The 288358-nt window shown below is 43.0% G+C and overlaps 12 protein-coding genes and 2 long non-coding RNA genes across 19 annotated transcripts in view; 9 read left to right on the top strand and 5 right to left on the bottom strand.

Annotated features, from left to right (window-relative positions):
- The first annotated feature begins 464 nt into the window (after positions 1-464).
- On the top strand, positions 465-3082 carry hamp (hepcidin antimicrobial peptide). The gene is made up of 2 exons (XM_088998828.1): positions 465-703; positions 2656-3082. Exons 1-2 carry the CDS (start codon positions 617-619, stop codon positions 2833-2835), a joined length of 267 nt encoding a protein of 88 aa, XP_088854954.1. The 5' UTR covers positions 465-616; the 3' UTR covers positions 2836-3082.
- Positions 3083-9613: 6531 nt separating this feature from the next.
- iglon5 (IgLON family member 5) lies at positions 9614-86573 on the top strand. Its single transcript, XM_088999527.1, has 8 exons — positions 9614-10018; positions 67867-67945; positions 72009-72241; positions 75206-75325; positions 82179-82310; positions 82402-82522; positions 84350-84501; positions 86134-86573. The coding sequence occupies exons 1-8, from the start codon at positions 9943-9945 to the stop codon at positions 86235-86237; spliced, it is 1017 nt and encodes a 338-aa protein (XP_088855653.1). The 5' UTR covers positions 9614-9942; the 3' UTR covers positions 86238-86573.
- Positions 86574-98964: 12391 nt separating this feature from the next.
- On the bottom strand, positions 98965-100029 carry LOC148897248 (free fatty acid receptor 2-like). The gene has a single exon (XM_088998703.1). It carries the CDS (start codon positions 99982-99984, stop codon positions 98980-98982), a length of 1005 nt encoding a protein of 334 aa, XP_088854829.1. The 5' UTR covers positions 99985-100029; the 3' UTR covers positions 98965-98979.
- A 5587-nt stretch (positions 100030-105616) lies between these two features.
- On the bottom strand, positions 105617-121009 carry LOC148897249 (uncharacterized). The gene is made up of 9 exons (XM_088999209.1): positions 120883-121009; positions 113302-113407; positions 113099-113159; positions 110504-110839; positions 109703-109966; positions 108937-109224; positions 107623-107736; positions 107389-107450; positions 105617-107297 (listed from the first exon to the last, which is right to left on the bottom strand). Exons 2-9 carry the CDS (start codon positions 113341-113343, stop codon positions 105948-105950), a joined length of 2517 nt encoding a protein of 838 aa, XP_088855335.1. The 5' UTR covers positions 113344-113407; positions 120883-121009; the 3' UTR covers positions 105617-105947.
- On the top strand, positions 117876-123066 carry LOC148897250 (uncharacterized). Its single transcript, XM_088999210.1, has 6 exons — positions 117876-118034; positions 118208-118285; positions 119681-120043; positions 120906-121145; positions 122598-122697; positions 122788-123066. Exons 2-6 carry the CDS (start codon positions 118216-118218, stop codon positions 122846-122848), a joined length of 834 nt encoding a protein of 277 aa, XP_088855336.1. The 5' UTR covers positions 117876-118034; positions 118208-118215; the 3' UTR covers positions 122849-123066.
- A 6078-nt stretch (positions 123067-129144) lies between these two features.
- Positions 129145-145861, bottom strand: ago3a (argonaute RISC catalytic component 3a). Of its 2 annotated transcripts, none has more exons than XM_088997915.1 (18): positions 145160-145861; positions 141335-141506; positions 141146-141266; positions 140461-140669; positions 137887-138023; positions 137342-137476; positions 136764-136851; positions 135553-135700; positions 135353-135472; positions 135146-135268; positions 134411-134544; positions 134149-134333; positions 133916-134075; positions 133169-133454; positions 132667-132801; positions 131670-131771; positions 131012-131211; positions 129145-130471 (listed from the first exon to the last, which is right to left on the bottom strand). In XM_088997915.1, the coding sequence occupies exons 1-18, from the start codon at positions 145176-145178 to the stop codon at positions 130363-130365; spliced, it is 2583 nt and encodes an 860-aa protein (XP_088854041.1). In that variant the 5' UTR covers positions 145179-145861; the 3' UTR covers positions 129145-130362. The 2 variants fall into 2 exon arrangements, with proteins under 2 accessions (XP_088854041.1, XP_088854040.1); XM_088997914.1 differs by having other exon boundaries at positions 135125-135268.
- A 3556-nt stretch (positions 145862-149417) lies between these two features.
- On the bottom strand, positions 149418-165628 carry ago1 (argonaute RISC component 1). Of its 2 annotated transcripts, none has more exons than XM_088998491.1 (19): positions 165231-165628; positions 162025-162211; positions 160882-161002; positions 160302-160483; positions 159699-159835; positions 159497-159631; positions 159325-159412; positions 158960-159107; positions 158776-158895; positions 158165-158287; positions 157951-158084; positions 156838-157022; positions 156605-156764; positions 155799-155889; positions 154290-154484; positions 154054-154188; positions 153249-153350; positions 152247-152446; positions 149418-151687 (listed from the first exon to the last, which is right to left on the bottom strand). In XM_088998491.1, exons 1-19 carry the CDS (start codon positions 165253-165255, stop codon positions 151579-151581), a joined length of 2577 nt encoding a protein of 858 aa, XP_088854617.1. In that variant the 5' UTR covers positions 165256-165628; the 3' UTR covers positions 149418-151578. The 2 variants fall into 2 exon arrangements, with proteins under 2 accessions (XP_088854617.1, XP_088854616.1); XM_088998490.1 differs by having other exon boundaries at positions 159325-159436.
- A 1357-nt stretch (positions 165629-166985) lies between these two features.
- dhdds (dehydrodolichyl diphosphate synthase) lies at positions 166986-172726 on the top strand. Its single transcript, XM_088998503.1, has 9 exons — positions 166986-167032; positions 167365-167436; positions 168392-168508; positions 168580-168722; positions 168859-168975; positions 169647-169748; positions 170701-170815; positions 170887-170994; positions 171966-172726. The coding sequence occupies exons 2-9, from the start codon at positions 167374-167376 to the stop codon at positions 172203-172205; spliced, it is 1005 nt and encodes a 334-aa protein (XP_088854629.1). The 5' UTR covers positions 166986-167032; positions 167365-167373; the 3' UTR covers positions 172206-172726.
- Positions 172727-173146: 420 nt separating this feature from the next.
- LOC148897254 (uncharacterized) lies at positions 173147-177574 on the top strand. The gene is made up of 6 exons (XR_016115421.1): positions 173147-173359; positions 174774-174791; positions 174878-174904; positions 175317-175364; positions 175452-175505; positions 176996-177574. It is a non-coding gene; the product is annotated as an uncharacterized LOC148897254 (long non-coding RNA).
- A 4996-nt stretch (positions 177575-182570) lies between these two features.
- On the top strand, positions 182571-185889 carry LOC148897255 (uncharacterized). Its single transcript, XR_016115305.1, has 3 exons — positions 182571-182810; positions 184725-184860; positions 185447-185889. It is a non-coding gene; the product is annotated as an uncharacterized LOC148897255 (long non-coding RNA).
- A 393-nt stretch (positions 185890-186282) lies between these two features.
- Positions 186283-196153, top strand: LOC148897256 (uncharacterized protein C1orf232). Of its 3 annotated transcripts, none has more exons than XM_088998842.1 (5): positions 186283-186522; positions 192907-193438; positions 194308-194388; positions 194462-194559; positions 195336-196153. In XM_088998842.1, the coding sequence occupies exons 2-5, from the start codon at positions 193355-193357 to the stop codon at positions 195718-195720; spliced, it is 648 nt and encodes a 215-aa protein (XP_088854968.1). In that variant the 5' UTR covers positions 186283-186522; positions 192907-193354; the 3' UTR covers positions 195721-196153. The 3 variants fall into 3 exon arrangements, with proteins under 3 accessions (XP_088854968.1, XP_088854969.1, XP_088854967.1); XM_088998843.1 differs by having other exon boundaries at positions 193232-193438; XM_088998841.1 differs by lacking the exon at positions 186283-186522 and adding an exon at positions 186935-187587.
- A 5494-nt stretch (positions 196154-201647) lies between these two features.
- On the bottom strand, positions 201648-211098 carry fam110d (family with sequence similarity 110 member D). Its single transcript, XM_088999451.1, has 2 exons — positions 210809-211098; positions 201648-205561 (listed from the first exon to the last, which is right to left on the bottom strand). The coding sequence occupies exon 2, from the start codon at positions 205239-205241 to the stop codon at positions 203898-203900; it is 1344 nt and encodes a 447-aa protein (XP_088855577.1). The 5' UTR covers positions 205242-205561; positions 210809-211098; the 3' UTR covers positions 201648-203897.
- Positions 211099-225931: 14833 nt separating this feature from the next.
- On the top strand, positions 225932-250465 carry slc9a1a (solute carrier family 9 member A1a). 2 transcript variants are annotated; one of them, XM_088998150.1, is made up of 13 exons: positions 225932-227149; positions 237304-237776; positions 238578-238828; positions 241167-241384; positions 243332-243534; positions 244042-244131; positions 245697-245767; positions 245849-246025; positions 246754-246880; positions 246955-247056; positions 247715-247796; positions 248435-248491; positions 249358-250465. In XM_088998150.1, exons 1-13 carry the CDS (start codon positions 226858-226860, stop codon positions 249669-249671), a joined length of 2457 nt encoding a protein of 818 aa, XP_088854276.1. In that variant the 5' UTR covers positions 225932-226857; the 3' UTR covers positions 249672-250465. The 2 variants fall into 2 exon arrangements, with proteins under 2 accessions (XP_088854276.1, XP_088854277.1); XM_088998151.1 differs by lacking the exon at positions 248435-248491 and having other exon boundaries at positions 225942-227149.
- Positions 250466-253129: 2664 nt separating this feature from the next.
- LOC148897259 (mannosyl-oligosaccharide 1,2-alpha-mannosidase IA) overlaps positions 253130-288358 on the top strand; it is a 45821-nt gene continuing 10592 nt past the window's right edge. The window contains exons 1-4 of the mRNA XM_088998179.1: positions 253130-254490; positions 278501-278597; positions 280458-280573; positions 281522-281602. Coding sequence (XP_088854305.1) covers positions 253954-254490; positions 278501-278597; positions 280458-280573; positions 281522-281602 — 831 coding nt within the window. The 5' untranslated portion in view covers positions 253130-253953. The remainder of the gene's footprint in view (positions 254491-278500; positions 278598-280457; positions 280574-281521; positions 281603-288358) is intronic.

Here is a 288358-nt window from a genome sequence, read left to right on the forward strand (position 1 = left end):
GATTATTCTCATTTTAATGGCTTCCTATGGGAAATTAGTGTTTGGGATACACACTTTTCGCCTTACACACTCTGTCTGTGAACCAATTAAGTTCGGAAGCCAAGGTATCACTGTATTTGTAATTTTTTTCATAATCAGGTCAAAGGTCAACTGAAGCCAAACGATTTCAGGGCACAATCGACCAAGCAACCATTGACTTTCCATTCACACCAAAATTGAAACCCTGAACCTCAAAATCGTGAGGCGGACATGCTAACATGCTAAGATGCTAACCACTTGTACCCCCCCCCCTTTCCCGTCTACTTTCAGCTTTTCCTGTAGAAGCAAAGAGGTCAGAACTTCCCCATGTGGAGGTTAGATAACTCTTGCCGAGAAAGAGGCCAGTCAGGCCACCCGGTGGGGGGGCGGTGAGGCCACCTCCGACACCTCCCCATATGTATAAATAGCGGTCAGCGTGCACTCACAGCGGCACAGCGAGGCAGCAAGCGTCGTGCCATCATCAGCGGACAGTTGTGGTCGAGACTCCATGACAGAGACGACCGTCGGCTTCTTGAGGATTTTCTGCGCCGTTTAAAAAAAACAAACAAAACAAGAAAGCGAGCGACCTCGTCCCAAAATGAAGGCATTCAGCATTGCAGTTGCAGTGACACTCGTGCTCGCCTTTATTTGCGCCTCGGAGAGCTCGGCGCTCCCCTTCGACCAGGTATGACGATCCACTTTTTTAACCCGCCGTTCTTGACTGACGGATTTTTCCAGGAATGTCGAATATGCATAAAAACGTGGCGTGAACGCAGAGGGGGGGGGGGGGGAATCGTCCTTGTCTGTTCTCGTTTCACGAGTGCGTCATGAATGCGGCTCTCCAAAATTCCAGATGACAAAGCATCAAAAAAAGGCGTAAAAGCAGGTGTGTCCAAAGTGCGGCCCGGGGGCCAAATGCGGCGCATGGTCAATTGTCATTTGGCCCGCAGCTGAGGTCATAAAATCAATAATGACTGGCCTGCATGTTGGATGAAGACGTTGGGCATTAGCGTTGTTAGCTGAGTGTGCTAAGTGCTGCCATCTACAGGAACAGCAAATTAGAAAAAAGGGTCATTTGACTGAATGAGTACGCCAATTTTTCTTTTTATTTCACATTGAAAATGATTTCTAAATTTTGATTTTGACATTTTGGCGATTTTCACGACTTGGCAATTTTCACATTTTAAAAGAATTATCTAAAAAGGGGATTTTCTATTTCTTTTTTTTATTCTAAAATGGTTATTTTAAAAACTTTCTTAAATTGTCTAAAATTGTGATTTTCTACATTTTAAAACAATTTCTAAAATGACGATTTTCACATTTTGGCAATGCTCACATTTTTTTTTACATTTTACAAATTAAAGCAAATTTTTTACATTTCTAATTAAAAAAAATCTAAAATGGCGACTTTCCCCCAAAAAATTAAATTGTATAAAATGTTGATTTTTATACATTTTAAAACAATTTCTAAAATGGCGATTTTCACTTTTTGACAATTTTCACATTTTTAAAAATTGTATACAATTGTATACAACTTATTCTTAAATGGCAATTTTCCAAAGAAAATACATTGTATAAAATGGTGATTATACGTTTTAAAACATTTTCTAAAATGGCAATTTTAACATTTTGACAATTTTCACATTTAAAGAAAAAAAAATTATAAAACGACAATTTTCTAATTAAAAAAACAATTCTAAAATGGTGATTTTCAAAAAATATTACATTGTATAAAATGGTGATTTTTATACATTTTAAAACATTTTCTAAAATGGCGATTTGAAAATTTTTAAAAAAATTTATAAAATGGCAATTTTCTAATTAAAACAAAATTGGCGATTTTCAAAAATAAAATAATTTTCTAAAATGGCGAAAATCAACAAAATTACTTCTGTTCAAGTGTTACAAAAACGTGTTGAAAAAAAGTGACCTAAAAAGAAAATTAAATTTCAATTTTCAATGTCCATTCAATGTTATTTCAAAGTCAAGACCCGGGGGCCAAATCTGGCCCACCACATCATTTCATTCGGTCCGCAAAAGTGAATCAAACTTGGGAAATTCCATCATGCTTGCTAACGTTCAAACGAAAATGTCAAATTGTCCCAAATAAACCACAATAAGTCATTTGCTGACATTCCTCAATTTATTCGGGTTTTGTTTTTTCATGCTTGGGTGCCGATAAAGCGCTGGTCAGCGCTCTGGCAATTTTTTTCCCTTCCACGAGCAGGAAGCATTTCCCTTTTGTCCATGTTAGCGCTTTGTTACAGCTTCAGCTGTTGTTAAAGCGTTATAGCTCTGGCTGGCTAGCTAGATCGAGCTAGCCAGCTATCTATTCACTATCGAGCTGGCTGGCTATCTAGATAGGTATCTGTTGGCTATCGATTGAATAGCTAGCTAGATAGCTTTCTATCTGAGTTACTTCCATGTTGAGTGTATGCTGGCCCGTGTGACTGCCGCTGCCTACCCACAGAAAGGCGCTCATGAATGAAATTATTATTATTATTATTGAAAGCAATATGGATGTACAGTATGTATGTATGTATGTATGGCCACATCCAAGATGGCGACTCCTCGCAAGACTTTCACGCCCAACACTTCCAAAATGTTTTCTAACGGCCATATTGTTTATGTTGACAGGCGCAACCGCAAACGGAGGAGGCGAAAGGCGCTGCCGCTCCGGTTGCGGGACTACCGGACGTGGAACTTTGGACGCCGTATCACGCGCGACACAAGCGGCAAAGCAACCTGTCGCTGTGCCGCTGGTGCTGCAACTGTTGCCGTTCGTACAAGGGCTGCGGCTTCTGTTGCAAGTACTGAAAAGTCAAGAAGGAAGCCCCTCCCACCCAACATACGAGCACCCTAATTTATTCCTCACTGAGCTGGTTCCCAATTTTAATTTTGGTCACACGTGATCAACAAACCGGCGTCCAATGTGGCCTGGTGGTATTTATTGTCATTTTTGGAAGAGTCTCAACTGTTTAGTCAACTTTTTTTTATTTTTAATCCCAACTTGTATTGTGAATTGTTAAATAAATACATCCATTCGAATGGATTTGCTTCTTTATGTATATCCTTGAGAAGGTTTCTTCAGTCGTCATCTGTACTTCTTTGAAGGTGTCGGACGTTTCGCTTCTTATCCAAGAGGCTTCGTCAGAAAACTAACATTTGCTGGTAGTTTTGGCCCTATATATTTATCCCAGTGCCAGACACTGCTATGATAGGTCAGGTTGGGGGAGCAGAGGACTACTCCCTGCGGCTATACTCATTACTTCTATTGTCCTGCCTGAGTATAGGGTCTACGACTGGCCTGATTGCCCCATTTGCTCTAGTATCGACTCAAGCCGGAACAAAGCGCTAACATGGAAAAAAAGAGAAATGGTACCCCCTTGTGGAAAAGAAAAAAACATAGCCAGATGCCATGGCCAGCGCTTTATCGGCACCCAAGCATGAAAAAAAAGAAAAAAAAACGAACAAATTTGGGATTTTTTTTCTTTCGCTCTTTGGCTCAACTTTCTTTCATCGCATTAGCTTTTTTGTCTTTTCTCTTAACTTTATTCTTATTTTTTTCATCTCCTCATTTCTTTTTATGTATCTCGCTAACTCGCTATATATCTATCTATCGAGCTAGCTATCTGGCTAGCTACCTAGCTAGCTATTTGCTATCTATTAGATATCTAGCTGGATAGCTAGCCATCTAGCTGTCTGCCTATCTAAGCTATCTATTAGCTGTATAGCTATCTGGCTTTCTATCTATTAGCTAGCTAAACTTCCTATCTATTTGAGTTACTTCCGGGTTAAGTGAACACTGGCACGTGTGGCTGCCGCTGCTCACCCATAGAAAAACGTATCCTGTGACTGTAAAGTGACCTTGAGAATTTTGAAAGGCGCTTAGAAATAAAATGTATTATTATTATTATTATTATTATTATTATATTTTCATTTCCTGAATAAATTTGTGAATAGCAGTGAATGAGTTAAAAGCACTAAAATGGGAATAATAAAGTATAATGGCAAATTAGATCTACAAAAAAACCCACCAAACAGTCCAGATGTTTTATCGATCCAAAGCGGACGTATTGATTGACAGGTTCAAAGTTCAGCGCCACAACGGTTGAGCGAGCGCATGTCGCTAATGCAGCGCGGCTGCGTTTGAGCCACACGTTGTTGTGAAAGCGCTTCAATAAGTCACTCACATCACCCCAACCCCCTCCTTCACCCGCAGGGGAAGAAAATTTTCCACGTGTGGCACCGGAATGAAATGCGGGACGGACATTTTGCTGATGAAAGAACGCACAACAATGACATGGAACTGACTCTTGTGAACTGAAAAACATTGGCAGAAGTCTGACCAGCGCTTTATTAGCACCCAAGTAATTATTCCTCGCTATTTGCTATCTATTAGCTATGTGGCTAGCTATCCACTGTCTAGCTGACTGGCTATCTAACTGGCTGGCTGTCTAGCCAGATATCTGTTGGCTATCGATTGGCAAGCTAGCTAGCTTTCTATCTATTTCAGTTACTTCCAGGTTGAGTGAACGTTGGGGCGTGTGGCTGCCGCTGCTCACCCACAGAAAAAACTGATCCTGTGACTGAAAAGGGACCCTGAGAGTTTTGAAAGGCATTTATAAATGAAATGTATTATTATTATTATTATTATTATTATTATTATGATCAAGCATTTGTCCAATTAAGACCAGAAAAAAATACAAATAACTCAAATCTCGTAAGCTAAAAAAAATCAAAAACTATTCTTGTATAACAGAACCCGAGAACAAACCCAACGTCATTCCCGTTTCCAAGGAAACGACAACGGAATGGTCGCTCCGTGTCGATATTCGCCGGCGGACGACTTCCTGATGGTGTTGGACAAAAACTTTCTTGCCATTAGCGAGGACGACGGGCGCCATGGCGACTTAATGGGCCTTGACCGTCCGTCCGTCTCTCTCTTCTTTTTAGCACGCTAACCCGGTGGCACTTTCATTGCAGGGATCCGCACCAGCAACCCCCCAACTCGCCTCTCTTCATTTCACGCCCTTCACTTCGCCAAAAAAAGACAAAAATTGCTCATCTTCCCGCTTTTAAGCCACCCGAGTGTCCTTTTTGTCTCTTTTCTTTTGACAATGTCAATATTTAATTAAAAAAACATACAATATTCTTCAAAAGGTGTACAACTGACTATCTGTTAGCTATCTATTGGCTATCTACTAGGTAGTTGGCTAGCTTTCTATCTATTTGAGTTACTTCCGGGTTGAGTGAACGCTGGCGCGTGTGGCTGCCGCTGCTCACCCACGGAAAAACTCATCCTGTGACTGTAAAGTGACCTTGAGAGTTTTAAATTAGATAGCTAGCCACCTAGATAGCTATATAGCTAATAGAAAGCTAAATAGACCGAAAACCACCTAGCCAGTTAGTCGATATGAGTCGCAGCTGTAACTGCAGTCAAGATTGTATCATCATCAAACAGTTATGAAGGCTTTGGATTGATTCAGACATAGCACTACTGAAGGCCTAGCTGTCAAATTCATGGCTGGCTACGGTGCCCACCAGCAAAATAAAAAGGGGGAGGGGCTTGATTTGAAAGAAACCGGATTTGACAATGGCACCAATTTAAAAATGTGAACATGTGAATGATCAACTTCCTGTTTGAGCGATGGTGGGCGGGGCTTCCCGCAGCACACCTGCGACCAGTTGCAATCGGGAACTTTCAAGATGGCAGAATTTAGCTGTGATGCTCTTTGCTCGCCATTTTAATATGCAAAGGAGCTCTTTCTTCATTTATTATTTATTATTTTTACATTTTTGATTGATCGTGATGGATTGCTTCCCATGCGCCTGTCGTATTTTTGGCTCAGGTTTGTTGTATTTTATCTCCGTCCGTGTTTTTTTGTTTGATACGTTTGCCTTTGATTGTCGTTATTTTTGGAGCGTTTGTTTTATCCTCCCTGGCCTCACATCGACGACTTCTCTTTCTCCAATCCTTAACTTTCGTCAAATCTCTTTTTTTGGTAATCTTTATTCATATTTGCTACTTTCACATTGTGGGTGCGCTTGTTTTTAGTGTTCGAACACCCAATGGAGTCTTTTCATGGGACGTGATTGTCAAGCAGCCTTTTTTTCGCCCCCCCCTGACCTATCAAAATGCGTATGCTGACACTGTTAATTTCCCCTTTGACCTTTTACAGGCCCCGCCCCCGCATGTGCCTTCAACGGGCCAAACGTCGTCATTGCAACAGCTGGAGCACATTCAACAGGTGAGGGGGAGGGGCTTGCGGGGTGTTGGTGGGCGGGGTTAATGACCACGTGACTGGTCTCCAGACTCAGACTGGGAATTTGGATATTGTGGGTGGAGCTTCTCAACTATATGTTAATTCCTATTCCAGCGATTGCGCAATCATACCCTGTCCTTTCAAAATAAGACAAAAGAGGGCCACAAATGTTTTGTGAAATGGCAAAAAAAACACACCCGGCCGAGAAAGCATTCCGTGCGATCTTCACGTTAGCATCAGGTTGCTAAGTCGTGGTTAGGGTTAGCCTAATGCACAGGTGTCCAATTACCAATATGTTATTTAATGTATTAAAAATATTATTTAACATAAAAATATATTCTTCATATATAAAAAATTACAGTAATCATGATATGAAGAAAATATTAAAATAAATTGATAAAAGTACATTATGAGAATGTATTCCTAATTTTACAAGAAAGTTATTTTTGAATAATGGTGCAATCCGTCGGGTTCATGAAAATAATTCCACATTTCAGAATTCATGTTGCGCAATATTTAAAAATAGGTCTTTACAAGTAATCTAAAAAATATCTTCATGTTTTTTACGTTTTTTTCCCACTTTTTGTGTAATTTTTTTTCAACATAATACCACACCAACTGCTGGTGTCCAACTTGCGGCCCGGGGGCCAAATCTGGCCCGCTACATCATTTTATTCGGCCCACAAATGCAAATCAAATGTGTGAAATTTCATGATGCTTTCTAACGTCCGAACCAAGATTTCAAATTTTCACATGCAAACCACAATAACAGTCATTATTTTTTACATCAATCTTGAAAATTATTTTATTCATTGACTCCTTCACTGCCATTCACAAATGTTTCCGGGAATTGAAAATCTGACGTAGAGCGCCATTCTCCAATTTATTCGTTTTTTTTTTACTTACGAGGGTGACGATAAAGTGCTGGCCATGGCCTCTGGCAATGCTTTTTTCCCCTTCCCCTTTAATGACTCTAAAAATGGCATCCTGAATCTTTTTTCAACTATTTTTGAAGTAGAATATACATCCAAGTTGAATTTGTCTCTCTGTTGGCACAATAATAATAATGCTAATGAGCACATGCTAATCCCTTTCATTAGCATCTCTCGAGATCCTCAACAGGCCACAACCACCGCCCCGCCGCCGCAAAAAAAGAAAATAAAGGTCCCAAATGTGCATTGTGGCGTCTAAAGAAGGAGATAAAAGATGCTTTGAGTAGCGCAGTTCCGAGGCGGCGGAGGTGGCGGCCTCCATTGTTTAGGCAACACAAGCAATTTTCTCTGTCGCCGTGTCGTCTTTGTGCTCTTTAGACGACGCGTCCTGATAGGCACTGGATTAGCAAGCGCGCGAGCTTACATGCTACGGACACGTCGCCGCCGCCAACGTGTTTCTTTTGTCCTCACGTGGCAACATGATGTGCCGCCGTGTACCCTCAAAGAAGCTTTCGAACACCAGAATGTGATTTTGGCGCACCAAAAACATTCGTGTGATTCAATCGACCCCAACGCTGTTGCGTATATTTTACTTACAAATTGTTTGCAGCTAGTTTGGGGTTGCAGTCGCTTGCATTATTATTATTATTATTATTATTATTATTATTATTATTATTATAGTAGTAGTAGTAGTATCATTTGCTAATTCTTTGCTATCTATTCGCTTTGACTGGCTAGCTAGCTAGCTATCTAGCTGGCTGGCTAGCAAGCGATCTGGTTGGCTATCTAGCTAGCTATCTATTCACTATCTATCTGGCTGGCTATCTAGCTAGCTATCTGTTGGCTATCAATTGGCTACCTAGCTCGATAGCTTTCTATCTATTTGAATTATTTCCGGGTCGAGTGAACGCTGGCGCGTGTGGCTGCCGTTGCTCACCCACAGAAAAACAGACCCCGTGACTGTAAAGTGACCTTTTTCAGCCTGTCTTGCATGTTTTTTGGAACGTGGGAGGAAACCGGAATACCTGCATAAAACCCACATGGGCCCGGGTCTTGAACTCGCGACCTATGCACTGTCAAGTCAGCATGCTAACCACTCGACTAGCGGGCCGCCGATGCATGTTTCGTTCATTTGAAAAAGATGCTCAATACAGCTTCCATAATTCCTCATTGATCGACGAGCGGCTAAAGTACGTCGCGGCGAGCGTCGGCAATGCGTGCGACAGCACTCCCGGATAATAAGCAAGCCTCCAAGTTTCGCCCACGACAGAAAAGTTCTGCTTCTTCACGGCTCGTTTGCCAACAGATCGATGGCGCGCGTGCATGATAAATTGCGCCGGGACGCCTAGCGACGTGCTATCATTAAGATTTTTTTTTTTTTTTTTAATTAGTCGACCGGGGGGGGGGGGTGATGGGTGAGGGGGAGGGGCTTCCATCATCGCTACCCGCTGATTATTTGTGGGCCATCTTCTGGAAATTCAACCTGGAGGCAGATGAGGATTTTGATTTAAGTATTTATTTATTTTGGGCCAGTGAGCCATTTGTCGCGGCTTGGAATTGAAGCGGATTGACGTGGGACAGCAGATGGGAGACAATCTCTTTTCATCAATGGACGCTAAAACATCCTGTTTACATTCAAAATGACTTCTTTCTTCTTGGGCTTTTGTATTTGTTGGCCAAATTCTTTTGTCGGAGTTTGTGAAGCTACAAGACAAAAGGAATTGATGATGATAATAATAATAATAAGTATAACACAACTACAGGAAGGCAAACAGTTGAGTGTTGATCTTTGCAGAGGATAAAGAAAACGCACCTTTGACTACTGATATGATACTGTTTGTTGATACTGTTTTGAAACTGTACATGTTGTTCGAAGTGTGTGTGTGTATATATATATATATATATATATATATATATATACACATTTGTGTGTGTGTGCGTGTATGTGTGTATATGTAAATGTGTATGTATGTGTGTATATATATATATATATATATATACATATATATATGTATATGTGTGTATATACACATGTGTGTGTGTATGCGTGTAAATGTGTATGTATGTGTGTATATGTATGTATGTGTGTATATATATATGTGTATACATATGTGTATACACGTACGTGCATTTTTTTGCCTGAAATATAAGGAAGTAAGGCGTCCATTGTTTACTTTGGGCTTCGTCAGAAAGCGAGCCCACCTGAGCCCACCTGAATCCCCCTTCCCCGCCTCCCCTTGTGATGTGTTAGTACCGCAGCGCCCCTCGCTCGCCCATCAATCACACGGCATTAGCCCCCCTCTCCGGACCCGCGCACGCCCCCGATTGGCCAGTCGGGCTCCTCCTCTACCATCTCCAAGCCCCACCCCCTCACCCCCCCATTGGACGAGCCCCGCCGCTCGAGACGCCGATGCTCCCGGTAGCGCGCTTGCCCGCCTGGCTCTTCTGCGGGGGTTTTGAGGGGACGAGGCGCTGCATACCAACGCACACGAGGACTCGCCAGCCGCGTTCCGACACGCTAACTTTGGTCCACGGAGAATCCTCCAGGCGTCCCCCCTCCGCCCTACCGACTCCCTTTGTGGAATATTTTTTTCCTTGTTTCCATTTTTTTCCACCTTCCCTCTCGGCTGACGTTTTTCAAGGGTGATAAACCGCCAGCGGAGTCCCTGAAGACGCTGGACTCGTCACGCCATCACCTCGCGGAACGGAGCGCATCGGTGAAAAGGATGGCAACTCCCGTCATGGGCTGCCCTCTCCTGAGGAACGCCTTGCCCGCTTTCCTTCTGGTCCTCTTCTGCAAAGGTAACTTGATGCGTTTTTCCGCGCGGGTGTGTGCGTAATTCGTCCGCGAGGAACACGAAGACGGAGTGCGACGCGCGGCGCATGCTAAGATGTTTCCTCGGAACCGAAATAACAGAGCGTGGAGGGGCGTGCGGGGGGGGGGCGTTTTTGGCAACGTGACGGGAATGAGCGCCCATCTTGATGTGCGCCGTGTAGTCGTCAAGGTGGACTTGACGCCATCACCTCTGAATCAACAAGGTCAACCGGGACAAAGGGTGACGACGTGTGCTGATAAAAGTGGACGCTTGAGGTCAAAGTTGATGAAACGATTGGGGGTGAAGGGGAGCGTAGATGATGCCCCCTGCAGAGGATGTTATTCCCTAACCCTAAACCCTAAACTCTAAACCCTAACCCCTAACCACTAAACCCTAAACACATTAACCCTAACATCAATCTTAACCCTAACCCTAAGACTAAACCTTAGCCTTAAACCCTAATCCTAATCCTAATCCTAACCCTCACTTCCCAAACCTTAGCATTAACCCTAACATCAAGCTTAACCCTAACTGCTAACACTAAATCCTATTCCTAAACCCAAACCCTAAACCCTAACAAACTTTCCAAAAGATTCAAAAACTTTCCAAACCTTAGCATTGACCTTAACATCAACCTTAACCCGAACTACTAACACCAACCGCTATTCCTAAACCCTAACCCTAAACCCTAACCCCGAACCCTAATCCTCACCCTAATCCTAACAAACTTTCCAAAACTTTCTAACGTTCCAAATGATTCAAAAACTTTCCAAACCTTAGCATTAACCCTAAAATAAACCTTAATACTACCTGCTAACATGAACCCGTATTCCTAAACCCTAAACCCTTCTCCCATAACCCTAAACCCTAACCCTAAACCCTAACCCCGAACCCTAATCCGAACCCTAATCCTAACAAACTTTCCAAAACTTTCTAACGTTCCAAAAGATTCAAAAACTTTCCAAACCTTAGCATTAACCCTAAAATAAACCTTAATACTACCTGCTAACATGAACCCCTATTCCTAAACCCTTCTCCCATAACCCTAAACCCTAACCCTAAACCCTAACCCCGATTCAAAAACTTTCCAAACCTTAGCATTAACCCTAAAATAAACCTTAATACTACCTGCTAACATGAACCCCTATTCCTAAACCCTTCTCCCATAACCCTAACCCTAATCTCTAACCCCTAACCCTAAACTCTAAACCTAAACCCTAAAAAACTTTCCAAAACTTTCCAAAAGATTCAAAAACTTTCCAAACCTTAGCATTAACCTTAACATCAACCTTAACCCTAACCCCTAAACCCTAACCCCTATTCCTAAACCCTAAGCCAACGAAGGAAGCTGAATAGTTGGTCTTGTTTTGCAGTAAAAGGACCCGAAAGGGTCAACTAGTGGTTTCAATAGCTTTCAAATTGGTTTGATGGTGGTTACGTTTGGAGTTTTGCCGGCTTGTAATTCTCTTGATTCTGCAGCAGCTGTCACTCAAATGTGTTTCCGAAGTGGCCATCTGGCAAACAAAGCCCAAAAAATCCCTTTGGAATGCATTTGGGCAGCGTTTGTGTTCCGCACGTTCCTGCGACGGCGCATCGCGGTTGTCTAGCGCGCCGCGGCGAGTGTCTTGCGCATCCTGATTAGCGTCTCGCGTGTTTGAGCTCATTCCGGCGACTACTTATTGTATTATTCTGGCGATGCTCTTGTTCCAGAGGCATTCTTGGTACTGGCGAGTGTGTTCCGGTTGAGGTCCGGCACATTATGGGTGCCGTTGAGGTCGGACCAGTTGCGGTCAAGTCCAGTTTTGTGCTTGTTTTGATCGTGTGTCTAGCAGTGTCTGATGAGTACAAAATCACATTCTGATTGATGTTCGGGGCTAGCTTATTGCGCTAACGGTCTGTTACGTTGTAATAACTAGTGGATTTTAGCGACCGGAGTGCCTACCGTATTAAAAAGCGCCGTATCAGCACACTTGATATCTCAAAGGACAGTAATGCGCCTCGCCTGGACCGCTAGTTGGGACCAAATATTTTGAGTTTTTTTATACCTCAGTTTCCAACAGAAAATCGGTTTTCGACCAAATATTTCACGTTTTTTTATGCCTCGGTTTACAGTCAAAAATCAGTTTTTGACAAAATATTTTGAGTTTTTTTATGCCTCGGTTTACAACCGAAAATCTGTTTTTGACCAAAAACCACGTTTTTTTATGCCTGTGTTTACTACTGAAAATCGGTTTGCAACCAAATATTTTGTGTTTTTTATGCCTCGGTTTACAACTGAAAATCGGTTTTAGACCAAACTGAGCGCACCTGAATGCAGCACTCGACTCCCCTCCACTTCCTTGTATGTCATTTCGTGGTATCGCCTCTCATTGTGATTGACGCATTGGTCCGGTTGAATAAAGGTTTTTTTTTTTTAAATATTAAAAATCAGACATGTTTGGCTGAGATCTCCGCATATCGAACGTTGTCCTCATGTCGCCTTCCATTGTGAGCAGGGTTTGTTCATATTGTTCAATCACGATTAAAAAAAAGACATTGATGACATCGATTTTAATGGCAAATATTTCAGTTTGCGACCAGCTTTCTGGAACGGATTATGGTTGAAAACCCCAGTTTTGACTGTAACTGTCTACCATGTGCATCAAAAAATTCAATAAATAAAAGAACAATGCTAACATCAATGCAAAGTGCTTTAGCATCGCCTCCTAACATGCTTAGCGATCAATAAAGTTGAGAATCCATTAAAGGCCTTCTTCCATCCGATGGGGTGTCCCCACGTTTATTAGTTTTGCAAGACGTAGTCGGCACGCTGAGTAATTATCCTCACGCCCCCGCCACGCAATCCGACTTGACGCGCGCGCCGCTAAAAACGGCACGCAAACAACACACCTGCCGCAATTAGTTCCACCTCCGCCCGCTGGGAAATCAGCCATATAAATAAATTACCCTGACCCTTAATAACAGTAATTGATGCGTCGGTGCAATAAGACGGCGGGGGTTAACAACCTGCAGTAGGGACCCCCGCCTCTTGGGGGCAGGAGTGAGTGGGAGGGGCTGCCGTCATGCGCTTGAAACTATGGCATCAGTCATGCTTGACGGCGAGCAGACGGATGGCGCTGCAGGATGCTTGAAAATATCACCCACTCGGTGGGCGTGGCTGCACATATATACACAAACACACACACACACACAGACGCATGCACAATTTTGGCGGTCGTACTTTTTTTTTGATTTTTTTTTTTTTATGTAGATAATCGCCATTTCATATATTTACGAAATCAGCATTTTGAAAATCGCAATGTCATTTTTTTTTGAAATTTCAAAAATCAGCATTTTTTAAAATTATTTTTTTGGGAGGGAAACATTTTTACATTTTAGAATGTAAAAAAAAAATTATCGCTGTTTTAGATTTTTTTTTAAATGTAGAAAATCGCCATTTTAGAAAATGTTACAAAATGTTGAAAATTGCCATTTTAGAAACATTTTTAAAATGTGAAAATTGGCATTTTAGAATAAAAAAAATAGAAAAGCACCATTTTGGAAAATTAAAAAAAATCGCTATTTTAGAACATTTTGAACAAACTCAGTCCAATGACTATTTCTGATTTGCTGTTCACAATTGAGCCTGTAGATGGCAACACTTAGCACGCAGAGCTAACAGCTTTTCAGCTTTCTTTTTTTTTTAGCGTCACGGTTGGAGGTTGAGCCCGCCTCCAGTGTGCATTTTAGAAAATTGTAGATCATCACCATTTTAGACTTGTTTAACAATTTTGAAAATCACCATTTTAGATTTTTTTATTTGAAAATTTTGCAATTTCAAAAATTCTTAAAACAAATTGAAAATCTGTATTTTAGAATTTTTTTTAAATACCCTTTTATAAAATTGTTAAACATTTTGAAAATCACCATTTGATAATTTTTTTAAATGGAAAATTTTGCAATGTCATTTTTTTAAAAAAAATTGAAAATCTGAATTGACAAAAATGTAGATAATCACCAATTTAGACTTTTTTTAAACAATTTTGAAAAACACCATTTTATAAAAGTGTTAAACATTTTTAAAATCACCATTTTCCAATTAAAAAAAAAAAAGGAAATTTCGCAATTTCAAAAATTGAAAATTGAAAATCTGTATTTTAGAAAAATTATTTTGGAAAATTAAAAAAAAAGGAAATTCACCATTTTAGAAATGTTTTTAATTTAGAAAATCGGCTTTTGTAGAAAATCTTTTAAAATGTAGATAATCGCCATTTCATATACTGTATATTTAAACAGTGTACAAAATCGCAATTCTTGAAAAATGTTAGAAATTTTGAAAATCGCAATTTTTAATTTTTGTTTTTGCAATTATAAAATTGGAAATTTTAGAATGCTTAAAAAATGTTGAAAATCACTATTTTAGAATTATTTTTTTTAATGTAGAATATCGCCATTTTAGAAACTGTTACAAAATATCAAAAATTGCAATTTTAGAAACATTTTTAAAATGTTTTTGGAATAAAAAAAAATTGAAAAACAACATTTTGGAAAAAAAAAAAAAAATGAAAATTGAGCCTGTAGATGGCAGCACTTAGCATACAGAGCTAACAGCTCTTCAGCCTTCATTTTTTTAGCGCGCCACCATTCCCAGTCAAGAGCAGAAAGGGTTGGAGATTAAGCCCGCCTCCAAGTGTGCTCAACATGCCACTACGACACCCCCCATAGCGCCACCCCGCTTCCTCCCACCCCCCCGGGTGTTGCTTTTCAGTCCCATTTCTTTGGCTTTCTATGCTGCAGTGCTTCAGACATCTGCTGATTCCCGTCTCCTTTGGGAAGGAGGGCTGTAAAAAAAATACAAAATAAAAATCCTGCCGCGTTTTGACCTAAAATTCAAATCCACGGGGAGCCTTGATGGAAAAAAAAAATGATAAGAAAGCTCATTTATCACGTTGACAGTTTGACAAGGCGATGTGGCGTGGCGTGGCTGTCCTGGCACGCCTTTCCGAAGCCAATGTGGCCATCGGGCGACATTTCTCCATTTTCAAGCGCTGATTGCGATGAAATGAGTCGGCATGTTACTCAAAGAAAACAAGTCGGCACATTTTTTTTATTTGGATCAGGAAAATGGAATGCTTTCACGTCTTATGAATATTGAGCCAAGACTTTTCGTCGCCCCTGATCAGCGATCATTGTTTTTTTTTGGCCCTTGGTGTCTACATTTTTTTTAACCATATTCTATTTTTTTCCCAAAATGGCGATTTTTTTTTTTTTTACATTTTAAAACAAATTCTTAAGTGGCTGGTGATTTTCTACATCTTTATAGTCTAAAATGGCGATTTTGTATTGTTGAACTGCTTAATACATTGCGTTAGCCGTTGATGTCATGTAGCGCTAGCACATTCTGGCTATCAGCTTTTAGATAAATGTCTCTCGCTAATGGCTCAAATTAGGGGAAAATGCTTAAGAGTTAGCCAACAAGGCTAAAACCGGAATTCTTTTAGCCTTGTTTGCTAACTCTTTAGCACGTTTGGCTAATTTTCCGGCCACCAATAACTCTGCAATAAAAAACTTATGTGACGTTAGCGTCCTTCCCGCCCAGCGCGCCGACCGACAGGCACGGTTGAGTCGGCGCGAAAAGTACACGGCGCCACGTCCCGCATCTTTTCCTCGCCGTTAGCGTCATAAACGACCGTGGAAGCCGTCACTCGTTTGCTGTTCTAATTACCGTTGTAGTATAGCGAGTGCGGCGTAATGGAACGCCAAGGACCGTTATGACGGCTAAATTGCTAATAGCTCGTCTTGCGCCGCTAAAAAAAACAACAACAAAAAAGCCTGAATGCGAAATCAATTTGAAGCCTAGCGTGTAGCATCTAAACATGTCAGCGCCGCTATGAATAGCTCTCATCCAATCGCAATTATGAAAGGCCAGGCGGCCATGATACTCCGCTAACACCTTTTTTTTGTTGTCGATGACGGCGAGAGGAAAGCAATGGAGATCCTCGGGGAGCCGCCGGGGATGAGGGTCCCGCTTCCCTCGCTGTACTCATTACCAGCCGACACGGAAGTCGCCGGCAAAATCAATGGCGGAGGCTTAGGTGCTAATGCGGGCCGTGCCGTCGCTTTTGTGTTCTGGGGCGGCGTTTTTCCATCTTTTATCTCAGAGTGAGCCTCTTTGCACTTGTGAGTGCTGCCGCGATGACTCACTTTGTTTTAGTTGGCCTGTGAAAGCCAGAGTGCTTATTGACTAGCGCGCGATGCTAACTGTCGAATTCAATGTGGGCGCCGGCTAGCATAATGCGGGATCTCGAAAGGATTACGCTCATTCTTCAAGATCGGGAGTGTCCAAACATTTTGGCGAATTTGGTGTGTTAAAAATGGAAGAGGGCGGGGGGGGGGGGTTACCTTGGCGGACATTTTGTATTCAACATTGGCGGACATTTTGTACACACATAACAGTAATTTATTGAGCCATTCTGTGTTTCACATTTGCTGACTTATTGCTAACTGGCTGGCTAGCTAGCTATCTGGCCGGCTATCTATTAGTTATATAGCTAGCTGTCCAGCCGGCTATCTATTAGCTATCTATTAGCTAGCTAGCGTTCTATGTATTTGTGTTACTTCTGGGTTGTGTGAAAGCTGGCGCGTATGGCTGCCGCTTCTCACCCACAGAAAAACTGGTCCTGTGACTGAAAAGTGACCTTGAGAGTTTTGAAAGGCGCTTAGAAATGTATTATTATTATTATTATTATTATTATTATCACATATTACATATATATATATATATATGGCCGAAACTACCAGTAAGACTTTAGTTCTCTGAAGAAGCCTCTTGGATAACGTCAGACACCTTCAAAGAAGTCCAGATGACGGCTGAAGAAACCTTTTCATCGATGGACCGCATACACAGACGTATATGATAATTTTTTTTTTTAGCTTTAGCATTAGTTCATCTTGTATTTTATGACATGGCAGCCCCAACAATAATCTTCTGACATTGTTTTTATTTTTTGTCAGTCCCGCACTCCTTATCGCCGAGTACCCTCAACAGCTAACAGGAAATCGGGGAAAAAAACGTGCATGGGATTCTTACAGGCGCGATGGTGAAGTGTCAAAGAGTGCCTGAGCCTCTTCATAGCATGTTTGCTCGTTAGCGAGGCATACGGCGTCTGGCTTCTGCTCCGCCCTTTTGCTCTCCATCCATCAAACGGCGAGGCGTCCGTTCCCTTAGCGCGCTCTAATTGTCTCGCGCGGAAAAGACCAAATAGTTTTGTGGAAGCCATTTTGAAAAGGAATGGACTCGACCGTGCGCGGAATGCTACAAACAATTAGCCGAATGGACAAGAAAAGTCAACAAAAATGCGCCGGACAGTTTCCGGAATGCAAAAATGTGTTCCAGAATGTTGGACACGTGATCCTCAATCATCAATCCATTCACATTTTCCAGAAAGAGAAAGATGTATATTGGTTTTTTTTTTTTTATTTTACAACCAAGTATTTATGTACTGATCAGGAATATACATCGAGGACCCGCACCATCACTGGTTCCCCAAAATAAAGAAATACTTAAAGGACAACCGACGTCTCCAGACAAGTTGTGTCCACCATTTGTAAAATGGCTTCAAATGACTTCTACTTAGCGTATTTTAATAAGATTTCACCGCATATAGCTAGATTTTAAGTTTTAAGACTCGTGCTGAATATTCAGGAAGTCTTGTTTTTGAGTTGGTGACAAATCCGTACGTGACGTCACTAAAGGAACGCCCCCTGACCGAAATTGTTTGGTTTGCTGTATTGTTTGGTCTGAAAACCTTGTGTTGCACCCAAAAGCCGCCAGAAGAGGGTGTCCAAGCTCCATATAAGGAATTTATCAGCCTGTGGAAACGGAGGTGGCCACAGGAGGTCGCCATTTTGTGCCCCCCCCAATGTTGCCTCAAAATGGCACGGAATAAATTATTTCATCGATTGCAAACATGCATGCTTTCCTCTTCAGAACTATTTGAATCATATTCATAACTGGAGGTGTAACAAGAAAGCATATTCCCCGAATCTGAAGCCATTGTTTTGATTCTCCAGCAATGCAAGACGTATTGGCGTGACGTCACGAATTGTGGGCGGGGCTTTCTGGCCACTTCCGGTTTCAAATTGAAGTACTTTTAAGACACCTTAAGTCATTTTTCTTGGTGTTTTGCATTTGACTCAAAATATCAGCCTGCGTGTTTTGGCTATTTTAGATGCTATAAAACGTTTTTCTGATGTCAGTTAAGAAACAAAAAAGTGACGTCTGTTGTCCTTTAAATAATAAATCCGTATATCCATATTTTGTTCATGTTTCACTCCTGTCGAGTTGAGTGAAGTGCGCACGTGAACTGCGTGGGTTGCGTAACTTCTGAGAAGAAGGTTAAGAACGTCTGCTCCAGATCATTCCGGGAACTTGGCAGCGAGCGCCGCAGCCTCCTAGCATGTTTGCTATGCGGCGCTCGTTAAAGCGCCGTCGCCACCCGCTCGCAATTACGCCGCCGTCTTCCCCTTCGCGCTCACAACGACGAGCGTGCGCAACACAATTACTCTTCCCCCTTTCCTTCCTTCTTTCTGGGTGACGTCTCTCTTGGCTTTGCCAGAAGCTGTTGAAATATGTATCGATCTGTTTTCACGGCCTTTTTTTTCTTCATTTTCCCCGATGCCTCGCTGGAGTCAAGGCGGATTGAAAAAAAATGACATTAGCACGTGTTGCGCTAGCTACTCCCCCCCCCCCCCCACTCCCCATCCATACTGTGAAGACAAGAGATGTCAAGCGGGTTTTTGTCATTGTCACCCACAAAATGTTGAGTTTTAGAACGACATAAAATGCATTCAATGCAGCATAAGAAACCTTAGACTCTCTTTTTTTAATTAAAAAAAAAGTTAATTCCTAAATGATATGGATCTGGAGTCATTTGATCTTGAAATGAGGGCGGCTGTCCAAAATACAATGCAATACATCCATATTGGTTTATACACAATTTAATAACAGCTGAAGCTGGAACAAAGCGCTAACATGGAAAAAAAAGGAAAATACTGCCCCCTTGTGGAAGAGAAAAAACATAGCCAGAGGTCTGGCCAGCGCTTTATCGGCATCCTAGCATGAAAAACCAAAACCGGAACAAATCCGGGAATGGCGCTCTACGTCATATTTCATATTTTCCATATTTCTGGCTAGTTAGATGTATAGAGGGATAGTTTATCTCGCATAGCTAGATAGCTAGTTAGCAAGATATTAGCATATTTGACAATAAAGCTGACTTTGACTTGAAGATTGCTTATCTCCATAGCTAGCTACTTAGTAAGACAGTTTATCTCATTAGCTATCTTATCTCGGTTATTTGCAAATTTCCCAAATGTGGCACGAATAAAGGTTTTCTGATTTCTGATTTCTGTAAATGATGATTTTGGGATTGTTGTCAAATTCATGATTCATCTACACTAACGCGGCTATGAATTTTGTTTCTTTTTCTGTAAGCTTTAGCATTATGTCAGCTTTTATTTTATGACTATTTTTTTTATTCCCTGTCAATGGAGTGGACACATTTTTGCACAAAATGAGTGATTTCAAACAAAGCAAAACAAAACACTCACCTCACATCCAGATTGTGAAACGATTGCGCTAGCTTGCGCGAGTTGTTTTAATTGGCTTTGAGAGCAAACTCGCGCCGTGCTATTGTTTGGCTCGCTTTTCGCTAATTAGATCCCGGGTCGGATAGCGCGGGAAAAAAACCCACACATCGCTCTTTCCAGTGATTTCAATTCTATTAGCGCTTTGACGCCAATCGCTACAAGTACAAAAAAAGCATCAGTTTGCACGCTGGATACGTTTTAGCGATGACGCTAAATAAAAGGCTTTAGCCCGGCGTCCTAGCAAAGCAACGCAAAGCGGCGCGGCGTCCGCCCCGCCCTCATCCGGGAGGATGCGTCCGTATGACCTTTTATTGGGCCTTCAGCGCCGTTGAGGAATAATGAAGGTGTCAGCTCGGGGCAATTAGCTGCTTAATGTCAGGGAAAAGCTACGCTAGTACGCCCTCTTTTCGCTGACGGTTCAATAATGTACGTCGCAAGGCCCAAAAAAACACGATTGACTTTGAATTTGGTTATGTAAAGTACGATGGCGCGCGAAGGTCTTCGGGACGTAACTTGTCGTGGATTAGCCTTTGCAAAAGGTCCAGAAACACGAGAATAACTTTTGTGCTATTAGCATGAACATTTGCACCGCGCAGTGGAGCATTTGTAACTTTAGCAGCGTTGATTTTACAAGACAGGAACATTAGCAGCGGTAAAATTAGCGGCAATTAAGATGAGTGCCATTGTCACATGTTTAGCCCCAATTAGCTAAATGAACAATAGAAGCTTTAGCGCCAACATTAGCCGCACCGGTTCATTGCAAAAGGACCAGAAACACGAGAATAACTTTTGTGCTATTAGCATGAACATTTGCACCCAGCAGAGTAGCATTTGTAAATTTAGCGTTGATTTTAAGACACAGGAATATTAGCAGCTGTAAAATTAGCCGCAATTCAAATGAGTATCATTTTCACATTTTTAGCCTTGATTAGCTCAACGGACAGTAGAAGCTTTAGCAGCAAGGACACTATTTGCTATCCATTTACTATCTAGTTTCTATCTATTAGCTAGCTACCTGGCTCGCTATCTATTTGCTATCCATTTTCTATCTAGCTAGCTACATAGCTGGCTATCCATTTGCTCTCCATTTGCTATCTATTAGCTGTCTGGCTAGGTAGCTATGTAGCTGGCTATTTATTAGCTTTATGACTGTCTAGCTGGCTATCTATTCGCTATCTCCGAAAATCTTATCCTACGACTGTAAAGTGACCTTGAGAGTTTTGAAAGGCGCTTATAAATGAAATGGATTATTAATAATAATAATAATAATAATATCTGTTAGCTAGCTAGCTAGCCTTCTATCTATTTGAGTTACTTCCAGGTTGAGTGAACGTTGGCGCATGTGGCTGCTGCTGCTCACCCGCAGAAAATCCGATCCTGTAACTGTAAAGTGACCTTGAGGGTTTTGAAAGGTTCTTGTAAATGAAATGTATTATTATTATTATTATTATTATTATATAATACATTTCATTACAAAGCTAGCTAGCTAATAATTAGACAATAAATAGCCAGCTAGACAGCTAGCTATATAACTAATAGATAGCTAGCTAGCCAGACAGTTAGCTATAAGTCAACAAAGGTGAAACACAGAATGTTGTGTATGTACAAACTCGGAATAACTCGAGAAAAAAAAAACTCGCTAGCTAGTTAATAGATAGCCAACAGATAGCCAGCCGGCTAATAACTAGCTAATAGATAGCCAGCCAACTAAATGCGGGTTGTCAGATGAGCGAGGAGGCGGTGTGGGCGCCACCCCTGCATTGTTTACCTCATCGAGCTGGCCGACGGCCATTTTAACTCGCCACCCCCCACCCCCACTTTCCCTCCTCCCGCCTGTGACAAGCATAATCACAATTGATCTGTATTCCGATGGGAGGTTTGGGGGGTGGGGGGGGGGGGGGTCGTAGGGGGGCGCGGCTCAATCAGACGTGACAAATGCGGGTAGACAATGCAGGTGTTTTCTTCATCAGGCCGACGGCGGCCATCTTGGCTTCAATCCATCACAATCAGGACGTATCGACGCACGCGACGGACTTTCCATGAAAGCTTCTTTTGCCACCTCTTTTCTTATCGCCGTCCAAGATAAAAGTTTGACCCCCCCCCCCCCTCACTTCACAAAAATAGAAAAGCCATTTTGTCGGCGCCATTGATTTGACACTGCCGATGATTGGAGTTATTTTATTGAGCGACAAGGTTGGTTTGAAAATGTCACCTTTGCTCTACAGTCCATTATTGACACTCCGGACCAATAGGGGGCGACGTGTTTATCCGCACTTTCCAACTCACTGTAACGAAAACTTGGCGGTCCGCCATTGTGGCTTTAATCTCATACCATTCCAAATGATTCTAATATTTATAATATGATAATATAATTATAATTAATATTATATTAAATACTAATTATAATACGGTATAAGAAATTATAATATAATAAAAGAAGATAATCAATAGATAAATAAATAAATACGTAGATACACAAATACATAAATCAATAAACAAATAAATACACGAATAAATGAATAAGCAAGCGAATACATGTATAAATAGATACATACATAAATACAGAGGTACATAATTACACAAATACATAAATGCATAAAAAACACAAATACATAATTACACAAATCAAGAAACAAATAAACGAATGAATAAGCTAGCAAATAAATAAATACATAAATAAATACAAAAATACATCAATGCATGAATACACAAATACATAAATACACAAATCAAAGAAATAAACACACAAACAAATCATTCAATCAATAAAATAATCCATCAATCAATAAAATCAATCAAATTAACAAATGAATGTATAAATACATAAATGAATGAACAAATACATTCATAAATAAATACAAAGATATGTAAATACAAAAATGCATACATAAATAAATGAATAAATAAATAAATAAATAAATACAAAAATACATCAATGCATGAATACACAAATACATAAATACACAAATCAATAAGCAAATAAACACACAAACAAATCATTCAATCAATCAAACAATCAATCAATCAATAAAATTAACAAATGAACAAATGAATGAATGAATAAATACATGTATAAATGAACAAATACATTCATAAATAAATACAAAGATACATAAATACAAAAATGCATATTAAATAAATAACTACATAAATAAATAAATAAATACATGATGATTCTCATTAAAACTTCTTGACAGTCAGCCATTTTGAGCAAATATTTATTTTGCATATTTGCTAATTTGCTTATTCGCTTATGTACTTATTGACTTCTTTACTTCTTTACTTATGAAAGAAGGTCTAATCAGCAAATGGAAAAAAATTGGTGCGGATTTGTGGCATGGCCGTGCCAGCCGAAGATGGCGTCGGCAAGCGCGCGCCATACGGCGGAAGGGCGCCGCCTGCGCCGCCAAGCGCCACTTGCTTGGTTTATTTATTAGCTGTGCCATATTGATTTCACGCCTGCGCTCCCTCACCCGCGATAATCCATTCTCCTCCGCCGCGACAAGGAATCAATCAATACAAGAGATGAACAAGTGATCGAGTCCATATTTGACTTTTGCGCAATTCCAAACGCTCGGGGGGTTGGATCACCGCTCGCCTTTTGGGTGACGTCATCAGCCTCCGGTAGCAAATCCAGCACCTTGCGGTCATTGAGTGTCGTCAAAAACGTTAGCGCCTCACTCGTTGATGCTAACGTAAAAAAAAAACACAAAAACATGTTACTGTTTGCTACCAAAAAATAGCAAGTAGCTAATGTTAATGTCATTAGCTAATTATCTGGTTGTATGTTTTGTTAAGTCTGTTGATTACTACTTTTTGCTACCAAAAAATAGCAAGTAGCTAATGCTAATGTCGTTAGCTAATTATCTGGTTGTACATTTTTTTCATAAGTCTGTTGATTTTAAATTGTATTGCCATTCTGATTCTGATTCTGATTCTGATTGACTGTAGCCAAAAAGGTTAGCGCCACACTAGTTGATGCTAATGTAAAAAAATTGTGTTTGCTACCCAAAAATAGCAAGTAGCTAATGCTAATGTTGTTCGATAATTATATGGTCGTATATATTTTTTAAAGTCTGTTGATTAAATAAAGTGATATGGTGGGCCAGATTTGACTTTTGCACCTGTAATGTAAGGGATTAGCCAGATAGCTGAATAGAAAGAGGGCTAGCTACCTCGCCTGCTAGCTAGCTCTATAGAGGAGCATGCAATTTCAAAAGTTTGACTTGCTTTGGCGGGCCGAATAATATGAAATGGCGGCTTGGATTTGCCCTCGATGGTTTTATGTTACTGTTGTGTTTATTATTTTGCTTTATGTGAAGAATTAGCATATATTATTGTATTGTATCGAGTCAGGATGGCGGCGCACTTAACGGACACCATTTTCTTTCAGGAAATCCTATGAGTCGGCATGCAGGTGTTAGCTTTTAAGCTACACCTCCACGGAGAAGGAATCGCTACACACTTAAAAACAAAAATGCTCCTTATGGGGATGTTTTATCGGCGATAAAAACCAGGCTCTGAAATCTTCGCTCCACTTTTCGTCACACTACCGCCAAATGCAATCACGTCCGTTAGCATTGATTAGCCTCAACGCCAACTCAAACCGACCCCAGCGTTCCCGAGGGACTCCCGCCCCTCACGCGCATGAAATCCCGGCGATGCTAAAAATGACACCCGTCAACGTAGCGGCGTAACCGCTAGCGCGCTGCCTCATTTCCTTTCGTAGCCAAACGGAGGCGTGTTTACGCGTCGCCATGTTGGTTTGTGTTGTGTGATGATTGACGGAGGAGCGTTGCGATGAGATGAAATCGTGGCTGGGTAAACTTCTGTCGGTTTACGTATTAGCTTGCTACGCGCTTCCCAAAGGCCCCATTTGCTCAAACGACCTTGAGAAAATTAGCTCTGACAAATCATTCTTGATGTTCGTTTTATCTGGAGACTATTAGCTAGCTTTCTATCTTTTTGAGTTATTCCGGGTTGAGTGAACGCTGGCGCGTGTGGCTGCCGCTGCTCACCCACAGAAAAAAACCGACTGTATCTCTTAGCTATATAGCTATATAGCTATTAGCTATCTATTCGCTATCTATTAGCTAGGTATTCGCTCTTTATTCGCTATGTATTAGCTATGTATTCGCTAGGTATTAGCTTTCTATTCATTAGCTAATAGCAAACTATCTATTTTCTCAGGATCTATTGTCACAGGAATAAATATGAATTCAAGTTGGAACATTTCCATCACTGTAAATATTAATTTAATATAAATAAATACAGTCAACCGGCCCGTCATCGCCTGTCCATCAACACCAAATAAAGCATCAAAAACATGGCGTCCGTCCGCCATCGCAAGAATAAAAACACGACATTGAAATGCCAAGTGTCCATTAGATGAAAAATACAAAATACAAAATGGAGAACACTTTGAAGCTGTCCATCATCGAAATGCGAAAGAATCATAAATCAAAGAAAAAAAAAAGCCATCTGTCAATCATAGCTCAAATGAAGAAAAAAAAATGGCCGCCGTATTGCGTCATCACCGAAGGGGTCGCTGTGAAAGGTCGTCTGGTGGTGATAACACGTCAACCACGGCCCAATTCTATCACGCGTGTCAAAGTGAGACCAAAAAAGAAAGAAAAAAAAAAAACAAGATGGAAGGCGAGACGTTGAAAATGGCGGCGGCGAAGGCGGCCATTTTCTTTCCTCCCTCATTCTGTTCGCCGACGTGTTCTAGCTTAGCGCGCACGTGTCGTACGATGCCTTTTTGTGGAGCGTCTGCGGTCGCGCACGTGACCGATGAAACCCCCCCCCCGTCTGGGGTATCTGCTATCTGATCGCTCCGATTGATCGCTGCAAGGAGAACGTGACATTCGCGAGCTTGGGCGTCAAAGGCGCCCGATCACTTTGCAAACCGGGACGGTAATTAAGTCCATCCCATTCAAGTCAGATACAACCTATTGAACTCATTCACTGCCATTCCCACATTTATTCGGGAATTGAAAATATGACGTAGAGCACCATTCCCAAATGTGTTCGTTTTTTTTTTTTTTTTTCCCCATGCTTGGGTGCGATCAAGCGCTGGCCATGGCCTCTTGCAATGTTTTTTTTTCTCACAAGGGATCAGCATTTGCCTTTTTTTCTATGTTAGCGCTTTGTTCCAGCTTCAGCTGTTGTTAAAGCGCTATATCAACCCCTCTCTCCCAGCAAATTGGCGTTTTCGTGTTTATTATGTTTGTCCAAGTCATTCTAAGTGCTTTGCACGTGTCATTTCATCTGTGCTGTATGTCATGCATATTAGCCTAGTTGACAATTAGATAAATCAATAAATCAATCAATCAATAAATAAATCAATAATAATACATTTCATTCATAAGTGCCTTTCAAAACTTTTTTGATAATAATAATAATAATAATAATCACGATGATAATAATAATAATAATAATAATAATAATAATAATAATAATACCTTTCATTTATAAGTGCCTTTCAAAACTTTTTTTAGATAATAATAATAATAATAATAATAATAAATTTCATTCATAAGCGCTTTACAAAACTCTGAAGGTTTTCTTTCTTTCTGCGGGTGAGCAGCGGCAGCCACACGCGCCAGCGTTTTCTCAACCCGTGCATTCCAAATTCATGGAATGCGGGAGGCTTTTTTTCGGACTCTACCGTCCGTCTCTTTGTTGGTTTTGCCGTGGCATCGTACCCCGACATTCGTTCATCATCAGGCTCCGCCCAAGGAAACCCAACGTGGTCATCACCCTAATTGCAAATTGGAATCCATATTTGTCCCTGACCCGAAACTCGCTGGAGGGTGAAACCGTTTGATGGCTACGTTCGCCGACGTCCATTTTTGGACATCGGCGCTAATCTGCTTTTGACTGCCGAAGGAGACCTCGACGTTTTTCTTTGTTCGTCTTTTTGGCAAGCAAAGCAAAGTCACCCACAGGCGGTCCGGTGACGCACAAAGTCCAGATGGCCCGCCGCCCGACCGCTAGCCAGAGAAAACTCACCGAGGATATTCGCAGATGCTATTAATAACTCGACAGGCGCTACCACGAAGGGGAAGGGAGGAGTGATGAAGGTTTATTGAGGTACTTGAGGTACTTTATCTGTCATTTTGGCTCGGCAAGAAGCACCCGGATTGTGTTAAGCCGCAGCATTTTGGGATGTACGCGTATCGCACAGCAATCCGTTGCAGCTTTAGCGGTTGTTAAAGGACTAGCTAAACCAATATGGATGTTTTGCATTGTGTTTTGGACATCTGCCCCCATTTCGAGCTCAGATAACTCCAGACCCATACCACTTAGGAATTAACTCTTTTTTTCTGATGAAAGAAGAGCGCCTATGGTTTCTAATGCTTTATTCAATGTTTATGTAGTCCTAAAAGTCAATATTCTGTGGGTGCGGGAATTCGAGTGACAGTGACAAAAACCCTGGCACTCTAGTGGACACATTTTTTTGCACATCGTCTTCCAGGCAATGAGTTAATGGCTAGCAAACAAAAACTGACAGTCAAACGTCAGTTTTTGAACGTCTTCGTTTTCCGACCCCCAAACTGAGCGAACCTGAATGCACCACTAATGAATGTCTCTTTTTTAAATACAGTAAAGTCTCGTTATATCGATATCGGTTATATCGATAGTACCGCTTATTACGATACTATTTCTATGAACGCAAGGAGAAAATTTACACGCCGCAGGATCAGATATATCGATAGTCCGGTTATAGCGATATAATTTTCCCACTCCCGAGAATATCCATATAACGAGACTTCACTGTATGTTGAATTTGTCAAAATATATATATAAAATATATTAAAAAAGATGTATATAAAATATAAAAATATATAAAAAGTATAAATATATTAAAAACTATATCTCTCTGATTTATTGATTGATTGATTCATTGATATTGATTAGGAGTGGGATTTTACTTTGATTTGATTTTAATTAGATTTTAATTGGATTGGATTTTGATTGGATTTTGATTGGATTTTGATTTGATTTTAATTTGATTTGATTTGATTTTGATTTTGATTTGATTCGATTCGATTTTGATTTGATTAGAATTGGATTTGATTTGAATTTGATTTGAATTGAATTTTATATTGATTTGAATTTGATTTGATTTGAAATTGACTTGATTTGAATTTGATATTGATTGGATTTGGATTTGATTTGGATTTGGATTAGGATTGGATTTGAATTGGATATTTATTTTATGTTATTTTATTTTTATTTTATGTTATTTGATTTTTATGTTATTTGATTTTTATTTTATTTTATTTCCACTTGATGAATATTTGAACAAGCTTGGCTTGTCGTAGTGAAGAAGCGTCAATATCGAGTCGTCTGCATTCCGATGGAAATGGGCTTAGCGGGCAAAACTATTGAGTGGAAAAAAAAAAAAAAAAACCAAATGGAGTTTGATTTCCACCCAAAACAATTTTTTGTCTCAGCAAATCCAAGTCAGCAAGTTTTTTGCGCGTGCTTTTGTGTCCGTGTTTTGTCTGCTCATGATGCAAGCGGCGTCCGTGCGCCTCGAGCCGTTCACCCAACAGGCAAAATTCAACCTTTGACACATCAAAGACCGTCATGGCTACAAACGCTCGCCATTTTGTGTTATTTGATTCCCGTTGGCTTTTCCTGATTGGCTAACGCGCCGCCTCTAATTCAGGCAGAATAATACTACCCTTCCTTTGAACGTTTAGCGGCCTTAGCTCGTAAAAGCGCCGACCAATCTGCTCCAATTTGTTTTCTTTTTTTGGCTAACAACCGTGACCCCCTAACAATTCGACAGCCATTTTATGATTGATTATTGTCACTATTTTTTTTTTTTCTGCGCATGAGGGCCTCTGATCGAGTGAGTACGTTTTAGTCAAACGCCATCTGGTCCTTTGGTTTTCAGCAAACAGGCTGCCGGCCGGGTGGCAGCTGAATGGTCATTTTCCTCCACACACACATTAAAAAAAAAACGAAAGGCGGTCTCTGACGTTTCATCTTGACATTCGCAGCGACTTCCACACACGTTGGATTTCTTTTGGCGAGATGAACAATCTTCCGTCACGCCTGCCAGCTGTCTTGTTTGCCTTCCTTGCAGCCGTCGTCTCGCAAACTCAACCTGGAATAACTCAAATAAATAGTAGCTAGCTAGCTAACAGATAACTAATAGATATCTAGCTCGCTAGTAAATAAAGAGTTAATAGATAGCCAGATAGCCAACAGCTAGCCAGTTTACAGCCAGTCAGCTAGACAGCTAATAGCTAGCTAGATAGCTAGCTAATGGATAACAAATAAATACTTGATAGCTAGCCAGATAGCCGCCAACTTGACAGTTTACAGCCAGTCAACAAGAGAGCTAATAGCTAGCAAGCTAGCTATCTATCTAGCTAACGGATAACAAATAAATAGTTGATAGCTAGCCAGATAGCCAACAGCTAGCCAGCTAGACAGTTTACAGTCAGTCAGCTAGACAGCTAATAGCTATTTTATGTTATTTTATTGTATTTTATTGTATTTTATTGTATTTTTATTGTATTTTATTGTACTTTAAACTGCATAATGGACGATTGGAAAAAAAAGAAAGAAAAAAATCCCCCCAGCAAATATTCGTATTTGGTTCCCGACCTCACTGAGCGTCGCGCGTCCGTGAGCCTTCGCGCCATTAAATCTTCAAAGCCATTTCTCCATTCAAGGCCTTCAAACGATGCTTGTGTCGTTCATTCCGCCGGTGACCCCGCCGGGCGAATTTCCTGAAATAACCGTCGATCCGGCCAGGCGTCATTAAAACCCGCCAGCGAGTGGCGGCGGCGGCGGCGAGCCACAAATGTGAAAGGACATCCGCTTGACGCCAAATGATCCCCATCGCGCTCGCCAGGGGAATGCAAATGGCCCGTCGCCGCATCGGATGAACCCGCCAACCTCCCGTGGCGGGAGATACGGCCGCTTGTTGGCTATGCCGTAGGCTATCCATTAGCTAGCTAGCTAGTAGCTGTCGAGCTGACTGGCTGTAAACTGTCGAGCTGGCTGGCTTTAGGCTATCTGGCTAGCTATCAACTATTAATTTGCTATCCATTAGCTGTCTAGCAGACTGGCTGTAAACTGTCTAGCTGGCTAGCTGTTGGCTATCTGGCTATCTATCAACTATTTATTTGTTATCCATTAGCTAGCTTGCTATTAGCTGTCTAGCTGGCTAGCTGTTGGCTATCTGGCTATCTATCAACTATTTATTTGTTATCCATTAGCTAGCTTGCTATTAGCTGTCTAGCTGGCTAGCTGTTGGCTATCTGGCTAGCTATCAACTATTTATTTGTTATCCATTAGCTAGCTTGCTATTAGCTGTCTAGCTGGCTAGCTGTTGGTTATCTGGCTAGCTATCAACTATTTATTTGCTAAACCTTAGCTAGCTAGCTAGCTCTTAGCTGTCTAGCTGATCGAATCGAAAAGAAAAACTTGCTTTGTGGTTCACTTTCGCGCAGCCGTCCACTCATTGGCGACCAATCCGAGCTATCGTCCGCCGACGCCGCTCAAAGTTGCCTTTGTAGAAGTTTAAAGCGTGCGGAGGAGTGCGACGCATACATTAAAAAAAAGTCAAGTTTGCGCTGCGTTAAATTCAAGGGCAGAAGCAGGAGAAATAAAACGCCATGTAGCCAATTTGAAGTATTTTCAGCGAGGGGGGGGAATCTCCACTAGTATGATTTAAACGACAAGTCGAGAGTCGTGAAAGTACATTTGTGCATTGGCGCCAAGGACGAGCTAACAAGTGTGAAATGCCGTCAATTCGCGACGGGCACAAATCCTCCAACCGGACGACGGTACTTCGGGATCATGGCGAGATGTACTCGGTTCACGTTTTTATGAAAGATCAAGTCATGAAAATTCATCGCTTCGAAGTCAATAGAGTCGAACTTGGGTTTTGAACGTCTCGGTTCTTGAACAATTCGGGTTTTTTTTATGTCTTGGTTTACAACCAAAAATGGGTTGTCGATCAAACTGAGCGCACCTGAATGCAACACTCGACTCCACTCCGCTTCCTTATATGTAACTTCTTTATATGTCACTTCCTGATATGTCACTTCCTGATATGTCACTTCCTTATATATAACTTCCTTATACGTCATTTCCTTCGAAGTCGGTCACTTCCTTAAACGCCACTTCCTTATAAATCACTTCCTTAAATGCCACTTCCTGATACGTCATTTCCTTATACTGTACGCCACATCCTTATAAGTCACTTGCTTACACACCACTTCCTTTTACGTCAATTCCTTTAAGTCACTTCCTGATATGTCACTTCCTTATACGTCACCTCTCCAAGGTCATTTCCTGATATGCCACTTCCTTATACGTCATTTCCTTAGATGTCACTTCCTGGTGTCACGTCTCATTGTATTATTGAATACAATATTTTTTACTAAGAAGCAGACGTGTTTGCCAGAGATCTCCGTAAATCGGACGTTATCTTCGTGTAGCGTCCCATCGTGAGTCGATGTTTGTATTGTTCAATATCAATTTTAAAATAGCAGCCATTGATTAGATTGATTATCGTGGAAAATATTTCGGTTTTCGACCAAATTGGTTTTCGAACAGTTTCTGGAACGGATTATGGTCAAAAACTCAGCATTGACTGCAATGTCAAACATTTCAGGTTATCGTAGTAGTCTTCGTAATGTTCATGAAACAGAAGTGACAAACTCTAGTCCAGCGACCATTCCTAGAATTAAATTCAATGGCAAATTTGCTTTGGAGAATGGCGTCATTCCTACAGCTTTGCGGAATTTTTCTTGGCATTTCTTCTTGAGCCTCTTATCTTCTTTTTTCTTCTTTTTTATGTATTTGATTGATTGGACATTTTATGACAGGAACGCGGTGAAGCCGCCCGGCGTTGTCGGCTGGACAGACAAACGTAAATCTTGCAGTGGTGCTCGCTCAGCTAACCCCGCTCATAACGCTGTCTTGTAAATGTCGGAAACGTCGCTCGGTGTTAAGGGGGTAACGGGGGCCGTAAAAAGAACAAAAAAAAAAAAAAAAACGCGTCTTTATGAGCACGTTTGGCTAAGATGAGCCCATTTATGAACCAATACCAAGATACACCAAGATATGTATATATATATATATATATATATATATATATATATATCCGAATAAAAAATTATTGGACAGATAAAAAATAAATAAATAAATAATTGATATAGATAAATATAAATAAAAATAAATAAATGCAGAGACAAATAAATACATGGACCAAAAAATAAATAAATTAATTAATACATAAATACTGTGTATAAATAAATAAGAATACATAATGCATAGATAATTAAGTAAATGGACCAAGATAAATAAATAAACAGAGAAATATAAATACATAAATAAATAAACACTGTGTATCAATAAAAATAAATAAATGCATAGATAAAAAAATAAAAATAAAAATCAATAAATGCATAGATAAATAAATAAATGGACCTAAATAAATAAACAGACAAATATAAATACATGAATAAATAAATACTGTGTAAAAATAAATAAAAATACAAATAAATAAATGCATAGATAAATAAATACAAAAATAACAAATGCATAGATAAATAAGGACCAAAATAACTAAATAAACAGACAAAAATAAATAAATAAATAAATAAATACATACCACGTTTGGCTAAAATTAGCCCGTTTATGAACGCATACCAAGCTCCAGCTTATGATTGGACTGACTGCCCCCCCCCCCTCCCTCAACACACCAAATGGCGGCATCATCATGCACACATGACATCGTGATTCTTCACTCATCCCTCGGTCGTTTCTCCAAATACAAATCCCCTTCATGGAGGTTCCGAAAGGCCAAGCCCCTCCCCCCCCATTAACCCCCCTACAACAAAAAAAGGCTACCATTAACCCCCTCTACAACAAAAAATCAATACCCTTAGCATTGTTGTCCACCTCTTGCTTTTATTGTCGTCGCCGGCCAGCCCTTTCCAATTTTCCGAAATATCCGCTTCATCCTTAATCTGGCGTCCATTTCAATTTCGCCCTGTCCTCCATTGACGCGGCTGCACATTTACAAAAGGACAACGTCTCTTTCTGTTGCCCCCCCCCACTCCCAACCAGCCGCTGTTTGGAGCAGCACATCATATCAGAGGCTCAGTCACAGGGGATTAGCCACAGACTTGATCAGAGACTCTGCGGCGGCGACCAAGGTTGGATGTGCCACCTGAAGATTTTACCCCAGCCGCTTCGTAACAACCCCGCGGGGGATTTTGAGCGTGACGTGACGTCTGTGTTTGGGTGACGGGGAGGGGGGGGGGGGGGCAAGGCCACTCAGCTCATTTCAAAATACACATACACACGCACGCACACGCACACACACACATACACAGACACATACACACGCACACACACGCACACACACACACACACATATAAAATAAAGGTGCAAATTGTCCCAGTCATAAGTTTGATTTTATTTATTTATTTATTTATTTGTTTATTTATTTATGTTTTTTAGTATTTATATTTATTTTTATTTATATGTATTTTTTATTGATGTATTTTTTTGTTGTCTATTCATGTATTTATCTATTCATTTATTTACGTATATTTGTTTTCATTTGTGTATTTATGTATTTATTTATTTATGTCATGTATTTTATTTATTTATGTATTTCTTTATTTTTAGTATTTATGTTTATTTTTATTTCTTTTTTTATTGGTCTATTTATGTATTTATCTCGTCATTTATTTACATATTTGTTTTCATTTGTGTATTTATGTTATGTTCTGTATTTTATTTATTTATGTATTTATTTATTTTTAGTATTGATATTTAATTTTATTATTATATATTTTTATTGATGTATTTATTCATTTTGTATTTATCTATTCATTTATTTACATATATTTGTTTTCATTTGTGTATTTATTTAATCATTTATTTATTTGTATTATATATTTTATTTATTTATGTATTTCTTTATTTTTAGTATTTATATTTATTTTGATTTCTTTTTTATTGATCTATTTATTTTTTATTTGTCTATTTATGGATTTATCTATTAATTTATTTATGTATATTTGTTTTCATTTTTTTATTTATTTATTCCTTTATTTATTCATTTATTTATTTATGTATTTTATTTATTTATTTATTTTACAGTGGTTCTTTGTTTATTGATTTGCTATTATTAAAATTATATATATATATATATATATACAATTCTGATACATATATATATACACACATATATTGATACCTCAGTTTACGAACGTTTCACTTTACGAACATTAAATTCGCGAGAATATAATCTTGGCATACAAACTAAGTTTCGGCAAACGAACCAAACCACACAGCGCCACGGTGGCTGACGGACTAGTTTACTTTGAGTGCAGATGTTTTTTGTTATCGAGTGGAGTACTTTTGTTATTCTGGGACCGAAAAAGACTCCACCACAGGCTAGTGTTCAGCCGTTACTGTTCAGGTGGGGCCGTGCGCTTTGAAAGAAAAGATCAAATTGCAAGGGGTTATCTGCTTGCGGCTACACTTTTCTTCTTCTTCTTCTTCTTGTTATTATTTCGAAGACGTCCCGCCGCCGCCAATATCCTTCCCCCCCCAGGAATGAGCTTGAGTTTGATGAGTCTCCGTCCCATGCCAATTACCTGATGGCATCATCCTTAATTACTCACTGACCCCCCCCTGAGGTGACGCATTAATCACGTCGAGTGGTAAAAATAGTCTTCCCCAATCAATGAATTAGCTTAGCGCAAACGCGCCGCAAGGACGAAACAAAAAAAAAATAATATTGTCAAGGTTAACACATAAACAAGGCAAGGTCTTTTTTCTTTTTATAACAACCCTCCAGTTGTGTGCCATTTAATTATACAGTTGCGCTTCCCCCCCCCCCCCCCTCCCCTCGTAACTACCTCGGTCCGACTCTTTGTAAAGGAAACCGCTCAAATATTGACAGCCTCGGGAACATCGACAATGTTTTCCTTTGCTGCGCGAGCCTTCGTCTACACTACAAATTGAAAAAAAAAAATATTTACGAGTGGATGTGACGAAAGGCAACACAAATTTGGATTTGCTTCAACCGCTAAGCCGCGTTAGCCTTCGGCAAAGTGGAAAACGTTGGTAGAATAACAACAATCAACAACTGCTCTTCCTACATTGCCCCAAGGGTGTCCCCCAAGGTTCCTTGCTAGGTCCTCTACTATTCACTCTCTACCTTCCCATTATTTGGTCTCCAGTTCCATTGCTAGGCTACATTGACTCAAACAATCCACTCCACCCTTTCTAATTGCATCTCGGATATCAAATCCTGGATGTTAAAGCGTGTCGCGGTTTGGAATTGAAGCGGATTGACGTGAGACAGGAGAGTTGAGACCAGATAACAGCAAAATAAATAAACAAAGAACGACTGTAAATAAATAAATAAATAAATAAATAAATAAATAAATAAAAATAGGTAAATACATAGGCAAATAACAAATATAAATAGGTAAATTAATTAATAGATAAAAAACAAATAGACAACGAAATAAATAAATAAATAAACAAATAATAATGTATTAATTTTATTACTATGTATTTATTTATTATTATTTATGTATTTAATTATTTTTCTAATTATTATTGTTTATGTATTTATTTTATTACGTATTATTATTATTATTATTATTATTGTTATTGTTATTGTTACTATTATTAGCATAGGTTTGGTCACGCCCCCTTTAAAATTCCGAACCCGTAGCTGAAAAAAAAGGCCGTCATTGGGTCATTTTCAGCTAGGATGAGAAAGTCAAAGCGCTAAATATTAGCGTTTCCGTGGCTAGCGTTCACGGAGTGGGCAGCCGTACCACTTTTTACCCGCCCGCCCGCCCGTCATTGGGGTCCTCGCTCGCCTGTTTTCTTCATCCATTGAAATGTGGCGCGCACGGAGCATGGGCAATATGTCCGACAATCCGAGAAGCTAAGAAAGGCGGCGGCGAGCTAATGAGGCCGACGGTGATTCCGGGGGCGTCGCGCGCAAGGCGTGAAGGTCGCGACATGACAACAGGGGGAAGCGCTAGTGCTCTCTCGCCCTCTCGCCACTCGACTCCACTTGGCCTGTTCGCTGATTAATTAGCCTCATCGGGCTAATTGAAAGTCACCCGCCGCCACCGGAGGCTACATTAGCGTCGCCATCACGCTAGCCGCGTGTGGCGGCGGCGTCACTTGAACAATTGTAAATGTTTGGTGAAAAACGTTCATGAACAAAAAAAAACATTTTGGGTACCAATTAACGAGATGTTCGGAATGAGGTGAACAGTGTAAAACGAGGAAAGGATCAATATTTAACATTATTAATTGAAACTGATTTACATGGTGAACAGATCCTTCTTACAGTCAAACATTCCTTTTTGAACGTCTCGCTTATACACCAATTCGTTTTACAACACATTTTTTTAATATTAATAATAATCCATTTCATTTCTTAGCGCCTTTCAAAACTCTCACAGGTTAAGTTTTTCTGTGGGCGGGCAGCGGCAGCCACACGTGCCAGCGTTCACTCAACTTGAAAATAGATAGAAAGCTAGCTAGCTAGCTAATAGCTAGCTATCTAATATGTTTCCGGGCTCAAATAGGTAGCTAATAACTAGCTAGCTAGCTAGATAGATAGATAGATAGATAGATAGATAGATAGATAGATAGATAGATAGCTAATAGATAGCCATATAGCTAATAGCTTCTTCTTTTCCTTTTCCACAGCAAATCAGTGTCCTCCACCTTGAGAGGTTTGATCCGCATGTTTGTTTTGCTCTAGCTTTTACGTCGGATGCCCTTCCTGACACAACCCTCTGTATTTATCCGGGCTTGGGACCGGCACAAGAAGACATATGTGCCTTTGTGGCGGAAGGAGGATTGAGGGGGGAGGGGGGACGTCACGCTAATGACATGGGACGTTTGATGGAAGGAGTGAAACATGTCCATGCACACCCACATGAACAATACAAGCACTCGGGGCATTTATCGGCCAAATGAGAGGGAGCGGCGATAGCTTGCCCCCCCTTGCCCCCAGTGGCGACGCCCAACAGCCACCATTAAAGTCACTGATCTATGACCTCGGCGCCACTTTGCCGCTAATGCCGTACTAAGAATACCCACATGCACCACGGCGTTTATTTCTTTTTAATGTGGTTTATCGTGTCAGTTTGCATTAGCGTCACCAGCGACAGGCACAGGGGCTCGTTTGCGATTTTCGCTTCCGGGTTGTCGACCAATCACGGGGCACTGAAACGACTGTCAGGAGAGACGAGACAATTCGAAAATATTTAATAAGAATTCATGGACAAAATATCATTAACATCAGTCAGTTATTTAGATATTTTTAGGCCAGCGGAAAAGGCTTTGCAGGCCTTGGAGGTAATATAAAGGAAAGGTGAAAAGACGCCAAATTTAACACAGTATTATTGAGGGGGCGGAGTCAAAACACAGCGTACACAAAGCCGTTTTGAGCCTACAACAGTATTAATCAGAAAAATGTAGGAATATTTTGATCTGACAAAACAAATATTTCATCCAGCATCTTTTCGTTCTAACATTCCGTTAGCAATCATCCCATTGGGGAAGATATATCTAAGATCTCGCCATAGTTTGTGATCGAACAATCTTAGATCGATTATCTTTGTCTTCCTGCTCATTAATGGCGATGGCTGGAAAGTTTCCTCACGCAAGACTACCGAAAAAGCAGCATACTATCATCGTCGTGATTATTTCTCGCTGTGTTCAGGTATGTGGCGCTCTAGCACTTGATTTATTGTGTGTCGTTAAATCGCGGTCGTTGTTTTGAGCGTAAGAGCAAAGACGATGCCAATATTTTATCGGTTTTATGGTCAATTGAACGTGTGCGCATGCGCGATTCCAGCTCGTTAATCGAGTGGAGTTCGGCGTGCCCCCCTGACCCCCCCACTACACTTTGGTCATTTATTAAGGTTGATAACGATGTGTAATAATCTTTTGAGTGAAATTTAAGGACTATTCGAAGGAGATGGGAGGGGTTTTTTTTGTGATGGTTGTTGGAGAGTGCTCCATAAATAACATTGAGTGAGAAACTGTGTAAGGCGAAGTGTGTCTTACAAACATTCATTTCCAATAGGCAACCATTAAAAATGAGAATAATCCGTTTCTACTACACAAAATCGACCTTATTTTATATATAATAAATATGCTATTGTATTGTAATTAAAGAAATAAACCTTAGTGTATAATAAAGTAGTTTTATTTACTTTTGTGATGGTCGTTGATGTAGTTGCCTCTTGATGATATCCGAGTGAAGTTGCCCTGCTTTCTCTGCGATAATACCCTCACTCACACTGTCCCCTGCTAGCTGCTTTTCGGTAATCCAAATCAACAGAAGTCTTTCAACCTCTTCTATCCCCTGAGACCGTTTCTTAGACAACACAGAAACACCCTTAGCTACACGTAGCAATGGTCGACTTAGCATACTGGTAGTGGGATGCTAAGTCACACAAATGCACATCTCGTTGGTGTTTTTTGATGAGCTCCTAATTTTCTTTCGTGTCGTCTTCGGCTGAACATTAACATGTGGTGGGATTTTTCGGTCCCAAAAAAGCAAAAGTATCCACATGACGTGAGGACTGCTAGAATGTGTCCTTTTTTTCGGTCAGGGGCGTTCCTTCAGTGACGTCACGTGAGAACTCGTCACCAACTCAAAAACAAGACTTCCGGAATATTCAGCGCGAGTCTTAAAAGATAAAATCTAGCGAGATGCGGTGGAATCTTTGTCAAATACGCTCAGCAGAAGTCATTTGAAGCCATTTTACAAATTATGGACACAACTTGTCCGGAGACGTCGGTTGTCCTTTAATGTTCGTAAGGCAAAAAGTTTGTTAGCTAAAGCGTTCGTAAACCGATGTATCATTGTAGTGTCCATTTTGGAAGTGGCTTCGGTTGTTGAGCAGACAACGTTGAACGTTAAAACAAAAATGACTGCAAAAAAAAAAAATGTATCATTTGATTTCATGCATAGGGCGGAGATTTCATTTTGGCAATGGACTATAAATAGTTGACATGCAAGTCATGTCTGCTCAAGAAGCGGCACGCGTTCACCGTCGAGATGATTTCTCCCTGTTTTCATTCCAACGTCAAGTCGGAAGGCTTGCATATTTTCGGAATGTGTCATTGAGTGTGTTGGAACATTCCCCGATGGAGTTATTTACCATTTTGTTACGCACGCAAAGTGAAAAACGCGGAGCAAAGGTCGAAAATGCCGCTGCTCGTAATGATCAATTTTCCGTTGCCATCCACGCGCCGCCATGGATTCCGGTGTGGAGATTGACATCCTCGCTCGTACGCCGGGAAAAAAATATAAAATAAATCAGCATTATCCATAAATGCGCTTGGGAGAAGGGCCCTGGATTCCAAAGTCTATTCATTTCACAACAACAAGCTCTTATTTATTAGTCCCGCGCGACATTTGGAAGATTGAATGCTTTACTTCCTAATTCGCTGCTTCCGTTTCCTCGGCGACGTAATCCAACCGGGGCTGGCGTACGCTAGTTTTCCGTACGACTATGACTCGCCAAAACTTTGAACAAATATTAATAAATCTCGTGAAAAGGTGTGCAGGCGTGATCGTAATATCCCCACAAAAGAATTGAGCGGGTCAATTAGAGCTTGCCAAATTTCGCTATCTATTAGCTAGATAGCTAGCCATCTATTTGAGTCAGGAAACATATTAGCTATCTAGCTAGCTATCCAATAGCTAGGTGGCTACATAGCTAGCTATCTATTTGAGTCAGGAAACATATTAGCTATCTAGCTATCTATTCGTTGTATATCTAGCTAGCTAGCGATTTCAGTCAGGAGACATATGAGCTATCTAGCTTGCTATCTATTAGCTAGATAGCGAGCTACATAGCTAGCTATTTGAGTCAGGAAACATATTTGCTATCTATCTAGCTATCCAATAGCTAGGTAACTACATAGCTAGCTATCTATTTGAGTCAGGAAACATATTAGCTATCTAGCTAGCTATCCAATAGCTACGTAGCTACATAGCTAGCTAGCTATTTGAGTCAGGAAACATATTAGCTATCTTTCTAGCTAGCTAGCTATCTGTCTAGTTAGCAATCTATTAGCTATATAGCTATCTAGCTATTTGAGTCAGCAAACATTTTAGCTATCTAGCTTTTAGCTGTCTAGATATTTATTCGCTAGCTAGCTTTCTATCTTTTTGAGTTATTCCAGAGTTGAGTGAACGCTGGCGTGTGTGGCTGCCACTGCTCACCCACAGAAAAACTGATCCAGTGACTGTAAAGTGACCTTGAGAGTTTTGAAAGGCGCTTAGAAATCAAATGTATTATTATTATTATTATTCAACTATCTAGCTGGCTATCTCACTCGCTATCTATTAGCGATGTGGTTATCTAGCTGGCTGGTTAGCTATCTGTTGCCTATCGATTGGCTAGCTAACTAGCTTTCTATCTATTTGAGTTATTTCGGTTTGAGTGAACGTTTTTATTGGTGTTTAGCATTTGACTAGAAATCATCCTGCGTGTTTTGGCTCTTTGAGATGCCATCAAACGTTTTTGTGATCTGAGTTAGGAAACCAAAAAAATGGTGTCGGTTGTCCTTTAAGTGCAGTCAGCTCGGGATAAATCGTGATTAATGAGCGCGCGACGTCCGTCACGTTCTGTCTTTCGGGCGGCCGGGGGCAATCAGTGAAGGCGTGGCGCGGGTTAAACGCGGCGTGGAATCTATCTGGCGCATCACCGGCAGCCACACACTGATACAGATTAAAGCAGCCATGCTCTCTTTATCCCCCCGCGTGCGGGTGTGCGTTTGGGGGGTGGGGTGGGGTAATCAGGGAGGGGATTTTGTGAATCGGAGCGACTTGATGTCGCCGTATTTGTGATTTCCCAAGGGGGCTGCCTCCATCGCTCTTCCTCTTCTTGGGATTCCAGCACATATTTGATATCAAGGAGCTGGAAAGAAAGAAAGGAAGGAAAAAAAGTGGCATAGATTGAAAGAAGGAAAAAGAAGACTGCAAGTTTCCATGACGATGACGAAGAATCTGAAATAAGATGACGGCAATGTTGCACAAGAGAAAAGTTTCACTGGGCTGAAGCAGCAAAGCCCAATACTGGACTCTCTCTCTCTCTCTCTCTCTCTCTCTCTCTCTCTCTCTCTCTCTCTCTCTCTCTCTCTCTCTCTCTCTCTCTCTCTCTCTCTCTCTCTCTCTCTCTCTCTCTCTCTCTCTCTCTCTCTGTCTCTCTCTGTCTCTCTCTCTCTCTCTCTCTCTCTCTCTCTCTCTCTCTCTCTCTCTCTCTCTCTCTCTCCCTCCCTCCCTCCCTCCCTCTCTCTCTCTCTCTCTCTCTCTCTCTCTCTCTCTCTCTCTCTCTCTCCATCTTTTTTCTGTCTCATTATCACTCTCTCTTTTCTCTTTCTCTCTCATTCTCTCTCTCTTCTCTCTCTCTTCTTTTCTATCTCTTCTTTTTTCTCTCTTATTTTCTTTTTTTTTCACTATCTCTCTCTCCCCCTCTTTCTTTTCTCTCTCTCTTTCACTCCTCTCTTTTCTCTCTCTCTCTCTTTTTCTCCCTCTTTTTCACTCTCTCTTTTTCATTCTCTCTTTCTCTCTTTACTCTCTCTGTTTCTATCCTTTTCACTCTCTCTCCTTCTCTCACTCTTTTCTCTCTCTCTCTCTCTCTCTCTCTCTCTCTCTCTCTCTCTCTCTCTCTCTCTCTCTCTCTCTCTCTCTCTCGCTCTCTCTCTCTCTCTTTCTCCCCCGCTCGCTCTCGAAACTCCCTTGGTTTCGCTCGCTCTCTCGGGCGCTTTCCTCTGGAGCTTTTTCTAGCCAGCTGTGTGATGAGCTGGCGGGGAGGTTGGTGATAAGCGGCGGTCAGCTGCTCTCCAGATGGCGACACCGTGAGCGGCGGCAGCTGCATGCCGAGGGGGGGGGTGCCAGTTAGCGAGCCAGCGTGGGTGGTCGGCGTGCCGCGAGTGTGCTGATGGCGGCCATCTTGCCTGTCAAGGCTTAAAAAGCGGCAACTTGTGGGATGTGTGACATCATGGCGACCGCGCGAGTTGCATTTCGGCGGGGTTGTGAGCAACACTTTATCATTTACAGTGATACCTTGGCTTACGAACTTAATTGGTTGCCAGACAGAGTGTGTAAGGCAAAAAGTGTGTATCCCAAAAAATAATTTCCCATAGGAAACCATTAAAATGAGAATAATCCGTTCCCAGGTTCCCATAAAACATCATTTTCTAATTTTCTAAGCCTTAAAACTACACAAAATATACCTTATTTTATGGATAATAAATGTGCTATGGTATTATAATGAAAAAAATAAACTACTGTATAGTATAGTAGTAGTAGTAGTAGTAGTTGAAACAAGTCCAAATGTCACTGTTTTCTATCCATTTTCTCACACTCTCTCTGTCGTCTGCCTGTCTCTAATGTTTAAACCACCTCCGCTCACTGCTTCTTTCTTGACCAATCAAGTGGCTTCAACCGAAGACTGGCGGCGGGGAATAGAGGACAAAAACAAGCCGGCTGCCATTTTCTTGTTAGGAGAAAGGGCTCGTTCGCGAACGACACATCACTCATTATGACAGCTCCGTGTGTATCCCGAAAAATAGTTGGTATGCCAAGGTGAAATTTTCGTAAATGTAACGTTCGTCATCTGAAAAGTTCGTAAGCCGAGGCGTTCGTGAACCGAGGTAGCACTGTATAATCCTTTCAGCCAAATCCAAAGATGAATGCTTGGCTCACTGGGTCTCACGTCGAGGTGATTGATTGTGTGCGTTCGCCTTTCAAAAAGGAGAGTTTAGTTGCTTTTGTTGTTGTTGTTTTTTTCCATACGCGAAAAAATCAGGATTACGACGAATGACGTCAATTGTGCCCGTTTCGTTCTTCTTTCCGCTGCCAAATAAATGCACCTCCATCAAGTGGTCGCAACGAGGGATGAGAAAACGGTAGCGCGCATGTTGGACAACCCGCCGCGCATGCTGATCAGCGGCTCGTTCAATTAGCGCGGCTTGAAGCGGCGCTCGATGTTGATGACCTCGGACAGGCCGGCGAGTCCCATCTTTCCCCGCTGATTAAAAGTCAGATGATGGACAAACGCCGACGCTCGCTACCGATGGCTTTTTTTTCCTCATTTCGAAGGACGTGCGAGGGCGACGGCGGGTGCTAATTGTGGTTCAATGAGAACACAAAATGGCGGACGCTGATTGTGTTTCAATGTAAACACAAGATGGCGGATGGCAATTGTGTTTCAATGTAAGCCAAAAATAGTGGACGCTAATTGTGTTTCAATGTAAACACAAAATGGCGGATGCTAGTTGTGTGTCAATGTCAACAAAAGATGGTGGACACTGATTGTGTTTCAATGTAAATACAAGATGGCGGATGCTAATATTGTTTCAATATAAACACAAGATGGTGCACGCTAATTGTGTTTCAATGTAAACACAAGATGGCGGACGCTGATTGTGTGTCAATGTAAACACAAGATGGCGGACGCTGATTGCCTTTCAATGTAAAGACAAAATGGCAGATGCTAATTGTGAGTCAACTTAAACATAAGATGGCAGACGCTGATTGTGTTTCAATGTAAACACAAAATGGCGGATGCTAGTTGTGTGTCAATGTCAACAAAAGATGGTGGACACTGATTGTGTTGCAATGTAAACACAAAATGGCGGACACTGATTGTGTTTCAATGTAAATACAAGATGGCGGATGCTAATATTGTTTCAATATAAACACAAGATGGTGCACGCTAATTGTGTTTCAATGTAAACACAAGATGGCGGACGCTAATATTGTTTCAATATAAACACAAGATGGTGCACGCTAATTGCCTTTCAATGTAAAGACAAAATGGCAGACGCTAATTGTGAGTCAACTTAAACATAAGATGGCAGACGCTGATTGTGTTTCAATGTAAACAGAAAATGGCGGACGCGAGCCGTGTCAGCGACTCATCTACAAGGGGAGATCTTGCACTTAACCTCGATCAATGCACTTTTTTTTGCCCATCTTTGACAGCGTCCACCATCTTGATTTTTTTTTTCTCCTATATCTCCGAGTCTATGTTGCTAATCACTCACTCCGACGTTTGTTATGCATGAATCCGTCACAATTTTTTTTGTTCGGCACGCTTGCGCCTAGATGTCAAAATGAAGGCCCAAACATCAGTCACCGCCGTCCACGTCGCTTTCAAAGTAAAATTCGGCCTTCGCGTCAACGAAGCAATGGATTCTCGCCATCTTGGGATGAGACGTCAGACGTTAGCATAGCGCTAAAGCCCCTCCCTCATGGCCCTCCCTTCTACCCTGTCTTTTTCCCTCTATTGATCCAATCACCTCATCGGGCATGTTTTACTTCAAGATACACACACACACACACACACACACACACACACACACACACACACACACACACACACACACACACACACACACACACACACGTTAGCACTTTGTTCAATGCAGCGGCGTCATTGATCGAGTTCGCCTTCCCCTTCGTTGTGCTCCATTCGGCCCTCAATCCATTTCGTTCCACCCCGCCGCCATCGCTGCAGAGAGCATCGTCGTCCGCCCCACCCAACCACCCACCCCACCATGCGGGTGGGCCACAACAACCCTCCCGCATGCCCTACTGTCCAGACGTGGCGGTGCCAGACTGCGATGATTGGTCCCTGCTCTCAGGTTGGGGGAAGCAGAGGACTACTCCCTGCAGCTACACTGATTACTTCTATTGTCCTGCCTGAGTATGGGGTCTACAACTGGCCTGATTACCCCGAAACTACCAGAAAAATATTTTAGTTCGCTGACGAAGCCTCTTGGATAAGAAGCGAAACATCCGACACCTTCAAAGAAGTACAGATGACGACTGAAGAAATCTTTTCATCGATGGACCGTCACAAAGGTAAATAAAACGACTTTATTATACAGTACGGTTTATTTCTTTAATTACAATACAATAGCATGTTTATTATACATCAAATTTGCAAACATTTGTGTCGTTTTAAGGCTTATTTAGTAGAAAATTCTGTTTTCTGGGGACCTGGGAACAGATTATTCTCATTTTAATGGTTTCCTATGGGAAATTAATATTTGGAATACACACTTTTTGCCTTACACGTACTTTCTGGGAACCAATTAAGTTCGTAAACTGAGGTCTTCACGTGCATTCATCTCTCATCGGTGAGGGATGAGTGTCAAGACGATGGGGCTGAATATGAGCAATCACCCTTGACTCCCATGGCGGCCCCTCTGCAGGACGTTGGCAACAGGCGCCTTCATCACTGGGGAAACGGGACCCCCCCCCGATCTGACATCTTGACGTCTACTCAAGCCAAACACCCCCCCCCCCTCCACAAGAGGCCGCACATAATTCCTATAACTTTTTTTTCCCTACAAATGTCAATGCCAGAAAATAGAGCTTGTTGCCATGGAAACACCCTTGTATAGGAAAGGATTGAGAGAGCAAGGGTGGGGGTGGAGTGGAAGTAGGAGGAGGGGGGGGGGGGGGGGAAAAAAAATCACTGCCGCATCGCTTGAATTGGATAAGTGTGAGTGAGAGTGGATTTTATTTTATTTGTTTAATTCTGATGGAGACCTCATGAATATGTGTCAGGGGAGGGGCCACAAAGCAAAAGTAGCCAAATGGCCATTATTTCCAAATCCTGGCATTTCAATGTGTCATACTCATCCAATTGTACGGGAGGGGTGGGGGTCCGGATGTTTGATAGCTGATGTGGCTTCAAACCAGGACGGCTCGTTTCAAAGTCCAAAATCTTTTTAACGCCACGCCGTGGCTATCGCGCTAGCTATCTGTTGGCTATTTATTAGCTATCTACTAGCTGGCTAAATAGCTTCCTATCTATTAACTTCCGGTTTGAGTGAACACTGGCGCGTGTGGCTGCCGCTGCTCACCCACAGAAAAGCTTATCCTGTGACTGTAAAGTGACCTTGAGAGTTTTGAAAGGCGCTTATAAATCAAATTTATTATTATTATTATTATTATTATTGTTATTATTATTATTGCACCGGAGTAGAAGCGGCTCAATTCCAAAGCGCATAAAAGAGTACAGTGATACCTCAGCTCACGAACTTAATTGGTTCCCAGAAAGTGTGTGTGAGGCAAAAATTTGTATGCCAAATATTAATTTCGCACAAGAAAGCATTAAAATGAGAATAATCCGTTCCCAGGTCCCCATAAAACGTCATTTTCTACTAAATAAGCCTTAAAACTACACAAAATACAGTGATACCTCAGCTCACAAACTTAATTGGTTGCCAGAAAGTGCGCAAGGCAAAAAGTTTGTCTGCCAAATATTAATTTCCCATAAGAAACCATTAAAATGAGAATAATCTGTTCCCATTTTTGGTCTCATATGAAAATCCCCCATTTTTTTCGGCATCTGGGCGTCCATAACCATGGCATGCACTCATCCTAAAGTCGAATTGATCCCGGAGAGAGCTCATCCGCGGCATCTGCGAGCGAGCCCCAGGCCATTTTCACACCTTCCCGCAACACTTCATGACTATATTAACGCACTTTCTCATGGGGAAGCCTGTCTTGGCAATTTCTCTCGGTGCTACCAGGAGGGGGAGGGGACAAAGTTAGCGCTGCAAATAATAATAATAACAATACATTTTTTATAAGCGCCTTTCAAAACTTTCGAAGACACTTTACAGTCACAAAATATTTTTTTCTGCAGGTGAGCAGCGGCAGCCACACACGTCAGCGTTCACTCAATCCGGAAGTAACAATGTAAAAAAAAACTAAATAAGCTAGCTAGCTAATAATAATAATAATAATAATAATAATAATAATAATAATAATAATAACAATAATAATACATTTAATTTCTCAGAGGCTTTCAAAACTGTCAAGGTCACTTTACAGTCACGGGATGTTTTTTTTCTGTGGGTGAGCAAAGGCAGCTACATCGCCAGCAGTAACTCAAATAGATAGCAAGCTAGCTAGCAAATAGATAGCCAATAGCTAGTGAATAATAATAATAATAATAATAATACATTTCATTTCTACGCGCCTTTCAAAACCCTCAAGGACACTTTACAGTCACAGGATATATTATCTGCAGGTGAGCAGCGGCAGCCACATGCAGTACCTATAAAACCTATAAATATATACATAAATATATATAAATAAAACAAATACATACATAAATACATATATAAATACATAAATAAATACATAAATATATATAAATAGCTAATAGATGGCTAGCTAGAAAGCTAGCCAGCTGTATGGCTAATAGATATACAGATACATAGTTTGCTAGCCAGCTAGAAATCTAGCCAGCCAGCTACATAGCTAGCCAGCCTGCTAGCTATCTAGCCAGCCTGCTAGCTATCTAGCCAGCTATATAGCTAGCCAACCAGCTAATAAATAGCAAATAGCTAGCTATCTTTTAGTCCTTTTCATCCAAATGTTAATCAATTCACACGTGTACACTTCCTGTCAGGTTTCCATTCGTGGCTGTTTCCATCGCCTTCTGCGTCAAAGAGGCAGGTCAACAAATTTGCAAAATCCACTTCAATTCCAAGCAGCGACATGGCCGCATCCACATGGGCGCACTGCGCTGACGCTCTTTTCTCCTCAAGCAATGCATCCATTGGCACATTAGTAGAAATTCTGCAATTTATTTTGTCTCCGATCGGATTCCGTCAATGTGTTTTTCTTCCTTCCTTTTTAACCCCGCCCCTTTTGACCTTTTCACCTCTATTGCCTTTTCTAGTTCATCTTTCTTTTTTCTTCTTTTCCCACGCTCGTTTACCTTTTTCACCAAGTTAGCCATGTGGCCCCGCCTTTGGTCTTCCCGCTTGAATGAACACATCGGATGAGACATTTCTTCGCTTTACACACTTTTTTTTATTTTTTTTTGCGAGGCACGCACAGTCGAGCGTCGAAAGGTCATCAATTGCGAGCGGTCGCCAGCGCCGAGCAATATTTACACCTTGGGTAAAAAAATAAAACCACGGCCGCCCGGGTCGCTGCTACCAATGATTTTTCTCATTGATTAATCCTCGCAAACCCAAATGGAATAACGGCTCATTCCGTCGGGATTTCAACGCCATCGTTGCCGCCTCCATTTTCGTCTTTCTTTCCGCGCTTGCTCCGTTGCATCCAATATTATTGATTATTTGGGCAACTGATTATTATGGTAGATGAGGGTTTTTGTCATTGTCACTCAAATTCCAGGACCCAAAGATGATAATAATAATAATAATACATTTGATTTGTAAGCGCCTTTCTAAACTCTCAAGGTCACTTTACAGTCACAGGGTCAGTCTTTCTATGGGTGAGCAGCGGCAGCCACACGCGCCAGCGTTCACTCAACCCGGAAGTAACTCAAATAGATAGCAAGCTAGCTAGCTAATAGATAGTGAATAGTGAGCTAGCTAATAAGCTAATAGATAGCAAAGCTAGGTAGCCAGCTAGATAACTAGTTAGCAAATAGATATCAAATAGATAGCTAGCAAGGTAGTTAGCTAGATAATAATAATAATAATAAATCATTTCATTTCGAAGCGCCTTTCAAAACTCTTAAGGTGACTTTACAGACACAGGATCAGTTTTTCTCTGGGTGAGCAGCGGCAGGCACACGCACCAGCGTTCACTCAACCCGGAAGTAATTCAAATAGATAGCAAGCTAGCTAGCTAATAGATAGCGAATAGCTAGCTAGAAAGCTAATAGATAGAATATGGATAGCAAATAGATAGCTAGCTAGGTCGCCAGCTAGATAACTAGTTAGTGAATATATATCAAATAGATAGTTAGCAAGGTAGCCACCTAGGTAGCTAGCTAGATAGCCCCCTATTTTCTAAAATGGCGATTTTCTGTTTTTTTTTCTAAAATGGCGACAGTCAACAAGATTTCTGTTACTAGAAGATTTCTGTTTAAAAAAAGTGAAGTGAATATTCAATTTAAATTTTCAATGTTTATTAATGCTGGCGCGTGTGGCTGCCGCTGCTCACCCACAGAAAAAAAAACGAATCCTGTGAGCGTAAAGTGACCTAGAGAGTTTTGAAAGGCGCTTACAAATTAAATGTATGAAATGATGATGATGATGATGATTATTATCTAGCTAGCTATCTAGCTGTCTACCTTGCTAGCTATTTATTCTATATCTATTTTGCTAACTAGTTATCCAGCTGGCTACCTAGCAAGCTATCTATTTGCTATCTATATGCTATCTATATGCTATCTATTAGCTAGCTAGCTAGCTATCTTTTTTGAGTTATTCCGGGTTGAGTGAACGCTGGCGCGTGTGGCTGCCGCTGCTCACCCACGGAAAAAAACATACCTTGACTGTAAAGTGACCTTGAGAGTTTTGAAAGGTGCTTATAAATTAAATGTTTTATTATTAGCTAGATAGATAGCTATTATCTATATAGCTAGCTATTTCAGTCAGAAAACATAGTCGTTATCTTGCTAGCTAGCTATCGATTAGCTATCTATTAGCTAGCTATCGTCTATCGCCAACAGTGATGTTTATTATTCTCAACCATGACATGCTTTCCTCTTTGGCCAAATTGATCGTTGATATTTTCCCCGGTGCTCTGTAGCCGCCGCTAACCCGCCAGGGCCGGTTTTCGCGTGGCCCCCATTTGGTCTCTAATTAAAAAGTTGTCTGATATGAAGACCGGTCGCCCGGTTTCGCTCCTCCGGAGCCGTTTGGAGGGAGTTCATTAAACTGAGGTGTGTCGTTCATCGTCTACGCCTCGCGCCCACTAATGGCAATCCTCCGCCATTAGTCTTCCCCGCATTGTGGAACAAGCCGAGAGGTTGAGGACAAGTTGTCGCCATGTTTTTCCTTTCTTTCTTTCTTTCTTTCTTTAATATAAATGTGCCTTGAAAGGTTGTGCGCTGTTGAGATTGCGCCGCAACTTCCATTGTTTGGCTCTGAGGGTGGCGGCCTGGCGAGGCAATCCGTCCTGCGCTTTCCTTCCACTCGCCGTCTTCATGAAATAAGAAGCGCGGTCGCCCGGGCGGCACCGAGGACGAGTTCCACATGCGTCTCCTGGTGTCTTCAAATTAGATCACCTCCCCCTTTATTTCTCCATCGGGCGCCTGTAATCCTCGGACTTGTTTATAGCCTCGTTCGCGGTAGCCGGTTGTGGTTAGCGCTGGACGCGACGTCCACATTTTGCCGGTCAGAGGTCCATTAAAGGACAACCGACACCATTTTTCTTGCTTCCAAACTGACATCAGAAAAACGTTTTATAGCATCTGAAATAGCCAAAACACACAGGCTAGTATTTTTAGTCAAATGCAAAACACTAGTTTAACCAGCCACGAACTAGCTAACAGAGCTAACCAGCCACAAACTCGCTAGCATAGCTAATCAGCCATTTACTAGCCAGAATAATTAACCAGTTGTGAAGTAGCTAGAAGAGCTAACAGTTCCGAACTAGCTAGCAGTGCTAACAGTCACAAACTAGCTAGCAGAACGAATCAGTCACAAACTAGCTAGCAAAGCTAACCAGCCACAAACTAGATACCAGAGTTAACCAGCCTCAAACTAGCCAGCAAAGCAAACCAGCCACGAACTAGCTAGCAAAGCTAATCAGCCACAAACTAGCCGGCAGAGCTAATCAGCCATGAACTGACTCCAGCCGCAAACTAACAAGCAGAGCTAATTAGCCACAAACTAGCTAGCAAAGCTAACCAGCCACAAAATAGATACCAGAGCTAACCAGCCGCAAACTAGCTAGCAGAGCTAACCAGCCATGAACTAGCTAGCAAAGCAAACCAGCCATGAACTAGCTAGCAGATCTAACCATCCACGAACTAGCTAGTAAATCTAACCAGCCTGGAACTAGCTAGCAGAGCTAGTTCGAGCACCCACCAATTAGCTAGCATGGCAAAACAATGGGAGTTTGCTGTTCTAATACAATGGGAGTCATTCGTATGTGAGTATGCTAGCCCCCAGCGGAAGCCCACCCATTCCCGATTTATTTTCGATTCATTCCCGCTAAATTACGAAGTATTCTGCGCCGCCATTGAGCTTGTTCATGTTATCCGAGCAGGCGTTCCGGAGGACTTTTCGAGTGTGTGTCCCCCCATCCCCCACCCCCAACTCCCATCATCCTCCGCCGCTTTGAGCGAGTGCGCAAATGGGCAGCCGACCAGCACCCCCTTGTCCCCCGAGCCCGCCCCATGTCTTATTCATGAATTTTGCAGGGGGCGACGGGGCAATCGGTTGGAGCGATGCCCCTCGTTGCACGCGATGTCACAAACACACCACAGACTCTTACTTACCCGGGGGGGGGGGGGGGGGGGGGGTCATCATGGCCGCCAGATATCTGCTTGAACTAGCCCCTCCCATTTTATAGTGGACTGAAAGGCATTTTTTTGTTGTTCGATCGGACACTGTGGACGAAGGCTCGAACCCGGAAAGAGTGTCTTTACTGCCGGCAGGAGACGTAGCCATTCATGACAGACGCCTGAATTCTGTAGCCCTCTGCCAAGCTATTTACTGAGATATATGCAAATTAAAGTGATACATGAGTAAAAGATAGTTTTCTTGATTAGAATAGCACACCTCTTGAGTAGTAGTAGTAGCACGAACAGCTGTAAGCAATGACACATTGTCTTTTCCATGAACTGATACATTTGTAAGCTGGCTAATGAGCTCTTCCTGTGAAAGAATTTCAAGTCGTAAATTGCTTCGGTGATAAAGGAGTTTGCAAAGTCCTTGCCAACTTCTTATTCGCCCTCAACTCCACAATGCCCCGCCCCCCATAAAGTTGATACAGACGAGCAGCAGTCGTGAATCTTTTTTTTTAATCGTACGCTATGGACGATGACAAAACTATGTTGGTGTTTTCTTCTCAAGTAGAAACGCAATCTTGCCTTGAGCGAGGCGATATCTGAGAATCCCGTCGCGGCGAAAGTGCGCCATTGATCTTTGGTTTCATGAAGACGTTTCCCAGGAAACAATGACATCTCCAGTCCGACATTCGGGATAAAATGTCTTCCTTTTTGCGGAAAGTCAATAACGTCATAAAGTTGTCTCGGCTTTGTGTAAAGGTCGGGTCATTCCGCCAGGCCAGACAAAGGTGTTGACTGGCCAAACGACGCAGGCCTGTTCCCCAAATGTCGCAGTACAGCGATACCTCAGCTTACCAACTTAATTGGTTCCCAGAAAGTGTGTGTAAGGTGAAAGGTTTGTCTTCCAAACATTAATTTCCCATAGGAAGCCATTAAAATGAGAATAATTCGTTCCCAGATCCTCATAAAACATCATTTTCTACTAAATAAGCCTTAAAACTACACAAAATACACCTTAATTTCTGTATAATAAATGTGCTATTGTATTGTAATTAAAGAAATAAACTGTAATAATAATAATAATAATAATAATAATAAAATAATAATAATAATAATTAATAATCATCATCACAATAATACATTTCATTTATCTGCGCCTTTCAAAACTCTCAAGGTCACTTTACAGTCACAAGATTAAGTTTTTCTGTGGGTGAGCAGCGGCAGCCACACACGCCAGCGTTCACTAAACCCGCAATAACTCAAAAAGATAGAAAGCTAGCTACGTAGCTAGCTAGCTAATAGATATATAGACATCTCATAGCAAGCTAGCTAGCTAAATAGCTCATATGTTTCCTAACTCAAATAGATAGCTAGCTAGGTATATAGCTAATTGATAGCTACCTAGATAGATAGCTAATTTGTTTTATTGATCTTTGTGAAGGTCGTTGATGATATCCGAGTGTAGTTGCTGTGCTTTCTGGGCGATAATACCCTCACTCACACTGTCCCCTGCTAGCTGCTTTTCGTTCATCCAAATCAACAGATTTTTTTCAAGCTCTTCTATTGCCTGAGACCTTTGCTTAGACAACATAGAAACACCCTTAGCAACACGTAGCAATGGTCGACTTAGCGTACTGGTAGAGGGACGCTAAGTCACACATACGCACACCATGTTGGTGTTTTTTGATGATCTCCTTCTTCTGCTCCTCCCTAATTTTCTTTTGTGTCCTCTCTGGCTAAACACTAGCCTGTGGTGAGGTCTTTTTCGGTCCCATAATAGCAAGAGTACTCCACTTGATAACAAAACGTGTCTGCACTTAGAGATAGGGTGTGTGGGAAAAGTAGTCTGGCAGCCACGGTGGCGCTGTTCGGCCATGTGGATTGGTGTTCTTCCGCCGGAAACTAGTCTGGCAGCCATAGTGGCGCTCCGTGTGTTTCCCGAAAAATAGTTGGTATGCCAAGATTATATTCTCACGAATTTAATGTTCGTAAAGCGAAAAGTTTGTAAGCCAAGGTATTACGAATTGGCCCCAAAACCCTCCTTCTGTATCACCGGCGACCTCGATTGGACGCTCCGATGAACTGGCAGATGACTAGTCGCTTTCTCCTTGAAACGTTCTCCTTGTCGCTAACGATTAGCCTCTGCCGTCGCCATTTTTTTTTCATCTTCTGAGGATCTCGCCGGCTTCTTTGACAATCAAGCCATTCATTAATTTTTTACAATACGCCCGCCATCGACCCCCCCTGGCGACGTCCAATCTCTCGTTGTCTCCTGAGGGGTCTTAACTGACGACGGTGGGCGGATAATTATCGCCTGATGAAAAGTTAATTACAAGCCTGAACAGAAACAACTTTGCCCTCCAAGTGGGAGGTAAAAACCACTCACACCAGTTTGACTTGACCCCGCCCCCCTCTCACTGACCCCTCCCCCAATTGGACCTATTTAAAGCCTGATTGGAATCCCCCCCCCCCCAATACGGGCGCCATTTTAAGATTGGATTTGTCCAAAGGTGAGGTCGAAGTGCGATGGCGAGCGGAGCGGAACGGATTACAACGATCGTTTCTAAAGCCCGAAAGAACCAGCGGCGAAATGGATAAAAGTGTCACCTAGATAGCGGCGGCGGTGGCGTGGCGGCGCCGTTAAGGAGATGGAACGAACGCGCCGGCCCAATTGAAGCGGCGAGGGGCCGTGGCAGATGCGCGCTTGCTGGCGTCAATCAATTATTCACGGAATGCAGATTAGCAGCTGTGGCGGCTACAAAAAGATGAAGGCGATTCCCCCCCACCCCCCTCACCTGCTTTGCGGCACGAAAAAAAAATAAAAAAAAGATGGCCGACAGTGACGAGCGCTAAATTGCATCGGGAAAATGAACGTTGCGTCCGACTTGTTTTGTGCTTTGTTTATAGCTTCAACGGAGGGGAGGGGCGCAAGGGTTAGCCGAGAGCGCCGCAACGCGCCCTTATCGCGACGCAAAGCAATAACGGATGATCATTAGCCGCCCGCTAGATGGATGACTGCAGCGGCACGTCGCCGCCAGGCGTTCGCTTGTCTTGGTGTCACACATTCAATCATTTTTTGTTACACCCGGAAGGCTCAAAATAAGCAGCGAACGTTAGCAGCTAGCTAAATGCGCGTCGAAAGCGATGCTACACGGTTTTGCTGGATGGCTAACTAGCTATCTCGGTAGCTATCTATTAGCTAGCTAGCTGGCTGGCTATTTAGCTTGGTATCTGTTGGCTAGCGATTGGTTAGCTAGCTAGCTTTCTATCTGTTTGAGTTACTTCCGGGTTGAGTGAACGCTGGTGCGTGTGGCTGCCGCTGCTCACCCACAGAAAGTTATTCTGTGACTGTAAAGTGACCTTGAGAGTTTTGAAAGGCGCTTATAAATGAAATGATTATTATTATTATTATTACTATTATTATTTTATTAATTTTATTTTTGTATTATTATTATTATTTTTATTATATTTTTTTAATTATTTTTTTAATTATTATTATTATTATCATCATTTGCTCGCTATTTGCTATCTATTAGCTATCTGGCTAGCTAGTTATCTATCCACTATCTAGTTGACCGGCTATCTAACTGGCTGGCTATCTAGCCATGTATCTGTTGGCTATCGATTGGCTAGCTAGCTAGCTAGCTTTCTATCTATTTGAGTTACTTCCGGGTTGAGTGAACGCTGCCGCTGCTCACCCACAGAAAAAAGTATCCTGTGACTGTAAAGTGACCTTGAGAGTTTTGAAAGGCGCTTAGAAATGAAATTATGATGATTATTATTATGATCGATTATCGCACGCTGTCCAACGACGAGTGACATGTGGATGACAGTCACGACGTTTAAAAGTCAAATAAAAACCAGAGAAGAAGCTCAATTAACATTTCAATGCGCTTCGTGCGACGTCTCCGCTAGAATAAGCGACGCTAATGCCGGCCGCGCTCAATCAAAGACAGAAAAAAGAAAAAAAAACGGATTAAAAAGAAGAACAAAAATCAATGTGCTTCATCACGGGGATAAAAAAATGCGCCAGAAGCATCCTTGTAGGCGATGAATGACGACAGCGTCGTTAGGTGACGGATTTGAAGCGCCTATTAATGACTCCTTTTTGCAAAATGTCAGAAAGACGATGCCAAATAGCAATCGCGCTACGGTGACGGCTTCAAATCGATTGGCCGGCGCAGAAAAAAATATATAATAATAATAATAATAATGAGGAGTTATTTTTCTGTGGGCGAGCAGCGGCAGCCACACGCCAGCGTTCACTCAACCCGGAACTCAATAGACAGAAAGCTAGCTAGGCAGCTAGTAGATAGCTAATAGATAGCCAACAACCCGGAATAACTCAAATAGAGAGAAAAGCTAGCTAGCCAGCTAATGGTTAACTGCGCCCCACTTTGGTTGAGCCGTTCCTTGGGTGGCCAAGGCGGAGCAGCACAAGAGTCATTAACTGCAGGAAACATATTAGCTAGCTGGCTAGCTAGCTATTAGCTAGCTAGCTGGCTAGCTATCAGCTATCTAGCTGGCTAGCTATTACCTATTTGGCTCGCTATTTGAGTCAGGAAACATATTATCTCTCTCGCTAGCAACCTACCCAATAGCTATCTAGTTATCTATTACCTAGCTTGCTAGCTTTCAATAAATTTGAGTTACTTCCGGGTTGAGTGAATGCTGGCGCATGTGGCTGCCGCTGCTCACCCACAGAAAAACTTTATCCTGTGACTGTAAAGTGACCTTGAGAGTTTTGAAAGGCGCTGATAAATGAAATGCATTATCATTATTATAATAGCCAGTTAATAGATCGATAGCTAGATAGCTACATAGCTAGCTAGATAACAAGCTAGATAACTATAATAATAATGATAATGAACAATACATATTTTAATCACCTTTCAAAGCTCTTAACAACTTTACAGTCACAGACAAGCATAGGTACTATAATAAATAAAATATAATCACAAAATAGAATACTAATAGCTAGCTAGCTAGATAGCTAATTAGCTGATACACTGAATGTCACTAATTAAATAAATACACAGAATTGAGTAGCATATTTCCATCTTTACACGTAAGAATGACATATTTCATGATAATGTTTTGAAGTACTCTATAAATACAGTTCAGTTGAGTTGAGAGTGTAGCGCATTTAGCAATTAGCGACATTAGCACGTTAAAAGTGTTTGTTTTATTGTGTTTGAAGTACAGAAGAATCTTGGACGAGGCTATTTAACGAATTATGTCAGTATTTAGACAGTGTCATACAGATGAAGTAGTCGAAGTTAGAGACCGGGGAGCTCGATGCGGTGGGGTGAAAGTTACCGCCCCCTTGCAGTCAATGAACTCCCACCAGCACGTCAACTCGGGTCAACGCAATTAACCTAAAGACAGGTGCTCGGCGCGCCGCAGCTCATCGTCGAGGTTCGCGTAATACGGCGTGATGCGCTATCGTGTCAGCGCGGTAAAACCTCGCTGTATTGCATAAATCATTCAGTGAAACCTCGGGCTACGCCATCCGTAATTCAACATCGGGTGAAATTATGCGAGCTACGCTAGGTACAGAAGCTTTCTTTCTCCAAATTGGAGAGCACCATTTTTCCACTGAAAACTGGTATTTATTTATGTTGTAGGAACAGTGCACATGCATCAACACAAAGGCATCGGTGTCAGAGATGTTTGTTGGGACACTGTGAACAACAACCTCTGCCAAGCTATTTATTAAGAGTACAGTGATACCTCAGCTTACGAACTTAATTAATTCCCAGAAAGTGTGTATAAGGCGAAAAGTTAGTCTGCCAAACATGTATTTCCCTAAAGAAACCATTAAAATGAGAATAATCCGTTCCCAGGTCCCCATAAAACTTAATTTTCTACTAAATAAGCGTTAAAACTACGCAAAATAGACCTTATTTTATGTTTAATAAATGTGCTACTGGATTGTAATGAAAAAAATAAACTGTACTGTATAATAATAATTTTCTTTGTGATAATACCCTTACTCACACTGTCCCCTGCAAACTTCTTTTCATTCATCCAAGTCAACAGATGTTTTTCAACCTCTTCTATTGCCCGAGACCGTTGCTTAGACAACACAGAAACACCCTTAGCCACACGTAACAATGGTCAACTTAGCATAAGCCACCGTGGTGCCGCGCCGTCTGGTTCGTCCGCTCAAAAGTAGTTCGTCAGCTAAGATTATATGCTGGCAAATGTAATGTTCGAAAAAAGCGAAAAATTTGTGATCTAAAATGTTCGTTAGCTGAGGTATCACTGTACCACACTCTTGGACATCTCAAGCACCAACAGCTCTAAACCAACAGAACATAGACATTTTAATGGGTTGTAGTTTCCAAGAAGCGATAGATTTGTAACCTGGCTCAAGAGCTATTCCTGTGAAGGAGTTGAGCAAATTCCCTCCATGAAAATGAAAGTTTAACAGGCTGTGTCTGTTCACCTCAGATTGACCACAGATTTTCCGTGCTTGCATTGTGGGCCTTGTGTTCAGCCAACTAAGCACACAACAGCATGAAACTTTTAAAATACGATAACTTCTATGATGTCTATTCTCTATCAGCCGGACTTAGCATAAATGCTAGTATTCGGCCGTGGTCACGTTGCCGTTGAAAGAAGTCAGGTTCTTTTAAAAAAAATACATTGTGGCGACTTTTATTAGCTATCGATTTATCTAGCTATCTATTAATTATCTGTAAGCGAGCTAATCTCACTATCTAGCTGGCTAGCTAGCTACATATCTATTTGATATCTATTAGCTAACTAGTTATCTCGCTGACTACCTAACTAGCTATCTATTTACTATCTATATGCTATCTATTAGCTATCTAGCTGGCTATCTATTAGCTATCTAGCTGTGAATTAGCTAGCTAGCTCGCTAGCTATTAGCTATCTGGCTTTCTAACTGGCTAGCTATTAGCTATCTAACTGGCTGTTAGCCAGCTAGCTGACTTTCTATCTATTTGAGTTATTCCAGGTTGAGTGAACGCTGGCGCATGTGGCTGCCGCTGCTCACCCACAGAAAAACTCTATCCTGTGACTGTAAAGTGACCTTGAAAGTTTTGAAAGGCGCTTATAAATGAGATGTATTCTTATTATTATTTAAAGTGTGTGAGAGAAAATGCTTCCTAATGGAATTTTCCATTCAAAGCTCTCCGCGCTTACGTCGAAGTAGCGAAGGAGGAATGATTCCAACAATGAGGCCCCGCCTCCTCCCCATCCCCCATTTTGTATTTTTTATTTAGCCCGCCCGTCCAAGGTGAAGGATCAACTTTGAGGGCCTCCCTCCCGCTTTTTGCCGCCACCAAACAAGCTTTTGCCATCAGGCGAAGAGCCAGCGAGTGAAGCGATGACGGCGGATATAAAAAAAAGTCGCAGCGACTCCGCCGGCTTCGGGTGATCTCACGCGGAAGCCATTACGCGGGTGAAGGTGAGGCCGCTTTATATTTTCGCTTCGGAGGGCGACAAGACAGTCGCTGCGCATTTTATCCGAGGAGACATGCCAAGTGTTCGGTTTACAGAAAATGGCTGTCGCCCGCCAGAGCCATTTGCAGCCATTTTTTTATTTTGTTTGGGGTGAGAAACAAACAAAACGTTCTCAAAATAGCTCCGAAATGCTCCACGGTGGCTGGTGGACTAGTTTTCCACGCCCACTTTCTTTGAGTGCAGACGTGGTTTGTTATCGAGTGGAGTACTTTTGCTATTATGGCAGTGAAAAAGACCCCACCACAGGCGAGTGTTAAACCAAAGTGGACACAAAAGAAAAGAAGAAGAAGGAGATCATCGAAAAACACTAACGAGGTGTGCGTCTGTGTGACTTAGCGTCCCAGTACCAGAATGCTAAGTCGACCATTGCTACGTGGGGCTAAGGGTGTTTCCGTGTTGTCTAACCAACGGCCTCAGGCAATAGAAAAGGTTGAAAAACTTCTGTTGATTTGGTTTCACGAAAAGCAGCTAGCAGGAGACAGTGTGAGTTAGGGTATTATCACCGAGAAAGCACGGCAACTTCCCTCGGATATCAACAAGAGGCAACTACATCAATGACTATCACAAAGGTCAATAAAACCACTTTATTAGATAGTACAGTTTATTTTTTTTATTACAATCCAATAGCGCATTTATGATACATAAAATAAGGTATATTTTGTGTAATTTTAAGGCTTATTTAGTAGGAAAATGATGTTTTATGGGGACTTGGGAACGGATTATTCTCATTTTAATGGTTTCCTATGGGAAATTAATGTTTGAAATACACACTTTCTCCCCAAATTCTGCTCCGTTTTCTGCTGTCGGGACAAATCCTCCCACCCTCCGACATAATCTGCCGGGATGTGTGACGAGAACAATCAGCCATCAGATGAAAACTGAATTTGACCCCCCATCTCCAACCCCGAAATGGTGGAGTTGCACATCCAACAGGAAGCTCTTGTTGCTTTCTCCGCCTGTTTTTGCCAAAAAATCAAGCGCCATCTGTTTGCCACTCAAGCAGCCGTCCCCGCACCCCCCTGGAGTTCGGACTCCCCCAGACCGTCTGTCAAGCTCCTTCTCACCGACCACCCCCTCGCCCTCCCGCCAAGCGTCATGGCGGCGCCGATCGCCTCGTTGGGGGCCGCCAGGCGACACGGATGATGCGGCTTTGTGGAACCGCTGCTCGGATCAGCCGCTGAATTAGCGGATGCACCGGATGAGGGCGAGCAGGCCGAAAGGAAGCTGCGAGAGATTCCAGGAAAAGGAGGCCGCCGTTGAAAAAGATCAATCTGTGGAGGCTCTCAGTCCATCGAGGAAAAGGTTTCTTCAGCCATCATCTGGACTACTTTGAAGGTGTCTGACGTTTCGCTTCTCATCCGAGAAGCTTCGTCAACAAACTAAAGTTGTGCTGGTAACCGCACCAAGGACCTCTGCTATTATAGCTCCCTGCTGTAATCTATTAGCTAGCTAGCATTCCATTAGCTAGCCAGCTAGCTTTCTATCTATTTGAATTACTTCCGGTTTGAGTGAACGCTGGCGTGTGTGGCTGCCACTGCTCACCCACAGAAAAACGTATCCTGTGACTGTAAAGTGACCTTGAGAGTTTTGAAAGAAATGAAACATATTATTACTATCATTATAACGAGGTTGAAAATTATCAGCGCTGCAGACATTGGCAACCAATCCCCCATCACCCCCCCCAAAAATTGTCAATAAAGTTTTGGCTCTCCGTGTAGAAATAGAAAATCTAGAGCGAATTTTCCCACATAAGTGCGCGGTGAGTTAATATATATATATATATATATATATATATATATATATATATATATATATATATATATATATATATATATATATATATATATAATATTTTTTTGCCCCTCCCCCAACCCGCCGTACACGAAGGAGCATTAATCCATCCCAAACAGCTCCGAGGAGACGGCTCGCTAATAATTTACGCTGACTTAAGAATCTGTTTGTGTCGGCGACGAGCCGGTGAAAGATTAATAACTGCCATAATAAGAACGCCGAACGTCCCCGGGAAATAAAGAGCGCAAGAGGAGAAAAAAAAATAATAATACCCCCGATGCGTCGGGATCAATAAAAAAGGCAAATTAGCCGTTAGCGATGTCGTTCAATTACAGGCCCCGTCGCCGCTTGATTGGTCAGCGGGATAGGTACGGAAAAATGACGGGCGGGTAAGCCGTCCAATAAAATCATACAAGTGTCCCCATTTCAACTGGCGGGCGGCCATTTGCAATTGATTGTTTTCGCGATGTACAAAATGGCTGACATTGAAGCATCATTAAAGTACGTTGATCTTTTCCAAACTCATAAATCGGTCATCATGTTTGATTAATAAAATAGAGATTAAAAATAGAGATTAAAATATAGATATATCCAATCAAAGCTGGGGTTTTTGAACGTCTCGGTTATTAACCAATTCGATTTTTGACCAATTTGTTATTATTTTTTTATTTTATGCCTCGGTTTATTAATAATAATAATACATTTCATTTATCAGCGCCTTTCAAAACTCTCAAGGTCACTTTACAGTCACAGAATTACGTTTTTCTGTGGGTGAGCAGCGGCAGCCACTCGCGCTAGCGTTCACTCAACCCGGAATCACTCAAAAAGATAAAAAGCTCGCTAGCTAGCTAAGAGATAGCTAGACAGCTAATAGATAGCTAGCTAGCTATCTTGATAGCTAACATGTTTCCTGACTCAAATAGCTAGCTAGCTAGTTATAGACCAAATAGATAGCTAAATAGATAGATGGATACACCCAAAACAAAAAAGAATCTGGCTATTTTCCAGTGTATAAGGCGCACCCAAAAGCCTTGATTTTCTTGTCCTTGTGGCTTATACAATGGTGCGCCTTGTATGGGAAGTCATATTGAGCCACAACAGGCGCCCAATTGCTCGTCCGCTCTTGTTTTCCCGTTGTGAAAATTGTAATTACACAAGCGCCCTCGCAACAAAAGCCTTTTCCTGCGTGTGCTAGCGACAACAGCGGCTAATTGCCCTCCTTTCACTCACAACACTCCACATCTATTTTGTTTTCCAACAAACAACAACTTGATTGTTCAGCGTGAAAGGAATCCTCCCCGATGGAGAATTAATTGGCCGGCGTTTGCCCGGCAAAGGCTCTCGAGAATTTGCCGAAAGACGTCGATGGACGCCATCTTGCCGCAAACATCTGTTTGCGCTAGTTAGCGCCTCATTTCCGTCAGACAATGGCAGCTGCCGTCATCCAATCGCGACGGCAAAAAAAATGGTTGACTTCCATTCTTGCGTGATGTCACCAACACCCCCCCGCCCCGCCGCACCCTCCGCCATGTCTTATTGGATGGACCTCCTTAGCCCCGCCTCCCCTTGCTATAATGCTACCTAGCTAGCTATTTGCTATCTATTAGCTATCTGGCTAGCTATGTGGCTATCCCGCTAGCTAGCTATCTAGCTATCCATTAGCTGTCTGGATATCTGGCTCGATATCTATTAGCTATGTATTAGCTAGCTTTCTATCTATTTGAGTTACTTCCGGGTTGAGCGAACGCCGGCGCATTTGAGCTAAATTTGTTTAGTGAGCTATTTTTACAGAAGTATGTGATATGTGGCGCAGATCATGTCGCAAAAGAAACGGCTAGTTTTGTTGAATGAGTCACGCGCCGCAACAGATGATACGCTAGCTCCCAATGCTATCAAATCCATGTTCTGCGTTAGCTTGGCTAGTTCTGTCGAACGAGTCACGCGCTGCAACCGATGCTATGCTAGCTCCCAATGCTATCAAATCCATGTACTTCGTTAGCTTGGCTAGTTCTGTCGAACGAGTCACGCACCGCAACTGACGATACGCTAGCTCTGTCGCTGTCGTCATGATGTGCAATTTTTGGACATTTTCTGTGTTCCTCCATCTTGTCGCTCTCTTTCCACCCCCCCTACCCCCTCCCTCACCCAACACGTCAATCAAATCAACCAACATGTCCTCAAATGCTCCGGTTTAGTGATGCGCTAATATGCTATGCTAACATTGCAACCACATATTTCCTTTTTTCCCATTTTAGTGCTTTTTTTCCAGCTTCAGCTGTTGTTAAAGTGCTATATAAACCCATCGCATTGTATTTTGTAGAGCCGCCCCCATTTCAATATCATATAACTCCACATATCATTTAGGAATTTCCTGAAAAGTACAACTTACATTAACTCATTCACTGCCATTCACAAATTTATTTGGGGATTGAAAATATGACGTAGAGCGCCATTCCCGAAATTGTTTGGGTTTTGTTTTTTCTTGCTTGGGTGTCGATAAAGCGATGGCCAGACCTCTGGCAATGTTTTTCCCTTGCTGTCTCCCCCTCCTTCACCCAAAACCTCATTCAAATCGACAAACGTGTCTTCAAATGCTCTGGTTTGGTTGATGTGCTAATATGCTATGCTAACCACATATTTTCCCCTCCACTGTTGTTATTTTGAAAGAGGGGTTTTGGACGGGCAGGCCCACGGGCTACTCGTGTGGTCCTCGGAGAGGACTTTGTACCCGCAGGCCTCCTGTTGGTGACCCCCAAGAGGACAATATCACAACAAAAAACGAAGACATCTGAAAAATGTCCTCCCGGGTACATTTGTCGTCCACCTGAAAGGAAATTTGACGCCTGTCAGATTTTGAAAGAGTTGTTTGGATTCTGTCTGCCGGATGGGGGGTGGACTTCCCCCCCCCGTCCCCCCCGTCTCCCCCAACCACTTCTTTGAAGGGGACACTCATGCGTCTTGTTTGTGTCATCATCCGTGAGGCCATTCAAATGCGGGTGACGGTCGTTGGACTTGGACACTTCAAAATGTCCCTCACCCCCTCACCCACTCCCTCACCCAGTCCCTCACCCACTCCCTCACCCACTCCCTCACCCCCCCTCCGTGAGGGGTCTCGGTGCCTCCGAACAAAAACACAAGTGAATCAGTCTCTATTGATTTTCTGCATACCCAATCGGGACGCTTTCAAAGCCAGCGTTCTTTGGGCCGCTTAACCAGGGGAACCAGGGAAACCGGAGAACCGGTTCTTGCCTGCTTTCAGAGAACTCATTTCAATGACATGCGGCGGAGTCTCGGGGAAGGATCTTCACTAGGTTCACTTTTTTTTTTTTTTTGCCGCTCATGGCATCGTTCGACGTTTCCCACTCATCCCTCTTCACGGTGTAATCAATAGGCCGCTGCAGATTGCAGTTGTCAATGCAGTACAGTGATACTTCAGTTTACGAACTTAATTGGTTCCCAGAAATGGTGTAAGGCGAAAAGTTTGTCTTCCAAACATTCCAACAAGCTAAGCCAATTGTGCATTCCAAGGAAGTCATCTTCTTCTATTCTTCGGTGCGCGTGTCCGATTGTCAAGGGCCATGCAAAAAAAAAAAAAAAAAAAAAAAAAAGACGACGAGGCGCACGAAGGAAGACGCCGGCGCTAAAGTCGTACGGCTCAATAGCGGCGCCGCTCGCCAGCGTCTCGCCGGCAGCGGCTGCAATTACAAACACAGCACGTGTAAAAGTCAAGTGAATACAAATCACGTCATAGACACCCGGGCTTCTGCGCCGCTAACACGCACGCGTTTGCTAGCGGAAGCTATTACGTCTGCTCGTGAAGGCGCTCTGTCAAACACACAGAAAAATAGATTAGCCTCCGACGTGTCGTACAAAAGCTCGTGTAATCCCCAATGTCCTTTAAACGTCGCTTTCGCAAAGAATGACCTAGCCGCAGATGTCGCACCAAGCTAGCAGGTCATAGCAAGGACAAGTGCAGTGATACCTCGGCTTACAAATGTCTTGGTTTACGAACGTTTCCTTTTACGAATGTTACATTCCCGAGAATTTAGTCTTGGCATACAAACTATTTTTCGGGATACACACGGAGCGCCACAATGACTAATGTGCCGTTCGCGAACGAGCCCGTTCTCCTCACGAGGAAATGGCAGCCGAGTATTTTTTGGTTTTTCCCCGCCCCCGGTCTTCGATAAAGGTGCATATGATTGGTCAAGAATCCAACAGTGAGGAGGCGTTACAGAAACACAGAGCTGCAAATTAAAATAGAGATGCAGACGACAGAGAGAGAGTGAGAAGATGGATAGAAAACAGTGAATTTTGGACTCGTTTCAACTTTATTGATAGTTCAAAGGCAGAGTGTAGAGTGTAGGTTCCAGAAATTTAAGCGTCGTACAGGGATTCATAGTGTCATTCGTCGTCATGGTGAGCCAGCCAGTTCTGACGATGAAGCTGCCAAAGCTTACAAGGAATCATTCCTCAAGAGGGCCTCTCCATTCCATCAAGCCATCAACGACCTTCACAAAGGTCAATAAAACCACTTTATTATAAGGTACGTACAGTTTATTTCTTTAATTATAATACCATAGCACATTTATTATACGTAAAATAAGGCACATTTTGTCTAGTTGTAAGGCTTAGAAAATTAGAAAGTAGAAATTTGTTTTATGTGGACCTGGGAATGGATTATTCTCATTTTAATGGTTTCCTATGGGAAATTAATTTTTGGGATACACACTTTCCGCCTTATACACTCTGTCTGGGAACCAATTAAGTTCGTAAGCCAAGGTATCACTGTATTTTGTGTAGTCTCAAGGCTTATTTAGTAGAACATTATGTTTAATGGGGACCTGGGAACGGATTATTCTCATTTTTATGATTTCCTATGGGAAATTAATGTTTGGAATACACACTTTTCGCCATACACACACTTTCTGGGAACCAATAAATTTCATAAGCCAAGGTATCGCTGTATTCTTTTAGTTCCTGGGATTCAAGTGACAATGACAAAAACCCTGGCACTGGAGGGAACACATTTTTGTGCATGTCTGGCAGTGAATGAGTTAAAGAATTAACGAATCAATTCCAGAATTGTTTGCCATCGTGCAACATTGTGTAGCAACGAGCATCCTCGGTGATGTTCAAAAACACCATCTTTTCATATTCTTTATTGTGTTTTTGGTGGCAACCAATTGGCATGCATGGCCCCCCGCCGGCCTTGTAGAGTCATTGGCCCCTTTTTTTCCCCCCATGTATCGCCTCTCCTTTTTCCACACCCCGCTTTTATTTGGGTTAATTCTATTCGCTTCCAGAGCTTGCGGGGCTCCGATACGCCTCTGACACGCTTGGAGAGATAGCCGACATTCCAAGACGGCAAAGAGCGCCGGGGCTTTTCCCTGTCGCCGCCGACACACACACGCACGCACACATTCCTGTTTCAATGGTTTTGTGGGATCCGGATAACTCCAGATAAGGAGTGAGGACCACCGTTGCTGCTAAGTTTTAGAGAGGAACTAGTGTGTGTGAGTAAAAAATGTGTGTATCCAAGTGAAATGAAAATACACACCAAAAAATCATTTTGGGTGAATTTGTGAGGACCTCACTGAAACTTTAACAGATGCATATATAGACCCTCTAGAAGCCTTTCGAATAAAAAAAACCGTGAGGACCGGACAAAAGGTCCTCACTTGTCAAAAATGTCCTCACTACGGAGGGTATAAAATGTTAGCGGTCCTCACAAGACTATAATACAAACACACACACACACACACACACACACACACACACACACACACACACACACACACACACACACACACACACACACACACACACACACACACACACACACACACACACACACACACACACACACACACACACACACACACACACACACACACACACACGCACTCTTTGACTGAATGAGTGACACGCGCGTAGCGAGGTGACATGTTAGCGATGTGCTATTCCCCATTTCCCTCCTCAATTGCTATTTTCACAGCTCGGTTGGCAACCGGCGCGCCAAAACCTGCAAGGCGCTTCCACAACACAACAACCAGGTCAACACACACACACACACACACACACACACACACAATGTGATGCATGTTTGTCACGTTCAACTCGGTGAACCAAAGCAGCAAGGAGGAGTCTCCTTTGCAGTCGCTTTGTATTGAATCTTTATTGGCCAAGTAAAGAGCGCTGCACTAGTATCATCACTAGTATCATCATGTATCTAGTATCATCAAAAAAATGCAAAGAGGCACTATACAGTTCTATTTGGGTGACTGTATAGAGGGTTAATGGCGAATGGGGGAAGAAACTGTTGAAATGTCTGCTGGATTTGGAGAGTCGCTGGAAAAGGTGGTGGGCAGGGTGCAGAGGGTCTGGCGTTGGTTAATGGGCAGGCGCAAAGTACTAGGCCTTCGGTCTTGATTTGTAGTCCTCCCAAGATGGAGGAAAATAAGTTTTTTTTTTTTCTTCACCCAAGTGTCCGGCACAAATCATATTTCCTGTTTAACAAATGGCTCGCTGGATGTGTCAGTGCTTCTTCTTGTCCAATTGTGTATGTGTGTGTGTGTGTGTGGGGGGGGGGGCTTCTGTTACCATCCCTTCATTTCACGGTCCAGCACCTCGGCGTCAATCCCTTTCCTTGGGCTCATTCTCAGCACTGTTCAAGGAACATCTACATGCAAAAAAAGCTCTGCGGGATGAGGGGGGGGGACGACGACTCCGGCGGAAGGTCGCCGGTGACATTGTGACTTTTTTTGCAGTTGTTGTTCGGCACCTTCATGACTGCGTACGTCGTGCATTAATAAGTGAGCAAAATGGTAGCAAAGAAGTTCATTTGAGGAAACGCTGATGTGACATTTTTTTTTTTTTTGGGGGGGGGGGCTGTTCGTTGACATGACAACCGTGGTCTGAAGGTGACCAAAAATTCGTGTCATTAATAAAAATGTTCATATTTTGCAGCACTGCAAATAAATGTTCGTATGTACCGTTGTTTGTAACTTGAATGTTCGTAAGTAGGGGAGCGTCTGTATAAACCAATATGTCCTTGAGAGCTTTGAAAGGTGCTTAAAATGTAATCTATTATTATTATTCGCTGTCTATAAGAAATCTATTAGCTAACTGGCTGGCTACATAACTATCTGGCTGGCTAGCTATTAGCTATATATCTAGTTTTCTAGCTGTCGAGCTGGCTATTTGCTATGTATTAGCTGTCTATTAGCTATCTATTAGCTAACTGGCTGGCTAGCTTCTTCTTCTTCTTCTTCTTCTTCTTCTTCTTCTTCTTCTTCTTCTTCTTCTTCTTCTTCTTCTTATTATTATTATTATTATTATTATTATTATTATTATTATTATGGCAAAAAATGACTTTGACACCCCTGCTGTAAAACAAGCATTCGGTTGACCTTTGTGTAGCATTTCCTGACACTGCCTCCTAGTGTTCTGGCATGTAAACTACACGTTTTTAAAATGGCTTCCATGTCGTTCCCTTTTATCTTTCGCTGGCTCGTCGCTCACGTGAGCATCTGTCTTCCCATCTGTTTCGGATCTTTGAATTCTCAGCGGAATTTCCTGTCTGTTGTGTGTATTTTGCAGGCGCCGCCGTGCGTGACGCCGAATTTGGACAACTGCCGGACAACATTACCGTGCTCCAAGGCCAGAGCGTCACTTTGAGGTGAGTCTTCAACCCATGCACCATTGGAAAAAATGTCTTTATTTATTGTACAGTACAGTTTATTTCTTTAACTATAATACAATAGCACATTTATTCGATATATAATATGGTATATTTTGTGTAGTTTTGAGCCTTATTTAGTATAAAATTATGTTTTATGGGGACCCGGGAACGGATTATTATCATTTTAATAGTTTCCTATGGGAAATGTATTTTTGGGATACACACTTTTCGCTTTACACACTCTGTCTGGGAACCAATTCAGTTCGTAAACTGAAACTAACTAACTAACTAAACTGAAAATTGCTACTTCTGAAGCACTGGTGTCAAAGATGAGGCCCGGGTGCCAAATCTGGCCCGCCACATCAATTAATTCGGCCCACCAAAAGCAAATCAAACATGTGAAATTCCACGCACATCTATCAAGCTAGCGTTAGCTATTTATGGAGCCATTAACATATATTCAATACAAAATATAGCACGGAAGCAACTTACAAACAAATTCACCTTACGAACGACTGTTCATAAGGGGAGCGTCTGTATATAAATCAAGATGCATATTGCAAATTTCCCCATTGTGAGACTATTAAAGGCAATCGGATTCTGATATATATATATATATATATATATATATATATATATATATATATATATATATATATATATATATATATATATATTATAATAATAATAATAATAATAATAATAATAATAATAATACATTTGATATCTAAGCGCCTTTCAAAACTCTCAAGGACACTTTACAGTCACATGATCAGTCTTTTTCTGTGGGTATGCAGCGGCAGTCACGCGCCAGCGTTCACTCAACCCAGAAGTAAATCAAATAGAAAGAAAGCTAGCTAGCTAGCTAATAGATACAGTAGTAATAATAATACATTTGATTTCTAAACGCCTTTCAAAACTCTCAAGGACACTTTACACTCACAGGGTCATTTTTTTCTGTGGGTGAGCAGCGGCAGCCACACGCGCCGGCGTTCACACAGCCATTATTTTGCACATTGTCTGCCAGTCAATGAGTTAATGGCTTTAGTTTTCACCTTGAGGTCTTCTCGTTTGTTATTTGGATTGACTTTTTTTTTTTTCTTTCCGCATGAAATTAGAGTGCGGACGATGAGGAAATGATTGTTGTTGTCAAACGATTCCCCGTGTCGCATTTCTCATCAGGCCTTTTACGACTTGACGAGCGGCAACAAAAGGGGCCTATTTTCCTCATCAAAAGTATGCGCGTCCACGCCGGACAGCCCGCGGCCCACAAACAAAATACAAAAGCGCTTTATAAATAAACTTCCACTTGAATGTAAATCATTTTTTTTCCCTCCCAAGTGGCTCCAAGTACTTCTTTTTTTATTTTTATTTGTATTTTTTTTTTCCTATTGTGCTCCAGACGATTGGTTTTGATGCGGGCCATTAATAGCAAGCCACATTTGATGTTATTACGCTTCTCATTTCCTGTGGGTTGCGATTGCTGCAGCAGCAGAAGACGTGATCAAGTTTCAAATTCGGACACAGATTTTCTCGGGTTTTTTTTTTAGGGCGGAATTAATCGCAATCTAAACCGTGTCTGTACATCCGCTCGACAAACTGCCATTCACAAATTTATTCGGGAATTGAAAATATGACGGAGAGCGCCATTCCCCCAAAAAAATTCTTACTCGGGTGCAGATAAAGCGCTGGCCATGGCCTCTGGCAATGTTTTTTCTCTTCCGCAAGGGGGCAGCATTTTCCTTTTTATCCGTGTTGGTGCTTTGGTGTTGTTAAAGCGCTATAGCAACCAATATCTAATTGTATTTTGGACAGCTACCCTCATTTCAAGCTCAGATAACTCCAGACCCATATCATTTAGGAATTAAACCTGAGAGATACAATTTAATAATCATCAATTTCATTTATAAGTGCCTTTTAAAACTCTCAAGGTCACTTTACAGTCACAGGATCAGTTTTTCTGTGGGTGAGTAGCGGCAGCCACACGTGCCAGCGTTCACTCACCCGGAAGTAACTCAAAAAGATAGAAAGCTAGCTAGCTAGCTAATAGAATGCTAGATAGCTAATATGTTTTCTGACTCAATTAGCTACATTATATTACATTAACTCATTCACAAATTCATTCAAGAATTGCAAATATGACAGAGGGTGCCATTCCCAAATATGTTCAGATTCTTCTTTTCATGCTTGGATGCCGATATAGCGCTGGCCAGACCTCTGGCAAAGTTTGGAATTGATACGGAAGGACTTCTTTAATGGCTCCCAAACATTTCTGCTTTCCTCTTCAAAACTGTTTGAATCATATTCAGAACTCGATGAGTAACAAGAAAGCATCCCCCAATCTGAACACTTTGAAGCCATTGTTTGGATTCTGGAGCAAGGCAGTTTGTGAAGGAGTGTCCTGGCGTGACGTCACAAACAAGGGGGCGGGACTTTCTGAAACTCACCATTTCCGAGGTCATTTTGAAGCAGTTTTGGGACACTCGAAGTCATTTTTATTGCTGTTTTGCATTTGGCTAAAAATATCAGCCTGCGTGTTTTGGCTATTTTAGATGCTATCAAACGTTTTTCGCATGTCAGTTAAAAAAAAAAAAAAAATGGTGTCGGTTGTCCTTTAATGGGAGGCAAGGACGACGGTCGCTGAACCAAATGAACAAAGTCGAAATCCGCTACACTCGACGTCTCGCTTTGGCGTTGGCGTCGTGCTAAAATCGTTTTAATGCATGGAAGCTTACTCAGCGCCGTTGTACGAGGTGGATTGAAAAAGGACGCTCGTGAAGAAACGGGCACAGGCGGCACAAAGCTTTGCCCTCATGGAAATGATGTACTATTCACGGAACATTTTTTTAGATTCTTTATTTTTTTTTTTTTTGTAAATCAACCAGAACACTTGGGAGGAGGTTTTTTTTTTTGACACGAAAACACTCAAGGCGGGTGGGTGCACTCGACGTGCGTCAGTGTCATCATTGTCGCTTTGTAGCGGGCGGACGCCAACGCAAAGAAGAAGAAGAAGAAGAGCTCAAGGCCGACAGGAAGCGGAGTGAATTCCTGTGTTGATTTAACAACGAGCGCAAGAGAGCGAAAAGCCAAAGCTTGACAAGACAGAAAAAAAAAATAACGCGGGTGGCAAGAAGGCGGCCAAGGGCAGGCCGCAAACGACACACAGCAGGAAGCTGCTAGCTTAGCTAACAAAGCGAGGGGAAAAGTGAAAAAAAAAAAAAACAAAAATGTCGCAGGGAAGCAACGTGACAATCAAACACTAAAACGTAACCAGTAATATATTAAAATAATAATAATAATAATACATTTCATCGATAAGCGCGTTTTAAAACTCAACTCAAATAGATAGAAAGCTAACTAGCTAGCTAATAGATAGCTAATAATAATAATAATAATAATAATAATCAATTTTAGTCCTAAGCTCCTTTCAAAACTCTCAAGGATAGACAGCTAGATAGCTAATAGATAGGTAACTATATCGCTAATAGCTAGCTAGCTAACTAGCTAATAGATAACTAATAATAACAATAATAATAATAATAATAATACATTTTCTTCCTAAGCGCATTTCAAAACTCTCAAGGATAGATAGGTAATAGATGGATAGTCAGATAGCTATCTAATAGCTACTTAGCTAGCTAATAGATAGCTAATAATAATAATACATTTTCTTCCTAAGTGCCTTTCGAAACTCTCAAGGATAGATAGGTAATAGATGGATAGTTAGATAGCTATCTAATAGCTAGCTAGCTAATAGACAGCTAATAATAATAATAATACATTTTCTTTCTAAGCGCCTTTAAAAACTCTCAAGGATAAGTAGCTAATAGATAGCTATATAGATAGCTAGCTAGGTAGCTATGTCGCTAATAGCTAGCGAGTTGGATAGCGAGCTAAGTAGTTAGATAGCCAGCTAGATAGCAAATAGATACAGCGCTTTAACAAAGGTTGAAGCTGTAACAAAGCGCTAACATGGACAAAAGGCAAATGCCGCCCCCTGTTGGAACGAGAGAGGTCTGACCAGCGCTTGATGGACTTTTTCTCTTCTTCTTGCTGTCAGGTGTCGTATCAACGAGGAGGTGACCCACAAGGCCTGGCTGAACCGCTCCAACATTTTGTTCACGGGGACGGACAAGTGGTCGCTGGACAAGCGAGTGACGCTGGTCAACAGCAACAGCAGCGACTTCTCGGTCCACATCGACAAGGTGCAAGTGAGCGACGAGGGGCCCTACACTTGCACCTTCCAGGCCAACAACAAGCCGCGCGTCGCCCATGTCTACCTCATCGTGCAAGGTCACTAGCCACATTTACTACTTTTACATTCATTCGTCTATCTATCTATCTCGTTCTATCTATCTATCTATCTATCTATCTGTCTATCTATCTATCTATCTATCTATCTAGCTATCTATCTATCTATCTATCTATCTATCTATCTGTCTGTCTGTCTGTCTGTCTGTCTGTCTGAAGCATATTTGATCAGTTAATAATAATAATAATAATAATAATGCTTTGCTGCTGTGAAATGTAAATTTCTCCACTGCGAAACTAATAAAGGCAAATCCAATCGAATCAAATAATTATAATGTGATGTAATGTAATGTAATATGTATGTATAGTATAGTATAGTATAGTATACATAATATGTATGTATAATAGAATAGAATAGAATAACAACTTAATAATACAATTAATTTATTAATAATCAATAAAAAATAATACATTAAATAGAACCGGCGCACTTGTGTGTTGACTAATAGTAATGATTTGTGCAAAATGATGATGGATTTCCGAAATAGCGCCATGAGTCTGCGATTTTCATAACATTTGGTCTATTTTTTTTGTTTGCCAATTTACCCGTTGAACCCGCAAAAAAAAAAGATGGCTGCATCCACCTGACGGTCTTCTTTGCTCACAATCCGCCAAATGACTTAATGACGCGTTCCGTTCGTTGGCCGCCATCGAGGTTCGCCACGCCGGAAACAATCGCTACTTTTCATGGGTGACTTTTGGTATGACATGGCGCCGATCGTCAATTTCCCCCCGAGGGGCGAAAAGTCCCGACTTGATTCCAAAGATAAACGGGAGGCAAAAAGCGCAGGTGGCGCCTGAAAAAAGTCTGCGGATGACAGCATTTTATTATTTATTTTTTTTCCCGCCGAATCCGTCGCCTTGTTTGTCTTGATTTGCGAAAGTCTGACAGATCGGACGCCGGCCGACAGCCGCGCGGAGGCTCGACTGCATCTGCTCGGGGAAAATGTCGGAAAAACGTGTCGCGGAAGGCGCGCTGATTGCTGATTAGCGGCGGGAAAACAAGACGGGTTGTCGTTGAAAGCGCTAGCTCCTCCGAACTTCGACCGGAAAGTCTTTGTAGAGCAAAAATAAACGAGATTTCCCATCCCGTTGGCGTATCAATTTGGTGATCAAGAGGCACCCTGGAGGAAAGACTATTTTCCAACTTGTGAAAATCCATCTTCGTCTATCAAGCTAGCTAGTGAGTGAACTAGCTAGCTCTCTTTCTACTCAGCTAGGTGGCTAAATCTGGCCCGCAACATCATTTTATTCGGCCCGCCAAAGTAAATCAAACTTGTTAAATTCCATGCTCATCTATCGAGCGAGCTTGCTAGCGATCGAGCTTATTAGTGAGTGAGCTAGCTTGCTGTCTTTTTATTCAGCTTTATTAGCTGGCTAATCCTTTACATCGCAGGTGTCAAAGTCAAGACCTGGAGGCTAAATCTGGCCCTCCACATCATTTTATTCTCACCGCGAAAGCCGATCAAACTTGTGAGGTTCCATGCTCATCTATCGAGCTAGCAAGTGAGCTAACTCGCTCGCTTTCTATTCAGCCAGCTGGCTAATCCTTTACATGACAGGTGTCAAAGTCAAGGCCCGGGGGCCAGTTTTGGGCCACCACATAATTTTATTCGTCCCGTGAAAGCAAGTCAAACTTGCGAAATTACATGTTCATCTATCGAACGATCTAATAAGTGAACTAGCGAGCTCTCATTCTATTCAGCTAGCTGGCTAATCCTTTACATCAAATCTGGCCCACCACATCATTTTATTTGGCCCACAAAAGCCAATCGAACATTTGAAATTCCATGTTCATCTATCGAGCTAGCTAGCGAGTAAGCTAGATTGCTCTTGAGAGTTTGGGCGCTTATAAATGAAATGTATTATTATTCTGCAGCTAACTTGCCCTGGGTTTACGAAATGCTCGACTCCGAATCTGCTTGCTGTCAAAATCAAACGATTCCGTCGAATGCATCTGTTGTCTTTGAAAATCAAACAGGATAGATTCTTCTCCTAACAGCCTGCCCCCCCTTGCCCCTCCCAACATGGCCGTCAAAGAACAAGATGCCTTTTGTGGCTGACAGGTGGCAAAGAGCTGCCGACTGTCGCTCGTTTTGCCAAGCAAACAAACAAACTTGTCTGCAGGGTCCAAATCTTGGCATGGCACACCACAGCCGTACGCCATACGTCCACACCCGCATATTTAGATTGATGGGGTTTTTTTTTTTTTCCTAGCGCACCGCCGGCGCCATCGGCTAACCGGCAAGTGAAATGAGTGGCACGGCGGAGCCAAGCTCATTAAAAACAATGATAATGGCGGCGTTTAAATTCGAGGGCCGTCTCGTTATCAATTTAAGTATGAGCCAGAGTGCCGAGTGTTCGGCGCTCTTTTATCGGGGTTTGTTGTTGCCCGGCCGGCGGATCAAGAGGAAATTGGCACTTTTTGATCAATTCTTCTGAGTAAAAAAATTAAAAAATATTAGCATGCAGCGCTCGACACGGAATCCATCGCATCCGTTTCGATTGGATTGGATGTACCTTTATTCGTCTCGCAGTGGACAAATTGACATTTCACAGCAGCAAAGTTATAAAAGGAAGAGGAAAGGAAAGGAGGAAGTAGAAAAACAAAACACAGGAGCTGCTGTAAAGGTAGCAACTCTCACAGCGCCATCTTGAAGTCAATTTTTTTTTAAAAAACTCAATCAAAAATAACAATGACAACACAAAGATACACAGAGTCATTTATTCTTCAGCACTTGCTGTGCCCTCTTTGTGACATGAAGCAGTTGGATGTGGAGAAATGTACATTTCACAGTATTACTAAAGTGTTCTTTAATTTCAATGTTCAATGTCAATGCAATTTTGATCTTGATATTTTCAATGAAACAAAAGGCAAATGGTCAACGTTTGTGACCTAAAAGCTAAAATATTTATTTGTTGTTGTTGCTGTTGTTTTGTTTTCAGTACCGGCCAGAATCGTCAACATCTCCACGGACGTGATTGTGAATGAGGGCGAGAACGTCAACCTTTTCTGTCTGGCTGTTGGTCGCCCTGAGCCCATCGTCACATGGAAGGACCAGAAATGTGCGTAGATGTCATTTTTTTTAACTCATTCACTGCCATTCACTAATTTTTTGGGGAATATAAAATATGACGTCGAGCGCCACTCCTGAAAAGAAAAAAAAAATCATCCTTGGGTGCCGATACAGTTCTGGCCAGACCTCTGGCAAAGTTTTTCCCTTCCAAAAGGGGGAAACTTTTCCCCCTTTTTTCCATGTTAGCGCTTTGTTCCAGTTTCAGTTGTTGTGTAAGCGCTATATTAGCCAATATCTATTTGTATTTTGGACAGTCGCCCCCATTTCAAGCTCATATAACTCCAGATTTATATAACTTGGGAATTAACTCTGAGAGGTACAACTTACATTAACTCATTCACTGCCATTCACCAATTGATTCGGGAATTTAAAATAGGATGTAGAGCGCCATTCCCATATTTGTTCAGGTTTTGTTTTTTTCATGCTTGGGTGCTGATAAAGCGCTGGCCGTTGCCTCTAGAAATGTTTTTTTTTTTCATTCCACAAGGGGGCAGCATTTCCCTTTTTTTCCATGTTATTGCTTTGTTCCAGCTTCAGCTGTTGATGAAGCGCTATATCAACCAATATATATGTATTGCATTGCATTTTGGACATCTGCCCTCATTTCAAGCTAGATAACTCCAGACCCATATCATTTAGGAATTAACTCTTTTAATCTGATGAAAGACATCTATCGAGCTAGCACTAGCTAGCTATGGCACCTTAAACATTTATTCAATACAAAATCTAGCACTGAAGCAATTTATGAACAAATTCACCTTACGACGAAATTCACCTTACGACTGTTCGTAAGATGAATTTGTTTGTACGTTTGGGAGCGTCTGTCTATAAATCAAGATGCAAATTGAAAATTTCCCCATCGTGGGACGATTATAGGCTTTCTAATTCTGATTCTGAATTTGTATGTATTGTATTGTATTTTGTACAGCCGCCCTCATTTCAAGCTCATATAACTCCAGACCCATATAACTTAGGAATTAACTCTTTTTTGCTGATGAAAGAAGAGAGTCTAAGGTTTCTTCCGCTGCATTTAGTGTTTATGTAGTCCTAAAACTCAATCTTCTATGGGTCCTGCAATTCGAGTGACAATGACAATAACCCTGGCACTGGAATGCACACATGGCCTAGCAGTCAATGAGTTAACAGCAATTTGTGTGTGAAGGCTTGATTAGCATTGCGGTCTTCAACCTTCCAAATCCACTGTGCTGTATTTTGCCCACATCCTGGTGTTTTGTCCCAAATAAGCGGCCATTAGCCGCGATTATCCCCGCAGCGCCACCCGTAATCATCGGCATCTGTTTTCATCAGGGGGTCCCGCGTCGAACGGCGCGGCGCTGCTAAATGACGCTAACCGACACTTTTGGAACTTGACGGGCGGCTATTTTTAGTGACCGCCGCCCACCTGCGCGAGTCAGGGTTGTCAGCGCGTTGTGTCCTGATAAATGGACCCTGATTAGATTTGATCAGGACTGAATGTCGTTGCTCTTTACGTCAGTCGTTACAGGAGTAGGTCCATCCATGAAAAGGTTTCTTCAGCCGTCATCTGGACTTCTTTCAAGCTTTCGGACGATTCACTTCTTATCCAAGAGGCTTCGTCAGAAAACTAAAATTTGTCCTTTACTTATTTTTTTAACCACTTTGATGACACTGGCGACATCTTTTGAATACTGGTGTCAAAATCAAGGCACGGGGGCCAAATCTGGCCCACCACACCATATAATAATAATAATAATAATAATAATAATAATAATAATAATAATAATCCATTTCATTTCTAAGCGCCTTTCAAAACTCTCAAGGTCTCTTTACAGTCACTTTACAGATAAGTTTTTTTTCTGCGGGTGAGCAGCGGCAGCCACGCGCCAGCGTTTATTCAACCTAGAAGTAATTTAAATCAAATACAATAAATCAATATAATTATATATTCGTATAATTATCAATAAAACTAGAGTAGGAATAAAATAAAAATGAAAAAAAATAAAATAAAATACAATTAAAATAGAAAAGAAGTACAGATGACGTCTGAAGAAACCTTTTCATCATTAAAATAGAACAAAAATTAAAATTAATTTCAAAATGAAAATACAGTAAAAATACGATTAATTAGGATTAAGATTAGGATTAGGATTAGGATTGGGATTACATTTGGGATTAAGATTAAGATTAGGATTAGGATTAGGATTAGGATTTGGATTTGGATTAGGATTGGGATTAAATTTGGGATTAAGATTGGGATTAAGATTAAGATTATTCAGACCGCGAAATCAAATCAAGCATGTCAAGTGCCATGATGCTAGCTTACATCTCTTGTCCCGCGTCAATCCGCTTCAATTCCAAGCAGCGACAATTCCACCAGTTGACCCCCTTGTTTTAACCCAAAACCAGCTATGGACTGGTCCCAAGTCTCCCCTCTGTTTCGTAGCATAGCCATGTACGTTTTTCTTCTTTTTCACCATTTTCTGCGTGTGGTTTGTGTTTTAGTGGTCAGGTCGCACCCGGGAATGAAATTAGCTTCGTTGTCCCATGCGTGCGAGTCGGCGAGAAGCTCTTCCGATCTGCCGAGGATTATTTTCTTTCACTTGTCCGACATTTTATCAAGTGAGATAATTAGCCGTTTGCCTCGCAGCCGAGGGGGAGGATTTAAAAAATATAGAAAAAAATAAATACATCAAAAGTTCTGAGCAAAGCCTCTGTTTAATTCCGCGGCGGTTCTGTACATCACTGGAACAAGCAGCGGGAAATAGGTCAGTGTGTACAAGCGCTGAACTCGCTGTAATTAGACTCTTAGGGCAAAGGATACGCAAGCTAGCGTCCCCTGCTACTAGCGCTCATATCCCCCAACGCCCGCGATGGCCACCGCAAATGTTAGCACTTTGTTTCCTGACGACTGTTGAAAGTTGGCTGCGGAAATTTGAATGAAAACAACATCACATCTGTCAAACCAAAGCAAAAAAACTACATCAAGAAAAGGCCATCATGCTTTTGCATTTGCTTCACGTGTCCATTCATTCATTCATTCATTCATTCATTCATACGTTCACACATTCATTCATTCATTCGTTCGTTCGTTCGTTCGTTCATTCGTTCGTTCGTACGTTCACACATTCACACGTTCATTCATTCATTCATTCATTCATTCGTTCGTTCATGCGTTCACACGTTCACGCGTTCATTCATTCATCCCTCCATTCGTTCATTTATTAGTTCGTTCGTTCTTTTGTTTTTTTGTTCATTCTTTCATTCATTCATCTATCCACCCGTTGGTTCATTCATTCATCTCTCCATTCATTCATTTATCCATCCATCCCTCCATTCGTTCGTTCATTCGTCCGTCCGTCTGTCTGTTTCCCCCCCTTTCACGCAGTCATGCGCATACCCGTTCGCATACCATTACAGGTGGCAAACATTTGTCCTGGCTCGCAGGCCCACAGCGTTTTCCCCTTCTGTCAGCAATAATCTTCCTCTCTCCTCCGCCGAGACCCCCGCGCCCCCCCCCCCCCCTTTCGCGCAAGCCGTTAGCTCTCCGGAGATAGCGTCCGCATTGCTATTCCGATAGAGTGTCTGCAACCAAGCGTCAATTGCCTCTGACAAGAAGGCCCAGTGAAGGGGAAAGAAGGGGTGGACAAGCCCGGCGGGGGGACGACAACGGCAAGGAACTAGCAGCCATCACTTCCGATTATTCGCTGACTTCATTGACAAAAACAACAACAGGCAGCTCGTGGAAGCATTCGGATCTGTCGTGGGCGTTAAAAGTTTCCCGACTTTTTGCAGAAAAAATGTTCAAGGAGCCTCTCGGTATCCTGACGCCAATTAAAACAAATTCTATTTCATAAGAATTCAAAAGATGAATCGTTCTCAATTGTCAACACTATTCTGCTAGCTAGCGCGCTACTACCCCCTTGTGGCATTTCACAGGATAACAGAAAAAGAAAACAGGGAAGTCGGCGTATTTATGAAGAAAAAATAAAATACAGAAGGGCTAATATGCGAGAATGCGATGTAAACGAACAAGCGCCATCTTGATAAATGGCGGTTCGGGCTTTAGCTAGCATCATGGCACTTGACATGCTTGATTTGCTTTGGCGGGCCGAATAAAATGATGCGGTGGGCCAGATTTGACGCCCGGGCCTTGACTTTGACACCAGTGATTTAAGGGATTAGCCGGCTAGCTGAATAGAATGAGAGCTAGCTAGCTCGCTCGCTAGCTAGCTTGAGAGATGAGCATGGAATTTAACAAGTTTGATTTAATTTGACGAATAAAATGATGCGGTGGGCCAGATTTGACCCCCGGGCCTTGACTTTGACACCTGTGATGTAAGGTATTAGCCAGCTAGCTGAATAGAAAGAGTACTAGTTAGCTCTCTCGCTAGCTAGCTTGAGAGATGTAATAAAAAAAATCTGGTCATTTTTCAAAATAAAACACTTCCAATTCCAAAATATATCAAATGGAATGCGTGTAAATTATTTCTGTGCGGCTCGTTACCAAATGACCCACGGACCACTGCTTTAAAATGGCCGCCTCATTTGTCGCTTAACCCAAAAGTGGGAAAGCAAATGCGCCCATTTCAACAAAAGAACAGTCAATATTGGCTTGAAAACAGGAATTGCGCATATTCTGCACGTTCAGCTCGCCGCTCTTTTAAAACCGCGTTTATTCATCAAATATCATCGCATATTAAATATCGTCGTCACTTAAAATGTCATGACAAACATTGACGGTAGCAATATAAGCAAATGCGACCGCCATTTTGAAAAGACTCTTGAATGTCAAATGACGTGTTGAACCTTTAAAGTGGCCCTTTTGGCGCAGAACATGAATGAACTCAACTTCCTTTACAAGGACACTTTGCCGCTTTCTGCTCCGGCGCACACATTTGACAAAAACGACTTTGTCTTTTGTTTTATTGTATTTATTTTATATTGTCGACGCTCTCGGGGGGCCGCCGATCCCCCCCTCCCAAAACGCTCAGCGGTTATCGGCGACGCGCATTCGTGTTCTAAGTGATGGGCCGTCACGCGGTAAGCCAAAAAAAAAGCGACCTCTACGACGCGGGTCGGCGAAGGCGTCGATGCTATCCTTGTGTCTGATGTCGACAACGCTAGCGGCTCGTCGTCGCTTGGCAGGTTGTCAAGCACAATCGCAGATTTTTTGGGAGGGTATGTTTGAGAGAATAAAAGCCTTTTTCCCATGGAAAAAAGGAAACGCTAATGTTTTGCAATTCACTTTTTAAAATATGAGAATTATAAAACCCCCACACGCACACACAGACATGCTACCAGCGAGCTAGCTAGCCAGTGAGCTAGCTAGCTCTCTTTCTATTCAGCTAGCAAGCTAATACCTTACAAAACAGGTGTCAAAGTCAAGGCCCACCACATGATTTTATTCGACCCGCCAAATTAAATCAAACTTGTTAAATTCCATGCTAATATATCAAACTAGCTAACTAGCTCTCTTTCTATTCAGCTAGCTGGCTAATACCTTCCATCACAGGTGTCAAAGTCAAGGCCTGGGAACCAAATCTGGCCCACCACATGATTTTATTCTTCCAACGAAACCAAATCAAACTTGCTCGTCTATTACAAGCTAGCGAACAAGCTAGCTAGTTCTCTTTGCATTCAGCTAGCTGGCTAATCCCTTATATCGCAGCTGTCAAAGTCAAGTAATCTCAGTGATGTAAATCTTGATGCTCTTTTCGGTCACGTCGTAGGCTAACGCTAACATGAATCCCAAACGAGTTAAAAAAATAAAATGTACATTATTTCCTGTCTCTTATTTTGAAGGCATGTTGAAACGCTCTCGTCTACCTTATTTTGTATTCTCCACATCGCCGCTTTCCCCCAGATTGAAATTTCCCAATCCGTATGCCCCAAATCCTTTTTTTCCTCTCGCTTCTGTCGCCAACGTTGTCACAAGGCGGGCGCGGCGGCGTCAACGTGACGAATGCTCCCAGCGAGCGGCGCCTCAACCAGCCTATCAGGCGGCGCCAAAAGCTTCGCTCGGCGGCCGCCGATTTTCGGATTGTAATCCCGCCGCCTCTAATCTTCAATTAGAAGCGGCGCGATCATCTCTGACGTGAATAATAGCGCCGTTTGTCGCGAGAAGGCCGTCGGTGTGTTTTGATGATTGACGGCGACCATTCACAAACGGGATTTCCTCGTTAGTGGGGAATAACGCGCTTCTGTCAGTTGCCATTTTAATGGCGAGAGAGATTTTCGAGCGAGTCAACCAATGAAAACTCTTGCTGGCCTAAGCCACGCCCCCTTGCGCGTGAGACTGAGGTGATACTGTTCGGGTTATTCTGAAAATGCCATTTTCATGCGTCGGAATATCCGAAATATGTGTGAATTTAGCGCGTTGTGAGTTTTTAAATTGTAAATTCGATTTTTGTCACGAGGGGGCAAGTATTTATTTATGTATTTATTTATTTTATGTATTTTTTTAGACCAAATTCTAATTCCCAAGCAAGTTTTGGATTAGCGGTCTAGCTGGCTGGCTCTCTAGTTAGCTATCTAGTTGCCGTCTAGCTGGGTGGCTAGCTATCTAGCTAACTATCTATTAGGTAGCTCGCTAGCTTACTATCTATTTGAGTTACTTCCGAGTTGAGTGAACGCTGGGACGTGTGGCAGCCGCTGCTCACCCACAGAAAAATTTATCCCGTGACTGTAAAGTGACCTTGAGAGTTTTGAAAGGTGCTTACAAATGTTTTTTTTTTTTTTTTTTTTGCGTTTTGGAGCCTCAATGAACAGCTGCCCCCATTTCAAGCTCAGATAACTCCAGACCTATATAACTTAGGAATTAACCACCCTTTTTTTGGTGTCCATTTTCTGCATGGGGCGATCAGACGGCCTGGTGAGCGAAGGCGAATTCCTGGACATCACGGAAATCAAGCGGCAGCAGGCCGAGGACTACGAGTGCATCAGCCACAACGGCGTGGCCCCGCCCCATCGGCGCAAGGTCAAGGTCACCGTCAACTGTGAGTGACCCCCCGCCCCCTCGTCGGACCCTCGTCGGACGCCGGTCTTCCCAGTTCCCTCATTTTATCTTGTGCGTTTTGGGGCCTGAAGACCCGCCCACCATCACCGACATGAAGAACCTGCCCGCCCACTTGGGGAAGACGGCCATCTTGCGCTGCGAGGCCATGGCCGTGCCCCCCGCCTCCTTTGAGTGGTATCGCCATGAACACAGGTCAGAATGGTGGGGGGGTGTCTTCGTGTGTGCGTGCGTGCGTGCGTGTGTGTGTGTGTGTGTGTGTGTGTGTGTGTGTGTGTGTGTGTGTGTGTGTGTGTGTGTGTGTGTGTGTGTGTGTGTGTGTGTGTGTGTGTGTGTGTGTGTGTGTGTGTGTGTGTGTGTGTGTGTGTGTGTGTGTGTGTGTGTGTGTGTGTGTGCGCGCGTGAGAGATTAGATTGAAATGAAATGCAAATGAATTCCTGGAAATGATAATTCCCTACTGAATTGAGATGATTTATTGAACGTGCTCTTGTAAATTAGAAGGGATTAAATAAACACCCAAAACTAACACAAACACTCTGAAAACGCTAATGATCACTAATTCTTATTTTTAATGAATGGAAAAAAATGGAAGTATAACTTTCAGGGGTCGGGGGGTCATATCCCGGTTGGAAAAATGAAAAGTCTTTTATTTTGTCATTTTTATAATTAAAGATGGAAAGTGTAATAATAAAAAGAAACATTGAAAGTAAGCAAAAATCTTGACTTTATTTCCTTTAAAAAAATCCAAATAGTGGTGATGCTTGTCCTTTCTAAATAGAAATTGAAATAAAACCAAATTATCAAATCCATGAGTTATTAAATATGCAATATAATTATAATAAAACAGATTGTTATGGACTCATTTACTGCCATTCACAAAGTTATTCTGGCATTGAAAATATGACATGGAGCACCATTCCCGAATTTGTTTGTTTTTTTCATGCTTGGGTGCCGATGAAGTGGTGGCCAGACCTCTGGCAATGTTTTTCCTCTTCCACAAGGGGGCAGCATTTCCCTTTTTTCCATGTTAGCGCGTTGTTCCAGCTTTAGCTGTTGTAAAAGCGCTCCATAAATCAATACGTATGTATTGCATTGTATTTTGTACAGCCACCCCATTTCAAGCTCATATAACTCCAGACCCATATCACTTAGGGATTAACTAGTTTTTTTCTGATGAAAGAAGAGAGTCTACGGTTTCTAACGCCGCATTGAATGTTGATGTGGTCCTAAAAGTCAATATTCTGTGGGTCCTGGAATTTGATTGACAATGACAAAAACCCTGGCACTGGACTGGACACACAAAGCGTCCTTGACAGTTTTGAAAGGTGCCTATAACTGAAATTTATTATTATTATTATGGTTACGGTTACTGTGACTATAATAATAATAATAATAACAACTATAATAATAACAATAATAACACCAATAATAATAATAATGGTTTTTACGACTTGAATGATGGCGAAATTATGGTTACGGTTACTGTGACTATAATAATAATAATAATAATAATAATAAATTTCTCTGAGCTTGAAACTCTCAAGGTCACTTTGTGTCCATTTGTGTGTCCAGTCACAGGATAAGTTTTTCTGTGGGTGAGCAGCTGTAGCCACATTATTATCATTATTATTATTATTATTATTATTATTATTATTATTACGGTTACAATTATTTTTATTGTTATTATTAAAGGGTATTATTATTATTATTATTATTGTTATTATAAATGAAATGTATTATTATTATTATTATTATCATCATCATCATCATTTATATTCTTCTTCTTCTTCTTACTATTATTATTATTATTATTATTATTATTATTATTTATTATTATCATAGCACATGTTTGTCAGTGAATGAGTGTCCCATAACGATCTGAATATTTTGTTTTCCTGCACCCCCGCTACAGCCCCAGGATATTAAAATGGAGACAAATCCACCTGTGTGTGAAAGCAATTGACTTTCTTCCTGTTGTCTTTGCGGTTTTTTTTTTTTTGTTTTTTTTTGTGGTCTCGTCAGGCCGTTGGAGAGCGACAACACCTTGCGGATTAAAAACGAGAAGACGCGCTCGCTGCTGCTCTTCACCAACGTGACGGAGAAGCACTTTGGCAACTACACCTGCTTGGCCAGCAACCGTCTGGGGGCCTCCAACGCTAGCATGTTGCTATTCCGTACGTTGCCCCTCCTCCTTCCTCATTATGACCCCGCCCCCATTTCACCATCATTCAAGTCGTTCGTCTTTTCCTTCTCCCGCCACCGTTTTTCATCCGACGCGCCTTCAATGACTCACTCTTGCGTCAGGCTCGTTCATCTTGCGGCGCCGCTTTTCCCGGCTGGGGTCGGACCGTCGCTCCATCATCACCCCCCCCCACCCGAAATCTGCTCCGGTGGTCATTAGAGCGCGACAAACGTTTTTAATTCCCGACGTGCGGCCACCCCAAATGGCAGGCAAAAGCATCCCTCCGTGTCATTGCTCGCCGCCCACCCGGAGACCCGAGGGGCGTCCTTTTCACCAATTTCGATACGGCGAGGGGGGGGGGGGGCGTTGCCAAGTAGGCTGGAACCATTGGAGGAAATGAGCTCATTTTTCTCTCAATGTTGCGATTGCCATCTAATCGGGGATGATTTTAGTTTTAAAATTTTTAACTCCCTCTTCCCATGTCAAATTAATTCATAGGAATTAAAATGTACGTTATCTGATTGGTGATACAGCAGCACATATATATTTTGCTCTTCCAGGGTTCAGCATAAATTAATTACAAAAAGACATTTGATCTGCTTCAATGAATCAACTCGGTGCACTCAGAAAAGACAGCTCCATATATATTATATATATATATATATATATATATATATATATATATATATATATATATATATATATATATATATAACTACAATGAAAAAAAATACAAATGTATTATATATATATATATATATATATATATATATATATATAGATATATATATATATAAAATACATGTGTATTTTTTTTTTCATTTTAGATTTTATTATTTTGAATGTATATGCAGTACTTCATTGAATACACAGTATATATATATATGATGTGCGATGATCTGGTTGGTACATCATCCACGTGGGCCGGCCTCTAGCTGGCCTGACGGGCACATGATGGCAACCAAGGAGGTTAATTAGCAAGTACGACGAGACGCTCCAATTAGACACGGCATGCCGATGTCTCCTCCGGCATGCTCGGAAGACGCTCCTCGCGTCAAACGTGGACTTTTTTGTCAAATTGGGAATCATTCCTGGCGCTTAGCGTTGACAACTGACCAGAGGATTGATCGCGTGACATGTGGCGACTTGCAAGTGATTATGGATTAGCTGACATTTTTTTTTTAATACGAGGAGCGTACATCACACATTGGTTGCGTGTCGCAAAATGGCGAGATGATCAATCAGAAATTACACCCGCCAATGGGAGATCAGCTGCTTTCATCCGTTATTGGTGTTGACCACATAATTCAGAATTTTAAAAAAAGGCCAATACATTATGAGCGCAGTGTATATATGTATATATATGTATATACACATATAAGTATATACGTATTTCCGTATATCCAATCCAATCCAAATTTAGAGTCGGAGTCTCTTTTCAACATTTTGAATGGATTTCGACTTACGACTATTTTGACCTACGACCGTCACTCAGTTGTAAGTTGGATGTTACCTGTATATATACTGTACATGACGTCAGAAACAATTTTTTTCAGCTGTCATATTTACACATCTTTTCTCTCTTTATTTTGTTTGACTTTGCCCCCCCCTCCCAAAAAAAAAGGACCGGGCGCCATACAGGGCCGAGCAAACGATCACCGATCGGGCTTCAGCGTGACCTTCAGCGTTTGGATCTCCCTCTTCGCCGCCGTCCTGCTCAAGGTGTAACAATCACAACCCCCCCCCCCCCCCCGGAAATGGAATCGAAGCCCCTCCCCCTACTAGTCCCCACCCCTCAACTGAAAGGAATTTTTTAATTCTTAACGAACCCATCACTGTGAACAAAAAAAGATATGCATTGAGTCATCGCCACCAACTTTGCCCCCACCTGCCCCCACTTTGGCCCCGCCCACTTGTACGCATCATCGTCATCTGTCCGTCATCTTCAACTTCCTGCTGACTGAGTGACCTGCAAAAAGTCTGCCTTATGGAAAAATCATCAAAGTCACGCCGCGGTGGATGCGCCGATGGTCATGTGACTTGTTTAAGGTGACACCCCCCCCCCCCCCCCCCCAACATTAATGGATGTAAATTTGCCAGCACAACCAAGTCTTTCCGTAATGGATTATTGATTACCTCCCTCCCCCTACTACCCCCCCCCCCCCCCATTTCCAAGCGTGCAGCAGTTAAACCTGCAATGAATGATGTCAAAATGTGCACAAAATTAAAAAAAAAATAATAATTGGGGGTTGGCGGCGACCGGCAGTGGACATCTTGGATGCCCTTTTCAAGCCCCCCCCCTCTGACCCCCCCCTGCTCAACCCGTCTCCCTCCATCCTGTGTAAATAAAAGCAGTACGGGTGATGATGATGGGGGGTGGGATAATTCTTGACCGCTCACCCCCATGGATTTGTTGCTTGTTGATAGCATGTTAGCACTGTTGTGACGCCATTGTGACTACCAACATTACCCCCCCCCCCACAACCACACACGCCACCGCTTGTGTCTGTTTTCATCTTTACCACCAATGCCAATGATGTTAAGATGTATTTGATTACTTATCGATCGTGATTCCATGTCAGAAGAAGACGAGAAAAAAAAATGGTGTTGATAATGAGTCGTTTGTGAGGGAGCGGGTGGGGGGGGGGGATTTTTTTATACTTTGGGATGTATCACTCTACTCTTTCTCTCTTTCTCTTTCTTGATGTATCTATCTGTCTATCACTAGCTAGCTAGCTAGCTAGCCAGATCGATATCTAGCTAGCTAGCTAGATTGATATCTACTGTCGCTAGCTTGCTACCTAGCTAGATCGATACCTGTATCTATATCTAGAGAGATCGATAGCTAGCTAGCTACCTAGCCAGATCACTAGCTAGATCGATACATAGATCTATATCTAGAGAGATTGATATCGATCTATCTATCTATCTATACGCACCATGGAGGGGAAAAAAAACAAGAATGTTTTCTTCTTTTGCAATGCCAAGCTTTTTCAAGACTTGTGTCCAATGAACTTGTCACCATTCGTAGCCCCAACGTCGTCGTCCGCAACGTAAGTGTCCACTTGTCTGTCTTATTTGTCAACAGGGGAAATCAACCCGGGTCATCGTTTTGCCATCCACACGCTGGAGAAAAGCTCAGTTAGCAGGAGTGAGTGGAGGGCGAATAAAAATTAAAAAAGAGAGAGAGAGAGGACGGCGTCAACGATATTAATTGTGTCTGAGCAGCAATAACCCTCCCCCGAAAAAAAAAAAACTTGACCCATCAGTTGTCGTGTTGAGTGTATGCTGTGAAGTTGGTGGAAGACGTACTGAAAATGCTCCCATTTGTGCATGTTGATTCCAAATGACACACAAATCAAGTAAAAAATAAACATATTTAAAAAAAAATTAAAAAGTACAGTCAAATTTGGGTTTTCGAACGTCACTGTTCTCAACCAATTCAGTTTTCGACCAGAAATATCGAGTGTTTATACCTTGGTTTGCTCGGGTGGAGGAAAAAACGGAGCGGACCTGAATGCACCGCTCGACTTCCCTCCGCTTCCTTATAAATACGTCACTTCCTGGTGTCGCGTCTCATTGTGAGTGACGCATTGTCCTCATGGAACCCTCCAGGCGTCTTTGTATTAATAATAATTATACATTTCATTTATAAGCGCCTGTATTGTTCAATAAATATTAACAAAAAGCAGACATTGATTAGAATGGAAAATGTTTCATTTTTCAAACAGGTTTCTTGAAAGGATGATGGTGGCAAACCCAGGTTGGACTGTACCATTTTACCAGGTTGCTGATTTTTATCTTTTTTTTTCTAAATCACACAACATTTGTGTCTACGTAACGTGTCTTTGATGATGGGAGATAAAAAAACATGTTGGAAAAGAAATATAGACGAAAAAAAATGTGTGGTGGGGAAAAATGGAAACAACAACGCACGTTCATGTACCTTGTATGGATGAATTTGGACGATGGAAAAAAAAATACATTAAAAGTTGTTGCCTTTTGTCACAAATCGCCTTTCATGGGGGCGGGGTAATGGCGGCCATTTTCCCTCCACAAGATATCATGACAATATTCTGTTTTCATTTTTCCCTGTATGGGCCCATCAAAAGGCACATTGTCATCCAGGAAAGTTCTGATCCAGTTCGTGGGCCCACCCTGGACTGCTTCGTGGGCAGCAACCACCGCCACACTAAGGTAACCACGGTGAACACAAACTGAAAAAAAAACAATTACAAGAAACCTGTTATTGAACTCAAAACGCGAAGCATGAAAGTGTTAGCTCGACGTGAAACGTTAGGCCGCTAGTAGCTCGCTAGTCAATGCCTTAAAAAAATGGCAAATACGTTTCTGACGAGCAGAAGAAGGAGATCATCGAAAAACACCAACGAGGTGTGCGTTTGTGTGACTTGGCGTCCCAGTAGCAATATGCTAAGTCGACCATTGCTACATGTGGCTAAGGGTGTTTCTGTGTTGTCTAGGCAACGGTCTCAGGCAATAGACGATGTTGAAAAAAACTTCTGTTGATTAGGATCAACAAAAAGCAGCTAGCAGGGGACAGTGTGAGTCAGGGTATTATCGCAGAGAAAGAACGGCCACTTCACTCGGATATCATCTTCTTTTCCTTTCAGCTTTTCCCTCGTATATCATCAAGATTGTATTTTATTTATCATTAATAATAATAATACATTACATTTTAAGCGCCTTTCAAAGATCTCAAGGACACTTTACAGTCACAGACAACCATAGGTACTATAATAAATAAAATACAATATATTATTATTATATATATTATTGTATCTATGCTTGTCTGTCACTGTAAGTGTCCTTGAGAGCTTTGAAATGCGCTAGAAATAAAATGTATTTTTATTAGTATTAACAGGCAACCACATTAACGACCATCACATATTTCAATAAAATGACTTTATTATACGGTACAGTTTATTTCTTTCATTACAATACAATAGCACATTTATTATACATATAATAAGGTCTATTTTGTGTAGTTTTAAGGTTTATTTAGTAGAAAATTGTGTTTTATGGGGACCTGGGAACGGATTATTCTCATTGTAATGGTTTCTTATGGGAGATTAGTGTTTGGAAGACACACTTTGTGAAAACCAATTAAGTTCGTAAGCTGGGGTATCACTGTATTTTAACTTTTTCCACAGATTGAAAACTAATTTCTTTTCATGTTTATTGTCTTCTATTTATTTATTTATGTATTTATTTTCCTTTCAGGATTTTTTGGAATTGTTTCCACCAAGTCTGCGAATAATCACAGCGCTTTGAACGTTAGCTCTCATCTGGCCGCAAGCTCTTAATCGATACCCCCCCACCCCGGAACGGCTTTCGGGAACTCCGATTGATCATGTGAGAGCGCCGCTAAAATGAGAGAGCGCAATTCATCACGCCTGATACCAGGATCCTCTAATTGTTCATCGATTGGTCGCCCCTGGAATGCATGCGCGCTGCCCGAACAGCAAAATCAAATATTAATTTATTTTTCTTTCATTTTTTTAACAACTGTTTCGGTCTCAAGTTACCCCCCCCCGCCCCAACCCCTTTACTCTTTAGTAGCGCATTAGCTAAAGTGCCGTTGTTTTATAGATGAGAGCTAGCTGCGCCACTCAAGGTTTACAGCGGCCGAAGAAAAGGCGTACATTAGCCTAATTGTCGAATGTTTACCAAATATCTTTGGGGTTCGTTCATTCCTCGCGAGCGCAGTCAATGTTACGAGTCTATTAAAGCCCCGTTCTGCCATTAGCGCCGCTAATGAGTTGCATTAGCATGCACCTGGCGAGATCGGACAAAAATGGCGCGACGCCGGTCAAAAGCACGTCGGAATTCAAGATGGCTTTGCGTAAGATGATTTAAGATCGGGAGGAATCCGTTAACGTCATTTGAGTCGGATCTGTCGGACTAGCGACGCGGCTAACAAATGAAGGGATGGCTACTTTTGAAAACAGTTCGCTATCATCATTCGGTTGGCGTTCGAGTGCGTGTAAAGGCATAAATGACGTTATTTTTTACATGTGACAATTTGGATATTTCAGTGCCGATTTTAGCTAGTTGGGGTTTTAGCTAGCATCATTTAAACAGGCCGTAAATGACGTTATTTGTTACAAGTCACAATTTGGATATTTCAGTGCTGATTTTAGCTATTTGGGGGCCCACGATTTGATATCACGGACCACGTATGGCTCCCAGAGCCTTAGGTTTGACACCCAACGTCATCATTTGCCACAAAAAAAATGGCTAAAATCGCAAACATAGGCTACGAAATTGTTAAAAAGTTTCCTGCCATTGAAAGTTGCGTTATTTCCAATCTCCTGCTAACTCATTACAGCCCACCGATTTTTACGCGGGACGTCGTTTCTCCCCCGTCGAACGTTAGCCGCTAATGACGGCGCACTACTTAGCGGCCCGCAATCCCTGGATAGTGCGGCGCCGTCGGCTTCCGTGGCAACATTACGGCGGAGTGTGTCATCGGATGAATTCAAACAACTGCAATTAGCGGCGAATATGCAATTAGCGTAGCTTTGACAGTTGCAGATGGCGTCTCGTCTCTTCGTCTGGCTGCTATCTGACAGAGAACACGAGGGAGTCGTGTTGTCGCGTTATAACACGCCCCCCCTTCCGTGCCCCCCCCCCCTTTTCTCACCGCGGCGTCATTATGTCGCCCACCTCTCATCTCGGAGTCCCATTACTTCACTACTTACGAGTCTGCGGCCCACTCCTGCCATTTAAGTCGTCAATCAACATGCGCGGAAACGTCGCTAGCTAGCGCGCGCAGCCGACGGCAGACTTTTCATGACATTTAACAAACAAAAACGAACGGCAGCTTTGGATTGATGGCGAAGAGAAGAGGCGCGAGGTCGGACGGATGCTCGGCATGTGACGTTGTGGTCCAAAAAAATGTTGCGTTCAAGGACCCTCAGACCCGGACGGTTAACATGGCGGGAAGTTGAAGGCGTGCTGATGGTCCATGGTGGTGTGTCCATCGTGATCCGGATTTACATGGTGATGTTTTTGTTGTTGTCAAAACCGCCTTACTATACATGGCCGTTTTTTTTCTGCGAAAAATGCCTTACTATACATGGTCGTTTTTTTTTCGTGTCAAAAACGCCTTATTATACATGGCCGTTTTTTTCTGCGAAAAACGCCTTACTATACATGGTCTTTTTTTTCAGCGAAAAACGCCTTATTATACATGGTCGGGTTTTTTTTTGGTCCAAAAACGCCTTACTATACATGGTCGTTTTTTTTCGTGTCAAAACCACCTTATTATACATGGCCGTTGTTTTCTGCGAAAAACGGCTTACTATACATGGTCGTTTTTTTTGTCTAAAAACGGCTTATTATACATGGTCGTTTTTTTCTGCGAAAAACGCCTTACTATACATGGTCGTTTTTTTTCGTGTCAAAACCACCTTATTATACATGGCGTTTTTTTTCTGCGAAAAACGCCTTACTATACATGGTCGTTTTTTTCGCGTCAAAAACGCCTTACTATACATGGTCGTTTTTTTCGCGTCAAAAACACCTCATTATACATGGCCGTTTTTTTTCTGCGAAAAACGCCTTATTATACATGGCCGTTTTTTTTCCTGCGAAAAACGCGTTACTATACATGGTCGTTTTTTTCGCGTCAAAAACGCCTTACTATACATGGTCGTTTTTTTCGCGTCAAAAACACCTTATTATACATGGCCGTTTTTTTCTGTGAAAAACGCCTTACTATACATGGTCGTTTTTTTCAGCGAAAAACGCCTTATTATACATGGTCGGGTTTTTTTTTGGTCCAAAAACGCCTTACTATACATGGTCGTTTTTTTTCGTGTCAAAACCACCTTATTATACATGGCCGTTGTTTTCTGCGAAAAACGGCTTACTATACATGGTCGTTTTTTTGTCTAAAAACGGCTTATTATACATGGTCGTTTTTTTCTGCGAAAAACGCCTTACTATACATGGTCGTTTTTTTTCGCGTCAAAAACGCCTTACTATACATGGTCGTTTTTTTCGCGTCAAAAACGCCTTACTATACATGGTCGTTTTTTTCGCGTCAAAAACACCTTATTATACATGGCCGTTTTTTTCTGCGAAAAACGCCTTACTATACATGGTCGTTTTTTTCGCGTCAAAAACGCCTTATTATACATGGCCGTTTTTTTTCTGCGAAAAACGCCTTACTATACATGGTGGTTTTTTTCGCGTCAAAAACGCCTTACTATACATGGTCGTTTTTTTCGCGTCAAAAACACCTTATTATACATGGCCATTTTTTTCTGCGAAAAACGCCTTACTATACATGGTCGTTTTTTTCGAGTCAAAAACGGCTTACTATACATGGTCGTTTTTTTCGCGTCAAAAACGCCTTATTATACATGGTCGTTTTTTTCGCGTCAAAAACGCCTTATTATACATGGCCGTTTTTTTCTGCGAAAAACGCCTTACTATACATGGTCGTTTTTTTTCGTGTCAAAAACGCCTTATTATACATGGTCGTTTTTTTCGCGTCAAAAACGCCTTACTATACATGGTCGTTTTTTTCGCGTCAAAAACGCCTTATTATACATGGCCGTTTTTTTCTGCGAAAAACGCCTTACTATACATGGTCGTTTTTTTCGCGTCAAAAACGCCTTATTATACATGGTCGTTTTTTTCGCGTCAAAAACGCCTTATTATACATGGTCGTTTTTTTCGCGTCAAAAACGCCTTATTATACATGGCCGTTTTTTTCTGCGAAAAACGCCTTACTATACATGGTCGTTTTTTTCGCGTCAAAAACGCCTTACTATACATGGTCGTTTTTTTCGCGTCAAAAACACCTTATTATACATGGCCGTTTTTTTTCTGCGAAAAACGCCTTACTATACATGGTCGTTTTTTTCGCGTCAAAAACGCCTTACTATACATGGTCGTTTTTTTCGCGTCAAAAACACCTTATTATACATGGCCGTTTTTTTTCTGCGAAAAACGCCTTACTATACATGGTCGTTTTTTTCGCGTCAGAAACGCCTTATTATACATGGTCGTTTTTTTCGCGTCAAAAACGCCTTACTATACATGGTCGTTTTTTTCGCGTCAAAAACGCCTTATTATACATGGCCGTTTTTTTCTGCGAAAAACGCCTTACTATACATGGTCGTTTTTTTCGCGTCAAAAACGCCTTACTATACATGGTCGTTTTTTTCGCGTCAAAAACACCTTATTATACATGGCCGTTTTTTTTCTGCGAAAAACGCCTTACTATACATGGTCGTTTTTTTCGCGTCAGAAACGCCTTATTATACATGGTCGTTTTTTTCGCGTCAAAAACGCCTTACTATACATGGTCGTTTTTTTCGCGTCAAAAACACCTTATTATACATGGCCGTTTTTTTTCTGCGAAAAACGCCTTACTATACATGGTCGTTTTTTTTCGTGTCAAAAACGCCTTATTATACATGGTCGTTTTTTTCGCGTCAAAAACGCCTTACTATACATGGTCGTTTTTTTCGCGTCAAAAACGCCTTATTATACATGGCCGTTTTTTTCTGCGAAAAACGCCTTACTATACATGGTCGTTTTTTTCGCGTCAAAAACGCCTTATTATACATGGTCGTTTTTTTTTGTCTAAAAACGGCTTATTATACATGGTCGTTTTTTTCTGCGAAAAACGCCTTACTATACATGGTCGTTTTTTTCGCGTCAAAAACGCCTTATATACATGGTCGTTTTTTTCGCGTCAAAAACGCCTTACTATACATGGTCGTTTTTTTCGCGTCAAAAACACCTTATTATACATGGCCGTTTTTTTCTGCGAAAAACGCCTTACTATACATGGTGGTTTTTTTCGCGTCAAAAACGCCTTATTATACATGGCCGTTTTTTTTCTGCGAAAAACGCCTTACTATACATGGTCGTTTTTTTCGCGTCAAAAACGCCTTACTATACATGGTCGTTTTTTTCGCGTCAAAAACACCTTATTATACATGGCCATTTTTTTCTGCGAAAAACGCCTTACTATACATGGTCGTTTTTTTCGAGTCAAAAACGGCTTACTATACATGGTCGTTTTTTTCGCGTCAAAAACGCCTTATTATACATGGTCGTTTTTTTCGCGTCAAAAACGCCTTATTATACATGGCCGTTTTTTTCTGCGAAAAACGCCTTACTATACATGGTCGTTTTTTTTCGTGTCAAAAACGCCTTATTATACATGGTCGTTTTTTTCGCGTCAAAAACGCCTTACTATACATGGTCGTTTTTTTCGCGTCAAAAACGCCTTATTATACATGGCCGTTTTTTTCTGCGAAAAACGCCTTACTATACATGGTCGTTTTTTTCGCGTCAAAAACGCCTTATTATACATGGTCGTTTTTTTCGCGTCAAAAACGCCTTATTATACATGGTCGTTTTTTTCGCGTCAAAAACGCCTTATTATACATGGCCGTTTTTTTCTGCGAAAAACGCCTTACTATACATGGTCGTTTTTTTTCGCGTCAAAAACGCCTTACTATACATGGTCGTTTTTTTCGCGTCAAAAACACCTTATTATACATGGCCGTTTTTTTTCTGCGAAAAACGCCTTACTATACATGGTCGTTTTTTTCGCGTCAGAAACGCCTTACTATACATGGTCGTTTTTTTCGCGTCAAAAACGCCTTATTATACATGGTCGTTTTTTTCGCGTCAAAAACGCCTTATTATACATGGCCGTTTTTTTCTGCGAAAAACGCCTTACTATACATGGTCGGTTTTTTTCGTGTCAAAAACGCCTTATTATACATGGTCGTTTTTTTCGCGTCAAAAACGCCTTACTATACATGGTCGTTTTTTTCGCGTCAAAAACGCCTTATTATACATGGCCGTTTTTTTCTGCGAAAAACGCCTTACTATACATGGTCGTTTTTTTCGCGTCAAAAACGCCTTATTATACATGGTCGTTTTTTTCGCGTCAAAAACGCCTTATTATACATGGTCGTTTTTTTCGCGTCAAAAACGCCTTATTATACATGGCCGTTTTTTTCTGCGAAAAACGCCTTACTATACATGGTCGTTTTTTTCGCGTCAAAAACGCCTTACTATACATGGTCGTTTTTTTCGCGTCAAAAATACCTTATTATACATGGCCGTTTTTTTTCTGCGAAAAACGCCTTACTATACATGGTCGTTTTTTTCGCGTCAGAAACGCCTTACTATACATGGTCGTTTTTTTCGCGTCAAAAACGCCTTATTATACATGGTCGTTTTTTTCGCGTCAAAAACGCCTTATTATACATGGCCGTTTTTTTCTGCGAAAAACGCCTTACTATACATGGTCGTTTTTTTCGCGTCAAAAACGCCTTATTATACATGGTCGTTTTTTTCGCGTCAAAAACGCCTTATTATACATGGCCGTTTTTTTCTGCGAAAAACGCCTTATTATACATGGCCGTTTTTTTTCTGCGAAAAACGCCTTACTATACATGGTCGTTTTTTTCGCGTCAAAAACGCCTTACTATACATGGTCGTTTTTTTCGCGTCAAAAACACCTTATTATACATGGCCGTTTTTTTCTGCGAAAAACGCCTTATTATACATGGCCGTTTTTTTTCTGCGAAAAACGCCTTACTATACATGGTCGTTTTTTTCACGTCAAAAACGCCTTATTATACATGGCCGTTTTTTTCTGCGAAAAACGCCTTACTATACATGGTCGTTTTTTTCGCGTCAAAAACGCCTTACTATACATGGTCGTTTTTTTCGCGTCAAAAATACCTTATTATACATGGCCGTTTTTTTTCTGCGAAAAACGCCTTACTATACATGGTCGTTTTTTTCGCGTCAGAAACGCCTTACTATACATGGTCGTTTTTTTCGCGTCAAAAACGCCTTATTATACATGGTCGTTTTTTTCGCGTCAAAAACGCCTTATTATACATGGCCGTTTTTTTCTGCGAAAAACGCCTTACTATACATGGTCGTTTTTTTCGCGTCAAAAACGCCTTATTATACATGGTCGTTTTTTTCGCGTCAAAAACGCCTTATTATACATGGCCGTTTTTTTCTGCGAAAAACGCCTTATTATACATGGCCGTTTTTTTTCTGCGAAAAACGCCTTACTATACATGGTCGTTTTTTTCGCGTCAAAAACGCCTTACTATACATGGTCGTTTTTTTCGCGTCAAAAACACCTTATTATACATGGCCGTTTTTTTCTGCGAAAAACGCCTTATTATACATGGCCGTTTTTTTTCTGCGAAAAACGCCTTACTATACATGGTCGTTTTTTTCACGTCAAAAACGCCTTACTATACATGGTCGTTTTTTTCGCGGCAAAAACGCCTTATTATACATGGTCGTTTTTTTCGCGTCAAAAACGCCTTATTATACATGGCCGTTTTTTTCTGCGAAAAACGCCTTACTATACATGGTCGTTTTTTTCGCGTCAAAAACGCCTTATTATACATGGTCGTTTTTTTCGCGTCAAAAACGCCTTACTATACATGGTCGTTTTTTTCGCGTCAAAAACACCTTATTATACATGGTCGTTTTTTTCTGCGAAAAACGCCTTACTATACATGGTCGTTTTTTTCGCGTCAAAAACGCCTTACTATACATGGTCGTTTTTTTCGCGTCAAAAACACCTTATTATACATGGCCGTTTTTTTTTCTGCGAAAAACGCCTTACTATACATGGTCGTTTTTTCCCCGCCTAAAACGCCTTATTATACATGGTGTTTTTTTTCAGCGAAAAACGCCTTACTATACATGTTCTTTTTTTTTGGGTAAAAATGTCTTACGATACATTGTCGTTTTTTTTTTTTCGGGTCAAAAACGCCTCACTCTACATGGTGTTTTTTTTAAGCTAAAAACGCCTTACTATACACAGTACATGTGGCTAAGGGTGTTTCTGTGTTGTCTAACCAACGGTCAACGGAAGTGATGGTATTATCGCCGAGAAAGCACGGCAACTTCACTCGGATATCATCAGGAGGCAACGACATCAACGAACATCACAAAGGTAAATAAAACCACTTTATTATACTGTACAGTTTATTTTGTGAATTACAATTCAATAGCACATTTATTCTACATAAACTAACGTATATTTTGTGTAGTCTTAAGGCTTGTTCCGGAGAAAATTATGTTTTCTGGGGACCTGGAAACGGATTATTCTCATTTTTCATGGTTTCCTATGGGAAATTAATGTTTGTAAGACACACTTTTCGCCTAACACACACTTTCTGTGAACCAATTAAGTTCATAAGCTGAGGTATCACTGTATTTCAAAAGGTGTTTGTGGTCCACATGCGATTAGCATGTGTGCGCCGCGCAAACACTTCCTTGTTTGCTTTCTTAATACCCTGATGCATCTAAGCCGCCATTATTCTTGAAGGAAGGCGGGGGCTTGTTTTATTGGAAGGAGGATGACGACAAGTGGGCGGTTGAAATCCCTTCATGTGCGCGAAGGGGCTGGCGGGGGCTCGGGGGGTGTAATCTTGCGCGCTTAATAGCGTAAATATTGTCAGTCGTGGAAACAAAATGGCTGCTTTCTGCTTTGCTTTTTGTTGATGGCAAATTTGGCCCGTTCGCTTTATCGCATTGTATACTTGTCACACAAACACACACAAAGCACAAAACGATTACAATGCGGGGACGCTATGATACGGAAAAAAACAAATTAGGCCACACAGATAAGACTTAATAGTACTCAAGATAAGCAAGAATGACGAGCGACCGTGAGTCACAGTCTCACCGTTTTGAGCCCGTTGACGTATGAACAACCTCCAAATTTCGCTATGACGAACACAACATTGAAAACTAAATAAAAAAGGAATAGGCTTCTTCTGTAGGACCAACCGCTATTGGGCTATAAGCGACGGACGAACGGACGGACGGACGGACCTGAACCTGGTCCAAATGAAGCCTCGGTTGTAGCCCAAACGTAACCCAAACCCGATTGATAACCAAAATGTACGTCGCGACGTAGCGGAAAAACACAATCACAATCCGAATTGACGCTGGTCCAGTTGTTATTACCACGTGGTCTTCTCAGATTCAATTGCCAGTCAACAATCGGAACAGCTTTCACGGGATGAAAAATATTTTGTCCAGCAGTATCGCTATCCCTCAATGAGCTAACTAACTAGCTCACCAACCTAGAATTAAATTCTCCATCCAGTACAATCTGTTTCTTGTTTAAAAGGTGTGTTGATCTTGGTCGGGAGTCTGAGGGATTTGAAGACCTTACAGAGTTGAGGTCTGAGGGATTTGAAGAGTTTAGAGTTGAGCCACGGTCCACCATGAGCCCAATTGTCCCCCTTGCTCCAATCCTGCATCAATTTCAACGGTCTACGCCCATCGGCCATCGCCTCAAACCGAACCTTGACTTGATCATAACCGAAATAAATCCCCTGGACGGACCTTAACTCCACCCCAACCCAACCCTAACCTCTTTGATATGGGTGTCTTTGTTGGGAGACCAGGAGGCGGCCCGCTAACTAGCGACATTGTTCCGTTGCTGTTTTTGGTCTGGGGCCTTCAAAGGGGGACGGCGGCAGGACAGGCAGCCGCTCAGGCGACCCCTGGCCCCCTTCATCACATTGGCCACGGCGCCCCGCACGGCCGAGGACGAAAAGTAAAAGATGAGCGGGTCCAGGCAGGCGTTGAAGGTGCTGCAGAGCAGGGCCTTATCCCGCCAATCGGGGTTCCGCCAGGCCAGGAAACCCACCACGTGGGACACGTTGTAGGGCCCGAAGCAGACGGCGAAAACCAGCAGGGTGCCCAGCGCCATCCCGATGGCCCGCAGGCGCCTGCGCCGGTCGATGTGCTGCAGCCGCGACAGGATCCGGATGAAGTTGATGTAGCAGAAGCTGCAGACCAGGAAGGGGATGCAGAAGAGGACCAGGCACAGTTCCAGGCGCACCGGCAGCAGCACCTTCAGCTGGGCCTCCGAGAAGTCGTCGTAGCAAACCTCCGCCGCGGGCGGCGCGTCGGCCTCCGCCGCCGTGGCGTTGACGGCCTCAGCCGGCGTCCCGATGAAAGGCACGATGAAGACGATGCTGAGGTGGGCGAAGGAGAAGATCCAGAAGAAGACGCTGGCGGCCACGGCGTAGAGTGGCCGGCGTTTCAGGCTGTGGCGGATGGGGAAGGCCACGCCCAGGTAGCGCTCCACGCTGACGGCCGTCAGGAAGAAGGTGCTGTTGTAGATGGTCATGTAGAAGACGAAGCCCGACAGCGGGCACAGCGCGTAGGGCATCTCCCACTGCATGTCGCTCACCGCCTCCTGCATCTTGAAGGGCAGGAAGAGCAGGAAGAGCAGATCCGACACGGTCAGGTTGAGGAGAAGGATGTCGATGGGCGTGGCCTTCTGCCGGACCTTGGCGCAGAAGGTGCAGAAGGCCAGCGCGTTGGCCGGGAAGCCCAGCACGAAGGTGATGACGTAGACCGACAGGCATAGCTCCGTGCTGCACTGGTGCATCAGCGCCTCCTTGGCGGACATCGGAATTGAAAATTCCGAAGACGTCGGACGACTTTGGGGACGGGGCCAACCGGTTCTTGGCCCAAAATCTGGTCTGGCTACTAGTTATGCTGTTCCCAGAGACCCTCGGAGGCCGCCAGATGTTTCGAGGGCTCCGTCTCAAGACGAGATGTCTTCTACAGAGTAGTTTGTGCGACTGGTGTCAGGCGACCTTTCCAGGGTAAAGGCTCGAGTGTGCCGGGTAGACCATGAGAAACGGTCTTCTGACCGGACCGATCCTGAGGAATAAGAACAAAATCTCATTCAGAATGCTGAGATCCTTGATTCATTCACTGGCAGACGATGTGCAAAAAGGTGTCCACTCCAGTGCCAGGGTTTTTGTCATTTTCACTCAAATTGCAGGACCCACGAAATATACAATTTTAGGACTACAGGGCCCTGTTCAAAGGTTGAGGGAGCAGTAGACTGCATTAGTAATCAGATTACAAGTAATAAAATCATAGAAATCAGATTACTGGTAATGAGATTACAGCAATCAGATGAAATTCTCCTGGTTGGTACCAAAATGCACCTTGCGCAAAGCTAACGTTTTTTTTTTTTTTTTGACAATCGGACCCATCAGGTGAAAAGCCGAGGACAGCACACTATCTTTCCACTCCCATATAAATAATTTCACCCGATCTGCGTACTTCCACCTCCGCAATCTCAATGGTCTTGGCCCGTCTCTCACTCCTCGCACCACTGCTATCCTCGTTCATAGTCGTTACCTCCCAGATCGACTATTGCAATTCACTTCTCCTTGGTGTCCCTCAGAAACTTCTCCACAAACTTCAACCGGTGCAGAATTCTTCAACCCGGCTCATCAGCAGAACCTCATCCTTACACCACATCACCCCCACCCGTCCTCCAAGAGCTCCATTGGCTCCCGCTCAAATCTGGAATCAACTTGAAAATTCTTCTTGATACATTTAAAGCTATCCATAACCCTGCTCCCCCCATACCTATCTGATCGTCTTCAAATTTCTATTTCCTCTCGTTCCCTCAGATCCTTTTCCTCCCTCCACCACTGTGTGCCCCCCGCTGCCCGTCTCAGCACGATGGGGGACAGAGCTTTCAGCTGCTCTGCCCCTAAACTCACTTCCTCCCAACATTCGTAACATGGATTCTCTTCCCACCTTCAAGTTCCATCTCAAAAGCCACCTATTTAAAATTGCATTTTCCTCTTCTTTCTATTTATAACTGTATTTTATTTATCGCATTCTATTTGTGATTGTATTTTATTTATTATAGTATATATGCTTGTCTGTGACTCTACGGTGTCCTTGAGAGCTTTGAAAGGCGCTTAAAATAAAATGTATTATTATTATTATTTGTCGATCAGGGGCGTTCCTTCCGTGACGTCACGCCAGGAATCGTCACCAACTCAAGAACAAGACTTCCTGAATATTCAGTGCGAGTCTTAAAAAGTAAAATATAGCGACATATGGTGGAATCTTTGTCAAATGCGCTCAGTAGAAGTCATTTTACAAATTATGGACGCAACTTGTCCCGAGTTGTCGGTTGTCCTTTAAATGGAGAAATTAACAAATCACCTTCGAAACGGTCCCAGAATCCCTCTCAATGAAAACCAATGACGACGGCCATTTTGCTGCTCGCTAGCTGTTGTTTGTTGACAGCCGTCGCCGCACGTGAGTTTGCGTAGCGGGCCGTAAAGTCGACAAACACCCGACGGAGCGTCATCGTCGTCGTCGTCTTTTATTAACTGCCTTTGCTTGTGTTCTCGTAAGAGACAGACAAACACGTTCACGTGATGAGTCGCCTCCATGATGTCATGGACGCATTCTGTTTGTTTTTTTTTTTTTTTAATTAAATGGCTTCCACTTGATCTTCCGCCAGGACAAAATAATAAAACATCACTTGAGCAAACACCAAACGATGAGATTTGGCATCCCTCATCCAAGACTCAATCTTGAATTTCCGCCATCCCCTTGGCAGTGTGAAGCCGCCATCAATTTATTGATCACGCCCGTTAGAGTCGCTCGCTTGTTTTGGGATTCACAATCCCAGTCTGTCTGTTTTCAATCAATTTCATGTTCTTTTTCCCGGAAGTAACTCAAATAGATAGAAAGCTAGCTAATATATATCTAATACGTAGCCAGCCAGATAGCCAGTCAGATAGATAGCTAACAGCTAACTAATATATAGCCAGCTTGAAAGATAGCAAATAGATAGCTAGCTCGCTAGCCAGCTATATATATATATAGAAATCGTCAAATTGTGCCGATTCACAATTCCATTTGGTCACATTTTTTTAAAATTTTATTCATGAATCTGATGTTTTCATTTATTTTATGCATAAAAAAAGTGTGTAAATAAATAATTAAACAAATTTAAAAAATGAATAAACTAATAAATAAATAAATAAATGGCTGAAGGAATAAATGAATGTAAAAAAAAAACACTTGCAAAAATCTCCCCCCCCAAAAAAAATCATAAAAAATAAAAAATAATGTTAAAAATTCAGATAGATGACTGGAACCAAATATTAAAAGTTGAACCTCGGTGAGCCGCCCCGCATTTAAATTCTTCATTCTTCATGTGTGCAAATATAAAATCCCATAATAATAATAATAATAATAATGACAATAATGATAATAATTAATAATGACAATAATGATAATAATAATATTGATAATAACGATAATAATAAAATATTGATAATAATAAGAATGATAAGAATGATGACAATGATAACAATAATAATAATAATGATAATAATAATAATAATAATAATGATAATGATAATGACAATAATGATAATAATTAATAATGATAATAATATTGATAATGATAACGATAATGATAAGATATTGATAATGATGATAAGAATGATGATAATAATAATAAGAATGATGACAATAATAATAATAATGATAATAATAATAATAATAATAATAATAATAATAATAATAATAAATTTGACTTATAAGCGCCTGTCAAGGCCACGTTACAGTCTATTTTCGCTTTGAAAAAAATGACAAAAACAATTGAAATAACAAAAAGTTTGATATAGCTATGACAAGAACAATTATGATCACGATAGCCACCGGTAGGGCTAACGTAACAACACCTTCCCATAAAAAGAACTCTTTTTCTTGGTGTGGACGGTGGACACCAAAAAATACATAAAACCAAGACGTCCCCTTACCTGGCATCCAGGAATCCCTCCGTGGCTTTTCACTTCCTGTAGCAGAAGCTCTCGCTGGTCTTTGTGGCGGTGTCGGCCCGGCAACCTCGCCCGGCGCGCTGGCTCACTTTGCTTTATCGGATCTCCTCCTGTGGACGTCCATTTCCGCTTCATTTGCTCCCCAACGGCAGTTATTGCAGCGCTGCCATTTATCTGCTAGCTAAACACCATCCGTCTCCACGGCAACAGGCGGAGGGGCTCCAACAACCCGATGCGAGTTATTAAATCATATCCTGGTTATCGGCGCAGTTTGGTGGCTGGAAGGGGCGGTGCTTTAAAAAAAGAAAAAAAAAAGCGCCTTGGACACAGGACGTGATCTTACGGCGCGGTTGCGCTAATCAAACAGAAGCCCGATGTTTGCTAACTGCTATCGTCAACGCGCTTCCATTCAAAGGCGGATTTTGTTGGACGGCTCAAAGACTCGCCAAGGCCAAACAAAGTCCGCTCGCTGATGCCTGGATGGAAGTTTTTTTTTTTGTGTTTATTCTGCGATCGTTACGGACTGAGATGCGCCAGCTTTGGGCTAAATCGCCATTGGCGCCACATGAACAGCGGCCATCTTACGATGCCGATAGACATGCGCTTGATTCACTAAAAGGCGGATTAGCCCGTGTCGTCCACTAAATGCCCTTAATCTCTTTCTGGGTGACAGCGATGATGAAAAAGTGAACACGTGTTAAGCAGGCACGGCAGATGGACACCCCGGTTTGAAGTTTGGATCCAAGTTGGCCTTTCGGTTTGGGCTTTTGAGCGCTAGCGCGTTCGGGGTCGACGCGCTCAGACTTCAGGGAGGCTGCCATAGGGGAAGTTGCCGGGAACGTCGACACGCCATTGAGCGTTATTAGCGTCGCGCTTCCGTCACCTGCGCTCGGTGGCAAACGCGGCATGGTAGCTTGTTGATCGTTAGCAGGGGGTGCGCCATCCCTTTCTTCCAAAACAAAGGATGTGGTTTATTTGCACAACCATCCCATTTTTCACTGCAGCTGTTTTTAGTGCTGCCTTGACTGATGACTGTGTTGCTTTTGACGGCGGCTACAGTGCCAATTAACTCGTTGACTGCCAGACGCTGTGCAAAAATGTGTCGGCTCCAGTGCCAGGGTTTTTGTCACTGTCACTGGAATTCCAGGACCCGCAGAAGATTCAGTTTTAGGACTAAAAATCCTTGCTCAAAGGTTGGGGGAGTTCAAGGAGACTATTCCCTGAAGCTGTACTAGTAATCAGAATATCAGATTACAATAGCCATGTTATAGTAATCAGATTACAATAGCCATATTGCAGTAATCAGATCAAAACAGCATTATTACAGTAATCAGATTACAATACTCATATTTATACTAAGATTATTACATGTAATCTGATTGTCAATAATCAATTTACAGTACTTAGATTACAATAATCTGATTATTTGTAACCTGATTACTCTAATCTGATGAGTATAAATCTGATTACTAGTATAGCTTCAGGGAGTAGTTTCCCTGAACTCCCCAAGCCTGGTTTACTAGTAATCAGAGTACAGTCATCAGATTCATAGTACAGTAATCAGAATACTAGTAATCTGATTACTAGTAATCTGATCACTTGTACTCTGATAACTAGTAATGTAATTACTTGAAATCTGATTACAAGTAATCGGGTTACAAGCAATCAGATTACAAGTAATTAAATTACAGGTAATCACATGTTAGGGTTGTTGTTTTTAGTTATCCTACATTTGCTTATGATACATTGATTATGCTTGCAATGAAAATGGCTTATGCTCATAACATGTAATCAATCACACATTCACCTTTCTTCTTCGTCTTTCACGTCCCACTTAATCATTCAACTAACTATACACTCAATGGTGGTGGGTAGTTATTCATGACAAATAATCGGATTACAAGTAATAAAATTACTGATATTGGCTCACAAGTAATCAGATTACAAGTAATTGGATCACACCCAAACACTAATAATCCATTTCATTTCTAAGCACCTTTCAAAACACTCAAGGTAACTTTCCAGTCACAGGATCAGTTTTTCTGTAGGTGAGCAGCGGCAGCTACACGCGCCAGCATTCACTCAACCTGGAATAACTTAAATAGATAGAAAGCTAGCTAGCTAATAAATAGCTAATAGCTAGCCAGCTAGAGAGCCAACAGATAGTCAGCTAGATAGCCAGGTAGCTAGCCTAATAGATAGCTAATAAAATATAAATGTATTATTACATTATATGAAATAGATAGCCAGCTAACTCTAACCCTAAACCACATTTAAACCTAAACCAAACCCCCAACCCTGACCCTTTACCGTAACCCAATCCCTAACCTTAAACCCTAAGGCAAGACTCTTCCTTTCCTAGCAAACGTCCCTTTCAGTCGTAAAGCTGTAAATTCCGGGTCACAAGATGGAGTCGAGGCAGCGCCATAAAGTTCATACGTTTGTTTTATTTCATTCAAGGAGACGATGTGCGCTCGGGTGTGGAAACGGAGGCCGAACGCAGACTGCGACTGAAGGACGGTCGGATGGCAACACGTGACGACTTTGGAATCACATTTTTGAAAGCCTTTCATTCATCAGCGGGCGACCAATCGTGCGCTTCGCCGAGGCCAATCGTCTTCATTGACAAACGTTGCGGCGACAAAACAAACGTGCATTGTCCATTCAGGCGGCCATCTTGCCAGTCCAGGATTGGCCCGGAGTCTTGCAAAAGTTCTTCGGAAGTCGAGGCCGAGCGCACCCGGACGAGCGTCGTCGCTCATCGCCGAGTCTGACGCTGTGCGTGGGCGTCACGGGCGACTCGCCCGTGACGGGGACGCCCGGTGTGGTTGAGCGCGCCCGCTTTGGCGGGCCGTTGCCGCGGCTTGGACGTGCGATTGCCGCGGATCCTGGGAAGACTCCGGAAGCGACTGAGCGGGATGACGGACGGAGGGGTCGGCGGTCGCGGCCCGGCGGGCGCCGAAGTCGCCCGACTCCGGGATTCCGGGTGGAGCAGGGCCGCCCGGGTCTGTTGCCTCCGGTTCCGGAAGACCCGGGCGCTCTCGGTGTGGGACCGGAGCGCCGCTTGGGTAAGAGCGCTCGGTTGGCGTTGGTCCAGGACTGGAACCGCTTGGCCAGGTCGGAGATCGCCCGGGGTTTGACCCACCCGGGTTGCCTGCACTTGGGGGAGGTGGTTGGGGTCGGCCAGAGCCCGGTTATCCGGGGTGAACGGGTTCGTTGGTCTCAAAGCGACCTCGGGGTTTACGAAAGGGTTGCTGCTCCGTGCGGTTTCCTGACTGGAAGCGGTCCGGACCCCCGGGTCTTGTCCGCCTCGCCCTCTCTGCGCGGGGGGGCTCCTGGGCGAGCGCCCGGTGGTGGCGGGCTCGAGCCGCGGCACCCTCAGAGTGCGCGAGTCCCCAAAGTCAGCCGGGCGACTCCTCGATTCCCGAAAAGGATTATGTCCTGGCGACCGGTCAGTGTCCTCTGTGGTTCCTGAGGTGGGTCCGCCCCGAGTGGCCCCCCTGGGGTACGCCGGCGTCCCTCTCGGGAGATCCCAGGGCATCCGGCGACGGGAGGATGAGGCGTCGACTTCCTGTTGGTACGTCTGCGTCTTGGCATGGCGCTGAGCGGCGTAGGGGGGCAAGCGTCCAGTCGCGTCCGGATCTCGGATCCCCGGCCCGCTTTGCATTCTGGGAACCGAACCCCCCAGCTCCGTTTCTCGAGGGGCGATCCGAGCGGCTTCCGGCTGCTGCGGGAAGGCGTTCAGGTTGACGTGAATGGCGGGCATCTGCGCGTTCCGCCGAGAACCTTGCGTCAGGCTCAACCGGACCCCCGCCGGTTGACCGGCGCCGGTGCGGATGACGATGCTCGAATCGGTCGGCCGCCCGTCGCCCTGCGCGAAAGTCGGGTTGTCGACGCCGTTCGGTGGATAGGCGGTCGCGTCGCGCGTCGCCTGGACGAGGGCTTCCGACGCCGGAACGTTTTGCCGTAAATTATTCAGCTGCAGCGCCTGGCGGTCGGGTGGACTTTGACGCCAAGTGGCGTGGACCCCTTGCGGGCCAGATCCAAAAACGGGGGGGTCGGGACCTCGGGTCGGCTCCCTGTCGAGGTTCGCGCGGGGATCCGCAAGCTACGTAGCGGCGGGACAAAAACGAGGGTGGAAGTTTAGGTTCCGACACGCGTGCTAACATCCTTTGCTAATCGCGACACCGTTAGCTTACTTGCGCTTGGGGATTTGCGTGGTTCTTCTGGATCCAGAAGGCTTCTCCACGTCTTTGTCGCCCTGTAAAAACACAAGCGCAAACGATTACTTCGAGAATGGAGCGCTAGCGCTAGCGCTAGCAGTCATAGCGAGAGTCACACAATGAGGGCGTTTAGCATCTTGAGTCGGTTGCTCTCGATTCCAGAGAGCAATCTTCTCCTCCGACTGAGAAACAAATGCAAAATGTCCTCACAGCGTCTCCGTCGCACGAGACACACCAGCAGGACGATGAGAAGCACCACGATGAGCAGAAGAAGAAAGCTGCCGATCACGATGCCCACCACCTCCCCGACGTCCAAGCAAGTGTCTGAAATACAAAGAAGGAAAAACAAAAGTCAAATCGCTGCCGGGCCTGAGCGAGAACCGGGCTAGCACCAAGCTAGCATTGAGCTAGCATCATGCTATAACCAAGGTAACCCTGAACTAGCACCAAACTAGCACCATACTAGCGCACAGCCAGCACAGACTAGCACCAAGCTAGCACTGAGTTAGCACACAGCTAGTACATTACTAGCACAGACCTAGACCGAGCTAGCACTGGGATAGCATCAAGTTAGCACGGAGCTAGCACCAAGCTAGCACAAAGTTTGTATTGAGCGACCAACAAGCTAGCGCTGAGTTAGCACCGAGCTAGCACTGAGCAAGCACAAAGCTAACCAAAATCTAGCACTGAGATAGCATCGACCCAGCACGTCGTTAGCACCAATCTATCATCGAGCTAGCATGGAAGTAGCACCAATCGAGCAACAAGCTAGCACCGAGTTAGTACGGGACAACAAGCTAGCACGGATCTCGCACAGAGTTTGCACCTCCCCAGCACGGACCAAGCACAAAGCTAGCACTAAGCTAGTATCACACTAGCACCAAGCTATCATAAGGCTTGCACCAAACTAGGACCAAGCTAGCATCGAGCTTGCACCAGCGTAACACTGAAATAGCACCGAACTTGCACCATGCTAGCAACAAGCTATTCACCGTGCTAGCATCACGCTAGCACGATTCTTTGATTCTTTGGTGCCTATAATCTTGAGTGAACTAAACTACCACCAAGCTAGCACAGGGCTAGCACACTACTAGCAACGAGCTAACATCAAGCTAGCAAAAAGCTCACACCAAGGTAGCACAAAGCTAGCAACAAGCTAGTATCGAGCTATTATCGAGCTAGCACCAAGCTATCATCAAGCTTGCACCAAACTAGAATCAAGCTTGCACCAACGAAGCATTGAAATAGCACCGAACTTGCACCACGCTGGTAACAAGCTAGCACACAGCTAGAACTAAACTAGCACCAAGTTAGCACAGAGCTAGCATCAAGCTAAAACGAGCTCGCACCAAGCTAGCAACTGAGTTATCACCAAGTTTGTATTGAGCAAACAAAAAAGCTAGCACCAAGCTAGTACCGCGCAAGCAACAAGCTATTCACCGAGCTAGCATCACGCTAGCATTCAGCTAGCAAAAAAAATCGTTCTTACTCCCCCCCTAGAGGTCAAACTAGCTCAGAACTCACTTTCCACAGACACGTCGGTGGCCCGCTCCGACTCTCCGCCCGTGACGGCGTTGCGGGCGGTGCACGAGTAGCTGCCGCTGTTGTCCGTGGACGACGTCGGTACGCTGAGGGCGCCGCTGTCGGGTTGCGCCGACGCCACCGGCTCGCCGTCGCGCCGCCACGTGAAGAGGGCGGGAGGCAGCGAGTCCGACAGGCAGTTGAGACGCAAGGTCTGACCCGCCAAAACGTCGGCGCTGCCCACGCAGTCTTTCGGGGCGTCCTTGGTCAGGACCGGCGTGTCGGGTCCATCTGTTGGTTGTTTTGAAAATAACATGTCAACAAAAAGAAGAACCCGTTTTTGCGATGGATCGGAAAATTAATAATCAGAATCCATTTCATTTCTAAGCACCTTTCAAAACTCTCAAGGTCACTTAACAGTCACAGGATAAGTTTTTCTTAGCTATCTATTAGATAGCTAATAGCCAGCTAGATAGCAAGCCAGATATTCAGAAAGCTAGATAGATATTGGCGATTACCTAGCTAATAGCTAGCTAGCCAGCTATCTATATGCTATCTATCTATCTATTAGCTATCTATTCGATAGCTAGCTAGCTTTCTATCTTTTTAAACTATTCCGGGTTGAGTGAACGCTGGCGCGTGTGGCTGCCGCTGCTCACCCACAGAAAAAACTTATCCCGTGACTGTAAAGTGAACTTGAGAGTGTCAAAAGGCGCTTAGAAATAAAATGTATTGTTATTATGATTAAAATCAAGTGTTAAAAACCCACAGAAGACGGTGAGACTCCTCGTGGCGGCGAGGGCGCTGACGGGGTTGCTAACGGTGCAGGTGTAATCCCCGGCGTCGCCGCGGCGACCCGGGTTGATGACCAAGGAACCGCCGGCGATGGCGATCCTGCCGTCTTCTGCGACGGCCGTCCCGTCCTTCCCCCACTGGAAGGTGAGCTCGCTGCCGCCCGAGGTGCACGTCAGCGAGATGTTCCCGCCTTCCGTCGCCACCGACGGCACGGACAGCGCCACGCCGGACACGCCGTCTAATCCACAAACGCCGGAGAGCATCCATTAAGCGTCCATTTGGATGTGTGCGGGTAGCAATTTACAGTCCAATTTGGGTTTTCAACCATAATCCGTTCTAGAAACCAGTTGGAAAACTGATTTGTTCAAAAACCGAAACAGCACTTCCCATTGTAATCAATGTAAAAAATAATAATCGGTTCAAGTCTACAAAACAACTTTTTTTAAGTGTGTTTTAACTATTTTAGAGCAATTTCGGGGATCTCAGCCAAACACCGCTTCTTACTAAAAAACAAAGACAAATGGTATTATTATTTATTATTTTATTCAATAACATGCGTCAATCACAATGAGACGCTAAACGAGAAAGTGACATATAAAAAAGCGTAAGGTGCATTCAGGTGAATCAGTTTGTTCGAGAGCCCATTTTCGGTTGTAAACCGAAGCATAACGAAAACAAAATTTTTGGTTGATAACCGAATTGGCCGAGAACCAAGACGTTCGAAAACCCAGATTTGACTGTAATGGTTTTATTTTTGGTTTTAGTCGGCTCTTACCAAAAACCCTGAGTGGGACCGATCTGGAGTTTGGCGTCAGCCCCGTGGAGGCGAGCGGGACCACCTCCACCGTGTACGAGCCGGCGTCCCCCAGCCGGGCGCCGGCGATGCGAAGTTGCGTGGCCGTGATTTCCAGGCGGCCGCGGAACTGGGCCACGTCGTTGATTTGGGCGGAGCCGCCGGCGAACAGGCCCAGCGTCACGCCCTCGTACAGCCACGTCATGGTCAGCACGTCCGCCGCCGTCAGCACCGTGAACTGGATCTCGCTACCGCTAAGTACCAGGACCGGGTCACTCTCGAATTGGATTTGGATCTGGTCCTGCGCCCGTATCAGGACTGCATGAAAAAAAAGATGGTGGAGAGTCGCTTTGTTGTTGGTTTTGGACAAAATGAAACGCCGGCGGCATTATCAAACCACACAGAAAACTAGTCGGCCAGCCACCGTGGCCGACTAGTTTTCGGCGGATGAACACCAAACCACGCGGTAGAACAGCGCCAACTAATATAGGAATAGCATCAAACGAAATCTGAGCTAGCACCGGGATAGCATCAAGCTCGCACCAACCTCGCACCAAGCTAGCATTGAGTTATCATCAAGTAAATATCGAGCCGACAATAAGCATGCACCGAGTTAGCACCTGGCTAGCACAGAGCAAGCACAAAGATCGCACCAAGCTAGCACCGAGTTAGCATCGAGTTAGATATAAGGTATATTTTGTGTAGTTTTAAGGCTTATTTGGTAGAAAATGATGTTTTATGGGGACCTGGGAACGGATTATTCTCATTTTAATGGTTTCTTATGGGAAATAAATGTTTGGCAGACTAACTTTTCACCTTAAACACACTTTCTGGGAAGCAATTAAGTTTGTAAGCCGAGGTACCACTGTATTTGTTTTTTTGTACCCTGTAATGGATTTATTTTTTGCGTCCATGATGAGATGAACGGAAACAAAATTAACGAGCGCTGCAATTATGGCGACCGAATTGTCTGACGAGCACAAGCAAGTCCCCACAACGTCCACGGACGAGTGAATGTGTGTGAAAACAAAGAAGACAATTTACTTCCTGTTTTCATCGAGCAGGTTAATAACTGTCCATTATTTATGATTTGAAAGAAGCGCGATTGGGCCTTCAACCATTTTGCCAAATCAATTTTCAATAAGCCAGCGGGGGAAAAAAATGACCATCCAATTAAATGAGAATGTCAGAGATTATGACGTGAATGATGATTTCTCATGCGTGGACGGGCAGAAAATTAAAATGTAATTTCAAATTGCCGAAGCCTCCATTTCAAAAGGGTCTGCTTGCCGCAACGCGGACACGTGGCGGACATTTTGTTTCATGTTTTGCTGGGTGTTTTTTTTCCTCCCCATGCGAGAGCAACGGCACCTTTTCATCGATGGACCACTCCCGTACGACTGACATCTTACACAGACAAAATGTATTATTATTATTATTATAAAATACATTACATACATATTGATTTATATAGCGCATTAAGGGTGGGAGGGGGCATATTTGTTACTAAATGTCACCAAAAATGAATGCCGCAGAGCTAATATAGGCGTGTTTCCGAAATTGAGTACAAAAAAAAAAACAATCCAGAAGGCAATTTACAAACATGTCATAACAACATTATACAAATGCTAATCGGCTAAGTGAAGCCTCTCCTTAAAATAAACAACTCGCACCAATTAACGACATTTGATTTAAATAAGCAAGTCTCTTTTGCACATTTTTGTTGTTGTTGTTGTATTGATTCGCGTGGACATTTATTTACTACGTTAACATTTCATTTTGAATTCCTCAAAAAAAAAAAACATCTGGATAGCTAGCTATTAGCTATCTAGCTGGCTTCCTATCTATTTGAGTTATATTATTCCGGGTTGAGTGTTGAGCAGTGGCGCGTGCAGTGGCGCGTGTGGCTTCCACTGCTCACCCACAGAAAAAAAAAAAACTTATCCTGTGACTGTAAAGTGACCGTGAGAGTTTTGAAAAGCACTTAGACATGAAATTTATTATTATTATTAGTGTTAGTAGTATTAGTGTTAGTAGTCGTGGTAGTATTAGTATCAGTACTAGTATTAGTATTAGTATTAGTATTAGTGTTATTATGATGATGATGATGATGATAATTATTATTCAAGTTCGGTTTATTTTGGCAATCGGTCGCCATGACGTTGGGTTCACGGTAGCGCGTTTCAATCAGTAACAGCAGATATCGCTCGGCTTTATAATAACATTTATCACGCCTAATTACAGTAGACCAATAAGGCCGCTCAGTAATGAATAGTAAATATTTCAAATATTTAAATGCAGTTCAAATTTATCAACAAGCACTATCTCAATACGTGAACATTATAATTTACGAGGGTGAAACGGGGCTGTGAAGGCGTCACGACCGGAATGCAGTTGCGCCAGTTGAGGAGGAAAACAAATGAAAGGAAAGTCAACTTTCGCAGATTGTTTTGTTTTCTTCCCACGTCACCGCCCCACAGACCATTTCAGGGCTCTTTTTGAAAGCTTGAGCAAAAAGACAGTATCGAGCTTTTATTTTTATCTTCCAGGGAAAAGCCAAAAAAAAGACGTTTTTACCTGCCAGTGAAAGCCCCACCAAGTAGGCCACAAGTAGTCTCATGTCGCCAATCAGGACGCCCTGTGGACAAAGTGGACTTTTTCATCGGCGAAAAAATGATGCATCCCAAATGGAATTAATACTGAAAGTTTCTCACTTCCGCCTATATGCTCCTAAAACAAACAGCTCCATAGTGGGGGCAATACATTCATGATGAACTTACCGGCGCACGTTCGGTTCCTGAGCATTTTGGGACGTGATTCATATCATGCTGAGTTTCGAGATGTTGGGATCGTGATGTCAACTTCCGGGGTTTTCGCCCCTCCCACCTGTCAACGATACACCTGTTCACTTCAAGGGACGCTCGCCCTAAACCGCGGAGCCGCTCAGGTAATGCGCTTACTTGGCGGCCATCTTGAGAGGGGCAACCCTCTCGTCACAGGCCAACGGCGTGCATTGAAACGAAACGCATTTCCGTCAAATGATCCTCTTGTCAACGCGAACGCTTCAAATGTTTAATGCTACTAGCTTAGCACTACGGGAGGCACGTGATCTCACGGGATTCATTTTGTTGAAGGGCATTTTTGAAAATGTTTCGAAATGATATTAACTCATTCACTACCATTCACAAATGTATTCAGGAATTGAAAATATGACGTAGAGCGCCATTCCGGAATTAGTTCCGGTTTTGTTTTTTTCTTGCTTGAGTGCCGATATAGCGCTGGCCAGACCTCTGGCAATGTTTTTTCCCCCTCCACAAGGGGTCAGCATTTGCCTTTTTGTCCATGTTAGTGCTTTGTTCCAGCTTCAGCTGTTGTTAAAGCGCTATATAAACCTATTTGCTACCTATTTGCTATCTACTAGCTATCTCGCCGGCTGGCTAACTAGCTAGCGAGCGATTAATTATAGAGCTATCTAGCTAGCTGGCTATTAATTACATCGCTAGCTAGCTGGCTAATAATTATACAGCTGGATAGCTAATAGCTAGCTATTAGTTATATAGCTATCTATCTAACCAGCTGGTAGCTAGCTTTCTATCTATTTGAGTTACTTCCGGGTTGAGTGAATGCTGTCGCTGCTCACCCGCAGAAAAACCTATCCTGTGACTGTAAAGTGACCTTGAGAGTTTTGAAAGGCGCTTATAAATGAAAATTCTTATTTTTTTATTGTTATTATTATGTAATGGTATTCAATAGAAACCGTTGCTTAAAAACAACAGACTGGCATCGTATACGATCCTGTCGTGCAAACGTCACGTCGGCCATTTTGAATGGATTTCGACTTACGACCGTTTTGTCGCAACTGAACCCGATTGTAACTCAGATGTTACCTGTATTCAGTGCGTCCTGGAATTCAAGTTACAATGACAAAAACCCTGGCACTTGGGGCGGACACATTTTTGCGCATATCTGGCAGTGAATGAGTTAAATACAGTATTTTTTTCCCCCCGTATGACGATGCCACACGGCCATTTTGAACAACGACTGCGGAAAATGTAAAACATCGATGAGGCATAAGGCATTTATTTTTCCATTAATCACGACGCTTATTGAAAAAACATCTGCGGATACATCCCAAAGAGCCCAATCAATGCTTTTTTTGTCCTTTTGTTGACCCATCAGCGTTTATTGATTGACGAGCACTTTTGATCAGATGCGGGATTTGTCAGGATTTCTTCTTCTTTTTCAAAACATTCACATCGGAGCCATATATGCGTTGCGGGGGGTAATTGAGCGACCAAACAATTTGTCTGGCGCAAAGCTGCACCGTAGGCAGCGTCGACTCTTAATCGCCTTCTTTCCAAACGCTTTTTGCGGAGAGCAGCAAGGTCAAAAGGAAAAAGCTGTTCAATTATTAAAAAAGGCAGCCAGACTGGTTTGGCCGTGTTTTTCGCTTCGCTTTCCCCGCTGCACTTCAACGCATCGCCTTGATTTCATGATAAACACGGACGACATGGATGGGATGCGCTGCGCAGGTACAGCGCTGTCTTATTTGCTTTTTTTTTGTTGTTTTACCCCCTCCCCCACCCATTTTCCAGTTATAGGCAACCTTCCCAAAAGGTAATTACTGAGCGGCTCCTCGCTTTAAGGCGCCGGCCCTTTAAGAGAACAGCCGGCCCCAATTAACATGCAGAAATTAACATTTCGCAGCAGCAAAGTGACGAAAGGAAGAGGAAAGGAAAGGAAGACGTAGAAAAACAAAATAGAGGAGCTGCCGTAAAGGCAGCAACTAAAAAACTAAATAAATACAGTGATAGCTTGGCTTACGAACGCTTTAGCGAACAAACTTTTCGTCTTACGAACATTACATTTGCGCGAATATAATCTTGGCATACAAACGAGACCCGAGCTAGCACTGGGATAGCATCAAGCCCGCACCGAGCTAGCACCAAGCTAGCACGGAGTTATCACCGAGTAAATATTGAGACAACAATAAGTTAGTTTTTGTCACCACCTTTCTTTGAGTGCAGACATGGTTTGTTATCGAGTGGAGTACTTTTGCTATTATGGGATCTAAAAAGACCCCACCGCAGGCTAGTGTTAAGCCGAAGAGGACACAAAAGGAGATCATCGAAAAAAACACCAATATTTGTGGTGCGTTTGTAATAATAATAATAATAATCCATTTCATTTCTAAGCGCCTTTCAAAACTCTCAAGGTCACTTTACAGTTTTTCTGTGGGTGAGCAGCTGCAGCCACACTCGCCAGCCTTCACTCAACCCAGAAGTAACTCGAATAGAAAGCTACCCAGCTAATAGATAGCGAACAGATAGCTAGCTAGGCCTTCACTCATTCCGGAAGTAACTCAGATGGAAAGCTAGCTAATAGACAGCTAATAGATAGCTAAGGAACTCGTATAGAAAACTAGCTAGCTTTCAGATATGTATTTATCGACAGTATTTATTGGAAACCTTTTTTTCATTTATTGAATGTGCGCCTTATATATATGGAAAGCGTTTGAAAATACACCCTTCATTGGGGGTGCGCCTTATACTCTGGTTTGTGTGACTTAGCGTCCCATTATCAGTACGCTAAGTCGACCATTGCTACGTGTGGCTAAGGATGTTTCTGTGTTGTCGAAGCAACGGTCTCAGGCAATCGAAGCGGTTGAAAAACTTCTGTTGATTTGGATTCACGAAAAGCAGCTAGCAGGGGACAGTGTGAGTGAGGGTATTATCGCCATGAAAGCAGGGCAACTTCACTCGGATATCATCAAGATAGCTATCCTGCTGGCTAGCTCTTAGCTAGCTAGCTTTCTATCTATTTGTTTCACTATTCTATTTGAGTTACTTCCGGGTTAAGTGAACGTTGGCGCGTGTGGCTGTCGCTGCTCACCCACAGAAAAAAAATATCCTGAAACTGTAAAGTGAACAAAACTGCTCGATTTGAATATTGATACAGAAAAATAATGAATGTCAATATATGGAAACCATGTGACTGACTTAGAAATTCCCTCTCAATGTAAAGAAGTCGTCAATAAGTGATGTCGTGATGGCCGCCGCTCCCTTACCAGGAAGGAAAATCACATCCTGGCATTTTGGCACAAAATTCCCAAAGGATCCGTTTGGGAAGACGGGAACAAACCTTTTTGTTTGTCTTTCCCAGCTGCATTTCACAAAGCGACACAATATGAATTGTTTTCGCTCGGGAAGGAAAACCAAGCGAGCGCACGTAGCGGCTTTAAAAAAAAACACACATATATATATATATATATATATATATATATATATATATATATATATATATATATATATATATATATATATATATATATATATATCGATGTATTTATTCGATGAGTTCCGAGCCGCTCATTGTCAGCGGTTTCCCTTCCTCGGAATGTCGCGATATGGCGTCACACAGCTTGAAACAAATCGGCAATCGGGCTTCCGGTATCCCGAAAGTGATTCTGTTACGGATGATTTTTGGGGAAAAGGATGTCAATATGCAAACGAGACATCCACTTAAGTCCTTGACACTGACATTCACGGATTTAAAATAGGAATTGAAAATAGGACGCAGAGCGCCATTCCAGAATCGGTTTGGGTTTTGGGTTTTCATGCTTGGGTGCCGATAAAGCGCTGGCCATGGCCTCTGGTAATGTTTTTTTTCTTTTCCGCAAAGGGGGCGGCATTTCCCATTTTTCCATGTTAGCGCTTTGTTGTTCAAGCACTAGATCAACCAATATGGATGTATTGCCTTGTATTATGGACAACTGCCCCCATTTCAAGCTCAGAAAACTCTAGACCTACATAACTTAGGAATGATCTCTCTCTCTCTCTCACTCCCTCAGTATTGTGCGGGTCCTGCAATTTGAGTGACAATGACAAAAACCCTGGCACTGGAGTGACCGCATTTTTGAGGTCAATGAGTTAATTTTCCGTCGGTTCAATAACTAATCAATCAATCAATCAATCCATTTCAAGTCTGCTTGGCTTTGAGCACTCGACCTGACATTTTTTCCACGTGTGAGAAAATGTCAAGGCCCTTCATTTCGGATGACGCAGCGTGTGGAATTTTTGCCTCGACGCGGACTTTGAACCGCAAGCAAGCCGTCGCCCGACCCAAAGTCGTTTACAAAAGCAAACACTAAAGGCAGCTGATTGATCGCCTTCAAATGATACTTGGGATTCTGATCGACAAGTTGGACGAACTTTGGAAAAAAAGTTTGACCGTGGGGGATTTCCCCTCATGGCTGGATGACCCGGTTGACCCTTCGATGTGCCGTCACAATAGGGCGGTTTTGGAGGGGGGGGGGGGGGGGTGAGGAAGCTTGCAATGGAACAGGAAAGGGAGGCGGAGTCCAAAACGTCCCGGCAACAAGGCGACGCCCGACCGGCTCGGTCCGTCCGCGCATAGCGACGCGCTGACTTTTTCACCGCGCGACGTTTGGTGCCGATGCGTGGAGCTCTTTGACGTCTGGCCGTCGGACAACGGGAGGCCACGTTTCGGCAAGGTGGGTCCGTTTGGAGGCGATTCCGAACCTCCAAAAACCTCATTGACGTTAACGCGTTGGACATCAATGGGCGCTAAGACGCGATGCTAAAGGCGTTAAAAGGGGCGTGTCAGGGTTTGATTCCGATGACAGTACAAGACGGCTTACGTTGATTTGTGTGCGTTCAACATCAGACGGCGCCATGGCTCCGCTGGACTTCCTGTGTTGGAGAGCTGCCACCGCGCTAACGCTACTGCTACTACTGCTACCGTGTAAGTGACGCGTGACTTGCTCGGCTCGTGTTGGCTTCCGAACACCCGATCAGAAGCGCCATTAACTCAGCGACTGGCAGATGACGCGCGAAAATGTGTCCGGTCCGGCGCCAGGGTTTTTGTCATCGTCACTCACATTCCAGGAGCCATTGTGTTCCATCACAAATAAATAGTTCATTCCTAAATGAAATGGGTGTGCAGTTATCTGAGCTTGAAATGAGGGCGGTTGTCCAAAGTACAATGCAATACATATACATTGGTTTTCATCGGGGAAAAAAAAAGAGTAAATTTCTAAATGATATTGGTCTGGAGTTATATGAGCTTGAAATGGGGCCGGCTGTCCAAAATACAATGCAATTCATGTGTTGATTGATATAGCACTTTAACAACAGCTGAAGCTAACAAAGTGCTAACGGGGAAAAAAGGGAAATTCTGCCCCACCGTGGAAGGGGAAAAAAACATTGCCAGAGGCTGTGGCCAGCGCTTTATCGGCACCCAAATGGGAAAAACCAAAACTGAACAATGGCGCTCGACGTCATATTTTTAATTCCCGAATAAATTCGGGAATGGCAGTGAATGAGTGAATGCAAGTTGTACCTCTTAAGTTAATTTCTAAATGATATGAGGCTGGAGTTATATGAGATTGAAATGGGGGTGGCTGTACAGAATACAGTAGATAGTGATTTATATAGCGCTTTAACAACAGTTGAAGCTGAAACAAAGCGCTAACATGGACAAAAGGCAAATGCTGCCCCATCGTGGAAGTGAAAAACATTGCCAGAGGTCTGGCCAGCGCTTTATTGGCACCCATAAACTAAAAAAAAAATGGGAATGGCAGTGAATGAGTTAATTTTCTGGGTTCTGTAATTAACTCATTCAATGCCATTTACAAATTTATTCGGGAAAATATGACAAAGAGCGCCATTACCAAATTAATTCAGGTTTTTTTCCTGCTTGGGTGCTGATAAAGCGCTGGCCAGACCTCAAGCAATGTTTTTTCCCTTCCACAAGTAGCAGCATTTCCCTTTTGTCCATGTTAGTGCTTTGTTCCAGCTTCAGCTATTGTTTAAGCACTATATCAACATTGTACTGTGTACATCCGCCCCATTTCAAGCTCAGATAACTCCAGACCCATATAACTTAGGAATTAACTCTTTTTTCTGATGAAAGAAGACAGTCCAAGTTTTTTTTTTTTTTTTACGCCAAATTGAATGTTGATGTGGTCCTAAAAGTCAATATTCTGTGGGTCCTGGAATTCCAATGACAATGACAAAAACCCTGGCACTGGAGTGGACACATTCTTTGTCCATCCAGCAGTGAATGAGTTAAACAAATAAATACAAATAAAACAGGTTGCTGTATTACTTGCGCTTTATGGTTTGTTGCGGTCCGCAGTTCCCAACAGGGTGTCGTGCGTGTCGGTGCACATGGCCAACGAGGAGCCCGTTTACGTCATCCCGGGCGGCGCCCTGGTCCTCCGCGGCCACATCCAATATGGCTCCCCGGACGAGCTAACGGGCGTCACCTGGGAGCGGGAGCCCGAAAGCGGGACCCCCGGCGGGCGAGTCGCGCTAGCCACCTGCTCCGTGGGGGGCCGCTGCGCCTCCGCCCGTCCCAACGTGAAAGCTAGCGTGGACGAGCGGCTCAGCGTCCTGCACGTTAGCCCGTACGCTAAAGCCGACGCGGGCGTCTACGTGGTCAGCGTCGCGGGAAAGGCGGGGGAATCCAGTACGGCGCGCGTCATCGTCAGGGAATACGGTGAGCGCCAGTCCTGATTTTGATTTTTCTTGCTCGGGTGCTGATAAAGAGCTGGTCAGACCTCTGGCTATGTTTTTTCCCTTCCATGAGGAGGTAGCATTTCCCTTTTTTCCATGTTAGTGCTTTGTTCCAGCTTCAGCTGTTGCTAAAGCGCGATAGAAACCAATATTGCATTATTTTTTTTGTACATCCGCCTCCATTTCAAGCTCAGATAACTCTAGACTCACATTTAGCAATTAAGTTTTTTTGGTGATGAAAGATAAGCGTCTAAGGTTTCTAGCGCTGCATTGAATAGATAGCTAATAGCTAGCTAATAGCTAGCTAGCTATTAGCTATTTATTCAATGCAGCTAGCTAGATAGCTATTGGCTATCTTTTAGCTATTATCTATTAGCTAGACAGAGAGCAGCTATCTATTAGCTAGATATTAGCTATACATTAGCTATTAGCTACCTATTAGCTATTAGCTATATATTAGCTATTAGCTATTAGCTATCTGGCTATCTAGCTGGCTAGCTATTAGCTGTCTAGATGGCTAGCTGGCTATCTTTTAGGCTGGCTAGCCGTTGGGTATCTGGCTATCTATTAGGCTGGCTGTTAGCTGTCTATCTAGCTATCTATTAGCTATTTATCAGCTATCCATTAGCTAGCTAGCTTTCTATCTATTTGAGTTATTGCAGGTTGAGTGAACGCTTATGTAGTCTTAAAAGTCTATATTCTGCGGGTCGTGGAATTTGAGTGACAATGACAAAAGCCCTGGCACTGGCGCGGACACATAAATTTTGCACACCGTCCGCCAATCAATGACTTCAAAGCATTTCCCAAACTATATCTCCTGACCTTTTTGACCTTTTTGCGGGCAGAGGCGGTGCACCACGTGACGGTGAGCATCAACGTGTCGCATTCGTCGCTGGTGTGCGGCGAGGCGTGGGGGACGCAACCTCAGTTCAGCTGGCTGCACGAACGCGACGCCGTCACTCGCGCCGTCGGCCGCGTCTCCGCCGACGGCGCCACCCTGCTGGTCACCAAAGTGCCCATTTGCGGACACTTCACCTGCGTGGTGAGCAACAAGTTGGGTTACAGCGCCGCCACCTACACGGCCGGTATGTAGACATTAAAGAGTTAATACGCACTTTGACCCCTGAACCCCCGCCCCCGCTTCCTTCCTTCCGTACCATCCTTGTTTGGTCTCACCCTTCCTTCTAAGTAGCCATGTCCATTTTAAGTGAGTCTCCTAACAAGAAAATGGCAGCCGACTGTTTTGGTCCTCTATTCCCCGCCCCCAGTCGTCGGTTAAAGCCACGTGATTGGTCAAGAACGCAGCAGTGAGGGGAGGTGGTTTAAACATTAAAGAGACACGTAGATAGTTCAAAGACAGAGTGTAGACTGCAAGGTGAAAATATCCCATCAATCAGGCTCCACAAATAACCCGCACAAACTTGATGCAAAAATCTATCGACCCAGCTAAACAGAACACGATTGATGAGGAACTAGGTAAAATGATCGCAGAGAAAGCACGGCAACTTCACTCGGATATCGTCAAGAGGCAACCTGGAAGTTCGTCATCCATTGATGATTTCAAGGCTAGCCACGGATGCTTCAAGAACTTTAAGTGTCGTACAGGGATTCATAGTGTCATTCGGTAGCCGAAGCCTCCAAGGGATCATTCCTCAAGATGGCGAAAGAAGAAGGCTACGTTCCTCATCACGTGTTTAATGCTGATGAAAGCGGCCACTCCACTCCATCAAGCCATCAACGACCATCACAAAGGTTAATAAAACCACTTAATTATACAGTACAATTTATTTATTTAATTAGAATACCATAGCACATTTATTATACATAAAATGAGGTATATTTTGTGTAGTTTTAAGGCATAGAAAATTAGAAAATTATGTTTTATGGGGACCTGGGAACGGATTATTATCATTTTAATGGTTTCCTATGGGAAATTAATGTTTGGGATACACGCTTTTCGCCTTACACACTCTGTCTGGGAACCAATTAAGTTCGTAAGCCAAGGTATCACTGTATCTGAGTCAAGTTACCGTGCTTTCTCGACGATAATACCCTCGTTCACACTATCCCCTGCTAGCTGCTTTTCATTCATCATTTCAATTTCATTTCAGTTTTTCTTTTGTATCCTCTTTCGCTTAACACTAGCCTGTGGTGGGGTCTTTTTCGGTCCATACTTGAGCTATCTAGCTAGATATTTAGCTGGCTACCTTTCTAGCTAGCTATTAGCTATCGATCTAGCTAGCTATCAGCTATCGATCTAGCTAGCTATCTATTAGTAACTGCTGAGGAACTTCTTATTTTTACAAAATACAAGATAGAAATGTGCTAAATCTGATTTTATCCACCGTCACATATTATTTGTTATTATTATTCTTTTAACTTTGTTACTTTAGGGTTGGGTGAATGCCTGTGGCTGCCACTGCTCACGCAGAAAAAATATCCTGTGACTGTAAAGTGTCCTTGAGAGTTTTGAAAGGCGCTTAGAAATGAAAAGTATTATTATTATTTCATTTTTTTCTGCCCCCCCCCCCACGTAGCACCATGTGAGCCAAGCGGCATTAGCGGCTCGACGGTGGCTATCGTTTGTCTAGTGGTGCTGCAGATCTTGGGAGGAGGCCTGGCATTCCTACTTTGGAGGTACGCACACTACGAGGAGGCCTGAAGATACCAAGCATGGCCGTTTTTGCGCGTACCTGCTTGACTCTTTCGTTTTCTTTGCCTTCCCAGGCGGCACCGGAACAGGCACAGAGGGGACAGGCTGCGAGAACACGTGGACGACAACATTTAAAAGGGGCCACGAGCGGACGACCCGGATGTCCGGAAGTGACTAGGAAGAACGTCAAGTTAGCGACTCGTCCAGCTCAACACCGCCACCTGCTGGCCAACACTTGACATCGACCCTTACGAGTTACTTGGGTTCGCCAAAGCCAAACCCGCCGAGAAACCAGAAACAAGACACGAAAAATGAAACGTTGACATACTTAAAAATAAAATTATATTCTTCGATGTCTTTTTGTCACGATACATTGAGAGAAAAGTGTCCACATTGTCCCCATTCAATGTCCACAAATTCGGGGACAATTTTGGCGATTATACCAACCAGATTTGTCCAAGGTTACGTCACCAACAGCAGCTCGGTTGACAATTCAAAAAAAAGTGGTTGTACGCCGTACTTTCTTTGAAATGATAACAAAAACGTTTAAAATACGGCGGAAACGTATACTTTGATAGCTATGGAGAGGATTTACCAAGAAGCCACTAAAATGACGCCTCTAAAGTTTGAAAACAAACCGTAGTGTGAGATCAAATTCAAATTCGTTGAAATGTCAGGGATGATTCTTGTTCGGACCACTAGAGGGCGAACGCGTCACACGTGTATGATGTCTAGAAATAGGCCTGATTTTTTTCATTTCACTTTTTTTTTAACTTTTAAACCAATTTACTGAATAAAAAAAAACCCTTAACACATTTTGAATTTTGAATCAACGTGAAAACATAAAATTGAGGAGTGAAAAGAACAACATGAATGCATTATTGCGAATTATTGTGCACAGAGTTAGTGAGTGCTAACTTTGACTTTCCCTGTGGTTCCTCTGGTCTGATGATCAGCTGTCACTCATTTGCTTTTCATATTAATAATGCTATCATACCAACTAGTAAAAAATATCATAATTAAATAGTAATAACAGCATAATGTAATAACATTTGTCCATCTGTCTACCCTAACCCCTCCTTCCCCTCACTGTTGCACGTGTCTGTAATTCTCCCCTCCTTCCTCTACAACGGATATCAACCAATCACGTGCAGCTTTAACCAAAGACCTGGGGCGGGAAATAGAGGACAAAAAAAAAAGGCGGCTCTTTGTGAGGAGCCGGCTCTCTACGGTCACTTCAGAGATCCGGCTCGTTTGCGAATGACACATCACTACAAGTTAAAGCAAAGCATTTTATTGCAAGTATGAGTCAAACAAACAAACCGAAGCGAAGCAAACAACCTGAAGGAAGAAGTGACAAGCGGCGTCGCGCGGGTGTGACGTACCCAAACATTTGCCACTTTGAGACCACGAAAAAACAAGGTCTCAACTGAAATGTTTCCTTGGCCACGGACGAGCAATCAAAAGGTCTTAATCTCTTTCGCAATATTTGGTTCAACTTCAGCAGTGGAATGATGATTTTGTCGTCGGTGATGTCATCAAACGGGGACAGTAAAAGCACGCTGAGGAGGAAAACTCTCCAACAGAGATATGAGCGTGGCCTTTTTAGTGGTTTTTGGGACGACAAGAGACAAAACGTACGATGGCTTTCAAGTACGCAGGCTGACGACATCATTAAGGCGTTTTTTTTTTTTATTCTCAGTCTCACCCGAACCAACGCACCTTTTTTTTTTTGTTGAAAGTATGTAGTGTAAAGCAGCCAATGGAATTGACGTGGCAGATGTAAACCAAAATCCTCGACTTCGATTTGGAGGCTAAATTAGGAGGAAATTGCGCGCCGATGAGGATCAGAAAAGCAAAAAATAAAAATCAGGCCGTTTGCATATGAGACTAAAGCGCTAAACACAAACAAAAAAACAAAGCAATAAATACGCCATCAAATACTCCACATATATAGGCTTCTTACATATGTGTGTGTCTATAGCTAGCGAGATACACTATTTTGCTAACTATCTAGTTAGCGAGATAAGCTAGCGAGCAAGATATGATATCTTGCTAACTATCTAGCTATCCTGCTAGCGAGATAAGCTATCCTGCTAGTGAGATAAGAGAGCTATCGAGATAAACTATCTTCCTAACTAGCTAGTTAGCAAGATAAGCCATCCTGCTAGTGAGATAAGAGAGCTATCGAGATAAACTATCTTCCTAACTAGCTAGTTAGCAAGATAAGCCATCCCACTAACTAGAGAGATAAGCTATCCTGCTAGCGAGATAAGCTATCTTTCTAACTAGCTAGTGCGATAAGCTCTCGCTAGCTAGTTAGAGAGATATGCCATATCGTTAGCTAGCTAGAAAGATAGCTAGCAATATAAACTGTCGTACTAACTAGCTAGTTAGCAAGATAAGCTAGCCAGATTAATGGCTAGCTAGATAGACAGCTAACTAGATACCTAGCTGAACTTAGCTAGATAGATACACACAAAAAGTAAAAGATGGCTCAAAAGCAAAAATACAATAAAGTCAGTTGCGACTTTGTTTGGACAGTTACGTAATTGGACTGTAAAATAATGTCAGGCATAAAATATCAGAAGCACTTTGCAATTCTCTTAATATCGACGTGGAACATGATGCAGCATAACAAGGTAAGTGAGGTGCAGCGTTTCAGAGAACTCTCCTAAAAAAAAAAATAAAAAATAATCCCAACCTAGTTCAAAAATCCTTACAATGGACACCCTACTGGCTCGCTGACCCCCCTAGAATCCCCAAAATTGGGTGCCCAGTCCCCAAGAACCGTTAAATACTGGTCTCGCTTGTCTTCAAGATGCTAACTGAAATGCTACGGCTAACATTGGTACAAAGGACCAAAATGCAGGAAACGAGACACGAATCTCGGTGGAGAAGAAGAAAGATGGCAGAGGGGGCGGGGAAAGGCACTTGCTAGGCGGAGCCTCACTTGAAACCGTTTCACTTTAAAGGGACGTGAGAGCTTTTTTAGTTAGCTCAGAAACGTCGGGATTTGGAATGGCAATGGCGGCTAGCGCCTATCTAGCTAGCTATATAGCCAATAGATAGCAAGCTAGCTAGATCGGCGCTAGCTAGCCAGATAACCTTTCTTGCCGTTTACAGTGAAAAAAAGTCTATTGCAACAATAATCATCAGGATAAAGTTCTCTTGTTTTATCACTATAACATATTTGTGATGAAGAATATTTAGATTTTTTTTAAACTCTGTTAGCAAAAATAATTGGCGTGCATTACATCTTTCCAATCAACAAATATACTTTTGATTTTTAATTATGTATATACCAGGGCCGCTAGCTAGCGAGCTACGCTGTCTCGCTAACTATCTAGCTATGGAGATAAGCTGTCTCTCTAGCTCGCGAGCGAAAAAAGCTGTCTCGCTGACTAGCTCGCTAGCTCGATAAGCTGTCTCGCTAACTAGCTTGCTAGCGAGATAAGCTGGCTCGCTAACTAGCTCGATAAGTTGTCTCGCTAACTAGCTCGCTAGCTCGATAAGCTGTCTCGCTAACTAGCTCGATAAACTGTCTCGCTAGCGAGATAAGCTACCTATGCGAGATAAGCCATCTCGCTAGCTTGATAGTGAGATAAGCCGTCTCGCATAGCTAGCTTATGTCGCATATGCGAGATAAACTAGCTATCCAAGATAAGCTAGCTATGCGAGATAAGCTAGCTCTCAAGATAAGATATCTAACTAGCAAAATGGCTAGCTAGACATAGAGCTATCTAGCTAGATAGATACCTAGATACTCTGCAACTAACCAGATAATTTATCTAGCATAGCTAGTTTATCTTGCTAACTAGCTATCTCACTAACTATCCATCTAGCTCTTGAGATAAGCTAGCTAGCGATATAAGCTAGCTATGAAAGATAAGATATCTCTCTATATATCTATCCAACTAGCCAGATGGTGACCTAGATAGCTAGTTACTCGTAGCTACTCGGTAACTAAGGGGAAATTCCCCCAAGAACTCGTCTACCACGCAATCACCAAGGACCGACAACCACAACTAGACTCCGCCCCCCGTCCGCCATGTTAGCTCAGTCATACTCTGAGAAGGCGTTACCGCAAGCACCATTTCTCAATTCGTGAAAAACCCCGTTTGGCTAATGCCCGTCCCAATTAGTGGTGACACCCAACACGGTCATTAAGGGGCTTGGGGGCTCATTTTGGATTTTCAACACCTATCCAGCTTGTCTTCGGTTTCAGTACAGCTTCCGTTTCTCCAATGTCTTGGAGTAGCACCATGCCCGCGTTTCACAAAGCTAAACAATTTTTTTTAGTGCAGTTAACTTTGTTGCGGGTCACAACAAAAGCTTCCGAGCATCCAGCTGCGCAAAAAAAGGGCAGTCTCCACTGACAGATATGTACAGTCATACCTCAGCTTACGAACGCTTCAGTTTACGAACTTTTCGCTTTACGAACATGACATTTGCGAGAATATAATTTGGCATACCAACTAGTTTTCGGGGGACTAACCCAACCACATGTTGCCATGGTGACTGGCGGACTAGTTTTCGTCACCGCCTTCCTTTGAGTGCAGACGTGGTGTGATATCGAGTGGAGTACTTTTGCTATTATGGGACCGAAAAAGACCCTACCGCAGGCTAGCGTTAAGCCGAAGAGGACACAACAGAAAATTAGGGTCGAGCAAAAGAAGGAGATCATTAAAAAACACAGACGAGGTGCTAAGTAGTAAGTATGCTAAGTCGACCATTGCTACGTGTGGCTAAGTGTGTTTCCGTGTTGTCTAAGCAACGGTCTCAGGCAATAGAAGAGGTTGAAAAACGTCTGTTGATTTGGATGAACGGAAAGCAGCTAGCAGGCGACAGTGTGAGTGAGGGTATTATAGCAGAGAAAGCACGGCAACTTCACTCGGATATCATCAAGAGGCAACTACATTAACGACCATCACAAAGGTCAATAAAACGGCTTGATTATACAGTACAGTTTATTTCTTTAATTTCAATACAATAGCACAATAATTATACATAAAATAACATCTATTTTGTGTAGATTTAAGGCTTTTCTAGTAGAAAATGACGTTTTATGGGGATCTGGGAACGGATAATTCTCATTTTAAGGGTTTCTATTGGGAAATTAATGTTTGGAAGACACACTTTTTGCCTTACACACACTTTCTGGGAACCAATTAAGTTCATAAGATGAGGTATCACTGCAGTTTGTGTAGTTTCAAGGCTTATTTAGTCGAAAATGATGTTTTATGGGGACCTGGGAACGGATTATTCTTATTTTAATGGTTTCCTATGGGAAATAAATGTTTGGCAGACAAACTTTTTGCCTTACACACACTTTCTGAGAAGCAATTAAGTTTGTAAACTGAGGTATCACTAACTTGTTTATCGGGAAACCCAAAACAACGCACGTGTATAAATCCTTCAAGTAAAATGTGGTCCAAACTGCACTTTGCACACCAAACAAACGACAACAACAACAAAAACAAAAAATGTCCAACGGTGTCTTCGAGTCGGCAACCGTCGAGCCAAACGTGCCGATTATTTCCGTTTTTTTCCCCCTTTTTATAATAAAACAAAGCAGTGGCAGGGAAACGGAACGTTTGCAACAAGGTCAAGGGAAAGGTCAAAGCGACAGGTGATGCAACATAAAAACAAAACAAAAAAGGGGGGGGCGGGGTTATAAAAACACATAATGGCTACAAAGTGTTAATACTTAAAATCTGGTTTAAAATCTCAGTATGGCTGTGATAGACGAATGTAGATGAGGAAAACTGGTCAAATCAATTTTTTTTTCATAAAATGGACGAAAAATCCCAATGTAATATTTTTGTTACGCCAAGAGCAAAATTGAGCAATTGTAAAGTCGAATTGGTCGTCATGATGGATTATATTAAATTAAATGGACCCATTTTACAATTGAAGCGACCGTTGCTCCTGCTTTTTGTACAGTAGAACCTCGGCCTACGAACTTAATTTTGGGATACACACTTTTCGCCTTAACCACTGTCTGGGAACCAATTAACTTCATGAGCTGAGGTGTCACTGTATTTTGTGTAGTTTTAAGGCTTATTTAGTAGAAAATGATGTTTTATGGGGACCTGGGAACGGATTATTCTCATTTTAATGGTTTCCTATGTGAAATAAATTTTTGGGATACACACTTTTCACCTTCCACACTCTGGGAACCAATTAAGTTCGTAAGCCAAGGTATCACTGTATTTTGTTACAAATTAATAGCATTGATTGGATTTTTAATTGCACAAATAAAGGTGCTAAAAAGTAGATTTTTAAAGTCTGGAATCGACAAAACAAATTAATAAATTATGGATTGTCAAAAATGTCCTATAATTTGTGTCTATTGGTATTAAAATAGACTGATTTTTTTTAAAGTGCAATGCAAAAAAAAAATGCTAATTTGTCAAAAAAAAAAAAATATGTAAAAAACAAAACAAAAAAGAAGTCACCCTACAATGTGTGTAAGCTTATAAATGAAATGTATTATTATTATTTATTATTATTACTTAAAAAAATCAATTTAAATCCCATTCACTGCCATTCACGAATATATTCGGGAATTGAAAATAGGACAAACACATTTCCCGAATTTGTTCGGGTTTATTTTTTTTCCATGCTTAGGTGCCGATTCAGCGTTGGCCAGACCTCTGGCAATGTTTATTCTTTTCCACAAGGTGGCAGCATTTCCCGTTTTTTTTCTATTTTAAAAATGAAGGCCCCTCTGCTCTTGCTTTTGGTATTTTGTTACAAAATAATTGACATGACCGCTTGCATGATCAATTGCAGAAATAAAGGTGTTTAAAATAATAATAATAATACATTTTTAAAGTCTGGAAGTCAATCGAAAAAAAAAACTTTAGATTGTCAAAGATGTCCTATAATTTGTTTCTATTGGTATTAAAATATTAGATGGAGATTTTTGCACATCGTCTGGCAGTGAATGAGATAACGTCTTATGGAACAGGAGAAAAAAAGTTAAAAAATGATATGATGCATTTCATAAAGAGGATGAAAAAAAATCATCCCGATTTTTAAAGGTCAATTCGATTTTTTTGGGGTGTTTTTTGGCCCACAGCAGAAAAAGAATGCAGTGAGGCGTCTAAGCAGTTGCACCTCCTCGCCAGCAGGTGGCGGTGTGCTCAAAGAACTGCTCATTTTATGAGCGGGACGGAAGTTGCTTCACAACACAAACACCAGGACAAAAATTCAAAAGAAAAGAAAATAATAAAATAACTAAATAACAACAAAACAACACAAAAATAAAAATAAAATAAAATAAAACAAGTAGTAAAAGTACTGCGGCTTGTGAATTGGTTTGGAGGTGCCAGAATAGAAACGGGGGGACGAGCAAGCGAGCGAGGGACAACAAAGACAAGTGGACATAAAGGGACAAGAGAAGAAGAATAAAAAAACAACGTTGGCTGGTTTCTATTGCATATTAGTGCCGAGTTTTGTTTTGTTTTTTTTCTTGGTTAAAAGCAGCATTTTTTTTTCGTGTCTCCTTGATCCAGTGTGGGGTTGCCGACGCCTCCTTTTCCCCGATTCCCTCTGCACAGTGTCGGTCCTGATTCACTAAGTGTGTGTGTGTGTGTGTGTGTGAGTGAGTACGATGCAAAATGGCGGCGGTCAGGCACAGCTCAGGCGAAGTACATGGTCCGAAGGGTGTCGTGGTGGATCTGGACCGCCTTGGCCAAGGCCTGCGGGTCTCGGCCGTTACTCTGACCTGATACGTGGCTGCCCTCGGCGCTGCGCGGTGGCGGCGGCGGGGGGGACAAGAAAGCAAACATCAAACATTGACAGCAAAACTGCGGGGGGTTGCTACCTAGCGAGATTAGGTAGCGAGATAGTTATATCTGGCTAGCTAATTTAGCTAACTAGCTAGCGAGATAAGCCAACTAGCGAGACAAGCATCCTTTGTGTGGTTTTTTTTTCTAAAAAAAACTGAAGGAGGAGGCGAAACGTCCGACACCTTCAAAGAAGTACAGATGACGACTGAAGAAACCTTCTCATCGAAAGTCGCAGGATCGTTTTTTTTTTATGCGGGTGAGCAGCGGCAGCCACATGCACCAGCGTTCACTCAACCCAGAAGTAGTTCAAATAGATAGAAAGCGAGCCAGCTAGCTAACAGATAGCCATGTAGACAGTTAGCTAACTAGCTAGACAGCCATAACTCATTTGCAGCGCTTTATCGGCACCCAAACAAATTTGAGAATGGCGGTCTACGTCATATTTTATATTCCCGAATCAATTTGTGAACGAGTGAATGAATGTATGCGAGTGACTGACCTGTCGTGCTCTTTGTCCACCAGATGGTAGCGGGCGCGGAAGGCCACCAAGTGGGCGTAGTAGGCGGGCGCCGGGATGGAGACGGAGCGGGTGCAGCGCACGTAGGTGTGGCACAACTGGTAGGTGAGCAGCTGGAACTCGTCGGCCGTGAAGCAGTTGTCGTCCCACAGCACGTGGTAGTGGGACGGTCGGCTGGTGCCCTGAAAACAACAAGGAGCCATTTTAGGTCATTGACTGCCAGACGATGCGCAAAAAGAGGCGTCCGGTGCAGTGCCAGGGTTTTTGTCATTGTCACTCCAATTCCAGGACCCACACAATATTCACTTTTAGGACGACATCAACATTCAATGCAGCGTAACAAACATTACACTCTCTTCTTTTAGCAGTAAAAAAAAAAAAAAAGAGGATGGGAACGGATTATTCTCATTTTAATGGTTTCTCATGGAAAATCAATGTTCGGCAGACAAACTTTTCGCCTGACGCACTTTCTGGGAACCAATGAGCTGAGGTATGACTGTGTTTTCAATTTCCGAATGGCAGTAAATGAATTAATGCTGACGAAAGAACAGGCGGTGCCTTCAAGTGCGACGGTGAGCGTAAACGGATCGGTCGTCCGACGAGCGCAGGTGCAGCAGTCAAAGATCATCAGAAGGCTCACCTGGATTCCAGCGTGGCTGCAGAGGTAAAAGTCAAATTCATACGGATGCGTGATGTCCGTGTCCACCGTCGTACCGGCGGGGATGTTTCCGCTGCGTCCGACCTAGCAAACACATTGCTGATAAACAACAATCCTTTCTGCCGTATGTATATGTATAAATGCTATTTAGCTACCTAGCTGGCTATCTATTTGCTATCCATAAGTATATATCAGCTAGGTAGCTAGCTCGCTATCTATTTGCTATCCATAAGTATCTATCAGCTAGGTAGCTAGCTGGCTATCTATTTGCTATCCATTTGCAATCTATTCGTTATCTGGCTAGCGATGTAGCTGGCTATGTATTAGCTATGTCTTTTAGGTACGTTAGATATATAGCAAGCTAGCTAGCAATCTCAATGGTTATCTATTAGAGATCTATTATATACGGTATATACCTAGTAGCGAGCTAGCTAACAATCTCAATGGCTATCTACTAGTGATCTATTATATACAGTATATACCTAGCTAGCCATCTATTAGCTAGCTCGCTAGCTTTCTTTCTATTTGAGTGAATGCTGGCGCGTGTGGCTGCCGCTGTTCACCCACAGAAAAACTTATCCTGTGACTGTAAAGTGACCTTGAGAGTTTTGAAAGGCGCCGATAAATGAAATGCATTATTCTTATTATTATGTGGATATCTAGCTAGTTAGCTAACTGTCTAGCTGGCTATCTGTTAGCTAGATTTCTATCTATTTGAGTTACTTCTGGGTTGAGTGAACGCTGCCGCATGTGTCTGCCGCTGCTCACCCGCAGAAAAACTCATCCTGTGACTGTAAAGTGACCGTGAGAGTCTTGAAAGGCGCTTAGATTATTATGACTATATTTATTCCTTCCGGGAGTGCCACTCCGTAGCTGAATGGCACCAAATGCTTTTTTGCGGAGCGCTACTTGCGGGAACGACGGGAGCCTCGAGAGCTTTTGCGCAGAGCAGGCGGGGGGCGTTCGGGGGTTTACGTACGCGTTCGTTGCGGTCGGCGCAGAAGAGGCGCGTGTGGTGGCGTTTTTGCACCACGATGTAGGTGATGCCCGGCTGGTACTCCTTCTCCAGGCTGATGCAGGCCTCGCGAATGGCCAGCAGCTCGTAATACAGCACCTGGACGACAACAAAAGAGCGGTCATCGCAAACGAGAAATGACGCTAACTAGCAAACGCACGTGTGGAGAAAAAGATTCTTTTAATTCATGCTTTTGGATCAAAATGAATGCAAAAAAATGTGTTCATCCTGAAATTTCAGACAGGTTTCAAAGTCGAGGCCCGAGGGCCAAATCTGGCCCTTCACGTCATTTTATTCGGCCCGTGAAAGCAAATCAAGCCTGTCAAGTGCCATTTTGCTTGCTAAAGTCCCAACCAAAATGTCAAATTGTTGTATGTAAACCACAAAAACAGTCTTGACTTCCATTTTGAAGTCAAGACGGACGTTTTGTGCTCTGGATGTCATATGTGGAAAGTTGGAAGCTGACCTGTCTGAACTGTCCTTCAGACACTCCGTCCCTGTAGAAGATGATGCGGGTGGGCTTGTAACGGGTGGACTTGTAGAACTGGATGAGCAGCTCGCGCACCATGGAGGCCAGATCCTGGATCACCTCCTGCCGGGGCCGCTGCACCCGCACGGTGGCGCAGTAGCGGCTGGGGTGGGCGTCCATGCTGCCCACCACCGCCGCAATGGACGGCTTCTTGCCATCTCCGGCGGGCGGGTGGGTCACGTCGGCGCCCAAGAAGATGACCGGCTGCTGGAACACCGACGGCCTGCCGGGAGAAGCGTGACAAATGAGCGGCGGCCATTGTTCGAGGGCGTTCGAGAGCCGAAAGGAGGGAAGATTTACCGTTGGTGGTTCAGACAAAATATCGCACTGAAGCAACTTAAGAACAAATTCACCTTATGAACAACGGTACATACGAATATTCTTGCCTTAAACGTGCTTATATAAACCTTAAACATACTTATATAAGCCTTAAATAGACATTTCATACAAAATATAGCACTGAAGCAACTTATGAACAAATTCACCTTACGAACAACAGTACATATGAATATTTTTGCCTTAAACGTGCTTATATAAATCTTAAACATGCATTTCATACAAAATATAGTAGTGATTCAACTTACGAACAAATTCAGCTTACGTACGACCGTTCGGAATGTATCTCGATCGTAATTTGGGGAGCGTCTGTACTTCTCCAGTCATTTTGCAAATATAGCGGGCTACCTTTGGTGCGGCACCAGGATGTTGTTGATGCCCCCCAGCTTGACGTTGATCTTGAGGCAAAGGTTGGAGAGGGTCTGAGGGGACGTCTTGACCACGTTCTTCACCTGGACGCACTGCGTGGCCATGCCCAGCAGGGTGTCCCCCACACGCTTTACTTCGGCTGGACGCGGAGGGAGAGGAGGAGTCAGGTTGTACCACTCCGCCCCCAAGCGAGGCCGACACGGCGGCGTTACCGTAGACGGGTGTTTTGCCGGGCAGGATGACGATGATGAGCTGCAGGCCCGAGTAGGTGTTCTTCAGGTGTCTGAACATGGGCTCCACGCTGTCCGCTCCCTGGGCGTACTTGCAGAAGCACGGCTGGCCCTGGATGGGCATGCCGGCGTCCTTGGAGATCTTGCGCAGCTGGTCCGTGAAGGCCCTAAATAACGCACATGCAGTCACGTGACCAAATCGTAGACGCCCCCCCCCCCCCCAGTTTTTTTTAACTCTTCTGACTTGAGAATGTCTTCGCGACACTGGCGCTGCGTAGCGAAGCAGGCGATGGCCCACATCTTGATCTCCACGCCGGTGTGGAACTGCTTGCCCCTCATGTCCCAAACGCCGTGACTGGGCGTGGCCACTGTGCGGTTCTGAAATGACACGTGCAGTCTCACCGCGTGTACCGGTGAGTTGTGGACTTAAAGGTGCAGACGTTTAGCGGCTAGAAACAAACACGCACACATAGACTCAGACATTAAATATTGGCCGATCAGAAGAGGGTGCATCGTCACCCAACTCATGATGTAAATTTGCCAAAACTTTTCTCACCATTCCCACGACAAACACATTCACTCGACCCAATTGAGACAGGCAGATGTTAATTCACATTGTGGCTCAGTCTCACCTATTTTTATCTATCCATCCATGTAGCTAGCTAGCTAGCTTCCATCCATCCATGTAGCGAGCTAGCAAGCTTCCATCTATCCATCCAGCTAGCTAGCTTCCATAAATCTATGTAGCTAGCTAGCTTTTATCATCCATCCATGTATCTAGCTAGCTTCTATCCATCCATCCGATTACTTTGCTTTAAAAATGCCTTCAACGCCCAACGGTAAGAGATTGAGCCACAAACAAAACAAAAAACAGAAGCCGACGTGTTTAATGCCCCCCTCCCCCGCCCCACATCAGCACGACAGACGAAAAAATGTTTGTGATTGAAAAGAAAGGTACCATAAAGTGCTCTGTGCTCACCCTGCCGCCGTATTGCAGCATGGGGGCGGGTAGCACTCGCCCCGTCACGTGGGCCATCTCGTCGCGCACTTTGAACTGAAACTCCTGGACAAAGGGGTCGGCGTCATAGTTGGCGCTGCGTACCTGGAATCAAAAGAACGGAACGGGGGGCAAAAAGGTCAGCTTCAAAGCCCCGAGTCGGACCCAATGGAAATTTTGGGGGCTCACCAGCCTGCTGATCTCTTCCTGTCTGTCGGGTGCGGAACGAGCCGTGGCCTTGATCATGGTGGAGGTCTGGTTATCCGTCAGTTTCTTGATGCATCGCTGACCGGCTACTATGTTGCACACCTAGCATCAACAACAACAACAACAACAACAATGGCGGAGAGTTCCTCTCGTGATTATTTTGGATGGATGTTCTGGCTTACCTCCAGGGGCAGGTAGGTATGTTTTTGCTCCTGGCCCACCTGCAGACAAGGCAGGTGGGGGTACTTGAGCTGCAGGCTGTACTTTTCCCTGAAGTACTGGGCTACCGTGCGCTCCACGGTCTGCCCGTTCTCCAGTTGGAGGGGGAACCTGCAACAAAATAAAGAAATACAAGCCGCAAAGGAAGGAATTTATCAGCCTGTGGAAACGGGCTGATTAATTCCTCACAGGAGCTTGGACGCCATTTTCTGCCTCTTTTTGGGTGATCCATTTCCCCCCAATGTTGCCTCAAAATGGCGCGGAATAAATTCTTTAATCGATTGCAAACATGCATGCTTTCCACTTCAGAACTATTTGAATCATATTCATAACTGGATGTGTAACAAGAAAGCATATTCTCCGAATCTGAAGCCATTGTTTTGATTCTCCAGCAATGCAAGACGTCTTGGCGTGACGTCACAAACTGGGGGCGGGACTTTCTGAAAATGCCCAATTCGCAGCTCATTTTTTTGCAGATTTTGGACACTTGAAGTCATTTTTATTGCTGTTTTGCATTTGACTCAAAATATCATTCTGTGTGTTTTGGCTATTTTGGATGCTATAAAACGTTTTTCTGATGTCAGTTAGGAAACAAAAAAGTGACGTCGGTTGTCCTTTAAGGCGCTTATGAAATGAAATGTATTATTTCTTGTGATTAACTCATTCACTGCCAGATATGAAAAAAAGTGTTCACGCCAGGGTTTTTCATCACAGCTTTTCATCAGAAAAACAGAGTTAATTCCTAAATGATATGGGTCTGGAGTGATGTGAGCTTGAAATGAGGGCGGCTTTACAAAATACAATGCAATACATACATATGGGTATATATAAGAACAGATGAAGATGGAACAAAGCACTAAAATGGAAAAAAGGGAAATGCTGCCCCCTTGTGGAAGAGAAGAAAAACATCACCAGAGGTGTGGCCAGCGCTTTATCGGCACCCAAGCAAGACAAAAAAAAAACAACAAATTTTGGAATGGCGCTCTACGTTGCAATTTCAATTCCCGAATAAATTTGGTGAATGGCAGTGAATGAGTTAATGGATGCTTCCCTACTTGGATGACTCCGACATGAGTCAGTTGGCAAACATGGCGGTCGACTGCTTCGCCAACGGTGCAGCTGGTTGAAGTGACCCCACGGAACCCCGCCCACCCCGGCCGAGACGGTGACTCACGTTTGATGACTGGCCGGCCTCCGGGTCACGTTGCAGACGCGGTACTTCCTTCGCATGGTTCCGCAGTGCGTCACTTCAACCTTCAAACCTGACCAACAAAATACATTTTTGTCCCTTTTTTAATCACTTTGGGTCTCCGACAGAGATTAGAGAGAATAAGAAGTGATCATATTTCAAAGTTTCATGCTGTTATATGCTTGGTGAACACGTGTGACTCGAGTACACAGTTGAAGCACAGAGAAACTTGGGGTCAATCCGAGGTCAACAGACACAGCCTGTTAGCCTGTCATCTTCATCTAAGAGATCTGGCCTCGGACAGAATTTAGGACTTGGGAAACTCCTCTATCACAGCAGTAATTTACGACTTGAAACTCCTTCACAGGAAGAGCTCATTAGCCAGCTTACAAATTGATCAGTAAATTTGCATATACTCTCAATAAATGGCTTGGCAGAGGGCTGCAGAATTCAGGCGTCTGCCATGAATGGCTGCCTCTCCTTCCGGCAGTAAAAGACAATCTTTCTGTGTTGGAGCCTTCATCCACAGTGTCCGACCGAAACATCTCCGACAGCCTTTTTACCTTTAATTTCTTTGGTGAATTTGACCCGGTGCGAGTCGGTGAGAGGGCGGGGCTGCTCGTCAATGTTGTGGATGTCCAGCACTTCGCACATAAACTGGATAACCGGCTGCGCCTTATAAAAGGCGGTGGCGGACACTGACGGAGAAAAAAAAGGCACGAGTCACGTTAGGAGAGCGGGCTCGTTCGCAAATGACATATCACTCATTGTGGCAGCTCCGTGTGTATCCCGAAAAATAGTTTGTATGCCAAGGTAAAATTTTCATCAATGTAACGTTCGTAAACCGAAAAGTTTGTAAGCCAAGGGGTTCGTAAACCGAGGTATCACTCGGGGGGGGGGGGTTAAAGGAAATGCTCCATGTTGCCCCACCCCCACCCACGCACCATGATAACCACATAGCAACACCCTGGCCAGTTTCCATAGCAACAGATTAGTCGGCTCCCATCAGGCCCCAAAGGACCTCCCCCTCCCTTCCTTCCTTCCAACCGCAAACAAACAAAAAAGCGTCAGTCGCTTCAGGCGCCAAAGTCGGCGAGCTGCCACCTACCGTCGATGTTGAGCATCATCTTCCACATGGCGGGCCGCACCGATTGGTGGAAGCCGAACCAAACCTCGCGGCCGCTGCCCAGGGGGTGGTCGTAGCCCTCTGGAGCCGAGAAGAAGGAGCGGCCCACCGGCGTGTACCTGAGTGGGGGTGGAAGTGGGGCCAAGTTTAAAGTCATGCATAAAGTCATCATCGTGTCAATCATGTGGAATCACCGTCGACAATTAGCACATTTCCGCGATCATCCGGCTATCTGAATAGAAAGAGGGCTAGCTAGCTCGCGCACCAACTAGCTTGATCGCTAGCTCGCTTGCTCCCTAGCTAACTCGATAGATGAGCATAGAATTTGATTCGGTTTGGCGGGCCGAATAAAATAATGCGGCGGCCTGGATTTGGCCCCGGGGCCTTGACATGGACACCTGTGGTGTAAGAGATTAGCTCGCTATCTGAATAGAAATCAAACTTGTGAAATTCCATGCTTATCTATCGAGTCAGTCACTAGCTAGCTCATTTACTAGCTAGCTAGTTAGCTAGCTCGATAGATGATCATGACATTTGACTAGCTCACTCAATAGCTGTCCTTGACTTGGACACCTGTGATGTCAGGGATGAGCCAGATTTCTGAATAGAAAGAGGGCTAGCTAGCTTGCTCACTCACTAGCTAGCTCGATCGCTATCTTACTGGCGACCTAGCTAGCTCGATAGAGGAGCATTGAATTTCTCAAGTTTGATTTGCTTTCACGGTCCGAATAAAATGATGTGGCGGGCCAGATTTGGACCCCACTTTGACATAGGTGATGTGAGGGATTAGCCAGCTAGCTCAATAGAAAGAGGGCTAGCGAACACACTCACTAGCTAGCTCGTTCGCTAGACCGCTTGCTACCTAGCTAACGCGATAGATGAGCATAGAATTTCCCAACTTTTATTTGCTTTGGCGGGCCGAATAAAATGATGTGCCGGGCCAGATTTGGCCCCCAGGCCTTGACTTGGACACCTGTGGTTAAATCAACAGGCAGAAGCCACCAAAACTTGCGGTTCCACTAAAATGCTCTGCTGAGGTGACCTGGTTGTATATTTTTAATAATAATAATAATACATTTCATTTATAAGCGCCTATCAAAACTGTCTTTACAGTCACAGGATATTTTTCCTGGGTGAGCAGCAGCAGCCACACGTGTCAGCGTTCACTATTTCAGAGAAAAACAATGACCACTAATAAGTATCATGACAACACGTCAAAACGAAAGATACCCAGAAGGCCGATGAGGGTGATCTCTTATTATCCGCCGTTGTGGCGCAGAGGTGCAAAGGGCGCACCGTATTGCCGCGTCAGGATGCCAACGCGATAGCAGGGCGGCTGTCAACAAAACCCAAATGAAAGATGGAGAGAAACGGCTTTCCCGATAACGCCTTTATAGAATCCCACGGCGAGATGACGAGAGAACAAGCCCTTTTGCCGGAGCTCGCCAAAGTGATAACGCGTTATGGGGGTGGGTGGTCTCGCTGAGCCTGCTGTGATTTCCGTTGGCCTGATATTAAGCCAGAGCGGACACAACCTATTTTTTTTAAGATGTCGGGCAGAGATGTTGATATGAATTACTGAAAAAAAAAATAACTCATTGACTGCCAGTGGATGTGCAAAAATGTGTCCACTCCCGTGCCAGGGTTTTTGTCATTGTCACTCAAATTCCAGGACTCAGAGATTATTACATTTTAGGACGACATCAACATTGAATGCAGAGTTAGAAACCTGAGACTGTCATCTTTCATCAGAAAAAAAGTGTTAATTCCTAAATTGTATGGGTAAGGAGCTATACAGGTAACATCCGACTTACGACCGGCTCGACTTATGGCCACCCGTACTTACTTACTTATTTTAAAAATGTGAATTCTACGCCTGGCACCGCAAGGCGCTAGCAGGTCACCGACGCGTACCACAGTTTTGGCCAGCCAGCCAGCATCTCACTCTTGCACAGCAATCGACTGTGTGATCGCACCAGAGAGAGGAGTTTGCAAGTCATTTAGCCTCCGAGTCTCGAGTCAACATTTTGAATGGATTTCGACTTACGACCATTCTGACTTACGACCGTTTGGTCGGAACAGAACTCAGTCGTAAGTCGGATGTTCCCAGTATTGTATGACTCTTTATCAATACAGGTCACACCCAATTTATGACCAGCTCGACTTACGACCACCCATACTTACGATCATGACCTCCAGACCCCTACATACCCATGTCATTTAGCCTCGGAGTCTTTATTCAACATTTTCAATGTATTTTGACTTACGACCATTTTGACATACAACCGTTTGGTCGGAACGGAAGTTGGTCGTAAGTCGGATGTTACCTGTATAAGGCACACCACATTAGAAGGCGCTACGGTACTACTTCTTCTAAAGGGGGGGTGGCTTCTGACAGTCGTCGCGAGACCCGTTGTGATTCAATATGACTTCACATATAAGCGTATAAGGCACAGGGTCATGTTTTGAAGACCATCAAGGCTTTTGGGTGGCCCTTATAGACCGTAAAATATGTTAATTCAAAATTAAAATCTGTTGACCAATAATCCAACTCACTTCATGGACGGCAGGTGTCTGAGGACCACGTCGACGGCGTGCACTGGGTTGGTACTAATGGGCTTGTCCAACTCCAGCGGCTCGGCCACGCTTCGGCCCGTCAGCACTTCGTGCAGCATGTGCCAGCTCACCAGAGACACAAACTTGATGGACACCTTGAAGGGACGATCTTTGCCACCCTCGCCCGGCAGGGTGACGTCCAGGTCCACCTGAAAACAAGCACAATCTTCACAATCTTCACTGGCCAAGTATGTAGAACGCACAAGGAATCAATAAATAAATAACATGAGATAAATAAATAAAATGAGATAAAGAAATTTAAAGAAATAGAATTTTTTTTAATTATTTTTTATTTACATATTTTTTTTAATTTTTATATTTTTCATTTTTTCATTTATATATTTGTATACTTGTATAGTTGTATATTTGTATATTTGTATATTTTTATTTTATTTATTTTTTTAATTTTTATATTTTTCATTTTTTCATTTTTATATTTTTATATCTTTTCATTTTTTCCATTTTTTCATTTTTATATTTTTTCATTTGTATATTTGTATACTTGTATATTTGTATATTTTTATTTTATTTATTTTTTAAAGATTTTTTTCTGATTTTTTTTAGCGTTTTTATTATTATCTTTATGATGATGCTGATTATTACGATGATAAGATGGCGTTCTGACCCCTGTGGGCGCCACGGGCAGCGGGTTGGCGGTGTACAGGCTCCTCTTGCCATCGTAGACCGGCCTGCGATCCCCGAAGATGGTCACCTTGAAGTGCTGCACCATGGAGTCCACCACCTCCCTGTGACAAAAAAGCCAAACGACGTTCACACGCGGAGTTTTGCTCACGAGTTGCTAACGCTGACCCACCTGTTGACCCGCCGAGGGCACTTGTCAGGCTTGATGTCCACCTCGTAGAGGTAGACGTCCATCTTGGGGATCTCCACCTGGAAGCAGTTGGCCAGCAGCTTGATGGGCTTGCCCGTGGTGCCGTAGCCGGGACGCCGAGGCATGGCGAACAGGGACTGGGCCCCAACCGCTCCTGTCGGAACGCCGCAAGAAAAAAAAGGGCGGGGGGGGGGGAGAGGGGTGTACTTTGAAAGGCGACTTCTGGTAACACATCTGACGGTGAGGAAAAACAGAACTTTATTGACGTGGATGCGACTACGCAGGGAAAAACACACGAGAATCAACTAGCACAGATGGGGTTTTTTTTCTTTATTACATTTTTATAATTATAATGTATTTATTTATTTTATTTATATTTTTATGATTTTTTTTGGTTCAAAATAAATATTTTCCTTTTTTTTAATCAACGCTTATATTTTTTTTTTTTTACATTATAATAATAGCTGGAGACATTTTTAAATGTTTTTTTTTACTTCAAGAAAACTATTATTTTTTTTATTTTATTTTGTTTTGTGATAGAAGGCTTTCAGCTTGGATGAAAGGAAAAGTGTATAAAACAGTGCTGAGAGCAGCCATGATGGAGACGGTGCCCCTGAAGAAATGACAGGAAGCAGAGCTGAAGATGTCGAGCTTTTCGTTGGGAGTGACCAGGATGGATAGGATCGGGAAGAAGGAGTACATTAGAGGGACAACTCAGATTACAGGCTTTGGACAGAAAGTCAGACTGAGATGGTTTGGACATATCGGGAGAAGGATGCTGAGCCTTGAACTGAGGAGGTTTATGGATGTGGTCAAAGAGGACATGAAGGACGCTGGTGTGAGAGAAGAGGATGCACAAAGGCGGGATAGATGGAGGACAATGATTCGCTGTGGCGACCCTGAAAGGAAAAGCCGAAAGAAGAGAAGAAATATTCAAAATAAATTAAATAAACGCTGAAAAACTATTTGACATCCCAAGCCCCGCCCCCTTCAATTCTGCGGCTGTAGATAGCAAATGTCCCCATTGTGGGACTATTTCATGCTTTCATTCTTATTATTTCCAAGTGCTCACACACCAGCGTATTCTCCACGCTTTGAGAATTTTAGGTATTTATCACACTGAGATGTCATAAATGAGTCACTTTTAGCCCCCGCCTCCACAAAAAAAAAACAAAAAAAACTTAAACGTGCCGCACACATGGCCGAGCTACTTTAGTGTCTGCTGAGTCTTCCAAGTTTGGGAGGAAAACATTTGTAGTCACCAGACTATTGAAATACTGAGTCACTTCGAGGACAACCGACGTCTCCGGACAAGTCGCGTCCATAATTTGTAAAATCACTTCAAATGACTTCTATTTGAGTTACTTCGGGGTTAAGAGAACGCTGGCGCATGTGGCTGCCGCTGCCCACCCACAAAAAAACTGATCCGGTAGTATTATTATTATTATTATTATAAAGTGACCTTGAGAGTTTTGAAAGGCGCCTATAAATTAAATGTATTATTATTATTATTATTATCATTATATGAGCTTGAAATGAGGGAGGATGTTGCCCCCTTGTGGAAGAGAAAAACATTGCCAGGGGGCTGGCCAGCGCTTTATCGGCACGCAGGCAAGAAAAAGCAAAACCCGAATAAATTTGGGAATGGCGCTCTAATCTACGTCATTATTTCAACATACATTTGTGAACGGCAGTGAATGAGTTTTGAAAAAAAGCGTGGGGCCGACTGGCGCCTGCACACAATACAGCTGTTGTGCGATGTGGGAACGCGGCACAATGGCGTCAGTCACATGCGCAAACGCAGATTGAGCGGCGGCGTCCGGCTCCGCCCCCCTCCGTCCCTACATCCACGCCCCCTTTCCGGGGCCTCTCCGGAGCGTCGCCGAAAGCCAATCTGACGCCAGATCTCCAGTCACATTTATGTGTCTCTGTATTTACAGTGATACCTTGGCTTACGAACTTAATTGGTTCCCAGACAGAGTGTGTAAGGTGAAAAGTGTGTATCCCAAACATTAATGTCCCATAGGAAACCATGAAAATGAGAATAATCCATTCCCAGGTGCCCATAAAACAATTTTCTACTTTCTAATTTTCTAAGCCACTGCATTGAATGTATATGTAGTCCTAAAACGCAATATTTGGTTGGTCCTGGAATTCGAGTGACAGTGACAAAAACGTACAAATACACATAGAAATACTAAGTACATAAATAAATTGACAAATAAATACACAAATAATTAAATTGACAACTAAATACAGTGCTACCTCGGCCTACGAACGCTTGGCTAACGAACTTTTCGGCTTACGAACGTTAAATTCACGCAAATTTAATCTTGGCATACAAACTAATTTTCGGGATACACACAGAGCGCCACAACGTGTCGTTGTCAAACTCGCTCATTCTCCTAACAAGGAAATGGAAGCCGACTTGTTTTTGTTGTCTATTCCCCGCCCCCAGTCTTCGGTTAAAGCCGCACGTGATTGGTCAAGAAAGCAGCAGTGAGGGAGGGGGGGGGGAGTTACAGAAACACAGAGCTGCAAATAATAAATAGATAGGCAGACGACAGAGAAATAGTGAGACAATGGATAGAAAAAACAGTGACATTTTTACTCGTTTCAACTTTATTGATAGTTCACAGGCAGAGTGTAGACTGCAAGGTTAAATTATCCCATCAATCACGCTCCACAAATAACCCGCACAAGCCATCTGCTCGCATCTGCAAAAAGCTATCAAGCCAGCTAAACAGAACACGATTGATGAGGAACCAGGTAAAATGATCGCAGTGAAAACACAGCGACTTCACTCGGATATCGTCAAGAGGCAACCTGGAAGTTTGTCATCCATTGATGATTTCAGGGCTAGCCACGGATGCTTCGAGAACTTTAAGCGTCGTACAGGGATTCATAGTGTCATTCGGCACCCAGTTCTGACAATAAAACTGCCAAAGCTTACAAGGAATCATTCCTCAAGATGGTGAAAGAAGAAGGCTACGTTCCTCATCGAGTCTTTAATGCTGATGAAAGCGGCCACTCCATTCCATCAAGCCATCAATGACCTTCACAAAGGTCAATCAAACCACGTTATTATACAGTGCAGTTTATTTCTTTAATTATAATACCATAGCACATTTATTATACATAAAATAAGGCATATTTTGTGTAGTTTTAAGGCTTAGACAATTATAAAGTAGAACATTATGTTTTATGGAGACCTGGGAACAGATTATTTTCATTTTAATGGTTTCCTATGGGAAATGAATGTTTGGAATACACACTTTTCGCCTTACACACTGTCTGGGAACCAATTAAATTCAGAAGCCAAGGTATCGCTGTATTTGTGGTGACTATTCAACTATCGACAAGTGACGTAGGATAACAGCACGCTGACAGGAAGCGCTTATTCACTGGAAAGAATAGACAGACGTCTGGACAGAAGGGATATATATATAGGGCCGAAACTACCAGCAAAAGACTTTAGTTTGCTGACGAAGCATCTTGGATAAGAAGCGGAAGGTCCGACACCTTGAAAGAAGTACAGATGCCGGCTGAAGAAAACTTCTCATCGATGGACCACTCCTGTACGACTGAGAGCTTATACAAACAACTGCTGGCGCGAATTAATATCGAAGATAAGAACTTTGCCCCACGGATGTCGGGGTAAAAGCGCATTATTCCGAAAAAGCGCATTATTCCGTTTCCACTTATGTGGTGACAGTCTCCCCGGCTACGGTAAACAACTTGGCCGGCGGTTGACCTGCCAGGCCCCGGAGAAAACTAAAACAAGACTAATGGAAGTCAATGTCTTACCTGTGGTTCCGATTTCCATTCATGAGGTCACTGCCCGGTTTACTTCCCGGATCTCACTTGACAAAAGCAAACAAATGACCGAGATAAAAAACGCTACGCGGTTCCGTCTTGCGTCGTCCCTCCTCGGGCTTTTCCTCCCTTCAAGCCGGTGTCCCCCCGCGGCTCGGCGGCTCCTGAACGGCGGGCTCCGGGCCTCTTTGACTGGGGAGGGGGGGGAAACTGTCAAAGCCTTCAGGCCGCCCCTCCACGACCTCTTCGCCGTTGGGAACGAGTCCAATCCCGCTGTTAGCGCGGTACCTCTCGGTTTAAGCTAGCTCGCTCCTGAAGTCTTTTTTTAGGGGCGGAGGGGTGATTAAAAAGTATCGCCGCGGGTCAGGAAGTCATCGCGGCGCCGTGGAAGAGTTCCCGGAAGCCGAAGAAGAGGCACCGAACCGGCTAACGTTAGCCGTTTAGCTCGCTGGCTGGCTGGCTGGCGACGAGCTGGAATTGTGACGGTTACTTTTATGAGGGAGGGAAGTAAAAAAAAAAACAGTCAAACAGGCACTTTTGCCGGCTCGGCAGTTTTCGGCAACCCGGTTGGCCAAAAGTGAAAATAATTGAATGATTAAATGAAATAAAATCCAGCTGTCAAGTCGTCGGTGGACGCCGAAAGAGTTGCATTTTTTTTCCGGGGGATGACAGATGAAATGTGAAGCCGCCTGGCCGGGGACCTCTCTTGACTCTAAATATGGGCATGTCGGCTTTGGCTCCTTTACGTCACGATTGAAGCTCCTCCCCCTACTTCCTGTTAAGGTGCAATGACGTCCTCGGTGATGCTGCTGATCAGGTCATCGATTACCGGTACTTTTGTGTTCCATTATTTACATTTTTTTTTGTGTGATTGAGAGTTTTCTTGATTATGTAAATCTAAATATACAGGTGATCGAGTAGGTTCTATTATCACCATAGGAAATGATTCATTTAATTAATTAATAATAATAATCATCATACATTTGATTTATAAGCACCTTTCAAAACTCTCAAGGTCACTTAATAATAATAATAATAATAATAATACTTAAATGTCATCAGTTTGTGAAGGGACTTCTAACTGAGTGATCTACAAGCATCCAATAACATACAAAGGATTATGAAAAACACCCACTTTTATTGTATTCTTAAAAAATAACCACCCCCCCCCCCCCCCACAGAGTTTCAAATACTACTTTCACATCTAGAGCCAAAGGAGCGTCACTCTTCCACATCCTTTCATTCCAAAATCAATTGGGAAGTGCTTTGACAAGGACTGTTCTTGATCAGTGGCTTCGATATTGCTTAGTCAGATGGTGAGGCTGCCGGCTGTCATCGATACATTCCTACCCCCCCCCCACCCATAACCCTGGCACAGGCCTTCCCGCTCGCCTGCCCGCCCGTCCCCCCCTCTTGCAAGGTGCTTAGTGATTTTTTTTTGAGTGAAAACTGCATCTGGTTTCAGCGGGGTCAAGAGGGGGAACGAACCAGACGGCGGGAAGGGCGCCGGCCCCCCCCGTAAAAAAAAAAAAAACGTGACAAGGCCTGGCGAGTGGTGAGGCAAAAATACATAACAGGTTAATATTATAGACAGGTAACATCCGACTTACGACCATAATAATAATCAAATCAAATAAATAAAAAGCTAGCTAGTTAGCTAATAGATAACTAGCTAGGCCTTCACTCAACCCGGAAGTAACTCAGATAGAAAGCTAGCTAGCTAAAAAACAGCTAATAGATAGCTAAGTGACTCGGAGAGAAAGCTAGCTAGCTAATAGAGATAGATAGATAGATAGTAGAATGATAAAAGATAGCGAAGTAACTCAGATAAAAAGCTAGCTAGCTAATAGATAGCTAACAGATAGCTAGCTAGGCCTTCACTCAACCTGGAAGTAACTCGGAAAGAAAGCTAGCTACCTAATAGAGATAGATAGATAGATAGATAGATAGATAGATAGATAGATAGATAGATAGATAGATAGATAGATAGATAGATAGATAGATAGATAGATAGATAGATAGATAGATAGATAGCTAACAGATAGCTAGCTAGGCCTTCACTCAACCCGGAAGTAACTCAGATAGAAAGCTAGCTAGCTAGTAGAATGATAAAATCAGAATCAGAATCAGAATCAGAATACCTTTATTCGAAGACCTTTATACCTTTATTAAAAGATAGCTAAGTAATTCGGATAGAAAGCTATCTAGCTAATAGATAGCTAACATATGGCCAGCTAGGCCTTCACTCAACCTGGAAGTAACTCAGATAGCTAGCTAGCTAATAGATAGCTAACAGATAGCTAGTCAGGCCTTCACTCAACCTGGAAGTAACTCAGATAGAAAGCTAGCTAGCTAATAGACAGCGAATAGATGGCTAAGTAACTCGGATAGAAAGCTAGCTAGCGAATAGATAGCTAACAGATAGCTAGCTAGGCCTAGACCATTACCCCCAGACCCTATTTTCCCCATTATGGGACGAATAAAGGTTTTCTGATTCTAATTTTTAAAATTCTGCGCCTGACCCCGCAACGCGCTAGCAGGCCGGCAACGCGTCCAACAATTTTGGCGAGCCAGCCAGCATCTCACTCTCGCACAGTTTGCGAGTCATTTAGCCTCTGAGTCTCTATTGAACATTTTGAATGGATTTCGACTTACAACCGTTTTGACGGAATTGGGTCGTAAATCGGATGTTACCTGTATACATACAAATCATCTCCAATACAATAACGGGTCGATCAAACGTCATGGAGAAGCACCGAATGTGGCGTTTTGAGCAAAGACTCTTTCACACGACTAAAATGAATCTGAAAGTAAGGCAGTGTGAAAGGGGCTTCACTCTCTCTCTCCTTAAACACGGCTCACTAGACTCAAATGATATTTTTGGAACTTGTAACTGTTTCACAATCAGGCAGCAAAACAAAAACAATGGCCACCGTACAAAAAAATAATAATAAGGTGGCTCAGATCATCCAGTTTTACAACGTATTACATGCAATATCATCATCATCATCATCATCATTATTATTATTATTACGATTATTATTATGATAGTTCTTCTAGGTGAAAGGCAGGGGTGTATTGCGTGGTTGCAACCCCCTTACCCGTGCCACCCATGCGCACGGAGCACCAAGAGAAAGTGGCTGACACCCACTAAAAATGACTGCTTTCCCAAACTTAAGAATCCGGACATTTCTTATACGAGGTGGGGGCAATAATTTGCTGTTTTTTTTGTGGCTATACTCGTAAAAGACGACATTTTGTGTTGCTAAAAACTGTTCTGGTTGCATTTTGGAATTTCGTGTCTTTTGGTCATTGCTAAAATCACCTTGATTCCATCTAAAATGGCAGCCTTCCAGTGTTTTAAAACTTTTTTTATGGGTCGACCCATAATCACCTGACAATTGTAACTCATTCATTGCCAGACGATGTGCAAAAATGTGTCCAATCCCTTGCCAGGGTTTTTGTCATTGTCACTTGAATTCCAGGACCCACCGAATATTGACTATGAGGACTATATAGACATTCAATGCAGCGTAAGAAACCATAGACTCTCTTGTTTCATCTGAAAAAAGAGTTAATTCTTAAATGATACGGGTCTGGAGTTATATGAGCTTGAAATGAGGGCAGTTGTCCAAAATACAATGCAACACTATTCCGGGTTGAGGTGAACCCCGGCGCGAATGTGTTTTATTTTTTTTTTTCACGCTTGGGTGCCGATAAAGCACTGGCCAGATCTCTGGCAATGGTTTTCCCTTCCACAAGGGGGCAGGATTTCCCTTTTTTTCCATGTTAGCGCTTTGTTACAGCTTCAGATGTTATGAAAGCGCTACATAAACCAATATCTATTAGCCATCTGGCTGGCTCGCTAGCTATCTCGCTAGCTAGTTTTTATCTATATAGCTATCTAGCTGGCTAGCTATTTAGCTAGCTATCTATTAGCTAGCTCGCTAGCTTTCTATCTATTGAAGTTACTTCTGGGTTGAGTGAACGCCAGCGCGTGTGGCTGCCGCTCCTCACCCGCAGAAAAAAATATCCTGTGACTGTAAAGTGTCCTTGAGAGTTTTGAAAGGCGCTTAGAAATGAAATGGATTATTATTATTCTGATTATTATTATTATTATTAACAACAGCTGAAGCTGGAATATAGCGCAATAATGGAAAAAAGGGGAAATGCTGCCGCCTTGTGGAAGAGAAAAACATTGTCAGAGGTCTGACCAGAGCGTTATCGGCACCCAAGCATGAAAAAAAAAAAAAAAAAAAAAAAACTGAACAAATTCTGGAATTGCGCTCTACGTCATATTTTCAATTCCCGAATAAATTTGTGAATGGCAGTGAATGAGTTAAAAAAGCAGGGAAGAGAAATGGTCTGGAGGGCCTTTTTTATTTTATTATACTTTTTCTTTTTAATTCAACTTTCAAGAAACCTGTAAATTTGACTTCCTGGGTAATATTCAGTAAACGTCGCTAATCATGCCAGCCGAACCACGCACGGATCAACAAGTTTGGGAAACCCGGAGTTATGGGATGGAAAAAGCGCTAAAAGTGGGCGTCGGCCGCGAAGAAGGTGGCGATGGCAGAGAACGACAAGTATGGAGGAACAAGTGCATTTGACGTCTTGAGAGCGTGTGCTTCATCTTTGTCGGCGGTGAGGTAAGAGCTACGTGTAGTGTGCGACTTGAAACGTACAAAGATGAGGCTATTTGGAAGAACCCCCCCCCCCCCCACCAAAATAAAGTTAAAGTAAAAAAAAAAGTGCCGTGTAAATCATTAAGAGCATACAGACAAAAGTAATGAAAAATCCCCCTCTCCCCATTGGTTGTTTGTTCTTTTTTTTTTTTTTTTTTGGCTGGTTAACAATGCTGGTTGATGTGCATGGGGTGCGTCATCAAAGGAGGAGGCGGGGTAGACCTTATGGACCCGCCCCCTCCACCCACCCGTGGAAGAAGGAGGCAAAAAGCTTCCTCAGGCCTCCGGCCTCAATGCAATGGACCCTTTCAAAGGCTCTAAAAAAAATGCTACGCTCGCTTAGCCTATCGTGTGCGGGCACCTACGTGCTAAACGCTAAGTGCTAATGTAGCTCAAGGTGGGTTTCAATAACAATCAAAATAATCATATTAATTGTAAAAAAATATGAAACAATACAAGTAAGCAAAAATGATTCGTCACGGTTGTGATTTGGGATTACTGGCACCCGAACGTCGGATTGGCTTCAAGTGGCGGCATTGCGGACCGCCGACTTTCCATCCTATTGCATACTTACTTGCACGGCTGAAGGTAGTACGCAATATTACTTCAAAATACAGTGATACCTCAGCTCACAAACTTAATTGGTTGCCAGGAAGTGTGTGTAAGGCGAAAAGTTCGTCTGCCAAACATTTATTTCCCATAAGAAACCATTAAAATGAGAATAATCCGTTCCCAGGTCCCCATAAAACATCATTTTCTCAGAAATAAGCCTCAAAACGACACAAAACATACCCTCATTTATGTATAATTTGTGCTATAGTATTAAATTTATTTAAAATTAAAGAAATAAACTGTACTGTATAATCAAGTTGTTTTATTGACCTTTGTGATGGTCGTTGATGTCATTGCCTCTCGATGTTATCCGAGTGATTGATATCGCCATGCTTTCTCGGCAATAATACCCTCACTCGCACTGCCCCCTGCTAGCTGCTTTTCATTAATCCAAATTAACAGAAGTTTTTCAACCTTTTCTATTGCCTGAGACTGTTGCTTAGACAACACAGAAACACCCTTAGCCACACGTAGCTATGGTCGACTTAGCATACTGGTACAGGGACGCTGAGTCACACAAACGCACACCTCGTTCGTGTTCGTTGGTGTCTCCTTCTTCTGCTCGACTGTCATTTTCTTTAGTGTCTTCTTCGGCTTAACACTAGCCCGTGGTGGGGTCTTTTTCAGTCCCATAATAGCAAAAGTACACCCCTCGATAACAAACCACATCTGCACGCTAACAGAGGGGGTGTGGACAACTAGTCCGCCAGCCACCGTGGCACTGTTCGACCGTGTGGTTTGGTTCGTCCGCCGAAAACTACTTCCTTAGCGAAGATTATATTGTCGCGAATTTAATGATCGTGAGGCGAAAAGTTCGTGAGCTAAAGCGTTTGTAAGCTGAGGTATCCCTGTACCGACAAAAAAATAAAAAATAAAAAATAAAAAATCAAGTAAAAACAGAGCAACAATCACAATAATGAGAATATTGGGAACCTTTTGAGTGATGATGCTGGAGTGTGTTTTGAAGATCGGATCGATGCGGCTGGTTAGCTAGCTAGCTGGCTAGCTGGAGCTGGAGGACGAGTAGTGGGCAGTCGCACGAGGGAGAAGGAACAGGGATGAGGTGGTCGGCGTGCCCACTCGTGTGGCGAAGGAAGTGGCTCGGTGCGCAGCTCAGGCGAAGTACATGGTCCGCAGGGTGTCATGGTGGATCTGGACCGCCTTGGCCAGGGCCTGGGGGTCCCGACCGTTACTCTGACCCGACACGTGGCTGCCCTCCCCGCTGCAAGTAGAAACACCGAGACCACCGGTAGAGACTGGATTAATAACGCAAAGATTCAAGATTTTTTTCTCTCAAGGAGCACAATTGGCATGTCTGTCAAAATGCTGACTTCCCCTTTAAGGCCTTGTTCGTGTAGTCCACAGGTGTTCAAGTTCAGGCCCGGGGGCCAAATCTGGGCCGCCATAGCATTTTGTTCGGGCCACCAAAGCAAATCAATCTTTTGAAATGTCATGATACTCGCTAAAGTCGGAACCCAAATGTCAACAACAATAACAGTCATTATTTTTTACTTCAAATATAATAATAATAATAATAATAATAATAATAATAATAATAATAATAATAATAATAATAACAACACATTTCATTTCTAAGCGCCTTTCAAAACTCTTGAGGACACTTAACAGTCATAGGATTTTTTTTCTGCGGGTGAGCAGGGGCAGCCAAATGCACCAGCGTTCACTCAAACCGGAAGTAACAAAGTGGAGGCCCTTATGGCGAGCATCCGCTTGGTAGCGACGCCCATCAATCATGTTTTGATGCTAATCACGTTGCCAACCTGTCGTGCTCTTTGTCCACCAGATGGTAGCGGGCGCGGAAGGCCACGAGGCGGGCGTAGTAGGCGGGCGCCGGGATGGAGACGGAGCGGGTGCAGCGCACGTAGGTGTGGCACAACTGGTAGGTGAGGATCTGCAACTCGTCCGCCGTGAAACGATTGTCGTCCCACAAGACGTAATAATGCGACGGCCGACTCGTACCCTGAAAAATGGACCAGAGGCAACAAACAGGAGGCCAAAAGGTTTGAATCATAATCATAATCATAATCATAAATACATTTCATTTATCAGCGCCTTTCAAAACTCTCAAGCTCACTTTACAGTCACAGGATCAGTTTTTCTGTGGGTGAGCAGCGGCAGCCACACGCGCCAGCGTTCACTCAACCGGGAATGACTCAAATAGATCAAGTTACCTAGCTAGCTAATAGATAACTAAAAGATAGCTAGCTCGTTAGTTAGACAGCTAATAGATAAAAATAGATAGATGGTAGCCAGCAACGGTGACCCCTCTTCCCTACGCCCCCTATCCTGAGGCCGTTGCTTAGACAACACAGAAACACCCTAAATAGCTTCCTTGTTCTTAAGGATGTTAGCAATGGTCGACTTAGCGTACTGGTACTGAGACGCTAAGTCACACAAACGCACACCTTGTTGGTGTTTTTTGATCCTTCTTCTGCTCGACGCTAATTTTCTTTTGTCTCCTCTTCGTCTTAACACTAGCCTGTGGTGAGGTCTTTTTCTGTCCCATAATAGCAACAGTACTCCACTCGATAACAAACCACATCTGCACTCAAAGAAACGGGGTGAAGAAAACTAGTCCGCCCGCCACCGTGGCGCTGTGTGGTTTGGTTCGTCCGACGAAAACTAGTTTGTCTGCAAAGATTATATTCTCGCAAATTTAATGTTCGGAAGGTGAAAAGTTCGTGAGCTAAAACGTTCGTAAACTGAGGTATCACTGTATTGTTTTTTTTCTTCGTTTGTTTGCAGAGTGCTAGCATGCCTACCTGTATGCCTGCGTGGCTACACAGGTAGAAATCAAACTCAAAGGGGTGAGTGATGCTGGTGTCCACCGTCGTGCCCGCCGGTATGTTCCCGCTTTTTCCGATCTAGTAAAGCATGACAAAAAAAGATAAATCTAAACAAACAGGAAAACAGGAAATCGTTCCTGCAAACGGACCTCTTAGGCAACATAGGCTTAGTTATGGTGATGAGGTGGTACCAGAGCAAATGGGGCGTTCAGGCCAGTTGTAGACCCCATAATCAGTCAGGACAATAGAAGTAATCAATCAGGACAATAGAAGTAATCAGGGTACGCTCAGGCTTTTATTTTCCTGCCTGATTATGGGGTCTACAACTGGCCTGATTGCCCCATTTGCTCTGGTACCACCTTATCAGCATAACTAAGCCTATGTTGCCTAAGAAGTCTGTTGTAGGAACGATCCAAATTGAACCTCACCCCACCATGGCGATTTAGTGAAGTAATCAGTCAGGACAATAGTAAGTAAGTAAAGTAATCAAGGTAACGTCAGGGAATAGTCCTCTGCTCCCCCCAACCTGAGGGCAGGGACCTATCATAGCAGAGTCTGGCACCGCCACGTTTGGAGAGTAGGGATATATATATATAGGGCCAAAACTACCGGCAAATTTGAGTTCGCTGACGAAGCCTCTTGGATAAGAAGCGAAGCGTTGGACACCTTGAAAGAAGTACAGATGACGGCGGAAGAAACCTTCTCATCGATGGACCACTCAGGTACGACTGAGAGCTTACACAGACGTAATAACGTCGTATGAAAAAAAAAAAAGACGCACCCTCTCAGACTTGTCAGCGCAGAAAAGGCGCGTGTGGTGGCGTTTTTGCACCACGATGTAGGTGATGCCCGGTTGGTAGTCCTTCTCCAGTTTGATGCACGCGTCCCTGATGGCCAGAAGCTCGTAGTGGAGAATCTGAAGGTAAACATAAAACCATTTTGAGCAGCGAAAAACCACCAAAAAAAAAAAAAACGCATGTTGGCAACTGTTAGCATTCAAAGATAGCATCTTTGGACCTGCGGCAGCTGTCCCTCGGGAACGCCGTCCCTGTAGAAAATGATCCTGGTGGGCTTGAAGCGGGTGGACTTGTAGAACTGGATGAGCAGTTCTCGCACCATGTAGGACAGGTCCTCGATGATCTCCTGCCGGGGTCGCTGGACCCGCACGGTGGCGCAGTAGCGGCTGGGGTGGGCGTCCATGCTGCCCACCACCTACAAGTCCCAGAGGAGGATAGCAGGGGTGACATTAGCACCACTGCACCACTATCATAGCAGAGTACGTCTGGACGGTAGGGATATATATATATAGGGCCAAAACTACCAGCAATTTTTAGTTTGCTGATGAAGCCTCTTGGAAAAGAACTACAATGTGCCCCCCCCCCCCCCTGCGGCAAAAAAACCAGTTTGACACCCTTATTTTAGAAGATTTTTTTCTGCACTTTTTTTCCAGCATCCCTCTCCCTCACTCCAACATGTGATTCAAGCATCTGTCGCTATCGCTAGGCAACAAAGCAACCAATGGCGGACGGGCTGAGGTCAGCGGCGGCCGATAGCTTGACGTCATCTTAATTTTTCAACGTGACTCAGTTTGAATGAGACAATCCTCCTTTTTAGTTGTTATTGTTGTTATTTTTTTTAAACACGTGAGCAAAAGTATTGGAACACGTGACTGGGACGACTCCAGGAAATGACCTCGTTGTTTGGACGACTGATGCAACATCTGATAAATGTTCCTTCTTCTCAGAAATGAGTCAGCTGTCGGGTAACTTCAGCAAATCCCGCATGACTTTTGGTGTTTTATGATGTGACCAGAGTGGGAGCAAAAAAGGCAAATGTTGAGCACATCAGCAAGGAAAGCCACGTCCAAAAAGCTAACGTTAACATAAGGACTTGCACACTGCAAAAAAATCCAAACGATGGTGCGGAAAAATCCTACTGGACCCTCCGCACCCTGCCCACCACCTTCTCCAGCGACTCCCCTCAGGCGCACCAAATCCAGCGGACATTTCAACAGCTTCTTCCCCCGTCGCCATGAACGCTCTAAACAGTCATAATGCATTTCATTTCTAAGCGCCTTTCAAAACTCTCAAGGTCACTTTACAGTCACAGGATCCGTTTTTCTGTGGGTGAGCAGCGGCAGCCATACGCGCCAGCGTTCACTCACCCCGGAAGTTACTCAAATAGATAGAAAGCTAAATAGATAGCTAATACGTAGATAGCGAATAGCTAGCCAGCTCTATAGCTAATAGATATACAGAGACAGAGAGATAGATTGCTAGCCAACTAAAAAGCTAGCTAGCCACCCAAATCGAACTGTCTAGTGTCTCCATTTTTCTTATGATGATACTAGCGCAGCGCAGTGTTCTATCGGAGACAAATTCCTTGTGTGTTCTACATACTTGGCCAATAAAGATGATTCAGATTCTGATAAATTAAATAGGCATGCAACGACATCAAAAAACGTCTTGATGTCGTTGCCCCGGAAAAACCGACGGCGGGTGTCAGTCACACTCGGTTGACACTTACGGCAGTGATGGAAGGTTTCTTGCCATCTCCAGCGGGGGGGTGCGTCACATCTGCTCCAAGGAAGATCACGGGCTGCTGGAACACCGCTGACCTGAAGGAGCGAGCGCAAGGACGTTAGCGAGGCCGTCCACAATACCGCAGTACAGACGCTCGCCTACTTACGAACATTCGAGTTACGAACAACGGTACATACAAACATTTTGGCTTGAAACATGCTTATATAAACCTTAATCATACTTAGATAAGCCTTAAACATACATTTCATACAAAATATAGCACTGAAGCAACTTACGAATGAATTCACCTTATGAACAACGGTACATACGAACATTTTTGCCTTAAACATGCTAAAATAAATCCTAAACATATTTATATAAGCCTTAAACACACTTTTCATACAAAATATAGCACTGAAGCAACTTACGAAAGAAATTCACCTTATGAACAATGGTACATACAAACATTTTGGCCTTAAACGTACTTATATAAACCTTAAACCTACTTATATAAGTCTTAAACATACATTCTATACAAAATATAGCACTGAAAAGACTTACGAACAAATTCACCTTATGAACAACAGTACATACGAATATTTTTGCCTTACATGTGCTTATATAAACCTTAAACATACTTATATAAGCCTGAAAATGACATTTAATACAAAATATAGTAGTGAAGCAACTCACGAACAAATTCACCTTACGAACAAATTCAGCTTACGTACGACCGTTCGGAATGTATCTGGTTCGTAATTTGGGGAGCGTCTGTACTTCTCCAGTCATTTTGCAAATAGAGCGGGCTACCTTTGGTGCGGCACCAGGATGTTGTTGATGCCCCCCAGCTTGACGTTGATCTTGAGGCAAAGGTTGGAGAGGGTCTGAGGGGACGTCTTGACCACGTTCTTCACCTGGACGCACTGCGTGGCCATGCCCAGCAGGGTGTCCCCCACACGCTTCACTTCGGCTGGACGCGGAGGGAGAGGAGGAGTCAGGTTGCACCACTCCGCCCCCAAGCGAGGCCGACACGGCGGCGTTACCGTAGACGGGTGTTTTGCCGGGCAGGATGACGATGATGAGCTGCAGGCCCGAGTAGGTGTTCTTCAGGTGTCTGAACATGGGCTCCACGCTGTCCGCTCCCTGGGCGTACTTGCAGAAGCACGGCTGGCCCTGGATGGGCATGCCGGCGTCCTTGGAGATCTTGCGCAGCTGGTCCGTGAAGTTCCTCACAGGACAAAATCAGAATCAGAATCATTTTGATTGGCCAAGTATGTCGAACACACAAGGAATTTGTCTCCGGTTGAACACACTGCACTAGTATCGTCATAAAAAAGACATGACAAATAAGTATGGAGGACACTCATAAAGGCTAATCTAATGAAATTCCTTAACTCATTGACTGGCAGAAGACTGGCAAAATGCGTCCACTCCGGTGCCAGGGTTTTTGTCATTGTCACTCCAATTCCAGGAGCCAAAGAATATTGAAACCTTAGACGCTCTTCTATCATCAACAAAACGAATTAATTCCTAAGTTAGATGGGCCTGGAGTTATATGCGCTTGAATTGAGGGCAGCTGTCCAAAATAAAATACAATACATACATATTGGTTTACATATTTATTCGGGAATTAAAATATGACAAATTAGTTGGGGTTTTGTTTTTTTCTTGCTTGGGTGCCGATAAAACGCTGTCCAGACCACACGAGTTTGACACCCTTACAAAGGGAGGTTTGCTCCAGCTTCAGCTGTTGTTAAAGCGCTATACAAACCAATATGTATGTATTTCATTGTATTTTGTACATCTGCACTCCTTTCAAGCTAAGATAACTCCAGGCCTGTCTAAATTAGGAATTAACACTTTTTTTCCATATCATTTAGGAATTAACTTTTTTTTCTGATGAAAGAAGAGTGAAGGCTTCATACAAGGTTTCTTACGCCAAATTGAATGTTTATGTAGTCTCAAAACTTTATATTGTGTGGGTCCTGAAATTCAAGTGACAATGACAAAAACCCTGGCACTGGAATGGACACATTTTTGCACATCATCTGGCAGTCAAAGAGTTCATTATTCTCATCATCATTCATCCTCATCCCTCCCGGCTGCGTCGGGCAAGGAGGTGAAGGAGGGTGAGGCTAACAAAGGTTAGCACTTACTTGAGCACCTCCTCTCTGCATTGCTTCTGCGGGGCAAAGCAGGCGATGGCCCACACTTTGATCTCAATGCCGTTGTAGAACTGCTTCCCCCGCATGTCCCACACGCCTTGATTGGGGGTGGCGATGGCTCGGTTCTGTGACGGGACACACGCATCCGAACACCCTCACGAAGAAGTCTTCGGAAGTCCTAGAACGGGGGTTGTCGAATCTTTACCCGTCCTCCATACTGCAGGATGGGGGCTGGCAGCACTCTGCCCGTCACCTCGGCCATGTCGTCCTTCACCTTGATGCCGAACTCTTGGATGTACGGATCCAGGTTGAAGTTGGCGTTCTTCATCTGCAAGAGAGGCCAAAAACTCAATCGGGTGCCCCCCCAAACCCTGCCTTCCAACATTTGGATTTACAATAATAATAATAAACAGAAGAATAAGAATAATAATAATAATAATAATAATAATAATAATAATAATAAGAAGAAGAAGAAGAAGAAGAAGAAGAAGAAGAAGAAGAAGAAGAAGAAGAAGAAGAAGAAGAAGAAGAAGAGGTAGACCAGCTAGGTAGCCAGCTAGATAGCTAAATAAAGAGATGCCCTTATAAATGATTATAATTCCTGTATAAAAGTGGCAGTTGGCCGTACATATTTTGAAATGCTAAAAAAAAATGCTAACACAAGCGGAAATGCAAACAGATTACCGCACATGTGCAGGTTATGCTTTAGCCAGCTAGATAGCTAGATAGCTAATAGACAGCAAATAGATAGCCATCTAGAGAGCCAGCTAGATACCCCCCCCCCCCCCCCCCCCCCCCCCCCCGAGATGCACTTACCAGCCTGCTGATCTCTTCCTGTCGATCGGGCGCCGATCGCGCGGTAGCTTTGATCATGGTGGACGTCTGATTATCAGTCAGCTTCTTGATGCACCTTTGGCCCGCCACGATGTTGCAAACCTGCCGCGTTTTGGAGCTTTTCAAATCCGTCCGATGAAGTGGAAAAACTGATGGGCTCGCTTACCTCCAGGGGCAGGTAGGTGTGTTTCTGCTCCTGGCCCACCTGCAGGCAAGGCAGGTGGGGGTATTTGAGCTGCAGGTTGTACTTCTGCTTGAAGTACTGAGCAACGGTGCACTCCACGGTCTGCCCGCTTTCCAGCTGGAGGGGGAACCTGCAAGATAGAACCGCAGCGTTTTTTAAGGGAGAACCGAAATGAAGAACACACATAAGAGCAAAAAAAGGTAGCAAATATATAGCTAGCTAGCGGCCAGTTATCTAATAGATAGCTAATAGATAGCAAATAGCAGCTAGAGAGCTAGCTATCTAACTAATGCGATATATGAGGCACAGTGCGCTTGTTTCTCGCTGTTTGTCAGCGTAGCACTTACGTCTGATGGCTAGCAGGCCGGCGGGTGACATTGCATACGCGGTACTTCCTTTTCATTTGGCCACAATGGGTGACTTCCACCTTGAGGCCTAGAGAAGCGGGCGACACCACACCTGACACCACTCGATATTGACCAATCGTTGGCAACCAGCTGGACTTTCAAAATCCCCCACCTTTGATTTCCTTGGTGAAGCGAACCCGCTGCGAGTCGGTCAGCGTTTTGGGTTGCTCGTCGATGTTGCGGATGTCCAGAACTTCGCACATGAACTCGATGACAGGTTGCGCTTTGTAGAAGGCGGTGGCAGACACTAGGGGGAGACAGACAACATTATAAGGCCCTGACCTGTTATTGGTCAGCGCCTTGTCACTCCTCACCGTCGATGTTGAGCATCATCTTCCACATGGCGGGCCGCACCGATTGGTGGAAGCCGAACCAAACCTCGCGGCCGCCGCCCAGGGGGTGGTAGTAGCCCTCGGGGGGAGAGAAGAACGAGCGGCCCACTGGAGTGTACCTAAATATCAATCAATACATCAATCAATAAATACGTAATTTGTGTAAATTTTGTCAATAAATAAATTTGTGACGGCATTTGGAAATCCCTCTGCAACCTAGAAACTGGCCGTTATGTATTTGGGGAACCTATAATAATAATAAATTTCATTCCTAAGCGCCTTTCAAAACTCTCAAGGTCACTTTACAGTCACAAGATAAGTTTTTCTGCGGGTGAGCAGCGGCAACCCGGAAGTAACTCAAATAGATAGAAAGCTAGCTAGCCAATCGATAGCCAACAGATACCGTATCTAGCTAGATGGCCAGCCAGCCAGAATAGATAGCTAGCTAGCAGCGTAAGAAACTTTAGACTGTCTTCTTTTATCAGAAAAATAAGAGCTAATTCCTAAATGATGTGGATCTGGAGTTATATGAGCTTGAAATAGGGGCGGTTGTCCAAAATACAATTACATACATGAAAGGCGTACCTCATAGAGGCCAAATGTCGCATGGCTACATCCAGGGCCTGCACCGAGTCCAGGGGCACCTGCAGCCGTCCGCTGACCAGCGTCTCCTGCAGCAGGCGCCACGACACCTTGGCCAGCCACCGGATGGACACCTTGAAGATTCGGTCCTTTCCCTCACCTGGGATGGTGACCTCGAAATCCACCTGAAACCACAACAAATCCAAACATCTCAAGACTCAGCCCTTTCATGGATTCCAGATCTCCATTTTGAAAAGCTTATGCAACCGCTACAAAGTACAGGTAACATCCCAGTTACGACCAGTGCCATTTACGACCACCCGGACTTACGACCATGACCTCCAGACCCATACATACCCATGTCATTTAGCCTATTTATCAAAACAAGTAGTACGTCTATATCAAAGCGGACGAATGTATTTCGACTTACAACCATTTCGACTTACGACCGTTTTGTCGGAACGGAACCTGGTCGTAACTGGGATGTGACCTGTATATTCAAATTAGAGTTGAACCATCACTAAAAAATCCTACAATAATGGATTGTGTGTTGTAATCACTGCATTTTGTTCAATTTGCATACCTTCTCGCTGCCAATGGGCAACGCCAGCACGGTGTAGATGTTCTTCTTGCCATCGTAAACGGGCTTGCGGTCGCCAAACAGCTGCGGCTTGAAGTGCTGCACCATGTACTCCACCACCTCCCTGTGGGGAGGTCACACACACACAAAAAAAGAAATTAATGATAATTATTATTATTATTATAATAATATTAACAATACTACTGCTATAATAATGACAACAATAATATTATTATTAACAATAATGCTAATACTACCACTACTGATAATATTATTAACAATACTGCTCATACTAATAATAATTATTATAATAATAATATTAACAATACTACGACTACTACTACTACTAATAATAATAATATTAACAATACTACTACTACTAATACATTTAATTTTGAAGCGCCTTTCAAAACTGTCAAGGACACTTTACAGTCACCGGATTTTTTTACTACTACTACCATAATAATAATGAGAATCATAATATTATTATTATTAACAATAATGCTAATAATAATAATAATAACAATATTAACAATGCTGCTATTACTGATAATAATAATGATAGTAATAATATTAACAATACTAGTACGACTACTATTGTGTGTCCTACATACTTGGCAATAAAGATGATTCTGATTCTGATTCTGATTACTACTACTACTACTATAATAATAATAATAATAATAACAATACTCGTACTACTACTATTACTACTACTACCACTACTACTACTACTACTACTAATAATAATAATAATAATAATAATAATAATAATAATAATAATAATAATAAATTTCATTAATAAGCGCCTTTTGAAACTCTCAAGGACATAACAATATTTACTTGTGCCACCCACAAGGATCCATGAGTTCAAGCAAATCGCCTTGATCGCAGGGCGCCATTGTGATGCAAGATGGCGGAATTATTGATTGTATGCCATGCAGCTGTCGCGGTCGTGGGAGGAGGAAGAGGAGGGAGGAGGAAGGAGAGGACAAAACAAAGTTCAAAGGTAAGGAGGGCCTGGGGATGGGGGGGGGTATCAGGAGGACACTTTACAATTTGAGCGAGAGGGGAACGGGTACAGGTCAAAGGGCGTGATCAATGGATACCCTCCTGCTAGCTTTCATCTGCTAACACTCCGCCTACCTGTTGACTCGCCGCGGGCATTTGTCCGGCTTGATGTCCACTTCGTAGTGGTAGACGTCCATCTTGGGGATCTCCACCTCAAAGTAGTTGGCCAGCAGCTTGATGGGCTTGCCCACGGTGCCCATTCCTGGCCGGCGAGGGGCGTGGAACACCTGTTGCAGGGGCGGGGGGAACACCCCCATGGGCACTGAGGACCAAAACCAGACGGGGAGAACCAATGTCACATTCCATGCTGGTTTTTGGCAATGTTTCACACTGTCACGTTTCTTTCATCTTGTCGTGTTTTACTCGTGGTTTTCTTTGCTACTATGGACTTTTTTGTTCTAATGACTGTTGTTTTGACATTTTGTTCCTGCTAATTTGATTTAATACAGTTTGTCAAATACAATGTCAGTGTCTGAAATGACACCTGTCCGGACGCCCGGGGTGTGCAACTTTTACGTCGAGCGTACAACTTACGAAACGTCTCCGCCAGGGTGGCCGACAACTTTGAAAAAAAAAGAAAAAAAAAAAAAAAAAGATTTTTTTTTCAAATCAAATGTTTGCTTTTCTCAATAAAGCAAACGTTTGAACAAAGATTTTGTAATCGGAATACATTATTGGCTGACTGGCTAGCTAGCTAGCTAGCTATTAGCTATATATTGGCTAGCTGACTGTAACTGTGACTGTAAAGTGACCTTGAGAGTTTGGAAAGGCGCTGATAAATGAAATGGATTATTATTATGATTATTACTTCAAAAAAGGGAATGAATCTGCCATTTTTTTATCGCTCACTAAACTTGAGGTTCCGTCATTTTGGCATGTGGGCGCAACCCAGAGGCCAAATTTGCCGACTGCTGGCAAAACACCAACTTTGCACAGAAAATAATAATAATAATAATATTAATAATAATAAATTTTATTTATAAGTGCCTTTCAAAACGCTCAAGGTCACTTTACAGTCACAGGACAAGTTTTTCTGTAGGTGAGCAGCGGCAGCCATCTGCGCCAGTGTTCACTCAACCCGGAAGTAATTCAAATAGATAGAAAGCTAGCCAGATAGCCAATTGTTAGCCAACAGATGCTTAGCTAGCTAGCCAGCCACCCAGATAGCCAGCCAGCTATATAGTGAGTGAACAGACAGCTAGCTAGCCAGCCAGATAGCTAATAGCTAGCAAATGCTGATAATAATAAGAACAGAAAGCCAGCGTCAGCGTCGACCCATCTCGGGTGCAAAGTTTGTCTGTAATTCTTACTTGCGAATGGGGGGCCCCCGTGTCTTAACCCCTCAGGTCCCCAGAGAACGCCCCCCAGCCGCCCTTCTCGCCCCACCGTCAACAACAAAGACCCCAGCTGCCCGGCTTCTCCGTCTGGGGCGCACATAAACAACACCGGATGGTTTGACGGAGGGGAGTACCCTCACAAACACCGTAGACCCCCCCCGAACCCCCTTCACGGCATTCCCAGCCTCACCATGGAGACGCCACAGCAATGCGGCATTGTCATGGATATCAGAAGACCTGTGTGTGTGTGAGGGGAAGTTGGGGGGGGCGCCTGTTGGATGGGAGGTGGAGCCGAGACCTTACCACCCCCCCACCATGTTCCCACATCAGGCCAACCTGGAAAAGCCCTTCTTTAAATAGCCGCAAGGGCTTTCCTCAAGGTAAAATGGCACCGATCACATGACACACCGCTGAGTGTGTGTGTGTGTGTGTGTGTGTGTGTGTGTGTGTGTGTGTGTGTGTGTGTGTGTGTGTGTGTGTGTGTACTGTGGAAGCCCCGCCCCCACGGGGGCTACACTGATACCTCAGCTTACGAAAACTTTAGGGGTTTCATATTCCAGGAAAACAACATTCATCATCATGGCGTGTTTAGAACATTCAATTTTTTTTTTTTTTTTTTTTGGGGGGGGGGGGGGGTGACTTCCCCTTTAAATTTGATTTTAGGCAAGTCTGTTAGTATTTTCCCATGAAATGTTCAAAATAAGTCTGATTTTGCAACCACCAATTCATGTCACATGTTTTTTAATGTTTGTTTTGCCAAAAGACAGCATACCTTCACATCCAACGTGCCTCCAGATGTGAGCGTACCCCTTAAAATGTGCTCACATGGGGGCGCTATTATGCTAATTAGCCACACCGTTACATCCATTCTTCTATTATTTTCTGATCCGCTTTATCCTCACAAGGGTCGCGGGGCGTGCTTGAACCCACCCCAGCTGTCTTAAGGCGGGGACACCCTGGACCGGCTGCCAGCCAATGGCCGGGCATACAGCGATAATAATCCATTTGATTTCTAAGCGCCTTTCAAAACTCTCAAGGTCACTTCACAATCACAGGATGAGTTTTTTTCTGTGCGTGAGCAGCGGCAGCCACACGCGCCAGCGTTCACGCAACTCGGAAGTCACTCAAATAGAGAGAAACCTAGCTAGATAGCTAAGAGATAGCTAGCCAGTCATATAGCCATTGCGCTGGTCTACATCCTTCCGGTGTGTGTACAGTGGCCACCAGGGTGTTCGTACAATATATATTAAGTCATTCCCAAATGTATTCAGGAAGTGAAAACCTGACGTAGAGCGCCATTCTCGAATTTGTTCGGGTTTTGTTATTTCACGCTTGGGTGCCGATAAAGCGCTGGCCATGACCTCTGGCAATGTTCGTAATGAAAAGTTCGTAAACCGAGGTATCACTGTATCATACTTCAACCACAACACACACACACACACACATACACACACACTAGGTAACTTCACAGTTAGTGGGTAGGGGGGGTCTCAACCGGCCTCTCTGATCCATAACTCCAAAATTAACCTCAACCTAAGACATGTTAATAAACACGTTCTGTCTGTAACTCCTAATTTTTAGTGAGATGCGATCCACTGTTGTCAGTGATTGGGGAGAAGGGCAGCCCCATGATAGCTCAGCCACGTTCTGCCGGTGGAAGGCGGGCTTCATTCCCACGACCTCCGCGGACGTCCCCCCCCCCCCCTCCCGCCTCATCAGACACTCAATGCCGATTAAGAGGGCCCGTTCACGGCTATAAATCGGGGGGGCGGGGGTCGCTAAAGAACCCCCCTTCCCCCACTCTTCCCTTGGGACTCCCTTCGCGCGGTTGTCACCCACCAACTAGCCGAGGCCAGTTGACCATAGCCCGGCTTTTTCTTGGACAAACATCAAGGTAATACGTGTTTCTAAGCGCAGAAAGAATAAGAATTAGAGTATACATACCAGCGCCAGACGGTCCCGGCTCCATCCCATTCACTTAGCCGGATACGAGCTAGCTAATCCAGGGTGGTTTGGCCGAGCCGCCGCCGGCCCCTTCAGGCTGGGAAGGGGGACTTCCAGCTTCCTTCTCCCGATTTGTTGCCTGTACTCCCCCTTTTTCGGTGTGTAGGGGAACACCACCAACCACCAAAAAAACCCACAAGGTTAGTTAGCTGTTTAAAAAAAAAGAAAGCGGGCGGGCGATCGCTGGCCACCAGTCCGCCGCTGGTCTCCCCGTTTAAGCCCCTCCGCCGATTGTCGTTTGGGTGTTCCTCCCCCGCCAACCCGCTCCGGGATTGAGCCGACGGTTCGCGGTGTCCGGGTGCCTCGAACGGTGTGCGGTGTGGTGGATCCCTCCCCGGCCAAACAAAAAAAAAAAGCCACCGTCACCCCCCGCGCCCCTTGAACGCCCCTTGAACGCCCCACCACCACCCAAAAATAATCAAACTTCTTCTCTGTCGTCAAAACTGCTGGCGAATTTACTGACGTGTCCTGGTGGTGGAAGATGGAACTGCAATGTAAGAGTTCACCCCACGTAACCCCTTTTTTATATTTTTTCAAAAACGAAGCACTAAAATAAACAAAAGTTAGTAAACTCCATACAGACGTGACAAGAGACAACGACTAGGTTCAATACGGGCGAGTAACTTTCCTTGGCTGCCAAGTTTTCCTTTAGATTCAACAGTAATAGGGACCATTTTTACTGTTGGGAACATGGTGACCATTTTTCTTTTTCGATGAGTCCGTGTTTTTTACACCAACGTTCAAGATTATATGAAACACGACACAAAGTGACCGTGTACGTGAGGCTACCGCTGTCTTTTTTAATAATGTCTGCAAATTTTACGGTGTAAAGATATACACATGTGGAGTAGTGATGTGTCGTTCGCGAACGAGCCGGTTCGTACAGCCGGATCTCTAAAGGGAACGAAGCAGGAGCCGGAAATGGGAGCCGACTTTTTTTGTCCTCTATTCCACGGCCCTAGTCTTCAGGTTAAAGCCGCACGTGATTGGTCGATATCCGTGGTAGAGGTGGGAGCGGAGAATTACAGGCCCACATAGCAGTGGGGGGAGGGGGGACGTTAGGGTAGACGGGTGGACAAATATGACATTATGTTGTTATTATGATTCAATTATTATATTTTTTACGAGTTGGTATGATAGCATTATTAATATGAAATCAGACCAGAGTAACCACAGGGAAAGTGAAAGTTAGTGAATAATCTCTGTGCACATATAAATCAAGCCATATAAATGCAAATGTTTGATATAGTGTATTTTTTTACATGAGTAATTCGTTTTTCACATATTTTTACATGATTTGTGGTAGTTAGTTAATTTAAGCAAAAGACGCCAACAACAACAAACTGAGGAGCCATTTGGGAGCCATAAGAGCCTGATCTTTATAGTGAGCCGAGCCAAAATAACCATCTCTCTGAAAAGAGCCGGAATTCCCATCACGAATGTGAACTGTCATTCAAAACCGCGAGTTTGCTCGACCCCCACCTGGATTGTCACGCATGCGCAAAGACGATCTGCCAGTGGTTTATAATCATCAAAATGAATCCGTGTTTTCGTTTAAAAAATGTTTATCGACTGATTTTTTGTTTTCACGTGACTTAATTTTGAGAATTTGTCCCATTTTTTATGGAAAAAATAACGACTCCCCCCCAAAAAATTACGCCCATATCACGCCCATATCACGTGACAGGAACTGCCCGACGTCACATGCTTCGATGCGGAAGCGGTCGTCATCGTAAAATACGGTGAGTTGGATGCTACGTTCAATTTGTTGCAATTTGTCTCGTCGATTTGTAGACACGGGCGCTTTTTTCTCTGTTTAATACTAATAGAATTGTTTATACCGATCTTGGTGGGTGCTTTTAATAAAATTCTGTCAGGGCGTTTTTTTCTACCATGTAGCCTCGATTGAGTGTATTTGTCTTGTGAAACATTGCAATGGCATGATATCCCACGGGGAAAAAAACTGATGAAATATCATCACCCTTCGAAAGACTTTTTTTTCTATTTGCATATAAATAATAATCCATTTTATTTTAAGCGCATATGGTCATATTTTCGTCCGATTTCCTTGCAGCATGTCAACATGTCGTGGATTAAGGAGGGCGAGTTAAACCTACTGGAGAGGATTTCAGCCAGTATCCTCAAGGTATGAAAAAAATCCCGTACAGTGATACCTTGGTTTACGAACTTAATCGGTTCACAGACAGAGTGTGTAAGGCGAAAAGTGTGTATCCCAAAAAATAATTTCCCATAGGAAACCATTAAAATGAGAATAATCCGTTCCCAGGTTCCCATAAAACATCATTTTCTACTTTCTAAGTCTTAAAACTACACAAAATGGACCTTATTTTATACATAATAAATGTGCTATAGTATTATAATTAAATAAATAAACCTGTACTGTATGATAAAGTCGTTTTATTGACCTTTGTGATGTCGTTGATGGCTTGATGGAATCGAGTGGCCGGTTTCATCTGCATTAAACACTTGATGAGGAACGTTGCCTTCTTCTTCCACCATCTTGAGGAATGATTCGTTGTAGGTGCTTTTCTGTGATAATTTTATCTAGTTCCTCGTCAATTGTGTTCTGCTTAGCTAGGTTGATAGCTTTTTGCATCAAGTGTTATTTATGGAGCCTGATTGATGGGATATTTTAACCTTGCAGGCTACTCTCTGCCTTTGAACTATCAAAGTTGAAATGAGTCCAAATTTCACTGTTTAGAGACTGTAAAGAGACTTCCTGTCTCTTTAATGTTTAAACCACCTCCCCTCACTGCTTCTTTCTAGACCAATCACGTGGCTTTAACCAAAGACTGGGGGCGGTGAATAGAGGACAAAAACAGTTGGCTCCCATTTTGTTGTTAGGAGAACGGGCTCGTTCGCGAACAACACATCACTCATTGTGGCAGCTCCGTGTGTATCCCGAAAAATAGTTGTTATGCCAAGGTAAAATGTTCATAAATTTAACGTTCGTAAACCGAAAAGTTCGTAAGCCAAGGGGTTCGTAAACCGAGGTATCACTGTACTTGTATTGAGGTGTTGATTTAGAATGAATTCAAAGATAATTGTGTCCAGTTTGATTGAAAACTGTCTGCTCCAAGGCGGGTCCTATGCCCAAACACGTGGCCTTCATCATGGACGGCAACCGTCGCTTTGCTCGCAGGAAGAACATGGAACGCCAGGAGGGACACACGCAAGGCTTCGATAAATTGGCTGAGGTGAGCCCGGCGGAGATTTCAAACTTTTGCAATTATTCCGCCGCTGCCAACCGCCCTCGCTTGTCTTCCAGACACTTCGCTGGTGCAAGCATCTGAACATCGAGGAGGTGACCGTGTACGCCTTTAGCATCGAAAACTTCAAGCGCACTAAGGACGAAGTGGAAGGGCTAATGGAACTAGCCAAACAGAAATTTGAAAGACTTTTAGAGGAACGGTAGGTTTTCTGTCAATCAGATTGACAGTGATACCTCGCCTGGTGTCGGGTGTCCTTCAAAGGCTTTTCTGTCGTTGATGTTTCATCAAGAAGACGTCCGCCATGTGTGCTTTTCATGCTCTTTTTTTAAACGCAGGGAAAATCTGGAGAAGCACGGCGTTTGCATCCGGGTGCTGGGCGACTTGAATCTGCTGCCGCTGGACCTCCAGCGACTCATCGCCAAAGCCGTGCTTGTCACCCGAGCTCACAATAAGTATGATTTTGTCCCTTGACACCCCATAATACCCCCCCCCCCCTAAAAATGGGGGAGACGATAACAAAACTGGATCCACTTTGAAACTCACATGGAAATTTTGCTAGCCACGTTAAATGTTGCCGCTAAATGAGGGGATGTAACTATTAGTTAGCTAGCTAGCTAGCTAGCTAGCTAGCTAATTTTCTATATATTTCAGTTATTCTGGGTTGAGTGAACGATGGCGCATGTGGCTGCCGCTGCTCACCCGCAGAAAAACTGATCCTGTGACTGTAAAGTGATCTTGAGAGTTTTGAAAGGCGCGAAGAAATTAACTGTATTATTATTATACAAGGATAAAAATGATATGAAAAGTTATAAAATGTGTACATTAACTGTAAACAGTTTGGTATATAATAGTATTAATTGAAAACAACAGATTGACAACGTATACTATCCTGTCGTATAAACATCGCGTCGGCCATTTTGAATGGATTTCAACTTACGACCGTTTTGTCGGGACGGAACCCGGTCGTAAGTCGGATGTTACCTGTATAACAGAAATAAAAAAAACATTCTTGTGTACCAGTCCACGACCCGGTATTGATTGATCTGCGGACCGGTACCGGGGCTTGGGGACCGGTTCTGTTGCGGTTCCACTTTAATAAAAGTTTTTGCTCTTTTCCCAACAGGTGTTTTTTGAACGTGTGCTTCGCTTACACGTCGCGATATGAAATAACCAATGCGGTGAGAGAAATGGCCTGGGGGGTGGAGCAAGGACTGATTCAAGCTAGGTAACGCCCATGCTAACACATAGCTTAGCTTGTTTTGCTTGATTTTTTTTTTTGTCCAAATTGTGTCACGAAATTTCAAGAGGAAGCCATTTGTTTGTTTATTTTCTTTAATCAGAATGATTTTACCATCAATATGAATGGTATTAATAATAATACCATAAAAATAGATATCTCGGGAGGTAGTTAGCGAGATAGCTAGCTAGCCAGGCAGATAACTTATAGATATTGGTTGATATAGCGCTTTAACAACAGCTGAATCTGGAACAAAGCGCTAACATGGAAAAAAAAAGGGACATGCTTCCCCCTTGTGGAAAGAAAAAGCATTGCCAAAGCGCATTTAGTGTATTTCTTGATTTATTTATCTAGCTATCCAGCTATCTAGCGAGCAATGTCGCTAGCTAGCTATTTGCCATCTATTTGCTATCCAGCTCCCTAGCCGGCGATCTAGCTAGCTAGCTAGCTATTAGCTATATGGGTATTTGGCTGGCTAGCTATCAGTGAGTTATGTATTAGCTAGCTAGCAAACGTTCTATCTATTTGAGTTATTATTCCGGGTTGAGTGAACGCTGGTGCATGTGGCTGCCGCTGCTCACCCACAAAAGAACTGATCCTGTGACTGTTAAGTGACCTTGAGAGTTTAGAAATTATTATTATAAAGCGATATAGAAACCAATATGTATTTAATTGTATTTTGTACAGTTGCCCCATTTCAAGATAAGATAACTCCAGATCCATATCATTTAGGAATTAACTGCTTTTTTTCTGATGAAAGAAAATAAGCTAAGGTTTTTAACTCCGTATTGAATGTTTAGGTAGTCCTAAAACTCAATATGTTGTGGGTCCTGGAATTTGAGTGACAATGACAAAAACCCTGGCACTGCAGTGGACACCTAATTGGACATTGTCTGCCAGTTAAACGTCTTTCATTTTTGTGTGTGAATGATTGTGTCAGTGACGTGTCGGAGGCGCTGCTGAGCCAATGTCTGTACAGCAACAATTCACCCAATCCCGACCTCCTGATCAGAACCTCCGGCGAAGTGCGCCTCAGTGACTTCTTGCTCTGGCAGGTGAGCATGACAAAGACTTTTTATTCATATTAATTGCGATGACTATTAAGTCATTTTTTTTCCTGCAACAGACTTCCCACACGTGTTTAGTATTCCAGTCCGTTTTGTGGCCCGAATATTCCTTTTGGAACTTATGCGAAGCCATCCTTCAGTATCAAGTCAACCACAAATACATTGAGGTGAGCCTTTGCTTCAAATAACCAAAAGGACAGATTAATCCAATAGGAGGACATAACAAAAAAAATCAAAATTCTAACAAATAAAAGCTTGAAATATCTTGCGATATAATATGTTATGAGTCTAAATAATATATGTACAGTGATACCTTGGCTTACGAACTTAATTGGTTCCCAGACAGAGTGTGTAAGGCAAAAAGTGTGTATCCCAAAAATTAATTGCCCATAGGAAACCATTAAAATGAGAATAATCCCTTCCCCATAAAACATAATTTTCTACTTTCTAATGTTCTAAGCCTTAAAACGACACAAAATATACCTGATTTTATGTATAATAAATGTGCTATGGTATTACAATTAAATAAATAAACTGTACTGTCGCTTTATTGACCTTTGTGATGGTCGTTGATGGCTTGATGGAATGAAGTGGCCGGTTTCATCAGCATGAAACACTTGATGAGGAACGTAGCCTTCTTCATCCACCATCTTGAGGAATAATTCCTTGTAAGCTTTGGCAGCTTTGTCGTCAGAACTGGCTGCCTCACCGTGACGAATGACACTATGAATCCCTGTACGACGCTTTAAGTTCTCCAACCATCCGCGGCCAGCCTTGAAATCATCAAAGGATGACGAACTTCCAGGTTGCCTCTTGACGATATCCAAGTGAAGTTGCTGTGCTTTCTCTGCGATCATTTTACCTAGTTCCTCATCCATTGTGTTCTGTTTAGCTTTACATCTTCGAATTTGTGATATTGCAACAGATGCAGGCAGACACACTAGAAACTTCATTAATAGCTGGTTCCCTTGCTTGTAGGTTCTTATCAAATTATACAGTATAATTTTATGTATAATAAATGCGCTTTTGTATTGTAATTATAGAAATAAACTGTACTGTATAATAAAGTGGTTTCATTTATTTTATTTATTATCTAAGCTAGCGAAACATCTCACAATACCATATCGCTAACTTCCAGAACGCACGCGACGTCCATCGAGAGCAACAGATGCTCCTGCAGCTGGAGGCTGACCGTACCTGCGCCTTCTCCGCTGAGCACCTACGGCGCAACGGCAAGCCGCCGGACGCCGACCGCAGGCAGGAAGCGCTATCGCGCTACGTCGCCCGACGCCAAGGGCGAGTTGACCATTTCCTGGAGGCGCTAACGAACAAGCGAGACTCGTTCTTTACCGACTTGTGCGAAGGCGTGGCCGTCTAAAAAAAAAAAGATCCTACCGGGCTTTGTTCTGCTCAGTGACCAGAAGAGGGCGACGTCAACCCCTATGGGGCTAAGAGAGTTACTGGTATATTTATAAATGTAGATTTCAATATACAGGTAACATCTGACTTACGACCGAGTTCCATTCTGACCAAACGGTCGTAAATCAAAATGGTCCTAAGTCGAAATGCATTCTAAATGTTGACTAGAAACTCGGAGGCTAAATGACTCACAAACTCCCCCACTTAAAATGTTAAAAATAGGGTCTGGAGGTTGTGGTCGCAAGTACGGGTGGTCGTAAGTCAGATGTTACCTGTATATAAAAAGAAAATAATCATGACGAGTAAAAAAAATGATGCGGTCAAAATGAAATCCAAGGTGTCCGTCATCTTTTAAAGTGCATGCCGTCCGTGGTTTGTGGAGTCAACGCTGTGCCGTTATCAACAAATGTGTCAATCATGTGAAGTTGGTTTTGACCACTTTTATTTAAAAAAGCGAATAAAGAGATTATTGATTGTCAATGTGTTGTGATTCATTCTTTTGCAGCTAATGGCTAGCTATAACTAATAGCCAACTAGATAGCCAGCTGACCAGCTAGATAGCATTTATCCCCCAATGATGGTAAGTATTGTTATTTTGGTGGAATTGTATTAATGAATTGAGCTGTTTATTTATCTGTAGGTATTCGTGACTTGTGTTCATGTAATGTCTTATTTAATTGTGGGATCATCAGATCAATCTTCAATTTATTTTAAAACGCATTTTAATTCCTGTATTAAATATACAATATATCTGCTGGCAGCGGTATTATTTCGTGGTTTGGCGCGACCCCTGGCGGCAATTACTTGGTACTTGCAACGAGACCCCCGCTCCAATCTCTCGTCTTCAAGCAAAAAAAAAGTGGCGGAGCCCCTAAACCACGTGACAAGGCGGTATCCAATGACAGGGGGCGCTATGTCCAACTGGTTCAAACTGGTTTGCTTCTTATATTTCATGGTTTAAACTAGAAAAACATTGCTTAGAGATATACATGCGCCATTTTAAGCGGCTCCCTTGTCTTCACGGTACTGCGACCCCCTCGTGAGAAGGAAAACAGCCCTTTTTTCTCGGTATTTTTATCCAATTTTATCCGCGACGACATGGCAAAAGCGAAGGTAAGATTTTTGTCTTCGTGCATGTGCCTTTTGACAGATTGGCGGTGTTTTTCGTTTCTGTTCTTTTCTATTTTTTAATGTTATTGGCAAGGTTATGCGAGGTTGTCGTCTCGCGTGTGGAAACGTCATCGCCATGACAGCCAGCCGAGGCGCGCAAACTGCGCAAACCTGCAACCAAACGAAAATAAACACGTCCATTTTTTGCCCCCCGTTGGTAACCTCACAATTAACTAATTTTCTCGTCAATAAAAACGTCGTACTATTTTTTCGCTTGTGTTTTATAACCCCTTTTTTAATTAAAAATCCAAAGTTTTGTGTTATTTTGGCGCCAAATTATATGCACATACGTGCTTTATGTTGACGTTTGCGTCACCTTGACGGTTAGCTGTCAATCAATATGTAGATTTTTTTTAATACGTGGGGGGCCTCATTGGGGGATGGGAGGGAATGTGACGTTTTTTTATTTTTTATTTATATTTTTTACCCCGACTCCTCTTAAGTTGCTTTGGCTAAGATTTCTTTACCCCCCCCCCCCTTCCAAAAAAGGACATTTGTCGAATCAAACTGTACATTTGAACTTGGCCTTATTGTTATTATGATTTTGTATTCGAATGACGTTTTGTTGATTTCCAGCCTACGGGGCGGCCATTGGCCAATTTCAGACGAAACCACCCCATTTCCGGGAGGTTTTTTTTTTTGAAGTGGGTATCAAAATGCCATTTTCGCCGTTGTTTCAAATATGAATTAATTTATACCCCTGTGTGATTTGGCAACGGCGATAAACAATTTCGTTTTCTCATTCGTAGATTCGTCGTTTCGTTCGTTTTCGTCTCTCTGCGCCCAAATAGACACCCACCCTCTCAAAAACAAAAACAAAGGGCCGGCTACGGATACACGTTGTCGTGGCAACTGTCGCCGCCCACTACTTATTTGAATTTAAATAAGAGCGGGAAAGTCACGTGGTATTCGGGCCCAGGAAAAAAAATCTAAATTATAATAGGGAGGTTTCCGTAGCAATTTGTTCCGCCTTTTTTGGGAAAATAACAATGAGAGTTTATTGTTGTTTTTAAAAATATAAATAAATATATATATTAAAAAATTAAATAATCATAAAACATTTCATTTTAAGCGCCTTTCAAAGCTCTCAAGCACACGTTACAGTCACAGACAAGCCTAGGTACTATAATAAATAAAATACAATCACAAATAGAATACAATAAATAAAATACAGTTATAAATACAAACAAGAGAAAGAGATACACAGAAAATGTTATGGTTATTGTTGTTATTCATAAAAATCGTGACAATATAGTAAAATTGGCAATTATGCTGTTGGAGTAATGAAATGTTTGACTTGTTGCCTTTTAATGTTAATCATGACATTAAATGTTTTTTTAACATTTTTTTTTTCCAGTCAAGTGCCACCATCGAGGTTTGTTACATTTTTAATCCCCTTACATTTTTGAATGTCACCGTTGCTACATTATGGCTACATTTTTACCTTCTTTCTTTCCACAGAGACGGTGTTCCCCACGCCTGTTAGCGGTGTGTTGCAGTCCCTTGAAAAATTAGTATTTTCAGACTCTCACTGCATCCATATTCATATTCATACTTGACTACTGTAGACTATGATTGTATGATCATAATTATGATATAATATGATTCATCCGTGTTACAAACTGTCAACATAAACGGTTGGATAAGATTGCATTGCGTCATTATATGGATATTTGGGCCTACACATGATGTCGCGATGTGACAACATTTTCTATAATAATTCATCACACATTTTCTAATACCATATTAAAGTGCATTTTAATAGCTTTCAAATGATGGATAGATTATTGTTCTATAACAAATAATAAGGAAAGAATGGAATTTTTAATTTTTGAAAGATTGACAGACAATAAAAAAAAAAATACTTGTTGTAAATACAAAGATTATTGTCATCCTGCAGAAACCCAAAGCCCCTGCGGTGGAAGTCAAGAAAAGAGCTGTCGCCAAAGTATGATTCCCACACCTATCTTTGATATTATAATGTTGAAAAATATTATACGGTGAGTTAATCATGACAACTTGTACTGTATTGCAGAAGGGGCCCAAAGCAAAGAAGACCAAGGCAGAGAATGGCAACGCCAAGGCCGAGGTAGAAACCTAAATACAGTGATACCTCAGTTCAGTTTACGAACCCCTTGGCTTACGAACTTTTCGGTTTACGAACGTTACATTTATGAAAATTTTACCTTGGCATACGAACTATTTTTCGGGATACACACGGAGCGCCACAATGAGTGATGTGCCGTTCGGCAACAAAATGGCAGCCGACTGTTTTGGTCCTCTATTCCCTGCCCCCAGTCTTTGGTTAAAGCCACATGATTGGTCAAGAACGCAGCAGTGAGGGGAGGTGGTTTAAACATTAAAGAGACAGGCATACGACAGAGAGGGAGTGAGAAAATGGATAGAAAACAGTGAAATTTGGACTCGTTTCAACTTTGATAATTCAAAAGCAGAGTGTAGACTGGAAGGTTAAAATATCCCATCAATCAGGCTCCACAAATAACCCGAACAAGCCATCTGTACACTTGATGCAAAAGGCTATCAACCCAGCTAAACAGAACAGAATCGATGAGGAAAAAGGTAAAATTATAGCAGAGAAAGCACCTCCAAGGGATCATTCCTCAAGATGGTGAAAGAAATAGGCTACGTTCCTCATCAAGTGTTTAATGCTGAAGAAACCGGTCACTCCATTCCATCAACGACCATCACAAAGGTAAATAAAACGAATTATAATACCATAGAACATTTATTATCCATAGCTCAGTGTCATCCAATCAAAATTGCGTTTTTCGCCAACTGCAGCCCCAACAGAAAATGAACAGAAAAAAAAGCGAGAATATGGATTTAGATTTATCGGCGAGCCATATGCAATCATCAAAACAACCATAATATGTACATAGAGCGCTTTGGCAACAGCTGAAGCTGGAACAAAGCGCTAACATGGAAAGAAGGGAAATGCTGCCCCCTTGTGGAAGGGAAAAACATTGCCAGAGGCTATGTCCAGCACTTTATCGGCAGTAATAGATAGCTAACAGCTATCTAATAGCTAGCTATTAGACAGCTAACAGCGAGCTATTAGATAGCTAACAGCTAGACAGCTAAGAGCTAGCTGTTAGCTATCTAATAGTTATTAGACAGCTAAGAGCTAGTTATTAGACAGCTAAGAGCTAGCTATTAGACAGCTAATAGCTATTAGATAGCTAACAGCTAGCTATTAGACAGCTAACAGATAGCTATTAGACAGCTAGTAGAGAGCTAGTTAGCTAGCTAATATATAGCAAATAGATTGCCAGTTAATTCCTAAATTCCTAGAAATTTGCCGGGAAATGAAAATAGTATCGCAATAAGCGAGCCATAGGTTCCCGACACCTGTTTTATGGGGACCTGGGAACGGATTATTCTCATTTGAATGGTTTCCTATGGGGAATTATTTTTTGGGATACACACTTTTCCCCTTACACACTCTGTCTGGGAACCAAAAGTTTGTAAGCCAAGGTATCACTGTAGGTAGGCGATGTAAAAAATCTCCGTTTTAATCAATTGTGTGTTTTTCTTGAAAAAAAAAAAAAAATAAATAAGGAACCCAAGACCGACGCAGCGGAATCCAAATGAGTTGACGTCAACAAGCTCTTTCAATCCGCTTCCCAGCCGGAAACCTTCTCCTACTTCCCCTTCCTGTGTACTTGGTGATTGTACAGTTTGAAAGAAGTATTTTTTACCAAGTTTTATATTACAAATGTCCGTTGTTCGGCTTACCTTGCACTCGATGTAACACGTGGTGTTCTCACGATACTCACTCATATCCATTTTGGGAATTTCGTACACCCCCCTCCCCCCCCCGCTCATAGCGAGCCCGTCTCTCTTTTTCCCCCTTTCCTGTCTTTTATTTTAACTGCTGAACTTTTAACACACATTCTTCAAACATAAGGCAGCTATTTTTAAAACAAGTCTTCAGTCACGGCTTACCAAATGTTTTTAAAACACTGTATGTTTAAAAAAAAAAAAAAAAAAAGATCTGCCGTCCTCCCCAAAAGACACATATCATGTGTATTCATTCATTCGTAAAACCCAATGAAGAAACTTGCCCATAAGCTATGTTGATGACTCCGATGGTTAACCTAAATATTGCTGAAATAAAACTTTTTTTAAAGCTCTAAATCGCCCTTTTTGATGTATATTCTGCAACATGCCAATAAAGAAATGAAATGTATTATTATCTGGCTATCCAGCTTCCTATTTAGCTGGCTGGCTGGCTAGCTAGGTAACTATCTAGCTATTTGCTATCTAGCTGGCTAGCTATTAGCTATATATTAGTTACCTTTCCATCTATTTGAGTTACTTCCTGGTTGAGTGAACGCTAGCTATTTATTTGCTATCTAGCTGGCTGTGTACCTGGCTGGCTATTTCCTATCTAGCTAGCTATTTATCATCTGGCTAGATATTAGCTATCTAGCTCGCTATTGGTTATCTATCTGGCTAGCTATTAGCTATATATTAGCTAGCTTTCTATCTATTTGAGTTACTTCCTGGTTGAAATGAAATGTATTATTACAAAGAGCAGAGGCCTGTCATGCTGCATTGAAAATAAATAACTGCGATCGCCGTCTTGGCCACTGGGTGGAGCTCTCGGTTCTTCCAGATTGGGGGAGGGGGGGGGGATGTGGGTCAAATATGACACATAATAATAATTTATTATTATTATGTGTCGGCTGTATTTTGCCGTATTGTGGGAGAATTGTGAGATATTTTCGATTGCGTTTTCTTCATTAAATATTAGCAGGAATGTTAATTATAACAAATATCGCTACTCGTAAAAAACGAAGTCGACCATCGAGAATTTGAAATTTTGGATTTGAGCCAAACTGCTCTTTGTAAAATCGCTTCACTATTTGTAATTTTTATTTCCCATATAAAAGTTGTAGTACGCCGTACATTATTTGAAGTAATAATTAAAAAAACATAATACGTATTTATAAATTGACAGGTATGATTTTATATTGGAGTTAGCCTCGTAAGTGCATTACTTCCGGGTTGAGTGAACGTTGGCGCTCACCTGCAAGCGAAAAAAAAATATTATCCTGTGATTGTAAAATATTTTTTTTTCTTTGAGAGTTTTAAAAGGCTCTAATAAATACTATGTATCATTATTATTATTATTATTATTATTATTATTATTATTATTATTATTATTATTATTATTATTATTATTATTATTATTATTAATAGTGTTGTTATTAATATACGTATCGGAGAGAGCGAGTGAGTGGACGAGTTCATTCCTTCAGAGATGAGAGGGGGTATTTCACGCATGTTCAAAGGCACATACACGCAGGCACCAGTGTGTGGCGCCACATCCCCCCTTTTGGAGCATATTGACCACGTCCACCCGAGCCCTTAAAGAAACTTTGTGTCTAAATTTAGTTTTGTACTTCTTCTACAAAATTCAGCCTGCTTACTTATTACTTCGGCAAGAAGAATTGTTTTCCTCATCAACTAGTGAAGACCAAGTGAAGGTAATTATGGACACATCAGGCCGTCAATACTCGCTCCATTAATGGTCAGGATGGTTCAATTAGTGTTTTCGTCGTCGGTGCGATTGACACGTTGTTGCCATTAAAATGTCAGCCGTGTGCGTTTATTTGCCTCCTAAAAGTGATTTGGGGGTTGCTCAGTCAAACGTGAAACCCGCGTTTTACTTTTAAATCATCAAATGTCTTAAATCGGCTCGAGACATGCACGTTGAATTAATTGCAAGCAACTTCCGCGTTCCGCCTTGCAATGTGCGTTCATTTTGGTTCAAATTTTCAACGAATCTTAAAGGACAACCGACACCTCGGACAAGTTGCGTTCATAATTTGTAAAATGACTTCTACTGAGCGTATTTTACCAAGATATCCACCGCATATAGCTATATTTTACCTTTTAAGATTTGCGCTGAATATTCAGGAAGTCTTGTTTTCGAGTTGGTGACGTTTCCAGACCTGACGTCACGGAGGGAGCGCACCTGATCGAGAAAGCGACACACAATGCATTGTGGATACTATGTTTGGTCTGAAAACACCGTGTTGATGGCGAAATTAGAAGCAAAACTACATAAATAACGCCATGGTGAATGGTAGTGTGTTGCACAAAGACTACTATCTGATACTAGTTGTCACAAATTCCCCACAGACAAATCAGCCCATTTCCAACGGAGGTTGTGCCATCTTGTGCCATCTTGTGCATTTGCTAGCCGCTACATTGCTGTCATTGACTGCTCGAATTGATATGGGAGGACTCCTTGAATCGATTGCAATCATGTATGCTTTCCTCTTCAGAACTATTTGAATCATATACATTAATGGATAATTAACAAGAAAGCATCGTCTCCCAATCTGAAGCCATTGTTTTGATTTTAGAACAAGGCGAAGTCGTCCTGGCGTGACGTCACGAACAAGGGGGCGGGACCTTCTGAAACTCGCCATTTCCGGGGTCATTTTGAAGTAGTTTTGGGACACTTGAACTCATTTTTATTGATGTTTTGCATGTGACTAAAAATATCAGCCTGCGTGTTTTGGCTATTTTAGATGCTATCAAACGTTTTTCTGATGTCAGTTAGGAAACAAAAAATGGTGTCGGTTGCTTACAAGAAGAAAAATTTATTTTATCTTCAATGTCAACTGTGCTAATGCTAGCGTAAGACATGCCAGCTAGCTCGCCCTCTCAAATCTTTCCCTCGTGACTATTATGGGATGAATTGAAATGAATTTAACCAATTCGCTAATTCGCTTTAACCAATTTTTTTTTCATGCTTGGGTGCCGATAAAGCGCTGGCCATACCTCTGGTGATGTTTTTTTTTCCCTTTCACAGGGGCATTTGCATTTTTTTCCATGTTATCCTTTTGATTCATTTGGTATAAATAAATATGGATGTATTGCATTGTATTTTGGACAGCCGCCCTCATTTCAAACTCGTATAACTCCAGACTCATATCATTTAGGAATTAACTCTTTTTTTCTGATTAAAGAAAATAGTCTAAGGTTTCTTACGCTGCATTGAATGTTTATGTGGTCCTAAAACTCAATTTTCTGCGTGTCCTGGAATTTGAGTGACAATGACAAAAACCCTGGCACTGGAGTGGACGCCTTTTTCCACATCGTGTGGCAGTCAATGAGTTAAATGCATTCTGCTAAATGAGATGTGCTAGCATAGAACTGAACGAGCGAGATGAGCGACATTGTGATCGGGCCTCGATGTTTGAATTTCCCACTTGGTGGTTTGCCTCAAACGCAGCACAATGCAGCCAGCCTACGGTGTGACGTAACCGTGGTGACAGATGTCCAGTCGCATCCAAACCGAGGCTTCTGATTGGACCCCCCCCCCTGCCCGCTCGCTCACGTTGTATGTCTTGCCTCCATTAACCGCCCCACTACCACCAACAGCCCTCCTCCTCAAAACACCCCGACTAGTCAACTAGAGACAGAGAGGGAAGCTGCAAAAAGTGCGGTTAAATGGGCGGGACCAAGACTGGAAATGAAGGGATTTGATTGGCTGCCGGGAGTCGAGTACACGGTGTACCCTGCGTACATTGATGCTTGACTTGGGATGATGCTAACTGAAACGGGCAGCCTCCAATTATGATAATAATCATCATCAAAATCATCTTAATAATAATAATAAGCAAATCTTTAGATCAGACTAAACACGCTCATCTTCACATTTGGCCTTTGTATGTGTGATTTGTGGCGTTTCGCCAACGCGAAAGTGGCACTTTTATTGTTTGCCTACGTCGAGTAGACGATTCCAAGAATAGTTCCCAGCTGACTCATCAGGGCTTGCTAGCCAAATGTTAGCATCGCGTAAACCACTCAATCAATAAGTGTGGTGGTTTCACACCTCAGCAGGTTTTTGGCTTTTAATGGTTGAATTCATTTTAGCTGCGCAAGAGTTGTGGAATTTGTGCACTAGAGACGTTTGTTGTATTTATTTGTTTGTTTGTTTGTGTATTTTTTGTGTGTGTGCGTGTGTGTGTTTGTTTGTGTGTTTGTTTGTTGTTGGCTATCTATTAGCTAGCTAGCTATCTATCCATTTGAGTTACTTCTGGGTTGATTGAACGCTGGCGCGTGTGGCTGTCGCTGCTCACCCGCAGGAAAAATATCTTGTGACTGTTATAAATGAAATGTATTATTGTTATTTATATTATTTGTGTTTGTCCAATTCCAGCCTGCTCTACATTTGGCACCATGATCGTCATCAATTCTTAGCTGGCACAATTGTTTTAGACAACTGCCAGTACACAACCTTCTTGAATTGATATTTGAACCCCCCCCCCCCCCCAATTTTTTTTTCACTCCGAGGCATGTGAGTGATTTGGAGTTGTTGACATACGGTGGGGAACACACCCAAGCTCTGTTTGTTGGTCGTCAGTCATCAAGGTGCCAAAGATAGAATGTGGCCGACGGCTGCCTAAGCTTCAAACCTTTGGATGCCATTTTTTTGGCTTGTTTTTGTGCCCTTGGGCGTGTTGACAGGGCAATCTTCATTCCTGTCGCTGACGATTGATAAACACATTCTCCTTACAAGTACAGGTAACGTACGACTTACGAACGAGTTCCGTTCCGACCAAACGGTCGTAAGTCAAAATGGTCGTAAGTCGAAATTCATTCAAAATGTTGGATAGAGACTCAGAGGCTAAATGACTGTTGTTGTTATTTATTATTATTATTATATTTTATTTGTATTTTCTTTTTCCACGTCCCGTCACTGCCGGCGCCCGATGAAAAAGGGGCGCATCGGGAACAGTTGCGTAATCGCCCTCTCTCGGCTACGCACGTGCGCCGCCGCCAACGCGCCGTTTCGCTCTTTTTATTCATCTTGATTCGCTAACGAGCTAACGAGATAGGACACTTTGTTTTTTAGGGCGTGCGGAGGGATCACAGGGGTCAAAGTGGAAGGGGTAGTTGGCAGGGTGGGGAGGGTGTTTTGGTAGGGCCGCCATGTGAAAGTAATGCTTTTGGACATTCGTTCCTGTTAAAAAAAAGTGGGCGTGTCCACCGCAGCCCAACCCGGCAAATCTGGTTGGGCGAGAGCGAGCGCTTTCTACAAAAGGCGAAGGGCAAGTACCTCACTTGCTTTCTCCGTTTGGGTTCGGGAGGGCTGAAGGTGTCAACGGACGAGTCTGGGGTGGGTGGGGTGGGCTAGACGACGCTAGACGTCCCCCTGGGGGCAAAGGTCTCCCAAGTGAAAAAAAAACATCTGCAGGACTTGAAGAAGACGACTCGAATTGGGGAAAAAAGTGCTGAAATTGGCGTCGCGTCGTCGCTTTGAGGAATTTTTGCAGACCTCAGACGTCATCGAGACTCTTGAAGAACTTGGAGGTCGTCGCCTTGATGCGCTAATCGGATCTCCCAGCAGGTTGACTTCTTTTGTTTTCACGTCGCGCCTGATTTAATTGTTAGATCGCTGTTGATGATAAATACCCCCCGCCCCTTCATCAGTTCTTGGGGCACTACAGCTTTGAAAGGTGCTTGAAATAAAATGTAATATGATTATTGTTAGGCTAGTTTTTTATTATTATTTATTATTGTTATTATTACAAGGCTAGTTTAATATTTGTTTATTTATTTTTATTTTTTTTATTATATACAGTAAAGTCTCGTTATATCGATATTCAAGGGAGTCCGAAAAAATATTGATATAACCGGGACTATCGATATATCCGATATCGATATAACGAGACTTTACTGTATATTATTATTATATATTATTATTACTAGGCTAGTTTAATATTATTTATTTATTATTATTATTTGTTATTATTACTAGGCTAGTTTAATATTTGTTAAAAAATATTTATTATTTTATATATATTATATATTATATTTATTATTATGTGGTATTATTACTAGGCTAGTGTAATATTATTTTATTATTATTTGTTATTATTACTTGGCTAGTTTAATATTATTTATTTATTTTAATATTATTATTAATTTCTATTATTTTTATTATTATATATTATATATTATATTTAGTATTATTTATTATTATTACTAGGCTAGTTTTATATTATTTATTTATATTTTTTATTTTATTTATTATATATATATATTATATATTATTGCTATTATTTATTATTATTACTAGGCTAGTTTAATATTTATTATTATTTTTATAATTATTATATTAGTATATTTATTATTATTATTCATTATAACTAGCCGAGTTTAATATTATTTATTTATTATTATTATTATTTCTTTTTAATTTTTTTATTCTATATACTATATATTATTATTAATAATATTTTTTATTCTTTTTATTCTTATATATGTTATATATTATTATTGTTTATTATTGTCTATTTATTTATTATTGTTTTGTTATTATTACTAGGCTATTTTAATATTTGTTTATTTATTATAATTAAGTTATATTTTTATTCTTTTTTTATATATTATTATTATAATTATGTGTTAGGCTATGATGATTTCCAGCTAACCTTTGTAGCCTTTAAGAGCGATCCGGTTCTGAATATCCCAGTTATGAAAGAAACCCCATCCGGTTTTTTGCTTGGAATGAATTTAACCTTGCAGAACCGAGGTTGGGATGCGCACCAGGGTGGTGGAAAAAGATCCAGAACGGTTCTTCAACGGGTTCTCTACGCGCGCGGTACATTTTGTTCTCGTCTGGCCACCATTCCAACCAAGCGTGCGATGCCTTGGATGAAGGCCACGCCCACAGGGGCTTTTGTCACTTATTTTTTCCAAATCGAGCATCTCAGATGATTGGCACGTTATCATAATAATACATTTCAAAACTCTCAAGGACACTTTACAGTCACAGGATATTTTTTTTTCTGCGGGTGAGCAGCGGCAGCCACACGCGCCAGCGTTCACTCAACCCGGAATTAACATCAAGTAAAAATATTAACAAAGAATATGACAACATAAAGACACACAGCTAGTCATTCTTTAGCACTTTCTGTACCCTCTTTGAGACATGAAGCAGTTCTAAATGAAAGAGGAGAGGATCAAAGCGTCCTTTTCAGCAGTGGATCAGGGACGTCATGGTGGAATGTGCACATCGACTACAAGCTAAATGTTGAAAGCAAACACGCAGCTGTAGCATCTGTCGACCAAAAGAGATTGTCTCACATCTCCTGTCCCACGTCAATGCGCTTCAATTCCAAGCCGCGACACTTCCACATACCTACATGGTTAACTCCTCCTCCAGGAAATGAAATGTATAATTTTCTCGCACGTCAACCAGACGGTTGGGTTGCTTCAAAGGTTCCCTAAATGGTTGTGGTTGTTCCTCTTATGACAGGTCGTCCACAGACGTCTCGTCTCGCTACAGTAGCCCCGCCCTCGCTACAGTAGCCCCGCCCCCTAACCACTTCCCATCCATCGACATGATCATCAAGCTGGGACGACTGACGCCGGGATACTTTCGCCTGCTACAGGTATCATCTCCCGCCCTTATTTTAATAACGCCAGCGTTCACTCAACCCGGAAGTAACTCAAATAGATAGAAAGCTAGCTAGCCAATAGATTTTAATACATTGAACCATGTTCATGCAAAGGATATCATTTACTGCCTTTCGCAAATTTATTCTAGAATTAAAAATATCACGTAGAGCGCCATTGCTGAATTTGTTCTGGTTTTGCTTTATCATGCTTGGGTGCTGATAAAGCCCATGCCAGACCTCTGGCAATGTTTTTTTCTTTTCCACAATGGGGCAGCGTTTCCCTTTTTTCCATGTTAGCGCTTTGTTCCAGCTTCGGCTGTTGTTCAAGCGCTATATCAATAATATTGCATTGTATTTTGGACATCTGCCCCTATTTCAAGCTCATATAACTCCAGACCGATATCATTTAGGAATTAACTCTTTTCTTCTGATGAAAGTTTTCTTACGCTGCATTGGGTGTTTATGTCGTCCTAAAACTCAATCTTCCGTGGGTCCTGGAATTGAGGTGACAATGACAAAAACCCTGGCACCGGAGTGAACACATTTTCTAATGAATCATGTTGCTGGATTTTTGCCACAGAGGCAAGTGGCGGGCGAGGTGCAGGCGCAGCCTCAGGACCGCGCCATCAATCAAATCGCCATGATGTTGGCCATCATGGGTCTCAGCTTGTCCTACTACAGCGCCAAACAGATGACGGACAAGGTGCAGGCCCACCCGGAGCCCTAAAACTAAGGCTGTGATGGAAAAGTCAAGATGTTTTACTTTTTACTACTTGAATTCTCAATTCTGTGAATAATTTGCACAACTATGCCGAAACGGTTTGTTTTTAAAGCAAAAACACGTGTTATAAATCACCACCTATTTTATTTGGGACTTGGGGGGGGGGGGGACCATTTTGTGACACTCAACATCTTATCAATAATGTCTTATCAATAATGTACTGTTATGTACACCACACTGAGCATTTGTGTGTATTTTTATGAAACTTTTTTTAATCGATTTCTGGACAAATGTCACTTTATTTTGTAGTTATTTAATAAAGCTGTGAATCGTTTTTGTGTGTTTCGATTATCTACTTTGGTTCCCTCTCGTCTTGTTTACGAGAAGCAGCCAAACATTATGGGTGAGCGAAGCGCTGGAACTTCAAATCCCATAATGCATTGCGACGTAAAGCCATCATTTAATTGTGTTTTTTCTCACTAGAAATTTTCCCAACGATTGACGTTAAAGGTTCTCTGATTTTCTAATTCTTACTACTTTAAATTTATTATATATACTGTGAGAACACTATGGAATACTAATGTCGAAGAAGTTCCATTTTTCTTAACGATATCTGGGTTTAAGGTAAAGAATAATCGTGTAAAAGTGTTTTTGCGACTTTGTAGTTTGTCCTCGTAGGGTTTCCGTACAATCGCCATAGTTTACTGAACGGACTCTTATTCGTGCTCGCCCAAATTGTTTTTTTTAGTCATACAAAATTGTTTGATGGCAAATGGAGAAATGGTTCGTCGTGTCACTTTCGAACACGCGTTAGCTTATTTCTATTTAAAACCGACTCGTAAGTCAACTAAGGATTGTAACGCGGACATTTTACGATGCCGAGTTGCTCTTTCCTGGTCTGCTACGGTGGCCTTTGAGGGTCGAAATGTCTTGGGGTAAGTAAATGGCGTTTATCATTGGCTTGGTCAGAGTAACAGATAGTTAGTTTACATTTACATTGCACATTCTCCTACCTATTGAGTTAAAGATTCGTTGTCCGTTTAAACCACTGGCAAAGAAAGGCCCAATGGTGCTTTATTTGAAGTAAGTCATTTTCTGAAATCTAATTCCTCTTGTGCGAGCTTAAAAGTCTACAAATGAGGCGTGAGGCTGCGCGGGTCTCTTACTGTATAGTTGAGCTTAAAATGCTGAGGTCATTGAAGTGATTTGGGTATTTTCAAAAACAGATAAAAAGTCATAAATTCGTTATGTTTCAATTTGCTTACCCAAATGCAGTGATACCTTGGCTTACGAACGTAATTGGTTCCCGGAAAGTGTGTCAGGCGAAAAGTTTGTCTTCCAAACAGTTATTTCCCATAAGGAACCATAGAAATGAGAATAATCCGTTCCCAGGTTCCCATAAAACATGATTTTCTACTAAATAAGCCTTAAAACTACACAAAATAGACCTTATTTTGTGTATAATAAATGTGATATGGTATTGTAATTAAAGAAGTAAACTATACTATATAATATAAAGTTGTTTAACGTTTGTGAGGCGAAAAGTTCGTGAGCTAAAGCGTTTGTATCACTGTATTTCAAAATTAATACAATATAAATGTGACTAAAATCAGAATCCTTCATCAATAATTGTTTCAAGCCAGAATTGAGTATTTAATTGCAGGGATGTTCGTGATACATCCCATTTGATGAACTGTGGAGGATGTGCACATGGGCGGGAGTGCAAGGGGGGGATTTAGGCCCACATTTGGCATCCCCATGTTGGATTTGCATTTCGGCACGTAGCCCCCTTCGTGACGCCGCGTGCCCGCTCAGTATTGGCCCATGATGCCGAGCGACAGGCCTCCGGACCTCGCCTGCCACCACGTGACCCCTCCCCCCTCGCCCCCAAAGCCCGCCCTCCCTTCGTTACTGATGCTTTCTGACGGGCGGCCATTGGTTGAGCGTTGAAGCGTCACCCGCATCGGCCCGGTTGCGAGGCGCCCAGACAAAGGCGTGAGGTATGAATCATGTCGGGGGAGGAGGAGTTTATTTTGATTTATGACAGGAGTGGGAGGGGGCTTCTCATCACGTTTCATGCCATGTGATGAAGATGAACTCCGCAGCGACAATTGTTGGATGCTGTCACTGTACATGAGCTCAAATGAAATCATCATCATCATCATCCTTTTCATGACAAAGCACCTTTCAAAACGCTCAAGGTCACTTTACAGTCACAGGATCGTTTTTTCTGCAGGTGAGAAGCGGCAGCCACATGCGCCAGCGTCCACTCAACCTGGAAGTCACTGAAATAGAAAGCTAGCCAGCTAGCTAATAGATAGCCAGCTAGACAGTTATCTAACCAGCTAGATAGCCATATAGCTAATAAATAGCCAGCTACATAGCTAGCTAGCTAGCTAATGGATAGCAAATAGCCAGATAGGTAGCTAGCTAGATAGCAAATAAATAGCCAGCTAGGTAGCTAGCTAATAAATAGCAAATAGATAGAACTCCAGCCAAGCGGCGCAGTCCGATTGGGAAATGTCTTTAAATAATCACTCGGACGTATTTATCCCCCTTTTCATTCTATAATACTGTTGGATCTATTATTATTATTATTATTATTATTATTATTATGAGTGCATGTGTGCATAAGTTGGCATCACTGGACGATGCATGATGCAGCAGCGTGTTGCATCATGTGCCTCAGGCGCTTCACGCTGGAATGACCCCTGGGCTGCCGTGACAACGTGCACGGTTGTCTCCTGTTGACAAAATGGCCGCTCAGCCTCTGCTGACGCCGCCATCATCTGCACGGATGCACGTGGGCCACGTCCTTGCGCCGTTTTTGCATTTTGACAGCTATTGGCTCATATTATCTGAGATTACAGTGATACCTCAGTTTACCAACTGAATTGGTTCCAAGGAAATGTGCGTAAGGTGAAAAGTTCGTCTGCCAAACATTTATTTCCCATAGGAAACCATTAAAAATGAGAATAATCCGTTCCGAGGTCCCCATAAAACATCATTTTCGACTAAATAAGCATTAAAACTACACAAAATATACCTTATATTATGTGTAATAAATGTCCTATTGTATTGTCATTAAAGAAATAACCTGTACTGTATAATCAAGTGGTTTTATTGACCTTTGTGATGGTCGTTGATGTAGTTGCCTCTTGATGATATTCGAGTAAAGTTGCCGTGCTTTCTGGGCGATAACACCCTCACTCACACGGTCCCCTGCTAGCTGCTTTTCGTTAATGCAAATCGCCAGAAGTTTTTCAACCTCTTCTATTGTCTGAGGCCATTGCTAAGACAACACAGAAACACCCTTAGCCTGAGAAAGTTATTTTAACTCATCCCGGCTGGGATCTTCCAATTATTTCCTGCATGAGAAGCGACGCGACGGGACGAAGGGGGGTTGGGGCTGGAGGGGTAAACTGATTTCCTGTCGACAATTGAATGCATAGCGCACGGCTTAGAGTGCAATTCCACAAATAGCGCCCCTTTCATCACTTTTTCATCACAATTGACTTCATGTTACATGTTCGAAAAAGGGACACTCCAGAACATGGCTGCCAATAGTTGGAGATTTCTGTAAATACTAATGAAAATAAAATAAATACATACATAAATAAAATAAAAACAGTGTTACCTCAGTTTAAAAACTTAATTGGTTCCCAGAAAGTGTGTGTAAGGCGAAAAATGTGTATTCCAAACATTAATTTCCCATAAGAAACCATTAAAATGAGAATAATTCGTTCCCATGTCCCCGTAAAACATAATTTTCTACTAAATAAGCCGCTGTGTGTTTAGGTTCGTCCGCCGAAAACTAGTTCGTATGCCAAGATGATATTCTGGCAAATTTAATGTGAAAAAGTTTGTAAGCTAAAGCGTTCGTAAACCGAGGTATCTCTGTACTTTGTGTTTGTGAAGAGTTGCTTTCATCCGGGCTGCGGTACAGTTTGTGGTCGCTGTAATTCCACCACCTGAGGGCAAGAGGAAGCGCTTAATCAGAAAGTTCTGCCGCTTAAATGTTTTCAGGCATCGGGAAAATGGCTGACAATACTTGTTTCAACTCACCAGCAGGCACGTTTCGTACACATTTTTTTTCCTAAAAAAATTGTTGATGTTGAATTTTGAACGTGTTTAAAATGAATCAATTACTTTGATTGGTCGTTGCTGCACACCTGCATACATTTCATTTCTAAGCGCCGTTCAAAACTCTCAAGGTCACTTTACAGTCACAGGATCAGTTTTTCTGTGGATGAGCAGCGGCAGTCACACGCACCAGCGTTCACTCAACCCGAAAGTGACATAATGTAAAAAATATATATTAGCTGGATAGCTGCTAATAGATAGCTAGCTAGGAAGTGAGCTAGATCGCTAGCTAGATAGCTAAATTGCTCAAGTGAGCAACATAATGTAAAAAACCAGGAAGGACCCATACACTTACTACCATCACAAAGGTAAATAAAACGCCTTTATTGTACTGTACTGTTTCAATTTCTTATTCTTCTTATGCATTAAATAAGGATTATTTTGTTTAGTTTTAAGGCTTATTTCGTAGAAAATGGTGTTTTATGGGGACCTGGGAACGGATTATTCTCATTTTAATGGTTCCTTATGGGAAATTAATGTTTGGAAGAGGCACTTTTTGCCTTACACACACTTTCTGGGAACCATTTAAGTTTGTAAACTGAGGTATCACTGTATTTTGTGTAGTTTTAAGGCTTATTTCGTAGAAAATGATGTTTTACGAGGACCTGGGAACGGATTATTCTCATTTTAATGTTTTCGTATGGGAAATTAATATTTGGAAGACAAACCTTTCGCCTGATACACACTTTCTGGCAACCAATTAAGTTTGTAAGCTGAGGTATCACTAGATGACAACCATGTAAACGTTTTTCAGACGAAAGTCTCATGTTATATAATGCGTCACACTAGCTGAATGCCTACTTGGGTACATACTGTACTCTTTTGTTATGCTTTGTTTAGTTTAGTTTTGTTTTTCCGTCTCGTTTTTACAAGATTGTTCGTGCGGCGCTATTGCGTCCAACATCCACTTTTGTTGAAGGAATTCCCCCCGACGCCTCATTTTCGTTGCTTTTTACAAGCGCTGCGACTTCTTACATCGTCAAGGGTGTCGAAAATGCCGACAACGAGGCGCTTATTAAAATGCCTGCCGTGTGATGGAAAATGTTCCTGTTTGGGGAAGGAATGCCAAAAGCCGACTCACGCTACCAGCTGCATCCAAATATCACAGAATCACACAAAACAAAACAAAAATGCTCACCACACACAAAAATAAAGGAATAAATCAACAAATAAACGATTTCATCAACTCATAAATAAATCAATGTAATTCATAAATTAATAAAAATTAATACATTAAGAAACAAATAAGATAATAAACTTATCATTTAATAAATCGATAAATTAATGATTAGATGAATGAATAAAGTAATAAATACAAACATATATAAATAAACACATTGATGAATGAACTAATAAAGAAACAAATAACAAATAAATAAATAGATGCACAAAGTAATAAATGAATAAATAAATAAATAAATATATGAATGAATAAATAAATAAGTAAATAGACGAATGAACATAGATAAACATCATAAACACTGTAAATGAATAAACAAATAAATACATACATACATGAATAAATAAATACTTGAAAAAAATAAACAAATAAATACTGTAAATGAATGAACAAATACGTGAATAAATAGATGGACGAATGAATGAATAAATAAATAAATAAATAGATGAATGAGATAATAAATAAACACATAATGAATACTGTCAATGATTAAACAAATAAATACACGAATAAATAAATAGATGAATGAATAAATAAATACCTGAATAAATAAACAAATAAATAGATGAATAAACTAATAAATAAACAAATAATGAATATTGTCAATGAATAAACAAATACATTAATAAATATATAAATAGATGAATGAACTAATTATTCAATAGACAAATAAATAAATAAATAGATTTAAAAAATTACATAGTTTTGTCATCCCAAAATAAAAGTCATCTTGCATAATACAATATTTGATAAAGCAGACGCAGATACACACTAGATAGATTGACCTTCTTTTGATCGGATTGTGATCGGTTCTCTTATTTATTTGTTTGTTTGTTTGTTTGTTTGTTTGTTTGTTTGTTTGTTTGTTTGTTTGTTTGTGTGTTTGTTTGTTTGTTTGTGATGAGCCGAATATTGTACCTCGGATCGATTGTCCATCTTTCAGTCTGCTTCGACCAAGAGGTGGGACTTTTACGCCACCTATCGGCCAATTGCGTCATTTACCGTCGAGCCATATTGTAAATGAATTAAGTCTGCTCGGACACTTCGTTGTCTCCTATCTTTTGTCATAGGCATAGAAATGATAGAAATGCTCATTAGGAATCGAATTCCAGTATCAAGTGGGCGTGTCGTGTCCACTGTGACATCCGATCTCTTCCGCGTCCATTCAAAACAGCGTGCGAAGGGGAATCCATAATTCATGTTCACCTTCGACATCCTCACAGCGTTCATCGATCCATACACATTTTTACAGTGCGGTCGTTTCACCGTTAAAATACAATTTTAATTTTCAGGTCAGGTTTTTTTTTACCCGAACGTCAAGTTAAACGGTTACTCATGGTAAATAGTTTAACTTTATTTAAATGTTACTGTGCCGATGACCGTTTTAGATTTGAGTTCGTGTCGTGTGTTACTGATGTGTCATTTGCAAACGAGCTGGTTCATAGAGTCGGCTCTCTGAAATAAATAAATAATAATAATAATAATAATCCATTTCATTTCTAAGCGCCTTTCAAAACTCTCAAGGACACTTTACAGTCACGGGATATTTTTTTGTGTGCAGGTGAGCAGCGGCAGCCATTCGCGCCAGCGTTCACTCTGCCCGATAATAATAACAATAATAATAATAATAATAAAAATAAATATTAATTATAATACAACATTAATAATACATTCGATTTATAAGCGCCTTTCTCAAGGAAATGAACGAAGAGAGCCGGTTCCTAACAATGGGAGCCGATTCCCCCCCCCCCTCTAATTTTCAGCCGTTTTCAATGTAGATGACAAATGATTCATAAAATATTTTCATGCTCTCAACCCAATCTATGCAATTCCAAGCAGGAAATATCCCCATTGTTGGACTAATAAAGGCAAATCCAATCAAATTATTATTATTATTATTATTATTATTATTATTATTATTATTATTATTATTATTATTATTATTATTAATACAAATGAAGTGTACGTTGCCTGTGATTCCTTTATGTGCCACCAGAGGGAGGCCGCGTAGGACTAGTCGCTGTAGTGTGGGACACTTGGAGAGTCACCGTTGAAATGTCGAGATACGAAATGAACCGTCTTGCTTATTATTATGGTCTGGATTGAAGTAAAAAACAGTAAAGTAAAAAAAAGTGTGTTTGAGTGTGTGAGCGATTCCATGTTTGTGCTACTGGAGCCAACGGGCGTCTGTAACAATGGAGGGCTCGCTCTGTGAAATATGGATGAGGAAATCCACACCTGTTTCCAGGTAACCCAGGCAGGCGTGACGCATCTCAACTACGTTCCTGTGTGTGTGTGTGTGTGCGAGTGTGTCCACACAGGGACAGTCCAGTCCAGTCCAGGCACGACTGTGGACTCTCTTGATGGCTCGCTGACCATCGGGCGAAGCGGGAAAAGGACGAGCGATTTGAGTGAACGGGAAGTCGCGTCCAGTCCAGGACAGCATGAATAATCCATTGTGGAGACTTTGTAAGAGCAAAGTCATGAAGACGCTCAACCTGGAGTTCGGGGACGACTTAGCTGAAGAGGTACCCACCTACGCGCTTTCTCCACCAATCTCAACGGCCAATCCCTCGTCGTGTTGGGAACACCTCACGTGCGATTCTCTTACAACTACTTCTATTCACATCCTAAAAACCAGCAGATTCATATCAGTTAGTTAGTCTGTATGTACATGTATGTAGTTTAGTTATTTGTATATGTTAGGTTAAAATACATGTATTTAGCTCACGTACAGGAGTGGTCCATCAATGAGAAGGTCATCTGTACTTCTTTCAAGGTGTCGGACCTTTCGCTTCTCATCCAAGAAGCTTCGTCAGCAAACTAAAGTCTTACTGGTAGTTTCGGCCCTATATATATATATATATAGGACATTTTTGACAAGTGAGGACCTTTTGGCCGGTCCTCACAAGTTTTTTATTACTTACTTTATTTATTATTACTCACAAATTCACCCAAAAAGATTTTTTTGGTGTGTATTTTCATTTCACTTGGATACACACACTTTTGACTCACTGTGTGTGTTTATTTGTGTGTGTGCGGGTTTAATGAGAGGAAAAAGTTCATAACAGAAAAAGTAAAACAATATTTTAACCAAATTCACAATAGGGCTGAGGACTTTGAATGTAGCCATTCAGAAACCTCATTCCTGCTGTTATTTCAGTTTCAAGTCCACTTTTTATTGCTTTGTTTTTAAAGAAGTTGAAGTGGGAAATGGGCTGACATTTAGTCTTCAAATGGAACACTAGTTCTTCTCTAAACTTATCAGCAACGGTGGTCCTCACTCCTTATTTGGAGTTATCAGGACCTCACAAAACCATTGAAACAGGAATGTGTGTGTGTGTGTGTGTGTGTGTGTGTGTGTGTGTGTGTGTGTGTGTGTGTGTGTGTTTTTCAGGCGAGTGAGGTGGATGAAGACATGAAGAGTTCAGTCCAGCAAGACGAAGGCCAGAACGTCGTCTCCCAGTTGGCCCGCAAAGTACGCACTGTCATTTTTGACGTGAAAATCTCCATTGACCTTTGACCTTGTGTGTGTGTGTGTGTGTGTCCAGGTGCAGGGAGCGGGGACCAGAAGCTGGAACAGACTGTCAGCTTTCTTCAATAAAGAAGACGAACACCAACTATTGGAAGAAGCCCCAATCGCTGACCAGTCAGTAGACTATTTTGTGTGTGTGTATACACAAGACCACAGGTGTCCAAGTTAAGGCCCGAGGGACAAATGTGGCCCACCACATCATTTTATTCGGCCCGTGAAAGTAAATCAAACTTAGGAAATTCCATGCTCATCTATTAAGCTAGCTCGCTAGTGAGCTAGTGAAATAGTGACAGCGATTGAGGTAGCCAGCAATTGAACTAGCGAGCGATCGACATAGCGAGCGATCGAGCTAATCCCTTACATCACAGGTGTCAAAGTCAAGGCCCGGGGGCCAGATTTAGCCCTCCTCATTATTTTATTCGGCCCGCCAAAGCAAATCAAACTTGCTAAATGCTTGCTAAAGTCCCAACCAAAATGTTAAATTAGCAAATGCTATCCACAATAATAATCATTATGATTGACTTCAAATTTGAAAACTAGTTATTCATTCATTCGTTGCGCACTCTATATGTAATATGTGGAGGGGATGAAACATGCTAATGGCTTCCCCAAATTCATAACGGCGCCCAAGAGGAAACCGCAACTATAATGCGGTGCGCCCGCGGCAAAAAAAATGTTTGACACCCCTGTACTCGATAGCCATATGTATTTTAATTGTAACATCGCCATTTTGCTATCTATTGGCTCGTTAGCTAGTTAGCTGGATATCTATTAGCTATCTGTTGGCGTGCTAGCTGGCTGGCTATCTATTAGCTATCTGTTGGCTTATTATTATTATTATTATTATTATTATTATTATTATTATTATTATTTTGTTCCAAATGTGCCAGTCCACTTGCAGTCAAGCCCGAGGAAGCTTCCAGACCGGCTCACCGCAGTGGATTCTGGGATAGCTTCGCCGCCAACTGGGCTGCCAAGAAGCAAGCCGAGGCCGCCGTCGCTGCCGCCCGCAAGAGGTCGGAGGTCGCTGAGGGGGCGATGGCGCCCGAAGAGGAGGAGGAATCTGCGTCGTCCGAGGCGACGGAGATGGACGCCGTGGAGGAGGCGGAGCCACGGGAGGGTGACAATGGCTTCCCCAAATACATCCCGCTGGGCGAAGAAGCGGGCGGCGGCGACGGCGGCGGCGGCGACGACGACTACTCCGCCTTCAAGTGGGATTTTGTCGCTAGCAAACTGGCCGGGTTGAGGAGGGCTAGCGTAGCCAAGAGCAACTAAGAAAACATCCATCAAATTCATTGATGTTTGTAGTCATTGTTTCAGTTTGAAATTGTGTTTTATGCTCCCATCCACTTTGACTGGTTTTCTTGTCAAAATTTGCCATCCAAAATGGCGTCTGTTTGGCAACGTTGCCGATGGAATTGGACTTCATTCGTTTTCAGGCTATTGCGCTTTTGGCCACAGGGGGGCGATATTTGACCGTGAGATGTCTCCAAATAAGCCGGTAGGAGCCAGATTGTTTTTTTTCTCCTTGTTCTCGCGAGACTTCGGTTAACTTGTCAACATTGATGGGGTCGTTTGGAGCGGATCTGTGTGTCAACATGACATTAGAGCCAAAACCGAAAAAAACACTTTAATTTAATTTCGAAACGGAATACAACAAATATCTGTTGCCGTCAACCAGAATAAATATTAAAGTCATCAAAACCATGGAAAATATGACACTTGGGTGTTATTTGCTAGCTATCTGTTTGCTATCTATTAGCTTAGCTCTCTATCGAGCTAGCTCTTTGCTGTATATTATCTATCTAACTAGCTGGCTCGCTAGCTAGCTATCTATTTGCTGTCTATTAGCTATTTAACTAGCTAGCTAGCTATTATCTGTATATTAGCTTAGCTGTCTATCTAGCTAGCTATCTATTTGCTGTCTATTAGCTATCTAACTAACTAACTGGCTATCTATTAGCTATTTAACTAACTAGCTGGCTATCCAGCTAGCTAGCTATTTGCTGTCTATTAGCTATCTAACTAACAAGCTAGCTATCTAGCTGTCTGTCTATTTGCTGTCAATTAGCTAAATCTAACTAGCTAGCTATCTAACTATCTAGCTAGCTAGCTATTTTCTGTCTATTAGCTATCTAACTATCTAACTAACTAGCTGGCTATCTACCTATTTGCTGTCTATTAGCTATCTGACTAATTGGCTGGTTAGCTAGCTATATTCACTATTTGTCTAGCTAGCTGGCTAGATATTAACTAGCTATTAGCTAGCTAGCTTCCAGGTTGAGTGAACGCTGGCGCGTGTGGATGCTGCTGTTTACCCACAGAAAAAAACACTGTAAAGTGACCTTGAGAGTTTTGAAAGGCGCTTAGAAATGAAATGTATTATTATTATTATGATTATTATTATTATTATCTCATTCATTTGAACAGAAATTAAGAGACTTGACGAAGTTAACAGCTGTGCCTCAGTATGATTGTAACAGTGCCGCATTGTGACGTTTTTGATCTTTTCCAGCAAAACATGTCGGCACAAGTGGACGTGACTCACGTCTCGGGCTATTATTTGCACTTAACACGTAGCTTTTACTTTTTGGATTTATAACTTTTGAATCAGGTGTGAATCACACCTGATGTCAAAAACGTCAGTCGACAAACGCCTTTTCACACGTGATGTGCAGCGTTTGGCGTGACGCGTCCAGATGTTTATCTTTCCGTTCAAAGCCTACTTTCCAGACTAGACTTCCATAAGTCATCTTATATAGTTAATAGATAGCCAGATAGCCAACAGCTAGCCAGCTAGACAGTTTACAGCCAGTCAGCTAGACAGTTAATAGCTAGCTAGCTAGCTAACGGATAGCAAATAAATAGCGAATAGATAGCCAGATAACCAACAGCTAGCCAGCTCGACAGCTTCCAGCCAGCTAGACAGCTAATAGCAAGCCAGTTAGCTAATGGATAGATAATAAATTTATTTATTTATAATAAATATATATTATTAATGATCATGTTAGGTTCGCGCATTATTTTATTTCATGTTCAGATGACCTAAATTGCATTCTGTGCTTTGGGAATTGCTTAGACATGTTTTTATTTTTAGTAAGCTTCAGATTGGCTGTTGAAGTTGGAGAAACAGGAAGTGATTTTAGTTGCCGAAGAAGACAGTGGGCTTTATTTAGGTTGATTGCTTCTGATTGGCTGTTTAAGTTGGAGAAACAGGAAGTGATTTTTGTTACCAAAGAAGTTTGTGGGCTTTATTTATGTTGGTAGCTTCTGATTGGCTGTTTAAATTGGTAAAACAGGAAGTGATTATAGTTGCCAAAGAAGACCGTGATCTTCTTTTAATGTTGCTAGCTTCTGATTGGCTGTTGAAGTCAAGTAATCAGGAAGTGATTTGAGTTACCGAAGAGGACCGTAGTGTTTATTTTCCTCCTTTCAAGGAACCTTCGTTCAAATGGAAACCATCTCAACGTTTGGGGTTGTCATTTTGTAACGTTGTGGCATCCATGGAACACACAAACACGGCCATGTTTGTCTGGGAAGGAGAAAGGCGAACCCCGTTGAGCGGGAGCTGGTCAACATCTCATGATGGCCTTCATTCCCGACCACCAACGTTTCCCCCCGGGGGGTCTCTGCTCGCACACAAGACAATTAGGACTAATTGTTCTGCTCCTGTCGAACTAATTGTGCGGTGACGCACCTGGCGCGACGAGACCTTGCGCCTCCTCCTCGTGGATGAGATCTTCAACTCCTCCGACGACATGTTTCCTCATCTGGACCTGCTAGCAGGAAAAACGTATGTCATCGTGTCTGCCTGCGTGTGCGTCATGTTAGACGAAAAAAAACAATGAGTGGACAGTTTACATTTATATTTAATATTAGCTATCTAGCTAGCTAGCTTGCTATCTATTAGCTATATAGCTAGTTACCATGCTATTTGAGTCAGGAAACATGTTAGCTACCTAGCGAGCTAGCAAGCTAGCTACCTATTAGCTGTCTAGCTATCTATCAGCTAGTTAGATAGCTAGCTATTAGCTTTCTAGCTATCTATTCGGTAGCTAGCCCGGAATAACTCAAATAAATAGAAAGTTAGCCAGCTATCTTATAAATAACTAATAGATAGCTAGCTAATAGATAGCAAATAGCTAGCTAGCCACCTAGATAGATAGCTAGGGAGCCAATTAGATAGTTAGCCAGATAGCTAAATAGTCAGCTAGATAGCCAGCTGGGTAGCCAGCTAGAATTCTGTGGGTGAGCAGTGGCAACCACATGCGCCAGACCGGAATAAATCAAATAGATTCAAAGTTAGCTAGCTAGCTAATAGATAACTAATAGATAGCTAGCTCGATAGTTAGATAACTAATAGATAGTAAGTAGATAGCTAGCTAGGAAGCCACATAGATAGCTTGCGAGATAGCCAGTTAGATAGCTAGCCAGATAGCTAAATAGCCAGCTTGATAGCTCACAACGCAAGGAATAAATATATTGTGAATGAGGTTTTAAACTATGATTAGCGCTTGTATGCGGAAATAAAACAACTTTTATATGAAAATAGAAAAATATCTCTTGAGGCATCTTTCTATTCATAACATTTATAATTTTCTTAAAAAGTAAAAATCCTTTTTGTTCAAGTTCCGTTATCTTTGCAACAAACGTTTTTTTGTCCTGCAAAATGTGCCCCCCATTATTTTTTTGTTCATACTGTACATGTTGTGCAACTCAATATAAATAGCAAGCAAAAATTGCCCCCATTTTGCCACCACACGTCACGGCTGCGGTTTAGTCGCCAAGCGAATCCTCCAAGGAGGTCCGGCCTAGCGTGGCGCCAAACGGCGGCGCTGCCCCATCGCCTCGGCGGCCCCGTTGGGCGCTGGCGGGGAGCGGCCAAACCTCAAAAGTGTGGTAAGGTTTCTTGGCTTTGATGAGGGTGCACGTCTGAGACAGCTACGCTAGGCTAGTAGTTCGCTCTTCTTGTGGAACGTCATAAGAAAAGAATCCGAGTGTCTTTGGTTCGATACTACTTTTGTTTTAATAATAATAATAATAATAATAATAATAACAATAATAATACATTTCATTTATAAGTGCGTTTTAAGGCTTATTTCATAGAAAATTATGTTTTATGGGGACCTGGGAACGTATTATTCTCATTTTAATGGTTTTTAATGGGAAATAGATGTTTGGCAGACAAACTTTTTGCCTTAGATACACTTTCTGGAAACCAATTAAGTTCGTAAGCGTGGGTATCACTGTATTTAAAAAAAAAAAGTGTCAATGGCCGCCGCAAGGCTAGCGCTAGCTAGCTCTTTTTCTTTCTATTAGCGCGTCCTCTCTATGACTCTGCAAGGGATCAAAGCTCAATAGAAGGATTCTCTTTCGAGGCTAAAATATTATTTCTGCTGCATTTTTCTTTTCAACAGCTTAACGGGATAAGTGTGGTATGTCGGATTCTTGATTTAACCTACTTTAAAGTGAGAACATTCTTTTACGTAAATCCTCCTCGTGGGTGTTCCGAAATGAGGTAAACAAACGTCGGATTGACCATCGTTGCTACTGTCGGGTTGTTGAACGGGTCACTCCATCGCCAAATGCCGACTTTGTCCTCACAATGGATTTGTAGGTCTTGAATTTCTTGTGCTCAGATTTCCCACCAGTCCGAGATCCTTTGACCCCCCCCCCCCATGACCCCACCCACCTTGAGCCAGAGGTCACCAACACGAAAGAAAGCAAAGAAAAGGTCCACCGGTGTGATTTATGTCCCCCACACCGTCACGGGCTACCAAAAACCGGATGGTTCTTGCTAACCCGAAACCCTCCTGCTAAAGTTACCAGTTAGCCTTCTGGAGATCCCATCTTGCGGACTTGGGCCTTCTGGTTCCTCAGCTACAACTGGACACTCATCTGATTTGATTTGACTTAAATGGGACGGGCTAATTAGTGCCGTTGTGAAATTTCGCTTCTTTTATATACGGCAGCTGGCTCAAGTCTTGCTAGCACTTTCACATGCTGTCATCCAAGCCTCGGTCGGTCACATCTTGGCAGAGCGTGACCGTAACTCACTTGACTTTGGAGTCAGCAAATCCTCCATGAAGCGTCTCCAACGGGTCCGGAATGATGCCACTGGTCTCTTGAGCGTGACTTCCCTGGCTGCATTTTCGAGTTCTTTTGAAGAGGGCTGTCTGATTTGGTTTGCAGTCTTAAAATGACCTGACCCCTACTTGACCTCTCGGAACGCCGGCACTAGCAGAGGACACCGACTACTTCTGTTTGTGTTCTGGTTGTACCTTGTCAAGTTGTTTGGTCTGCTTCGTGTCAGGGCCTGATTTTGGAGCAATCACTTCACTTTAGAATTCACTGATACTAGTCTGAATCTGCTATTTCCCGGCAATGATCTAAAGAAGAGTCTCTAGTAGCTAATACAGTCACCTCAGTTTACAAACGTTTTAGCTCACGAACTTTTCGCCTTCCGAACATTAAATTTGCGAGATCGAAAAACACCAATGAGGTGTGCGTTTGTGTGACTTAGCGTCCCAGTAGCAGTACGCTAAGTCGGCCATTGCTACGTGTGGCTGAGGGTGTTTCTGTGTTGTCTAAGCAACGGTCGCAGGCAATAGAAGAGGTTGAAAAACTTCTGTTGATTTGGATTAATGAAAAGCAGCTAGCAGGGGACAGTGTGTGAGGGTATTATCGCCCAAAAAGCACGGCAACTTCACTCAGATATCATCAAGAGGCAACAACATCAATGACCATCACAAAGGTCAATAAAACCAATTTATTATACAGTATAGTTTATTTATTTATTTACAATACAGTAGCACATTTAATACATGTAAAAAAGGTGTATTTTGTGTAGTTTTAAGTTTTATTTCGTAGGACATTATGTTTTATGGGGCCCTGGGAACGGATTATTCTCATTTGAATGGTTTCTAATGGGAAATAAATGTTTGGAAGACAAACTTTTCGCCTTACACACACTTTCTGGGAACCAATTAAATTCGTAAGCCGAGGTATCACTGTAAATGAAAGAAGCCATTTAAAATCACCTTTCCACCAGATGGTTGTGAACATTTTGCAACTGTTGGAAATAAGTAAAAGGCAAACAATGGATTCCAGAAGCTTTTCTTCTGGGTCGTCATCATGGGCTTAGGTAGACGGTGATTTGGACCCCCTATGGAGTTTTTTTATGTGAATGAAAAACCCCCGAGTCAGCAGTCTGGAATAGTTTATTGCACACTTTCCAGGGTGTTTCTGTTCCCTCCGATGGTGCTTGCTCAGCACCGCCTCGATCTGGCCCGTCCCGTCCCGTCCCCGCAATTATCCAACGGGAATTGTCCTCGACCAGATGGTGTCTTGTTTATTTCAAGTTAGCAGAAGCGAGACGGAGGGCAAAGAAAGAAAAGCCAAAGCCAAGACATGAACATATGTTGAAACCTTGTCCTGTGAACCCAAAACAGGATGTCACACTGCAGGCCATCCAGACACAGGACGCTAATTGTCTCGCTAGCGCTGTTGCTTTCATGAAAAGATGGACGACAGTTGTATCTTTTCTGTCCTTAAAACAAACAACTGCGTGGGAAGAGTACAAATCCAGATGTCTGGATCCGTAAAAGCCCTTAAAATAAACAAATGATGCTCCCTTGACCTTTTAAAACATGTTCCCAGGTACATACCTCAGTTTACGAACTTAATTGCTTCCCAGAAAGTGTGTCTAAGGCAAAACGGTTGTGGTTTGGTTCGTTTGCCAGAAAAGTAGTTCATATGCCAACATTATATTGTTGCCAATTTAATGTTCGTAAGGCGAACAGTTCGAGAGCTAAGCCGAGGTATCACTCTACGTACTTTATGGCAAATTAACCTCGGAATCAAACTAATGTTTCTGCATTGAATTTGTTTCTTGTCCCTTGAGAACCTAGGCCCGAGGTTCTCAGGGGACCTGGGGAACACCTTAGGTCCGAGGGTGTCGCCAGGACTTGCTACCTTCCACCTTATCTGTTCCAGGACCAAAAACAAAAGAACCCGTCAAAAATCAGTCAGTATTTGCATTTATTGTGCGTGTGCATGACCCTCATGTCTCTGGCATCAAACCAACAAGTCCTTCATGTACATCCGATCCGTCACAATAAAACGCTACATTTTGTTAGCGTCCAACCAAATCCTGCAAAAGTAGGTCCCGTGCCGGACAGGTGATAAATAAGGGCAAAGCTATCAAAGATCAGAGTCATTACAGTAATGGATCACGTGAGACCCTCGGCCGAATACCTCGAAAAACCCCACAGTCTGCATTTCAGAGGGTCGTACAACACAAGCGACCAGTCGGCGGAAAAAAAGCCAGTGATGAATGAAGTGAGGTAGAATCTGTGCTTGATCTCAGAGAATTCCTTGAGCGTCTTTCCGTAGTGAGCCCCTTTCGCACATACCCGCGGTCCGGAAAGCCACGTGCACGCCGGATGAGGACGGGGTGTCAGGTCAACCAGCCTTAGTACCTCCTTAGAATGACCAGTGCAGGGGTGTCAGTCATTTTTTGCCGCGGTCTAGATTGTCGTTACGGTTCAGACTTTAGCAAGTATCATAACAATTGACATGCTAGATTAGCTTTCATGGGCCGAATAAAATGATCTGGCGGGCTAGCTATGGGCCCCCCGGGCCTGGACTAGCGGAAGGCATTCTAGTACCGTTTCTGAAACCCGGCTTCTGTCATCCAGGATGCCGGCCTTGATTTTGGATTTAATTACCTAAATGCGTGCGATCACACTTTGGAAACGAGACGAGACTGGACCCCCCCTCACCCCCCCCCCCCCCCCCCTTAATACCGTTACACCTCAGCAATAGGAAAGGGACTTTTGAGTGGTTCTAGGAAGAAACCATCTGGTTTTTCACAGGTACTCTGTCATCTTGAGAGATAATCGTTGCTTTCACAAGCCACTATCAGGACAGTGTATATAAACAGAGCAATACAACCCCCAAGTCTATCTTTCCCTATTCATTTCAGTATGTTAGCATGTTAGCCACCCCACAGGGGAGTCTTACATCTTGAATTCAACGCCTGCGTTTTTAAAAACAAAGCCACATGCTCGCTTATAAAACCCCGAATGAGGCACTCATGGCTCACTTCACGAAGCATTTGTCCACTAATTGAGTCTCCGGCGTCACCGCGAGAAGATATATATATATATATATATATATATATATATATATATATAGCTATGTGCCTAAAAAAACAGTTCAGAATCCAGTTTGGTTCAGGATTGTCCTTTTGGAATGGATCCATTTGAGGAGGAGCTTTCCGTGAAATAGTTTGGTGGGAATCATCAGAATCAGAATCAGAAAACCTTTATTCGTCCCACAATGGGGAAATTTGCAGTTGTGGGGGGCTTCAAGAAGCAACCACCAAATTGCTGGTGTTAGCTCTACGAAAGCTAGTCCATATAGTCCTCGAACGGAGACGGTCCCTCAGATCAAACCGTCGACTCTCTGGGTCCTTCACGTGTAGCATTTTTGCAACCGTAGAGCCACTTGATGACGCGAGCGTTCCTCTCGATGATGGAGACGCCGGTGGGGGGCTTGTCGGCCAGCTCCTCCCGGAACAATCCGTCTCCGGAGTGGCGCGAGAACTCGCTGGGCTCCGTGCCGCCGTCGCCGGCGACGCTGCGCAGGGCCAGCGAGAGGGTGTCGATGGAGCTGGCGCCGGACAGAAAGTTCTCCCGGCCCAGGCGGGCGATCAGGTCCGCGTCCAGGCCGCAAAAGTCAAAGAAGCGCTCATGTTCGGAACGGACTCTGGAGCCGTGGAGACACAGGTCCGATTGAGAACGGTGCAGCCCACCACACTGACTCCTGCGGGATGATGGCTGTGGCGACGCCCGTCTCCACGGGCCGTTATCGTCCCTGCCGTCATCCGTGGTACCTTTCGATCTGTCTTGGGTCTGGTCTAGTAGAGAAGTCAACTCCGGGGTGGTGATGGTCCCTGGACCTTGTTCCTGGTCGGTTTCGCTGGACCTTCTGCTTCCTGAAGTCAACTCCGGGGTGGTGACGGACCCTGGACTTTGTTCCTGGTCGGTTTTGCTGGACCTCCTGCTTCCTGGCCCGCTGTCTCCTGTGTCCTGATCATTAGTCCAGGACATGCGGGAGTCTCCATCCCGCAAGGGCCCTTTCTCCTCACCGATGACCATCTTGTGGTCTCCCCCGCCACCCTTCTCCCTCGTGGAGCCCTGGAAGAGGCGGCGAACGAAACCGTAGCCTTTCAGCTCCACGCTGCCGTTCTCTTCGTTAGGACTCTTGCATTCTTTCTTCTGCCGGTAGATGACCAACGAGTCGGGTCTTAGCATGCGTTTGCCGGTGCTCCGGCGGAGAACGGGGGCGCTGTGCGGTGCCACGGGGGTGCTGAATCCGGCCGTCCTGGGAACGGCCGGCTTCCGGTTGAGCGCGTTGTTCTGAGTCTCCAGGTCAACGGCGCACAGTTGATTCTCCTTTCTGGAGTCGTCGTTTTCGTTTTCTTCCCGGGAGGAGAAAGTTCGAGAGAGACTGGAGAAGGGGGTGCCGGAGAACAGGGGCGGTGGAAGTTGGAGACTGGCGACAGGCCTCCGAGGTGGAGGCGGTGTGCCGCAGGGCACTGATACGGGCTCCTGTTTGGTGTTGATCACCTGCTGGCTCTTGACGTACTTGGCCTTGTCCGCCTCCAGTCTCTCGACGGCGCTAATGGCTCCGCCGTGGCCCCCGCCGTCGATTTGCCGTCGCAGGTAGTCCGGACCCTTGTTAAGGAGCCGAAGGGGAGACGGAGATCCGATGGGGGTCAACGGCTTCATGTTGCTTGAACGGGTTTCTTTGTTTTTCAACACGTGACTTCTGGAAATTGGAGGGTCGTGTTTGAAGAAAGCTTTTAGTAAAGAGGGGGGGGGGGCTATACTCTTAGTGCTGAGGCTAATTGATATCCAATTTTTTTGGAAGAGCTGGGCGGCCTCCTTTGTGTCAGACCGCTACGGAGTACCCGAGCGAGGTACTCCGTAGCCTGCGCTTTGAAAAGTCGTCTTCTTTCCCTCCCTTGGTTGATCCCGGCATCCGACACTTGAGACGCCGACCGGCAGATGGACCAACGTCTTTTGCGATGGTCTCACCAGTGCACACCCTGCGGAGGCACAGAGAGAGAACATTCCAATTCTAAATTAACCCATTCACTGCCAAACATGTACAAAAATTAAATGCCAGGGTTTTTGTCATTGTCACTGGAATTCTAGGACCCACAGAATGTTGAGTTTTAGGACTGCATAAACATCCAATGCAGCATAAGAAACCAAACCTCGTTCGAATCCCAAATGAAGCTTGTTTCCTGTTTTCACAACGCTATCAGTCCACCTTTTCGCTTTCACACGAACGTGTACCTTGCTCCCACATCACAAGCGCAACACTGCCATAAATACTCTGTGGGCCTGGTTGCCCCCGCACCCCCCTTTCCTCCCTCCAACAGATGTTAAGCTTCCAGTCTTGGCAAAGAAAACGTGACCACGCAGAATTGTCTATTTTCAGGATTATCTCTCTGCAGAATCTTTATTTACTTTGTTTACACATTTTCATACAGGACGAAAATCTCCCGATTTCTGATTTCTGATATTTAACATGTATTTCCGCCGGGATTAAACAGAGTGGCGACAGAGAGTTGGCAAAAAACGATCCTGTGACTGGAAAGTGTCCTTGAGAGTTTTGAAAGGTGCTTAGAAATTAAATGTATTATTATTAGAATTATTATTAGTATTAGTGGTAGTAGTAGTATAATAAAAGTTAGTAGTAGTAGGATAATAAAAGGTAGTGGTATACTAAAAGTTAGTTTTAGTAGTAGTATATTAAAAGTTAGTAGTAGCAGCAGTAGTATTATAAAGGGTAGTAGTAGTAGTAGTAGTATAATAAGTTAGTAGTAGTAGGATAATAAGCTAGTAGTAGTAGAAGTATAATAAGCTAGTAGTAGTAGGTAGCCAACAATGGAACTTCAACCTTCAACAGTAGCCAAAATGGAACTGTATAGTGCCACTTAGCAGTTTTTTTTGACGACGATACTAGTGCAGCGTGTTCTACCGGAAACAAATTCCTTGTGTGTTCTACATACTTGGCAATAAAGATGATTCTGATTCTGATAAATTAGTAGTAGTAGTATACGTTAGTAGTACTCTAATAAGTTAGTAGTAGTAGTATAATAAAAAGTAGTAGTAGTATAATAAAAACTACTAGTAGTAGTATCATAAAAAGTATTAGTAGTAGTATAATAAAAGGTAGTAGTAGTATACTAAAAGTTAATAGTATACAAAAAGTTAGTTGGCGTAGTAGTAGTAGTATAACAGTTAGTAGTAGCAGTAGTGGGATTATAAAAGTTAGTAGTAGTATAAGTTAGTAGTAGTAGTATAATAAATTAGTAGTAGTAGTAGTATAATAAAAGTTAGTAGCAGTAGTAGTAGTAAAATAAATGTCGAGCCGGGGTGACGGTCTCAATCCTCAGTAAGCTGCCATAATGTCGATCGTTCTTTGCAGAGGATAAAGAATCGCTACCAGAGAAGATTGTTCTTGGATGACGCGTGTTGCTCGACAGTGTTTTTAATGTCAATATGTGCCAGAAATCCTCCTTTTTATTTATTTTAAATGCGGGTCGGGGGGGGGGGGGGTGGTGGTGTCGATTCAGATATGTCCCCCGCCTCACAAACACAAACCCCAAAGAGCACCAAAGTGTCTCCTAAGATTTTTTGCAAGCGCATTCTAATCTCCGTCACGCTCGCCCCCTGGCAGGGCCTCGCCCGGCAGGGGGTCGGAGGCTTCACGGGGGGGCTGAAGCCCAAGCAGATGTTTTATGCGGCGTCACGCGGTGAAGCCCCTCCCTCCGCGCCGACCTGACGACCGAGTAAAACGACGACACCAAATGGCGTCATTCCACTCGTTTGAATTTTTTGCTGGGCCACAAGTTGGTCTCTGGAGAGTCGGTGAAATAAAAGCCAGTCAATCGTTTCTGTTCTGCCTGTTTCCCCATAATTAAGCAATGCTAAACGAGAGCGCCGGAGGAGCTTTTGAACTCATGAGTTTGGGAACACAAACGCTGCAGCAACACTGACAGACATGTATTCTTTATCCTCTGTAAAAAATGGCATTGCTACCGTGGTTAACTGTGTGATTTTGACCGGCTCCGTGGGTGGCCAAGGCGGAGCGGCGCAAGGGTCATTAACTGCAGGGAACATATTAGCTATCTAGCTAGTTAGATAGATATTAGCTATGTAGCTAGCTAGCTACCTATCAGCTATCTAGTGAGCTATTTGAGTCAGGAAATCTATTAGCTAGCTTGCTAGCTATTACCTATCTAGCTAGCTATTTGAGTCAGGAAAGCTATTATATATCTAGCTAGCTACCTACCTATTATCTATCTAGCTATTTATTAGCTAGCTTGCTAGCTTTCAATATGTTTGAGTTATTCCAGGTTGAGCCAACGCTAGCGCATGTGGCAGTTGCTGCTCACCCACAAAAAAACTTATCCTGTGATTGTAAAGTGACCTTGGGAGTTTTGAAAGGCGCTGATATGTATTATGAATGAAATGTATTATTATTATTATTCATATATTATTATTATTATTATAACTGAACCCCCCCCCCCTCCCTTGGGGGGGGGGGCGCAACCCATTTAATGCATGTCGTCATTCGATTTAACTCATTCATTGCCATTTTCACATTTATTGGGGAATTGAAAATATGACGCAGAGCTCCGTTCCCGAATTTGTTTGGGTTTTGGTTTTTTTCATGCTTGGGTGCTGATAAAGCGCTGGATCTGGAGTTATCTGAGCTTGAAATGAGGGCAGATGTCAATATTCTGTGGGTTTCTGCAATTGGAGTGACAATGACAAAAACCCTGGCAGAGTTCAGGGTAAAATTCCTATCGGCGTATTAGCACATTAGCGTATTAGCGCATTAGCGCCAAAACAACCTGCGTGGAAACGCGAGTGAGCTCACGCTGACGTCGGCCAGGGTGTGAGTCATACCCGGTCGGTGGCCTTGAAAGTGGCATTTACGCAGGTGTTGCGTCGCGCTTGTTGGATCTTGTCGGCGCTGCGAGACGACGACGCTTGTTTGTTGCGTTTTTTTTCACCTCTGCCAAACGCGACTCCGCCCCCCCCGAGGCCAACGTTGTCCGTTTTCAAAGGCGGTGCGTCATTTCGCTAGCGAGCAGGATGTCAAATTCTATTTCGTCAGCGACAATTTTGCCGCTAACCAAACGATCGGCGCTTTGCGACACGACGGGAAAATCCGCATCGTCTGCTCGTTTTCGACCATAATCTGCTCCAGAAAGCCTTTTGAAAACCGATTAGTTCGATAACCAAAACAATACCTTCCATTATGATCAATGTACAAAAAAATCAATCCGTTCCAAGTCTAGAAAACAACCTTTTAAAATTAGAATCTGAATCATCTTTATTGGCCAAGTATGTAGAACACACAAGGAATTTGTTTCCGGTAGAAGACGCTGCACTAGTATCATCAGAAGAAAAATGGAGGCACGATCCAATTCTATTTGGGTTACTGTTTAGAAAGTTAATGGCGACCGATGGGGGAAGAAGCCATGTGTGCTGGATTTGGTGTAGGTAGCGCCTGCCTGAGGGGAGTCACTGGAAAAGGTGGTGGGCAGGGTGCGGAGGGTCCAGTAGGATTTTTCCACACCCTTGTTTGGATTCTTGCAGTGTGCAAATCCTCCAGAGTGGCGAGGGCGGTGCCAATCATTTTTTTTCCGCAAGTCGTATTTTTGTCCATTTTTTGTGGCGGCACCAAACCAAACCGAACCGAACAGAACGTGATGGAAGAACACAAGATAGATTCGATGACAGCCGTGTAGAAATGTGTGCCCACGAATGTTCTCGTCTATCTTTGGAAGCGCCTCAGCTTGACTGGCGTCGTCTCGATGTCATCGATTATTTACAAGCGGCTCTTGAATTTTCAATCGCGAACCTGACAGCGCCGCCGACAAATGCGAACGGGCACCGTCGTACGCTATGCGTTAGCTCTTCCGCTTCGCTAAACCGGCGACGGGAGGACGATTGAGGAGGTTCTTGTTCCCGCTTGGGTGGGGGATTTCCGGTCATTTGATGCATAAATGAGACCAGACAGGTGATGAACAGCAACGACACACGTGGAATCGAACAGGGAACTCTTGACTGCAAGCCTGGTGTATTTGCTCTGGGCTTTGTTTTTCAATGACAAAAGGGACCGTTTTAAGGGCTCGTGTTGACCATTTAGGGTTGATGAGGCCGTCTTAAGGGTGAAAGTGGGGGTGGGGTCTTCGGGGGGTCACCCGGAGAAAGTCATTAGCAACCTCCAGCAGCTCAGACGTGATAATACCCCAAAGATTGACACCATTGTTTGATTTCTTTGGTTTTTTAGTGGGGAGGGGGAGGGGCTAGTCGTTTAATGAGGATAAACAGACGATACGACGTCAGTTTCTTTGATTCAAGAGCAGGAAGTTTGGATTTTATAATAATAATAAAAAATGTCATTTATCAGCGGCAGCCACACGCGCCAGCGTCACTTTAACCGTCACAGTAACGTTTTTCAAATAGATAGAAAGCAGATAGCGGCAGCCACAGCGCTAGCCTTCACTCAACCCGGAAGTAATTCAGATAGAAAGCTAACTAGCTAATAGACAGCTAATAGATAACTAAGTAATTCAGATAGAAAGCTAACTAGCTAATAGATAGCTAACAGATAGCTAGCTAGGCCTTCACTCAACCTTTAATGATGTAACGTAGGGAAAATAGCACGTCTGCTACAAGCTAAATGTTAAAAACAAACACGAAGTTGTAAAGATATTGTCTCACATCTGCTGTCCCACGTAAATCCGCTTCAACTTTATAATAATAAGCATAATAAGCATAATAATAATAATAATAATAATAATAATAATAATAATAAATAATACATTTTATTTTAAGCGCCTTTCAAAGCTCTCAAGGACACTTTGCAGTCACAGACAAGCATAGGTACAATAACAAATAAAATACAATCACAAATAGAATATAATAACACAATAATACAATAATGTATGTGTAATAACCTGTGGCGTTTGCCACATGTATGTTGATATTTTTAAACTGTTTAATGCTATGAAATCAGTGTCATCAATGTAAACATCGGCTCCAACTCAAGTGGACTCAAGTCGTCATTTGAGAAAAACAAACAAACAAACAAACAAACAAACAACAGTTGTCTAACTAACGCGTTTGAAACGTCTCATTTGCAAACAACAGCCAATCATAAGAAATCGTCTCCGTGCCGAAAGCTTCTGATGATCTTGTGAGAGCGCGAAGCGAAAGCAAAAGTCCCTCGAATGGCCACTGCTTGAACGTTTGTTGCCACTGACCTGTTCTTCGGCTTGTCCTCCGAAATGTTTGCATCCAAAGCGCAAGACGCGGGGGCTTCTTCTTCTTCTTCTTCTTCTTCTTCTTCTTCTGCTTCTTCTTCTTCTGCTTTTGTCGCTTGCTGGCGGACAAGGACGCTCCTGAGCCGCACTGGAGGAGGACGAGGACGAGGACGAGGACGAGGACGAGGAGATCGCAGGCGATGAGGACAACACGGCCGGAGAGCAGCAGGAGAGCCTGCGGGCGAACGAGCGAGCGTGGCCGATGACACTCAGAGAGAAGGAGGGGAAGGGGGGGGGAGTAAAGGGGGCGGAGAGAGTGAGAGAAATGGAGGGAGAGAGGTTAGGAGAGAGAGAGGAAAAGAGAGAGATAGATTAAGAGAGGGAGAGAGGGGCGAGAGAGAGAGAGAAGCTGCTGTGGTTGGGCTGGTGTGTGTGTGTGTGCGTGTGTAAACTGACTCCTACACTTATCTGGAGTGGTGTGTGTGTGTGTGTGTGTGTGTGTGTGTGTGTGTGTGTGTGTGTGTGTGTGTGTGTGTGTGTGTGTGTGTGTGTGTGTGTGTGTGACGTGAGGTGTAAGACAAACATGACGCACAAATGTCGTGACCGACCGACTGACTGTTCATGTCGTCACGAAAAGGAATGAAAAGACAATTGAGAAAGATGTCAAACAGCACTTGGGTGCCGATAAAGCGCTGGCCATGGCCTCCGACCATGTTTTTTTCCTTTCCACAAGGGGGCAACATTTCCCTTCTTTGTCCACGTTAGCGCTTTGCTCCACTTTCAGATGCTGTTAAAGCGCTATATTGCATTGTTTTTTTTTTTGTACATTCGCCCCCATTTCAAACTCATATAACTCCAGACCCATATCACTTAGGAATTACCTCTTTTTTTTCTGACGAAACAAGAGCGTCTACGCTTTCTAACGCCGCCTTGAATGTTGATGTCGTCCTAAAAGTCAAGATTCTGTGGGTCCTGGAATTCAGGTGACAATGACAAAAATCAAGTGACAGTGACAAAAACCCTGGCACTGCAGGGGACGCCTATTTGCGCATCATCTGCCAGTCAAAGAGTTATATTAACAAGTATTCACGGACCAAGTAGAAATAACATCGGTCCATCGTTCAGATATTTTTAGGCCAGCAGAGAAGGCTTTGCAGGCCTTGACGGTCCGCCTACTGTTGTATTGTGTTTAGCAAAAATAGCACGTAGCGAAAAAATGGCGGCTCACGACGAGCCTCCAAACGACTCCCGAGCGCTCGGTGATTAACGTCGCTCCAAAATAAACGACCCATTGATGGTGCGATTGATTAGCCAGGCCTGCGTGTGATCAGCGTTTCCTTTATGACGCTAATCCAGCGATTGTTTGATCGATTGTTTGACGATTTCAACGGTTCCAAATTGATGAATCGGACAGGCGTGTTTCACGCCTCATTGTTTGCCGGCGACGGGATTAAAAGTGAAAAGGATTTTCCGGCTATTGATCAACGTGGTGATTTTTCAGTGATGAAAATCGTCCACCATTTTGTTTTTCTTCGCTCGTCTTCACAGTCAAGTAAAAAAATGGCATAACTTTGGTGGGAGGAAGAGATAGAGCAGCGATCCACACCTGTTTTTCATTCCTAAGTCCATCACTCACAACAGGATGACTGGCGAGGGCGGGGGGGGGGGGGCAACATGGGCACACACACACACACACACACACACACACACACACACACACACACACACACACACACACACACACATTTTACCCGGCAACAAGCTACGAAGGACAACCGACATCACTTTTTTTTGTGTCCTAACTGACATCGGAAAAACGTTTCATAGCATCTAAAATAGCCAAAACACGCAGTCTGATATTTTTATTCAAATGCAAAACAGCAATAAAAATGACTTATAGTGTCGAAAATCTGCAAAAAAAATTGAGCTGCAAATTGGGCATTTTCAGAAAGTCCCGCCCCCAATTTGTGACGTCACGGCAAGACGTCTTGCATTGCTGGAGAATCAAAACAATGGCTTCAGATTGATAGATATGAATCTGAGTCAAATAGTTGTGAAGAGGAAAGCATAAATGTTTGCAATCGATTAAAGCATTTATTCTGTGCCATTTTGAGGCAACATTGAGGGGAAATGTCTCACACAAAAAGAGGCACAAAATGGCGACTTCCTGTGGCCACCTCCGTTTCCACAGGCTGATAAATTCCTTATATGGAGCTTGGTCGCCCTCTTCTGGCGCTTTTTGGTGCAACATGACGTTTTCAGACCAAACAAGCACAGCAAAATGCATCGACGTGATGGAAGGACTGCTACAATGCTTTTTTTTTGCCTTTTTTTCGGTCAGGGGCGTTCCTTCAGTGACGTCACGTACGGACTCGTCACCAACTCAAAAACAACACTTTCGGAATATTCAGCGCGAGTCTTAAAAGGTAAAATATAGCTATATGCGGTGGAATCTTTGTAAAAAATGCTCAATAGAAGTCATTTGAAGCCATTTTACAAATTATGGACACAACTTGACCGGAGACGTCTGTTGTCCTTTGAAATATAATGATTCTTATTCTTATTCTTATTCTTATTCTTATTCTTATTCTTATTCTTATTCTTATTCTTATTATTCGCTAACTAATGGTGATCTCTTCGCTGGTGAGTGGCTAGCTAGCTAATAGCTAGCTAGCTTGCTTTCTATTTGAGTTACTTCGGGGTTGAGCTGGCGCATGTGGCTGTCGCTGGTCACCCACAGAAAAACTTAATCCTGTGACTGTGATAGAAAGTTAGGTAGCTAATAGATAGCTATAGCTAGCTAGCTAGATAGCCAGATGCGCCATATAACTAATAGATAGCTAGCTACATAGCTAGACAGATAGCCAGACAGATAATAGCTAGCTAGTAGATAGCTAAAAAATAGCAGATAGATAGAAAATTGAGTGTAGTCACACTCAATACAGTGCTGGGCGAGTGTGTGACATGCTGGCTGGCCAAAATTGTAGTATTAAAAAAAAAAAGTCTGATTGTCTTGGTCGTAAATACACCTGTATTTTGTTTTTCTATTTCTTCCTTTCCTTTAATCACTTTCCTGATTGTCGTTTAGACCATGAAATTTGCTGTTGTTTTCCAATTAAAATTGATTGGAAAGTATTTTTTAAATGACATTAAATCAAAACCAGACGGTCTTTTGAATGCTTTCCGACACCGCCTGTCATGTTTTTGTTGTTGTTTTTGTTGTCGCGAATTCTGCATGTGACGCTCACAGAATTTGGAGTTTAATTGCCTGATCAAAAATCAAATCGGGGCCTTTCACCAAATGCCGAACATCAATAAAAAAAAGCCAACGTGAAACACGCCCAGAAAGACGACGGAATGCTAACGTTGACAAATGACAGGTCTCAGAATAGAACTTCCTGTTCGGTCGAGGGTGCGGTCACGCCTCATTTGGGGGTCACCGCCAGACACAAGAAATGTGCTTCGCTTGATCTCGTCCTCTAGTGAACTCTGACCCCTCCCTTTGCCCCCTCCCATTCCGAGGAAATCATGTTTCCTGTCAAGCGGCGCCTTGATTTGAATTGCACAGTTGTGAGCGGGCGACGGCCTTAGCACGTGGCTAATAATAATACTAATACTTATACTACTACTACTACTACTAATAATAATAATACATTTAATTTCTAAGCACCTTTCAAAACTCTCAAGGTCACTTTACAGTCACAGGACATTTTTTTCTGTGGGTGAGCAGCGGCAGCCACATGCGCCAGCGTTCACTCAACCAGGAAGTAACTCAAATAGATAGAAAGCCAAAAGATAGCTAATAGATAGCAAATAGATAGCCAATGGATAGCCAGCTAGGTATCCAGCTAGATACCTAATAGATAGCCAGCCAGTTAGCTAGACAGCCATATAGCTAATAAATAGCCAGCTAAATAACTAGCTAGCCAGCCAGACAGCTCATAGGTAGCAAATGGATAGCAAATAGATAGCCAGCTAGGTAGCTAGCTAATATATAGCAAATAGATAGCCCGCTATGTAGCTAGCTAGATAGCAAATAGATAGCCAGCTATGTAGGTAGCTAATGCCGCCTGGTTGACGCGTGGTGCTAATCCTCTAATAAGTTGGCAAAGACCACGGCGTGGAATACCGGAGACTCCCGTTTCTTGCTCCCATGTTTACATTAGTCTCCCAGTTAACCTTTGAACCCCAGTCAAATGACAAATGGACCCCCCACCCCACCCCCGCATAATGGTTTAGCCGTACATGAATCCCCAAGAATACGTTTCACCCTCCTGTCATGTTTTTGCGCCGGAAGATGGTCATCATGTGCTCGCTATCCTGGAATTACAACGGGAATGTCCGGAATGCGTCATGGAGGCCGCTTCCGAGCACCAAAAAAAATCTATATTACCCGACCAAGATGAGGAAATGGGAGAAATTCCTGTCTGGAAAAGAAAATAATACATTTCATTACAGTCACAGCATATTTTATCTGCGGGTGAGCAGTGGCAGCCACACCTGCCAGCGTTCACTCAACCCGGAAGTAACATGAAGTGTATATACAGTGATACCTTGGCTTACGAACTTAATTGGTTCCCAGATAGTGTGGAAGGCGAAACGTGTGTATCCCAAATATTAATTTCCCATAGGAAACCATTAAAATTAGAATAATCCGTTCCCAGGTCCCCATAAAACATCATTTTCTCTGTTCTAATTTAAAACTACACAAAAATACCTTATTTTAAGTATAATAAATGTGCTATGGTATTGTAATTCAATATTGTATACTGTATTGTATAATAAAGTCATTTTATTGACCGTTGTGATGGTCATTGATGGCTTGATGGAATGGAGTGGCCCGGTTTCATCAGCATTAAACACATGATGAGGAACGTAGCCTTTTTCTTGTGACAATGACCACAACTGAAACTGAAAGTCAGCTTCTGATACTGAGGAAAAGGTTTCTTCAGCCGTCATTTGTACTTCTTTGAAGGTGTCGGACGTTTGGCTCCTCATCCGAAGAGCTTCGTCAATGAACTAAAGTTGCGCTGGTAACCCTGGCCCCTATATCCCTAATGGAATTTGCCTATTAAAACAAAGCTGGTAAATTGTATAGTCAACTTTATACTCTAATCAAAGAATGCTTCAGGTTTTACTTCCAAAGATGAAAACTCCCATCCGGTGCGAAAGGGGGGGTTAGCGACTGCAAGACGACACAATGGGGAACGTTTACCGACGAGCAAAGAGATGTCTGTCCACTTAGTCTCATGTTTTGGGACAAGCTAGGCGATGACACGGACGTATTGTTCCTCTGGCGAGCGCCGGCGCCGTTCAAAAGGACCTGTCTCCACAGGTTGCGGGTTCAAGTGGCCAGCTCCTGTTTTCGGGGGCGCTCACAAAGGAACGGCTGCCTTTCAAGCCTGACGGGACTTGTCAGTAGGTCACTTTGCCCTGATGGCCGCCTCCACCGGACCGTCCGGTCTTAGACGAGATCTTCAGTCACTTTTAACCATCCGTGAGATTTCGTTCGTAGTCTTGTTGGGTGGCCGGTTATGAGGTCTCTCAAAGTACCCTTTGGTGTTACGGCACGGTAAAGCCAATAACATAAAAGGGAGACCAGACACAAGTTGGTTCCAGGAAAATAAAGATTTTATTGACGTAGTCAATCCAAAGAACCACACGGCCAAAGGTCTGGTCTTGGCAGGCAGACCGAGAGAGAGAGAGAGAGTGAGCCTGGAGCAGACCCTGGTGTAGGCTGCCCAGCACCCAGGTGTGTCCCATCAGCAATTAGCAGGATCCACGTGGCCTCCAAAGGGGAGGAGGGGAGAACTGGAATGACTGAACTACCCTCACCCCACATCACTGACCTGTAGATGATGGAGGAGCACGTAACAGTTGGATAATGTTGGTAATCCGCTATCATGACAACCCTGCGTACCAAATTGGTCGAAAGATGACTTGTGATACAACCGCCAAAGATGAGAATCAGATGGTTGGTAGTCATTGCCCCCCGCCCCCTTGAAGCGTCAGGGATTTATCCCAACTCGATTGGTCTCGAGTTGGAGTCTCCGCACACTTTGATGTAACCCTCACAGGAAGGCCAAGTACCCCTAAATTAACAGTGTGCGTCCAAGCTTCCCCGAGGGCAACGGGGCGGACCAGAGAGACCCACCGCGTGAGCTTTGAGGCCAGAAACTGATTGTCAGTCTGGCTCCAGCTAAAGGATGCCCTCAGGCCGCTCCCACGTTTGGTGCTTAGCATAAATCCCAGGAGACTGGTGACGCCTGCGCTGAACAGCGAGCCTCCTCGTGAGGGAGGCCTTCAAGGACAATGACTTCTACTTCAACAGCTCCCTTTCCTGAGAGATATTTCTTCTGTGGTGGATAGTTTGCAGATTTAAACAAGCATGAGCATATAGGCCTTGACCCGGTCTGAGTCTTGACTCAGTCCCAATTTGCGATTCAGCCTCAATTTTTCAGTCCTGGCCTTGACTCTGTCTCAATTGTCCTCGGTCTTGTTTAAAACCTTTGGTCTTCGGTCTTGACTTGGTCTCATCCCGCCTTGCTATTAGTCCTGACTAGGAGCCAACCGCCGCGTCTTGGTTTTGACTCGATTTCAAGGTCCCTTGGACTAGGTCCTGATTCGTTTTCAACCTCTTATCTTGGCGTAGTCTTTGTCTTGACTTGTGCGCAACCCTTCAAAGGTTGGGTCTTGGGTTTCTGTCAACTCACATTGGTCGTTTTGACTCCATTAAAACCCTTCAAAGTTTTTTGAGTCTTTTCCACTCTTCAGGATCAACGATTTTGATCCCCAACTGAGGATCTCTGTGGGAAATCCATCTATGGTTTCTGCGTTTTTGCGCAAAATCTTCTTGATAAACGAGCATTTGGACTCTTTAGGGCAGTGGTGTCCAAACGTTTTTGCAAAGGGGGGCATATTTGGTGTGTAGGGGGCAGGGGGTGCAATCTTGATGGATGTTCTTTACACACAACAGCAATTTATTTCAGTAAATCGCAAAGTAAATCAAACGTCAACCGCGAAGTTCTGACAAGGCCTCGTCTGAAGGCATCCCCGACCTCCGTCTCTACTCAAACCAAACCAGAAGAAACAAGAGTTGAGTGAAGCCTCGTCGAGTTTCTCTACGTCATCCGAGAATGAGGAGTGGGCCCTCGGGAGACAAAGGGGCTACTCATGAGGCTCGTCGCTCATACCGCAGAGTCTCGGTGACATTTGCATTCTTGTTGATGTGGGGGACACAATCCTGGAAAACCACAGCGCTGCTGTCGGATGTCATTTCTAGTTGACTTCAGACAGCGATCTCACTGGATCGACTGCAGTCCGGGCAGCTGTAGGAGGTGCGAGGGTAGGTCTGCATTTCAGTCAGCGAATCATTGGACTCCATCCCATCCCAGTCCACCTTCTGGATGTCTTCTGGATCTGGTGTGCGTGGATCGGTCGCGCCTGCCGGACGGGAGTCACTGGAAAAGGTGGTGGGCAGGGTTCGAAAGGCCGAGTAGGATTTGTGTTCTGCCCTTGTCTTGGTTCTTGAAGCAACATCAACCGATTGACAATGGAACGACACGCTACCGTGATGGCGTCGGAACTTTGCTGTTTTTGACACATCTGCGATATAGCGGCCGTCGGAACCCGATCCCACGCGTCGATTGAATACAAACCATCCCGTGAATGGGGCAATCAGAGCCAAACTGGGCTTGAAGGGGGCCCAGTTCCTCAGACCGATTCCTCGTGCGTGGAAAAACGCGCTGACGTGAGCAAAACAAACACCCGTGCTAACGTTAGCATCACAGCGCCTCCTTTTAATAATAGTAATAATAATACATTTGATTTCTAAGCGCCTTTCAAGGACACTTTACAGTCACAGGATTTTTTCTTTCAGGTGAGCAGCGGCAGCCAATCGCGCCAGCGTTCACTCTACCCGGAAGTAACACAGCAGCAAAGTTATGAAAGGACAACAGTGACACCTTGGTTTTCGATCCCAATCAGTTCCAAAAGCCTGTTCGAAAACCGATTTGTTCAAAAACCGAAACATAACTTTCAATTATAATCAATGTAAAAAAAATTAATCTGTCCAAGTCTAAAAAAAACCCAACTTTTTTTTAACTTTTCTACAGCATAAACATGTAATAAGGTCATTTGTAAACGACTATAAAAACAAACTGTAATGTTTTATTATTTAATAGACCTTGCGAGTCAAGTCCTGGAACCCGATTGTGTGTGTGTACTTTTCCCACTGCCCGCAGTCTTCAGCCAGATAAGAATGGCCGACTGCGAAAACTAGAAGTCAAAACAGTTGAACCCCCCCCCCCCACCGTCCGCAACAGTTTGTTCACTAAACTGCAGCTGCCTGAAGTTTATTTTAGGCTAAGTATAGGCTATCAGGTCAAACAAGACCTGGTTTTAGCGTCAAAGCTAAGGAGGGGGGTGGAGAAACCAGGGTCAGGCGTTAAACTCCACACCTACTGAGTTTTTGCCGGATGACTTGTGACAAAAAGATGGGAAAAGTCCCGGCGCTAGCAGGACAAATGCGGGAAGACGTTTGGCGGCAGGTGTTGGACTTGACAGCCTGGTTTCCTCCACCGGTTCAGGGACTTCCTGTCCACTCCCGGCGCTCTTATCTTACTTCTTCCTCCCTCTTTTCTCATGTTGTGTTTGGCAGTGGATTCTGCTGATGCAGCTGCTGGATGCGGCGCCTCGACGGGTTTTATTTGAGCGCCCGACTTTGTTCGGGTGTTGTTTTTTTCGTGCTTGGGTGCCGATAAGGCGCCTGCCATGGCTTCTGGCGAGGTTTTTTCTTTTACACTGGGTCGGGGAGGGGGGGGGGGTGCAGCATTCCCCTTCTTTTTCCATGTTGGCGCGCTGCATAAACCATTACGGATGTATTTGGATTGTATTTTTGAAAGCCGCCCTCATTTCAGGCTCAGATAACTCCAGGGTCATATCATTTAGGAATTAACTCATTTGCCATCTATCTATCTATCTATCTATCTATCTATCTATCTATCTATCTATCTATCTATCTATCTATCTATCTATCTATCTATCTATCTATCTATCTATCTATCTATCTATCTATCTATCTATGTTTTAGCTTAGCGCTAACTGATATTTTGATCATTTCCTGTGCCGAAAATGTCCGTTTTGTGGCTTCCCGAGTCTCCGGGAACGCTAATCACAGTTTCCCCTTCCCGGTTGGCAACAAACTCCGGAACGGATTCATCACACGAAGCTCTCGCGTAGAAGAAGAAGTCTGATAAAAAGGCGGTGACGGGGCGCCACGTTATATTTAGCCGCGCTCCAAATGTCAACGCCGTTAGCCGAGGCGGCGGCGGCGCGTACGCTCGGCGGAGTCGAGTGGAGGTGAAATCTCATGCTGGTGGAAATTACAGCTTGTCTGCCTCAAACGGGCGCCGCCTCCTTTCGGAAAAGATAAAATAAGATCAATCGGTGTGGGGACGCCATTTTGTGGCGGCCATCATTTGTGACCAGAGTCAGAAATCGACCTGGACGCCTTCACAATCAGATTCAGAAAGTCCCGCCCCCTTGTTCGTGACGTCACGGCGGGAAACTCCTTCACAAACTTTGCAAGCAAGAAAAAAAAAAACCGAACAAATTTGGGAATGGCGCTCTATGTCATATTTTCAATTCACCAATAATTTCGTAAATGGCAGTGAATGAGTTAAGAAATGTCGGACAACTCCAAAGCTAGCAAAAAATAACAACAACTTTATGTTTTTTTTTTTACAGTTTTATGACTGTAAGAATCAAGACAAGAGCGCGGTAAAACTTACTGGACTCTCCGCACCCTGCCCACCACCTTTTCCAACTTTATTTATTAGATGTCCTTGAGAGTTTTGAAAGGCACTTATAAATACAATGTATGATTTTTATTATAAGCTATCTATTAGCTAGCTTTCTATGTATTTCAGTGATTTCGGGGTTGAGTGAACGCTGGCGCGTGTGGCTGCCGCTGCTCACCCACAGAAAAACTTATCCTGTGACTGTAAAGTGACCTTGAGACTTTTGAAAGGCGCTTTTAATAAATGAAATGTATTATAATTATAATCATAATTATAATACATTTCATTTATTATTATTATTATTATTATTATTATTATTATTATTATTAATTTTAACATTTTTTTGCATATGAATGATCAATTCGTGTCCATTTAGTCATCGTTGGGAGATAAAAAGGAATCGATTGTTTTTTTTGTTTTCAGCTGGAGCTCCGTCATTTCCAGTTTGCGGGTCGGTCGGCTTGACCTTTGACCCCGCTTGGCGTATCTCGCGCGACCTTGGCCGATGTTGTTCGTCACAACTTTTGCACAAGAGGACTGATAAAAACGCCACGCGTGGAAGAAAACAAAACATTCCAGCTCACTTTTAGCAACGGACGCTAAAATGCTATATAGCTATCTAGCTGGCTGGCTAGCTATCTAGCTAGTTTTTTATCTATTTGAGTTACTTCCGGGTTGCGCGAACAAAACCTATCCTGTGACCTTGAGAGTTTGGAAAGGCGCTTAGAAATGAAATATATGATTATTATATAAACCAATATGGATGTTTTGCCTTGTATTTTGGACAGTCGCCCTCATTTCAAGCTCATATAACTCCAGATTCATATACCTTAGGAATTAACTCTCATGAAAGAAGATAGTCTAAGGTTTCTAACGCAGCATTGAATATTTATGTCTTCCTAAAACTCAATATTCTGTGAGTCCTTGACTTTGAGTGACAATGACAAAAACCCTGGCACTGCAGTGGACACATTTTGGCACATTGTCTGCCAGTCAATGAGTTAAGAGTCAAGAAATCATGATGTTTTTATAGATGCGACAGCTTTTATTTTGTAGGCTCACATTGCATACAGCAGTACATTGTCCATAAGAAATACAAAATGGAGGCCAGACACGGTCGACATTCCGTTTGTACACGGCTGCGTAAATCAGAATCGTTTTTGATGCTGACGCCCGTGCGTGAAATGTCTTTTTTTTTTTTATTCGGCGCTGGAACACAACTCGCCCGGGGTTGCTCCCTCCGCCCCCGAATCAAATGTCAAGCGCGAATCCAGCGACAACCGGCCGCTATCGCTCGGAGCGCTTTTCATGGCCTACTTTGATGTTCAAAGTAGGCTTTTTTTCTCCACCCCCTTTTGCCTTCATTTCTCATTTTAGGTCCTGCCAGATGTGACCTACAAAGAAGTGCTGAGTGAGCAGCGCACCTTTCTTGGCCATCCAGCCGGAGTTCTGCTCCACCGCGAGGAACATAAAGAGATGAAACGTCCTCATGTCTGGTGGACAGACGGGTGAGACCATTTCAAATCCAATTTTTTCTTGTAATGATTAAGAACAACCGAGGACTTGCGGCTACCACCGGAAACTCCTTTTTTTTTTCTTCAAGATGTTTCTGCCACATACCCCTCAGCACATAGTCACTATTTTCTTAATGAAAAGCAGCTAGCAGGGGACAGTGTGAGTGAGGGTATTATCGCCAAGAAAGCACAGCAATTTCACTCGGATATCATCAAGAGGCAACGACATTAACGACCATCACAAAGGTCAATAAAACCACTTTGTTATATAGTACAGTATATTTCTTTCATTACAATCCAATACCACATTTATTATACAATAAAATAAGGTATAGTTTGTCTAGTTTTAAGGCTTATTTTGTAGAAAATGATGTTTTATGGGGACCTGGGAACAGATTATTCTCATTTTTAATGGTTTCCTATGGGAAATAAATGCTCGAAAGACACACTTGTCGCCTTACACTCACTTTCTGGGAACCAATTAAGTTCGGAAGTTGACGTATAACTGTATTTTGTGTAGTTTAGTTTTAAGGCTTATTTCGTCGAAAATTATGTTTTATTGGGACCTGAAAACGGGTTATTGTCATTTTCAATGGTTTCCCATGGGAAATAAATGTTTGGAAGACACACTTTTCGCCTTACACACACTTTCTGGGAACCAATTAAGTTCGTGAGCTGAGGTATCACTGCATTTCGAATGATGTCTCAAAATGGAGCTCCAAATGAAGAAATAAAAAGGTTGAACGAGGAATGTACATTTTGTTTGTTTGTAGAGAACTTCCATCGGACACGTCTTGTTTCAAGTATGGTGGCTCCCCCTGCTGGTCACGTGGTGCACATGCAATGGCTCTTTCTTCAGTTTTCATTGATAAGTCTTCTTCTTTTCCTTTCGGCTTTTCTCTTGACGGGGTCGCCACAGCCAATCAGTGTCTTCCATCTTGAGAGGTTTGATCCGCATGTTTGTTTTGGCCAAGCTTTTACGTCGGATGCCCTTCCTGACACAACCCTCTGTATTTATCCGGGCTTGGGACCGGCACAAAAAGACTTAGTAAAAGGCTCCCAAAGACAATTCTCAAGGACACTACAGCAATAATAATAATAATAATAATAATAATAATAATAATAATAATCATAATAAATGTCATTTATAAGCACCTTTCAAAACTCTTGACACTGTACAGCAATAATCATAATAATAAATATTTTCATTTATAAGTACCTTTCAAAACTCTCAAGGACACTGTACAGCAATAATAATAATAATAATAATAATAATAATAATAATAATAATAATACACATTTTCATTTATAATTGTCATTTATAAGTACCTTTCAAAACTCTCAAGGACACTTTACAGCAACAATAACAATCTTAATATTCATAGCAATAATAATAAAACCAACAACAACAAAAATAATAATAATATTAATATCAATAATAATAATATCAACAACAACAATAATAATGAGGATGATAATAACAATAATAATTAACAAATTTCATTTATAATTGATTAATTTCATTTATAAGCATCTTTGAAAACTCTCAAGGACACTCGACAGCAATAATAATAATAATATTAATAATAATAATAATAACTGAAGACGTCCCACAATTCCATTTCAACTTGATATGCTTTCTGGGGCATATGCTACATGCTTCAAAAGCTAATATTGGGTGAAGCGTAATCTGATTTCCTGTTTTTGTGGTTGTCATTTGCCACTTCCTGTTTGTAATTCTCTTTATTTCCTGCTCCGCGAGGCTCCTTTGATGTGTAATTCACTTTGCCGGTGACGGATCAACACGAACGTCACTACAAAGCACAAGACGGCGCAATAAAGACGCTAACGCAATAAGGAGCGCGAGAGAAAAATGAAAATCGGATCCGTCGGCGAGTGAGCGGCATTGAAATCTGAAATGACGGTTTTTGGGGTCAGTGGGCCTTCTGACCGCTGAGCTCAAGCTAACGGCCTTCAACGCGACTGTGACTTCAAAATGGATCGGCAAATTGGTGCTTTTTCATCCTTGTTACCTCAACACGGCTGGCTATCTTTTAGTTATATAACTAGCTGTCTAGCTGGCTATCTATTTGCTATCCATTAGCTATCTATTTGCTATCTATTAGCTAACTGTCTGGCTAGCTAGCTATCTGGCTGTGTACCTATTAGTTATATAGCTAGCTGTTTTTTTTCCGATGAAAACCAATATGTATTGTATTTTGTACAGCCGCCCTCATTTCAAACTCAGATAACTCCAGACCCATGTAATTTAGGAATTTACTCTTTTTTTCCAATGAAAACCAATATGTATGTATTGCATTGTATTTTAGACAGCCACCCTCATTTCAAACTCAGATAACTCCATACCCATATCATTTCGGAATTAACTCTTTTTTCCGATGAAAGAAGAGAGACTAAGATTTCTAACACTGTATTGAATGTTTATGCTGTCCTAAAAGTATTTTTGTCCTAAAACTCAATATTCTGTAAGTCCTGGAATTAGAGTGACAATGCCAAAAACCCTGGCACTGGAGTGACACATATTTACACATGGACTGCCAGTGAATGACTTATTATAAATTGCCGAGTCATGTTTTGTCATAATAATAATAATACATGTTATTTTCAAGCGCTTTTCAAAGCTCTCAAGGACACTTTACAGGCCATAAGTCAAGTTGCAGCCTTAAGACGCCGCGCCTAAAAGCCTAAACAAGCAGTTCTGAAAAGCAAAGATCTGTTTGTACAGCCCAGAGTGATCCTATCCTTCTGGTCTCGTCTGGCCTGATAGAAACGAATTTTCTCAACATATGCACCCGCATTCCCGTGGCAGCCTTGGTGAATACCGATGTTGGCGTTTAGGTCATTTTGAGTGCTTGGAAATGATTCGCATCGCTGAGAAGGAAAAGATTTGTTCGGGTCAAGGTTAAATGAAATGAGATTTTATTTGTATCTGATGTGGACGTTGCTGACTCATTTTTCTGTTCTTAAGTTTCATTCATGGGAAAATGTCAATTATTTCTAACAAAAGACAAAAAAACTGTTTCATGATGCGCGACCGAGTACACAGGTGTCCAAGTCAAGACCCGGGGGCCAAATCCGGCCCGCCACATCATTTTATTCGGCCCGTGAAAGCAAATCAAACTTGGGAAATTCCACGCTCATCCATTGACCTAGCTAGCTAGTGTGATAGCTAGCGATTTAGCTAGCTACCTAGCGATTGATCTAGCTACCTACTAATTGAGCTAACTACCTAGCATTTGAGCTAGCTACCCAGCTAGCTACCTAGCGATTGAGCTAGCTACCTAGCGATTGAAATTCCATGCTCATCTATTGAGCTACCTAGCTAGCGAGCTAGCCAATCCCTTACATCATGTGTCAAAGTCAAGGCCCGTCGCAAATAATGACTTTGAAACCCTTAGTTTCAGACATGGGGTTGATTTATCCTCTTTTTATGAAACGGTTTTGCACATTTCCATTTGCACAGTTGACAGTTTTATTTTGTTATGCTTAGAATATCTTGTTTTCTATACTTTCACCCCCACCCCTCCCCCTTTCAAATTGTTATTGCGGACTGCAAATTTCCTCATTGTGGGACGAATAAAGGTTTTGTGATTCTGATGTGCCTCCTAAAACAAGCTAATTTCAGTCCTACAAGTATGTAGTTGCTTTGTGCCAGTGTGATGCACTTCTTCAAACTTGGTGTCCATTGACGACTCAGGAAAACTGCAGGGAAACATCTGGAAACATTTTCAAACTGGGAACAAATGCGACTATGTCTTTTTCAGACGGATTGGAAAGAGGAAATGAAAGTGCTCGGTCGATCAAAAGCAAGCCTTGCTGCTCACGGGGTGCGGTTTGTCGCACAGGCCGACGACCGAAACCTCCCCGCCGGTCGGCGTCGCTGTTTCTCGGCTTTCGTGCTCCTGCTTCCCTCGCATCCAGCAAACCTACGCGAAAAGGCTGAGCGCAACCCCAACAGCTCCGACCTGGCTGGACAAGCGACCAAAGAAGGGACCGACGACGCCCCTCCGAGGCGGTTACCATAGCGGCTGCCCCGTCCCTGAATTGACCCCCGCCAAGGTCCTCCCTCTTCCCCCCTCGTCCGTCCACCTCCTCCTCCTCCCGCGTCGACGTCAGACGGCGGAATTGCCGCACACACGCGGACATTGACAAGCGAAGCCGTCGGGGGAGGGAAGAAGGACAAAAAAGTTGGCGTTTACTCGGCGACGAGACAAAATGCGGCTCGGTTGTGTCGAGACTCAACGTCAAGGTCAGAACCCGAGACGCCGCGACGCCGCTTCTGCCTCCGCCGCCTTGCGAGCGACTTTGCCGGGAAGGGGACGGAGAGGCGCGGAGGGGGACGCCACTGCGCGTCGTTGTCTCCGGCATCAACTGTGACACCTTTTCTCGGGGAGGACATCCGCTGACAAACTTGAGGAAAATGCCCGAAAAGACAGCCTCCTTCCGTTCCGACTTTTGACTTGACGTCCCCGTATTTTATTATGAATCTCCTTCAATTGTCGTGACGTTTCCCGCTTCCTCCCCGGACACGGCCCTCGGCTGCTCACCTGGCTAGCCAAGACGCTCCACGAACGGCTAGCTAACCGAATAACCACCCGCCCGCCCGCTTCCCTCCACCGGTACCGAAGTCTTCGAAACAGCCTCGCGGTTCCAATAAAGTGCGAACCGCCAACCAACTTGGTTGAACTTCGAACACGCTGTCAACCCCCAAAAGATGTCCGCCACCGGAGTCTTTCGTCACTCGGGCGGCTTCGGTAGCAGCTTACCCGAGCGGGGGCTTCTCGTGCTGGTTCTCCTCGTGCTCCTGCAGGGCTTCTTGCTGCCCCTCGGAGCCGCCAGTTCTCCGGACGTGGGCCACCGAGACGAGGCGGACGTCCACGCCGAGGTGGAAGAGCGGCACAACTTCACCAAAAAACCCTTCCCGGTTCTCAGCTTCGAGTACAAACACATCCAGGTTCCATTCGAGATCTCATTATGGGTCCTTCTGGCTTCACTCATGAAACTCGGTGAGTGGATCTCTGTGTGCTTGTCACTCATCTGTGACTGGAAAGCACGGACGTCAAAGTCAAGGCTCGGGGGCCAATTCCGGCCCGCCACACCATTTTGTTCGGCCCGCGAAAGCAAATGTAACTGTGAAATTCCATGATGCTAGCTAAAGTACCAACAAAAAAAATCCAATTGGCGTATATAAACCACAATAACAGTTATTATGTATTACTTCAAATTTGAAATCTCGTCATTTATCAATATGAGGAATGGTTGAAACCTTCTAATGGCTTCTCCAAATTCATAACAACCCCAGAGAGGAAACCGGAACTACAATGTGGCCCGTGGCAAAAAATGACTTTGACACCCATGCTGTAAAGTATCATTGAGCGCTTTCAAACTCACTTATAAATTAAATGTATCATTATTATTATTATTATTATTATTATTATTATTATTATTATTATTATTAATTCATTCATTGCCAGATATGCAAAAATGTGTCCACTCCAGTGCCATTGTCACTCCAATTCCAGGACCCACAGAATATAGAGTTTTAGGACGACATAAACATTCAATGTAGCGTAAGAAACTTTAAACTCTCTTCATTCCTCAGGAAAAATTTGTTAATTCCTAAATGATTTGGGTCTGGAGTTATCTGAGCTTGAAATGAGGGCGGCTGTCCAAAATACAATGTAATACGTACATATTGCTTTATATAGCGCTTTAACGACAGCTGAAGCTGGAACAAAGCACTAACATGGAAAAAAGGGAAATGCTGCCTCTTGTGGAAAAACATTGCCAGAGGTCTGGCCAGCGCTTTGTCGGCACCCAAGCATGAAATAACAAAACCCAAACAAATCCGGTACTGGCACTCTACGTCATATTTTCAATTCGCAAACAAATTTGTGAATGACACTGAATGACTTGAAAAAAAGACAAAGTTAAATTGTGACCGAGTGGTGAGTATTTTTGCCTCGCAATTGAGAGTCACCGGGTTCAATTCTTGGAGTGCAGTTGGGATGCACGACCTGAAAATTGAAGGGTGAATATGAATTTCCAACTGTAATGCGATGATAGTTGTCCATGTTAGTGCTTTGTTAGCTGTTGTTAAAACGCTATAGAAATCAATATGTATTGTATAAAAAATGAAAAGCAATTGTTCATTCATGCAAATTCGTGAATGTGTTATTCTTATCATGTTTGGGTCGAGTTGCTACACTTTGACAATGTGACCGAATGCAATGGCCGTATCCAAAAAATGCCCGTTTGGCACAAAAATCAACTTTTGTAGGAACCACCTGAACTCATCGAACAGCTCAAACACACTTTTTGACAGGTTTTCCCCCCTTGTTTTTAAAATTAGCCTTAAAGGACAACCAACACCATTTTTTTGTTTCCTAACTGACATCAGAAAAATGTTTTATAGCATCTAAAATACCCAAAAGACACAGGCTGATATTTTGAGTCAAATGCAAAACACCAATAAAAATGAGTTAAAATGTCCCAAAACTACTTCAAATTGAAGCCGGAAGTGGCCACTTTCAGTAGAAGGCACGTTGGGCTGTTGTTTAGCACGTCTGCCTCGCAGTTCTGAGGTTCTTTGTTTGAATCTCGTATTGAGCTTTGCTATGAGGCTGTTCGTCGGGTGTGACGGCTCCCTCCCACATTCCTCAAACATGCCAATTCATTAAAGACTAAATTGTCCATAGGCGCGAGCTAATGCTTGTTCATCTTTAAGTGCTCGTATAGAACCCGTAAAGACGCTAAGTGACGATTCGCAGCAGCTGAACTCCGTTTTCTCCATGTGATCTGCTTGTTTAATTAGTTTCCTGACGACAAGTGTTGTAGGAATTAATTTGTTCCCAGACAGAGTGTGTAAGGCGAAAAATGTGTATCCCAAAAATTAATTTCCCATAGGAAACCATTAAAATGAGAATAATCCGTTCCCAGGACCCCATTAAACATAATTTTCTACTAAATAAGCCTTAACACTACACAAAATATACCTTATTTTATGTATAATAAATGTATGGTATTATAGTTTGGTATTGTAATTAAAGAAATAAACTGTACTGTGTAATAAAGTCGTTTTATTTACCTTTGTGATAATTGTTGATGGCTTGATGGAATGGAGTGACCAGTTTCATCAGCATTAAGCGCTTGATGAGGAACGTAGCCTTCTGTTTTCACCATCTTGAGGAATGATTTCTTGTAGGTGTTCTCTCTGCGATCGTTTTACCTAGTTCCTCATCAATTGTGTTCTGTTTAGCTGGGTTGATAGCTTTTTGCATCAAGTGTACAGATGGCTTGTGCGGGTTATTTATGGAGCCTGATTGAGGGGATATTTTAACCTTGCAGTCTACACTCTGCTTTTTAGTTGAAACCAGTCCAAATTTCACTGTTTTCTATCCGTTTTGTCACTCTCTCTGTCGTCTGCCTGTCTCTTTGTTTAAAACACTTCCCCTCACTGCTGCGTTCTTGACCAATCACATAGCTTTAACCGAAGACTGGGGGCGGGGAATAGAGGACAAAAAAAAGTTGGCTTCCATTTTCTCTTTTGGAGTATGTCCCTGTCTGTAACCCCCGACCCCTTACTGCTGCGTTCTTGACCAATCACGTGGCTTTAGCCGAAGACTGGGGGTGGGAAATAGAGGACAAAAACAATCGGCTGCCATTTTGTTGTTAGAACGGGCTCGTTCGCGAATGACAAATCATTCATTATGGCGCTCCGTGTGTATCCCGAAAAATAGTTCGTATGCCAAGGTAAAATTTTCATAAATGTAACGTTCGTAAGCCGAAAAGTTGGTAAGCCAAGGGGTACGTAAACCGAGGTATCACTGTACTCTGGAATTCAATGGTCTGATGTCCATAGTCCGCCTATTGTCAACCATGCCGGCGAGAAAGAGAGAATGTCTTATTCTGAAGCCGAGCAGGACTGATAATCTTTGCTGAATGCGACGTTGCGCAGATAAGCTTGTCGCAGCTCTTTGTTGACCGATACCGAGGTTGGACTTGTAGATAAACGGATCCAAAAGGGTTCATTGAATCTGCTCGGTTCAGTCGTTGGGTAAAAATCAACCTGGCTGATTGCTGGTGATGCGAAGAGTCCTTCCTGCGGCTTTTTATTTTCACGGCTGGCCACAGGAATGACTCAGCAGTCCTGCTGCGGCCTTGGATGACGGACAGCGGTCGTTCGGCTAATGGTCGCCGCGTCACAATAATAACAAACGCTGCGATCTTTGGGTTTTCCGTCTTTATCTGAAATAGAGATGAACTGATCTGTAACATTTCCGTCCCAATGATGCCGCCAACATAGAACAAACAGGTTGTTGGCAATCAAACTAAACCACACAGTGCCACGGTGGATGATGGATTAGATTTCTATGAGTGCTTGACGTGGTTTGTTATCATGTGGAGTACTTTTGTTATTATGGGACTGAACAAGACCCCACCACAGGCTAGTGTTAAGACGAAGAAGACATTAAAGAAAATGATGGTCGATTAGAAGAAGGAGATCATCGAAAAACACCGAGGTGTGCGTTTGTGTGACTTAGCGTCCGAGTACCAGTCCGCTAAATCAACCATTGCTACGTCTGGCTAAGGGTGTTTCTGTGTTGTCTAAGGAACGGTTTCAGGCAATAGAAGAGGTCCAAAAACTTGTGTTGATTTGGATTAAAGAAAAGCAGCTAGCAGGGGACAGTGAGTGAGGGTATTGTCGCCGAGAAACATGGCAACTTCACTCGGATATCATTAAGCGGCAACTACACTAACGACCATTACAAAGGTCAATAAAACGACTTTATTATACAGTACTGTTTTTTTCATTACAACCCAATAGCACATTCATTATACATAAACTAAGGTATATTTTGGATTGGATTGGATTGGATATGCCTTTATTAGTCTCACAGTGGAGAAATTTTGTGTAGTTTTAAGGATTATTTAGTCGAAAATTAAGTTTATGGGGACCTGGGGACGGATTATTCTCATGGTTTCCTATGGAAAATTACTGTTCGGAAGACACTTTTCGCCTTACTCACACTTTCTGGGAACCAATTAAGTTTGTAAGCAGAGGTGTCACTGTATTCTGTTTAGTTTTAAGGCTTATTTAGTAGGAAATGATGTTTTATGGGGACCGGGGAACGGATCATTCTAATCTTAATGGGTTCCTATGGGAAATTAATGTTTGGAAGATGAACTTTTCGCCTTACACACACTTTCCGGGAACCAATTAAGTTCGTAGGCTGAGGTATCACTGTACATCCTAATTTAAGTAGCGCTTTCACCACAGCTGCAAGTGTAACAAATCATAGCCAACACACAGCAAAATAATAAACACAACAGGAACATAAAAACATGGACAGTTGTGCAATCTTAAGGACTTTCCCATTGTACTCTATGATGTTTGAGTACAAGACTTAATTACATGAAGCATTTCTAGATGAAAGAGGACCGGAAGAAAGCCTCCTTTTCACCAGTGGATCAGAGACGTCATGGTGGAATGTGCCCGTCCGCTGCAAGCTAAGTCTATCAAGCAAACTCGAAGCTGTAGCATCCACTGACAAAAATAGATTGTCTAACATCTCCTGTCCCACATCAATCTGCTTCAATTCCAAGCCGCGACAGGTTCCGGTATTATTCAATTTTGTGAAAAGTCGGTTTTGCTGTCATCGCAAGTAACGGCGACCAGGGCATTATCTAAATGAGACCTCCGCCTTTATTTGTTTTCCGGTTGTAAACGGGCGCCCAAATGTAATGAATAACGTCTTATCGCCAAGTCATATACAAAATATGCGACTGGGATGCCATTTTAAGACGTCAAAGTCACGGACAGATCGCCATGGCGACATTAGTGGCGTTACTTTTCCGAAAAGAAGGTGAGATATTGTCCTCAACAGGAATTCTGTCTAAGGAAGGAGTTAACCAAGTACTAAATTATGTCCAAGGCTAGATCTCCTAGATGAAGAGGACAGGTTAACAGGATGTCTCTGTTCAATCCAGATTGACACCAGGTTTATGTACTTTGTACTACATCGTGTACTCGAGTCACACATGTTCACTAAGCATATAACAACATGAAACTTTTAAATATGATAACTTCTATTCTGTCTAATCTCTATCACCGAGTGAAGTTTTTCCACCTTTTCTATTGCCTTAGACCGTAGCTTAGACAACACAGAAACACCCTTAGCCACACGTAGCAATGGTCGACTTAGCATACTTGTACTGGGACGTTAAGTCACACAAATGCACACCTTGTTTGTGTTTTTCGGTGAAATTCGGGAATGGCGCTCTATGTCCTATTTTAATGAGTTAAGTTCCATGATTACTACTGTTGTGCTTGAGGCCAAAGTTAAATGACCCTCAAGGATCTATTCGGCGTCTCGTAGTAGCATCCTTATCTCTTACACATAGTAAGATTCCAGGTTAACCATTTGAAACGTCGCCAACGGCTACGCCCCAGTCGACTTCGATAACCTACTTTGATTTGAGATCAAAGCCGTTTTATCTTGAAGTTTGTCGGGCCGCTTACTCTGTCGACCAAACCGATAAACCAAGGGTGTCAAAGTCATTTTTTTCCAGCGGGCCACATTGCGGTCAGGGTTTTCTCCGTTATTGTGGTTTAAACGGGACAATTTGGGATTTTACATCAATCATTACAAGCATCAAGAAATTTCACCGGTTTGATTTGCTTTTGAGGGGCCAAATAAAATGAGGTGGCGCACCCGATTTGGCCCCCAGGCCTTAACTTTGACACCTGTAATATAAGGGATTAACCAGCTAGCTGAATAGAAAGAGAGCTAGCTTAATCGCTAGCTCAGCTGTGTAGAAATGTCATCGCATCTGACAGCATACATTTTTATTGATATATTATTTTGAGTGGCATTCCTGAGGGACAGCGTGGTTCAATTCCCGGCCATTGCGAGCATGTCCAAGTGTCCTTGAGTAAGGACCGAACCCCCCAGTTGCTCCCGACGCCGCGTCATCAGTCGATAAACGAGGTCACAGCCCGTTTGCCAATCGAGATGATGAAAGACAAGCGATTCCACGTTTGCAAGCGACTACAGTGATACCTCAGCTTATGAACACTTTATCTTGGCATACGAACTAGATTTCGGGAAACACACGGAGCGCCACAATGGCTGGCGGACTAGTTTTCCACACCCCCTTTCTTTGAGTGCGGATGTGGTTTGTTATTGAGTGGAGTACTTTTGCTATTATGGGACCGAAAAAGACCCCAGCACAGGCTAGTGTTAAGTCGAAGAGGACACAAAAGAAAATGACGGTTGAGCGGAAGAAAGAGATCATCGAAAAACACCAACGAGATGTTGTGTTTGCATGACTTAGCGTCCCAGTTGCTACGTGTGGCTAAGGGTGTTTCTGCGTTGTCTAAGCAACGGTGTCAGGCAATAGAAGAGGTTGAAAAACATCTGTTGATTTGGATTAATGAAAGGCAGCCAGCGGGGAGCAGTGTGAGTGAGGGTATTATCATCGATCAAGCACGGCCACTTCACTCGGATATCATCAAGAGCAAACGTCAACGACCATGACATAGGTCAATAAAACAACTTTATTATTTTATAGTACAGTTTATTTCTTTTATTACAATACAATAGCACATTTATCGTACATAAAATAAAGTATATTTTGTGTTGTTTGGAAGATGAACTTTTTGCCTTTCACACACTTTCTGGGACCCAATTAAGTTCTTAAGCTGAGGTATCACTGTATTTTGTGTAGTTAAAGGCTTATTTAGGAGAAAATGATGTTTTATGGGGACCTGGGAACGGATTATTCTCATTTTAATGGTTTCTCATGGGAAATAAATGTTTGGAAAATGAACTTTTTGCCTTTCACACACTTTTTGGGAATCAATTAAGTTTGTAAGCTGATGTAACACTGTATTTGAAACGCGGCCCGGCGTTGCGCAAAAGCCACGTTCCGGACGTTGCAGTCCAGGAAATGTGTTCATTGTTGGTGCCATCAAAGAGTCTGCGAGCAGTGGTGCGCAATTAGTCACCTGGCAACCGGACGACGGGGCTGGCTGACCTTCTGTGTCTGCGCGACGACGGCCTGAATGGAGAAGCTTGTTAGCCTTTGGTTGCGCTGGAATGGCGTCACGGCTTGAAGCGAGCTACAAACAAGGACACGCTCGCCGTTAGGAACAAAAAGCAGAAGGGGGATGACAATGGGAGTTGCGCAAGACGACTCATAGTGGTGACGCAAGACTATTTGCAGATTTGGCGATCATAAGCCAGCGTTTTGGTTCATTTGAAACATGCAGATCGAAATTGAAAGTGGAAATGAAATATTCGCTTTTTCCAACACAAACACTTGAATAGAAGTCATTGTTGTTTTGTTGATGGTCGCCATTTTGGAAAATAAAAAAACAAACAAGCAAATAGGAAATCGACATTTTAGAAAATTCAAAAGGATTAAAAAAGAAAATCACAATTTAAGGACATTTTGAAACAATTCGAAAATCGCCATTTTAGGAAAATAAATTTGAAAATTACAGTTTTATTCAAATCATTAGAAAAATCACCATTTTAGAAAATGAAAAAAAAAATAGAAAATCACCATTTTAGAAACAAAATAATTAGAAAATGGCCATTTCCGAAAAAAATGGAAAATCGCTATTTGAGAAAATAAAAAATGAAAATAAGAAAATCACCATTTTAGAAAATATAAAAAAATGAAAAATCACCATTTTAGAAAAAAATTAGAAAATCGCCATTTTAGAAAAAAATAAAAAAAAAATCACCATTTTAGAAAATAAAAAAATGTAAAATCACCATTTTAGAAAATAAAATAAAAAATAGAAAATCACCATTTTAGAAAACGAAAAAAAAAAATAGAAAATCACTATTTAAGAAAAAAAGAGAAAATCACAATTTTAGAAAATAAAAAAATGAGAAAAATCACCATTTTAGAAACAAAATAATTTAAAAATTTAAACATTTTGGAAAAAAAATAGAAATTCGCCATTTTAGAAAATTGGAGGGCTCATTCCGCGGCTACGACTCATCTACTAATTTGCAGTTCCTAATTGAGCCTCTAGATGGCAGCACTTAGCACACGCAGGTAACAGCCCTACTGCCCAATGTATTCATTCCACATATTATTGATTTTATGACGGGAGCCTGCTGACCGGATAGAACTTGACCAGGGGCCGCATTTGGCCCTCGAGCCGCACTTTTCACGTACTAGAACAGCATAGCATGCCTCTGACGATTACTTGAAGGGATTAGTTGTCCAATTGCCATGGCGCTTCTCAGATTTCACATATGGTTCCTCTTACTTATCCTCGGCCGCTAACGTGCCCGTGTCGGAAATTCTAAATTCCGCCCGTGCGTGTGACCCCCCACACAGAGTTGGAATTGTTTGGCTCGCATGCTCCAACAATGACGGCGTTTGTCAACGATAAATATAAAATGCCCCCCCCCCCCCTCCCGGCCTCAGACGTCTTGTATTGCCTTCCCAGAAAATGATTCGTCGTGCCTTGCTTGAGCTCTTCTGGACTGCACTGGTGCACTTGTTATGCAGTTCCTCGTTGAAAACTAGAATGGCCCGAGCCCAGCCCTGAACAATCTTAACTCATTCACTGCCAGACAATGTGCAAAAAAAAGTGTCCACTCCAGTGCCAGGGTTTTTGTCATTGTCACTCCAATTCCAGGATCTGCATAGTATTCAGTTTTAGGACGACATCAACATTCAATGCACCGTAAGAAACCTTAGACTCTCCTGTTTCATCAGAAAAAAAAGAGTTAATTCCTAAATTAGATAGGTCGGGAGTTATATGAGCTTGAAATGGGGGCAGCTGTACAAAATACAACACACCCATATTGGTTGATGTAGCGCTTTGTTCCAGCTGAAGCTGGAACAAAGTGCTAAAATGGAAACGGAAATGCTGCCCCCTTGTGGAAGAAAAAAAAAGCTATTTGCGTTACTTTCGGGTTGAGTGAACGCTGGCGCGTGTGGCTGCCGCTGCTCACCCGCAGAAAAAAAATATCATGTGACTGGAAAGTGACCTTGAGTTTTGAAAGGCACTTATAAATACAATGTATTCTTTTTCTTTTTCTTTTTTTCTTCTTTTTTTTCTTCTTCTTTTCCTTTTTCTTCTTTTTCTTCTTCTTCTTCTTATTTTTTTTCTTTTTTTCCTTTTCCTTTTTCTTCTTCTTCTTCTTCTTCTTCTTCTTATTTTATTATTATTATTATTATTATTGTTTTTGTTATTATTATTATTATTTTATCTGTCAGTCTACCGTGCTGTAGCGCCACCTACTGCCGGAGAAGACCTGACCCAATATCAGATTCCCCCCCCCCCCCCCTTTTTTTTCTGATCAGTATCGATCGTTGACTTGGTATCGACAAACTAATTGAGTACTCCATCCCATAATATAAGGTCATGGGTATTCATACTCGCCCATCCCTTCATTTTTGATCGTAAAATGAAATTACCTATTGGGGAAAATGTGCAAAAAGCAGCGAGGAAAAGCCACGGGCGATGGAAAGTACCCAAACAAGTTCCGCAGGTATCGTGTTACATAAACCACGCGCTTGCTTGCTAGCTTGCATGCGCAAAGATCGCTAACGTCAAGTCGAACGAGCCAAAGACCGGGGTGTGGCCTGCTAGCCAAACAATGCTAATCCAAACTTTCGGCACTGAAATGAAATGTTTTTTTTACACCTCTCAAATATGTGCAAGCTACTAAAATGTCATTAACTGAGGGCGCCATCCCCAAATTTGTTCACGTTTTGGTTTTTCATGCTTGGGTGCTGATAGAGCGCTGGTCTTGGCCTCTAGGCATTGTTTTTTTTTCTTTCACATGGGGGCAGCATTTCCTTTTTTTTCCATGTGTTTTGTCAAAGCGCTAATATAAACCAATATAGATGTATTGGATTTTGTACAACCGCCCTCATTTCAAGCTCAGGTAACTTCAGACCCATATCATTTAGGAATTTCATCTTTTTTTCATCCGAATAAAACCAATATAAATGAAATGTATTATTAATGTATTGTATTTTGTACAGCCGCCCTCATTTCACGCTCAGGTAACTCCAGACCCTTATCATTTAGGAATGTATTCTTTTTTTTTTGCGAATAAAACCAATATGAATGAAATGTATTGTTATTATTATATTATATGATAATATATGATATTCTCAGGGTTTCACCTGATCCCTCGCCTGCCCGGCATCGTACCCGAAAGCTGCCTCCTGATCCTGGTGGGCCTTCTGGTGGGCGGTCTGATCAAACTGGCCGGCCAGAAGGTGCCGCCGGTGCTGGACTCCAACTTGTTCTTCTTCTGCCTGCTGCCGCCCATCATCCTGGACGCCGGCTACTTTTTGCCCATCCGCCCCTTCATGGAGAACCTGGGGACCATCCTGATGTTCGCCGTGGTGGGAACCCTGTGGAACGCCTTCTTCATCGGCGGCCTGCTGTACGCCGTGTGCCAGATCCAACCCAACAACCCGTCGGACCTTCACTCTCTGGAGCTGCTGCCCTGCTTGCTCTTCGGCTCCATCATCTCCGCCGTGGACCCGGTGGCCGTGCTGGCCGTCTTTGAGGAGATTCACATCAACGAGCTGCTGCACATCCTGGTGTTTGGAGAGTCGCTGCTCAACGACGCCGTCACCGTGGTGAGTGGCGTTTCATCGCCGTGACGATGGTCACGTGACTAGGATCTTTTGAAAATCGGTCCCCAATCCCGCGGGTCATTCGGTACGAACCGCACCAAAAAAAAAAAAAAAAAGACTTATACCAAATCCATTTTATCGATTTCAGATGTTTTATTTTGAAAAATGACTGGATCCACTGTCCATCACATCAATCTATAGCAGGGGTCGGGAACCTTTTTGACAAAGGCAGTGTCGACTGCAAGGTTAAAATATCCCATCAATCAGGCTCCACAATTTAACCCGCACAAGCCATCTGTACAATTTGAGGCAGTCTGGAAGTTTGTCATCCATTGATGATGTCAAGGTTAGCCACTTTGAGCGTCGTACAGGGATTCTTAGTGTCATTCGTCATGGTGAGGCAGCCAGTTTTGGTAATGAAACTGCCAAAACTTACAATGAATCATTCTTCAAGATAGCCACTCCATTCCATGAAGTCATCAATGACCATCACAAAGGTCAATAAAACGACTTTATTATACTTTATTTCTTTAATTACAATCCAATAGCATATTTATTATACATAAAATAAGGTATATTTTGTGTACTTGTAAGGCTTATTTAGTAGAAAATTATGTTTTATGGGGACCTGGGAACGGATTATTCTCATTTTCATGGTTTCCTATGGGAAATTAATTTTTGGGATACACACTTTTCGCCTTACACACTGTCTGGGAACCAATTAAGTTCATAAGCCAAGGTATCACAGTATATTGATGCTAACGTTAGCATGATGATGATCTGTATTTGTTTGTTGTCTGGTAGGTGCTGTACCATCTTTTCGAGGAGTACTCTGGCGTTGGCACGGTGACGGTGATTGACGGCGTGCTGGGCGTCATCTCCTTCTTCGTGGTGGCGCTTGGTGGCGTCCTGGTGGGCGCCATTTACGGCATCCTGGCGGCGTTCACCTCGCGCTTCACCTCGCACACGCGAGTCATCGAGCCTCTTTTCGTCTTCGTCTACAGCTACATGGCCTACTTGTCGGCAGAGATGTTCCACCTGTCGGGCATCATGGCGTAAGTTTTTTACAGAATAATAATAATAATAATACATGTCATTTCTAAGCGCCTTTCAAAACTCTCAAGGACACTTTACAGTCACAGGATATTTTTTCTGCGGGTGAGCAGCGGTAGCCACACCAGCGCCAGCGTTCACTCAACCCGGAAGTAACATAAAGTAAAAAAGAAAACTATTTAGCTAGCTATTAGCTATATACATATTCGCTATCTATTAGCTATCTAGCTGGCTAGCTAGCAATCCATGAGCTATATATCTATCAATCTTTCGAGCGAGCAATTTGCTATCTACAGTATTAGCTATCTAGCTATCTACATATTTGCAGTCTATTAGCTATCTAGCTGGCTAGCAAGCTATCTATTAGCTATATAGCTAGCTAGATTTCTATCTATTTGAGTCACCACTGGATGAATGAAACTGATTATTATTATTATTATTATAATAAAAGCAAATCAAGCTAGCGATCGAGATAGCGATCCAGATAACGACTGAGCTACCGATCGAGCTAGCTCTCTTTTATATTCAGCAAGCTGGCTAATCCCTTACACCGCAGGTGTCAAAGTCAAGGCCCGAAGGCCAAATCTGGCCCGCCACATCATTTTATTCGGCCCGCGTAAGTGAATCAAGCAAGCGAGCGAGATAGCGATTGAGCTTGCGATCGAGATAGCGAATGGTTTCTTATGGGAAATAAATGCTTGGCGGACAAACTTTTCGCCTTACACACACTTTTTGGGAACCAAGTAAGTTTTGAAGCCAAGGTATCGCTGTACTTCGCATTGGTCGCTGGCCCAAGCGCTCTCGTGTCCCTCTTAGCGTACGGGTCTGATGGGAACGCGATGCTAGCAAACTCCGTTAGCTTAGCAACGGGGAGCGCTAGCACGGGACATAAGCGGATACTTCTCAAACAGCCGCCGCTATAAGCTAAAGTGTCACGTCCGACGCCCGATGCTCAGTTCCGAAGGTGTTCTTATCTTCTTCTCCTCGGTGCACCACCTGGATTTGTCACGGGGCCTTTTATGTATTTGAAAATGGAAAGATGATCCACGCTAATCCCCCGCTTCCTTTTCCTCGCTGGCGCGCAGCTGCACGGGCGTATCACAGGACCCGTTGGTGGATTAAATTTGTATTTTTGGACCCCTTTGCTTTTAACGTCCCGCGACGCGAGGTGAAATCGCGCAGCGTGCAACTCGAGAGGGGTAACCAGAGCCCTCGTTTTATGTCCTGAAGTGGCACCGCATGTATTTATGATAGCGGCAGGGGGGGTTTCTCTCCCGTAGAGGCACTACAAGACCACTACGAGAGGAAAATAGATTCATACAGCCACAAAAACGATAAACACGCTTGCTAACGCTAGCTTAGCTAAGCCCTAACTACAGACATGCCAGTGTGACTCGAAACGGTGTCCACTTTGCACTCGTTCTATCCGCGACATTGCAATATTTTTGATGATTTAGCTAAAATAAACGAACATGCTAGTCTAAGTTTAGCGCTGCCTTAGCTATGGCTGTTTTCTTGCTGCCCTCATTCTCCTCGTGGATAACGTTTTGATTGAGCGGGTTCATCGTGGCCTGGTCATTTTAACGTTATTATTATTATTAAGCTATCTTGCAGCTAGCTAGCTAGCTTTCTATCTATTTGAGTTACTTCAGGGTTGAGTGAACGCTGGCGCGTGTGGCTGCCTCTGCTTACCCACAGAAAAACTTTATCCTGTGACTGTAAAGTGACCTTGAGAGTTTTGAGAGGCGCTTGGAAATCAAATGTATTATTGAATATTATTATTAGTACAGTAAAGTCTCGTTATATCGATATGGGATATATCGATAGTCCCGGTTCTATCAATACTATTTCTATGCACGCACGGAGAAAATTACATGCAAACAGGGTCGGATATATCGATAGTCCCGGTTATATCGATATTTTTTCGGACTCCCTTGAATATCGACATAACGAGACTTTACTGTATTATTATTATTATTATTATTAGCTATCTATCAGCTCGCTCGCTAGCTTTGTATCTATTTGAGTTACTTCCGAGTTGAGTAAACGCTGGCGCATGTGGCTGTCGCTGCTCACCCCCAGAAAAACTGATCCTGTGACTGAAAAGTGACCTTGAGAGTTTTGAAAGGCGCATAGAAATTAAATGTATTATTATTATTATTATTATTATTATTATTATTATTATTATGATAAATATGAAAACGCACATCTGGAAGCAGCACAACAGGGGAAAAGGAAGCTAAAAGGAAGCTGAAAGACATCAGCCTTTGACTCCGATTTTTTTTAGGCCAGCAAAGAAGGCCTTGCAGGCCCTGACCACTCATGCACTGCTTTCTCCAGGTTGATCGCATGCGGCGCGGTGATGCGGCCCTACGTGGAGGCCAACATCTCCCACAAGTCACACACCACCATCAAGTACTTCCTGAAGATGTGGAGCAGCGTTAGCGAGACGCTAATCTTTATCTTCCTCGGCGTGGCCACCGTGGACGGGCAACACAACTGGAATTGGACTTTTGTCACCGTCACCGTCGTCCTGTGCTTGGTGGCGCGGGTCATAGGTAGGTTGCTTCTTATTTCAAAGACGAGCTAATGTTCGGTATTATAGTCGTAGCATTAGCGAACAATATTAGCTTTGTATTGACGGCATATCATCAGGGATGCATCTGGGCACCGGCGCCACATCTGCGCAAATTGTGACATGATCTGCGCCGCAGATGGCATACAGTGATACCTCAGTTTTCGAAATTAATTGGTTCACACAGAAAGTGTGTGTAAAGTGAAAAGTTCGTCTTCCAAACATTTATTTCCCATAAGAAACAATTAAAATGAGAATAATCTGTTCCCAGGTCTCCATAAAAGATCATTTTCTACGTAATAAGCATTAAAAATACACAAAATGCAGTGATAGCTCCGCTTACAAACTTAATTGGTTCACACAGAAAGTGTAAGGCAAAAAATGTGTATTCCTAGATTTCTGAATATCTGACTGGCTATCTATTAGCTGGCTATTAGCTAGCTAGCTTTCTGACTATCTGGCTGGCTGGCTAGTTTTCTGATTGTCTAGCTGTCTATCTAGCTAGCTATTGGCTACATCGCTAGCTTTCTATCTTTTTGAGTTACTTCCGGGTTTCGTGAACGCTGGCGCATGTGGCTGCCCCTGCCCACAGAAAAAAAAAAAGTGACTGTAATGTGACCTTGAGAGTTTTGAAAGGCGCTTAGAAATCAAAGCCAAGACGAAATGCTCACGAATTTATTTAGTTTGTTTGGCGAAAAGTTCATGAGCTAAAGCATTCGTCAGCTGAGGCATCACTGTACATAGAACCGCCATTTTGCGGGGCTCATTGTCAGCGTAATGAAATCCAGAGTGGCCGTTGGGGCAGCAACAAAATGGCCCCCGCCGAGGGAATGTAACAAGAAATAGGGTGTCGGTGTTGTGACATAAATGTATTCTCGGAGCCGTTTGAAATGGTGTCACGTGTCTTTTTAAAGTTCTTGCGGAAGAACGCTAAAGGGAGCCCTCAGTTCCGTTTCTGCCGTTTGGCGCAAGGGAGATAAATAAGCGTGAGTGCTAATGAGGTGCTAAAATGCTTGAGTACGCCACTTAGCGGATGGCATTGGGGGCCTGAGCGAGTATTTCCTGGGCGAGTCAAGCTGCCGCGTTTCCTTTTTGGCCCGAAGCGTGATGAAGCGTGTTGCGTCACGCCGCCGCCGTATGTTTCCTGACTGACAACAAGAGTGACTCGAGTGGTTTTCGCTGAGTCATGCGTTTGCCACGGGTGGTCAAATAGCAGCGTTGTGTTGCAAGGACATACAATGTGCCGCGCTAGTGTTGATTAGCTTCACATTTAGGCGCTTAAAATAAAATGTATTATTATTATTATTTGGGATTTGCATACACGTGAATTAGTATTTTTTTTTCCACCAAACACAAATAATCCCGGTTAAAATCATGCCGAGTGTCGTGTTTGCGTTCAACAATTGCACATAGCAAAAGCGCCACTCACTTCTTTAATACTCACCGTTGCCACCTACTGGTCTGGAGTGATAAATTCTCTCCTGGCTGTATGGGTACGAAAAAAGTAGTACTCATCTATGACAATGCATTTTGTACTTTGATTAGCAGATTTTCCCGAAAAAAAAACGTGGTTTTCTTGAAAACTTGACCCTGCGCCTTATACGCCGGTCGGTGCGCCTTATATGTGAAGTCAGATAGATCGCTAGGTAGGTAAATAGATCGCTAGATAGATGGATGGATAGACAGACAGACAGACAGATTGCTAGACAGACAGATAGCTCGCTAGCTAGATAGAGAGCTTGACAGATAGCTCGCTAGCTAGATAGAGAGCTTGATAGATAGCTCGCTAGCTGGATAGACTGCCGCAGCGTGATACTCAACAGTGACAAGAAAAACAAAATGAATGACGACAACGTTAGCTTAGCATCCCCTTAGCGATTCTTAGCGACCAGACTGGTCCAATGTGATCCTTCTTGTGTTTGCGTGGCAGGCGTGGTGGGTCTGACTTACGTCATCAACAAGTTCCGCATCGTCAAACTGACCACCAAGGACCAGTTCATCGTGGCCTACGGCGGCCTGCGCGGCGCCATCGCCTTCTCTTTGGGCTTCCTGTTGGACAAGAGACACTTCCCCTTGAGGGACATGTTCCTCACTGCCATCATCATCGTCATCTTCTTCACCGTTTTTGTGCAGGTAGTCATGAAATATGTGCCATTCGTCTTCTGTTATCTTTCACTTTATTCGCATGTCGCCATGTTTATACATGTGATACCTTAGTTTACGAACTTAATTGGTTAGCAGAGAGTGTGTGTAAGGCATGAAGTGTGTCTTCCAAACATTAATTTCCCATAGGAAACCATTAATAATGAGACTAATCCGTTCCGTGGTCTGCATTAAACAAATTTTTCTCATAAATAAGCTTTAAAACTACACAAACTAGACCTTATTTTATTTATAATAAATGTGCTATTGTATTGTAATTAAAGAAATAAACCATAATGTATAATAATTGATAAACTAAACTAACTAAAACATAGAATAATTTAGGTTTTTTTTTGTTACTTCCGGGTTGAGTTGTTATTTAGTTTTCTTTGTTTTTTTTTTTTTTACATGTTAGGTCCGGGTGCCGTTTTTGTTTTAAAAGGAAGTCGGTGGTTGGTGAAAAAGCGGTAATATTGTTTTGCTTGGTGTTTGTCTCAGGGCATGACCATCAAGCCACTGGTGGATCTGCTGGCTGTGAAGAAGAAACAAGAGGCCAAGCGCTCCATCAATGAGGAAATACACACTCAGGTTCACATTATTATTATTATTATTATTATTATTATTATTATTACAGTCATGACATCTTTGAATTGACATGAATGCTTCGGAAGAGGAATGCTGTTGCTGAATATTTCCTTTTTGGGATGGAATTATGTAAACATCCTGGCCTAACTCAATTTGTGTACTTTTTCATCGTCCTCTGAGAGAAACACAATTTTTTCCTCCAAAGGACACAAATAAGAGCTATCTTGGGAAAGTAAAATAAATACATAAATTACTAAATAATATGAATAATAATAGAAAGAGGTCGATGGCGGGATGTTGGCTGTTTGAAAAGTAAACCTTGGGTCGTTATACTTATCTTTTTGAGTCGTTTTTATCATTTTATATTTCATATTATCGATTTTTATGACTGTATAACTGTACCTGTAATGTATCCAAAACTGTTTACTGTACAGTTCATTTACAAATGTTATACTTATCTTTTCGAGTCGTTTTTATCATTTTATATTTCATATTATCGATTTTTATTTTTGCATTTTTTTATTTATTATTTATTTTTTATTTGTTATTTATTATAACTGTACCTGTGATGTATAAAAAACGGTTTACTTTACAGTTCATTTATACATGTTACAAAGGAACAAAGGAAAAAAGCCATGTACAGTACTACAGGAGATGTATCCGAGACGGTATCTGCACTGTACAACTACTGTCTTGAGTGTAGTCACGCAGTAGATTGCTGTGCGAATGAGTGACATGCTGGCTGGCCAAAATTGGAGTATGCGTTGCCGGCTGCTTGCGCGTTGCGGTGCCAGGCGTAGAATAAAAAAAAAAGGGTCTGGTGGTCGTAAGTACAGGTGGTTGTAACTTGCACCGGTCGTAACTCAGATGTTACCTGTATTAAAAAAAAAAACTTTTCCATACACAAGGTGCACTGCATTATTAGGGGCACCTTGAATGAATGACTTTTATCTTTTAATTCGCTTTCCATACATAAAGTGCATCAGATTATCAGAATCAGAAAACCTTTATTCGTTCCACAATGGGGAAATTCTTAATTTTGATTTTGAACAAAATATTTTATTTCGGGTGGGCCTTATCGTGCAGAAAATACGGTAATTACAACTGTCTCTTTATAGGGAAAAAAAGACTTTCTGGTTGATGTGGGGCAAAAATAGATCACTGCTTCCACCTACAGGTCATTTAGTGGTACTTCATGTGCCTATAAACAACATGGGACAGGAAAAATATTCCTTCCAGGTGTGTTTATTGTGCCGTCAGGGCCTGTGAGGCCTTCTCTGCTGGCCTAAAAAGAGCTGAATCACAAACTAACGTGAATTCTATTTTGTCCATGAATTCTTTTAAAATACAGTGATACCTCGGCTTTCAAACTTAATTGCTTCCTAGAAAGTGTGTGTAAGGCGAAAAGTGTGTATTCCAAACGTTAATTTCCCATAGGAAACCATTACAATGAGAATAATCCGTACCCAGGTCCCCATAAAACATAATTGTCTACTAAATAAGCCTTAACGACACATGATATTATTATTTTAAAAATAGCTAATTTCCATCATGTGTTTGTCTCCTAGTTCCTTGACCACCTCCTGACTGGCATTGAAGACATCTGTGGACATTATGGACATCACCACTGGAAGGACAAGTATGGGATTCCCGTTGCGCGCGTTCCCATGGCGACGTGCGCCTAACCCCACCCCCCCCGCCTATTTGGTTCTCCTTCCAGGCTGAACCGCTTCAACAAAAAGTACGTGAAGAAGTGCCTGATCGCCGGCGAGCGCTCCAAGGAGCCGCAACTCATCGCCTTCTACCACAAGTTGGAGATGAAGCACGCCATCGAGCTGGTGGAGAGCGGCGGCGCCGCCAAACTTTCCTCCGCCATCCCCTCCACCGTCTCCATGCAGTAAGTGGCTAAAGATGTTGCGCAACGCCGGAAAAATTCCAAGAGTCAAACCATTGGAGTCCAGACGGCTCGAATCCAGTTATGAATATGATTCAAATAGTTCTGAAGAGGAAAGCATACATGTTTGCCATCGATTAAAGAAGTCCTTCCGTATCAATTCGAACTGTCAGGACTCCAATGTCGCGTCCCAGAAAATGCACAAGATGGCGCCCGAGCTCCGTTGGAAATGGGCTGATTTGTCTGCTGGGAATTTGTGTCAACTACTATCAAATAGTAGTCTTGGTGCAACACACAATGATTCACCATCACGTTATTGGTGTAGTTTTCCTTCTAATTTCGCCATCAACACAATGTTTTCAGGTGAAAAAAAAGTACCCAAAATGCATTGGGTGTCGCTTTCTCGGTCAGGGGCGTTCCAGACGTGACGTCACTTAGGGATCGTCATCAACTCGAAAACAATATTCAGCGCAAGTCTTAAAACGTAAAATATAGCTACAGTGATACCTTGGCTTACAAACTAAATTGGTTCCCAGACAGAGTGTGTAAGGCGAAAAGTGTGTATCCCAAAAATTAATTTCCCATAGGAAAGCATTAAAATGAGAATAATGCGTTCTCAGGTTGCCATAAAACATTATTTTCAGTAGAAGTCATTTGAAGTCAACTTGTCCTGATGCGTCGGTTGTCCTTTAATTGGGACAATTTAGTCCAACTTATCTTATTTGTCCCAGAAACATCCAACCCAAGAAAGCGCCGCCCGCCAAAGCCGACGATCGCGTTCTGCCCAAGCTTTCCAAAAGTCGTGAGGAGGAGATCCGCAAGATTCTACGGAGCAACCTTCAGAAGACGCGGCAGCGGGTAAAAGGACGCTCTCGGTCGGCCAACGTCTTGTTCCCAGCATCGCGTTTGAAGACAAATTGTTGTCTCCTCAGCTGCGCTCCTACAACCGCCACACCCTGCTGGCTGATCCCTATGAGGACAACTTTGGTGAATTCTTCCTCAAGAAGCAGAATATGATGGCCCTGGATAAGAAGGTAATGTTTTTGCATTTTATTTGTTTTATGTTTTGGCTTATTAGCGAGCATCGGTGCACTTGACTTGCTTGATTTGCATTCGCGGGCCGAATAAAATGATGTGGTGGGCCCGATTTTGCCCCCGGGCCTTGACTTGGACACCTGTGATGTAAGGAATTAGCCAGCTTGCTGAAGAGAAAGAGAGCTCGCTAGCTCGCTTCCTATCGAGCTCTATCGCTAGCTAGCTCGCTCGCTCAATCGCTAGCTGGCTCGATCGCTAGCTCGCTCGCTAGCGGAATTTCATGTTTTTGATTTGCTTTCACAGGCCGAATAAAATGATGTGACGGGCCAGATTTGGCCCCCGGGCTTTGACTTTGACACCCGTGATGTAAAGAATTAGCCACCTTGCTGAATGGAAAGAGAGCTAACTAGCTCGCTCGCTCACCTTGACTTTGACACCTGTGCATTACATATAGGACAGTGAAAAGAGCGCTTTTGTCGAGACGAGTCAAAGCGACGTCTGTAGCAGAGCGACGCCCGCTACCTCTGGGCCATTTCAACCCATTTGGTCAAATATCGATGTTGACAGAAAGAACCCCCCTCCTCCCCCCTCCTCCCCCCTCATCCCCTTTCCTCCCCTTTCCTCCCCCACACTCATCACGTCCTCTTCCTTTCCCAGATCCAAGACATGAATAACTACTTGACGGTGCCCGCCGCTCCTCCCGACTCACCCACGTTGTGCAGAGCCAGACTGGCCTCAGGTAACGACATCCCAGCACCAGCAAGGAGCACACACATGCGTACATTTCATTTCTAAGCGCCTTTCAAAACTCTCAAGGTCACTTTACAGTCACAGGTTCAGTCTTTTTCTGTGGGTGAGCAGCGGCAGCCACACTCGGCAGCATTCACTCAACCCCGAAGTAACTTAAATAGATAGCAAGCTAGCTAGCTAGCAAATATATAGCTAATAGCTAGCAAATAGATAGCTATTAAGTAGCGAATAGAAAGCAACGGTCTCAGGCAATAGAAGAGGTTGAAAAGAAATACACAATGCACAAAATATACCTATCTATTCGGAAGCTAATAGCTAGCGAATAGATAGCCATTTGCCAGCGAATAGATAGCTAATAGCCAGCCATTAGCTAGCTATTTGCCAGCTAATAGACGGCTAACAGATAGCTAGCCATTAGCCAGCGAATAGATAGCTAATAGACCCTCTAGAAGACTTTAGAATGAAAAACTTGTGAGGACTGGCCAAAATGTCCTCACTACATATGGTATAAAAATGTTAGTGGTCCTCACAAGACTAGTCATACAAACACACACACACACACAAAATACCCCCCCCCCCCCCCCTGCGACGGCGGCCATGTTAAAACCGGTGTGGTTTGGTTTTTAGGCAGAGAAACCGATTTCAAAGCCACTCGGCAGCCGAAAATGGAAAGTGTGGGTCCAGGTATGTGGCCGGTGGATTGAAGATGACCCTTGACCCCAACTCGTCCCCCACCCCCAGAACGCTAACACGCATGCCTCATCCAAAGTGCTCGTTTACCAACCCCCAACCACTTCGCTTCATTGTATGAAATGATCCCGATTCACAATTCTTTTTTCACGATTTTGTTTGTCCCTTGTGAATGACAACTCCCTCCCCCCACTTTCCAAATAAAAAGATGAAAGGATGCGGCGGGCCCGATTATGGCCCCTGGGCCTTGACTTTGACACCTGTCATGTAAGGGATTAGCCAACTAACTGAATAGAAAGAGAACTAGCTAGTTTACTCGGTAGCTAGCTCGGTCGTTAGTTAGCTCGATCCCAGGCTAGTTTGCTAGCTAACAACCTCAATAGATGATCATGGAATTTCACAAGTTTGATTTGCTTTGGTGGGCCGAATAAAATGATGCGGTGGACCCGATTTGGCCCCCGGGCCTTGACTTTGACATATATCATGTAAATGGATTAGCCAGCTAACTGAATAGAAAGAGAAGTAGCTAGTTTACTCGGTAGCTAGCTCGTGATCGAGCTAGCTGGCTTGCTAGCTAAAAAGCTCAATAGATGATCATGGAATTTCTGTTATGTAAGGGATTAGCCAGCTAGCTGAATGGAAAAAGTACTAGCTAGCTAGCTAGCTCGCTAGCTAGCTCGATAGATTGGTTTGCTTTCGCGGGCCGAATTAAATGATGTTGCAGGCCAGACTTGACTTGGACACCTGAATAGAAAGAGAGCTAACTAGCTACCTCGATCGCCAGCTAGCTAGCTAGCTTGATACAGATGAGAATGCAATTTCACATGCTTAATTTTCTTTCCATCCCGGCACCCTTGCAGACCCTCAAGCCTACAGCATGAAGCCAACATTGGACAGCGTTCCCACCATCCAAGTGGACCTGGCGTCCCCGCAGTCGCCCGACTCGGTCAACATCTTAGACGAGTTCCAGCGCTCCGAACGGGCGGCGGCGGCGGCGGCGAGCGAGAACGACGACGACGGCGGCGGCCTGATGATGAAACCCCCCGCCAGACCCGACGAGCGCTCCGACATCGGCGAAATGGACGCCGGCACCAGAGAGAAGCTATTGCGATGCTTGAGTGACCCCGGCCTCCACCCCGAGGACGAAGACGAGGACGAACCCTTCCTGCCTTAAAAAAAAGGGACATTGGAGGAAGGTGCGTGTTTCAGTGCGATCCCCCCTCCCCCAAAATGGCCATTTGTCCTTTTTTGTCGTCATCGCTCTGAGCCTTGACGAAACGAGCCGCAACGGCGCAAATGAGACATTCAGGAATGAACTATGCATTACCAAAGCAACTCTTTGTAGTTCTTTGACGTTCGATCGGCGTTTTGTGCATCAGACCCGACGAATCGATCACTCCCAAAACTGAGCCAATCGCATTCATTTGGGCTCACTTGAAATCACACTTTGGACCGCATATTTTTGCCTTATTTTACGTCACATTGTGTATTATCATTTTTTTAATAATCTTTTAATTTCAGGGATTATATATATATATATATATATATATATATATATATATATGTGTATGTGGGAAATAAATGTTTAGAAGACTAATTTTTCGCCTTACACACACTTTCTGGTTACCAATTAAGTTGGTAAGCTGAGGTATCACTGTATTATTAAGTTTCATTAAGACGCCGAATGTTATATGATGATCCATCGTGGATTTTTTTGTTATTTCTTGACAGTTTCCTGCTGTAAAATGTCTCACTAATAATGAAAGTACGTAACTCCCTTTAATGAAAAGTCACTCCAGCAGACCCGAAACAATCAACACTGGCGGTCTTAAAAATGTACAGGCACTTTTATTATTATTATTATTATTAATATTATTATTATTATTATGATTATGATTATTATTATTATGATGATTATTATTATTTTGCTCTCGTCCCTTCGTCACTGATTTGGACGTCCGTTCACGTTGCATGGCTTAAAAAATAAATTATATATATATATATATATATATATATATATATATATATATATATATATATATATATATATATATATATATATATATGTCGATTTTTATGCAGCGAAAACGGGTAAAAATTGTAAATGAATTTGATTTGTGAACCCTTTAAAATAAGGTCAAGATGCAGTATTGGACTCGTTGGACAAACGAGGATTTTGGGCGACACGGAAAAGGACAAACATTGCAAATCATATTTATAAATAGATCCACTTTAGCATTTTGTATCACCCAAAATATAGTGAATGAGTTAATGCAAATTGTACCTCTGAGTTAATTCCTAAGTTATATGGGTCTGGAGTTATATGAGCTTGAAATGAGGGTGGATGTCCAAAATACAATTACTGATTGGTTTATATATGAAGCGACTGTGCTTTCCGTCTCATGTTTACGTTAGCTTAGCGGCTTCGTTTCTTGTGTTGAATTTGGCCTTTGGGGTCCATTTGGGATGCTGTCGGACTGCTCGTTTCTTGGCGTTTTCAACTGGATCGCGCTCACCTCCTTGTTGCTATTTCATTGTCTGTTTTTCATCCAAATCTCAGAAGATTCTTCTGCTACGCTTGCAGTTGTATGACGTGTCCGGACATTTTTGCCCTCCCTGTTCATTTTCGACAAGAAACCAAAAGCCACGACACCAATTCGGAGCAGAGAAAGTGGACAAAAACGTTGACAGTCGTCCTCTGAGTTGACCCACACGCCATGTTTTATTTTTGCTTCTGCTCGGACGATCGAACGCCACAAAAAAAAAGAACTTTTTGGGATCTCCAAACCAGCAATAAGTCGCTTTCCTGTCGTCGCTTTGTGACTGCCCCCGCCCACCAACAAAGCTTTCTTTTCGCCACTAATTCGCTACTAATTCTCATTTTCACACTTTGCTTTGTCAGCATTTCTGGTGTCAACGTTATTTTTGAGAGACTTTCATGGAAAAATGGACAGATACAAAGATATATTGGATGTATTACAAAGTTAAGATTCAAATGAGACATATACACATGTGTGTATGTATGTGTATATATGTACAGTGTATGTATATATATATATATATATATATATATATATATATATATATAGATAGATGGATAGATAGATAGATAATATAAAGGCCAATGAAGCTTTGAGCATTCCATTCCGCTACCAAAACATGAGAAGCAAAGTGACGACGTGGACGAACTATCTACCAAAATAAAATAAAGGTTTACTTTGTAACCGTGTTGTCGCCTCGTCTCTCACATTTTCCTGCTGCCGATTGTCTGACATCAAAGAGAGAAAAAAAATGGACTTTGTTCTTTGTTGCTTTCTTTTCTTCCATTCCCAATTTTCTTTTTGTCCATCGTTCCATTTTTTTGAATTGCGTTATCCTCATTGCCTTCGGGCAGCAGGTGGAGGACACCCTGAACCAGTTGCCAGCCAATCACACGGCACACTTCAACAAATATTGTGTTAATTAGCTAGCTACGGTATATAGTCATGCTATATTGTGTTTATTCTTTGTGTTGATTAGCCACTTAGCTATATTTGGCTAGCTCGCTAGCTTTCTATCTTTTTGAGTTATTCCGGATTGAGTGAACGCTGGTGCTTGTGGCTGCCGCTGCTCACCTACAGAAAAACTTCTCTTGTGACTGAAAAGTGATCTTGAGAGTTTTGAAAGGCACTTTTAAATTAAATGGATTAGTATTATTATTATTAGTAGTAGTAGTTTTAGTATTAGTATGAGTATTAGTAGTATTAGTATGAGCATTATTATTATTATTATTAGTAGTAGTATTAGTGTGAGTATGAATATTAGTATTATTATTTTATTATTTTATTGTTATTAATAGTAGTATTCTTCTTATATCATCAGTCAGCTTTCTGTCTCTTTTAGTCTCTGTGTCCCTCCTTAGCTCGTTCGTGGCAAAATGAGCCGGCAGAGGGCGCTGCGCCCTCGAAGTCCAAAGCAAAGGACCGTCGTCGGCCGCCGTAATTTGCTGAAGGAGAAAATGTCAGTGAAAAAAAGACCAAAAGAAAGAAAAGGAAAAGTGAAGAATGATTTGGAGACTTTGCTTGTTTTTAGCTCATCAACTTTTTTTACTTCAAGATGGCGGCGCGAGAGTGGCTGCCTTTACAGCAGCTCCCGGATTTTGCTTTTCTACTTCTCCCTTTCATCACTCTGCTGCTGTGAAATGTCCATTTCTCCACTGCGAGACGAATAAAAGCTAATCGATCCATATTATTTGTTATTTAGTGTTTTTGTTGTTGTTTTGACTTCAAGATGGCTGCCACAAGAGTGGCTTCCTTTTTCCAGCAGCTCCTGTATTTTGTTTTTCTACTTCTTTCTTTCCTCTTCCTTTCATCACTTTGCTGTTGTGAAATGTCAATTTTTCCACTGCGAGACGAACAAAGGTACATCCAATCCAACGTTTTTTTTTTCGTTGGCATCAAATGAGTCCATTTAAACCGAATCGCGCAGATTTATTTTGAAATTTCACCCCCTTCCTCTCAATTATTTAAGGGGAACGGAAGCTACATTCTCATTTCACTTGCTTTTTTTTCTCAACGCGTATTTGTTTCGTTCTTGCAGAGGTTCGATATGCTCTAGAGCCCCCCCCACACGCCGGCGACGTTGTGATAAGCCGTCACGCGAATCCATCAAAGGATTCGCGAGCATCTCACTGGCTCGCCGAGGAGGAAAGGGTGGGCTTCAAATCACCCCAACAACCGCCCCAAGCACCCTCCTCCCCTCTCGGTGTCTCCGCCGCACTACCTGAGCCGCTTGGACGGTGCGGCTGTTCCACATCTTCCGGGCTGCTGCGGCGGTGGCGGCATACGACGACGCCGGAAAGCCGAACGAAGCTTCATCTCGACGGCTACGAGCGGCGGCGCCTCCCCCCTACCACCCCACCGGAGACTCTGCTTTTTTGTTTTTGTCAAGCCGGATATCGTTAAAAAAACGAAAACGCGTCCGTTCCGCACGGCGGCGTGGAGCGGCTTGTTGAGGAGGAGCACCCCCCACCCCCCGACTTTCACCCCCGCCCCCTTTCCGTGTACTCGGATGGTACCGCTGGATTGATGGCGTCGTCAAGGGATTACAACACGCCTATCCGGGTTTTTTGTTGTTGACAGCCGCGTTGGTGGGCGCGTCATGCATCTGCACGCAACTTTGTCCACGTCCCCCCCTGTTTGAGTTTGATTAGAAGAGGGGGGGGGGGGGAGTGTGGAGTACAGACAAAAAACCCAAACCCAGAAAGGAAGAGCGAAGCATGCACCGGAGACAACGCTAAAGAGAGCCCGACAGTGGACTTGTGCTAAAATAAGCTAAAGAAAAAGCTAACAAAAAGCTTTAAAAAGCTAAACAAGCTCAAGCGCTTTCCCGGAAGCTAAGACCAACCAGCTGTGCGGGGAAGGGGGGCCGGTTGAGGGGGGCGCAACGAGACCCAAGAGAAGGAGTGGCGGTCCCAGATGGTGTTCCGCAAGTTGCCCGGCGTCTCCGCGTCGGGCATGGGTCTGCGTCTATCGCAAAAGTTTGTGTTCTTGCTCTTCTTGTCGGGCCTGGTCACCCTCTGCCTGGGGGCTCTTTTCTTCCTGCCCCACTCGCTCAGACTCAAGCGCATCTTCCTCAACAAGAGCGAAAGCCAGACGGCCGCCGCGCCGGCGCCACCCCGCGACGACGCCGACGAGCGGACCGAGCGATCTCGGGATTTGGAGCGACCGCCCGCCAACGGGGATGACGGCGCCCGGGCGACGGGCCTCGCCAGGCTCAAAGGACTCGCTCGGAAGACGCCGCCGTCCCCCCGCGAGGCCGCCGACCAACTCCTGGCGGGGGGCACGGCGCGGGAGGACCCCCTCTCGGTATCGGAGAAAGCTTCCTCGCCGGAGTCGGACGGCGCCTTTGCCTACGAGAAGTTCCGCAGGTGTCTGCTGAAGCCCCCCCTGGGGAGGGACGGCGGTAAACCGGCGGACCCCGACACCGACAGGCGGCGCGACAAAGTCAGAGAGGTAAGAGACTTTGTTCTCAGTTTTCAAAGACATCCCGTGTGGTTGTTCGTCCCCGTTTGGCGAGCGTCAAAGCGACAAAACGGAAACCGTCAGTCGTTGAGGGGTTTCGACTGTCGTAAAATACCGAAAGTCCGATCTCGGTGAACCGAGGCGGTTGCTTAAGAAAAAACCAAAGGCATTTGTCAACATGTCGTTTTTCGAGGGGGACCCTTGAAGGTCCAAGTCTTGGAGGTCCACGCACGCCGTTCCCATCGCAGGTTTTCCTAGCGCACTTTTTGAATACCTTGTCTTCGGTCTCCGCGATGTGACGGACCTTGACTGGTACCCTCCCCGTCCCTATTGCCCAACCAACATCTCTGTGGTTCGTTCAATCCAAAACCGGGGACCGGTCCCCAGAATTTCCTCTTTGGTATTTTTCAGCTGCCGTCCTTCCGCACCACCATGGGTCTTTGACTCCCTCCAAAAGGTTCCCAGGCAGCTTCGGTCTGGTTACTAGTTGTAGACCGTGCTTCAAGGGACTCTCAAGGGGTTCCTACTTGTCATCAGGTCCAGATAAGCGAACGGGCAGTTCGCAGTACTACCTCCAGACCGGTGTCGATAGCTCGTATGGCGCTTTGCGACCTCAAGGGGGTTTGACGCGTGATCCTGTTGCCTCATTTGGATGCTGATGACACGGCAACCGAAGCTTCATCAGGACACTTTGACACGTTGCAATGGCCGCCAATCGAACCTCCCGATCGACCTTTGGGCGGTTCAATGACCCCTCGACCCCGAACGACTCGATAGCCGTGCAGACTGAAGGCTGTTTTTTGTTGCCGGAGGGAGGGTGTCGTTTTGACGCTAGCTATTGGCCCGCTAACTCGGATCAAAGCGGACTTTCTCTGCCGGATTTCCCAACCTCTCCTGGTTGGTCATGTGCCTGCGGAGGCCGGCGGGGGCAGTCCAGCGCGCTAGCGGAGGTGTCGGCGGAGGGCAGTGCGGTTGGCGGGGGCTGTTTGTGTTGATAGCGCAGAAAAAAAAGAACGTTCTGCAAAGTCAACATCCTGTGCAAAATGAAAAACACGTTTCATCTCGTTTTTTTCCTTTCCGTCCACGTCTTCCATCGTGGGTTGCGTAACATAAGCCTCTTTTTCCCGATGATGAGGCCTGCGAAAATGCGCGGCAGATGTTCCTTCTTCCCGACAATCAAACCCACATTTCTCCCTCCAACTTTCTCCTTTGAATTCCAGCAGTGGGATTGTTGCAACTTGCTTCGTAACTCTGGTAACAGAGACAAAGCTAGCTAGCTAAGTGACCCAATTAACAAAATATATAACTCAAATAACAGTTACAAAGCTAGCTGAGTAACTCTGGTAACAGAGAATGCCAGCCAGCTAGCTAATAGATAGCTAATAGCTAGCTAGCGAGCTAGCCAGCTATAGAGCTAATAGAGAGCTAGCTAGATAGTTAACTAGTGAGCCAGATAGTTAGCTAGCCAACCAGATAGCTATAAATTCAATCCTAAAGGCTTTTTTTTTTCTCCCCTTTTCCATATTTTCCTCTTTGAAAAAAAAGCCAAAATATCTTTTCCGAGGCTCAGATTTCACCTGCCCCTCCTTATGCCCCCTCTCCCCCCCTTATGCTGTAATGTTGCAATAAATTCCAGGCAAAAGCCAATTTCCCCAGTGGAGGGGGTCTCCTCCTGCTGACATAATGGGGTCATTGTGCGTGGAGCGGATAATCCCCCCCCCCTACCACCCCGCATCATGTGTGAAAGCTCGCCGTTGCGCTCCGAAACAACACGTTTGATTACGTTCCAGCCTTGGGGGGGGGGGGGTGCTAAACCCAAGCCAAATGTGTGTTTTCCTTTTTCCGCATTTTGACGTTGTGAAGAAGGCACTCTGGGGGGGGGGTAGCAAAAAAAAATATATCATAATAATAATACAGTGATACCTTGGTTTACGAACTTAATTGGTTCCCAGACAGAGTGTAAGGTGAAAAGTATGTATCCCAAAATTTAATTTCCCATAGAAAACCATTAAAATGAGAATAATCCGTTCCCAGGTCCCGATAAAACATAATTTTCTACTTAATTTTTGTAATTATCTATAATTTATACATAATTTTCTACTAATATACATTATTTTTTTAATGACCAAAACAAGCCGGCTGCCATTTTCTTGTTAGGAGAACGGGCTCGTTCGCAAACGACACATTGTGTCAGCTCCGTGTGTATCCCGAAAACTAGTTTGTATGCCAAGGTAAAATGTTCATAAATGTAACGTTCGTAAACCGAAAAGTTCGTAAGCAAGGGCTTCGTAAACACGATCAAGCAAACTAAAAACTGCCCAAAAGCCACCAAATTGCAAGTAATTTAAAATGAAGTGCAGCACGTGAGTCGGCGGAAGCTAATAAGGAGTCTCGCGAGCGAGCGAAGCGACCGATCGGATCGATGACCAATCAACACTTTGCGTTTTCTCATTAACGCCGTTTAAAGAGCTGCGGGCTGCCAGCTCAACGCGTCCCTCGTTGGACGATCCGTCGCCGTCGTCCAACCTTGAAGGAAAAGCGCGCTAACGAGCGAGGCCTGCTCGCCTTTGATGAGACGACTAATTGTTGGAAAAATGAGGAAACGCGACCGCCGCTGACCAAAAAAAACCTAAACAAAAAACGACTTTTTCGCCGCCGTTCCGAAAAACGAAAGAAAAGAAACATGGACGGCTATCATCTACAGGAAAAATAAAGCAGTAACAAAGATAGTAGAAAGCACCAAGCAGTAAAACCAAGAAGAAAAAAGAAAATAAAGCAAGAGAAAAAACAGATGAACAGAAAAATGAACAAACAAGTAAATACAATGAAACAGTCAATAAATAAATTAATAAATAAGCAGGAAAAATGAACAAACAGAAAATAAATACATCAATAAATAAGGAGTGAAAATAAACCACAATTACATAAATAAATAAATATATTAATAAATAATACATAAATAAGCAGGAAAAAAATAACCAACAGAAAATAAATACCATACAATAAATAAATAACTCAATAAATAAATAGATAAATAAATAACTCAATAAACACATAAACAATCAGGGAAAATAAACAACAAATGAATAAATAAACAGGTAATAAATAAATAAACACATAAATACATAACTAAATAAGCAGGAAAACTAAACAAACAGAAAATATAGAAAGAACTAAATCAAAAAGAAATACATGCATAAATACATAAATTCATAAATACATAAGCAAATAAGTGAATCAATAATCAGGGAAAATAAAGAGAAAAATAAAGAAATAAATAAATAGATCATACATAAACACAAATAAACACCTAAATAAATAAACAAATACATAAATAAGCAAGGGGAAAAAAGAACAAATAAATAAATAAACAAATAAACTGGGAAAATAAAGAACAAATGAATAAATAAATAAACAGGAAAGATGAACAACCAAAAAATATATGAAGAACAAAATGAAAAAGAAACAAATGCATAAATAAATACATAAATAAGTGAATAAATAATCAGGGAAAGTAAACACAAAGAAACACATAATAAATAAAAACACGAATGAATGAATGAATGAATGAAATAACAGAGGTCAGCTTTTCAAGGCCTATAAAAGCTTGTTGATTTCTTGCAACGCTGACGCGCACCTCAAGCGCCGCCGTCACCTCCAAAGTCAAAAGTTTGTCAGCAAAAACAAAAAACGGAGCGACCGCCGCATTCCACGCCAACACGACTCGTTGCGCTGGAGGTCAAAGGTTAAATGACCTCAGGCCCGATCACGGTTGGCGCTGGACGATACTTGGAAAAAAAATCTGAATAATCAGATTTCAAAGACGCCATACAAGGCAGAGAGAGAGAGAGAGAAAGCCCGGCAGCCCCCCTGGAACCATTTGAGTCCCACTCGGGCTTTGAGCGCAAGCATGCATGTTGTTTTCTGACCAATTAGGCAGCCATAAAAGCAGAACGGGCCGGACCCGCCAGCTCGTATTGGGGGGGGGGGGGGTTCTTGCATCTAGGCCAACCTCTTCTTCAACGTTCACTTTTGTTGACGAGGCGGGGGAGGGGAGGAGGGTTGTCGGTATATTTTGGTGAAAAAAAAAAACATCCATCGGGGGGGGGGGGCGGCCCCCCAAATGTGCAGCGTGTCACCCTGCGACTTTCACATTTTGGCAAACGGGTCAAAGGTGGCAGTCTGGTGTTGTTGGAAGTAGAATCCGACATGCCTGCCAACACGCCCCCCCCCCCTCCCCTTCTCCCCCCCGTTCCATTTCTGAGGCACTGGTGAAGGCGACGCCATTTTTGTTACACGCTGGCCAAGCCCAACGTTGCAACCTGTTAGTGCCGCTTAGGAGGATTTAGGGCTGCCGCTGCTCACCTGCACACAAAAAAAAAAAAAAAAATCCAGTGACTGTAAAGTGACTAAAGTAAAGTTGCGCTTAGAAATTAAATGTATTTATTTATTTAATGTTTCTTCTTATTTATTTGTTTTTTTGTTTGTTTGTTTATTTATGATCTATTTGTATGTATGTATTGATTTATTTTTATTTTTTTGTTTATTATCCACGCTTATTTATCTATTTGTGTTTTTAATTTATTTATTTATTATTCATTTATTTGTTTATTTAATATCTGTTTTGTTTATTTGTTTATTTTCCCTGCTTTTTATGTGTTTATTTATGTGTTTAGTTATTTTTTGTTTGTTTATTTTTTCACATCTTATTTATTTATTTATTTATTTATCTTTTTATTTATTTGTTTATTCATTATCTGTTTATGTATTTATTGATGTATTTATGTATTTTTTTCTTTATTTTTTCCCCATCTGATTTATTTAGTTATGTATTTATTTTGTGTTTCTTTTTATTTATTTATTTGTTTGTTTATGATCTGTTTGTGTATTTATTGATTGCTTTATTTTTTGTTTATTTTCCCTGCTTATTTATTTATTTGTTTGTGTGTTTATTTATGTATTTTTTTGTGGAGAAACGTACCAAAGTTGCAAATGTCCCCTTTGTGAGACTGAATGGCTTTCTGATTCTGATTTTGATCAAAGCAAATGTGCGCGTTGGCTTGGAATTTCGGGCATTTTTGGGCCAAATCAGACTTGTCGCAACAATTTCCTGGATTTTCTCGTTTGGGAAGGGTGACGTGTTGCAAACTACAAATAATCGATTTTATTTGGATTAGATTAGATTAGATTAGTCTTTATTAGCCTCGCAGTGGAGAAATGGACATTTCACAGCAGCAAAGTGAGGAAAGGAATGGAAGAAGTAGAAAACAAAATACAGGAGCTGCTGTCACTCGCGGTGCCATCTTGAAGTCAAAATAACAAAACAAAGCAAAATAACAAATCATATAATACAAAGACAGCCATTCGATCTTAACTTAACATTTTTGTCATTGTCACTCGATTTCCAGGATCCACAAAATATTGAGTTCTACAACTACATCAACATTAAATTCAGCGTAAGAAACCTTAGATTGTCTTCTTTCATCAAGAAAAAATAGTTAATTCCTAAATTATATGGGTCTGGAGTTATCTGAGCTTGAAACGGGGGCAGATATACAAAATACAATGTCATGGTATGGTAATATTGGTTGATACAGCGCTTGAACAACAACTGAAGCTGGAACAAAGTGCTAACATGGACAAAAAAAATGGAAATGGCGGGGGGGGGGGGGGGGGGGGGGCGTGGCCACCGAGGACCACCAGATTCCTTCTCGTGTGCTTGGAGAAATTTTTTGCTGGGAAAAAAAAACGATTTGGTTTAAGCTAGCGTCCATGTTATGTTTTGTGGGCATCGTTACTTTCCACACCAGGTAAGCCCAGCGAGCTAAAAGGCTAACAAAGCGGAGGAGGGAGGGGGAGGGGGCTGTGGTGGTGGAGCGGGGGGGGGGGGGGGGGGGCAAAACCAACAAACAAACAAACAGCCAGCGCTAGCTAGCGAGCTAGCAGACATCACCGACGTTGGCCCGCTGACAGCTAACGGCCATTCAAATTCATGCCAAAGGCAACCCGGTCTGGCCAGCGACATTCAAGGGGGGCCCATTGAAGGGGGGGGGGGTGTTGTTGCCATGGCAACGCGGAATCCAAGTCGACACGGAACCAAGCTTGCATCACTTAGACTAAACGGAAGAAGAAAAAAAACCTCTGCACATAGACGCAAAGTCAGTACGTGCCGTTTCTAATGTGGAAAGGTCGCGGCTTGGAATTGAAGCGGATTTACAGTACGTGGGACTAACAAGAGATGCGAGACAATCTCTTTTGGTCAATGGATGCTACAGTGTCGTGTTTGCTTTCAATATTTAGCTTGTAGCAAACGTGCATATTCCAACATGACGTCCCTGATCCACTGGTGAAAAGGATGCTTTGATCCTCTCCTCTTTCATCTAGAGCTGCTTCATGCAACAGTGAAGGTGCATCCCAAATTTATTCAGGAATTGAAAATATGACCGAGCGCAATTCCCGAATTAGTACAGGTTTTGTGTTTTCATGCTTGCTTGCCAATAAAGCGCTGGTCAGACCTCTGGCAATGTTTTTCCCTTCCACATGCGGGCAGCATTTACCTTTTTTGTCCAGCGCTTTGTTCCAGCTTCAGATGTCGTTAAAAGGCAATATAAATCAATACGTATTGTATTTTGTACATGCGCCCCCATTTCACGCTTAGATAACTCCAGACCCATATAACTTAGGAATTAACTCTTTTTTTTTTCAGATGAAAGAAGATATTCTAAGCTTTCTAACAGTGTATTGAATATTTATGTCATCCTAAAACTGAATATCCTGTGGGTCCTGGAATTTGAGTGTCAATGACAATAACCCTGGCACTGGATTGGACACACACCGTCTGCCAGTCAATAAGTGATTTTTTTTCTAGAAAAGTCCGTCTTTCCCAGTAAATCTGAAAGCAAATCCATTTATTCAGCCATTGTGGGTTGACAAAGCCACTATTAAATCAACACAACAATATACTTGCTTATGCAGCTCGCTATAAATACAGTGTGCTAGCTCTGGCCAGTATGCGCTTATCACTAGAGGTTAATGATACAATTGGTGACGTTTTTTTTTCCTTGTGCGGAGGGAAAAAAGCCATAATCTTGTCTGATAGGCTTTTAAAATTCAAAATAATATTTTTTTAGGGGTGGGAGGGGTCACTATACATCCAGCCAATAAAAATCCAAACTGAAAAATTGAGGCGACGAATCCTGACGCTGATAGCGTGATGGAAATACATATTTTTTTTAGAAGCCAAATTGTCTGTCGATGTGGATTGATCGTGACTTGGTGTTCACATATGCGGAAGCGGTTGCAGTGGGCCGCTGACCCCCCTTTCCCGCGCCCCTCTTACATCATCATGGCGGACATGAATAATTCATGAGCATTTGGCTGTGCATTTTGCATTTCTTCCTCTTCTCTATCGTCGCCGCCGTCTTGCCAGCTTTTCTTTTAATAAGAATCATACGTTTCATTGATCAGCGCCTTTCAAAATTCTCAAGGTCACTTTACAGTCACAGGATAGGTTTTTCTGTGGGTGAGCAGCGGCAGCCATATGCGCCAGCGTTCACTCAACCCAGAAGTAACTCAACTGTATAGAAAGCTAGCTAGCTGATAGATAACTAATAGATAGCTATCTAGTTAGACAGCTAATAGATAGCAAATAGATAGCTAGCTAGGTAGCCGGCAACGGTGACCCCATTCAACCGGGAATAACTCAAATAGATCAAGTTAGTTAGCTAGCTAATAGATGACTAATAGATAGCTATATAGATAGCCAGCTAGCTAGTTAGACAGCAAATAGATAGCTAGCTAGATAGCCAGCAATGGTGACCCCGTTCAACCGGAAATAACTCAAATAGATAGAAAGCTATCTAGCTAGCTAGCCATTAAAAACCTAGCTAGATAGCTAGCCAGCTAGACAGCCATATCGCCAATAGCTATTTAACTAGGTAGCTAGTTAGGTAGGTAGCTAGGTAGCTAGCTAAGTGGATAGCTAAATGTAATCAATGTCGGCTTTTTCACCCCCCTTAACTCCGTAACTTTACTACGACCTCTAAAAAAATGAAATGTGCTTTGTCTCTGCTTCATTCCCGCCGTGCCGACATGTCACGACACGCCGGATCTCACCAGGTATTTTTCTGCGCTGCAACGAGGCGCTCTAAAGTCGCCAGAATGGCCCAATACTTCCGGCCCACGACGGAATCTTTTTTTTAAACGTGAGTGCAGTTACAATGTCAAGGAAAACAAAATGGAGTCAAAGTTAGCGTCGTTGGCGGCGGCTTTTCCTCCTCCGCCGCCGCGAAGGCATGAAAAGACACGTCTGCCCGGGCTTGTTTGATCGCCACGCGATTCCATCCGTCAGCGCCCACAAGTCGCATCCTCAGCGCAGGGAAAAATCAGGACTCGGCGGCGCGCCGGGAGCCCAATTGGGTGCGTTCGCCGTCCGGCTTTTTGTTTGAAGTCGCTCCGATGACAATTTTTCAGCGGCGCCGCCGGTGAAGTGTCGGCGGGAATCAATAAGGCAATTCGTGGCCGCCGTTCAGCTTATTTACTCCAGCGGGCCGGACGGGACATTGCCAATCCATGTCTTTGAAATGCAAACGTTAGCGCGTTTTGCTAAGAGGTCGTGATGAGGCAACTTTTTGCCACCGTTGCCGATAGTGACGATAAACGGAAGCATCCAAACGGTTGACTTCCGGGCTGAAGCTTCACCAAGCTTCATTTGTTCTATGGCGCCGTCATGTGGACAATCAATGTTGTGACAGAGATGATTGCAAGTGGCCAATGGCAGGCTCTCCGAGCCCATTTTTGGATCTCTGACTTTGTGTAGTTCCTTTTGTTCGGGCCTTTGAACGTCCTGTCAGCCGCCTGAGCCAAAAGATAAAGTCGTCTATCTTCTCCTTTGTGGCCAAAGCTTGACATTTGAAAGACTAAACGGTCACACAAAAAAAACAAAAAACAAAAACGTTGTGACTCGACGGGATGCCGTTGTGGCCTTGCCGAGACGTCTCCGGGCACCCGCAACGCTCTTGTGATGACGCGACGCCTCGATTTCGTCTGCGCAAAGATAAAGTTGTCCTATCTTGTCATTTGTGGCCAAAGCTTGACATTTGACAGGGGTGCGGAAGGACCAAACGGTCGCAAAAAAAAAAAAAAACGCAGTAACTCGACGGGATGCTGCCGTCGCTCGCCTTTGCGGCCTCGCCGAGACGTCTCCGGGCGCCCGCAACGCTCTTGTGATGACGCGACGCTTTGTTCTCGTTCTGCGCAAATATATAGTCGTCCTCGCTTCTCATTTGTGACCAAAGCTTGACAGTTGACGGGTGGCGAAAGGACCAAAACGGTCGCAAAAAAAACAAACCAAAAAAAACGCAGTGACTCGACGGGATGCTGCCGTCGCTCGCCTTTGCGGCCTCGCCGAGACGTCTCCGGGCGCTCTCAGCGCTCTTGTGATGACGCGACGCTTTGTTCTCGTCTGTGCCCGTCGGCGTTCGATCGACGACAAGCGGACAAAGGTGGTCTTTGTTTTACTGTCTGCTCAGAGCTGAGAAGCGAGGGACGGCGGGTGGGGGGGGGGGAGGTGTGCTTACTTAAGCAAACAAGAAAAAAATACCCATGGGCCACGCAAGTGCCCTAGGAAATATTTTGGGGAAGTCGGAAGATTAGGTTTAGAGGTGATCATTCCAAGGCCATGACATCATGGCTGCCCTCTTAGCACGAAACATTTTTTTTGCGTTCAGGAAGCGGATGTGGCAAATGTTTGTTGGGGATGGGGGGGGGGGGTCATTTGGATGTGGTCTTGTTTGTGTCAAAGGAAGTGAATTTGACGTTTCAAATTGACAGCGCAGAAAAATGCAAAAAGCAGACGTGAAAATTCACTAACTCGTCGGAACGTTAGCCGAAATGTTGCCCGTTAGGATTTTCTAAATAAAAGCGGTTGGTTGCAATCTTGTTTTTTTAGCAGCCTTGCAGTTCTTTGTCAGGCTGCTGAATTGGGAAAATTCAGTAACTCGTTTGAAATCTGTCAGCCAAGATGTTGCTGGTTAGGATTTTCAAAATAAAAACGTTGCAATCTTGTATTCTTCTTATTTGTGAGGCCGGTTGAATTGAGGAAATTCAGTAACTCGTTTGGAATCTGTCGAAATGTTAGCCGAAATGTCACCGGTTCGGATTTTCAAAATAAAAGAGTTGCAGACTTGTATTTTTTTGAGCAGCCTTGCAGTTATTTGTCAGGCTGGTGAATTGAGAAAATTCACTAACTCGTTTGCAATCTGTCGAAATGTTAGCCCAAATGTTGCCCGTTAGGATTTTCAAAATAAAATCGTTGCAATCTTGTATCCTTTGAGCAGCATTACGGTTATTTGTCAGGCCGGTAAATTGGGAAAATTCTGTAACTATTTTGGAATCTGTCGGAATGTTAGCCGAAATGTTGTCGGTTATGATTTTCAAAATAAAAGCGTTGCAATCTTGTATTCTTTGAGCAGCCTTGCAGTTATTTGTCAGGCCGGTGAATTGGAAGCTGATTTTGTTTGGCATGGAAAATGCGAGGCGCCTGTTTGTATACGCTCATGAAAAAGTGGATGCTTCTCTCTGTGGGGGGGCGGGGGTGCGCTTGCAACTTCCTACCTCGTAGCGCGCGCGCGCGCCAAATCAACGCTGGAGTCGATTGGCCCTGAAATCAGGCGAGCTCTTTTCTTGCGTCTTGAAAGCGGCGTGTTTGCACAACATGAATATTGATGAGCGTGGAAAATAAGACGGGCGGCGGCTCGTTGATTTCGGCGTGGTAGCAATTCATTAACATGGGCCTTCAATGGGGCCGCCTGATGCGCCAAAAAGCCGCGTGGCGACGTCCTTGTTGTTTTTCTTTTGTTTTTCAAAAGTGTCTCCTTGTTGTCAACATGCGGAGGGGAAAAAATGCACCGCCAATCTTGAAAATTGATGAATTGATAAATTGATACATTGATACATAAATAAATTAAAAAAAAAAATCAATCAATTAATCAATCAATCAATCTTCCAATCAATAAATCGATCAATTGATCAATCAATCAACCGATCGACCGACCTTGCAATCAATCAATCTTCCAATCAATCCATCAACCGATCGACCAATCTTGCAATGAATCAATCAATCGATCTCCCAATCAATCAATAAATCAATCAATCAATCAATCAATCAATCAATCAATACATCGTTCAATCAATACACCAATCAACCAATCAGTCAATACATCAATCAATACATCAATACGTCAATAAATAAAAATAAATAAATATAAATTTACGTAAATAAATATAAATTTAACTAAATTAAAATAATAATAATAAATAAATTGCTAAATTGATGATAAATTGCTGAATAAAAATAACTAAATCTAAATTGAATGAATGAATAAAAATAAATGAATCAATAAAATGGATTTATATTAAATCCATAAAGACATCAAAGTAAATGAATCGATTCCCGCCGTGCCTCGTTGCCTTCCGTCGTGGTGGCGAGGGCCGACGTGGCCGTTTGACTCTTTCATTTCCTGAAAGTTGTTGTTGTGAGTGGAGTGAAAACCAAAAAAGGAAAAAAAACAAGCCTGCTGTGGCTTGCCGCTTTCCTTTCTTCTTTCCTCACCGGTTTTGTTGTCGTTGTTTTTTCGCTCTGCACGGAGTTCATCAAAGATTACAACGAAGGCGGGGGCGAAAGTGGAGGCAAAAAAAAAAAAAAAAGATGGTGGCGATAACCTCCAGTTGAGTCTGCGCTCGGATGAACCAAAATGGAAGGAGAGGGAGGTGGAAGACGTTGATGGGATTTTCGAGTGTCTCAGTCGCCCCCAAAAAGCCACGATTGTCTGCCAAAAATGAGCCCGTGCCACACGCGCCAGCGTTCACTCAACCCGAAAGTGACTCGGTCAGAAAGCTAGCTCACGAGCTAATACATAGCTAGATAGCTAGATACCTACATAGCTAGGTAGGTAGATAGATAGACAGACAGACGGATAGATAGATAGATAGATAGATAGATAGATAGATAGATAGATAGATAGATAGATAGATAGATAGATAGATAGATAGATAGATAGATAGATAGATAGATAGATAGATAGATAGATAGATAGATAGATAGATAGATAGATAGATAGATAGATATTTTCGGAGTCATTTTGATTGGTGTTTTGCATTTGACTAAAATATCAGCGTGTGTGTTTTGGGTATTTTTTAGATGCTAGAACACGTTTCTCAGGTGTCAGTTAGGAAACCAAAAAATGGTGTCGGTTGTCCTTTAAAATGTGCGCCTTATGTAACGCTGTCGTTAGCGGTAATGGACTCGATGACGTCGCTTCTCCGGCTTGGTCTTCAACCTGAACCCGATTCACTTGCCATCGCGCAGCACTGAAAACCCCCTAACCCGATGCGCCCCCCTTTCTCACCCAAGACCCCCCTCACACTCCGCCAGTCTATTTTGTTGATGGATACGCTCTTGGCTTTATGGCTTCTTGCCGCACGGGAGCCGACGCGCTTGGTTTCTCGTGTTTGCCGGGGGAGGGGGGTCTGGATGGATGGCAGCGAGCATCCATAACTCTGATTTGCTGTTTGCTCCTCAGGAAGTTTTATGGCCGCCGCGGTGATGGGATTGGGGGTGGTGGGTGGGGGGGGGGGGCTGCTTTAGCGTGTTTGCGCCCTTCAAAAATCTCCCACCCGCGTTTAATGCGTCATCAGAGGATGACGAGCAGCTGGTGAAATTTCCCCTTTTTCATCTCCTGAAATTTGGAGCGAGGATGAAATGCGATGGAATCAAACTTTAATGACCCCCCCCCCCCCCCAAAAAAAAAATAAAAATAAAAAATAAAACTGAAAACGCTTAGTTGACGCTAAGTAGTACTGGCAGAAAATGTGCTTAGTTTGATGCTGTTTTTTGGGTGGACAAGTCCAAACCCGTCGACTTTCTGGGGATTTCTGTCCGTCACGAGAAAACCATTCATTTTTAACGCATTCAGTCAAAGTTAGCTTTATTGTCAAATATGCTAATATGCTAATATGCATGACATGCAGCACAGATGAAATGAATGTCCTCTCGGACCCAGCGTGCAAGGCACTTAGAATGTGGCTAAAAAAGACAGACAATTGACAACAGACAACACATGTCATTTGTGAATGTAAAGTGAGGTAGTGTCGTCTGGAAAGTGACGTCATGTCGGAAACAAGAAAAAAAGGGTTGCAGTGAGGTCTTGCAGAAAAAAAAACAGAAAGAACAAAAATACACTTCAGGATGATAGTACAGCGTGTACTCAGAGTTCGCTGAGTGTGGCAGTGGGAAGGGGCAGGGGGGGCAGGGCTGGGAGGGAGTTCACTACCAGACGATATGCAAACATGTCGGATGTTACCTGTACTCTAGCTATCTTTGTTCCAGCTTCAACTTTTGTTAAAGCTATTTGCTATCTAGATGGCTAGCTAGCTCTCTAGCTACCTATCTATTAGCTATCTAGCTACCTATCTATTAGCTATCTATCCTTGAGAGTTTTGAAAGGCTCTTAGGCAGAAAATGTATTGTTATTATTATTAGCTATCTATTAGCTAGCTAGCTAGCTTTCTATCTATTTGAGTTCACGCACAGAACAAGTTTTGAAACGCGCTTATCAATGAAATGTATATATTTGGGTGTTTGATTGTTACGTTGTTTGACATTTGTTTGTTTTTTCCGAGAACTAAAAGCTGGTCGCTGTCGTCGGCCATTTTCCGTTCCGGGATTTAAAAGCGACCCATCGCTAACACCGTTAAGCTAGCCGTCACGCGACTCCAAAGGGTTTTCGAAGTCCGCTTGACTTTCTAAGCTTGCCCAAAAAAGTCCCTCCGCTTGCGCTTTGTAAATGACTCATTTGTCTAAATAGCTAAAACGCACCCCCCCCGACCCCCGACCCCCTTTAACGTTATTGATGAGGGCACCGGCTCGGCTTTGGCTATTTGTTTTTTTTTCTTTTGCGCGGCTCGCAATTCTTAATGGTCTGATTAGATCAATTAGAGCGCCAAGGTGCTCGCTAACTCATGATTTAGACAGCCTTCATCAGCTTATTGGACTCGTTAATAGGCTTAATCGGACCACCTCTGCGGGGGGCCTGCGTTTGTACTACTTGTACATTTGGGGGGGGGGGGTTAAGGGGGCCTAGTAGATAAAGGTGGAATGGCTGTGAAAATGTTGACTTTTCAGAATCACAATCATCTTTAATGGCGAAGTACAGTGATACCTCCGCTTATGAACGCCTTAGCTCACGAACCTTTCGCTTTACGAACATTAAATTCGCAAGAATATAATCTTGGCATACAAAGTAGTTTTTTCGGCAAATGAACACCAACCAAACCACGCGGTCGAACAGCACCACGGTGGCTGGCGGACTACTTTTCCACACACCCTTTGAGTGCAGACGTGGTTTGCTATCGAGTGGAGTAGTTTTGCTATTATGGGAGCGAAAAAGACCCCACCACAGGCTCGTGTTAAGCCTCAGAAGACATTAAAGAAAATGATGGTCGAGCAGAAGAAGAAGATCATCAAAAAACACCAACGATGTGTGCATTTCTGTGACTTAGCGTCCCAGTACCAGGACGCTAAGTCGACCATTGCTACGTGTCTAAGCAACGGTCTCAGGCAATAGAAAAGGTTGAAAAACTTCTCTTGACTTAAATTAAAGAAAAGCAGCCAGCACGGGACAGTGTGAGTGAGGGTATTATCGGCCAGAAAGCACGGCAACTTCACTCCGATATCATCAAGAGGCAACTACATCAACGACTATCACAAAGGTCGATAAAAACCACTTTATTATATAGTACAGTTTATTACTTTCATTATAATACAATAGCACATTTATTATACATAAAATAAGGTCTATTTTATGTAGTTTTAAGGCTTATCTAGAGAAAATTATGTTTTATGGGCACCTAGGAACGGTTTATTCTCATTTTAATGTTTTCCTATGGGAAATTAATGTTTGGAATACACATTTTTCGCCTGATACACTTTCTGGGAACCAATTCAGTTTATAAGCCAATGTATCACTGTATTTAGAACACACAAGTCATTTGTCTCCGGTAGAACATGTTGCACTAGTATCATCATAAGAAAAATGGAGGCACGATAGAGTTCTATTTGGGGGTTTAATGGCGAGGGAAGAAGCTGTTGAAATGTCTGCTGGATTTGGTGCAAATAGCGCCTGCCTGACGGGAGTGGCTACAAAAGGTGGTGGGCAGGGTGCGGAGGGTCCAGTCGGATTTTCCGCCCCCTTGTTTCCATTCTTACAGTGGCTCACTTCACGTCTTCATCGAACATGAGCGCCATGCTAATGGCACCCCTGCGCGTTTAGCGACTGTTAGCGGTAATACGATGTGTCGTTAAACGAAGCGACAAACGACTAAAAGCGCCTTTACTGGTCTTTCCGATATAATTTATTATCCTCAGTGGGAAGCGGAGATTTACGGAGCTGCTCCGTCATCTAATCTGCCTAGCAACCGGTGGTCATGTGACATCGCCAGGCAAATGGGATACTCAAGGATTCGACCTGTTTTTTTTTTTTTTGTTACTCGGTACGTCGCTAAGGGCGAATCGGACTCTCGTTTTGTCTTTTGAATGCCGAGGTAAAAACCGCAGAGGTCACCGGGAGGTAGTTCGACATGAATGAGCGAGGGGGGAGATGTTGCGGGGGAGGGCGGCCATGTTCCATCATTGTTTGTACTGTTGAGGCTTATCTGCTTCCGTGAAAAAGCTCGACGTGTCGGCGTACTGGTTGCAAATGAGATTAGTGCCATTCCAAAAAAGGGGGGGCTCATTTCTCGCGCGCCGACTCCCACTAGGCCCCCCCCCCCCCCGCGACTCGTAACGGCGCCTTGAGAATTAGCCGCGTTTCGTAGCAATAACATCCGTTTTCTCTGCTCTGTTTGGTGGTGTTGTTTTGATTGGAAAGCGCCCACGCAGCCCGAGTGTTGGAAAGCAAACGCTCAAAACGACCGCAGTTAACTCATTCAATGCCAGACGATGTGCAAAAATGTGTCCAATCCAGTGCCAGGGTTTTTGTCATTGTCACTCGAATTCCAGGAGCCACAGAATATTCAGTTTTAGGAATACATAAACAATCAATTTGGTGTAAAAAAACTGAAACTCTCTTCTTTCATCAGCTAAAAAGAGTTAATTCCTAAGTGATATGGGTCTGGAGTTATCTGAGCTTGAAATGAGGGCCTGCTGTACAAAATACAATGCAATATATACATACAGGTAACATCCAAGCTACGACCGGGTTCCGTTCCGACAAAACGGTCATAAGTCAAACGGTCGTAAGTCGAATTACATTCAAAACGGCCGATGTGACGATTTAAACGACAGGATAGTATGAGTTAATTCCTAAGTGATATGGGTCTGGAGTTATATGAGCTTGAAATGAGGGCCGGCTGTGCAAAATACAATGCAATACGTACATGCAGGTAACATCGGAGTTACGACCGGGTTTCGTTCCGACAAAACGGTCGTAAGTCGAATTCCATTTGAATTCCGACGTGACATTTACACGACAGGATAGTATGAGTTAATTGAAGGGTTGAGTGAGCGCTGGCGCGTGTGGCTGCCGCTGCTCACTCGCAGAAAAAAACTTATTCCGTGACTGTAAAGTAAACTTTGAGAGTTTTGAAAGGCGCTTATAAATCAAATGTTTTATTATTATTATTATTATTATTATTAATATTATTATTATTGTTATTATTATGATAAGAAGAAGCATCAAAGCCATCTGTGGTGTGCCTCTTGGCCACTAGGGGCAGTCTAATGTCGTCACGCAAACAACACAGCCAATTTGACAGCGACTGCAAGCAATTGGCGACACTGCCGTCATCTCACTTGTTCTTCGCGGAGGATAAAGAAGATGTGTCATTGTCGACTTGTCCAGAAATAACTTTTGAGAAATTATTTGAACGCACGGCGCCATGATGCTATTTAGTCACTAGCTCGTGACCACATAGCGCGGCGGCGGGATCTCGACATTCCAACATGCTGTTTGCCCCCCCCCCCCCCCCCAAAAAAAAAAAAAAAAAAACACATTGAGCCGGCTTGATTTGCATGTTGCTGGACGAGAACCAACCGGCCTCCTTTTAATCTGCACGGGCCCATCTGGCGTGTGAGGAGGTCACACTGCCCACATTCACATTCACAACCCCCCCCCCCTCCTTATTACCCATAATCCTTCTGGGGGGGAGGTCCTTTTCCTCGCTCTCTCGCCCCCTGGTGACATTTTCATCGAGCTACGTTTGTATTGTTTCTGAAGTCGCCCCACCTCTTTATTATACAGTTATACCTTGGCTTATGAACTTAATTGGTTCATAGTAAGTGTGTGTAAGGCGAAAAGTGTGTATTCCAAACATTCATTTCCCATAGGAAACCATTAAAATGAGAATAATCCGTTCCCAGGTCCCCATGAAACATAATTTTCTACTAATAAATAGGGCCTTATAACTACACAAACTAGACCTTATTTTACCTATACTAAATGTGCTATGGTATTGAAATGAAAGAAATAAACTGTACAGTATAATACAGTGGGTTTATTGACCTTTGTGATGGTTGTTGATGGCTTGATGGAATGGAGTGGCCGCTTTCATCAGCGTTAAACACCTGATGAGGAACGTAGCCTTCTTCTTTCACCATCTTAAGGAATGATTCCTTGTAAGCTTTGGCAGCTTTATGGTCAGAAGTGGCTGCCTCACCATGACGAATGACACTGTGAATCCCTGTACGACGCTTCAAGTTCTCGAAGTATCCGTGGCTAGCCTTGAAATCATCAATGGATGACGAACTTCCAGGTTGCCTCTTGACGATATCCGAGTGAAGTTGCCGTGCTTCCTCTGCGATAATTTTAGCTAGTTCCTCATCAATTGTGTTCTGTTTAGCTGGGTTGATCGCTTTTTGCATTGTATGTCTCAAGGAGCTCTGGGAAGTTGCAACAGAACAGATGCAGGCGGACACACTAGAAACTTCATTAATAGCTGGTTCTCTTGCTTGTATGTTCTCTTGAAATTATACATTTGGCTTGTGCGGGTTATTTGTGGAGCCTGATCAATGGGATATTTTAACCTTGCAGTGTACTCTGCTTATTGACCTATCAATGAAGTTGAAACGAGTCCAAATTTCACTGTGTTTACTATCCATTTTCTCACCCATCTTGTTTTTTTTGGCTTACCTGCCATCTTGTCAACACGACCTCAAGGAGAGCTTCTCCCAAAATCAAGTCATTCCAAAGCGGGCTGGGGTTCATCGATTTCCAAAGGGGAGGCCAAGGAGGTGGGATTATCCGGATTTAATGGGGGAGGGAGGGGGGGCGAAATCCGCTTTGCGTCCGGCGTCCAGATTTCCATCACGCTGATGTGCGGCGGGGTCAAGCGCTTCGGGGCCGTTAGCTCGCTTCGTCGTATTTTATTGTCTCCTCTCGAGGACTTGCACACTTGCAGGAATCAAAACAAGGGCGCGGAAAATCCCACTAGACCCTCCGCACCCTGCCCACCACCTTTTCCTGCGACTCCCATCAGGCAGGCGCTACCTGCACCAAATCCGGCAGACATTTCAACAGCTTCTTCCCCCGTCGGTCGCCATGAACTCTCTAAACAGTAACCCAAATACAAGTGTATAGTGTCTCCATTTTTCTTCTGATGATACTAGTGCAACATGTTCTACCGGAGACAAATTCCTTATGTGTTCTACATACTTCTACATACTTGGCAATAAAGACGATTCTGATTCTTTTAACGTTGTTGTTGAGAGCGTGGCGGGGGAGGGGAGGTCGGGGGGGGGGGGGGGGGGTCCAGGCAGGATGTGTTGTGGCCCGGCAGATCTGCTGACTTTGCAAAGACAAACACAAAGCAGGAAGTGGAAGTGTTTGGATTTATGGCCGCCCACCGCTATCGCTTATCCCTTGTTCAGCAAATGTTTGAGCCTTCAAAAAAAGTGCTGGAGGGCGGGGGGTGTCACAGCCATTTTTTTTTCTTTTAATTGAGGCTGGATGTGCCTGATGTTGAAGTCTGTTCTTGAAACTTTGAAGCTACATCTTTGCAACACCTCGTCACCATGACAACAACATGGCCTACTCTTGTTTCCAGCACAGTTTTTGATGTGATGCTTTAAATCCAAGGGAGTCAATCAGAATCAGAATGCACTTTATTGGCCAAGTATGTAGAACACACAAGGAATTTGTCTCCGGTAGAACACGCTGCACTAGTATCATCCTAAGAAAAATGGCAAAAAGGCACTATACAGTTACTGTTTTGAGAGTTAACAGTGACGGGGGAAGAAGCTATTGAAATGTCTGCTGGATTTGGTGCAGGTAGCACCTGCCTGAGGGGAGTCGCTGGAAAAGGTGGTGGGCAGGGTGCGGAGGGTGCAGTAGGATTTTTCCTCCCCCTTCTTTTTGTATATGTATCGCTTTGGAGCATCGAGTAGTTACAGTGGGCGCAGATACCAGGCACCGATACGAAAAAAAAAAACAAAAACGGATGGTCGACTGATCCGACGTTAGCGAATGATCCTCCGTGTGGGAAACAAAAGGCCTTTTGTTTCACCATCTAACGACGTCGTCCTATCGATGAGTTCAAAGTACTGGCGGAGCCCGTCTCCGTCTTTGGATTGATTGTTTTTCAGATACGCCTTTTTTTTTTTTTATATTCCGAGCAGTTCCCGGAAAGCGGCAAGCATTTTTAGTTGCAGTCTGATGGAGAAGCGCCGAGCCCCCTAAAGCCCCCCTCCCCCTCCCCCCACTGACTTGAAAGACATATAAAGCAGCGGCATCGGCGTTCTCCGCATATCAAACGGACGTGCAGTGAGCCACATTGGGATTTACGACCTGCTTTTTACCTGCTTTTTTTTGGGTTAGGGGATGACAATCACTCACATCCATTTTCCCCCTTTTTGGTCGACTCTGTCACAATTTGCGAGGTGGTGATGGTGGTGGAGCCCAAATAAGCAGGCAGGAGGGAGCAGCAGCTTGTATTTGACAAATTGTATTAAAATAAAGTCAGGAGGAAGAAAATGTAAAACATCATAGTCATCCGAACAGAAAAGTACAAAGTATCAAAGAAAACCACGAGTAAAAATCTGATGAGACAAACCTGACAGGGTGAAGCAAACACATTCACAGTACAATGACCTGACACCGAATGGTCGTTCCGGGAGTCCTTTTAACTGCCACTGATCGGAACGACCAACACCTGCGCAGGTGCAGGCGGGGCCAACAGCACCGCCCGTTGGTCGCCAACCAGATCGCGACAGACTCAATGCAATACAAAAGCAGGCGACAAATTTTCTTCTCTCCGACACAAGTCGGTTGCAAATTGAAAATGCGCTCGTATTTCCGAGTCCAATCATTTCCAAGAGCGAAAAAAAAATGGGGCGCAATTACCGCTAATTGGTAAAGTGGCAAGAATCGGGGTGGCGAAAACTGGTCGTTGCACACGGGGGGAAACAGACGGAAATTTATTTGCTGCCTTCATCCCCGAGCAGCTGTTCGCTGCTGAAAACGCCACCAAATCCAACAGACATTTCAACAGCTTCTTTCCCCGTCGCCATGAACTCTCTAAAAAGTCACTCAAATCGGACTGTATAGTGCCTCTATTTTTCTTATGATGATACTAGTCCAGCGTGTTCTACCGGAGACAAATTCCTTGTGTGTTCTACATACTTGGCCAATAAAAATGATTCAGATTCTAATTTTAAAAGGTTGTTTTCTAGACTTGGAACGGATTTTTTTTTTTACATTGATCATAATGGAAGGTATTGTTTCGGTTATCGAACTAATCGTTTTTCAAAAAAGTTTTCTGGAACAGATTATGGTCGAAAACAGGTATCACTGTAGTTTGGCTCCCACAACATGTACAGTCTCGTGCCACTTTGCAATTTTCTTATGATGATACTAGTGCAGCATGTTCTACCGGAGACAAATTCCTTGTGTGTTCTACGTACTTGGCAAATAAAGATGATTCGTATTCTGAAAAGTAAACAGTACAAATCCTAATTTGGAATTGATCTTTTTTTAACTCATTGACTGGCAGATGATGTGCGAAAAAGTGTCCACTCCAGAAAGAGTTAATTTCTAAGTTATATGGCTCTGGAGTTATCTGAGCGTGAAATGGGGGCAACCGTCCAAAATATAATGCAATACTGGTTTCTATAGCGCTTTAACAGCAGCTGAAGCTGGAACAGAGCGCTAACATGGACAAATGCTGCCCCCTTGTGGAAGAGAAAAAAAACATTGCCAGAGGTTTGATCAGCGCTTTATCGACAACCAAGTAAGAACAACCAAAACCCGACCAAATTCGGGAATGGCGCTCTACTCTACGTCATATTTTCAATTCCTGAATAAATTAGTGAATGGCAGTGAATTAATTAATTGAATAAGAGAATTACAGGATTCCATTTTTTTATTATTTCAATTTCATGTGATCAGAATAGAATTCCATTTACCGCAGAGGACCAAAAATAACAACCCTGGCAACCCCCCCCCCAGAACAGAACCAAAGAGCTGCCTGCAAGCAGATTTCCTAGAATCCACTCAGTGAACTCTCCAATAGCGACCCACTCGTTCTCTCAGCATCTGTGGCTGATGCGGTTACCGAGGCAACCCCTCTGCGGCTTTGCATCCGTGACGCATGTCTGTCAGCAGTGACCTTCAGTTTCCCTTTTTTGGGTACCCCTCCCCCCCCCCCAAAAAAAAACCCCACAATTCAATTGCTTTCCCAGCAGAAAAAAAAAAAAAAATGGAGGCGACACGCTAATGTTTTTAGCTTCCTGCTAACAGTCCATAAACTAGCTACCTAGCCGGCTATCTATTTGCTATCTAGCTAGTTACCTAGCTAGTTATCTATGTTCTATCTATTAGCTAGCTACTTAGCTGGCTATATATTTGCTATCTATTTGATATCTATTTGCTATCTATTAGCTATCTGGCTGTCTAGTTAGCTATTTATCCGGCTATCTATTACCATATGGCTATCTATATCACTAGGTAGCTATCTATCTATTTTCTATCTATTATTAATAATAATTCATGTCATTTCTAAGCGCCTTTCAAAACTCATAGCTGCACAACTCATAGCTAGACATCGATTTATCTAGCTAGCTCGCTAGACATCGATCTATCTAGCTAGCTAGATATCGATCTATCTAGCTAGCTAGTCATCCATCCATCTATTTATCTATCTAGCTAGTGATTTATATATCTAGATATGGATCTATCGAGCTGGATCATTACGTAGCGGCTACGTGGCTAGCATGGCTTGAAAGAACGTAGTGTAACGAGAGCGCTAGTGGCAAATTTTCAAACGGGACAATCAATTGAAACGCATCTTTCTCCCTTTCTGTCAATCTTCGCATCTCTCGCTTCTTCTTTCTCGCTCTAGTCTCCGTTTCTATCTCTCTATCGATCGCGATCTGTCATGTGGCGAGATGAAAAAAAGGGGGCCGAAAGACATGCCATATCATCGATCTGAGCCATGGCGTCATGGCGTGTGGGTGTGTTTGAAAGATTAAAAGTGGGCCAAAAAAATGAGCGAACAATTTTGGACCGGCGAGTTTAGCGCGCGCTGGGTGCCGACTAACAATGGCCGACAGAAAGCGATCGGGTAGGAAATAGCTAGTCGGGTCGGAAAAGGCAACCGGGGCGCCTGCGCCGCACGCTGCAAATGATTTCTTTCCAGCGACGCCATTTTGACACCACCGGCGTGTGATTTATAGGCTCGGCATTCGCCCGCGGATTAAAAAAAATGGGGCGGGGTGACCGAGCTGGAAGGAAGCATAACAAGCGCATTATAGAATGTTCCGGCGAGTGTCACAAAGTGTTATGAGGGGGTGATAAATATTCTGGCGGCCCTCCTCGTTCCGCTGCTACAACATGACCCTGGCGGTCAACGCCTCAATGCAACGCTCGGAAAAAACCTCCTATCAACCCATTCGCTGATTTATGTTGCCTAGCTTTATTTTTCATGAAATATATTTAAAATATCTATCTGGCGGTTTATCTTTCGATCGATCTGTCAAGCTAGCTAGATGACGTCTGGCTAGCTAGATAGATCGACAGCTAGCTAGATAGGTAGATCGACAGCTAGCTAGCTAGGTAGACCGACGTCTAGCTAGCTAGCTAGATTGAGGTCAAGCTAGCTAGATAGATAGTTCGACGTCTAGCTAGCTAGCTAGTTCGACGTCTAGCTAGCTAGCTAGTTCGACGTCTAGCTAGCTAGCTTGATAAATCGACGTCTAGCTAGCTAGCTAGATAGTTCGACGTCTAGCTAGCTAGCTAGATAGATCTACGTCTAGCTAGCTAGATAGGTCCCCGTCTAGATAGATAGATCCACGTCTAGATAGATCGATAGATAGATGTATATGTAGAGAGATCGATATCTAGCTAGCTTGCTGGATTGATAAATAGATCTATATCTAGAGATCTCTCTCTATCCATGCACACGTTTGGCTATTTCTGCCGCCGACCAATCCCATTCAAGCACGACTCCAGACTTCGATGCCCGTAAGAAATAAAACAAGTGAGCACGCGGGACTCAACCGGGCTGCGGTCTAGTCTGCTGGCGACCAATCCTAACGGACCAACCAGTGTTCCAGACCCGATGGTGACCAATCCCTTCGAGGATCTCGTCGCCGTCGGGCTATCGTATCAACATTTTGAGAAATGCCTCAGACGTTTCTCCTCCCGTCTTGCCCGGCGACCTTTCACTTGGTGATTTCCGGGGATGTTTTTTTTTTTTTTTAACGGCTGGCGGGCGAAGGTCAGCCCGGCTTTATTTTCGGAACGCGGCGTAATTGCGCGCTTGTCCTCCGCCGCGCCGATCGATAAACTATCATTCCAGTCACCTGCAGCTTGACAAATTTAATTACATGTGGGCTACATCAAACCGCTGACTGTGTGTGTGTGTGTGTGTGTGTGTGTGTGTGTGTGTGTGTGTGTGTGTGTGTGTGTGTGTGTGTGTGTGTGTGTGTGTGTGTGTGTGTGTTGTTTTTCAGATGATGAAGTTTGCCTGGGACAACTACAAGCAATACGCTTGGGGCAAGAACGAGCTTCGGCCTTTAACGAAGAACGGCCATATTGGAAACATGTTTGGTAAGTCTTTGTTTTCTTTTATTTTGAAAATTTCCTTCAAAATGCGGAAAGTTTTTCTGTCAATTTTCATTGACAGAGATTGTCCCCCCGATTCCCCCCCGGAAAAAAATCCCATAACAGTAACTCCATTCCCGAATTTGCTCAGGTTTTTGGTTTTTTTTTTTTTTCCATCCATACATGTCAGGTTTTTCCCTTCCTACAATACACATGTCTGTTTTTTATGTAAGAAGAGATCTGCTTAACATTATGTTTATGTTGTCAAGTAGACAGTGGGTGAATTTAGTGACAATGACATCTGCTTTTTAATAAATCTGCTTTTTAAAAAAAAAATAATAATAATAATAAAAACGTAATTCAACAACAGTAATGTCGAAATGAGACGCGACACCAGGAAGTGAAATAATAATAATAATAATAATAATAATAATAATACATTTCATTTCATTCAAGCGCCTTTCAAAACATTCAAGCGCCTTTCAAAACTTTCAAGGTCACTTTACAGTCACAGGATACGTTTTTCTGTGAGTGAGCAGTGGCAGCCACACGTGCCAGCGGAATAACGCAAATAGATAGAAAGTTAGCTAGAAGGGGGCGGCAAATATGCACTCATCGTCGCCATAAAATCCGCTGTGCTTCTTCAATGATAATCGCCCTCGTCGAGCTCTTACTCCGAAGCATTGCTTAATTCATGATCATTTTGGACTCGGATCGTATGGACGATCCAGTGGGGACAATGTTTGTCCTGCTCAAATGTCTCAAATGTCCGATTTCTCCGTCAGAATTAAAAAAAATTCTGATGATGATTACAATTATGATCCATCCGCCGAATCTGCGTCCTGAATAGCAAGTAGCTCGTCGCGGAGGCGGCGCTGACTCACCCACGCTAACCCCGCTCCCGCGGTGCCAGACGGCATTAGCGCTAACGAGATGCCCGTCGCCCACCGCCGTTGATCATTGGATGGCGGTCACCGTTGACAACGGGTCGGCGTCTGCCGCAATTAGCATCTAGCGCAACGCACCAAAAAAGGCTCCACTTACCTCAGCAAGGTGGCAGCAGCTTGTCAATGTTGGAACCTTCCCGGGTGGCGGCCATTTTGTGTCAGACCGTCACTTGCCTTCCAGCAATGTATTTTAACAAGTTAAAACGCGCCATTTTCATTCATTTCGGCTTTGTGGGTCTACGGCGGCGGCCATTTTGTTTTGGACTGCCATTGCCTTCCAGTAATGTGTTTTCACAAGTTTAAACACACCATTTTGATTCATTTCGGCTTTGTTGTTTTTCGGCAGTGGCCATTTTGTTTCAAACCGCCTCTTGCCTTCCACCGAAAACGATCAGGTGGCAACCAATCACATTTCAGCCGATTTCTGACTTGCGTCATGTGACTCGTGTGTACATTTCTGAATTCTCTGGGCTCTCACGGGGCGGGCCCGACAGCAAACATTGAAGGATTGATCTGCTCCGTCAGTCCTGCCGCGTGATCAATTTTTCGTTTTTCTCTTCCTTCTATGGAGGTCTGTTCTGGCCGTATCGTCGTGCTACAACAATGGATCCGTTATCGATAAGGATTGATCAATTCTCATGGTCCTCATAATGTTTCTTTGCTTTGCCAACTTCCATTTTGATAACGTTCAGCAAATTTGTCACATGCTGAACCAAATTTTCCAACATGTCATTGTTGTGGTCATCAATTAAAATAATCATAATAAATGTGATTTCTAAGCGCCTTTCAAAACTCTCAAAGTAAAATAAAATAAAATAAAAAAATGATGATGTAGCGATTCGCAATGGAACAAAATGAGAAACCACCATGTGGTGATTGATTGGGTAAATGACGCCATTTTGTCAATTTGCTCTTCCAGGCGGTCTGCGAGGAGCGTCCATCATCGACTCGCTGGACACGCTCTACATTATGGGACTGATGGACGAGTACGAAGACGCCAAGGACTGGGTCACAAGAGACCTGGACATGACCTCGGTGAGACCAGCTACACATTACTGTATAATAAAGTGGTTTTATTTACCTTTGTGATAGTCGTTGATGGCTTGATGGAACGGAGTGGCCGCTTTCATCAGCATTAAACACTTGATGACGAATGTAGCCTTCTTCTTTCACCATCTTGAGGATTGGTGCTTTCTCTGCCATAATTTTACCTTGTTCCTCATCAGTTGTTTTCTGTTTAGCTGGATTAATAGCTTTTTGCATCAGGTGTACAAATGGCTTGCACGGGTTGTTTGTGGAGCCTGATTGATGGGCCCCAACCGATATTTTAACCTTGCAGTCTACACTCTGCCTTTGAAGTATCAAAGTTGATACTCTCTCTCTGTCGTGTGCCTGTGTCTTTAATTTTTAAACCGCCTCCCCTCACTGCTGCGTTCTTGACCAATCACGTGGCTTTAACCGAAGACTGGGGGCGGGGAATAGAGGACAAAAAAATGTCAGCAGCCACTTTCTTTTTGGAGAACAGCTTCACTGTCTGTATCTGTAAAACCCACCCCGCCTCACTGCTGCGTTCTTGACCAATCACGTGGCTTTAACCGAAGACTGGGGGTGGGGAATAGAGGACCAAAACAGTCGACTGCCATTTTGTTGTTAGAAGAACGGGCTCGTTTGCGAACGACACATCATTCATTATGGCGCTCCGTGTGTATCCCGAAAAATAGTTTGTATGCCAAGGTAAAATTTTCATAAAATTAACGTTCGGAAACCGAAAAGTTCGTTAGCCAAGGGCTTCGTATACCGAGATGTAATTTTCATAAATTTGACGTTTGTAAGATGAAAAGTTCGTAAGATAAGGTTCGTTTGATTGCTGACATTGTGACTGATCCTCCACGTTGATCCTTTGCTGTCATCTCCACGGCGACGAGCCTCCTGAGAGAGTAACGCTCTCTCGCTTTCTCTCTCTTTCTCGCTCTCTCGTCGCAGAACGGCGAAGCGTCGCTCTTTGAGGTGAACATCCGTTACGTCGGCGGCCTGCTGTCGGCGTACTATCTGACGGGAGAGGAGGTAAGATGAAAAAAAGATGGCGTGTCATCCCCCGACGAGACCCCCCCCCTCCCCCCCCCGGTTCCCTCCCAGTTCAGAGTTTAACAGATGAAAAGACTTACTGGGAAATGGGCGACACTCTCATATCAGCGCGTGTGTGGGTGATTCAGATGTATTATTATTATTATTATTATCATTTTTGTCAGTCGCCTCATGCATCAGGTGCATTAGGATTGATTGACAGCTGTCTGGTGTTGCATCACGCTTGAGATAAAAAAAAAAAAGAGAAAGAGCTTGCCCAGGCTAGATGTCTGTTTGGGGAATAATCGCCCAAATACGACTTGTACGATGTTTACAACATGGCCCAAAAATGTACGCAATGCTTGGAGTGAATAAAAGTACAAAATAGGATATATAGCGATACCTCAGTTTACAAACGTGATCGGTTCCCAGAAAGTGTGTGTAAGGCAAAAAGTTTGTCTTCCAAACATTTATTTCCCATAAGAAACCATTAAAATGAGAATAATCCATTCTCAGGTCCCCATAAAACATCATTTCCGACTAAATAAGCCTTAAAACTCCATGAAATACAGTCATACCTCAGCTTACAAAACTTAATTGGCTCCCGGAAAGTGTGTGTAAGGCCAGAAGTTCATCTTCCAAACATTAAATTCCCATAAGAAACCATTAAAATGAGAATAATCAGTTGCCATGTCCCCATAAAACATCATTATCTACTAAAACTACCCTTAAAACTCCACAAAATACCTTATTTTATGTCTAATAAATGTGCTATTGCATTGTAATTAAAGAAAAAAAAACGTACTGTAGAATAAAGTCATTTTATTGACCTTTGTGATTGTCGTTGATGTAGTTGCCTCTTGATGATACCCGAGTGCAGTTGCCGTGCTTTCTCGGTGATAATACCCTCACTCACACTGTCTCCTGCTAGCCGCTTTTTGTTCATCCAAATCAACAGAAGTTTTTCATTTCTATTGCCTGAGACTGTTGCTGAGACAACACAGAAACACCCTTAGCCACACGTGGCAATGGTCGACTTAGCATTCTGGTACTGGGACGCTAAGTCAAACAAATGCACACCTAGTTTGTGTTTTTTGATGATCTCCATGTTTCTCGTGCAGCGTGTTCGACCGGCGACAAATTCCTTGTGTGTTCTACATTGCCAATAAAGAATAAAGGCCACAAACATATGCAATAAATTGCCACATGCTCGCGTCTTGATTCTCGTCGATAAAAACGATGTGAAAAAAAGCTCTTGTCGCATTGCAACATGGCGGACACGTCAGGTTACTTCCTTATCCCCGAAGAACACGGCGTGAGGTGAGCGAGGCAGCGTAATGAGCCCTCCGCCCCCGCCGCCAGGGGAGGTCGACTATTTTTATCAGCGGCTACACGCTAACGGTCGCGTACGAGCTCACGGGGGGAGGGTTAGCGCCCACGGGAAGTCCGCCGGCGTTCATGAAAATGTGGACCCGTTAAGATGGAATATATCACCTCTCTTGACTCATTCACTTCTATTCACCAATATATTCGGGAATTGAAAATATCCATTAGCTAGCTAGCTCGCTAGTTATTGGCTGTCTAGCTGACTGTAAGCTGTCTGGCTGGCTAGCAGTTAGCTATCTGGCTATCTATATTCGCTATTTATTTGCTATCCATTAGTTAGCTACCTATTACCTGTCTAGCTGATTGTAAGCTGTCTGGCTTGCTAGCTGTTGGCTATCTGGCTATCTACATTTGCTATTTATTTGCCATCTATTAGCGAGCTATTAGCTGTCTAGCTGACTGTAAGCTATCTGGCTGGCTCGATGTTGGCTATCTGGCTATTAGCTATTAATTCGCTGTCTAATAGCTGGATAGCTAGCAATTTGAGTTACTTCCGGGATAAGTGAATGCTGGCACGTGTGGCACATTTTTGCACGTCTGGCAGTGAAGGAGTTAAGGAGACGTACGTGGACGAGTGATGCTAACCAATGAAGATATTGTTGAAAAAACAAACAAACAAAATAACCCGATTGGGATTGAGGCAAAGGGTAGGAACGTTAGCGTAGCACGTTGACATTCACGACCATTTCAAAGAGTCTCCGACGACAAGAGAAATATTCCCCAATAATCTTCCTGTACTTAGCTCGCTTACTTAGCTTACGTCGCTAACTATCAGAATCAGAATCATCTTTAGTGCCAAGTATGTAGAACACACAAGGAATTTGTTTCCGGTAGAACACGCTGCACTAGTATCGTCGTCAAAAAAACTGCTAAGTGGCACTATACAGTTCCATCTATCTCGCTAGTTGAAAGCTTAGCTAACAAAAGAAGCGCTCTCGTTGCGCTTAGCGCGTCGCTCGTGCGAAAACGCCATCGGAAGATCGACGCAATCGAGCTTCTTATCTTAGCGAGCGACCGCGGCCATTATTTTAATGTACAAATAGCAGGTTAGTTAGCTCGCTCCGACGGATCAATTGAAATAAATAAGCAATGAGCCCCCGTTTAATTATTCAACCTGTTAGCTCGCTTTAGTTAAAGTCCTTTCGGGGCGGCAAATCCAGCTATGCTACGCCCGTGTTGAAAACAAACACATTAGCTGAGTTCCCGAGCGGCCGACACGGCGCCGCCTGATTGATCGGCGTCGTCATATTTGCCGCGGCGTAATCAGTTAATGGCCTGCGATGGGAACGCCGACGAACGTCTCTGGTGGAGGTGACGAATGGAATGAGTGTCACGGGAAAAAGGGGGTGTTCCCGCCGCACCAATTCACCCACAAATAGCCCCTCGTCGCCACGCTAATTTAGCATGATAGCTGCGGAACTTGTCCCCTGCTGTTCGGATGTCCTTCACGATGTCCATCGGAGACCAAACATATTGCTTTTTTTAGATTTGAAAAAACTCTCAAGTTGAAATAAATAAATACATAAATACATATAAAGAAATAAAGAAATACATAAATAAATAAATACACCCACAAATACATACATAAATACATAAATAAATACATAAATAAACACATAAACACAAACCCATAAACACATAAATCCATAAATAAATACATAAATACATTAATACACAAATAAATAAATCCATAAATCCATAAATAAATACATAAATAAAATTTTTGATTAATCAATTGATTTATGAATCAATTACTTAATTTTGAATAATTACAAACACATAATATAAAATACAAGTAAATTAAAGCAAATTAAAGCAAATTCAATTAAATGAAATGAAATTAAATTAACTCCCTGCAAAATGTGCAAAAATATGTCCAATCCCATGCCAGGGTTTTTGTCATTTTTCATTCAAATTGCAGGACCCACAGAATATTAAGTTTTAGGACTACATAAACATTGAATACAAGGTAAGAAACCTCGGACTCTCTTCTTTCATCAGAAAAATAGAGTTAATTCCTAAATGATCTGGGTCTCGAGTTATATGACCTTGAAATGAGGGCAGATGTACACAATACAAATTCTACATATTGGTTGATATAGTGCTTGAACAACAGCTGAAGCGAGAATAAAATGCTAACATGGAAGAATGGGGAATGCCGCCCCCTTGTTGAAGAGAAAAAAAAGAACATTTCCAGAGGTCTGGCCAGCGCTTTATCGGCACCCAAACACGAAAATCCTAAACTCAAATTCTGCAATGGCGCTCTACGTCATATTTTCAATTCCCGAATAAATTTGTGAATGGCAGTGAATGAGTTAATAGGGCGTCCATTTTTTTTGTTGCTTTCTCGGGTGTGTAAACGCCCAATTGGACTGGCGTGTTTGTGGTAATGGATGGCGCACGTGAGAAAAAGGCGCCGTTTTGAGCGGCGTACGTTTTGATGGAAGGCCCAAATGAGTCAATGCGAAGCAGCTGTCCCAGACAGATGGCCGCCGCTCCATTCTCAAGGTTTTTGTTGTATCGCCTATTTTTTGTTCCCCCTTAAAACCAATGACGGTGAAAACGCAATTGTCACATTTTCAAGATCATTTCGAGAGAAGAATGCTTTTTGCAAGTTACGGGGTGAAAAAAAAAAAGATGGCGGTGCTAGTTTTCAAATTTGTCCAAAATCACGACTGTTATTGTGGTTTACGAGGGACAATTTGAAGTTGTCGTGGTGGGCTTTAGCAAGCATCATCGCACTTGACACGCCTGATTTGCTTTTGTGGGCCGAATAAAATGAGGCGGCGGGCCTGATTTGGCCCTCGGGCCTGGACTTGGACACCTATGATGCAAGGAATTAGTCAGCAAGCTGAATAGAAAGAGAGCTCGCGAGGTCCCTTGCTCACTCGCTTGCACGGTCCTAGCTCAGTCGCTACTCTGGTTGCTAGCTCTGTCACTAGCTCGCTAGTTCGGTCGCTAGCTCGCTACCTCAATAGCTCAGTCGCTAGTTCGGTCGCTAGCTCAGTCACAAGCTCGGTCGCTAGCATGGGCACTAGCTTGCTAGTTTGGTCGCTAGCTTGCTACCTCAATAGCTCGGTCGCTAGCTCGGTTGCTAGCTCACTAGTACGGTCGCTAGCTCAGTCGCTAGCTCGCTAGTATGGTCGCGCTCGGTCGCTAGCTCACTAGTACGGTCTCGAGTTCGGTCGCGAGTTCAGTCGCTAGCCTGCTAGTTCGGTTGCTAGCTCGCTAGTTCAATCGCTACCCCAATAGCTCGCTCGCTAGCTCACTCTCTAGCTAGCTCGTTCATTAGCTAGTTCAGTGGCTTGCATATAATAGTATATACATCTGAAATGAAAAATAATGAGTGTTATTAAGTTTGATTTGCTTTCACTGGCCGAATAAAACAATGTTTTTTTAGCCGGGAAAAAGGCCAAAAACTGGCCCCCAGGCCTTGACTTGGACACACTTATGGCCTCCAGGCTTTTTTTTTCTTCTTCTTTTTTTTTTGTCTGAGCCGAGCATCACAATTTGAAAATCACTTTGAGTCGTGACTAATGGGGGGTGGGGGCAAATAAAGCAGTGTGAGAAATCCCAATGGGAACTCATCATCATCCATTTGAGTTCAAAGTGCCATTTTTTATTATTATTGAAGCCAAAGTGAGCCCCAGACAGAAGACGCACTTTGGCCAAAAAGATTCATGCTCATTTGTAAAATTATATATTTTTTTTCCTTCCCTTCACGCCATCTAAAAGCGGCCTTCAAACTTTGATAATCACTCCCAGGATTTAGCATTTAAAAAAAAGCGCTTGCCGGACGCCCGGCGGCAGCCGCTTTTAATTTGGAACGTATCCTCGTTACGAGACACAAGAGGACGTTTACGACACTCGGCGGAACGATTGTGATCGTAAACTCAAAGTGGAATGGTGGCCGTGGTAGTCGCAGGATGGAGAAAAAAGATAAATAAATTAAAAAAAAAAGCACTTGCCGATTCCCCCGCGTAGCCGTTCGGGTGAGTCACTTCCGGTGAGAGGGTTTACGACCCTCTCGGAGGAATTTTTGTCAAAAAATGGATTGGATTAGCCTTTATTAATCTCGCGGTGGAGAAATTGACATTTCAAAGTAGCAAAGTGATGAAAGTACGACGAAAGGAAGAAGTAGAACAACAAAATACAGTGATACCTCAGCTTACCAACTGAATTGGTTCCCAGAAAGTGTGTGTCAGGCGAAAAGTGTGTCTTCCAAACATTAATTTCGCATAAGAAACCATTAAAATCAGAATAATCCGTTCCCAGGTCCCCATAAAACATAACCTTCTACAAAATAAGCCTTAAATGACACAAAATCTACCTTATTTTATGTATAATAAATGTGCTATTGTATTGTAATGAAAGAAATAAATTGTAATGTATAATAAAATTGTTTTATTGATCTTTGTGATAGTCGTTGATGTAGTTGCCTCTTAATGATATCCGAGTGAAGTTGCCGTGCTTTCTCGCCGATGATACCCTCACTCACACTGTCCCCTGCTCCCTGCTTTTGGTTAATCCAAATCAACAGAAGTTTTTGAACCTCTTCTATTGCCTGAGACCGTTGCATAGACAACACAGAAATACCCTTAGCCACGCGTAGCAATGGTCGTCTTAGCATTCTGGTACTGGGAAGCTAAGTCACACAAACGCTCGCTGGTGTTTCTCGATGATGGGAATGGGAAATTGGAAGGCCTACATTTTGTAGCTTTCAGGGAAAAAATGGCGACATTCCAAATTTAGGATTTTCCAAGTTGAGGAGCTTTCGTAGGTCACGTCACAAAAATCCGCTCTGGCACATCCATGTCCGAAAATCGTCTTTTTGCAGCCCAGATTGACGGTTGGGGGGGTCGCCTCAACCCCCCACCCCCTAGTGAGAAAATGACAAGTAGGCTTGTCTTGGCACTGCTTCCCATTTGGAAGCCATGGCAACAGTGTGCAAGCGCAGGTCAGGGACCAATCGGAGGACGGGATGACATTGTCATGTCGCTTGGTGCGGGTTAGCATTGCGAGCACCTCTGGTGGAAGGCGCAAGCCCAACACCATCTGCTTCTTGTCCTTGGAGCCGCTTCATTCCATGAACAAGTGTGTGTGTGTGTGTGTGTGTGTGTGTGTGTGTGTGTGTGTGTGTGTGTGTGTGTGTGTGTGTGTGTGTGTGTGTGTGTGTGTGTGTGTGTGTGTGTGTGCTTGTCAAGGACAAACACAACGAACAGCGCGTAGGAGTCGCATTCCGAAATATGCCATTTCGCGATAAATTTTAATGCGAGCTTGGCGAAACGCTCGAGGGGAATCGCATGAAAGGGCAGACATATTAGGGACGACTGCAAAATTTTGGACTTGTCATGTGACACACACAAGCAA

Source organism: Hippocampus bargibanti, linkage group LG06 (assembly GCF_051943395.1).
Source record: "Hippocampus bargibanti isolate YZ-2025 linkage group LG06, ASM5194339v1, whole genome shotgun sequence".
NCBI classification, from domain to species: domain Eukaryota; kingdom Metazoa; phylum Chordata; class Actinopteri; order Syngnathiformes; family Syngnathidae; genus Hippocampus; species Hippocampus bargibanti.

Bases quoted from the DNA above. Each gene is read 5' to 3' on its own strand.
- ago3a (XM_088997914.1), bottom strand. The intron at 138,024-140,460 runs GTGAGTTGGATT...ACCCCCACTCAG, and splicing joins AGACACCTGCCGTCCATGAA to GTACACGCCGGTGGGCCGCT. The intron at 134,545-135,124 runs GTACCTTTCTTT...GTGTCATTTCAG, and splicing joins TGAGCACAGAGCACTTTATG to AACCGCACAGTGGCCACGCC.
- LOC148897250 (XM_088999210.1), top strand. From the start codon at position 118,216: ATGGCTCCGCTGGACTTCCTGTGTTGGAGAGCTGCCACCGCGCTAACG. The intron at 118,286-119,680 runs GTAAGTGACGCG...TGCGGTCCGCAG, and splicing joins ACTGCTACTACTGCTACCGT to TTCCCAACAGGGTGTCGTGC. The intron at 120,044-120,905 runs GTGAGCGCCAGT...TTTTGCGGGCAG, and splicing joins CGTCATCGTCAGGGAATACG to AGGCGGTGCACCACGTGACG.
- fam110d (XM_088999451.1), bottom strand. From the start codon at position 205,241: ATGAAGCCGTTGACCCCCATCGGATCTCCGTCTCCCCTTCGGCTCCTT.
- slc9a1a (XM_088998150.1), top strand. From the start codon at position 226,858: ATGTCCGCCACCGGAGTCTTTCGTCACTCGGGCGGCTTCGGTAGCAGC. The intron at 227,150-237,303 runs GTGAGTGGATCT...TGATATTCTCAG, and splicing joins GGCTTCACTCATGAAACTCG to GGTTTCACCTGATCCCTCGC. The intron at 246,881-246,954 runs GTAAAAGGACGC...TTGTCTCCTCAG, and splicing joins TTCAGAAGACGCGGCAGCGG to CTGCGCTCCTACAACCGCCA.
- iglon5 (XM_088999527.1), top strand. From the start codon at position 9,943: ATGGCAACTCCCGTCATGGGCTGCCCTCTCCTGAGGAACGCCTTGCCC. The intron at 75,326-82,178 runs GTGCGTAGATGT...TGGGGCGATCAG, and splicing joins CACATGGAAGGACCAGAAAT to ACGGCCTGGTGAGCGAAGGC. The intron at 82,523-84,349 runs GTCAGAATGGTG...TGGTCTCGTCAG, and splicing joins TGGTATCGCCATGAACACAG to GCCGTTGGAGAGCGACAACA.
- dhdds (XM_088998503.1), top strand. From the start codon at position 167,374: ATGTCGTGGATTAAGGAGGGCGAGTTAAACCTACTGGAGAGGATTTCA. The intron at 168,509-168,579 runs GTGAGCCCGGCG...CTTGTCTTCCAG, and splicing joins GCTTCGATAAATTGGCTGAG to ACACTTCGCTGGTGCAAGCA. The intron at 168,976-169,646 runs GTATGATTTTGT...TTTTCCCAACAG, and splicing joins GTCACCCGAGCTCACAATAA to GTGTTTTTTGAACGTGTGCT.
- ago1 (XM_088998490.1), bottom strand. From the start codon at position 165,255: ATGGAGCCGGGACCGTCTGGCGCTG. The intron at 159,108-159,324 runs GTAAGTGCTACG...TCTATCTTGCAG, and splicing joins CGGCCTGCTAGCCATCAGAC to GTTCCCCCTCCAGCTGGAAA. The intron at 152,447-153,248 runs GTAGGCATGCTA...TCCATTTTTCAG, and splicing joins GTAGCCACGCAGGCATACAG to GGTACGAGTCGGCCGTCGCA.
- LOC148897256 (XM_088998842.1), top strand. From the start codon at position 193,355: ATGAATAATCCATTGTGGAGACTTTGTAAGAGCAAAGTCATGAAGACG. The intron at 193,439-194,307 runs GTACCCACCTAC...TGTGTTTTTCAG, and splicing joins GGGACGACTTAGCTGAAGAG to GCGAGTGAGGTGGATGAAGA. The intron at 194,560-195,335 runs GTCAGTAGACTA...CAAATGTGCCAG, and splicing joins GAAGCCCCAATCGCTGACCA to TCCACTTGCAGTCAAGCCCG.
- LOC148897248 (XM_088998703.1), bottom strand. From the start codon at position 99,984: ATGTCCGCCAAGGAGGCGCTGATGCACCAGTGCAGCACGGAGCTATGC.
- hamp (XM_088998828.1), top strand. From the start codon at position 617: ATGAAGGCATTCAGCATTGCAGTTGCAGTGACACTCGTGCTCGCCTTT. The intron at 704-2,655 runs GTATGACGATCC...TTATGTTGACAG, and splicing joins CGGCGCTCCCCTTCGACCAG to GCGCAACCGCAAACGGAGGA.
- LOC148897249 (XM_088999209.1), bottom strand. From the start codon at position 113,343: ATGAATCACGTCCCAAAATGCTCAGGAACCGAACGTGCGCCG. The intron at 110,840-113,098 runs GTAAAAACGTCT...TTTTTCATGCAG, and splicing joins GGTGGGGCTTTCACTGGCAG to TCCTGATACGGGCGCAGGAC. The intron at 107,451-107,622 runs GTGAGGACATTT...GTGTTTTTACAG, and splicing joins TCTCGTGCGACGGAGACGCT to GGCGACAAAGACGTGGAGAA.